Source organism: Thamnophis elegans, chromosome 10 (genome assembly GCF_009769535.1).
Source record: "Thamnophis elegans isolate rThaEle1 chromosome 10, rThaEle1.pri, whole genome shotgun sequence".
Taxonomy (NCBI): Eukaryota; Metazoa; Chordata; class Lepidosauria; order Squamata; family Colubridae; genus Thamnophis; species Thamnophis elegans.
In genome coordinates this window covers 3,612,290-3,871,754 of record NC_045550.1, presented here as the reverse complement: position 1 = coordinate 3,871,754, position 259,465 = coordinate 3,612,290, and the positions used below count along the sequence as shown (strand labels likewise).

The 259,465-nt window shown below is 39.3% G+C and overlaps 3 protein-coding genes across 7 annotated transcripts in view; 2 read left to right on the top strand and 1 right to left on the bottom strand.

Annotated features, from left to right (window-relative positions):
- The window catches only part of CLRN3 (clarin 3), a 9,875-nt gene extending 1,755 nt beyond the window's left edge, over positions 1–8,120 (bottom strand). Inside the window, 3 exon segments of the mRNA XM_032225497.1 lie at positions 981–1,160; positions 7,710–7,844; positions 7,847–8,120. Of these exon segments, the coding sequence (XP_032081388.1) occupies positions 981–1,160; positions 7,710–7,844; positions 7,847–7,934 (403 nt within the window). The 5' untranslated portion in view covers positions 7,935–8,120.
- Positions 8,121–16,615: 8,495 nt separating this feature from the next.
- PTPRE (protein tyrosine phosphatase receptor type E) lies at positions 16,616–155,667 on the top strand. Of its 3 annotated transcripts, XM_032226028.1 has the most exons (21): positions 16,718–16,792; positions 66,383–66,405; positions 98,947–99,053; positions 109,917–110,019; positions 110,347–110,420; positions 112,931–113,067; positions 122,328–122,418; positions 132,289–132,365; positions 132,487–132,523; positions 134,518–134,615; positions 135,453–135,572; positions 137,322–137,485; positions 139,680–139,815; positions 143,355–143,504; positions 144,360–144,453; positions 144,648–144,724; positions 147,029–147,163; positions 148,131–148,256; positions 150,418–150,569; positions 152,741–152,876; positions 154,786–155,667. In XM_032226028.1, the coding sequence occupies exons 3-21, from the start codon at positions 98,954–98,956 to the stop codon at positions 154,858–154,860; spliced, it is 2,082 nt and encodes a 693-aa protein (XP_032081919.1). In that variant the 5' UTR covers positions 16,718–16,792; positions 66,383–66,405; positions 98,947–98,953; the 3' UTR covers positions 154,861–155,667. The 3 variants fall into 3 exon arrangements, with proteins under 3 accessions (XP_032081918.1, XP_032081919.1, XP_032081921.1); XM_032226027.1 differs by lacking the exon at positions 66,383–66,405 and having other exon boundaries at positions 16,616–16,792; XM_032226030.1 differs by lacking the exons at positions 16,718–16,792; positions 66,383–66,405; positions 98,947–99,053; positions 109,917–110,019 and adding an exon at positions 110,195–110,253.
- A 19,052-nt stretch (positions 155,668–174,719) lies between these two features.
- Positions 174,720–208,375, top strand: MKI67 (marker of proliferation Ki-67). Of its 3 annotated transcripts, XM_032225837.1 has the most exons (19): positions 174,720–174,781; positions 176,741–176,812; positions 177,788–177,901; positions 179,980–180,061; positions 180,165–180,280; positions 180,565–180,634; positions 180,999–181,077; positions 182,568–183,797; positions 185,696–185,937; positions 187,583–187,895; positions 188,042–188,160; positions 191,021–191,023; positions 191,270–191,456; positions 198,606–198,701; positions 199,992–201,405; positions 201,466–202,468; positions 203,173–203,242; positions 203,626–206,517; positions 208,080–208,375. In XM_032225837.1, the coding sequence occupies exons 2-19, from the start codon at positions 176,778–176,780 to the stop codon at positions 208,196–208,198; spliced, it is 8,184 nt and encodes a 2,727-aa protein (XP_032081728.1). In that variant the 5' UTR covers positions 174,720–174,781; positions 176,741–176,777; the 3' UTR covers positions 208,199–208,375. The 3 variants fall into 3 exon arrangements, with proteins under 3 accessions (XP_032081728.1, XP_032081726.1, XP_032081727.1); XM_032225835.1 differs by having other exon boundaries at positions 199,992–202,468; XM_032225836.1 differs by lacking the exon at positions 191,021–191,023 and having other exon boundaries at positions 199,992–202,468.
- The last annotated feature ends 51,090 nt before the right edge of the window (positions 208,376–259,465 follow it).

Genomic DNA, 259,465 nt, shown 5'->3' with positions numbered 1-259,465 from the left:
TAGCAGCATCACAAGAAGAGCAAAGTACATCAAAGGAAATCTGATGTAAGTCTAATAGAAGACTGAAGGGTTTTAGCTCCAGGAAAATGACTGAATGAGTTCATTTGACAGTATAACATTTCACTACTTTGATGTATATAAAACAGTTTTTGTCTGGAAGTGTATTTCTATTTTTTGTCTCTAAGCAATGTTTTTCTGTATTGCAATTTCACTCTTTAGGCTGCTATCCTAAGAACTAAGGAAACATCGTGTTTTTTCCCCTACTGGTTCAAGGAGCCAAATAGACATGAGATGAAACATCAATGATCAGATGGCCTAAGATTTTAACTTTTAAGGAGCTCAGATCTTTATAGGATCGGCAGTGTTGACGAATGGCATTTCTTCTGTGTCATTTCCATGATCTGGGTGATGGAAGGAGCCAGTAGGCCTTTTGTTATACATACATATATACTGTATGTATAAAACACATACGGTATATAGCAGTGGTGGGTTTCAAACATTTTTGGAACCTCTTCTGTAGGTGTGGCCTGCTTTCCAGGTCCACTGGTGGAACCTCTTCTAACTGGTTCGGTAGATTTGATGAACCGGTTCTACCGAACTGGTGCGAACCGGTAGGAACCCACCTCTGGTATATAGCAAAGTTACCAGTAGATTTGAGAGAGAATAAGGATTTAGATTAGAAATGAGCCGAGGTGGCACAGTGGTTAGGGTGCAGTACTGCAGGCCACTTCAGCTGACTGCTATCTGCAGTTCAGCAGTTCTAATCTCACCGGCTCACGGTTGACACAGCCTTCCATCCTTCCGAGGTGGGTGAAATGAGGACCCAGACTGTGGGGGCAATATGCTGACTCTGTAAACCGCTTAGAGAGGGCTGAAAGCCCTATGAAGCGGTATATAAGTCTAATTGCTATTGCTATTGCTAAGTGTATTAGATTATCAATTATTTGAAAATTATATCTGCTCAAATGTGTATTACTTACAAGACATAGAATTCCAGGTATAAACTCCAGTAGGCCCCAGAAAGGTTTGGTATGGGTTGCTGATGGCATTGTAACAGGTAAATCCAGAACTAAGGAAGGAACTCAGCATAGTAACAACCAAAAGAAATATAATTACACCATGGAAAATCTTCAAAGTATCATTTCCTAGAGCACCTGCAACTGAAACATAATTATTCATAATTAGTATGACAAGATGCAGAGATAATATAAGTACTATCAATATAGATCAGTGTTTCTCAACCTTGACAACTTGAAGATGTCCGGACTTCAACTCCCAGAATTCCCCAGCCAGCAAATGCTGGCTGGGGAATTCTGGGAGTTGAAGTCCAGACATCTTCAAGTTGCCAAGGTTGAGAAACACTGATATAGATATATTTCACAAGAACCTCTTATCATGTTTTCTGACCAGCAAAACATTTAAAAGTATTAGTTTCCAGTTCGATTCAATAGAGGCCTACAGTGGGTGGGTGGAAAAATAGCTACCAGACTTCTGATTTTTTTAAAATTTATTTTTGCCATATATTACTCTCATTACACATTGGCCCCCAACCTTTGGGACCAGGGACTGGTTCCATGGAGAGAATTTTTCCATGACCGGAGGGAACGTGATTTCACATGAGGTTCACATGTGCGCATGGGGGCTTTGCTTTTTTGTGCAGCTGGTGGCTGGCATGCCGTGGCTGGTGGTGGTCCATAGACTGGGGGTTGGAGACCCTGTTCTAGAATTTCACATGAATGAACTGATTTCTGTAAAGGTACCTATTTTTGGACTATAAGACGCACATTCTTTCCTCAAAAAAGAGGCTGAAAATCTGGGTGCGTCTTATACATCAAATACAGCATTTTTTGCCTCCAAAGTCCTGCCTCTTTCACAAAAATGGTGTGCATAGCTTTATAGAGGCTTTCAGAGTGCTCCTGGGGGCTGGGGGAGGCAAAAAATGAGCCATTTTTTGCTCATTTCTGCCCTCCCCAGCCCCCTATAAGCCTCCATAAGGCTATGCATGCAATTTTTTTTGACAAAATGGGCCCGTTTTCATGGAAAACGGGCCAATTTTTGCTCATTTTTGCCCCCCTCCCAAGCACTCTGCAAGCCCCCCAAAGTTATTCATGCCTTTATTTGAAAACAAAAAAACGACCAGTTTTCATGAAAAAAGGGGCGTTTTGGGGAGATTGCAGAGTGCAAAAACTTTTTTTCCTCCTTTTGGAAAGCTCTTTAGTTAGGGTGATTGATGAGAATTAGATTGATCAAGTGCTGTGCCAGCAGAAACAAGTCTTAGGTGCTGCAGATTGTCAGCGATTTCCTTCTCCAGCAAATAGATAAATACACCTGGAAACATCTACCTACCTACTTACCTTCTCTCTCTCCCTACCTACCTACTGTATTCTCTCTCTCTCTCCCTCTCTCTCTCTCTCTCTCTCTCTACCTACCTACCTACCTACCTACTCCTCTCCCTACCTACTGTATTTCTCTCTCTCTATCCCTCTACCTACCTACCTACTCTCTCTCCTAGCTCCCTACTGTATTTCTTTCTCTCTCTCTCTCTTTCCCTCTCTCTCCCTACCTACCTACTGTATTTCTCTCTCCCTCCCTGTATCTGCCTACCTATTTTTTAAATTTGCCTCTTCAAAACCTTGATGCATCTTATATTCCAGTGCATCTTATACTCCCAAAAATGGTAATTAAAAAAGTAAAATGTAGAATTAAAGAAGCAATTGTTGACAATGATGGCCACTTTCAAACTGTCCATTTTGAATTCTCTGTTCCCAATGAATATTGTCCAGATAAAATGAAACTGACACACTGTTTAAATTAGGAAGGACTGTTTCTAGCTTTATAAAAAAAAACATTTACTGACTATCGTGCATGGGAGTTTATGAGTAAGAGTTGGAATTTTGCAGATGGACATACAGTCATGGATACTGCTTATTTGTTTGGACAGGGCACATTTGTGCAGAATTGAAGGCAAATAGCTTTGTATGCAATGCTAGTGATGGTGCTTCATTTATAAAGATTCTGATCACATCCAAAAACACATGTGTCGTGTAAATGTATGTACAATTCATTCAGTTCATTAATCTCTATTGAGATCTTTGGGAATGTGATTAGATCCCTGCCATGCATTTGTTATTCTTGGACCTGAATAGCATTAGGACTTGTAGAATTTGGAATCATTCTTAGAAGTCTAATGAACCTTCTTCTCTTCCTCTTTTTTATTGCTTACTGTAATGTCAAAAAACCTTGAGAAAAGTCTCTGATTTTATTTCTTAACATTTCCAATTTATTGAACGTAGTAGTAGAAAACTGCTCCTTGTTTATCTTTTAAAATTGTTTTATAATTCTTTTATTTTCTGATGTTGTGAGCTCACTTTATAAGTACAAGGTGCTGCTGTACATCTCTCCTCTAATACACAACCTCTCTGATGGTCTCTCTTTCTGATTTAAAAAATAATATCCTATGGGAGTAGTTAACCTCATAATAATTTCTCCTGGAGTTTATCTGTAGAATAGAACAGCAATGAAGCTGCGATCTGGTGGAGAGATTATTGCATGATGAAAGGCATATCACCTAGTTTCAACTATCTCATAATATCAAAGTAAGTTTAAGAACAAGGCATTTTCTTCTCATTAAAATCTCACTAGTATATTCTTTCTTTTCTGGAAAAAAAATAGAAGCCATTGTTTTCTGACAAACAAAAGGAGACTAGAACATTTTGGCACAGCACTAATAATTTGATGTAGTGGTTTAATATTTCAAAGACGTGATTTTATTTTATCCCACAATTCTTTGGCAAAATCTTGTGTTTTAAAACATAGAACAAAAGACAAAAAATATATTATTGTATGCATGTTTAAAATAAAAACAGAAGGCATGACTATTTCTACTCAAATATACCCATTCAAACATAATACAGCAAAATCCTTATGCGTTTTCTTAAATTAAGGTTTAAGGTTAAGGTTTATTGCATTTATATGCTGTCCTATTCCCGGGACTCAGGGCGGCTAACAAACCCAAAGGGGGGGGGGGGTAAAACAAGAAGGTAATACAACAAACAAGATACAAAGGGATTTAAAAAAAACAATCAACAGTCACACAATTCGAGGGGGGGGAAGGGAACTCATCAACCCAGGCCTGCCGGCACAGCCAGGTTTTAACGGCTTTACGGAAAGCCTGGAGGGAGGTGAGGGTCCAAATCTCCACGGGGAGTTCGTTCCAGAGGGCCAGAGCAGCCACAGAGAAGGCCCTCTCTGGGTAGTAGCCAGGCGACATTGGCCAGTAGATGGAATCCGGAGGAGGCCTAATCTGTGGGATCTAATGGGCCTTTGGGAGGTAATTGGCAGCAGGCGGTCTCTCAAGTACCCAGGTCCAATACCATGAAGGGCTTTATAAGTGACGACTAGCACCTTGAAGCGTATCGGAGACCAATGGGCAGCCAGTGCAGCTCGCGGAGGATAGGTGTAACGTGGGTGTACCGAGGTGCACTCACAATCACTCGCGCGGCTGCATTCTGGATGAGCTGAAGTCTCCGAATGCTCTTCAAGGGCTGCCCCATGTAGAGCGCATTGTAGAACATTGTCTATGTTCACATCATGACAAGTTTCATCTTTAGAGTAGGCCATCTGTATGGGGGCACAGAAATGTCTGTAAAAGGGGTTGATTTCTTTACAAGAATGTCAAATATTTATGCTTGCTTAGAAGTGGCTAAATGTTGGCAACATACTTTAAATCAAACCTAAACTGAACAAAATTGTGTCTCCTTGATTATATGGCTAAACATTTCAAACATAATGGGTTGGGGATTTATTTAAGAATAAAACATTTTTAATATGGGAGGTGAGGAATAACTTATGAAGTGCTGCATCTTATTCTAGGATTCTTCTGGAAAGCCCAAGGAAAGCCTACAGTCATTTATTACACAACATAAATCACAATGTCAGCCTAATAAGTGTCTGCTAGTTTAATTGTGTGTCGTGGTTTCTGCATTTAGAATGCAAAATGTAAGAGAAGAGATCAAATTTATTGTTTCGTCAAGGAAGGCTCATGAGAAATCTGGACGGATAATATCAGATGCCTTACTTGTGGTAAGGCTACTAATTAACTGACCTTTTAATATTCAAGCAAATTACTCTTGCCAACAAATTGCCCAAGAAATGCTATGCGCAATAGCCTCTGTATAATTCATACTACAGGGCTTTGCATATTTAGTTATCTTGCTAGTTTCCATCAAGAATATATTCAATTGTACATAATAAAATGCATTTTATACTCTCACAACATATGAAAAATAATATATGTTCTGTTGTAAGGATTATTCTTATTTATTAGGCTCAGCACAGCCATCCACTCCATTGTGACGTTCAATAAGGAGAAGCAGCTTAATTTAATCTAATACACAGCTTTTAATAATAGCAATAGCAGTTAGACTTATATACCGCTTTCATAGGGCCTCTCTAAGCGGTTTACAGAGTCAGCATATTGCCCCAACAACAATCCAGGTCCTCATTTTACCCACCTCGGAAGGATGGAAGGCTGAGTCAACCTTGAGCCAGTGAGATTTGAACAGCCAAACTGCAGAACTGCAGTCAGCTGAAGTAGCCTGCAGTGCTGCATTTAACCACTGCGCCACCTCGGCTCAGTGGAAGGAGCTATCCGCTCTTTGTTGTAGTCCAGAACCATGAGCAACCAAAACCATGAGAACTAGCACTATCTATGTTGCAAATTACAATAATAAAATCTTACACTCCTCTCTCCCTTGCTTTTATTTTCCAGAGACTAGGAAGGGTTCCTTCTAAGATGCTTTATCCAGCCCCATTCCTTTTGGTGACTGAGATATCTCTTGTATGACTATTATATGACACCTCTTCCTAAGGTTATTCTCACATTATGGTGGGGAGAGTAAGTGGTAATGACCTTTCTCCTGTTGCAGAGGTGGGTTCCTACCAGTTCGCACCTATTCGGTAGAACCGGTTCGTCAAATCTACCGAACCGGTTAGAAGAGGTTCCACCAGTGGACCCGGAAAGCAGGCCACACCTACAGAAGAGGTTCCAATTTTTTTGAAACCCACCACTGGTCCTTGGATATGATTATTCTACACTATCATGCTCCTATTTATAAAACTCAGTGCCTCTGTGGAAGGTAAGGATGGCTACTGCGTTTGTGGTGCAATCAGAACATTGCGTGTGTGAAGTTGTTTCAATGCAAATCAAAGATGCCTTTTAAAAAAGAAGTTTACATCGTATTCTTATGCATGCCGGTGCTGTGTGTGAGGTAATTTAAGGTGGTTCTGACAAGTGTCGTTGGCATCTTCATATCCGGTCACATGGGCGGCAAGCCACTCCCATCCGGTCACATGGGCGGCAAGCCACTCCCACAAAGGAGGCCACACCCACAGAGTAGGTTCGAACAATTTTGAAACCCACCACTGTCCTGTTGTCTTTATTTTACAAACTGTTAGCTTTGAGTTCGGAGGCTGTACTTAGCTGCCATGTCTACTTTTGTAGTTGGTACTGACACCACACTGACTGCTTTTGAGAGTGACTATGGTGGGACCTAGGTGATAGGGTGCTCCTCCTAATACAACTAGATCTCACCTTCTTTGATATGAGTGATGAATGATAATGATCTGTATCAATTCTAACAGTTGGAATTGGTGTGTATTATGCTAGGGTGATTTCATTCATTGCATGGATGCAAAGAAAAGGCTAAGATGTAATCCTTCTGAGATGCAATCCATCTGTGGTTTTGGACTCTAGCTAGGCCAGTGATATTCATTCTTCAGTTCTGGTCAGATGTGCATGTCTTTGGTCTGAACCTGTTTGTCTGAATAACATCGCTACAGTACTATTTCAGTTGTACTGTTGATATTGACGCGAAGAGAGCGTTTCTTTGTTATTCTAGTTAGTTTTACTGCTTAAATCTTTCAGGGTTTGCAATAGTAAAATAGAATAAAGCCATGTTAATTAACAGAACCAGAAGCAATACAGGGTATAAATCTTTAACAAAAAAAATCTAAAATACACTTTAAAAAAACCCAAAAAAGATAGTAATAACATCTTTCAATTGAGCTTTAGCTCTCCTTGCTGGACTAGCTCTAGACAATTTATAATTCCTTATTTATTGTACCACAATTTCCCCGTGAGTGAAAGTCCTTAGAGTAAATGTAAATGTATTGTATAAACAATGAACACTTGGCCAAAAGTTTAACAAACTAGCTACTCCCAATAATAGAAGGGACGGAGGGAGGGAGAGAGGGAGGGAGGAGAAGGGGAAGGAGAAAGAGAGAGAGACAGAGAGAGATACAGAGAGAGGGGGGGGGAGGGAGATAGATAGATAGATAGATAGATAGATAGATAGATAGATAGATAGATAGACAGACAATGAGATAGATGATTGATAGATAGATAGATAGATAGATAGATAGATAGATAGATAGATAGATAGATAGATAGATAGATAGATAGATAGAAATGATGATAGATAGAAGATAGATAGAAAGGTAGACAGACAGACAGACAGACAGATAGATAGATAGATAGATAGATAGATAGATAGATAGATGATAGATAGATAGATAGATAGATAGATGATAGATGATAGATAGATAGATAGATAGATAGATAGATAGATAGATAGATAGATAGATAGATAGATAGATAGATAGATAGATATTGGTCAAAGAGCAGCATTATTGCTTTTACTGTTATTTACCTTGAAAGCTGGTGGGAGGTGAACCAATTCCTTGCGATATATCTGAGCAAACTCCTTGGAAAAGTCCATATGTAATTACTAGCTTCATATTGGGATTTTCTTTCATATTGGTAATGTCACTTGACACCCAGTTGTAGTTGCAAGCACAACGCATACAATAACAAAAGAGCACAGACTGGTGAAAAAAGCCGAGGCAAACATCAAGGTCTTTCGCCTGGATGGCATTGTGTTAGAAAGAGAAGAGAGTTTTCGTAAACTATAATAAGGTTTCTCCACCGAGACAGAATCTGCAATTCTTTCGATGAGGATCTCAGTCTATGAAGGTTTTGCCACTCTTCCTGAAAAAATGAGAGCACATTGCCTGCACCCTAAACTTTGTACTAGCAGTAATGGTAATAAAGAAATAAATAGCTGAACTTTGGTCTGCAGTAAAAACATTACCATGGTGACAAGAAAAATACTCGATTCATGACATGCGGAGACTTTCAAAACGAAGCCTCAAAGTTAAACTTTATCTCCATGAGGTGAAACAATTATTTATAGTGTCACCTGGAATGCATGGTATTTCTACAATTTTTGGAGGGATGAGGCTTTAAAAAAATACATGACAAGATTAAGAACTGCTTCATTTGGAAGATCTGAATAGCATATACGCTCCACCCTCTTTTAAGACACAATAGTTCTTTAGCAAAGTGATTGCTAAGTCAAAGCATGACTGGTGCTTACCACCTTATTTCAGCTTCCTTGGCTTTTACAGGTCTGCAAAGACCATAAATGCAAGAATTGCTCACAAAGTTAAATTTTCATCCCTGTTGTAGCTGCGAATCGTCTGCACAAGGCAGTCAGCAAACAAGGACTCCCTGTATACTTTCCTGTAACCACTGAGTGCCAGTACTAAGATAGTTCCTAAAAATAATGCGTTTGTACATAAAAATTTAAGGTGTGATGTTCTGTCAGGTCAATTCTCAATAAGAGTTTGAACCATAGTTTACTGTATTTTTTGGAGTATAAGCCACACCGGAGTATAAGACGCACCAAGGTTTTGAAGAGGCAAATTAAAAAAAAAACTTTTTGCACTCTGCAAACCTCCCCAAAATGGCCCGTTTTTTCGCAAAATGGGCCTGTTTTTTTAAAAGGGTATAGAAACCTTTAAGACGCTTGTAGAAGGGGGGGGCAAAAATGGAAAAAATGGCCCATTTTTTCACAAAACGGCCCATTTTTTGTCAAAAAAGGCATTAGGAAGCTTATAGAGTGCTCCTGGGGGGCTGGGGAGGGCAAAATTGAGCAAAAAACAGCCTGTTTTTGCTCATTTCTGTCCACCCAGCCCCAGGAGCTGTTTGAAAGCCTCCTACAAAAATAGAGGAAAAAAGATCAGTCCATTCACCTTAAGCGGAGAAACAGGAAACGTTGCAATCACCTCAATCCACAAAACATCGCTACAAGCAGAGCAAAAAGCTTTCTAAGGCAGTCCAGTAGGGATTAAATTCGCCGCTTTATTCTTACTTAAAGGACTAATTAGTTTTTTTAAAAAAAGTTTCTTAGGACAAACTTCTAAAAGTAAAAAAAAAACCCTCACCAGATGGAACACTTTCACTCTTCTTTCCTTCCGGAGCCATCTCGACTATGTCAGCCTGGGGGCTGCCTGTTTGCCACTGGTTAGAAGCGCTTCCCTTGGGTCGATCAGGGACTTTGCGGTGTCCCTGCGACCAGCAAGGTTTGTCTTCCCAGTCACCATCTCTTCGGGACGGTTAGGTCCCTGCCGGACCGTCCAGGGGCAAAAGTGTCATCAGCGGACTCGGACTGTCAAGTCCGCACGATGTAAGGTCGCGATGTTGGCTCCTCCTTGGAGATGAATACCTTTGAGTCACTCGCAACTGTTCAGGGGAAACCTTTATGCTTAAGTATAATCAATACAGTGAGATGTTACTTTGAAATACTAAGGTATAATATTGTACCATTCTAAAATATTCCACATATTCACTAATAAAATATGAGATTATTGATGTAACAAAATATAAGAAATATAATAATATTCTTAATATCTTCTGCTTGAACTTGAGTTTTTACATTATACCAACTATTAATGCAGTTTTATGGATTACAGAATTAGTTGTTATTGAGATAGCAAGCCATGGTTGTCTGAAACCATGGTTTGTTTTTGGTCATTTGATTGAACGGTTTTATTTATGACTGTCTGGATTACTTCTGATGCTTTCTATTGTGCCGACACTTAGCCTAATCATAAAGATGAAGAATTACAGCAAATAGAAAAGATGGATTGATCAAGGAAGCCAAGATAACAGCTATTCTGACTTATTTCTGGATGTTTCAAGTCACTGGTTCAAACAAAGCCTATGATTAACCACAATAATCTTAAGAGTTTGTGGCTGATACAAGCTTACAAACCGGATTTCACATCTTCCAATCTCTTATTTCAGAGTCAATGTTCGGGCAAATATTAGATACTTTAATAGTAACCAGATAGTACTTAAATAGGGTAGGGTGGTTTTTTTTGGCAAAACATAATATTAAATGTTATGCAGCAGTAAAGAATCTCATTTATGCATAATAAAGTTACTCACAGAATATGTGTAGGAGTTGATATCATACATATGGATGGAAAGGAATATTTTGCATAGATTTTATTGGCATAGCAACAAATAATTTAGCTGATTCAATCACCATCTTAATTTAAAAAGACCAATTCACTACTACCATCACATATTCTTTAAAGGGATCATGACATATGCACAAGATCCGCGTAATATTAAAGTGCATGGATCGTCAGATTTGAAGGAGAAGATGAGTAAAGCGTAACAAGCATTCCTCATGTTTTCATTGTGCTTTATGTTGCTAAAGCTTTTGAATCCTTAAAACAAGGGTCCCCAACTCCAGTCTGCGGGGGGAGCCCGGCCATGAAAACAGTGGGCGAATGCACAAAGTTTCATTTGTGCATGTGACAGATTACCGGTAGGTTATACACATGAAATCATTCCCCCCCTCGCACTGCCACCACTGTCCACGGAGCCAGAAAGTTGGAGATTGCTGCCTTAGACCATCTTAGCACAAATTCCCTTGCACAAGTCTCTCTCTCTCTCTCTCTCTCTCCCTCCCTCCCTCCCTCCTCTCTCTCTCTCTCTCTCTCTCATACACACACACACACACACACACCAGTGGTGGGTTTCAAAAATTGTTGGAACCTACTCTGTGGGTGTGGCCGCCTTGTGGGAGTGGCTTGCCACCCATGTGACTGGATGGGAGTGGCTTGCCACCCATGTGACCAGATATGAAATTATGAATTAGTACTTAGGTCGGTCCAAGTAGCTATTCAGAAACTCTGGCATTGAAGCACGCAAGTCTTAAAGCTGTCAAGTTACAAGATCCTTGCACACCTAACCCTTTAGAAAAAAAACTAGGGGTCTTCAAACCTGAAGCTTTAAGACTTGTGAAACTTCAACTCCCAGAATTCCTCCTCCAGTCACGTTGGCTCAGGAACTCTGGCATTGAAGCATGCAAGTCTTAAAGCTGTCAAGTTACAAGATCCTTGCACCCCTAACCCTTTAGCAGTGGTGGTTTCAAAAAATTGGAACCTTTTCTGTAGGTGTGGCCTGCTTTCCAGGTCCACTGGTGGAACCTGTTCTAACCGGTTCGGTAGATTTGACGAACTGGTTCTACCAATAGGTGCGAACTGGTAGGAACCCACCTCTGAGACACACACACACACACACACACACACACACACACATTCATAGGTGCATATTTCAGCGATCCAGAGTGCCATATCATTTCTAAAAAATTAATAACAGCCATTCTAGTTTCCTTTGTGAGGGAAGGAAGAACACCATAAAAACTGCACCTAAACATAATTAATTAATTATTTGGAAACTTTCCTAGCAACAATTATACTCAACAACAAAAGAGATTAGATTACTTCAGTCTGCAATCTTTAAAATGCTGATGAGCATGAAATCCTATAGAACTTTTGAGAATGGTGTTCTGATTACGTTAAATGCACTTGCAAATCATCGTACGGGGAACAGTAGGCCAGTTTGCTTCGCATCTGCTAGGATAAATTAGTGCAAAAATCCACCAAATTTATCAAGCCATAGGGCAAGGCAGTAATGTTCTCGAACAGAAAAAGAGATCCCAAACTGTGATAAATTGACTGAAAAATGAATGTGTTTTTACTGAGACGATACTACACCAGAATGTAGGCCATGAAATGAATAATGTGTTAATGAAATTATTTATTAAATGTCTCTGGTTTTCTGTTGCCAAATATTTTGCACACGCAAAATAAATTTTGATGGGTGTGCCTCATGGAATAGTTTAAAGACATGCTATAGCCATGACCTATTTATAAACATTACTCAGTAAAAAGTTAATATTTAATATAATTAATTAATAATTAACATATTGGTTTTAAATTTATTTTTATTGAGGATTTTTCACAAAATAAACAGCTAATTTTAGGAAAGAAAAGAAAGAAAGAAAACTACACTTAGGAAATACAATGACTTGAGTTTCTCTTTTAACAGATATTAACAAACCTGTCATCTCCCCAAGAAGTCTTAACTCTTCTAGAAATCTCTTCAATCCTTATTTAATTCTCATAGTAATTGATAGCTGTGATTGGAAGCTACAGGCACAGTGATAAAGAAACAGCTCAACTGCTGAACATACTCCATCCATTTTCTTTTTTATATATATAATTTCTTTTTTTATTACATAGACAACACATACACACAACAATTAAAAAAATAAAAAAATAAAAAAACGAAACAAAAAAAAACACACCAAAAAACCCCCATCATCACATACAGCATGTTGTTTGGTTACAGTGTTTTAACATTTATCATTCTTATACATTTATTATTTCATTTAATAGGTTATAATATAGAGTTTGGGTTGCTTTGTTTACCATCCCTTCCTCCTGTTATAACACCACCTTATTTTCCCTTTCTTTTCTCCCTCCCTCCCTTCTCTACTTTCTTCCTTCCTCCTCTCCTTTCCCTTCCTTCTTCCTGTACCTTTCTCCTACTCCTGCTCTTCCTCTTCCCCTTCCTACCCTCTCTCCTCCTCTTTCTCTCCCTTCCATCCTCCTCTCCTTACCTCTTTCTTTTCACCCTCTCTCCCTTCTCTACTTTCCTCCTTCTTCCTCTCCTTCCCCTTCCTTCTTCCCTTACCTCTCCTTTGCTCCTGCTCTTCCTCTTTCCCTTCCTACCCTCTCTCCTTCCTTTTCTCTCCCTTCCATCTTCCTTTCCTTTCCCTTTCCTTTCTCCCTCCCTCCCTTCTCTACTTTCCTCTTTCTTCCTCTCCTTCCCCTCATACTCCATCCATTTTCAAACCATCCTAAAAAGTAAATTAATGGTTAAGAAGCCATTGATCTTTTCTCTACTTGTGAAATAATTCTTGTCCAATTTTTCCCCCCCAATGAGTCCTCTTTTCCCATTTGGTGGCCAAAGTTTTGGAAAAGACCAGTTGGATCTTTGGAAAAGACCCTGATGTTGAAAAAGATTGAAGGCAAAAGATTAACAGAACAACACAGTGTGAAGGTCATCCAGTCCAACCCCCTGCTCAAGGAGACCGTACATAATTTGAGACAATCTAAATGTTTCCAGTGAATGGAGCACCACAACTTCTGAAAGCAAGACATTCCACTGGTTAATTGTTCTCACTGTCGGGAATTTTTTCCTTAGTTTTAGTTTAAGGAGAAGGGGATGGCAGAGGATTACATGGTTAGATAGTGTCATTGGCACAGTGACCATGAATTTGGGGAAAACTCCAGTAAACAGTGAAGGACGTGGGCCTTGGCATATTTTGGTCCATGCAGTTGCAGAGAGATGGATATGACATAGCGTCAAAACCAACAACAAAGTAATTCTTTATGAAGAAAGAAAAAAGTTGACACAGGGAACTTTGTTCAGCTAAAAGACATAAAATTGCAAAGTAACTTAGAATTCGAAACGGGGAATGGAAAAGAACATATTAGAAATAACCATAATTTTGAAGTAACTGTGGACTTAGATTGTGAGAAAGAACAACACACTGCATTTCTAAGCACAGTCCAACCTATCTTCAGATCTGCACACAGGCAAAGGGTTTACACATTACCTGATTTCTGTAACCACAGTTTTAAAATAGGCCACAAAGCCTATTTACAGAGCACAATATGTGAACTAAGCTGGGAGCATCAAAGCATAATTTGTGGTGGTAGATCAAAAGATGGCTTTTGATAAAACATTATTAATAGAGTTTGAAAAGATGTGTATGAGCGAATTTTTGACATGGAGATAGTTTCCCTAATTATTCTTTCCAATTTCCTTTTGACTTACTGGTATATTCATGCATGTTGGCCAGAAGCAAGCCTAATTCATATAATAAGTAGACAAAATTCTACAAAATACTTACAAATTCTGGATTGTATGATCTGTATCCAGTGGGATGTAAAGATGTAAGAAAAAAAATAACAGAAACGAAACACACAAATTGGCTAAAGACAGTGTTTGCGGTAGAACTGTAAAAACAAGTTTATTATATACATGCACAGAATTCTTTGATCAAAGCTGATGGTTTGAATGACAGCTTACACAATCACTTATTGTCTAGAAGTTGAGGGTAACTCCAGGTGACATGCACGGTTTGACACTGGTTTTTCCCTGAATAGTTTTCATCTTCCCAGTTTAGTCAATAATTCCTGATAGAGAAACTTGTCTGGGTTTGGAAGCTAAATGGGGCTGAATTTTGTTAGCACTTTGAGGGGCAAATGTCACAGCTGGATTGTAAAATCCAATGGGCCTCTCAAAAGAAAGCAGTGGCAAATGACATCTGTTTCCTGTCAAGAAAACTCCATGGATGGAGTCAGCACCAGGAAATAAGCTAGGCCTTAATTTTTACATTGGTACCCAAGGGAAACTTGACTTGGCTTCAGAAATCAGCCAAAGTCTTGCTGTCAGAGTAATTTAAAAATACAGGTAGGCCTCGACTTACAACAGTTCATTTAGTGACGATGACGCTGAAAAAAGTGACTTATGACTCATTTCCCACACTTATGACCATTGCAGCATCCCCGCGGTCACGTGATTTAGATTTGGATGCTTGACAACAGACTCACATTTATGACTGCTGCAGTGTCCCGGCATCATCTTTTGCAACATACCGATGAGCAAAGTCAACGGGGGGAAACCCCGATTCACTTAACAACTGTGTTACTCATTTAACAACTTCAGGGATTCAGTTAACAACGTGGCCGGAAAAGCCGTAACGCGGGGCAAAATTCACTGGGCAAATTTCTCACTTAGCAACGTACATTTTGGGTTCAACTGTCATTGGTCGCAAGTTGAGGGCTCCCTCTAATAATCTTTCTTCTCTTTCACATCTGGTTATCACCTTTAAAGCCCTACGTGGCCTAGGACCCGGATATCTGCACGACCATCTTCTGCTGCATACTTCCCAACGACCGATAAGATCGCACAGGGTGGGCCTTCTCCGGGTGCCGTCAGCCAGACAATGTCGGCTGGCAACTACCCGGGGGAGGGCCTTCTCTGTAGCCGCTCCGACCCTCTGGAATAAACTGCCCCCAGAGATCCAGACCCTACCCACTCTCATGGCCTTCCGTAAGGCTCTTAAGACCTGGCTATTCCGGCAGGCCCCGGGCTGTTGAACTCACGACTGAGTTCCAGCCCCGATCAGACTGGGTGTATGTTGTGGTCTTTTTAATCAATGTTTTTTTTGTGTTTTTAACTTCTATTTTTAAATGTATTGTTGTAAGCCGCCCAGAGTCCTTCGGGATTGGGCGGCCTATAAATTTATTACACATCAAACATCAACACATCCCCTCCTCCATATTAGGCAAGGAAGCATTTTTAGATGAACATCAACATCCTGTAGTTGTAAGAGAGGAACCTGTCCCTTTCCAGGAAGCTTTTGAAAGAGGGCCTGCCTTCACCTGTCTCCTCCTGGCTGTCCTGCCACAGGTGCGAAAAGGCCACTGCTGTTCTCCCCAGGTAACCGTCTTCCCAGGCAGAGCAGGTAAAGTATCTACAGCTGCTGCTTGCAACGGCTGTCCTGTCACAGGTGCAGATCCTTTACCTGCTCCGCCTGGGAAGAAGCTAAAGGATCTACAGCTGCCTTTCCAGGGAGCTTTTAAAAGAGGGCCTGCCTTCACCTGTCGCCTCCTGGCTGTCCTGCCGCAGGTGCAGATCCTTTACCTGGAGCACAGCAGGTAGCTTATTCCCATCCAGAGCAGGTAAAAGGATCTACAGCTGCCTTTCCAGGGAGCTTTTAAAGAGGGCCTGCCTTCACCTGTCGCCTCCTGGCTGTCCTGCCGCAGGTGCAGATCCTTTACCTGGAGCACAGCAGGTAGCTTATTCCCAGCCAGAGCAGGTAAAAGGATCTACAGCTGCCTTTCCAGGGAGCTTTTAAAAGAGGGCCTGCCTTCACCTGTCTCCTCCTGGCTGTCCTGCCGCAGGTGCAGATCCTTTACCTGGAGCACAGCAGGTAGCTTATTCCCAGCCAGAGCAGGTAAAAGGATCTACAGCTGCCTTTCCAGGGAGCTTTTAAAAGAGGGCCTGCCTTCACCTGTCTCCTCCTGGCTGTCCTGCCGCAGGTGCAGATCCTTTACCTGGAGCACAGCAGGTAGCTTATTCCCAGCCAGAGCAGGTAAAAGGATCTACAGCTGCCTTTCCAGGGAGCTTTAAAGAGGGCCTGCCTTCACCTGTCTCCTCCTGGCTGTCCTGCCGCAGGTGCAGATCCTTTACCTGGAGAACAGCAGGTAGCTTCTTCCCAGCCAGAGCAGGTGAAGGATCTACAGCTGCTGCTTGCAACGGCGCCTCTCGGGCAGCAGGGGGCTCCTCTGTTCCGCTGGCACCGCCTTTGAATTTGGGCTGCAGACACAGGCAGGCGGGCGAAGGAGAACGGAGGAAATTTCCTGCTCGGTTGCGAACGGGGTTCCTGCAGCCGCGCCGGGCAGGGCGAATGCCAGGGCGTCCCCTGCTTGCTGCCTGGGTTCGCAACCGGCGGGGCGAGGAGGGCATGAGAACCCGGCGTGCCTCGAGAAGCCGAGCTGGGCGAGTCCCTGGAAGGTAAGCCGAGCCAGCGGGCGGCGGGACACGAGGCCGGGTGGCCAAGCGGGGCAAGGGAGTCTGGCTGGCCGCCGCCTAAGCTCTCCCCCCACCGCTGGCAGTAAGGCCAGCTCCGGCAGAGACGCCGAGCTGGCTTCTCCCACTCAGCCCGGTGCCCGCGCCAAGGCATGGACCGACTCGAGCCCTCCTCCTCTTCCTCCTCCTTCCCCTTCGCCGCCAAGAGACTCTCCGGCTGCCCCGGGGCAGAGCGTGCCCTGGCAAGGGAGGCTGCGGAGGAGGCGAGCGGGGAGAGGCTGGGGCGCCGTTGCAAGCTTGGCTGCCCGCCCGCCCGAGGTGGGAGTGTGAGCATCGGAAATGGCATTTCCCTTGGCAAAGGGAGCGCCATGAAGGAGGGAAGCCAAGCGGCTCTCAGGCAGGTGGCAGCCGGGAAGGAGAGTCGCTTGGTGAATTGGAATGAAAAGCCAGCGTAAGTCAGCTGCCTTGGCAGCAATGCCCTGGGGTGGAGGGGTGGGGTGGGTGGGTGAGGGCAATGGGGAGAAAATGTTATGCCCATGTTCAATTTGGAGGAAATTTAATACATGCGTGCATGAGTTGCAATGGGCTTAAATTTCATAAGGTCCCCTACTTAGGACACCACACCACTACAACTCCGAAATGTAATGGAATCCAGGGGTGGAGTATCAACAGAACAGGGATTTAATACCTTGGTGAGCCTGTGGTGCTACAGGAGAGAGACCCTGGCTGGATATTGCACAGTAGGACCATGGAAAGGTCTCCATCCCTCAGGCAGGTGGCGGCTGGGAAGGAGAGTCGCCTGGTGAATTGGAATGAAAAGCGAGCGTAAGTCAGCTGCCTTGGCAGCAATGCCCTGGGGTGGAGGGGTGGTGGGTGAGGGCAATGGGGAGAAAATGTTATGCCCATATTCAATTTGGAGGAAATTTAATAGATGCGTGCATGAGTTTCAATGGGCTTAAATTTCATAAGGTCCCCTACTTAGTACACCGCACCACTACAACTCCGAAATGTAATGGAATCCAGGGGTGGAGTATCAACAGAACAGGGATTTAATACCTTGGTGAGCCTGTGGTGCTACAGGAGAGAGACCCTGGCTGGATATTGCACAGTAGGACCATGGAAAGGTCTCCATCCCTCAGGCAGGTGGCGGCTGGGAAGGAGAGTCGCCTGGTGAATTGGAATGAAAAGCGAGCGTAAGTCAGCTGCCTTGGCAGCAATGCCCTGGGGTGGAGGGGTGGTGGGTGAGGGCAATGGGGAGAAAATGTTACGCCCATATTCAATTTGGAGGAAATTTAATACATGCGTGCATGAGTTGCAATGGGCTTAAATTTCATAAGGCCCCCTACTTAGTACACCGCACCACTACAACTCCGAAATGTAATGGAATCCAGGGTGGAGTATCAACAGAATGGGAATTTAATACATTGGTGAGCCTGTGGTGCTACAGGAGAGAGACCCTGGCTGGATATTGCACAGTAGGACCATGGAAAGGTCTCCATCCCTCAGGCAGGTGGCGGCCAGGAAGGAGAGTCGCCTGGTGAATTGGAATGAAAAGCAAGCGTAAGTCAGCTGCCTTGGCAGCAATGCCCTGGGGTGGAGGGGTGGGTGGGTGGGTGAGGGCAATGGGGAGAAAATGTTATGCCCATATTCAATTTGGAGGAAATTTAATACATGCGTGCATGAGTTGCAATGGGCTTAATTTAATAAGGTCCCCTACTTAGTAACACCACACCACTACAACTCCGAAATGTAATGGAATCCAGGGGTGGAGTATCAACAGAACAGGGATTTAATACATTGGTGAGCCTGTGCTGCTACAGGAGAGAGACCCTGGCTTGGATATTGCACAGTAGGACCATGGAAAGGTCTCCATTCCCTTCCCCTTTTTCTCCAGATCAGAAGGGCATGTTCTGAAAAGTTCTGAAAAGCAAAAAAAAGTTTGCCATTATTTTGATTATTTATTTAACATTTTCATAAGATATAAACACATGTATTACATAGCCAATATCCTATTGTATTAAGTAGTAATTGCAGGGTAATTGCAATTGTAGGTTGTCATTATTTTGTATGGAAAGACCTAATTAGATGCAAGAAAGATTTCGGAAAGAAAAATTGTGGAAAAAATGTACATGATAATAAAAATCAAAGATATAGTTGATGATTGTATATATCAATTTTTTTTTAAAAAAAGAAACTGTCATCACATTCAGATACCACAAAGGCAATGATTACATCTTAGATGGCTTTACTTGAACGAAATTCAAAGTTTTTTAGGGATTTCAACAGGGTGACCTCCCATTCCTATGCAATCCTCCCTCCTGCTTTACTTCAGATGTGGGGAGAGGAATGAAAGGAAATTTGTATTTAAACTACAATGAGGGATGGCCTTTGGTATCCCCATTCTGAGCACCTAGCTGTTTGCATGGATCTGTCAAGTCTCCTTCACTTAATAACCAAGAAAGAAAACCACTGGACTCCATTTTGCAGAATTAAGTGTACTTTTACTGATTATAAGTGATGAGAAGCTAAGCAAAGCTGAATCTGAGCAAAAGAGCGCGAAAGCAATAGACATCAATACAGGATTCATTCCCCTCCCCTTGGTACCCCAGTCCATAGTCCACTCGTATATCACCACAGCCATCAGGTGGGAGACATCTTCAAAAATCATCACCAGGTTGGAATGTCGGACAGTTGGCCTTGGCGGGAAACTCCCCTCTTCCACATGCGCAAACGAATGGTGTGAACAACCCTCATCTAACAGTCCTCCTGTACAGAGTACTTCCCTCACCCAAATACCATGCCTCCCCCCTCCCCATTTCATGGCAGCCGAAAAGCAAGCAGTAAGGCAGAGGCTGACAGTATCCATCAAACTATTGGTAGATAAGGTTGAGTAGAGAGCAGGAGGGGGAAAAAATTACAGCCTTCTAAAGTAGTTCACTCCTGTTCACACAGATGGGGAGCAGTGATTGGAGGTGGTGTGAAGTTGGATTGGAGATATTGAGACCACCATCCTATGCACGCCATCCTATGCACACTTCCTCGGAAATATATAGTTGAATTCTGTAGTGAATACAATTTTGGGCTGGGCAGCCTAATGCTTTTGGTGTCTGCACCTGAGATTTTGAGGTGTGAATGCTGGCTCCAGTATGACACGTTTTATACAGTGCTTTGCTTGCAGGCTGATTCTCGAAATTAATTGCTGTATTACTTTGAAATTCTCAGAGATTGATACAGTGCTACTGTGAGATGGCCAGGTTAACGGTGGCGCCATGTTTGATTAATAGCATCTCTTGCATTTTGGCTAAACAAGGGAGCATTGGGATGAGTTAACAAAGATACGTTTGTAGTATGGCTTTTGGCTGAGGCTTTTTATTGGAGTTTTTGGCTATTATTCATCTCTTACATCCTAGGAAGGTATTTTTGTGAATGTATATTTTCGTTTAGTTTAACCTATAGTTTAGCTTATATGGTATAATTGAATCTGTGCTAAGCACCTATTGATATGTTTTGATTGCATTTCTTTCTTGTAGAGAGCCGAGGTGGCGCAGTGGTTAAATGCAGCACTGCAGGCTACTTCAGCTGACTGCAGTTCTGCAGTTCGGCTGTTCAAATCTCACCGGCTCAAGGTTGACTCAGCCTTCCATCCTTCCGAGGTGGGTAAAATGAGAACCCGGATTGTTGTTGGGGGCAATATGCTGACGCTGTAAACCGCTTAGAGAGGGCTGAAAGCCCTATGAAGCGGTATATAAGTCTAATTGCTATTGCTATTGTAGTGGTATTGAACACAATGTGTTAAAAATCTTATATATTGATTTGTGGAATTTATTTTCTCAGTGCTTTTCTCTGGAATGGAGAAGTTGAGTTTAGATGAGTAATGGCTGAGATTAAATACTGTACTATGGTTCTGCTAGATCTTGGGTCTCCAGTACAGAGAGTCATTTAGATGGTTACAGGTTAATTTAATTCCATTTTCAAATATATCCTGTGTTATAATAAATGTATCTTCCAAGACTCTCTGGATATATATATATATATATATATATATATATATATATATATATATATATATATATATATATATATATATATATATATATATATAACCACATATAATCAAAAATACTAAAATAAATTGAAGATGATTGGCCTTATAGACCAAACCTATTTTTTGTGATTATTAAATCTAGGTGTTATAATACACAAGATATATTTAGCCTTTGAAGAATTCATGTAAGTTTATGAGGTGTTTCGTACCCTATATTAATGTTGTCCCTCCCCAAATGCTTAACAGGTTGGTGTGCGTTTTATAATTACCGCTTTGAGGGGTTGAAACAGTGCAATAGCCATGTCATCAAGATGATCATTTTAACAGTTGCTGTTAAAAACCACCAATATTTTAGGGAGCAACATATGGTATTCAAGTTTCCTATTCTTGATTTGATCATCATACATTTGAAAAAGTACCCTTATGTGATTAGTATAGCTAACATGTAAGTGCAGGAATACACATTAAAGACTCTCAAAAACCCAGTTTCTGTCTGAACCCTATTTAACACACCACCTCTTTAGGGAATTGTTTTTCATCTTTATTGTTGTTATAGTTAGGTTTTTTTCCCCTCCTATGTGGCTATCTTCAGGTACTTGAAAAACACTTTCATATTCTTCCTGGTCTTCTCAAGGCTAAAAATATCGCGCTCCTTCAGTCATAATTTCTAGTTTGCAAATGTGAAACTAAGGATCAACATAAAGGTTTATGCCTTAAACTGGTCATACCCACTGAAATTTGTGTCATTCAGAGCTATAGCATTCTAAGAGAGCCGAGGTGGCGCAGTGGTTAGAGTGCAGCACTGCAGGCTACTTCAGCTGACTGCAGTTCTGCAGTTCGGCTGTTCAAATCTCACCGGCTCAGGGTTGACTCAGCCTTCCATCCTTCCGAGGTGGGTGAAATGAGGACCCGGATTGTTGTTGGGGGCAATATGCTGACTCTGTAAACCGCTTAGAGAGGGCTGAAAGCCCTATGAAGTGGTATATAAGTCTAACTGCTATTGCTAACTGCTATTGCTAAGACAGAATCCATACATTATGAAGAGCTTGGGACTTCCAATAATGAACATTTTTTTCAAAAAAAAAAACATACTATTCTGTGCCATTTTCCCCAGAGTCAGTGGTAAAAGTTATTTATTATTAAATTTATATGCTACTTGTCTCACTCTGAAAAGCAAGTGTCTCATGGCATCGTTCATTTACACTGCAGTATTGGAAGAAGCGAGTTGCATGGAATAGAACCAGACATGAGGATTGGATGGAGATGTAAAGACATACATTCTGTAAGGCAAAATATTTATATAACCTGATGAAGAAACCAAAGTATTTAGTATATGTCACATGGCGCTAGAAGTTGGCTTTGGAAGTAGTCATGTATTTCTGTAATTTAATATTACTGTAACGCGCTCTACATGGGGCTGCCCTTGAAGAGTGTTCGAAGACTTCAGTTAGTCCAGAATGCGGCCACGCGAGCGATTGTGAGTGCACCCAGATACACCCACGTTACACCTATCCTCCGCGAGCTGCACTGGCTACCCATTAGTCTCTGGACCTGCTTCAAGGTGCTGGTCGTCACCTATAAAGCCCTACATGGCATCGGACCTGGGTACCTGAGAGACTGCCTCCTGCCGATTACCTCCCATAGACTGATTAGATCGCACAGGTTAGGTCTCCTCCGGATCCCATCTGCCAGCCAATGTCGACTGGCGACTCCCCGGGGGAGAGCCTTCTCTGTTGCAGCTCCGGCCCTCTGGAACGACCTCCCCGTGGAGATCCGGACCGTTACGACCCTCCCGGCCTTCCGCAAAGCCACCAAGTCCTGGCTGCTCCAGCAGGCCAGAGGGCTTGTGAAATATTTAGCCCCACGGTAACTGTGGTTGTTGCGTATTTTAAGGTGTTGTCTTGTTTATTTATCCCCTTCCCTTGTTTATTGTAAGCCGCCCGGAGTCCTTCGGGAGTGGGCGGCATACAAGATCAATAAACTAAACTAAACTAAACTAACTATTTAATAGTGGTCGGGGGTTTATTTCTGTCTTTTTGTAATAAATTACAGAATATAGAAAATTGGCTACAGGATTACAATATATGGAAAAAGTAAGCTGCAACAACCTAGAATTATAGATATGACTGCCAACCTATATGGCAAGTTTGTCAGCCAATATTTTCATATACCACTGTTATGACCTGCTGTTGAAAATCAGGAATGATACTATATCATCTGGGTTCCAGGGCTGCTTAAATCTTTCAGCATAGAGCAATCTACCACTATCAGTTTTGAGCAATCTGTTTTAGTGTTACTTAATGAGTTTTTCTTGTGATTTATGAGAATTGTATGCTTGCAATACTTTTTCAAAGCTATCTATGGTCTGGATAGGAGTTGGTACAAAACTTAAAAGTTTGTAGCTAATTTTGTTAGATGCATGGTATGGATTTCTAGTTAAAAGTGGGAGCAGTAATAAGTGGGAATCCACATTTTATGGTTTTTATGGTATGTTTGTATTTCTATCCTTAGTTTTATGCTGATTATTGTGAGCCCCTGACTCCGTGATTGAGGTAACAATCAAATGAATAAATATAGGAACAAATTTAAAGTAACGTTTTATCTTTGTATTCATAAATTTTAAGAACAATGTCCAATTAAGGAACAATTTCTGTACATATTTTACAATTACATCTTGTGGAGCAAAATTAAGATTATTGTGTGGGCCACAGAAAGCAGAAATTGTTCATTGTTGCATTTCATTAATTCCTGGTATTTAAACTCTCTTAGTATTGCACTAAATAATCTTACCCTGTTGAGTAGCATATGATACTTAGAGGCATTAATGTGACAAATGAATTTAATTAAATCTAGTGGCATCCTTGCCAGGTATATCTAATATGTATACGTATTTCTATGCTAGCATTACAGGTTTTTTTTGTTTGGAAAAAAATAAGACAAGTTTATATTTACCAGTGTAACATTATAGTTTCATTTTGTTTACGGATCATTTTGTTTATGGAGCAAGATTACAACTGAGACAAATTTTAAAAGTTTTTTTCTACACCTTTATTATGCAATAATAAAGTATACTGTAGTGTAATAATAGAGTGTCATGAAGAATCTTGGTAAGAAAAAAAATGCTTATAATCTCAGTATATATCTAGCCGATTCTGTTTTATAGAATCTTTTGTGTTTGTAAATAAATCTCACTTTCTCTGTTTTGGCTTAGCCTTAAGTAGAGATGCTTCCATTAAATATCTAATTCTAAGAGCTTTGCAGTATCTGGGCATAATTAAATGGTCAAATAGCAGCAGTAGCTATTCACAGCTGCTTTAAGAAAATCTCAAATAAATTTTCTCATTGGTTCTTCGCTGAATTTGAAATTCTCATCATTCATCTATATCAGGGGTGTCAAACTGGTAGCTTGTTGGCTAAATGCGCCATACACAGGCCATGCCCATCCCAGCTCCGCAAATGGGGGAAACGTCACAAAATGTCACATGATGGCAGTGGTTGGTTTCAAAAAAAATTTCGAACTTACTCTGTGGGTGTGGCCTCCTTTGTGGGAGTGGCTTGCCGGCCATGTGACCTGGTGGGAGTGGCTTGCCAGCCATGTATTCTCTCTCTCTTTCTCTTTTCTTTCCTCTCTCTCTCTCCTTTTGTCTCTCTGTCCCTTTTTCCTTTTTTTCTTTCATCTCCCTCTCACTTTTTCTTTCCTTTCTTTCTTTCTTTCTTTCTTTCTTTCTTTCTTTCTTTCTTTCTTTCTTCCTTTCTTTCTCTTTCTCTTTCTCTCTCTGTGTGAGTCTGTCTGTCTGTCTTTCTGTCTGTCTCTCTCTGTGTGTGTATGTGTGTGCCAGTGGTGGGTTTCAAAAATTTTTGGAACCTCTTCTGTAGGTGTGGCCTGCTTTCCGGGTCCACTGGTAGAACCTCTTCTAACCGATTCGGTAGATTTGATGAACCGGTTCTACCGAATTAGGTGCGAACTGGTAGGAACCCACTTCTGCATGATGGCAATGTGACATGGAGAATTTGACACCCATGATCTAGATTAAAAAGAATGGGATGGAGATGAAAAGATTGCTGCAAAACAATTAGAAAGCTGCATATTACTGTTCCAGAACCTTGTTAAAATTATGCATTGATTCCTGTTCTGTCCTTGGCATTCAAGTGTTATTAGTGCCAAATGAACAGATGGCTAAGAAGGGTAAGGAAGAGAGCCATGGATATATCCTTGTTGAGGTCCAGTGTTCTGATTGTTTGAGTATCAATTCATTTCTCCATTTGATCTAGGACCCTAAAAAGCACAGTCACAATTTTCATGGAGTATATAATTCATTTTCAGGCTTCAGCTAAATATATGCAGGTTAGAAAAGAATTGCAGGACTAGCCCCATAATCCCTTAGACAATATCATCCATATGGCTCAGCTGAATACCTAAACAGAATCATCCAACCTTCTATAATATTAGGTGTTTCACTAAATAAGGCAAGATTCTACCAGGATATCCCCAAGTGTCAGGCAAGTATGTGCTTGTCATTAAATTACAGTAGCTGGGCATGCATTTTATGCTGTTCTCTAGACTTCACACCAGAGGTGGGTTCCTACCAGTTCGGTAGAGCCGGTTCATCAAATTTACCGAACCGGTTAGAAGAGGTTCCACCAGTGGACCCGGAAAGCAGGCCACACCTACAGAAGAGGTTCCCAAAATTTTTTGAAACCCACCACTGGTCCTTGGATAGGATTATTTTACACTATCATGCTCATATTTATAAAACTCAGTGCCTCTGTGAAAGGTAAGGATGACCACTGCATTTGTGGTGCAATAAAGGTTGTAAAATCAGGTCTAGTCACCTGATGATTGCTTTACAGCCATCATGACTTATGACTAATTGCCAGGTTCAGATAAGGTTGTAAGTTGAGGACTGCCTGCACGGAGCATGTTTGATCAGAAATGAGTGCCATTGAACTAGCTGTCTTAAATGTAGGCAATTATGGATTTGAACACAACCTTAATTTCCTGGTCTGATGTGGGGATGGACTCAGAGTGTAGACAAGGCTGAAGAAATAAAATATTCTGTCCTATTAGAGCCGAGGTGGCGCAGTGGTTAGGGTGCAGTACTGCAGGCCACTTCAGCTGACTGTTATCTGCAGTTCAGCGGTTCAAATCTCACCGGCTCAAGGTTGACTCAGCCTTCCTTCCTTCCGAGGTGGGTGAAATGAGGACCCAGATTGTTGGGGGCGATATGCTGACTCTGTAAACCGCTTAGAGAGGGCTGAAAGCCCTATGAAGCGGTATATAAATCTTAACTGCTATTGCTATCGCTATATATTTATACTATTTTGAATTCTGTATATGTGTTTTCATCTGGTTGTTGCAACAATGAGGAGGTAGTAAAAATTTGAATTTGAATATTGACTGTAATGTTTGGTGTATAATATATAATCATCAGTACAGCTACTTTATGAGCTGTTCTGAATGCTAAATGTCATATCCTTATGTTTCCAGATTAACTACTATGGAAATCTTTCATTCTGCATTTATCAAAAGAAGAGAAATACTCCGGGTTTTGTAGCAAATAAGCCAATACATCACAGTTATCACAATATAATTGTTATTTTAAAGGAACCTGTCAAGTGTGTAATATCGCTTCTTTTCCTGTTTCGAAAGAGGATTCAATTAGCCAGCTTGTGATTATAGGAGAAATAAAACAAGTTTACTATCACATTGGGTTCATTTTGGGAACAGATGTATTCTTGTATAGTGGTTGCTATCATAAAAACACTTCTGCTGTTAGAATGGGAAGAAAAAAAAAGATTAAGACATTTAGGATTAAATTTTAGCAGTTTGAATATATAAGATTATAATGGGCTGAAATCTGATCAAAAATTATTTGAATTCAAATGGCAAAAAAAACCAGATATTACTCTGGTCAGCTAAATGGTTGCAGCCTGTAAATGATTTTAAAAAAAATTCAAATATAGAGAAATGGTCACTATTTTAAAATGAAGCATTTAAATATAGTTTTGAGAACTGTTTGAGTGATAGGCAGATTTGGATGCTTCTCACATAATGGCAGCAACGTGGGGGGAGGCAAGCACAAAACTCCTAATTATCATAAGCTAAATCTCCAAGTTAAAGAAAAACAATTTGCAAGGAAGTCAAGATGAAAATCTGTTGTCCATTGTTCTTTCCACCTCTAGATGTGTGTGTGTTTTTAGCATGCTAATGATGAGCTTTAAAACCTGCAGCTCCAGATCTTGGCCGGGACATTCTTAACCACAGTTTAAGCAAAATGACATGTTACCTTTGCTTGTTCCAGTAATGGGCCCATTTGCAAAATTCTTCAGTACAGTTGCAAAAGCACAATCTCCTGGCTAGACTAACACTTCCCATAACTGAAGCGTTTATGGTCAGCCTGTTTAGCTTCTTCTGAGAAGTGTCAAAGTAGGTGTTAACGAATGCCATCTTAACAATGGCTATATAAACCAAAAGCATAGAAAAAGTAATTGCGATAAAGTAGTCCTGATTAAAAGCAAGTTCATGACTTACAAAAGCTCTTAATAGTTTGTTAGCAGGTTAATAGCTCAGGCTCTCATAATTGTAGCCTATGTTTAGTTTCAAAGTTTAATAATATTTGTATGCCGCTCAATCCTGTAGGACTCCGGGCGGCTAACAATACAAATAAATCAAAAGGAGTAGAAGAAAGAAAAGATAGATTTAAAAACACACCATGCACTCCGTTCTAAATGGGGCTGGACCATATTTTGGGGTCAACAGCCCCAGGCCTGCCGGAACAGCCAGGTTTTAGTGGCCTTACGGAAGGCCGAGAGAGTGGGAAGGGTCCGGATCTCTGCAGGGAGATCATTCCACAGGGCCGGAGCGGCTACGGAGAAAGACTCCCTGAGCTTGTTTGTTTTCTTGCAGATGTTTGATTACTTGATTAGATATCATCTTCAATGCATTCAGAGCAATACAAATGCTCGCCTAGTCTAAAATTATTCTTATCACTTTTTCTTTTATGGTCGAAGTATACCTAATGGTAGAAGTCTACCTAAATATGGAATCTGCAACTCCCTCATCTGTAATTACCAAATTCCTCTTTTTAATGTTATGCTTCTGCTGGAATAAAATAGCAATAGCAATAGCAGTTAGACTTATATACCGCTTCATAGGGCTTTCAGCCCTCTCTAAGCGGTTTACAGAGTCAGCATATCGCCCCCAACAACAATCCGGGTCCTCATTTCACCCACCTCGGAAGGATGGAAGGCTGAGTCAACCCTGAGCCGGTGAGATTTGAACAGCCGAACTGCAGAACTGCAGTCAGCTGAAGTAGCCTGCAGTGCTGCATTTAACCACTGCGCCACCTCGGCTCAAATCTAGAGGGGATATTGTCATCCTTTGACAAAGGAACCTTTTCGCAATCATTCATACCCCAATCAACATGCTTCTCCTTTCTAACTCTCCAGATTTCCTTTTTAAGAGGGGGAAACTCTACACACACAAACACAGACACACACACACACACACACACGCACACACACTCACACAGAGAGAAAGAGAAAGAAAGGAAGAAAGAAATAAAGAAAAAAGAAAAAAAGAAAAAGTGAGAGAGAGATGAAAGAAAAAAGAAAAAAGGGACAGAGAGACAAAAGGAAGGAAGGAGAGAGAGAGAGAGAGAGAGAGAGAGAGAGAGAGAGAAAGAGAGACATGGCCGGCAAGCCACTCCCACCAGGTCACATGGCCGGCAAGCCACTCCCACAAAGGAGGCCACACCCACAGAGTAGGTTCAAAAAAAAATTGAAACCCACCACTGTTCTACACATAGATCAAAATAAAGCACTGGGATGTAGTCACTCATTTAGAATATTTTGGAATAGCTCCAAAGCTCAAGTGAATCCACAAGGAAATAAAATAGTTTCTAGAACTGTACGCTGGTACTTTTGCAGCAGGTCAACCTCCTAGCTCATGTGTGTGTGTGTGTGTGTGAAACTCTCGTCATCACATTGTCGTCAAGTGTCATATTGCCACTTTAAGCCCATGGACCACAAGTTTGACACCCCTGTTCTAGCTGATTAAAAAATAATAATAAACACTAAAAATGAGAGAGGTGGGGATCTGGTAGGAGATAAGAGCTTTACCTTATGAGTACCGGGGGAGAGCCTTCTCTGTTGCAGCTCCAGCCCTCTGGAACGATCTCCCCGTGGAGATCCGGACCCTTACTACCCTCCCGGCCTTCCGCAAAGCCGTTAAGTCCTGGCTGCTCCAGCAGGCCGGGGGGCTTTCGAAATATCCAGCCCCTCGGAAATTGTGACTGTTGTATATTTTAATATGTTGTTTTGTGTATTATCCCCCTCCCTTGTTTTATTGTAAGCCACCCGGAGTCCTTCGGGAGTGGGCGGCATACAAGCTCAATAAAACAAACAAACAAACAAAGTGTCAACTCCAGTGGGTTGAATGTTAGCGTGACCCCTCAAAACTGCGGAGGACAAAATCGCGCTCGACGAAAGCGCGCATTTGACGTCATCACAGCACGACGAAAAAAATTAAAAATTGAAATAAAATTAAAATTAAAGCAAGCCGATTCACATAAAGGTAAGGATTAGGTTTAGGGTTAGGGTTAGGTTAAGGGTTAGGGTTAGGTTTAGAGCGTTACGTTTAGCGTTAGCTTAAGGGTTAGCATTAGGTTTAGCGTTACGTTAACAGTTAGGTTTAGGGTTAGATTTAGGGATAGGTTAAGGGTTAGGTTTAGGGTTAGGTTTGGGGGGGTTAGGGTAAGGTTTTCGCTTTATTTTTACATTTTTCGATCACAGCGCGATGTTTTCGTCGCGCTGTGATGACGTCAAATGCGCGCTTTCGTCGAGCGCAATTTTGTCCTCCGCGGTTTTGTGGTGGAACCGAATGTTAGAAATGTGCTTAATACCATTGGTATTAAAAGAGACATGTCTAATGGATTCCAATAGGGATGCATTCAGTGCACGTAAGCATGAATTATGATGACAGTTAACACATGCTTTACACTTTTAACGATATACTGCCTACAGCTGGAGGATACACACATAATTAATAATAGTCCTGAACTAAAACATGGCCTTGCATTGAATTGCATTTGTTAAAATATATAAACAACTCACTGGTTCTTTGCTGGAATGGCAATAGGCGGGCAACGTGAAACCATTTTTCTACTGCTGTGATTTTGAAAGAATTCTGGTATCCAAAATCAAGGTGCTACTTGCCACCCATAAAGCCCTCCATGGTAGTGGATCTGGATACTTGAGAGACCGCCTACTGCCAATTACCTCCACACGACCTATTAGATCTCACCGGTTAGGCCTCCTCCGAGTCCCATCTGCCGGTCAATGTCGACTGGCAACTACGCGGAGGAGAGCCTTCTCGGTGGTAGCTCTGACCCTATGGAACGATCTCCCCGTGGAAATTTGTACCCTCACCACCCTCCAGACCTTCCGCACAGCCCTCAGAACCTGGCTATCCCGTCAGGCCTGGGGTTAAGACTACAACCCGCCCGAATAGTATGAATGTTGTGTTTTAATTATGTATTTGTCTTATATGTTAAAAGTTTGTCTCCCCCCCCCTTTTTAAGTTGTAAGCCGCCCTGAGTCCCCCCAGGGAAAAGGGCGGCGTATAAATAAACTTTAAATCTAAATCTAAATCTAAAATGGACATTGTCCTAGGGAGGAAAACCATTTCAATTTTTTTAAAAAAGTATCACCTTCAGATATACTTATTTTAGAACTGGGGAATGAAAAGTTTACAATCCCTTTTGATCTAAGCACTGCAATCCAAATTATCTTTACCTATTCCTAAAATATATTCCAACACTTTTTTAAAAGCCTCCATGTTAAAAGAAGAGAAATGTCTGAGTCTGCTCAGAAATGCCTCTTGGTTGTTGAACGGGACTTATTGTAAGGAAAGTTCTTTGTAGGATTGCAGTCTAAATGTCACATCTAGTTTAACCCTGATGGGTGTTACTTAATAGAATGTGTTTGAAAAATAAATAGTTGCCCCCTGCGTATATTTGATTACAGGGCTGTTATATTCATTGCCCCCAGGGGTTTCATATTGACACAAGGCAGCTTGCTTGCAGATTCTTATACAGAGTATAAAGTATGTTCTGTGGGGAATATGGCTTTTTGCATCTGCCTGCATCTTGTTTCGGTGGTACACAAAGGGCCTTTTGAGGATCATTTGTAGCTAAATGTGAAAGATTTCGTTTGTGGTGAACAAACCATTGTTCTTTGGTCACAGTTCTCCTATTGATTTCAAAAATTCTGCAAGGCTAGATTAAAGTTAGCTGCCTTTTTATGTTTTCATAAATGAAAGATACTATTTTAAAGCATGTGTTTTATTTTCTGTTTATAATAACGGCCAGTGTTGTTATACTAACTGCATTTTGCTTTAATGCCAATATTGTATAAACTGATTTCTTTTTACAAAACCAGTTTCCTTATTATTATTTCTATAAAATATCAACTTGGTTGATTTATAGAGGTTTGTTACTGAATATCTCATATATTTTATGGCTATTATAAATTCCAATCGTGTTACATTTATAGAGGAAAAGAATCCACACTCTTATTTCCAAGAAAACTAATTTCTAGGTTAAACGTGGACTTGTTATGGCTTGAGGCTAAGGGTATCAGTCAAACTGTAATCGGTTTCTTAATTATTTTAACTAGTTAGACTAAATAGCCAAACATCTGAATCTGTACCATCAGGAAAAACAATTACATTATGTTTTAAATTTAATGAAATACTCCCACTTTCTAAATAGTGCAAACCAATTCATACTTGAAACAAACATGAATCTCTTTTAATGCTAATGCTGTATTCAAATGCAAAATATATTTAAGATAAAGTTCTGCCCTTGATATTTTTTTGCAGCCTCGATACATAATTTATTTTAATTGATGTTATATGTCCTACTGAATTTTGCATATTTTGAGTCCCAACGTTATCATATAAATATGTGCATATATCAGAATTTAAAGTGATTGTAGGTACAAATACAGCTTACACTTAATAAATATAACTGATATCAGTCCTTTAATGCATTTGTTACAATATGTGTGTTCTCCAATTTTCTCAATGACTGAATTGCCAAAGTATATATGTACATACTTGTGCATATCTATCAGTGGTGGGTTTCAAAATTTTTTCGAACCTACTCTGTGGGTGTAGCCTCCTTTGTGGGAGTGGCTTGTCAGCCATGTGACCTGGTGGGAGTGGCTTGCTGGCCATGTGTTCTCTCTCTCTCTCTCTCTCTCTCTCTCTCTTTCTTTCCTTCCTTTTGTCTCTCTGTCCCTTTTTCCTTTTTTTCTTTCATCTCTCTTTCACTTTTTCTTTCTTTTCTTCTTTCTTTTCTTTTTTTCTTTCTTCCTTTCTTTCTCTTTCTCTTTGTCTCTCTGCATGAGTCTGTGTGTGTGTGTGTGTGTGTGTGTGTGTGTCAGCGGTAGGTTTCAAAAAATTTCGGAACCTCTTCTGTAGGTGTGGCCTGCTTTCTGAGTCCACTGGTGGAACCTCTTCTAACCGGTTCGGTAGATTTGACGAACCGGTTCTACCGAACTGGTGCGAACTGGTAGGAACCCACCTCTGATATCTATATATATAGATAGGATAATATAATATATTAGAGCAGTATTGGCGAACCATTTAGGCAAAGAGTGCCCAAACATGGAAGGTGCTCATGCGCACACATGTGTACACCAGAGCACCGGAAACCTGACAACCAGCTGGCCAGCATGCATGCGCACTTCGGAAACTTAACAACCAGCTGCCTGACATGGGCGATGGCGCAGATGCCCAACAGAGAGGGCTCTGCGTGCACCTTTGGCACGCGTGCCACAATTCAAGGAGCCAAGGTGACGCAGTGGTTAGAGTGCAGTACTGCAGGCCACTTCAGCTGACTGTTAGCTGCAGTTCGGCTGTTCAAATCTCACCGGCTCAAGGTTGACTCAGCCTTCCATCCTTCCGAGGTGGGTGAAATGAGGACCCAGACTGTGGGGGCGATATGCTGACTCTGTAAACCGCTTAGAGAGGGCTGAAAGCCCTATGAAGCGGTATATAAGTCTAACTGCTATTGCTACTGCTATTCACCATCACGGTATTATAATATACAGGCTCTGAATCAGTCTGTGTAAAACTGCAATTTCCTTGCCATGAAGATATATTACCTGTAGCAAGGGCATGTCTAAACATAAGATCTCTATAGAGAATTTATTTCACTTGTAGAACACAGTGCTCATATAGTATAGTGTGCACTACATTCATGCATTCCTGCGCATCTAAGAGAGTTGAAGCCGCACCTCTTCCAGTAACAAAAGAATTAGAATTAGAAACAGGAGGATCTCCAGAAAGTACAGTACAATTAAAATCCAAACACCATTCTCACTGAAATTGGATATTGATCTAATATAACAATACAATGTGAAGTGGAACAAATTAAACAGGAATTAAAATTAGAATAAATCAATAAGAATAAAAACTTTGAAGGCATGTCTGGTTTATTTAAAAAAAACCAGTTCAAGGGTATGACTAAACAGATTTCAGATTGCTAGCAAGTCTTATGACACTGCAGTAAAAATGAGAGATATTGGAACAATTTACAAAGTATTATAAACATGAAATTGGATTTGACCAATGTTCCTAGCAGAAAACAGAAGGAACATTTTAAGGATTCAAGGTATTAGGAAAAATGCAGAAAAGAATCGCTTGTCAGTAAATTTACTGAGAAAGATTGTGTGCCCATAGAATATACAGCTTTAGATTTATGAGAATGAAAAAAAAAAACACCACAAGATGATAATATACAATTTGTTAATACTCACGTGAGGTGGCGCAGTGGTTAGGGTGCAGTACTGCAGGCCACTTCAGCTGACTGTTATCTGCAGTTCAGCGGTTCTAATCTCACCGGCTCAAGATTGACTCAGCCTTCCATCCTTCAGAGGTGGGTGAAATGAGGACCCAGACTGTGGGGGCGATATGCTGACTCTGTAAACCGCTTAGAGAGGGCTGAAAGCCCTATGAAGCGGTATATAAGTCTAACTGCTATTGCTATTGCTATATTTGATTGGATCACTAATCTTGTGAGCTGGAAGCAATAAAATAGGTGGGCAAGAATACCATGCATCTTTTCCAGTATATAAGTTCAGCTATTCTACAAAGAAATTTCAAACTTTTACAAAAGAATTTAGAAAACAAAGAACATCTTTAAACGTCAAGGAAAGGAGATCTTTTATTTTGTGATATTGCCTCTCGAAGTTTGAACGCATTTGTTTTTTTGATTGGTATTTTCTGAAGTTTGGAGATTTCCAGTAAATCTGCATTAGGAATATACATGTTATGTATCTCTATATTTCAAGGAGAGGAAGAAGTTACATGAAATTGTAAATCATAGCATGAAAAAAATAGCATGAAAAAAATTAAATATTTTTTTCAAAATTGATATTGAGATTTATTATGCATCGACTAATGAATTGGAATATCTGATAAAGCAACATCACTGGTTGCATTATTTGAAGAATACTACATTACTTTCATTGGATTTAAAATTAATTCATCCAAAAAAAAAAAAGAGAGTTTTTTGAAACCCAAGGATGTATCTGAAAGGATGGGTTCAGATTTTTTGGTGACATTATTAAAAAAAAAAGGAATCTATGATTTGGTCTTCAGGGTTGTTGGATTATTTTTGGAACATTTTTTAAGATGCTAAAATATTGCAGATTGTACACTGATGAGCAAAACTGTTAATATTAAAGAAATTTAAACTTTAATGTTATGTTGAATAAAGTTGCAAACTTTGGGATTTGTTTTTGAGTAACTATGGCTATATTATAATAAAATATTATAATATTATTTTGTATGTATGTATGTATGTATGTATGTATGTATGTATGTATGTATGTTGTGGCCCAGCAGGAGCCGTTGGAGCTGCAACCAGACTCCAACAGCAAGGGGCCCTATGAGTTGGCTCTGGAGGAGGTGGAGGACCCTGGACAGGGTGCCGACTCCGAGCAGGGTGCAGAAAGGCTGGTTGGCCACCAGGAAGCGCCTGAGCCTTGGACCAGTGGGGAGGAGACAAGGGAGTGTGATCCCGACATCATGCATTGGAGCAGTGGGGAGGAGCCAAGGGAATTGTTCCTGAATGCCCGGCAACGAAGAGCTAATAGGCGTAAGGAGCAGTTACGCAGTTACAGGAGATAATTGCACTCAGCTGGTGGTAATTAGGTTCCTCTCAAGACTATAAAAGGAATGATTGTGCACATGCCCTTTGCAGGAGTCAACTTATTCGTTAAAGTTGGAGAACTCTCTTGGCTAGCTTGGCAGGCTGGATTGCTGCCAAGGTTAGTCTGTGCTGGATTGCTGCCAAGGTCCTGTATGTGTGTTAATAAATCTTTGCAGTACCTTGGTCTTGGCGTGCTTTGGTGTAGGACGAGGGGGGTCAGAACATACATACATACATACATACATACATACATACATACATACATACATAGACACACACACACATATATACACTATGTTTCCCCAAAAATAAGACAGCGTCTTATTTTCTTTTGCCCCACAAAATATGGCCTTGGGCTTATTATAGGGGGAGGGCTTATTGTTTTGGGGTTGTCAGGCAGCTGCTCCCTTGTGAATTGCAGAGCCTCAGGGGCAAAGCAGCAACCGCCCGGCAAACCCCCTCTCCAGCCAGGCAGAGCGCCATTCACTGACTTAGGGGGTATCTCTAAGGCACCAAGGCACGTGGCGCTCTACCCACTCCCCAGCTCCCATGGCTTGGCACATTCGGGGTACCCTCCTAGGTCAGTGCATGGAGCTCTGCCCGGCTGGATAGGGGGGTTGCACGAGCGCCTGTTCCGCCCCCACAAGCATAATTTCTTCTCCGGCTTCCAAACTCCAAAACTCGGCTTTTGTCCTTTATTTATTGAAATATTTTTCTGTATTGAGAGTTTTTTCTTATTCTTATACTGTAATTAAGAAACCAGGGGTGAACCAAATCAATGTTTCAAAAGCTTGGATGAATACCCTGGTTTTCTCTTTGGATTGAAATGAAACCAGTATTGACTGACATCTACTTTTTAAAAGTGCATGATAAAACAGAATGACCACAGAGCTGCTTTTAGGAAAGGCTAATTGATGTAGAATTAATCAGATTTTTTTTCTGTGTGGTCTGGTGCCGTTTAACTCACTGAAATTAAACAATATACAAAAACATCTTGCATCGATAATCAATTTAATCTTTAACATATATTTTGTCTTTGTATCTATTTTTATAATTATTTATGGATAAACAGGACATTAATTGGTTTTGAAAAGCTACTCTAAATAAAATTTTAGAAAGAATGTAAGAAAAAATTGCATGGGAAATTCTGTGTTAACAGGAAATTAGACAGATACTGTATGTAGGGTGTTTATACTTTCCAATTTTACATTCTTCTGATCAGAATGTATATCAGTTTCTACACTTTTATCAGATCAATGATATTACCTGTGCCATTTTAAAATTGTGTAGGCCTTCAAGACAGAATGTAGAAGGAGGACCGGCAGAGCTAGGGGAGGAGTAAAAAGATGGATCGGTTTAGAATCGTTATGTAGCCACAAATGTACTAAGTTCAAATCCTTTGATTGCTGTTAACCTTAATGACCCTAACCTGATTGAACCTAACCAGGTTCTGACCATTATAGATAGATAGGCTTTTTTTTAGCAAAAGCCAGTAAATTAATTTGAACCTTCATGAGTGAAACTGGTTATTTTGCACCAGACAAGATTTTTTTTAATTAATGAAGATTTGCTATTTTTTTTGGCAAATGTCCAAAATGTTTTATTATAAAACTTGATTATATAATTTGGATCCTGTTCCACTTTTCCTTTGCAGAAGTACAATCCTGCTGGAAAGATGTGAAAACTAAATATTTATTCAGTTAAATTGTTATGGCTGCTCATCTCATTGTCATGATCATGAGCTAATTTAATCTCTAATGATCCAAAGTGTAGGCATCATGGTATAAAAGGTTCTGTTTCTAGGTTTCATAATATGATACTGTGTAAAGAATGGGACCTCTAGCATGTTCTTCCTTCCTTCCAGATCTGATGGAACACACACACACACATGTCTGTCTGTCTGTCTGTCTGTCTGTCTGTCTGTCTGTCTGTCTGTCTGTCTGTCTATCTATCTATCTATCTATCTATCTATCTATCTATCTATCTATCATCTATCTATGTGTCTGTGTCTGTGTCTGTGTGTGTATTTAGTGTCACAACCCCTGGTATGCCCCAAATATGGGAGGAAGCCTGCTGCTTCCTTTCTCTGTCTATCAGCTCGTCATAAGAGACCATCCAGACAGAAGCCCAATATTTTTACTGTTGCCTTTGTTACATTTGTGTTTTTTATTTGTGCTGATAAATAAATAAAGGGAGACTAGTATAGATCTATTTCAAGCTATTTAGCTCTCATCAGCTAGCCATACCCGTACTGGGATTCGAACGTGGGCTATATTACATATTAGGGAGACGTCTTAGTCATTAAGCTAAGACGTCTTAAGCGTCTTTAAGCATATATATATATATATATATATATATATGTGTGTGTGTGTGTGTGTGTGTGTGTGTGTGTGTGTGTGTGTGTGTTTGTGCTGATAAATATATATATATAAAATCTGGGAAGTCTCTCAATCCTTTCTGATAATGTGAAAACAATAGGTAACATTCTACAGTTCGTATTTACATTTTACAATAATTTTGAATACTTTTGCCAATATTGAAATATCTGTGATAAAAAATTGAGGAGCATTTTCGTATCTTTTAAACAATATGCATTTAATAGCAAATAAGAGAAAGATGTCTGTCATCTTTTGGATTTAAGTCATTACGTGGAACTGTGCTTGATAAAATTTTCCATTGATTTAGCTGGTTTTATTCTTTCCTTGAAATAAAGTTTTTTCAGTATGCTAAACCAGAGAAATGAGAATTTATTGGGTCTGAAATAACTGGGGCAGTGTTTAGACATTGAAAAATAATGTTGCAGTATTTTATTATAAACCACGAGTTTATTACAACATCCACAACCATAGAGGATGAAAATAGAATCACAGATAAGGATAATTTTAGATGGTGTACTAATTTAAAATAACAGCAACAAAACATAATACAAATTGTTTAGTTTAACTCAGACAATATGGTTCCTCTTTGTCCAGGAAAGGAATCCTCTGTTCTACAGTCTTCAGCTCATAGAAAAGCTGTGTCACCCATAAGAAAGGCAAATTAGAACAATACTTTTAGTAGGCTATCTCAAGGTCGCAACATAATATAGAAGATAACCAATTACGTAGTCTTTTCTCTTGCTACTATTTTTGAGTCCATCTGATTATCACAGTAATACAACGAAGCTGGAAGATTTGAGACGAGAATGAGTTGCAGGTTTAATTGTCTATTGTTTTACAGTTAAATATTCTGTCTCCTGTTATATGGGGAAACTGAGTTACTTTTAAAGCAGGCAATACCATATTCTTTTTTATTGCCATATTTCAGTTGACTGAAAATTAGAATTAGAATTACATTTAAAGAAAAACATTTAAAGAAAAATAATAAAATATGCTTAGTAGTGGCAGTGTATTTAGTAAAAAGGTGTGTCACTGAATTTAAAGGAAACACCATTTACTTCAAGGCTTTGCTATCTTAATTCTGGATTTGTTATATCTAATTTAAGAATACTCTTTCTGTAAATTAACACATACATTACATATTCACTCTGTAGTTTTTCAGCCCAAGTTATTATTGTTAATAAAGTAGAAAATGGATCATTAGACATAAGATATTTCAATGAACAGATTCATCAGCATATATAATTAAAGCTGTAAATGACTATAGTATAGTAATAGTAAACCTGTTATTATGATATGAGATAATGTTCTATGAGATATTTCAGAAGAGTCTAAAGACATATGCACTGGGGAATACTTGCTTTCAAATTAATATGTATGAAGTTATTAGGTCAAGGAAAAATGATACTTCATTTCTATAGAAAGGTAGTATTTTTTATTGGAGAACATATTGCATAATATGTTGACAAGAATTTTGACATTTGATTCATTGTGTAAATTGGCTTTTCTATGCTTTCCAAGTATTAAACTATTTTGTTTTTGAATTTAGGTGTATGTTAGCCTACATGCAGTATATTATGTGTTATTAATAACACTGGACATATTCCTGTGTGATAACCTATTTTAACATACAAAACAAATTTTGTCTCTGATTTTCTGGTAGGAAAGCTTTTGTCTAAAGAATTATGTATCCATAGGCAACCACTAACTTGAAAGAGAGAGAGAGAGAGAAAATGAAGGGTTTTGAATTCTTCACAGTTTTTCATATTGCTGATATGTACTGTGCTTGTTAAAACTGGATCTTGCAAAATTCTAATAGGAAGCAGATTTTAAGAAATAGACACTAGAAATGCTTGAAAATGAGGCAATTCAGATTGTGATATGCAAAACAATATAAACAAAAATAATATAATGCAATTTCTGTTGCATTGATTGAAGTGTCGTGTTATGTTATTGTCTGAAATTTTACCGATATTCAGTGTTGTGTTTTATGCAGTCTTTATACATTACAGGTGATGCTTGACTTACAATCACAATTGAGACCAAACTTTCTGTTGCTAAGCAAGTTGTTAAATGACTTCTGCCCTGATTTATGACCTTTCTTGCTACAGTTACTAAGTGGATTACTGCAATTGTCAATAACATGGTTGAAAAGCGAAATTTTACTTATCAGAAGGTCACAGCAATAGCAATAGCAGTTAGACTTATATACCACTTCATAGGGCTTTCAGCCCTCTGTAAGCGGTTTACAGAGTCAGCATATCGCCCCCACAATCTGGGTCCTCATTTTACCCACCTCGGAAGGATGGAAGGCTGAGTCAACCTTGAGCCGGTGAGATTAGAACCGCTGAACTGCAGAACTGCAGTCTGCTGAAGTAGCCCTGCAGTGCTGCATTTAACCACTGTGCCACCTCGGCTCTTTAAAGTGATCCCATGACTCCACAACACTGCAACTATCATAAGTGCATGCCAAGCCAATTGCCAAGTGTCCAAATTTTGATCACATGATCACAGGGATGCTGCAAAAATCACTTTCTACTGGTCACTAAATGTAGGTTGTAAATCAAGGTCTACAATGGATTGTTGACAGGCAGTAGAACACATTTCTGTCTAAAAAGTAAGTCCGTAGACAAGACATATTTTTTTAGATATTCTTTAAAATTATCACTAACATATCCTTAGAACTTAATTAATGGAATAGTTAATGGGATTTTAAGGAAAATGGAAATTGTGCTCTTACATCCATTCATTTATATACTTTGGATTACCATAATTGTATTCATCTTTTTTAAAACAATCTTATTGTTATGATAGTAGATCCTTTAACATATTGTGTAATGCCATAAAATATACTATTAATTTGGCACAGATCAGGGGTGGGTTTCTCGCCCCGTTCCAACCGGTTCGGTTGGAACGGGGCTGGCGGCGTCCTCGTGCACGCGTGCAGTGCACGCATGCGTACTAGCATCTGTGCGATGCTCCAGCTGCTCCTGGAGGATCACGTAGGCACTGTATGCATCCTGCGCATGCGTGGAAGCGCAGAACTCATCAAAACTGGGTAAGGAGCGCGGGCGGACGGGTGGGCCCTTCGCCGTTCCCGGAAGTTACTTACTTCCGGGTTCGCTGACCAACCGGTTCGCGGGGACCGCCGCGAACCGGTTGAAACCCACCCCTGGCACAGATACTGTGTAACAATATCTCTAACGAATTAATTCATGTCGTTCTTCTGAATGCCATATGCAGGTTACAGTAAATATTACTAGGGGAGTCCAAGCTGTTTTGAATCTGAAATATTCCGAGCTCAAAATGCCTTAAAATCTGGATAGCTGTTCCAACCATTCGGGTAGAATTTTGAAACTAATCAAAAGACTCAAAGTGATTCTTCAAATTAAAAATAAAATCAAAGTGGTGTCTAGAAAAGACTGGTGATTTTGTGTTTTGGACATGAACACCACCAACTTAAAGATTATGCCTTAAATAATAATAATTGATATAATCAACTGAAAACTGTGTCCATAATTCCATTGTTCAAGATGCTTATAAAGTGGGCAATTCTAAAAAAAAAATGTCCACTGCAATTATGTTTGACTTTTAAAGAAGTTAAAAGAATTGTTTAGTTTTTTTAAAGGATCAAGTCCAGGTTGCAAGGAAACATTATGACAAATAATATGACATATTTGGAACACAAAAGTTACTCTTGTTGGATAACAGATATGCTAAAAGAAGGCAGAGAAATTTCACAGAAATGCTTTTTTCTAGGAATTGAATGAAAATAATTGTGATCAATAGAGATATCAAGAAATGAAATGAGATATATAATTAACAACTTTAAAATAAATATATTTTTGAATACAGTTGGTATCCACCAGTGGTGGGTTTCAAAAATTGTTCGAATCTACTCTGTGGGTGTGGCCTCCTTTGTGGGAGTGGATTGCCGCCCATGTGACCGGATGGGAGTGGCTTGATGCCCATGTGACCGGATATGAAGATGCCGACGACACTTGTCAGAACCACCTTAAATTACCTCACACACAGCAATGGCATGCATAAGAATATGATGTAAACTTGTTTTTTAAAAGGCATCTTTGGTTTGCGTTAAAACAACTTTAACACACGCAATGTTCTGATTGCACCACAAACGCAGTGGTCATCCTTACCTTTCACAGAGGCACTGAGTTTTATAAATAGGAGCATGATAGTGTAGAATAATCATATCCAAGGACCAGTGGTGGGTTTCAAAAAATTTTGGAACCTCTTCTGTAGGTGTGGCCTGCTTTCCAGGTCCACCGGTGGAACCTCTTCTAACCGGTTTGGTAGATTTGACAAACCGGTTCTACCGAATAGGTGCGAACTGGTAGGAACCCACCTCTGGTATCCATCTGAAAATTCTTGATATTATCACATTGTAGAAGTTTTGAAGATGTCAATAAACATTGCAAATAGGCAAGGTCCAACACATATTGTTTGGACTTCTAATGAACTTTTGACAAAGTCTGTCCCCAATGATCCTTGAGAAAACTTGGCAGTTGTGGAATAAGGCAACACGTGCTTCATGGATCAATAATTTGCTGACAAAGAGAATTAAATGGCAATTTTTGAAGTGGAAAAAACACTCCAGTAGAGCACTCAAGGATGTGTACTTTTAATTTGTTTATATAATCTAGATTTAAGGAAGAGTAAGACAATTTGCCAATGATACAAAGTGTTTAGGGCAGTGGTAGACAACCTGGTCCCTACCACCCACTAGTGGGCATTCCAGCTTTCATGGTGGGTGGTAGGGGTTTGCTATAACTCTTGCTTTATAAATTTTAAAGTAAAGTACTTCTCTACTTTATGAATCACCGTTACTGTGGAACCGGTGGGCGGTTAGAAAATTTTACTACTAACAGATACAAAAGTGGGCGGTAGGTATAAAAAGGTTGACTACCCCTGGTTAAGGTAATAAAATTAAAAAGTTAATGTATTTATTTGTGGAAATTATATCTAGGAATGTATATCAATCTAGGCTATTAAGATCAGATCCTATAATTATAGTCCAATCTTAGCAAATTAGCTCTGTTAATTAGCTAGCCCTAATCCCAGTGGGAAAAGCCAGGTTTTAAAGGCTTTCCAGAAAGCTAACAGGGTTAGGTCTTGGGATGCTGTTTCTTAACACAGCCATAGAAGTAGAGAAAGCAGATTTCCTAGGTCTAGCTAGATGATACTGTCATAGGACCATCATTGTTGTAACTGTGGGTGTTATTCTGTGTGGCCACTCTTCTAATACAGATAATATATCTGTATCTAATATAGATACAGAAGGATCTTGACAAACTTGAACATTGGGCATTATCTAATAAAATGAAATTCAACGGTGAAAAAAGCAAGGTTCTACATTTAGGCAAGAAAAACGAAATGCACAGGTACAGTATAGGTGGTACCTTGCTCAATAGTAGTAACTGGGAGAGGGATCTTGGAATCCTAGTGGACAACCATTTAAATAGGAGCCAGCCATGTGCAGCAGCTGCCAAAAAACTCAACACAGTTCTAGGCTGCATAAACAGAGGGATAGAATCAAGATCACGTGAAGTGTTCATACCACTTTATAAGGCCTTGGTAAGGCCACACTTGGAATACTGCACTCAGTTTTGGTCGCCACGATGTAGAAAAGATGTGGAGACTCTAGAAAGAGTGAAGAGAAGAGCAACAAAGAGGATTAGGGGACTGGAGACTAAAACATGAAGAACGGTTGCAGGAACTGGGTATGTCAGGTTTAATGAGAAGAAGGACTAGGGGAGACATGATAGCAGTGTTCCAATATCTCAGGGGTTGCCACAAAGAAGAGGGAGTCAAACTATTCTCCAAGGCACCTGAGGGTAGAACAAGAAGCAATGGGTGGAAACTAATCAAGGAGAGAAGAAACTTAGAACTAAGGAGAAATTTCCTGACAGTTAGAACAATTATATCAGTGGAACAGAAGTTGCCTCCAGAAGTTGTGAATGCCCCAACACTGGAAATCTTTAAGAAGATGTTGGATAGCCATTTGTCTGAAACGGTATAGGGTTTCCTGCCTAGGCAGGGGGTTGGACTAGAAGACCTCCAAGGTCCCTTCCAACTCTGCTATTGTATTATTAATGTGCTTCAAATGCACTTCTACTCCAGGAGACAAGACTGATAAAAGTTGAAGCAGGAATCTGTGTAGCTTCCTGAAATCTTTGGCTTATTTTTTTGCCCTTCAAGGCCGTACATCATTAATCCTCTATTCTAAATTTTACTCTTCATGAATCAAGGCTGTTAAGTCCAATGTTGTTAAACTAGGCTTTTCTCCATCCTCAATGCTTGAAACGGACTGTTATCAGGCAAAACAAACCCCAAGACAAAGGGTTTGATGACCTTGGAAAGCCTTTCTGTTGGCACAATGCCATATGCTTCCATCAGTTATCCTGTATGGCAAATGTAAAGGGATGCTACTGGTTGAAAGGCTCTGTCCCTGTCACTCTAGGACTGTGAACATTTCATAGTAGTAGTCAAATTTTTGGAGAAACATTGTTCTGTAAACATAAAGCAGCTTATTTCTAAGATTTAATTAAAAACGTAAAGCATCCGGTGCTATTTTAGACATTGTTGTTTATACATTGTAAACCATTCTTTCAATTTTGAGTTTGTATGATTTGCAATGCCTCATTTAAAGCCTTTCAGTTCACAAAACCTTTGGTAAATTCACTTTTAAATCATATAATACTTTTCTACTTATTTGAACTATTTAACTAAAAGGAACAGTTCTGTTTATTTTTGACATATTTTTTTTCCTGGGCAAATGAGAATACTCCAAAGAAAGTACTGGGTTTCACTTATCTTGTATGTATTTTTTAAAGGAAACTTTACAACATCCATTTAAGTTCTTAATACCATTTTGGAAATCAAGTCGGTCTGAAATCTGGCACTTAGTTTTCCAGTGGGGCAGGTAAATAGAATGATTTGGTAAAAGTCCCTTTCAGTATCTCATTAAACCAAATGCACCTTTTCAGATGATTGTGGTGTAGTTGCAGAAGGGAACAAACGTGATTGTGAGAAAAAAATATGTTTAGTTTAAGGAGTTACAGAAAGGTGTTAAATTTGTGCTTTCATGCACTCCAAAGTATCATTTAATCCTTTGAATCTAAAATGCTCTGCAGTCCTAGCTTGCTGCACATTTATTTATACTTTGGAGGTCTTTTTTAATTAAAATATACATATAAAACTTCACATGGGAATTAAATGCAAGGTATTTATAGGATATTGGCAACCTTGAAAATCATCTTATGGATGGGAGTTTTTTTTAATTTTTTTAAATTTTATTTTATACACATAAGCACATCAACAGAACACATAAACACATTAACAAAAATAACCACATGACTTAAAAACAACATAGGAACAATGTTCCATCGTATATCATACCGCAGTTCCGAATCGGTTTCGTTGCAGTTAGTATTTTCCCTTCTATACATTTCTATCTTACGTTCATCATCTCGATTATTCATTATCCATTTTTATATACATTTCTTTATTTATTTATACTTAGCTACTTATGATCAAGTATTATTTACCTATATTGTGCTTTATATTTTTACTGTCATCTATTCTCTTACATGCAGTTATAGGTATACATTCACATAGTTATTCTTTTTCTTTGCCATTCTTATATTATTATTATTATTCCATTTAAAAGGGTATAAGGTATAATTTGTGATGTATTATTTACCATCCTTCACACCTGTTATGACACCACCTTATTTTCTCTTTCTTTTCTTCTCTCCCTCCCTTCCTTCTCTAATTCCTTCCTTTCTCCTCTCCTTCCCCTTCTTCCTTCCCTTACTTCTCCCCTACTCCTACCCTCTGTCTTCTCCTATGGATGGGAGTTTTAATAAGGATATAAACATGTGCCTATTATTTATATAGGTCTTAACACAGAAAACCTACAGTAGGAAAGTGAGATCATTGAATGTAAAATGTAATTTAATAATATTTTTGTACATTTATTGGAGAATCAATTTCATGGATTACTTACATGTGTTTTGTGATAAATGTTCCTAGTAAAACAACTAGATAGTATATTGATTAGTTTATTGATCAATAATTGGCAAACAGAAAATATCTCTAAGAGTTTTGGAGTACAAATACAAAAAAGGAGACTGATCTTTTAAATAGTTTATAACTAGCTTATAAAGTAGAGATAACATTGTGCACAGGTCTGTGAACGGTTGGTTGCACCCTTGAAATGGAAAATATGTAGAAAAAGAGCGTTGGTATCTACCTGATACGCTTCATCTAATAAGGTGGGGATGGCATCCATGCATGGGTTAACACTGTCCGTGCTCTGATTGTACTGAGTCTGATTACTAATTAATTAATGTATTATATATCCCGCCCCTGTGAGTGATACCACCCAGTTTCTGGTGAAGAAAAGAAGACAGACTCAACGTGTTATCCAAATAATAGCTTTAGTAACTCAAGTGAAATTCAATAAACCAGGTACAATCACTCAACCACAAAAATTCATAAATCGTAGGACTAGGCATGGAACGGTCGCCCTAAAGGGTGGGGCTGGATGCTGTCTCAACCTTATTAGAAGAAGCGTATCAGATACCATATTTTTGGAGTATAAGACGCACCGGAGTATAAGACGCACCAAAGTTTTGAAGAGGCAATTTTTTTAAAAAAAAGGTAGGTAGATAGAGGGATAGAGAGGGGGCAAAAGAGAGAAATATAGTACCGTGTTTCCCCGAAAATACAACATGTCCTGAAACTAAACCCTTGCCACATTTTTTGGGTGGGCAAAAATATAAGCCCCCCCCCCCAATAAGCCCCCAAGACAACCCTCCCTCCAGCCAGGCAGAGCACCGTTCACCGACCTAGCGGTATCCCAAAAGCGCCAAGCTGCGGGAGCTGGGGGATAGAAGAAAGGCACTCACGTTTGGCACCTTTGGGATACCGCTAGGTGGGGAGATGGCATTCTGCCTGGCTGGAGGGGGGAGTTGCCGGGCAGCTGCTCCCTTGCTCCCGAAGAGCCTGGCACAGCCTCAGGGCGAAGTAGCCATGAGGTGACCATGCTCACGAGCAGCCACCCGGCAAACCCCCTCTCCAGCCGGGCAGAGCACCATTCATTGAACTAGGGAGTATCCCTAAGGCGCCAAGCCATGTGGCGCTCTGCCCCCCCCCCCAGCTCCCGTGGCTTGACACATTTGGGATACTCCCTTGGTCAGTGCATTCTTGAGTAACTACTACAAATTTACAAATATATATTTATGAAAGGAAAAAGATTTTGATGCATGAATAATGTTAAAACACCTTTAAGATAGTATTTAACATATTCATATTTGCGATGCTATCTCTATTAATATCCTGTGATAATTCAAAAACGTTTTGTAGTACTGTGCCCAGCATTTGAATGGTGCTTCATTCACAAAGTAGGTTGGTGCTAACATAACAGCCAAATGTTAAAGACACTGCATCATTTGGAAAGATTGCATTGCTTTCAGTGCATCTGTGTGTGACATGCACATGCAGATTCCCAATGAAGTGTTGTCTGTACATGGCCACACACATGCGAATGACCTGAGCCGAGGTGGCGCAGTGCTTAGGGTGCAGTACTGCAGGCCACTTCAGCTGACTGTTATCTGCAGTTCAGCGGTTCTAATCTCACCGGCTCAAGGTTGACTCAGCCTTCCATCCTTCCGAGGTGGGTGAAATGAGGACCCGGATTGTTGTTGGGGGCGATATGCTGACTCTGTAAACCACTTAGAGAGGGCTGAAAGCCCTATGAAGCGGTATATAAGTCTAACTGCTATTGCTATTGCTATTGCTATCATGCTCAGCCTTGAAGCAGCCCATGAGCCTTCCAGAAAACCTGGTTGTGTTAACATTTCAAGAAAAAGATGCTTTGTTTATGCTAACGTGCCTTCTGAAGCATGTCTTTAAAATGCTCCCAGAAACCTAAAGTTTAGCATGTCACAAAAGCACTGGAGATTTATTTCAACAAATGCTTGACCTTCCCGGATAGTGTTCCTTCCATTTTTAACATGACCCTTTTGTTGCACTGATAACCCAAGGAAGTGAAAGAGCAGCATACTTTCCTACAGTGGTGTTTTTGTTTTATAAATGAATACAGCTGTGTTATTTCATGTGGAGGAAGCATTCATGTTGAGTTCACAGAAGTTTCTCAGAAGGCAGCGGGATGGCAGATAAAAAGATGCTTACATTAACTGTTGACATGAAAACAGGCTTATTTATCCGTTCAAGTTTTTTTTCCCCCAAAAGCAGTGTTTGAATAAGGGATGTACGTGTAATGTTTTCAATTTAGAAAGTAGTTAGGCCATATATGATCAAGACTGGTTTTTTTAAAAAATAGATTTTGCAAGTACTGTGGAAATGTGGAGAGCTACAGTATCTGTTATTTAAAATTACATTATATGAAAATGGTTCTCTTTTTTTACCTTCCTTGCTTTTGATTTACTATCTCCTGTAATATAATAGGCTTTCTTGCCTTGATACCGAGACTGGATTTTGTTCTCCTGCCTCATAGTAGAGGGCACTTTTTAGAGGCTTTTTTAAACAGGCAGTCAGTCGCGGTGTGGCAGCAGCTAGCTAGCCTAACCTCAGCACTCACCTTTTCCCCTTTAGATTTTTTTCCTTTTCATGATTGACAGTGGTGAGGCTGTGCCTCCCCTGACTGCACGTCACCGATGGAAGTAGGCTGCACTGAAATTCAACATTAGTAAGATTTGCTTACTAACAAATTGAAAATAATCCTTAGCTTCAAATAGTGCTGATATGTTCCTGGTGTATCTATGATTTGCAAAATAAAGATATTTTTATTAAGACATTTTAAACAGCTTTTGTGACTGAAGAAATAATTTGTTGAAGAAGGCAGAAAATAAATATAACAAACAATAAAGATACATTTTGCAATTTTTTTTAAAAGAATTTTTCATCTCCTTTACATCATAACGTATGTGATGAATTCGTTTAAAACACTAATGCATATTAAGAAGTAGTTCATGGTATGAGATTATAAATATGCTAATCGAAAAGAATAATAATCAGTGATCAATATCTCTGGCATTTTTGTATATACTTCAAGTAAGTTTTTTTTTTTTTTAAATTCAACAGAAAAATGTTAGGACTATTTAGAGGTATCAAGAAATTGAACATGATGGATATGATGACAAATTAAGTTGAAGCAGTAGAAATAAAATTCGTAGTGTAGTAAATAACATGAATAGCTGATCTTGAAATACAAAAGGAGGTTTCATAATTGATTAAATAATTCTTATTTAATCATATAACAGAGATGAAAATCATATGAAAGAGATGAAAACATCAGAAGATAAATTAATTGCAACTTATAACTTGCAGATAGCAAGTTAAGAATATTACAGACGACAGCTTTAATTTTTAAAGCTAGGGAGGAAAATGAGATGTTATATTATTTGTTATTGAAAACATCTGATTCAGCAAGTAGAGAGTCTTAATTCAGGGTTTCTTAAAATTTTAGAATATCACAACATTCTAAAAAAGATAAAGCACATTTGAACCCTTCCTGTATGAATAAAATATGTCATTGAAATTAGATTTGGGTAAGAAATAAATATGCCACTTAAATGTTAATTTAAATATTAAATAAGACAATGATACACTTTATAACGTTATAATAAATTATTCACTAGAAATAAGCAGACAGATAAAATCAAACCATATTGTTAATTGGAAAGCATAATTTTATTGACTTTTACATAATTCCTGAAATCTGGATTTCATTATGAAAGCAGACATTTTCATTCACAAAGTTAAAGGATTTTCCTCTCTTAAATCAACATCTTAAACTGCACTTAAGCTTGTAAAACTTTTGCAGGCTGTATGTTACCTTTGCCATTCCCTGCCAGTAGAGCTGAATTGGCATAAAAGTACAGCCTATTGCTTCTTTCCTTTCTAGAATGATGCTTGTAAATCCTTTTACTCTTTCAATTATCTACAGGCTGTATCCTCGTAGCCTTTCCCCTTCTCTGTGGAGGGAGTGCCAAAGAGGATAGTCATAGTTTTGCATAGAAATTGTATGGCCTTCAGCCATGATTAATCTCCCTTTCACAAGGAAATACAATGTGCTTAAAACAACAACAATACGTCACACTGTTCAGGCTTCATAGAGGGCTCTGGAGCCAATATATTGCTTCATATTTAGTATACCTTTGCATAAAACTAGCAAGCCTGCTAGAAAAGGACTCTCAAGAGGCATTTTCTGGTGACCCTCATTCCCTTGTCTCATAGCTCTACAAGATGCAACACTTTAAGGACTGTATATGTTAATACAACGTATGTTTTAAATTCAAAACTCCCAGAATTTGTCTTTGGTTTGTATGTCTCCGGAATTTTATCATGTAAGTATAGAAGCTTTAATTGTTTCATGGAACTTTGTAGTGCTATTAATGTAAGGTGCCAATCAGAAGTGGAGAATTATCTGCATTAAACAAAGGATATGCAGACAGAAGATATAGCTTTGGTATTTAATATAATCTTTAGCTCATCTCACTGGAGACTGGGGTGTGAACAACAATCCTGTTTTATATCCTGTTTACCAGATAGCGAGGACAAAATAATAGTTCTCAGTAATGAAATTCAATTTTTTTTACTACCGATTCTGTGGGCGTGGCTTAATGGGTGTGGCGTGGCTTGGTAGCAGAGGTGGGTTCCTACCAGTTCGTACCTATTCGGTAGCACCGGTTCGTCAAATCTACCGAACCGGTTAGAAGAGGTTCCACCAGTGGACCCGGAAAGCCGGCCACACCTACAGAAGAGGTTCCAAAAAATTTTGAAACCCACCACTGGTCCTTGGATATGATTATTCTACACTATCATGCTCATATTTATAAAACTCAGTGCCTCTGTGAAAGGTAAGGATGACTACTGCATTTGTGGTGCAATCAGAACATTGCGTGTGTTGAAGTTGTTTTAACACAAACCAAAGATGCCTTTTGAAAAACAAGTTTACATCCTATTCTTATGCATGCCAGTGCTGTGTGTGAGGTAATTTAAGGTGGTTCTGACAAGTGTCGTTGGCATCTTCATATCCGGTGACATGGGCGGCAAGCCACTCCCATCCGGTCACATGGGTGGCAAGCCACTCCCACAAAGGAGGCCACACCCACAGAGTAGGTTCGAACAATTTTTGAAACCCACCACTGCTTGGTAGGCGTGGCAGTGGAAGGATACTGAAAAATCCCCATTCCCTCCTACTCCGGGGCCAGCCAGAGGTGGTATTTGCTGGTTCTCTGAACTACTCAAAATTTCTGCTACCGTTTTTCCAGAACCTGTCAGAACCTGCTGAATTTCACCCCTGGTTCTGCTCACGACAACCATGATCTTGCAGGATCCAATGTGGTTTGGTCACGGGGACCAGAGGTTTTCTCTTCCGAGTGTTCAGACTTGTGCTGGAGCCCATCTTCAGGCCTATAAGTTTAGATACGACTTTGTTCTTATACTCTTTCAAATTAATGAATATTTGGCACTGAAGCAGGCCAGTTCTTATATGTTTATATAATGGATCACTGGATTTTTAGAACGGTCGATTCCTAGTTCAAATCATGTACATGTAGATTTCATCTCTAAAAAGTCCAACTGTGCCTAGTTTAATTTGCTTCATGACTCTACCAGTAGATACTGTAAGGCAGTGGTGGGTTTCAAAAATTGTTGGAACCTACTCTGGGTGTGGCCTCCTTTGTGGGAGTGTCTCGCTACCCATGTGACTGGATGGGAGTGGCTTGCCGCCCATGTGACCGGATATGAAATTATGAATTAGTACTTAGGTCGGTCCAAGTAGCTATTCAGAAGTTAATGGTTAGAAGCAATCGTAAAGCAAGATATGGAATTAAAACCAGAAATATTTTGTTGGCTATTTGAAAGGGCGTATAATATATATTTAATTTTACACATGTCAGCAGCTGCTGGAATTGTGTTTGCACAACAGTGGAAAAACAGAGATGTGTAAATGAATAAATATTACAATGTGCAGGAATAAATAAATTGACAATTAAAATCAAGAAGGCTTTGAATACTTTTTCATGTGGGATTGGTTTTAGCAATTGTCAACTAACGGAAACAGAAATTCAAAAGTATGAAAGAAAACACCAATTATGTAAGGAAAGGTCCCTAAAATGTATAAGGAAATATTACTAGATCATTATTAATGGGTAGATAACTGCGGGACATTACACACCCACCAGTGGTGGGTTTCAAAATTTTTTGGAACCTCTTCTGTAGGTGTGGCCTGCTTTCTAGGTCCACTGGTAGAACCTCTTCTAACTGGTTTGGTAGATTTGACAAACCGGTTCTACCGAATAGGTGCGAACTGGTAGGAACCCACCTCTGCTATAAGGGAAATGTAAATTTAAAGACATCCTAGAAAGTTCATAGAAATTTCAGTGCCTTTTGTATAACTCCTGGTCTTTAATTTCTTTTTCCCCCCATGCCTTTAAGTCAATGTTGAATCCTGACAACTATCTGGACAAATCCTTGCACTTTTCTTGATGCATTTCAGTATTTCAGCTTGCCATTGCTTTCTTCATACAATCACTCTTGCGTACTTGCAAAAATTGCAGGAGTGTGCAGCAGGGAAAAAGGAGAAAATATTATTAAAAATGTACCATATTTCTTATAATATTTAAAAGAATATATGGTCTTTTTTATACAATGTGAGCTTGGAATATGATACGGGGGCTTTTTTAGTTAAATATATGTAACATTTTGGGTTCATTACTGAAAATGCTTTTTTTTAGCTTTTTATTTTTGTATGTGCAGAGGGAAACATTATTTATCTTGTTCAGATTACTTTTTTATATCTAAAGAACAAAAAGAGCTGGTGTAATGTTGTAAAATTACTACAAAATGAATTGTTGCAATTATTATTTTGCCTGTTTAAAATTCCCTTTAAACGTGTTGCATTTTGCTTGGGCTCGATAAGCTTCACCATGAACAGATCCCCAATTATGAAATTAATTAAAATTAATTTATTTCAGGATTGAAATGCATATGGGGAAAGATCCATAAAAGAAATGCCTTTACCAGTGCATTTGCATTATAGCTTTGATGCATCACCAAAATAAATAATTTGCTTTCTTTAAAAAAAAATCTGAGTTAACCTGCTATATTTAATAATTGGGTATTAATGGTTTCCCAGTTTTTTTATTTGTGAAATTGTCTTTGTAGGTATTTTGTTAATGTGTTTTTTGGGGGCAGAGAAAGTCGGGGGGGGGGGATTAGTGATGCTTAGGTAATTCAGTGTTGTCAACCTGTACTTATATTTGGAACAGATAATTATGGGTTTTCATTTCCCTTTCCCCATTATTTGCGTAATACATTGTCACTGGTAAGTTCTTTGCTTGTCTAGAAAAAATCTTATAAACTGTGTTTTAAGAATAAAATGAGACACACATGAATTTTTTTGCTATGGATTGTTGTTTCGCTTCCAGGTAGTTTTGGCAAGCAACTGATTCTGCGATGATTCATTTTTATTTATAAAATATGACTTATACCTTTGTTATTTTATGACTTGCTGCATGTCCCTGAGTAACTATTTTGTGACTAGCCATTGGTTTTCTCCATGATTATCATCTTGTGGAAGTTTTAGGGCCCTTTCACAAAATACCCTGTTTGGTCGACAGCACATAACTTTGTGTAATATTAAATTTTATATCTGTTGAAATTATAGAGAGTAATATTTCTTAGTGAGAGAAGATCAGTGGCTTCCAGATTTGGGAGACCCATTACACAAATATAGACCAAGTGACTCTTATGTTGAATAAAACGGTTGGCAAAATCAGAAAGCCAGGAAAAACATCCTCAAAAATTTAAAAACTGGAGTAAATTATGTTGCATAAACCTATGACTTTGACTTTTGTGTAATGCAATGGGTATACCTTCTATAGCTGTGATGGCGAATCTATGGCATGAGTGCCAGAGGTGGCACACAGAGCTCTCTTTGTGGGCATTCCCATCATCCAAAGGTGGGTTCCTACTTGTTTGCACCTATTCGGTAGAACCGGTTCGTCAAATCTACCGAACCGGTTAGAAGAGGTTCCACCAGTGGACCCGGAAAGCAGGCCACACCTACAGAAGAGGTTCCAAACATTTTTTGAAACCCACCACTGGTCCTTGGAGATGATTATTCTACACTATCATGCTCATATTTATAAAACTCAGTGCCTCTGTGAAAGGTAAGGATGACTACTGCGTTTGTGGTGCAATCAGAACATTGCGTGTGTTGAAGTTGTTTTAACGCAAACCAAAGATGCCTTTTAAAAAACAAGTTTACATCCTATTCTTATGCATGCCAGTGCTGTGTGTGAGGTAGTTTAAGGTGGTTCTGACAAGTGTCGTCGGCATCTTCATATCCAGTCACATGGGCGGCAAGCCACTCCCATCCGGTCACATGGGCGGCAAGCCACTCCCATCCGGTCACATGGGCGGCAAGCCACTTCCATCCAGTCACATGGGCGGCAAGCCACTCCCACAAAGGAGGCCACACCCACAGAGTAGGTTCAAACAATTTTTGAAACCCACCACTGCCGTCATTGCCACCTGCTTTTCTACTTTCTGCCGTGCCTTGTGTTTGTGGATGCTGGAGTGCTGGAAAATGGCCTGAAAATGGCCCAAAATATGGCCAAACCCAGGCTGTTTTTTGGGCAGTTTTCAGGCCCCTTTCAAACCATTTTATGGCTGTTTTTCAGGCCATTTTTATACCAAAAAGCAGCCTGAAAATAGCCCCAAACTGACTTGAAAACTGCCAAAGAAACGACCTGAAAATGCCCCCCAAATGGCCTGAAAACAGGCAGGAAAACTGCCTGAAAATTGCCCAGAAAATGGCCAAAATTGCCCAAAAAACAGTGATGCGTGCACTGGCCAGCTGGTCTTTGGCATGCGTGTGCTGGAAACTCAAAGACCAGCTCATCAGCATGCATATTCACACCAGCCAGCTACTCTTCCGGTTTCCGACGCTCCAGGCACGCACACGCACTGTGCATGCAGGTGTGTCCTGGTTTCAGTGGTGGGTTTCAAAAATTGTTTGAACCTACTCTGGGTGTGGCCTCCTTTGTGGGGATGGCTTGTCACCCATGTGGCCAGATGGGAGTGGCTTGCCACCCATGTGACCGGATGGGAGTGGCTAGCCTCCCATGTGACCGTATGGGAGTGGCTTGCTGCCCATGTGACCGGATGGGAGTGGCTAGCCGCCCATGTGACCGGATGGGAGTGGCTTGCCACCCATGTGACCGGACGGGAGTGGCTTGCTGCCCATGTGACCGGATGGGAGTGGCTTGCCACCCATGTGACCTGATATGAAATTAAGAATTAGTACTTAGGTCGGTCCAAGTAGCTATTCAGAAGTTAGTGGTTAGAAGCAATTGTAAAGAAAGATATGGAATTAAAACCAGAAATATTTTGTTGGCTATTTGAAAGGGAGTATAATATATATTTAATTTTACACATGTTAGCAGCTGCTGGAATTGTGTTTGCACAACAGTGGAAAAACAGAAATGCGTAAATGAATAAATATTACAATGTGCAGGAATAAATAAATTGACAATTAAAATCAAGGAGGCTTTGAATACTTTTTCACGTGGGATTGGTTTTAGCAATTGTCAACTAACGGAAACAGAAATTAGAAATCCAAAAGTATGAAAGAAAACAGCAATTATGTAAGGAAAGGTCCCTAAAATGTATAAGGAAATATTACTAGATCATTATTAATGGGTAGATAACTGCGGGACATTACACACCCACCAGTGGTGGGTTTCAAAAATTTTTGGAAGCTCTTCTGTAGGTGTGGCCTGCTTTCCGGGTCCACTGGTGGAACCTCTTCTAACTGGTTCGGTAGATTTGACGAACCGGTTCTACCGAATAGGTGCGAACTGGTAGGAACCCATCTCTGCCCGGTTTGGGCATTTGGTGCTGAAAAGTTTCTCAATCACTCTTCTATAGCTTTATTCTTGTCTCTCAATTTAAAAAAAATATACAGTCATGTTATTTCTGTGAACCTTTTTCTGAATAAGCCAGTGAATAAAAATTATATCTGAGTATAATTATAATTATATATTTATTACTTGTTAAATTTCTATTCACTCCCCCACCCCCCAAAAGGCGACTCTGGGAGGTTGACAAGTTATAAAACAAGTAAAAGTGATTAAAACATTAACAGATTAAAATTACACAAATTCAATTTTTAAAAACTGTATTAAAATTATACATTTAGTATAATTATTATAATTAATGTTACAAGAATATGGGATCGGTTTGCAGGGCTGACATTCCTGTAATGTCAATTGGAAGTGATTTATATGTTCACTAGTGCCATGAGTACAGTGGGGCAGGCTAGAGACGAGTAATAAACATGGCTAAGAAGATAGCTGCGGTGTTTATTTGTCTGTTTCTGGTAATTATAAGCACAATCTTATGACCTCTTGCTGGCTGTTTTCAGAAACTCTAGAAATACAGTTTTCCACAGTTCCTTCCTGATCCTGAAATAATTCCTTTGAGACTTAATGCAGCTAAGCCACACTATTATATTGGAGGGGGAGGAGAGGAATTTAAGGTGGAAGAGATTTTAAAGTTTCAACTCAGGAGGATCAGGAATTCAAAGGAATCCAAATGTGAAAATTCAAAGGAGGACAGGGATAATTGGAGGGGAGGGGGAACCCTTAAAAATTATAGTGAAAAACTGCCCCCCCATGTACTTAAATCTACATTTAGATGATTTTTTTTTTAGAATCAGAAAGGCTGCTTTTTTCCCCCAATAGTGCTTGAGCTGGTTAAGAGGCAAACATCTTAAATGTATAACTCATTAGCAATAGCAATAGCAGTTAGACTTATATACCGCTTCATAGGGCTTTCAGCCCTCTCTAAGCGGTTTACAGAGTCAGCATATCGCCCCCACAGTCTGGAGGTCCTCATTTTACCCAACTCGGAAGGATGGAAGGCTGAGTCAACCTTGAGCCGGTGAGATTAGAACCGCTGAACTGCAGATAACAGTCAGCTAAAGTGGCCTTCAGTACTGCACCCTAACCACTGCGCCACCTCGGCTCATTGAGGTCTTGTCAGTTTCAGGCAGAGTTAAGCTAGTGGGAGGGTACTAATTAACTAATTATGGTCACAGCTGAGCTTGTTAACTTGCACTTAGAACTTGTTAGGGGAATGTTCAGCACCAGGAGAAAAAACTGCTCAAGAAGAGATAGTTTGTAGATACTCAAAAAAGTCAAGATACTTGATTTTGATTTGATTTGATTTGATTACATTTATATGCCGCCCTTTTCCCCAAAGGGGACTCAGGGCGGCTCACAATTCAAATCAGGGAAGGGGGGATACAGACAGGAAATAAAAAGACGAAACATAACAATACATAATTTAAAAACACACAACAGTCATACCATTCGAGGCGGGGGGCAACAGCTCTTTAGCCCCAGGCCTGTCGGAACAGCCAGGTTTTAAGGGCTTTGCGGAAGGCCTGGAGGATGGTGAGGGTTCGAATCTCCACGGGGAGCTCGTTCCAGAGGGTCGGAGCAGCCAGAGAGAAGGCTCTCCTCCGGGTAGTCGCCAGTCGGCATTGGCCGGCGGATGGAATTCGGAGGAGGCCTAATCTGTGGGATCTAATCGGTCTATTGGAGGTAATTGGCAGCAGGCTATCAGTACCACACGCAGAACATGTTCTCCTCTTTCCAGACTTCTGTAACCCTAATAAGAAGAGACAGCATAGTATAGTCTATAGTGGGTAGAGTGCTGTGGGGAGAATGAGAAGAACCAAGTTCTAGCCTTCCCACAAAGCCAGCTGAGTGACTATGGGTCAGTCATTCCCTCTTAGTCATGCTCATAACCATGTTTTGCAACAAGCTTGCTGATCAACAAAACTTACTGCGTCGTGTTCTGATTGCTTTGCTATATGTAGATCTGGGTGAGTACAGAGCAAAAAGCAAGAGGATCTTGCAAACATACAGGAAAAATGCTGAGCAAAAGCAAAATTGTGTCAGATTGGATTATTTTATTCTTTAAAGGGCTGCTCAAGTGTTCACTGCTAGTGGGAGGCAACCAATGTCATATACATGGAGTGTTCCATCTCTCAGGCTGGGGGGGGGTGAAATTATACACCCCTCAGACAGGGTTCGCAATTTGGGAGTCCTCCTGGATCCTCAGCTGACCTTAGAACACCATTTGTCAGCTGTGACCAGGGGGACATTTGCCCAGGTTCACCTGGTGCACCAATTGCGGCCCTACCTGAACCGGGAGGCACTCAGAACAGTCACTCACGCCCTCGTGACCTCAAGACTGGACTACTGTAATGCGCTCTACATGGGCCAGCCCTTGAAGAACATTCAGAGACTTCAGCTTGTCCAGAATGCAGCCGTGCGAGCGATCGTGGGTGCACCTCAGTACACCCACGTTACACCTATCCTCCATGAGCTTCACTGGCTGCCTATTGGACTCCGGGTGCGTTTCAAGGTGCTAGTCGTTACTTTTAAAGCCCTACATGGTATCGGACCTGGGTACTTGAGAGACCGCCTCCTGCCATTTACCTCCCTACGACCAATTAGATCCCACAGATTAGGCCTCCTCCGGGTTCCATCAGCTAGCCAGTGTCGACGGTTGACCCCCCGGGGGAGGGCCTTCTCTGTGGCTGCTCCGGCCCTCTGGAACGATCTCCCTGTGGAGATTCGGACCCCCACCACCCTTCTGGCTTTCCGCAAAGCCGTTAAGACCTGGCTGTTCCGGCAGGCCTGGGGCTGATGAGTTCCCAGCCCCACTCGAATTGGTGCGTCTGTTGCGGAGTTTTAATGTGTTTTTTGTAATTGTTTGTCTTGTTTTGCTTTTGTTGTGTTACCCTCTTTCCCTATTAGTTTGTTAGCCGCCCTGAGTCCCATCTGGGAATAGGGCGGCATACAAGTTTAATAAACCAGAAACCAACCATAACCATATACATGCCACATTTCCTTCAACAGTTCTATTTGCAGTCACCTCGCAAGCCCAAGCTGTTGAATGAGGTCAGACTTTGATGCTTGCAAGTACCTTGGGCTCTGAAGAATGAGGATGCTTGAGGGATTTATTTTTTTTATGAGGGAATAATTGTGGTCACCCCACTTGAAGACTAGAGAGATAATTCTTTAATGAGGCATTGGGGTTATTTGCAAATAGCTAGCTTTAAGTATAATTATAAAATTCCAGAATTTATTTGTAGTGAACTGAAATCCATGTGTGTATACAAGATCTAGGGAACACAGTACTCATAGAACACTGTAGCCACATTTTACCAGGTTAAGTATCTTACCTACATAAACTACTCTTTATGTCATCATGACTCTGTTCCAGGAAACATCTGCTTGGAATCAGGAAGTTTAGTAATTACTTCCTTTCTTTCTTTCTTTCTGACCTCTGTGTATGTTTGAGCAAGGGACACAGAGGAGAAAAGATATGGGCCTTTATATAGAATGTGTAATTCTCCAAGATAATGTATTAAACAGCTGAGCTTACTTTTGATGGAAAAAAGATCTTGCAAGTCAAGAGAACTGTGTAAATTTACACGTGCAAAATCTCATTTTAATGTAAGTCTATGTAAACCAAATAATGTAAGATTATAGAACGTAATTTTTACTATATTGTTCCAAGGCAATATGAACACAAATCTTTCTGTAAAACTGAATAATTTGCTTGTATATATTTCCCCAATTCTAGAAACAAAGGCTAGTTTTGATATCAATACATTAGGGATAACTTTTCTTCCTTATTTCACTTAAGCCTAATTGCTAACCTTTCAGTTCTTATCTGATATATCAAAACTCTGTATCTTCATAAGACTCTAAATTGCATAATTAGAGATCAAAAGACAACATTATTGGTGATTTCTTTTGTACTTCAAAGAATAATATTTCCCTGGAGGAGGGGTGTTGGACTTTAAGGTATTATGATTGTACATGTATACTGCTATTTTTTCTTTTTTATGTATATTGAAATGGAATTATAAATACCATCAACACAAAAGGGAGTCTGCTCAGAAGCTGAAATACACCAAGTGAATGAGAGGAAGAGTGGGAAGCAGAGGAGAGAAGAAAGATTGGAAGAGAGGGACAGGAAAGAGGGTGAGGGGTGAAGATGAGGTGTATAAGGAGGAGTGGTAAGGGAAGAGAGGAGAAGGAGAAAGGAAGGGGAAGTAGAGTAGAAAATGATGGAGGGAAGACAGGATGTAGAAGAGTTGGAAGCAGAGGAGAGAAGAAAGATAGGAAGAGAGGGATAGGAGAGAGGGTGAAGGGGGAAGACGAGGTGCATAAGGAGGAGTGGTAAGGGGAGAGAGGAGAAGGAGAAAGGAAGGGGAAGTAGAGTAGAAAATGATGGAGGGAAGACAGGATGTAGAAAGGGGGAGGAGAGAGGGGGAAGAAAGTGTCGTATAAGGTATAAATATGGTGTATGGAGACCAGAAAAGCCAATAACTGGTTTTTTCCTCCCCTTTGGTAGGTGATGGTAAGATGAATTGATGTAATTACTTATTAATACAACATGATATTGACTATGTAATTGTATACATGTGATTATATGCTATGAAAATGGAAAATAAACAAATTTTCTATCGGGAAAAAAAGAATAATATTTCCCAACTGGCTTCATACCTACTCCAGGAATAGAACTCAGTCTCCTGGTTTCTATGCTAGGACCATACTAAAGTGGCTCTCATCTACCACCTGTGGCACTGATAAATAATGGACTGGAAATTTGGTTTATATTCCTGTATGCTATAAAAGGAGCATGAATAAAATCTAGGATTTCTAGTCTACTTTCCAAAGCTAACCTGGGAATTTCAGGCTTCCGAAACAGTATGTGGGGGGGGGGGGGGAAACACTTAGTGAGCCGAGGTGGCGCAGTGGTTAGAGTGCAGTACTGCAGGCCACTTCAGCTGACTGCTATCTGCAGTTCAGCGGTTCTAACCTCACCGGCTCAAGGTTGACTCAGCCTTCCATCCTTCCGAGGTGGGAGAGATGAGGACCCAGACTGTGGGGGCGATATGCTGACTCTGTAAACCGCTTAGAGAGGGCTGAAAGCTCTATGAAGCGGTATATAAGTCTAACTGCTATTGCTATTGCTAAAAGGTTAATGGAAATATTGGAATTGAAAATGGGCTATTGCATTTTATTTTCACTTGAGATATTAAGCAGTTTGTTTTTTTTTTACAGAAATGCTCTTTATATATTGCATAACAATCAACCGTAATTACATGGTTGTGTACCTAAATGATTTGGGCCTGTAGAAATCGCCTTCATAATTGTATATCTGGGACATTTGCTTCTCTCAAATTGAAGGTTAGTCACTTAGAGGTTTAGCAAAGGAATGAGAGCACATTGGGACTTAAGAGAATTCTGTAGGTAATGAGGGCAGTTGTATTATAGGAAGGGAAGAGCTAATCAATTTCATTCAATTCACCAGTTACTGGAACTATTTTCAGTTTGTTAAACTTCATAATACAGAATGATTGCTAAATGAGCTTTAGCTCCATGTCTTTTGGTGTGCTGCAAATGGAGCTGAAATTACTGAATCAGGTGTCCTGCAGAGTAACAACCTCCAAAATAGATAAATTCTGTAACACTCATAATAAAGTAGATCGGGGTGGGTTTCAGGCGGTTCGCGGCGGTCCCCGCGAACCGGTTGGTCAGCGAACCCAGAAGTAAGTAACTTCCGGGAACGCCGAGGGATCCACCCACCTGCCTGCGTTTCTTATCCGGTTTTGATGAGTTCTGCACTTCCACGCATGCGCAAAACGCATACAGCGCCTGCGCGATCCTCCAGGAGCAGCTTGAGCATCGCACATGCGCTAGTACGCATGCGTGCACTGCGCGCGTGCACGAGGACGCCGCCGGCCCCGTTCCAACCGAACCAGTTGGAACGGGGCGAGAAACCCACCCCTGAAGTAGATGCATTGCTACAGATTATTTTAGAGTTTGGATTGGTATCATCCTAATTCCACAGACCTCTGTGACTTAATTTCTTGGCCTATTTTCAGTAGAAAGAGGAAAAAAAGGAGGATTACATAATTTTAAAAACTTGTGGGTTTTGTTCAGATTTTATTGGAGTTATAAGGGAAGGAAGGGAGGATAATGTAATTAGAGGTTACATTAGATTAAAATATTTTTTCCTTTGCTACTCTTTCTCACACAAAATCAGATCTGGATATACGAAGGAAAATGATGTGCTTTTATGCTTTTCCAGTGGAAGAGAGGGAGGGGTCACGTGTGGGTTTTCTCTCAGTCTTTGGACAATCAGGCTTTGAGAATACCCACACGTGACCCCTCCCTCTCTTCTACTGAAAAGACACACTCAGGTAAGACCAACGTTCTTTCTGTCAAACAATGTTTTGGAAGTTTTTCTACTAGCATAGGTAGATAAAAATCTAGAATGTTATGTCCCTGAAAAATAAATGGACAAATAAATCCCGAAGGCTGCATTTTGGAGCAGCATACAAACATTCCTAAAACTTTAAATCAAACAACCCTGAATCAGATATATCATCTGTATAGTCAATCATTTTGTCTCATGGAGGTTATTTAGAGACTATTGGTAAGCTCATAGTAAGGTATGTGAAAATGGAATCTTCCTTGTATCCTTGAGAATCACATGTCTTCAGATTCTGGAATCAACATAAACTCTGTGACTTTGATAGCTTCATCTATAAATTTTAAAGCCTTGTGGTTGGTGCCATTGCTTTAGCTAACTTTGCATTCCTACTGCCAGGAGTTCGATCCTGAGCGACACAAGGTTGACCCAGCCTTCTATCCTTCTAAGGTTGGTAAAATGAAGATTCAGATTGTTGGGGGCAATATGCTGATTCTGTAAACATAGCTTTACAACTCTCTGTGAAGAGGACTTTGAAGTGGTACATAAGTCTATCGCTATCTTTTCGGTTCCACCACAAAACCGCGGACGACAAAATCGCGGTCGACGAAAGCGCGTATGTGACGTCATCACAGCGCGACTAAAAAGATCGAAAAATGTAAAAATAAAGCGAAAACCTTACCCTAACCCCCCCAAACCTAACCCTAAACCTAACCCTAAACCTAACCCTTAATCTAACCCTAACCCTAACCCTTAACCTAACGAAAAACCTAACGCTAACCCTTAACCTAACGCTAAACGTAACGCTAACGCTCTAAACCTAAACCTAACCCTAACCCTTAACCTAACCCTAACCCTAACCCTAAACCTAACCCTTACCTTTATGTGAATCGGCTTGCTGTAATTTAATTTTTATTTCAATTTTTCGATCTTTTTCGTCGCGCTGTGATGACGTCACATACGCGCTTTCGTCGACCGCGCTTTTGTGGAACGCGGTTTTGACGGGTCACGATCTTTTCATAAGGCATTAAGAAATGAAGGGAAATTAAGGGGTCATGGCTTTTGAAAACTACAAGGGGTATTTTTTAGACTTTTATATTCTAAAGGGTATTTAGAGTTGTATCTGTGAATAGCTCAATTCACATATACTGGTACAATAATTTGTTTAGTGACCATTCAAAGTTACAATGGCGTGGAAAAAAGTGACTTTTGACCATCTATCATAATTATGACCGTTGCAGCATCTCCATGATCATGTGATCAAAATTTGGAAGCTTGGCAACTGGCATGTATTCATGATGGTTGCTGTGTCCCTAAGGCAGGTGATCATCTTTTGCGAGCTTCTGACAAGCACAGTCAGTGAGAAGCCAGATTCACTTAACAACCTGTTGTGACTCAGCAGATGTCTTCTGTGAGTCTTTTCAGGATGCAAGATTAACACTGCAGCTGGGGCTGGGGAGTGGCGTGTTCTGGGGATAAAAGGACGGATGGTGCCACGCCCTGGTTGCAGGAGTCAACGTTCCTTGGTTCGTTCAACATTGATGGATTATCAATCGTGGATGTAAGATACACTTGGAAAAGTGCTTTGTTTTCTGTAACCCTGATTCAAGAAGATACACTTGGAGAAGTGCTTTGATTTCCGTAATCCTGATTCTTAGAGACTTTGGAAGAAGTGCTTTGCTTTCGTTTTGTTCAACTTGTGTTGCCGTAAGAAAGATTTGTTTTTCATTCCGGTATCTGGTCAGAGACTGTATTTATGTTATTTTTGGGCTTGAAGCCAGTCTGAGCCGAGAACTGATAAAGAAAGTTCCTTTTAAGTTTGTTTGCTGGCCGTTTGTTGACGAGCGGGGAAGGGGGGACAGAACACAACCATGTCACTAACTAAATAAGGGAAGCAATTCACTTAACAATTGTAAGGTTGTAAAATGTGGCAAATTTCACTTAACTGTCTTGCTTAGCAACAGAAGTTTTGGGCTCAACTGTTGTCATAAGTCGAGGACTACCTGTATATTGTTTATATCATGGTAGGCTAGGGCAGTGGTCTCCAACCTTGGCAACTTTAAGACCTGTGGACTTTAACTCCCAGAGTTCCTCAGCCAGCTAGGCTGGCTGAGGAACTCTGGGAGTTGAAGTCCACAGGTCTTAAAGTTGCCAAGGTTGGAGACCACTGGGCTAGGGATCTTGGAAGGGGGAAAATTTATATTTTTAGACCAAGTTTATAGTTGTTTATTATTGATATAATTCATCTACCCAATCTATTCATCATAGGTGGTTGTTGTGGGAAAAATTGGTGTTGGATATGTTTGCTGCTTTGAGCTATTTATAAATACTGGTACACTATGGTCACTATTGGGAATACTATATCTATTCTTTGAGCCGAGGTGGCGCAGTGGTTAAATGCAGCACTGCAGGCTACTTCAGCTGACTGCAGTTCTGCAGTTCGGCGGTTCAAATCTCACCGGCTCAGGATTGACTCAGACTTCCATCCTTCCGAGGTGGGTAAAAGAGGACCCGGATTGTTGTTGGGGGCAATATGCTGACTCTTTAAAGCACTTAGAGAGGGCTGAAAGCCCTATGAAGCGATATATAAGTCTAACTGCTATTGCTATTGCTATTCTTTTAAAAAAAGGTATAAGTTTGCTTATGCAAAATAATTCCACGTTGCCAATATCTGTCATGGATCAGACATCATAGCTATTCCTGCTTTAGAACATAAGAAACTGGTAGGTCCCATAGGACAAAACAAAGCTGATTTTCCTCTTCCTTTGTATATTAGATTTTTTGTGCATACCACACTATTTTTCATACTCTTACTCTTATTTTGAGAAGCATAATTCCAAATATATCTTATCTTAGTGCATGCAATTAGGTGTGGTATCTTTTGGATTCAGATAGGATAAATTATTCTTGGCCTAGATTTTATGTTTCATTAGAAATCAGACTTGTCTTGCTTGGGAAATCAACAGACTGCAGCAGACAACTTCAGTGGCTGGGTACAAAAACTCACTTAAGCAGATTTGTTGTAAAAAAAATTAAAAGCAAAATCTAAAGAAGTCATTAGGAAAAAAAAAGAATTCCAAAAACCACGGTGCATCAGATGGAAATCTATTTATAGTGAAATGAGTTCCAATCTTTTTCCTACCTACACAGTCTAACAGACTAATAGCTACTTTCTTGTAGGTGGAAGAGAGAGTTTCAATCTGTATTTTGTTTTGCTAAAAAGACCATCTGATATCATCTGATATATGTTTGCCGTTGTCATATATCATCTGATATATGTTTGCCATATCAGATGAACATCCTTCACATCAGTATACCAGTTCACCTACAAATGCGCGCTCGACAAAAGCGTGTCCGACGAAACCGCGGCAAGAAAACCGCAAGTTCTAAATCGCACCGACGAATGAGCGCAGAAGCACACCGACAACAGTGCGTTGACAGAAGCGTGCTCTAAACCTAACCCTAAACCTAACCCTGAACCTAACCCTGAACCTAACCCTGAACCTAACCCTAAACCTAACCCTGAACCCAACCCTGAACCCAACCCTGAACCTAACCTGAACCTAACCCTAAACCTAACCCTAAACCTAACCCTGAACCTAACCCTGAACCTAACCCTAAACCTAACCCTGAACCTAACCCTGAACCTAACCCTGAACCTAACCCTAAACCTAACCCTAAACCTAACCCTGAACCTAACCCTGAACCTAACCCTAAACCTAACCCTGAACCTAACCCTTACCTTAACTTAAATCGCGCTTCCGTCGGCGCGCTGTTGTTGGCACACTGTTGTGGGTGCGTTGATGATGTCATGGTTTTCATACCACGGTTTCGTCGCCGCGCTTTTGTCGTGCGCGCATTTGTCAGGTCACGCAGTATACCTAACCCAATCTTCATATGTTCATCTGACCTGCCCTATGCCATGCTTGATATCAAAGGGAGATGCTGTGGTAGACAAGAGGAGGTGAAAAATGCTGGAAAGATTAGTAAACATGCTGGTAAACAACCTGAGTAGAAAAAGATGGGAGATATGCACCAGTCTTGCCCTATTTGTTCTGTAAGATTGCCTACCACAATGTGTTTCACCTGAAACACAAAACAACAAAAACGCTTCAGATCTCAGTGTAGCTGAACTGAGAACTCCTGGGTTTATTAGTAAATAAAACACATTTACCATTTTAAGTTCAGCCCCAGTGGTCTGCAATTTTGTGACATTAGGAAAGGGGTTGGTATATGCAATCTCAGTTTCCCCTTTTCATCATGTGATCAACCCCTACTTGAACAACTCTTTTGTCAATTTATGTTGCTGTTCGTTCAGCCAAATATATATCTCTTTGTCAATTAGTACCTTTAACTGTTTCAAATTTCATGGGGAAGTGTTCTTTTTCTCTCTCTGGGTTTCACAAATTAAAAAAAAAAGCATATTAACTGTTTCTTCTAATTAACTTGAAGATAAACATGTGCATGTATAATTAATGGTATGCATAATGAGTTTTAAACAATTTTGTATTTTAAATGGGAGAAAGCAATAACATTTAAAACTATTCTCTCTCTCTTTTTGCAGCCTATAGCATTGTCTTCCATTAGGTGAGTACATTGTTTTAAGTTAACAATTACAAATTAATCACCTGTACTTTCAAATGTGTTCTGCTTTTTTTTTTTTTTAAGACATCTCATATTGATAAAGTTAACAGCTTGGGGGCTATATTTATATACATCGGTTTGACTATATTTAAATTTTGTAGATCAGCAGTTGTGGAGATTGTATTCATTAAGCTAGATTCTGAGTTGTGTTGAGATGTGAATTCTGAGGATAAACACACATATGGACGCACACCCCCAAGCATGCAACAGGATATACTTAAAAATAAAAGTGTTATATATCTCAGCTGAGAGATCTGAAGCCCATTACTCTGTGTGTGAGTGTGTGTGTGTGTGTGTGTGTGTGTGTGTGTGTGTGTGACCGCCTCCTGCCGATCACCTCCCATAGACTGATTAGATCACACAGGTTAGGCCTCCTCCGGATTCCATCTGCCAGCCAATGTCGGCTGGTGACTTCCCGGGGGAGAGCCTTCTCTGTTGCAGCTCCAGCCCTCTGGAACGATCTCCCCATGGAGATTCGGACCCTTACTACCCTCCCGGCCTTCCGCAAAGCCGTTAAGTGCTCCAGCAGGCCGGGGGGGCTCTCGAAATATCCAGCCCCTCGGAAATTGTGACTGTTGTAAATTTTAATATGTTGTTTCTGTATTATCCCCCCTCCCTTGTTTTATTGTAAGCCGCCCGGAGTCCTTCGGGAGCGGGCGGCATACAAATCAATAAAACTCTAACTCTAAAAAACTCTGTGTGTGTGTTGTGTATGAAAAATATGATATGCCACAGATGAGGTGCCACTGGGTTGGTGATGCCTAGGTGTATATCTCCATCCTGGAGAAAGTAAGTGATGTTGTGGATGTCCCTTCACAATGCCTGGAACAACAGGCTTCAATTGAACTCTGGACAGAGTGGCTGTGGAAGACTCAGCAGCCGAGTTTTGGAGTTTGGAAGATGGAGAAGAAATTATGCTCGGAGCGCGGTGGCGGTGACGGCGGCCTGACTCTGCAGGGAGAGCTGAGCCAGGGCATGGTGATGCTGGGAGGCATGCTTGCTGGGGGCGGAACAGGCGCTCGCGCAACCCCCTTCTCCACCGGGCAGAGCTCCATCCCTAATGTGCCAAGCCGTGGGAGCTGGGGGGGGGGGCGGGCAGAGCACCACGTGCCTTGGCGCCTTAGGGATACCCCCTAGGTCAGTGAATGGTGCTCTGCCCAGCTGGAGAGGGGGTTTGTCAGGCGGCTGCTTCGCCCCTGAGGCTCTGCCCGGCTCTTTCCCAAGGGAGCAGCTGCCTGGCAACCCCAAAACAATAAGCCCTTCCCCTATAACAGTGGTTCCCGAACTTGGCAACTTTAAGACTTGTGGACTTCAACTCCCAGAATTCTCCAGCCAGCTCTGCAGTCCACAAGTCTTAAAGTTGCCAAGTTTGGGAACCACTGCCCTATAATAAGCCCAAGGCCATATTTCGTGGGGCAAAAGAAAATAAAACTCTGTCTTATTTTCGGGGAAACACGGTAGTAAACTACTATGCTACAGTAGTTTAAAAATTAGTTAATGTGCTGGAAATTTAATATTTGATCATGCTATTAAGCTAGTCATGTAGGAAGTGTTGGGAAAAAGTGGTGTGCACACTTCAGTTAAAATCAAAGTGACAAGAACTGTTGCAAGCTGCTAGCCGTGTTTGAAAAATATCAAAGATCTGAATTTCTGTCCTTGTAGATTCAAATAGTATATTGTATTTCTGGAGCGCTCATTCTCCCCTGCCTTTCTTGACTCGAGACATTTCGTAATACTTAAAAAAAAAAAAGAACAAGAATTGCATAAAATCTGCAGCTGCATAGAAGAGACTATGAGCTGCAAAGCTAGTAATTTTAAAATCACTGATCAGAATGAAAGCTTCCTATTCCTGTAAGGGCGAGGAAATATTTTACACTAAAAAAGAACAGCCCTTTCCGATGACTCCCTTAAGCTGTTTCATTGTTTATCACATGACAAAGCAATTATTGCAGGGTGCAGAAGTCAAGATTTCCATTTATAAGAATGGAATTGGGTAAGGAAAGGGATGAAGAAAAGGAGGCAGGGAAAACCGCCAGTCTGCCTTTTCAAAAGAACTATTGGCCAGAATTTCCTGAAAAACAATTTGCTGATAAGGAGTTACTTCCAGTTTAGAAGCAAAATGGACTTCAGGCTGTTATTCATAAGAATTTTCATTAATGAAAAGGAGGTAAACATAGTAGTTTGATTTAATTTTATAGTGCTATCACTAAATGATGTGGGTGTTGAAACTTGAAAAAACAAATACAAGCAAGATAGCAATAGCAGTTAGACTTATATAGCGCTTCATAGGGCTTTCAGCCCCCTCTAAGCGGTTTACAGAGTCAGCATATTGCCCCCAACAACAATCCGGGTCCTCATTTTACCCACCTCGGAAGCATGGAAGGCTGAGTCAACCCTGAGCCGGTGAGATTTGAACAGCCGAACTGCAGAACTGCAGTCAGCTGAAGTAGCCTGCAGTGCTGCATTTAACCACTGCGCCACCTCGGCTCTAAGATGAGATATGTAAGTGATCTTTTATGCAAATAATACCTTTTCTATATGGGGAATTTGCCTTTGGGGCAGATCTGTGAATGATGATGAATAATCTGACCCTGAGTAAGGGACATTTTCTTGATTACATGGATTTTTTTAAAAGGTGCTTTTCTTAATATTCTTGCATTTTCTTATTAATTATAGTACTAAATGTACTTTCCTGTAAATGTGTATAATTTGCTTCCAAATTCCTTTTTTTCAGTTTTGTTGAAAACAGTATTTTAATGCATAGATCTTTCAGAAGTTTGCAGGAAAAGGAAATGGGACTAACAAGACTAAATATTAGTTCCCTGCTCCTCATTTTTATTTTATTCATTTATTTATCCTGAAACTGATGCTTCACAGTGGTTTGGTTTAAAAGATGCTAAAAGCACAGTAGTTGTTTGCAGTGAAAGTACAGGAAACAACTGTAATGCAGGGGGGAAATTACAACACCAAAACAAGCCAATATATTAACGGATAAAGTTTAGTAAATAATCAAAAAGGAGAATTATACTGTGGAAGAGACGGGATAGCAGAGCCTACTAGGAAAAGGTATATACAGATAATGCAGAGATGATAAAAAATTGCCAAATGAAAATCTTTATTTTTTTTAAAGGATGCTAAAAGAACAAAAAGGATTACTTTAAACTGTTCGGTCTAAAAGAAAAATAAAAGAATCATTCTGTCCCTTGCTCAGTCAGGGCAGCAGAATGCCTACAGCAGAGGTGGGTTCCTACCAGTTCGCACCAGTTCGGTAGAACTGGTTTGTCAAATCTACCGAACCGGTTAGAAGAGGTTCCACCAGAAAGCAGGCCACACCTACAGAAGAGGTTCCAAATTTTTTTGAAACCCATCACTGACACACACACAAACACACACACACACACACACAGACTCACAGACTCACACAGAGAAAGAAAAAGAAAGGAAGAAAGAAAGAAAGAAAGAAAGAAAGAAAGAAAGAAAAAGTGAGGGAGAGATGAAAGAAAAAAAGGAAAAAGGGACAGAGAGACAAAAGGAAGGAGAGAGAGAGAGAGAAAGAGAGAACACATGGGCGGCAAGCCACTCCCACCAGGTCACATGGCCAGCAAGCCACTCCCACAAAGGAGGCCACACCCACAGAGTAGGTTCCAACAATTTTTGAAACCCACCACTGGTAGGATTGTATCAAAGGCAAAATGTTTAGTCCCAGAAATGTTTGAACTAGTCTTCCTCAACTTCCTAATTGTAGTGCAATTCCTAGAAATTCAACTACTATCAAAATTCTGAAAATTCCAAGTATTTGCCAATATAATGCAAAGCCTAGAAAATGTTCTTTTAGGAAAAAAAACATAATTCTTTTAGAACATGTTTATCTGTAGTTCAGTATCACTCCCACAAAGGAGGCCACACCCACAGAGTAGGTTCGAAAATTTTTTGAAACCCATCACTGGCCTACAGGTAAATAAAGAAAAGGCAGAGCTACTCAAAACTCCCAAAATCAGATTGAAGTGGGAATAAATTTATTTGAAAGAGAGCAACGATGTTAGTATGTTAATTTCTTAAGGCTCCCTTTCACTTTAATGTTTTCCTTTTTGTTTGTTTTGGTATCACAATTTCATTATAAAATATAGGTAATGTTCAATTCATAACGGTTCACTTAATGATTGTTCAACGTTACAGTGGCACTGACTTCTGGCCGTTTTTCACAGTTACGACCTTTGCTGCATCCCCCATGATCATGTGACAGATAGTTGGCGACTGGTTCATATTTACGATGGTTGTTGTGTCCTTAAAGTCATGTGATCATCTTTTGCTACCTTTTGACAAGTAACGTCCATGGGGAAGCCAGATTCATTTAACAACTGTGTTACTAACTTATCAGCTGCATTGATTCACTTAACAACTGAGACGAGAAAGGTCACAAAATGAGGCAGAACTCACTTAACAAATATCTCAACAACAGAAATGTTAGGCTCATTTATGGTTCTAAGTTGAGGCCTACCTGAAATGTGTTAGATAATTGCTTTTATTCTTTATATTTTTCTATATTTCTCTTTTTTAAACTGCAATTTGTTTAAAAGAAACTTTGCAGGTTCTATGTCTGTGTTCGGAATTTTTATCTGCATTTCTCTGGAGACTCAGCTTTGGTGTTGAATGTCATTATGGTTGTCTAAGATAAGTAGGGTGAAGAATGTCAAAATACTGGCTTAGGAGACTTAGTTGTACATAGATGTAGATGCATACATGTAGAGCGATATGGGGTGTATCTAGATACACCCATGTTACACCCATCCTCCGCGAGCTGCACTGGCTCCCCATTGGTCTCCGGACGCACTTCAAGGTGCTAGTCGTTACTTTTAAAGCCCTACATGGTTTAGGACTTGGCTACCTGATATTATTCTGTGGGAAGCATCAGAAGAACAATGATTAAAATGTACTTCATCTCAGCTTGACTGATTAGTATGGAACACATTCTTGACTATATTGGCATTATTAATATTTAAATTGATATACTATTTAATAAGATGTCTCTGGAAGATTTATTTGTCATGCTGAGATAGTGAATTAAGAATCATATTCATTCTTGTCTCTTCCAGAACAATTTAAAACTATTTAGGACTGTGAGGTTGAGCTTTTCATCAACACACATTCTTAAGGCTCAGAGTGTTTTTATCCTTTAACTGCACTCCACAGAATTATTTGAAAAATTATATTGAAGTCCAAAAGTTATATTTGTTCCCCATAAAAATTGAAGCTAGTCAGTCAGAATTATTTTATAAACACTGAACAGGTACTTCCAATTACAGGTATTGGAAGGAAAAGTCCAATTTCCTTTAACTCACAGGGTAGGAGAAGAGACCGGGAAAGGTAGTTTCATATGCATAGTATTTATTTTTGTCTGCAGTAAAACACTAATACACTTATATCTGTAAGCTTCTTGGCTAAGCAGCTTCTTAAGTGGATGGCTAAAATGGCTACAGAGTAGGAAGTTATTGTTGGGCCTGTTGCAAAATCTGATACATGCAATATAATCTTCTTTTTTATGGCGTAAAATTGAGTCTAAGTTCTCTTCATTTCTGGTAGGGGAAAACTGCATATATGATTTTCCTTATTGACTTGGTATCTTGGTATAAACCAGAGTTCTCCAAAAAGAACCAGGGCCAATGAAAATACCCATTGTTATTGCTATTATTTGTTAAAATCATATTAAATTATTTTTATATAGTAAGTCTTTGGTGGTTGATGAACAATCAAATTTCCTGAAGAGGTTGAGAGCTTGACCGCCCTTGGTTCAAACTGAGTCCAATGGGATTAATTCAGAACATGTATTCAGGCTTAGTTGAAGTTTTTATTTAAAAATAGTTTTGGGCGGAGAGACACTTAATATCTGTGACCTTGGAGCACATCTCGGGCAAGGCCAACCATCAGGCCGACTGGTTGAGTCACGCGACAGTAGACAATGGCGAGTGGCAGCTCCAATAGCAATATTAGCAATAGCAGTAGACTTATATACCGCTTCATAGGGCTTTCAGCCCTCTCTAAGCGGTTTACAGAGAGTCAGCCTATCGCCCCCAACAACAATCCGGGTCCTCATTTTACCCACCTCGGAAGGATGGAAGGCTGAGTCAACCCTGAGCCGGTGAGATTTGAACCGCTGAACTGCTGATCTAGCAGTAGCCTGCAGTGCTGCATTTAACCACTGCGCCACCTCGGCTCCAACCTGAGTTATTCCAGAAAATCTGCCTCTGGTTCGGCACCCCACTGGTGGACTTGTTCGCCACACCGGCGAACACCCAACTGCCAAGATTCTTCTCCTGATTCCAGACCACAACTGCAGAGGGCACGGATGCTCTCGAGCAGATGGCCTCCATGCCTATTATATGCCTTCGCCGCTCTCCCACTCATCCCGGGGACCCTGAGGAAGGTAGTAGCAGAGAGGGCACACTTCATCATTGTTAGGAATATAATCTAACAATTGGGTTGGCAATATATAAATCATGTAACAATGCTATACCTGTTTCTTTAAATTATACTGTAAAATGTGATTGGTTGCTGTTTCCTCAATCGACCATAAGAGGGAGCCAGAATGACTGTTACCTCTCTGTTTGTTAGATGCTGGGCTGATCTGATCTGAGTGTTTTGGAAGCTGGCTGTTAGAAAGTGCTGTGAGCTATTGTAAGTTTTGCAACTGCTGGCAAACTTTGAGTACCAGACTGTTTGTATGATTATGGACTATGCTATTTGGATTACCCCTTAACTGAAAGACATTGATGACTGACTGTCTTATCCGTGTATGACTTGGACTGTTTGATGGACCATTAGTGGGCGGTAGGGACCAGGTTGACTACCACTGCCCTAGACAATTAGTAACCGCAAGGTCAAATTCTGCTACATGATGTAATGGAAGTGGAGGACAATGGTTAGCTGCTTTTGGAGGGGACGAAGTGTCTTCAGATTCAAAGGAAGAGATTTCAAGGTGTTCAAAACTCAGATGGTCATATTTCTCATATGATATATCTGCAGGAATTAGCTACTCTTTATTGAATGACCTCTCCTGCCAAACATCTTGGCTCTTTAGCTGTTAATGCTTTGTTAAAGAGCTTGGAGATCTGGCTCTGCCAGCTGGCTTGGGGTCCCAATGGGAGAATATCATGCCAAAAGTCCTCCTCCCCTCTACACATCCTGTTTCATCCTTCTCCATCTTCTCATTTATAATTAAATTATAATTTGCATTTTTATTGTTATTAGAAAGATTTCTTTTTAATGGTTTTATTGTTTTTAGTGTTGTAAGCTGCTCAGAGTCACCTTCTGGAGAGATAAGTGGCAAACAAATGTAATGCATACATATCTACATATCTACATTGTAGGATTCAGAGGTGGGTTCCTACCAGTTCGGACCTATTCGGTAGAATCTACCGAACCGGTTAGAAGAGGTTCCACCAGTGGACCCGGAAAGCAGGGCACACCTACAGAAGAGGTTCCAATTTTTTTTTGAAACCCACCATTGGCAAGGATCTTGTAACTTGACAGCTTTAAGACTTGCATGCTTCAATTCCAGAGTTTCTGAATAGCTACTTGGACCAACCTAAGTACTAATTCATAATTACAGATCCGGTACATGAGCGGCAAGCCACTCCCATCTGGTCACATGGGTGGCAAGCCACTCCCATCCAGTCACATGGGACTCTCACAAAGGAGGCCACACCCACAGAGTAGGTTCCAACAATTTTTGAAACCCACCACTGCTAGGATTGTATCAAAGGCAAAATGTTTAGTCCCAGAAATGTTTGAACTAGTCTTCCTCAACTTCCTAATTGTAGTGCAATTCCTAGAAATTCAACTACTATCAAAATTCTGAAAATTCCAAGTATTTGCCAATATAACGCAAAGCCTAGAAAATGTTCTTTTAGAAAAAAAACATATTTTTTAAAAAACATGTTTATCTGTAGTTCAGTGTTTTTACAATATGGTTTCTTAATCCAGTGACAATTACACATTTGTTCACTTTAGGCACGAGTTTTCTTTATTTATATCATAACATTTTATTTAAATAGAAATAGTAAGTAATAGGAACTTTAATGTTCTTTCAAAAGTTCTGGTTAACTTGATAGCAGCCCTAAGGAATACAGCTGAAAGACTTGAATATGCTTGATTAAACGAAAGCTTTTGGCTAGATCAGTGCTAAATATGAATATATTTCCTTTATCATTAAGATAATGCAAATTTTATTGTTGTTTTTTGGGGTATTTTAGTACAAATGCTAACTTTGTAACATATATAGTTTTTAATATTATTATTATTACTACAGTATCTCTGTGACTGGATTTAACAAAATAAAGGTAGAAACACATTGCCACCTTTCCTGAAACAAATATTAATGTTTTAATGTATGTTGGGAGTGTGATAGTTTAGGCCAGTGATGGCGAACCTATGACACGCGTGTCAGTGCTGACACGCGTAGCCATTTGGGGTGACATGCACAGGATTTCATGCGATTCATCCTCGGCTCCTGCACGGCCGCCGAGGATGAAAGAATCTGTGCTGGAGGAACGGGGGGGGGGCGGCACGTGTGATCTCCCCCACCCACACTCACTTACTGTATCGCCGCCGCCCCTTTCTGAGCGCAGGGGCTGCTGGTAAGGCGTGCGTGCCGTGCGCACACACGTCATCAGCGCGGTGAGGGAGGACCCGCAGGAGAGGAGCGCGGGAACAGTGCGCGCCTCTCTCCAGTCAGGCCGGCACAGAGAGTCTACTCCTGGGACTGTCGGTTACGACTGCACCACAGCAGGGAACAGCGGAGTGCCAACGGGAACTGTGAGCGCCATTAGCAGCAACTATTGGGGTGCCATGGACTTGTAATTGCCCACAATAACTGAGATAAGTGAGGGGGACATACGAAATCAACTGATGAACAAAGAAGTTACTAAGCAGGTATGTTAAATAATTTGTTTTTGGTTTATTAAATACAATTATATATTGCAATTATACATTTTTGTAGTTTAAACTATAAATTGCGCAAAATTATGTTTTTGTCGAAGTGACACACAACGCGAGTTATGCTCGATTTTTTGCCGATTTTTGACACACCACGCCAAAAAGGTTGCCCATCACTGGTTTAGGCATTAGGTCAGGAAGTACATGTACTGTGCACTTGCTGAGCTATTATTATTTTAAAGTCAATATTTCAGGAAATATTGTTTTAGTGTGTTTATGATGTTTGTAGATTAATTAGTACTGTCAAGGCTCCAGGTAATACAGAATCAAAACTCCAAGGCAGGCATTTTCCTCAAAGCTTGAATTTATTAGAGTTGTCATATTGGCACATCTGGGAGAACCTGAATCTAAAAGCCCCCGGGTTTTCCCAACCCAAAGTAAAGTCAAAGTTACTTCCCCTACATCCACATGGGCATCACATGCTCCAATCAGGTCGCTATCCCAACTGTAATTGACTACCAGTCACACCTCCCCAGGTGCAGACTGAATGTCTTTGACTCCCAAGGAAAAAATTGTTGTTATAACTATACACCCCACACTGTCTCCACGCCCACTCCCATTCCCATAGCTTGGCCATCCATCGCTGTGGCAGCCCTGAAGACTCCAATTAAAGATGACTTCAGGGCTGATAAGTACATTATACAAACACATCAGAGGTGAGTTCCTGCCAGTTCGCACCTGTTCGGTAGAACCGGTTAGTCAAATCTACCGGACCGGTTAGAAGAGGTTCCACCAGTGGACCCAGAAAGCAGGCCACACCTACAGAAGAGGTTCCAAATTTTTTTGAAACCCACCACTGACACAGACAGACAGACAGACAGACAGACAGACAAACAGACAGACCCACACACAGAGAGAAATAGAAAGGAAGAAAGGAAGAAAGAAAGAAAGAAAGAAAGAAAGAAAGAAAGAAAGAAAGAGTGAGAGAGAGATGAAAGAAAAAAAGGAAAAAGGGACAGAGAGACAAAAGGAAGGAAAGAGAGAGAGGGAGAGGAGATAAAGAAAAGAAAGAAAGAAAACACATGGCCGGCAAGCCACTCCCACCAGGTCACATTGCCGGCAAGCCACTCCCACAAAGGAAGCCACACCCACAGAGTAGGTTCGAAATTTTTTTGAAACCCACCACTGAATCACATCTACCACTTCTCTGTATTTAGGAGTTGAAGATAGTAATATATATCTTCATTTTGTTCACAGCTTCTGTTCAGTGCAAGGTCAGCCGTTTATTATTTTATGTGATGAATCCATTCTATTTATGATGAATCCTCTTTACTTCGAAAACTGCTAGTTATTCTGTTTTCTCAGCTGGTTTTAGGAATATATTCGGAGTTCACATGGGGACTAAAGTGCTAATAGTGTTTTTAGTCTATGAATGATAGATAAGTCTGCAGACTTTGGATATTCTCTATATGGCTCACAAAATGCTACTTTATTTTGCAATAATATGTTACCTGCCACGGAGTATTATAGCAACAGCAATGGCAATAGCAGTTAGACTTATATACCGCTTCATAGGGCTTTCAGCCCTCTCTAAGCGGTTTACAGAGTCAGCATATCGCCCCCACAGTCTGGGTCCTCATTTCACCCACCTCGGAAGGATGGAAGGCTGAGTTATTGGAAAGAACAGGAGGGAATTGGCTATCTCAATGAAGTTTGTTGTGTTGAAGCAAGGAAATTAAATAAATAGACAAAACTGTTGTATTTGCATACTAAGATAGGAGGTGACAATAAGACTTACTTGCTCTGTGGTCTTGATTGGAAGAGGAAGATTTGATTTAGGCTCCTTCCAGTGTTCTTGATCAAGACTGCAGGAGAGTAGTAATTTCACTGACAACTTTATTTGATTCAAATCTCTGTATTTAAGTCAGTTCCATTTATCTTGGCCACTTTACCAACTACAGCAGAACCTCTAGTCACGAACGCTTCTGACCATGACCAAATCAAATCAAAATTATATTTTTTTGATGGCTGATTTCCAGTTCCAGGCCATTTTTTTTTGGTAAGCCCCAAATTTTCAAAATTAGGTTCGGGTCATGACCAAATCAGTTTGCGACTAAAGTTATAGAACAACTTATGACTAAAGGTTCTACTGTATAGGGTTTTTCTACTGATGTCCTTTTTAAATACGTCCTTTCTGGTTTTCATATTACTCATCTGATGCCATTAAAACCGAAGGCCATCCAGTTTTGCCCAAGCGAGATTGCTAGTTTCTTAGCATTTTCTTGCTCATTGTCTGCAAGCTTTGGGATTGGGAGGCCTATAAATTTATTAAATACTTAAATTTATTAAATACTTAATTTTTTTCCCCCTCTACCAAAGTGCTCCTCCTTCAATAGGTGTTGGGAATAGTCTTCTCAGTTAACTTCATTTAATGCCATGTTTTTCAGAAAAATAATAGCAAAGAAGGAATTTGCAGACAATTTAGCCTTTTTTATTATTCAAAATATGTTTTCCTCTTTCAGTGAGAAAATCGTCACATTTATAGTTTACATTTGGAAAGAAGTAGTAAGTGTTAATGTTAGTGCCTTTTTGTGTAAGGTGAACTTGTTTAGCCTTGTTAACCCTTAAACAATTTTTGTGGCTGCCTCAGTTCATTTCCCATGCGAAATAATCATTGCAATCATCCATCCTGATTTCTTTTCTTCCACCCTCCCTCCTTTCCTTGCTCTACTTTATCTTCTTTTATTGGAAGTTTTACAAACTTTTTTCATATTGAAATCAGTAAGACAATTTACAACATTCCCAAATGAAATATGTGACCTCATTTTAAACATTCTGGCTGGTTTGCTTTGTCAGCATAGATAAAGCTATGTGTAAAATGGATGTCTTTCAACAATTATGTTTTTTGCATGTTGCATTTTATGAGTTATAATCTAGAAGTACCTTAGCATTTTACTTATGTATTAGAAAATACCTAACTGTAATCGTTTCAGGTTAACATTTCTTATTACAGATAAACAACCCCTTACTTCTTCATTCCACATACATACATACATACATACATACATACATACATACAAACATACAAACATACATTAATACATACATACAAACATACATACAAACATACATACATACAAACATACATACAAACAAACATACAAACATAAATACATACAAACATACATACAAACATACATACAAACAAACATACATACATACATACAAACATACATACAAACATACATACAAACATACATACAAACATACATACAAACATACACACACACACACACACAGACACAGACACACACACCAAATATTACTCTGAACATTTTCTCTTGTACAATGGCAGTTACTCTAAATTAACCCTTCTATATATATCCTAATAAAATAGATGTAAAATATAAACCTGAGGAATAATTTATTAAGTATAAGTATAATCTTTATTGTCATTGTACTTAAATACAATGAAATTGGTTAATTAAAATGGCTCTTTTAAGTATTTCCCCTGTTTTTGCCATTCTGTTCCCTTCCTCTTCCTTTTGCCATTTCCTTTATCACAATGCAAGCAGAGATTCAGTTAAAAATAACACACACACACCGCCACCCCCTGTGGCTTGGATATTTGTGTTTTAAAAGTGTGATAAGACAATAAGTATCACACTGATAGGACTCCTTACCCATCTAGTCAAGCAGTTTGTTCTCACAGCACCGCAAGGAAGCTTGTTAGTCTCCCAGCAGATGGCTTTCCGAAACAGCCACACTGCCATCAAGGCTAATACTCATTTCCCCCTATGATTTACATGAATTGGTCAATTTCTTTTTTTGAAGCTGGCCATGCTGAAAAGGAATATCGCATCTGGTGTAGCAACTCCAAAGCTGCAATTGGTTTTGAGGAAAAAAATAATAATCTTTTTTTCTGTCCTAATACTTCGAAGATTCAATTTCATTTGGTGATCTGACCTGACCTCTGGTTCTAGTACTGTATATACTCAAGTATAAGCCTAGTTTTTCAGCCCACTTTTTGAGCTGAAAAAAGCCGCCTCGGCTTATACTCGAGTCAGTGAAAAAATTGCCCGAAATGGAGGAGAAAAAGGGGCGGGGCCATGCCGCTGGGTGACGCTCGTGAATGGCCCAGTGCCCCTGTGAGTTTCCCCTCCCTCTGTGTCAGTTTGCCGCGCAGCGCGCACCGCACCATCCCCCCTCCTCACGTTCTAATGTAATGCAGGGCTGTCTTACGATTCCCCTTCCTCCCCCTCCTGCCGCTCTGCAACGATGTCCCACCTCCTCCTTGTTATGGCAAGCAGCCACATAGCGATGTCCCACCTCCTCTGGTACAGTGATCCAATGATAGGAATCACTGTGCCGTGTGTCATAGGAGGCGGGACATCATCATCACAGCAGGACATCAGCATCATGAGGTGAGTGAAGTATTTCATTGAATACACCGGTATTGTGTGATAATAATTTGTTATGCAGAGCAAATTTTTACAATGGCTACTGTATATTTAATGGGCACAGGCAGGCTGTATATGTTATTCAATGGGCAATGGCATTATTGGTATCTATTTTTATTTTTGAAATTTATCGGTAGCTGCTGCATTTCCCACCCTAGGCTTATACTTGAGTCAATAACTTTTCCAGTTTTTTGTGGTAAAATTAGGTGCCTCGGCTTATATTCGGGTCGGCCTATACTCGAGTATATACGGTATTTTGGGATAGATTTTCTTTGTCTACTCATCAACACAATGTATAGTTTTATACATCTTAACAATGTTTGCCTCTTTTCTAGATTAAAAAAGCCCAGATGTTGCAACTTTTCCAGCCCCTTGATCATCTCAACTGCCCTCTTCTAAATCTCCTCTTTCTCCACTATTATTGTTTTTACCAATAGCAATAGCAGTTAGACTTATACACCGCTTCATAGGGCTTTCAGCCCTCTCTAAGCGGTTTACAGAGTCAGCATATCGCCCCCACAGTCTGGGTCCTCATTTCACCCACCTCGGAAGGATGGAAGGCTGAGTCAACCTTGAGCCGGTGAGATTAGAACCGCTGAACTGCAGATAACAGTCAGCTGAAGTGGTTGCAGTACTGCACCCTAACCACTCGGCGCCACCTCGGCTCCTACCACTCTGAACAATTTAGTATCATCAGCAAACATGGGTATTCCACTGGCCAAGCCCATTTATGTTTAAAAGCATCAGTGCTAGGACAGAATTGGATAATGTTTTTATACATTGTATAGATATAGCTTCACGATGTATTATTAGAATAATTATGAAGATAACCCTTTATTAAAGAAAGTCTGTGTGTGGCCTATTATGGATCAGCTTTTTAAGGTTATCACACATTTCCATCATCTCTCTATCTACCTTCCATCCATCCTGATTTCTTTCCTTCCTTCCTCCCTCCCTCCCTTCCTTGGTCTACTTTATTTTCTTTTATTGGAAGTTTTATAAACTTTTTTCATATTAAAATCAGTAAGACAATTTACAACATTCCCAAATGAAATATGTGACCTCATTTTAAACCTTCTGGCTGGTTAAAAAGGCCCAAATGCCTCTTCTAAATCTTCTCTTTCTCCACTATTATTGTTTTTACCACTCTGAACAATTTAGTATCATCAGCAAGCAAGTTGTATTTCATGGCTGTTAGATTTAAGTCTTTGATGAGGGACTTTTATCAAAGGCTCTTTGAAGATCTAATTAGATGATATCTGTTGGTTCATCCTCATCCACATGTTGGTTAACACCTTTTAAAAAACTCGAGTAGATTAGTTAAACAGGACTTCCGTTAATGAACCCATGTTGGGTATCCTTGAGAAATGCCTGTATCTCCAGATGTTTGCTAATTTTATCTTTCCTACCAGCTGCCATTATCTTTCTCAGTCCAGATATTAAGCTAATAGGCCTATAAATTCCCAGATTCCCTGTGAACCTTTCTTAAAAATTGGCGTTACTCTTAAATGTTAGACTTGCCATCTACTTCAGTGATTACTCATTAAACGTTACATTACAAACTCAGCTACTATTTTGTCTTTTCCAGTCTTGTATCCCAAGGCCACGGTTGAGTAGTTGGAAATTTAAGTTATTGAAGCTGAATCAGGACATCTCAGGAATCCATATTAATAAGAAATTTAAAATTCTCTGCCCTTATGCCACAGAGAAGATCTGATGGAGGGAAAATTACTGACTTGCTCTATTTAAAATGAGGATTTTGCTCTATTTAAAATGAGGATTTTCTTTCTGACGCAGCCTGAATCCCCACTGTCAGTGTAATGTAGAACAAATCTAATCAATCAATCAATCTTTTTTTGCGTTGCAGCTGACTAAGGTTTAGCCTGCATTTAAAAATGTTTTCGTATTGGGCCAAGTGCCCAAATCCTCTAGGGAGAATATATAAAAAGAGCCATTAAAGTAAATGTTTTCCCATTTTGATCAGTTAAATCATTTCTGACTCTAGCGGATGATACTTGGTTGTTTCTAAGCCAAGGGAATTAGTGTCATCTGAACACATTTCCATGGCTATCATGACTATATGCCGAGGTACACAGAGAACTGTTACTGACCCACCAAAGTGGTACCTATTTATCTACTCGCATTTGCATGCTTTGGAACTGCTAGATGGGCAGGAGCTGGTCAGGAATGGGAGCTCACCCCAGGATGTCAGCTTTAATTGCTGAACCATTCCCCCCCCCCAAAAAAAACCCCCAAAGCACTATATCTGAATGAAATAACCCCAGTACTGAGATAGACCGTGGCCATAAAAATGTAGATCTGTTTTGCAAATCATCATTTTTGCAGTGCATTCAACACAAATGTTTGTGTCTATGTCTGTGCATTTGCCTCTATGGATAAGCAAGTGAGTTCATTACTTCTGCTTCTTACAATATGATTTATTTATTGTGGGTTTTTGGAAATAAAAACCTTAACAGTAAAGTTTTAGATTTGTTATGAATATATTCTGAACTGCCTATATCTTATATTAAATAGAGTGATGGTTTGGAAATATGATATAACCAGTAGCGATATTTATAGTGGTGAATAAGACCTAAGATGTTATCATAGTGTTAAATTTAATTAGATATGCAATTAAATATATTCACTTTTAGAAGCCAAATGTCAACAGCATTTTCCAACACCACAGGGATCAGTATTTCATTATACTATATCAGTGGTGGTTTTCAAAAATTGTTCGAACCTACTCTGTGGGTGTGGCCTCCTTTGTGGGTTTGGCTTGCCGCCCATGTGACTGGATGGGAGTGGCTTGCGGATATGTGACCGGATATGAAGATGCCGACGACACTTGTCAGAACCACCTTAAATTACCTCACACACAGCACTGGCATGCATAAGAATATGATGTAAACTTGTTTTTCAAAAGGCATCCTTGGTTTGCGTTAAAACAACTTCAACACACGCAATGTTCTGATTCCACCACAGACGCAGTAGTCATCCTTACCTTTCACAGAGGCACTGAGTTTTATAAATATGAATATGATAGTGTAGAATAATCATATCCAAGGACCAGTGGTGGGTTTCAAAAAATGTTGGAACCTCTTCTGTAGGTGTGGCCTGCTTTCCGGGTCCACTGGTGGAACCTCTTCTAACCGGTTCGGTAGATTTGACGAACGGGTTCTACCGAATAGGTGCGAACTGGTAGGAACCCACCACTGTACTATATATTATAGTACTGTATAAAGGATGCGGTGTCTAAGATGCTGAACTTGTCGATCAGAAAGGTTGGTAGTTTGGCGGTTCAAATCCCTAGCGTCACATAATGGAGTGAGATCCCATTACTTGTCCAAGCTTCTGTCCACCTAGCAGTTTGAAAGCACCTAAAAATGCAAATAGAAAAATAGGAACCACATTTGGTGGAAAGGTAACAGTAGTCCATGAACCTTGGGCATTTAATCTGTTCTGGGAATCAAGCACAGGATTATTGTCTCTGTTGTTTGTTTAGGGCTGTGATGGCTTAGATCACAGAAGAGCACACATGCCAGAAGTGGCACTTAGAGCCCTCTCTACTGGCACGTGCCCCAGTTCAGCTCTCCATGGCATTTCTTTCATGAGCTTCTGTTTCCCTGCAAATGAAACAGAAGCTCACAAAAGAAAAAAGATCTTGCCTCTTGCTGCGCTGCTGTTGTTGGGATGCCCCGCCTCCCGCTGGCCAGCTGGTCTCTGCTGCGCATGCACACATGTCCATGCATGCACACATTTTCACAAGTCTTTCAGTTTGGACATGAGTGCAAGCACAGTTTGGGCACTCGTTAGATAAAGGGTCACCATCACTGGTCTAGAATTTCAATGACTTGATAATTCTATCCAATGGCAGTGGAATTTAGAGACAATTACTTTGGCACAAATTCTTCCCACAGGACATATTGGTCGCTGTCCTGGTCGTTGGCGTAACATTCCTCATTATTCTATCTTGTTCCATATGAACTTGAATGTATGCATTAAGCCACTAATGCATTAAGACAGTATCCAGAGATTATTATCCATATATGTAGGTTTAGGTTTATTCGATTTATATGCCGCCCTTCTCCCAAGGACTCAGGGCGGCGTACAACATTAAAAGAGACACATAATACAAAAGTTAAAAAAAATTAAATAGAATGTCCCAAACAAACCCAATTAGAATTGACAATAACATTTTTTTTAAAAAAAATTTTGAATTAAAATTAACAACGATCAATAATTTATTTTGTTTTGTTCAGGCCAGGCTGGCTTGCTGGAAAAGCCAACTTTTTAGGGCGCGTCGGAAGGACCGGAGGTCGGGGATTATACGAAGCTCTGGGGGCAGCTCATTCCAGAGGGAAGGGGCTCCCACAGAGAAGGTTCTCCCCCTGGGGGTCGCTAGCCGACACTGTCTGGCCGACGGCACCCTGAGGAGGCCAACTCTGTGGGATCGCACTGGACGGTGGGAGGCTACCGGTGGCAGTAGGTGGTCTCACAGGTACCCTGGGCCTAATGTAACAATGTCATATTTTCCATCTAAATTCAGAGCAGCTCTTGAAATTCTGCATTGGCTTCTAATGTCAGTAATAAATTGAGATAGGCCAAGAAAGAGAACCTACCGTCAATTGGAGCGGAAATTCTTCCTCGTCAGTAAAAGAAAAAAAAAGAAAGATCAAAGAGAAGAAATTCATTTTGTGTTGGATGGTGTGAAATTCTTAGGGGTATATTTATAATGTTAAAGGTTATGCATAGCCATGCCATTACTGGTAAAATTAGATCTAACCTCACTAACACCTACTTCAGTTGTTTCCTGTATGGACAACTTAATATAGTCTAAGTAGTTGCTACCTTTGAAAAATATTCAAAACCTTTTGGCAGTTCAAAACATAATAATAAGCAAGCTATTGAATGAAGCAAGTAATAAGAAGCGTGAACATCCCTTGTTAAAATAAATTCATTGGGTTGGCGTTTTCCCTTCATGAAGTTGTATAGGCTCCAGTATCTTCAGGGGAAGATCCTGTGAAGATCGAGTAATTTCCTCTCAGTTTCCTTCCTGTTGGTTTGCAAGAATTTTTGTGTTCAAATAACCTTTTGTATATAAGTTGCTTAGTTGATAAACTGAAACGTTTTGTTAAATGTGTTTCTAAATAATGTTTTAAGCTGAACTTTTAGTTTTTTAATGCCTTAATTGTAATCTTTTGATATTTTATTTATTAGACTTATATACCGCTTCATAGGGCTTTCAGCCCTCACTAAGCGGTTTACATTTTTTTTTTTTAGCAAATTGAGTCAGCAACTTGCCCCCACAGTCCGGGTCCTCATTTCACCCACCTCGGAAGGATGGAAGGCTGAGTCGACCTTGAGCCGGTGAGATTTGAACCGCTGAACTGCAGATCACAGTCAGCTAAAGTGGCCTGCAGTACTGCACCCTAACCACTGCGCCACCTCGGCTCTCTTGATATGATATGAAACAAATCACTAAATAATCTTTAATAACAACAATAATAACTTCTGTTTAAGGTGGCTCAGAGACTAAGACGCTGAGCTTGTCGATTAGAAAGGTCGGCAGTTCGGCCGTTCGAATCCCTAGCGCCTTGTAACGGAGTGAGCTCCGATTACTTGTCCCAGCTTCTGCCAACCTAGCAGTTCGAAAGCATGTAAAAATGCAAGTGGAAAAAATTGGAACCACCTTTGCTGTGGAAGCAACAGTGTTCCGTGTGCCTTCAGTGTTTAGTCATGCCGGTCATATAACCACGGAGACGTCTTCGGACAGCGCTGGCTCTTCAGCTTTGAAACGGAGATGAGCACCCGCCCCCTAGAGTCGGGAATGACTAGCACTAGTTCAAGGGGAACCTTTACCTTTACCTTAACTTCTGTTTGTTACATAGAAATCTCCAGTCTTTAAAATTATTCATTTTGTATTTTGGTGCTAGAAAGTGAGTTTGCTTACAAGATACTTTTCTCTTTTAAAACATGGATAACTATGCGTTTATCTATAAAATAAACCATAAACTTTTGAATTTAAATTATGGTTTGAGCTAATTCTTCGTTTGTTAATAATTTGAATTATTATTAAAGTGCTACAAGTTAGAATTATATACTATTCTCCAATATTCCAATTAAGAGCCGAGGTGGCGCAGTGGTTAAATGCAGCACTGCAGGCTACTGCTAGATCAGCAGTTCAGCGGTTCAAATCTCACCGGCTCAGGGTTGACTCAGCCTTCCATCCTTCCGAGGTGGGTAAAATGAGGACCCAGATTGTTGGGGGCAATATGATGACTCTCTGTAAACCGCTTAGAGAGGGCTGAAAGCCCTATGAAGCGGTATATAAGTCTACTGCTATTGCTATTGCTATTCATTTAACTTGTGGGATTAAATCACAATAGTTCTGCAAACTAATATGTGTTTCTATGTGTTTCATAGATAGGAAAATTTAGGTTTGTGTGACTGGATAATGCTAGTGACACTAGTTATGTATGTGAGAAAATAACATTTACAATGTTTTCTCATTAACTAAACCAGTGTTTCTCAACCTTGGCAACTTGAAGATGTCCGGACTTCAACTCCCAGAATTCCCCAGCCAGCATTCGCTGGCTGGGGAATTCTGGGAGTTGAAGTCCGGACATCTTCAAGTTGCCAAGGTTGAGAAACACTGAACTAAACCAATATATACTTCGATCCTTTTAACTATTGTAGAACAAAGGAAACTTAGCCCATCTAGTTTCTTTATTTTAACGTCTGGACCTCATGCATAGACATAGTTTCCTGTCTCCTAATTTTGCTTTTGTTTTTAGTATTAATTTACACCTAACTTAAAAATCTTGGATTATCTTACATTTCTATTCTGTATTAGACTTTGATAAAGAGGTTTAGCCAGTTTATGAAAGGAAGGTGTAAAGTATAAATATTTTAATCGCATCCGAAATGTCTGAAAGCATTTTAAGGGGCATAGACATTGTTTATTTACAGACTACTGTAATATATTTCATGTAGTTGCTGTACCTGGAGAAAGGGGGTGAAATATATTTTGCTTAACCAAATTCTCTCATGAAGTCCATATTTGTACATTTGTGAACTCCAGTTCTATTTGAGTTATCACTGCAGTTTCAGATATAATTGAACTAAATACTAAATTTATGGGCTTAGTTCTCAAGTTGAGTAATTTTTATTGATTTTCTGATGCACATTGATACAGAGTGTACAAGACTTTCTAAAAACTAAAAGCTTTACATATACTATATATACTCTGCACCAGCAAGCCACCCAAAAGCAACTTACCCAAAGAAGAACAGACAGCACTACATAATCTGAAAGAAGACACCAGCATAATAATCTTACCAGCAGACAAGGGCAATGCCACGATGGTTATGAACACTTCTGACTACCAAACCAAATTAACCAACCTACTCCAAGACTCCACATACAAACCCCTAAACACGGACCCCACCACCTACCTGGAAAAAACCACTAGAACCAAAATAAAAGCCTCCCCCATCAGTGAAGAGATCCAGCAAAGAATCATTCCCAGAGAAAAATCATCCAGATGTCCCAAGCTCTATGGTCTACCCAAGATACACAAAGAAGGAACTCCACTTAGACCAATAGTCAGCTCCATAGGCTCACCTTTACAAAATCTAGCCAAATTTCTTGCCAAACAACTACAGCCCTATGCAGATTCCATCACCTCACATGTAAAAAACTCTTTCCACTTCATAGAGATCATAAAGAAACAAAACTTACAGCCCAGTGACCTACTCGTGAGCTTTGATGTCGTATCACTCTTCACCCAAGTACCAATCAAAGAAGCCTTAACAGCCATCCAAAACAAATACAACCCCCCCAAACACATCCTGGATCTAACCAACCACTGCCTATCTAACACATACTTTATTCACAATGGACAAAGATACAAACAGATGGAAGGAGCACCCATGGGATCACCCCTCTCACCTGTCATTGCCAACCTCTACATGGAAAACTTTGAAACCCAAGCTCTAGAAAAATCTGATCACAAACCCAAACTCTGGCTCAGATATGTAGACGACACTTTCATAATCTGGCCACATGGGAAAGAACAACTGGACAACTTCCTTACACACCTCAACAGCCTACACCCCAAAATACAGTTCACCATGGAAACAGAAGTAAACAACCAACTCCCCTTCCTGGACATCTTAGTCTACAGGAAATCTAACGGCTCCCTAGGACACACCATCTACCAGAAGAAAACACACACTAACCGCTATCTGCATGCACTCTCACACCACCACCCAGCCCAGATCAATTCCGTAGCCAAGACACTCATCTCCAGAACAAAACGCCTAGCTGATGAACAACACCTAAAAACCGAACTACACACTCTCACTAACGTACTGACATCCAATGGATTCCAAAGAAATAAGATCACCAACCTAATCCAAAAAGAAACCCCCACTAAAGTCCAGGACAGAGAACCAGAAAATGGAAAAGCCCTCCTCCCATACATAAAAGGCACCACAGACAGAATCAGCAAAATCCTCCGCAAACACAACATCAAGACAGCATTCTGCACAGACCGGAAAATATCCACCATCCTAAGAAACCCCAAAGACAAAATTGAATTAGAAAATCAAGGAGTATATGAAATCCCATGCACTACTTGCCCCACCACATACATCGGACAAACCAACAGAAGAATAAGTGCACGCATTGAAGAACACAAAAATGCAATCAAAAAAGAGGAACCAACCTCTTCCCTGGTCCAACACCTCAAAGCCACAGGACATAAAATTGATTTCAATAAGACAAGAACTATCGCCAAGGCCGAACACTTCAACAACCGTATAATCAGAGAAGCAATCGAAATAGAAAAACGCCCACACAGCATGAACAGGCGGGATGACACCTCCCGCCTGCCAACCCTTTGGAAGCCTGCCCTTATTAACAAACGAATCCCAAACATGATGAATGAGACCAGGCCCACACCCACAATAGCCACACAGAATATCACCAAAAAACATCCACAAAGAAAACAGACAAAAACACAAACTGATGAGGAGACACGACCCAGAACCAGAAGCCAGACTGCCAAAGCACAATCAGCCTCTTTAAAACCCCTCCTACCCTCACATGTAACACAACCCCCCAAACAATCAGAACAGAACACACCTCCACCAAATAAGGACACACCTCCACCTAATCAAGACACAGCCAAGCCCCCACCCAATCAGTTTAATCCCCTACTGGCAGTTAAAATTTAATCCCCTACTGGCAGTTAAAATTTAATCCCCTACTGGCAGTTAAAAGGAACAAACAGCCGAGATCTCACACTACTCCTGGAAACACCAAACCTGAAGTAGTCTGAAGCAGCCTGAAGATGACGAATGAGACTTCGTCGAAACGTCGCCAAGACATCTCCAATTCTACGCGGGAGAAAACCCGAACAACTAGAGACCTACACACACACACATACACACACACACACACACACACACACACACACACATATACGATATACGATATACGATATACGATATACTATATACTATATACTATATACTATATACTATATACTATATACTATATTATATATATATACTATATAATATATACTATATTATATATATATAAAGCACAAATAAAACACACATATATATATAAATTTATATAAATTATATTAAGCTGTCATAGCGTTGGAATAATGCGAAGTAGGGGGAGGAAGAGAAGGAGAAGAAGATACTGTATATATTAACTGCATTTTGCTTAATAAATGGACTTCGCAAGCAGTCATCCAATGCATTATTGTATATTGTGTTAGGTAATAAATATATTTTTGTGTTTGATTTTTCTATGTTTGTGATTTAATTAGCAACCTACCCTATATTCAAAGATAATAAATATTAGAATAATAACTTTGTTTAATTGGAACTGCACGTTGACGGCTTCGGGATAAAACAGGAACTGGAATAGGAGAGGTGGTAAATATTGCCTCACCCTCCATTTAAACAGCAAGAAAGCTCTGTTGAAATCAGAAATTTCAAAGTTTATTTCCTACTTCTGTTTACAGAAGGCTTGTGTTGGATAAAAACTCACATATAAGAAGGGCTGAAATTTATACCAAGAATCAGAAGGAAGTCTTAGGGTTTAGAATATGTACTCTAGCCAACCATCTGCATTTAATTTTGATTACAGAAATAAAAAGGGTGGTGGTTTCCTAAAAACAAAACTTTGATACACTTCTAGGATGTGCTATACAGTATATATTTACTTTATATATTATTCTAATTATTGTTAGAAATGTTACAGGAGGTGTTACCTGTTCCATTAGCACATTTTTTTTTAAAAAAATTCAAGGTTGGTGGTGATCCTTTTTTTTTTCTACCTCTCAAAAATATCTTCAGGAAAAGCAGGAAATCAATATTTGGTTTAATTCGAAATATGTTAGCTAGTGCAGACATAGCGCCATCTGCTGTGCAACAATATAAAAGCTGTGATAATGAGGGAACAATAGTACACACACACACAAACACACAAACACACAAACACACAAACATACACACACACCAATCCCTTATTTATAACCAGATTAAAAGTTCCAATGGCCAAGGTCCTTTTGGGTGGGTGTTCAGCAACTAGCCTGAATTCATAACCATTTGCAGTATCTCACATTCACATTATCATAATTTATGGTTTTGTTTTTTTTGCCAGAAACCAGGGTTTACTTTGGTTTCAGCAACAAATGGCCATTGCAGAAGACGGTTTGCTTAATGCCTGCTAGAAAAGAGTAAGATCAGTATGTGGTGCCCTCCTTAGGATTGTAATACAGGCTAAATTCCTACCATAAATTGAGGACTACCTACATTTTTCTACACATTATAATAAACCATTATTTTAAATTTGTGCTATGCATTGGAATAATTGAACAATGTAGGCATTATACTTTTGATGCTTATCATTTTTAGAAACTGAGTTGATGCATATCTATCCAATATTAATTCAGTGCATTTATATTCTGTCCCATCCAGAGACCTCCAGACTATTTGTGAAAGTAATCACAGTCACAGTATTCATTGTGTACAGTTAAATGTTGTTATAATGATGTGTGAGAATAATCAGGTTGGTTTAAGTGTTTAGGAGTTTATATAATATAACAAGGTATTTAACGACAGAGATTAATGGAGCCGGTTTGGTCTAGTGATTAAAGCAACAAGCTAGAAACCTGGAGACTGTGAGTTCTAGTTCTGCCTTAGGCATGAAGGCCAGCTGAGTCCAGGCCAAGTCACCTCACAGGGTTGTTGTGGGAAAAATAGAAGGTGGAAGGAATACTAGGTAAGCTTACCACCTTGAATTATTTATAAAAATAAGGTGTAGTAAAAATAAACATATAAATTAATTTACAACACACACAAACACACACACACACGCGCGCGCACAGACAGTTTTTTCTGTCAAAGCACTTAATCACTTCCCTGGCTCAGCTGATAAAGGGAGAACTTGTGGCTTACAGGTTTTATCTATCTATCATCTATCTATCATCTATCATCTATCTATCATATATCATATATCTGTCTCTGTCTGTCTGTCTGTCTGTCTGTCTGTCTGTCTGTCTGTCTGTCTATCTATCTATCTATCTATCTATCTATCTATCTATCTATCTATCTATCTATCTATCTATCTATCTATCTACCTACCTACCTACCTACCTACCTACCTACCTATCCTATCCTATCCTATCCTATCCTATCCTATCCTATCCTATCCTATCCTATCATCCATCCATCCATCCATCCATCCATCCATCCATCCATCCATCCATCCATCTATCTATCATCTATCTATCATCTATCTATCTATCTATCTATCTATCTATCTATCTATCTATCTATCTATCTATCTATCTATCTATCATCTATCTATCATCTATCAGTTATCATCTATCTATTTGAAAGGGATTATAATATATGTTTAATTTTACACATGTTAGCAGCTGCTGGAATTGTTTTTGCACAACAGTGGAAAAACATAAATATTACAATGTGCAGGAATAAATAAATTGACAAAATCAAGAGGCTTTGAATACTTTTTCACATGGGATTGGTTTTAGCAATTGCCAACTAACAGAAACAGAAATTAGAAATCCAAAAGTATGAAAGAAAACACCAATTATGTAAGGAAAGTCCCTAAAATGTATAAGGAAATATTACTAGATCATTATTAATGCGTAGATAACTGCGGGACATTACACACCCACCAGTGGTGGGTTTCAAAAAAATTTGGAACCTCTTCTGTAGGTGTGGCCTGCTTTCGGGTCTACTGGTGGAACCTCTTCTAACCGGTTCGGTAGATTTGACGAACTGGTTCTACCGAATAGGTGCAAACTGGTAGGAACCCACCTCTGATCTCCTTGTCCCACTGGATTTCGTGCTTTGCAACTGTTGAGCTCACAGCGTTTTGCTAGACTACTTGCAGCCAGAGGCTGCTGGAGGTGTGTGTGTGTGTGTGTGTGTTGTGTGTATGATCACTTTGCTCTGGGACTTGCCATAAACCTGGGAGCATTTAGGGAAAAGATGGAGTGATAATATCACATAGATTACTACAATGCACTTTAGTTTATCAAGATCTCCAGGTGCCTAATTGCAAATAGGCCAGACCCAGTTTAGCATAATTATGTTCAACTTGAGTACAGGCACCTTTCAACTTACAACTATTCATTTAGTCACTGAAGTTACTATGATACTGAAAAAAAGTGACTTATGACCATTTTTCATAAGACCATTGCAGCATCTCCACAGTCATGAATTTGGACTCTTGGCAACTGATATATATTTATGACTGTTGCAGTGTCCCGGGGTCATGTGATCACCTTTTGCAAACTTTTGACTAGCAAATGCAATGGGGAAGCCAGGTTCACTTAACCGTGTTAATTATCTGAACAACTGCAGTGATTCACTTACCAACTGTGACTAAAAAAAGGTTGTAAAATGGGGCAAAATTCACTCAACAGTTGTCTTGCTTAGTATTGGAAATATTGGACTCGATTGTGATTGTAAGTCCAGAACTACATCGAGTGCCTTTAGGTTTTTAGATACTAGTCCAGAGTGGGTTCCTACCAGTTTGCACCTATTTGATAGAACCGGTTCGTCAAATCTACCGAATGGGTTAGAAGAGGTTCCACCAGTGGACCCGGAAAGCAGGCCACACCTACAGAAGAGCTTCCAAAAATTTTTGAAACCCACCACTGGCAAGGATCTTGTAACTTGACAGCTTTAAGACTTGCATGCTTCAATGCCAGAGTTTCTGAATAGCTACTTGGACCGACCTAAGTACTAATTCATAATTTCATATCCGGTCCCATGGGCGTCAAGCCACTCCCACAAAGGAGGCCACACCCACAGAGTAGGTTACAACAATTTCTGAAACCCACCACTGTACTAGTCAAAGGACTTTTTATTATAAATCCTGAACATAACTCCAGTTTTGATTCTAAAAGAACTGCTTTCTCCAAGGATGCTGGCTGAGAAATTCTGGGCCTCAAAGTGCCCCACATCTTTTAAGTTATTATAGTTGACAAACACTGCTTTAGGGAAGGTCTTTGTTCTCTGATGGACTGAGAAATGGCAGTATAGGAGCAATTTTTCTCTGTAGGTATGCTGTCTTTCTCCTTTTCCTTTTGAAGTGAATCTTTGTAAAATTCCGTAGGTTGAAGGAAGGTTATCCGCTGTTGTCCCTGAAGATTATAATTTTCTGCTTTAGCTATTAGGTGACTGTCTGGCTGCATAATTTTATGTTGATTTTTATAGTTAAGAGTTTATTGATGTGGCTCTGTCAGCCGTTCAGAATCTGGTGGAAAGGATGGCATATAAATGAGTAAAAATGAATGTAAGTTGCATTCTGAATAAGGCAAGAATCACATTTGTAACCACAAACCACTTTTGGTTCCTTTTGATTGACTTTGCTTCACTGTTCGCGACACTGCTTAAATGAGGGATAATGTAAACATGGATGCAAGCTGCTTCAACATATAGGTGCTGTGATTTAGTGAATAAAGCATCTATTTTGTTGAAGTGTTTTTAATTGAAGATTTTAGAAAAAAAACTTTTACAAATGTTTACCTGCCCCCTGCCCTCTCCACCCAACCCCCACCCAACCTCCCCCCCCCCCGACTTCCCAGAACAAATACAGGGTAGAAATCTTTAACAAAGATGTTCTAAAATAAACTTAAAGAAAGTTAGTATCATCTTTCATTTGAGCTTTAACTCCTCTTTTGTTAGGCTAACTCTGAACAGATTATATCGTTCCTTGCTTCTTCAGTCATAAACTATCTGGAATTTCTTAGTCCCATATTTATTTTGAGTATAGTCAATCCATCTTCTCCACTCCAGTTTATATCTCTCATTTGAGTGGTCCTTGAGATATGCTGATATTTTAGCCATCTCTGCTAAGTTTGTGACTTTTAATGTCCACTCTTGAATAATATGCAAGTCTTCCTCCTTCCAATATTGCGCCACCAGCAGTCTTGCTGCCGTTATTAAGTACAAAATCAAGTTAGTCTCTATAACAATACAATCAGTAGTTATACCTAACGAGAATAACTGAGGGGTAAACTTTATCCTTTTTTTGAGAACATTTTGCATAATCCACCATATTTTTATCCAAAATGCTCTTACCTTTTCACAAGTCCACCATATATGTAAGTATGTAGCATCAAGACAATCACATCTCCAGCATTTAGGTTGTAAATTCGGATACATACAGGCCATTTTTTTAAGGATCTAAATGCCATCTATAAAACATCTTGTAAAAGTTTTCTCTCAAATTCTGGGCTTGTGTAAATTTTACATTTCTTACCCAGATCTTTTCCCATGTATCCAACATTATTGGTTCTTCAAAATTTTGTATTTTGTTGAAGTTTTGAGTGGCTTACCGAGAGAGTTGTGGTGACGCAGTGGTTAAAATGCAGTACTGCAGGCTGATTCTGCTGACTGCCTATTTGCCAGCAGTTCGGCAATTCGATCCTGATTGGCTGAAGGTTGACTCAATCTTCAATCCTTTGGAGGTCGGTAAAATTGGAACCAAGATTGTTGGGGGACAATATGCTGACTCTGTAAATTGCTTAGAGAGGGCTGTGAAGCACCGTGAAGCGGCATATAAGTCTAAGTGCTATTGCAATTGCAATCAAATGGTACAGAAACTTGGATAGTACCACTTCAGCCTGAAGGTCTGGGCTTTATTGTTTGAAAACTGTTGAAGAAAACATGGAAAGTGTTAATAAAATTCAGCAAAACAGTAGGCTAGGATAGCACTGATCATTTTCAAATGTTTATTCTAGGAGCTGGAAACTAGGTTTATTATTTGCATATGTTGTTTAATTTTATACTTATTAAAATATGCATTGAATTAAAACAGCATATAATTAATATCGGCATTTGGTTACTACAATATTTAGTGTATTGGGTTACAAAATTTACCTATCGGTAATGAATCTATGTACCACACTTATATTTGGTTGGAGTGCAGCAAGTATTTGTATAATGTAGTTTGGTAAGCAAATTAAGTAATACTGTAGTAGGTTTATATAAAGATTAATTTACGTAGGTGTGGAACTATTGTATACAAAGCATATACCATTACTATGAACTTAAAATAATATAATTTATAACTGCAATATAATCCTCTTGAGTCAGTGTCAGGGTATGGGATGTGCCTTCTAATTGCTAATTAGTGAGATACAGGCAATAATATGTTGTCTCCATATTAGATTCTGACCTGCATTGTACAGCATTATCATGCTTGAATATAGTTGGGTTTTGATTAAGCTTATGCAATGCAGACCAAAAGTTGCCAGTACACACCAGTACTGCCCTTATTATTAATATTATCAGGGAATGTTGTATTGATCAAGGTATAACAACAGCCAGAAACCAAATCTACACCACCTCCATCTTACAAAGAAACGTTATGTCAAAACTTAACTAAAGTTTTATTAAGTATCAGCATCTATGTTGTCTTGCTAATAACAACCATGGCATGTAAAAGATTATGACTCAGAATGTCAGAGGAGTAAATGTTAAAAAAATATAAATTAATGAAGGAAATAAAAAGAAATGCATAGTGCCTGTGAAACTAAGAGCGAGGAGAATCATATATATGGAAAATAGGATGTGTAGACTTAATCATGAATGAAAGGCGCAATACTGGAAGAAGGAAGACTTGCCTACAACTCAAGAATGGACATTGAAAGTTACAAACCTAGCCGAGATGGCTAAAATATCAGCATATCTTAAAGACCATTCAAATGAGAGATATAAACGAGACTGGAAAAAATGGATTGACTATATACAAAACAAATATGGGACTAAGAAATTACAGATAGCCTATGCTTAAGATTAGGAATAATCTAAACTGCTTAAAGTTAGTGCAACAGGAAGAAGCTGAGTTTAATGCAGAGATGTTATTAACTTCTTTTTTTATTTCCTTTGTTTTAATATATTTTAGACTGTATTTGTTAAAAACCTATACCGTGTACGGGCTCCAGGAAGTCGGGGGGGGGGGGAAGGGACGTGGGGTGTTAGGGGGGAGGGGGAGGGGGGATATATAGTATGTGTTAGATTTTAAAGTAACACGATTGCACTTGTATACTGTTGCTCTTTAATTTCACTGTAAAAATAGGACAAGCTGAATATATTAATAGATAGTAGAAATACACCGAAGGGAGGAGTAGAGGGATAGAAGAAAAAAAAATACAGAACAGATTAAAAAAAATGAATGAAAGGGCTAAAATATAGCACAAGGTATGAATTGGCATTAATTACATTACTTGGATATGTATCCAAGGAATTGATAAATTAGGGAGAATTGTATGCTTTGCTCCAGTAACCAGTGGTAATGAGTTTTGAGAAAATAGCAACACTCTTGAGTATATGCGTTCCAGAGGGAAAAAAAATATTGAATTAGGTGAAACAAATGGATGTGTGGCATACAGATGAGAAGGTACAGAAAAATTGATTGGCCAGCCAAGAACAAATAAAAACGGAAACTAGTTTTCACTATTTCACTAGGAAAATATATTTTATGGAATAAGTAGTTAAGAATAAGTCTATTCATGCATATACATAAAAGAGGAAATCAGTTGAAACCATAATTGAATTATGGTAGATCAATTTAACTGTTACTAATGAAAGATTGGGAATGTTAATGAATGACACAAGAAAAACATCTTTCATTAAAGATAATAGAATGATCAGGGACGGACAGACCATTCGAGGTAAATAAATGGAAGGATTTTTATTTATTTATTTAGGAATAAAAAGAAATAAGAAAAAGACTGAGTAGAATAATTTCCCAACAGAATGAATGAAAGAATGAATGAATGAATGAATGAATGAATGAATGAATGAATGCGAAATGGATATATATATATAAATAAAGGATATAGAAGGTGCTTGGAATAGAATAATTAATTAAAAGTAATTACCAGAGAATTGTCTAGGCTTATGCTATAATAGGAAGTAAGAAAGAAGATGCTTAATGATATACTGAAATGAAAGAGACTACAGATCTGTTTGCATGCGTTTGTGGTCTATGTTTACAGAAATGAGAATGATTCCAACATTGAGCAGGGAATATGACAAGGATTTCCAGTGTCTCTTTCAATATTAAAAGTTTGTATGCATAAATGTAAAAGCAATGCTTGTGATAAATTTAGCAAGATGGAGTTATAGCAGTGGTGGGTTTCAAATTTTTTTTGAACCTACTCTGTGGGTGTGGCCTCATTTGTGGGAGTGGCTTGCCGGCTATGTGACCTGGTGGGAGTGGCTTGCCGGCCATGTTTTATCTATCTATCTATCTATCTATCTATCTATCTATCTATCTATCTATCTATCTATCTATCTATCTATCTATCTATCTATCTATCTATCTATCATCTCTCTCTCTCTCTCTCTCTCTCTATCTATCTATCTATCTATCTATCTATCTCTTTCCTTCCTTTTGTCTCTCTTGTCTTTTTCCTTTTTACTTTCATCTCTCTCACTTTTTCTTTCTTTTTTTTTCTTTCTTTCTTTCTTTCTTTCTTTCTCTTTCTCTTTCTCTCTCTGTGTGAGTCTGTATCTGTGTGTGTGAGAGAGAGTGTGTGAGAGAGTGTGTGAGAGTGATGGGTTTCAAAAATTTTTGGAACCTCTTCTGTAGGTGTGGCCTGCTTTCCGGGTCTACTGGTGGAACCTCTTCTAACCGGTTCGGTAGATTTGACGAACCGGTTCTACCGAATAGGTGCGAACTGGTAGGAACCCACCTCTGAGTTTTAGGTATACTTTTCCATATGGACAATCCCTTTGTCAAGAAAACTTGTGAGCATCCCAAACTTGTGAGCACCAGGGACGGAGAGAAGTTTTTTCATGGACCAGAGGGGGCGTGTGATTTCATGTGCTGCCTGCATCTTGCCGATGGGGCTTCCCTTGTTCACGCTGCCCGGGTCTTGGCATGCTGGCATAGTGCTGGTCTATGGACTGAGGGTTGGAGAGTATCATACGTAATGTATCAAACAATTATGTTTGACAGAAAATGAATGGAGAAAAAAGTGAAGATAGGAAAATACATTTTTTTCATGAACAAATGCTGGTAGAACGCTTGGAGGGTAGGATATGAAATGTTCTAAGGAAGAAATATGTTGATGTGATTAGGTGATAAACAGAATGATTAAGAACAAATCAAAGAAATACATGAAAGAAGATTGACAAGAGCAAGACAATGGGAAGTCTTGAGAAAATTGTGTTTGAGTTGAATTGATGGGATCCTCAAACAGGGAGAAATAAGATGGTTAAAGAAAAAGCATCAACTAAGCAGCATCAAAAAAGCATTTTCTCTTACTTACATTTTCTTGAAACAACACAAGTCTTTAGATCTTGCAAATGAACTAGCAATTAGACAAAAGTAGAAAGACCACCGGAGACGGAGTACATTTTTATTCTAATAGTAAATTAAATTAAGTTCTCCCTCTTATTCTAATAGTAAAGTAAATTGAATTATCTGATAGATGTAAGGAAAGTATACTGTTAAGATGACTTTTAAAATACTTGTTTCAGATTTATTTATTTACTTATTGTTTCTTTGGCAGATCCGAGATGGAATATTTTTGTTCAATATTACTAATTTCCATTAGTTTTCGACATTCCAAAGCATTACATGACAATGGAACTGCGTCATATAATGAAACAACAAAAGGTAGGGTGGTTTGAAAATGCATTAATCTATATATTTTTCTTTCCAAACTTATTAGACTTTAATTTCCATGTTTTCTAGCAAGCATGAATATTCAGCTATGTATTACTAGAGTGTTTAATGATAATGCATCTTGTTTAATATTAGTACACTAAAAAACACAACTTAGATCATAAAATGTGAGTATATATAAAATGCAATTAGTGAATGAACAAAATGCTTGAAACATAAAGTTACTATTAATTATTATTAATGAGTAATTGGTCTCAATAATGAGTATGCTAGGTTGGAGTGTCTAAAGAGCTGGAAATAGTATTATGGTAATGTTTTAGCTATTTTAGAGCTACCCTCTTCTGCCAGTTTATTGTTACTGGGAAGAATGTCTCAGATGTATGACTTAGATTTCATCAAATAGCGCCCGAAAAAGTTGGCTTTTCCAGCAAGCCAGCCTGGCCTGAACAAAACAAAATAAATTATTGATCATTGTTAATTTTAATTTTTTTTTAAAAAAAATGTTATTGTCAATTCTAATTGGGTTTGTTTGGGATATTCTATTTAATTTTTTTTAAACTTTTGTATTATGTGTTTCTTTTAATGTTGTACGCCACCCTGAGTCCTTGGGAGAAGAGTGGCATATAAATCTAATAAACCTAAACCTATGTTGATGATTCCTGAATTTGCTAGTACCTTAAGGAATGGATATTTCCGGTTCATTACTTCCAAAACTTCAAAACTAAATTCATACTTTCTTCCTCCTTGAGTGGATCGTACTCCACTGATTATGGAAGCATTAGCTATTTATTATAAAAGAATGGTTATCTGTTTCTTCCTCTCCTTTTTAATTTTTACCTATTCCATAATCCAAGCTCTAAGTTCCATCCACTCTAATTGGCTAAAGAACCTTTTTCAGTTCTCCATTATGCAGATTTGATCCACACTCAAGTGAACCTAAGTAAGATTTCAGATTACATTGCATTGCATTTTGAAGAGGAAAGACTTGCTGTAATTATTCTAAATAATGGTCTTGCTGTACACTAGTACTGTTATAAAGTAAACAGTACTAGTATTCAGCAAGCTGAGTTTTTTTTAAATTTCTAGCAATAACCTTTCAGGCATTTGCAATTTTGGAAAGAATAATGAAAAGCTCATGAACCTGCCAGCTCAATCCTGAATTTTGCAGAGAGTAGAGGTTGAAACTAACTATGTGCCCACTGCTCTTAATATCTATAGACCAGTGGTGGGTTTCAAAAATTGTTCGAACCTACTCTGTGGGTGTGGCCTCCTTTGTGGGAGTGGCTTCCCACCCATGTGACCGGATGGGAGTGGCTTGCTGCCCATGTGACCGGATATGAAGATGCCGACGACACTTGTCAGAACCACCTTAAATTACCCCACACACAGCACTGGCATGCATAAGAATAGGATGTAAGCTTGTTTTTTAAAAAGCATCTTTGGTTTGCGTTAAAACAACTTCAACACACGCAATGTTATGATTGCACCACAAACGCAGTAGTCATCCTTACCTTTCACAGAGGCACTGAGTTTTATAAATACGAGCATGATAGTGTAGAATAATCATATCCAAGGACCAGTGGTGGGTTTCAAAAATTTTTGGAACCTCTTCTGTAGGTGTGGCCTGCTTTCCGGGTCCACTGGTGGAACCTCTTCTAACCGGTTCAGTAGATTTGACGAACCGGTTCTACCGCATAGGTGCGAACCGGTAGGAACCCACCTCTGCTATAGACCTAAAATGATTAGCTTTTGTATACTCTGATATCTCCCAGATTTGCTTTGATAAAGATCTCATGTCCACTGAAGCAGTCCAATAAGAAAACTAATATCTTTTTCTGAGCATCCTAGAACACTCCCAAATCTTTGTTGCTTTGGAGTGAGGCCTTACTTCAACAAACTAAATATATTTCAATAGAAAGCTCTTTGGCTGTTGTGACTCTCCTGGGTAGTTTTTACTTAGCTTGGGGGAAAAAAAGGCATTGAAATCAACTTAGGAAAACATGACCTCTCAGTTCAGTGGCTAAATTAATCAAGATTAGAACAGCCAACCTAGAATTGAAAGCCAATGTTTCTAATATTGACCTTCACAATGACTGGAATATATCTCTGGTTCATTCAGGGGTGGTGTAGATGGAAGACCTTTTACCCCAGCAGATTATGTGACAAACATTCTGAGTGTGTCACAACAAAGAATGTCTTCTTTGTTAAAACCTATGTCCCTCCCTTCAGTTCTATCTGAAGGGTGATATTTAATCCAAGATTGACTACTTCCTTGCCAGCAGGGTGAAATGAAGTCTGTTACTTGTTTTTTATTGTGTTGCCCTTTGGATACAGCTTGACATTTAGATTTAATAGTCCTCTGTTGTCGAATTGTTCTGGCTAGTCTACAGAGAAAATGGTCCTTCTTTTACCTGATGTGCATTCAGAGCAGTGATGGGTTTCAAAAATTTTTGGAACCTACTCTGTGGGTGTGGCCTGCTTTGTGGGAGTGGTTTGCCAGCCATGTGACTGGGTGGGAGTGGCTTGGCAGTCATGTGACTGGGTGGGAGTGGCCAAGACGATGTCACTGAATTATTTGCCCCAGTGGATGAACTACAATAAGATTAAAATAAGTACAAAAATAAATAATACTAACTGCAAAAGAAATAAAACAATATTGGACTCAATTGTGGTTGTAAGCTGAGGACTACAGGTAACAAAAAGGACCTCTGATTTCAACCAACAATGTACAGTCTTTTCAGGAAGGATGAGAAACAGGAAAGATATAAACAAACAGGAAAGATATAGTCTTTCATCCAAGAACTTAGTTCAAGAATGAATGTCGTAGGTAGATTCCCAGAGCAATACAGCTTTCCTTTTTCTGCAATTTAGCTCTCAGTTCCAAAAAACAGGAATATATGAATTAGGTTCAGTACTTAGGTAGGTCCAAGTAGCTATTCAGAAGTTAGTAGTTAGGGTTAGGTAAAGCAATGGTAAAGCAAGATATGGAATTAAAACAGTGGTGGGTTTCAAAAAATTTCGGAACCTCTTCTGTAGGTGTGGCCTGCTTTCCGGGTCCACTGGTGGAACCTCTTCTAACCGGTTCGGTAGATTTGACGAACCGGTTCTACCGAATAGGTGCGAACTGGTAGGAACCCACCTCTGATTCAGAGGCACTCAAGAGAATAAGCCACTTTTTGGATTTATTAGTATCATTAGAACGCCAATGGTTTAGCTCCGTGATGGCGAACCTATGGCATTGGTGCCAGAGGTGTCACACAGCACTCTCTCTGTGGCACACAAGCTGTCACTCCAGTTCAGCTCTGCCATGGATGCGCACACACCTCCCGCCGATCAGCTGGTCTTCGCGTCTCTAGCGCGCATGCGGAACTATTAAGGAAAAAAAAATCACACTCCACCAAACTTGGCAGGGCAAGTTTGGCAACCAAATTCATATTTTCTTCCTCCTTGAGTGGATCGTACTACACTGATTAAGGAAGCATTCGCTATTTATTATAAAAGGAAGCTTTTTTCCAGAGGGACTATAATGTAATAATTCATTAGATTTCTCTGTGCCAGACCTAAACTTTGTGGAGGAAAAAGTTCACTTTCCTCAAAAAGATGACTTCTAGGTATGTTGTAAGAAGCAGCTTGGAGTAGTGGTTAGGACAGTGGTGGGTTTCAAAAAATTTTGGAACCTCTTCTGTAGGTGTGGCCTGCTTTCCGGGTCCACTGGTGGAACCTTTTCTAACTGGTTCGGTAGATTTGACGAACCAGTTCTACTGAACTGGTGTGAACCTGTAGGAACCCACCTCTGGGTTAAGACATCAGGCCAGAACCAGGAGATCATGAGTTTAGCTAGCCTTAGGCACAAAACAAGCTGGGTGTCTTGGGCCAGTCACTCTCTGTCAGCCCCTAGGCAGTAGACAATGGCAAACCACTTCTAAAAAAACTGACCAAAAGCTGCAAGTATTAGTCCAGGCAGTTGACTCAAAGTTGGGACTACAATTAAGAGCCAAGGTGGCGCAGTGGTTAAATGCAGCACTGCAGGCTACTGCTAGATCAGCAGGTCAGCGGTTCAAATCTCACCGGCTCAGGGTTGACTCAGCCTTCCATCCTTCCGAGGTGGGTAAAATGAGGACCCAGATTGTTGGGGGCAATATGCTGACTCTCTGTAAACCGCTTAGAGAGGCCTGAAAGGCCTATGAAGCGGTATATAAGTCTACTGCTATTGCTATTGCTAATTGTAGGAATATGTCCTGCATTACAATAAACCCATTGCTGATACACAGCTCTGCTTCAACAGTTGACTCAAAGGGACAAAAGAAAAGTCTTGGGACTACAAGACTAAAAGCAGGAGTATGTCATGCTTTTCAATAAACCTATTACTGATACACAGCTCTGCTTCATCTGAAAAAGAAACTATTATTTAAAAAAAAACTGGAATTTTTTAGAAAAAGGGAACAATAACTTGGCCTACTGAATATTTCCTTGTATGACTTCTCAGGTAAGTCCCGAGACTTATCAACGACAAGCTGGACACGATACTTCCTCTTCTTTCTAATGTCGTTTCATCTCCCAACCAGGTCCTTTACATTTGATTTCTCTTTGGCATTCAGAACATTATTCAGTATATTAATTAAAATATTTGAGTCATGGTGTTAATTACTCTGGGGACTAAAGCTATATAACGTCTTCTATATCAGATGTAAATGGTGCATCAGATGTTTATGTAACGTTTAATAAGCACACATATTGTTATATTTACGATTCCATCAATTTTATTTATTTTTAAATGCCTTGTTTGCACAAAAGTAAGGAGTGTAATTTAAGTTCATATACAGATAGTCCTCAACCTACAACTGCAATTGAGCGCAGAATTTCTGTTGTTAAGTCAAATATCTGTTAAGTGAGTTTTATCCCATTTTGTAACCTTTCTTGGCACAGTTGTTAAGTGAATCGCTGCAGTTAGTAGCCTGGTTATTAAGTGAATCTGGCTTCTCCTTTGACTTTGTGGGTCAGAAGGTCACAAAAGGTGATCGCATGACCTTGGAACACAGCAACAGTCATAAATATGAGTCAGTTCCCAAGTAGCAAGATTTTGATTACATATCATGGGGATGCTGCACAGGCCACAACTCTGTCAAACAGTCATAAGTCACATTTTTCAGTGCCGTTGTAAATGTATGTATGTATGTTGTATGTTTATTATACTTGTATGCCGCCCTATTCCCGAGGGACTCAGGGCGGCTAACAAACAACTGGGGAAGGGGGAGATACAAAAAGAAAACAAGACAGAAACAAGATACAAAAAACAGATTAAAAACAACGCAACAATCACAACAATTCAAGTGGGGCTGGGAACTCATCAGCCCCAGGCCTGCCGGAACAGCCAGGTCTTGACGGCTTTGCGAAAGCCTGAAGGGTGGTGAGGATCTGAATCTCCATGGGGAGATTGTCCCAGAGGGCCGGAGCAGCCACAGAGAAGGCCCTCCCCCGAAGGGTCGACAGTCGACATTGGCTAGCGGATGGTATTCGGAAGAGGCCTAAATGAACTGTCATGAGTTTAGGACTACCTGTGTTGGGACCCATAAATACACAGTATACTGTATATAATATATGTATTTTCAATTCTGAAAAGCAACTACTGAGTGTGGGAAAATGTACAATAGAGCATTCTAAAATTTAGGGGAAAGAAAAGCTCCTCTTAGAATGCCATTAAAAGGAAGCATGAACTCTGAGGTTCTTTATTGACTGGTGTTGAAAAAGAAGCTGACTAATCTTACTCAAGGTTACTATAGAAGTTCTCGATGACTCTCAGTTTCCAGTTTACTGAATGCTAAAGAATCCATTAAGCAACCAATTGCAAAGCTTAAAAACATCCATATACATGTATGTATGTTCCTGCTCATTTCAGGCATGTCGCTAAGATATCCTGATCAGAAATACTGCATGTGGAAAGAAGAGGGTGTATCTTTATTGAAAGGACAAGGAGATTGCAAACTCATGGCAGGTAGCGGGGATGGGAACAACGTAGACGAATCCTTCTGCAAAACAATGTAGACTACCGTACTCATTATGAGGAACAATTGCATAACTCCCATTCTGACACATGGTAGTTTTTGAATTAGAATCACTCCCAGCTATGCCCCGGTGAAGTTATGTGGAACTGTTGATTGTAGTTATTTTAGACATCTTTACTTGGAAATCTTTCTAAACCCATTGAGGAAAATGAGAACATTTACACTTCTTCGAGGTATTTGAGTCTGTTTTTCTCTGCAGCCTAAGGTTGAAACTGACTTGAAAATGTATCGCATGTGGCTTGGAATATTAGAATAAAATTTTACAATGTATTATCTTGGTAGTATAATAATTCCATTTTCCTGGGGTTTTTTGAAGGCTGAAGGGAATGATCTGGACATTCACCTTAAATTAAAATTTTAAAAGTTATGTACATATTTTAACTGTAGTATATGAGAAGTACAAAGAACAAGAAGACCCTTTTCAAATATAAGCTGCTACTTTGGCATTCCCTTCTTGGCCTTGTTGCAATATGAATAACCAGAATATGGAGTGTTCTTCTCCAGTCTATTGAAATAAACAGTTGGCTGAGTTCAGTGTCAGTTTTATATGTTAGTGGTAGGAAATTTGGTAGATCCAAGGCAGTGGTGGGTTTCAAAAATTGTTCGAACCTACTCTGTGGGTGTGGCCTCCTTTTTGGGAGTGGCTTGCCACCCATGTGACCGGATGGGAGTGGCTTGCCACCCATGTGACCGGATATGAAGATGCCGACGACACTTGTCAGAACCACCTTAAATTACCTCACACACAGCCCTGGCATGCATAAGAATAGGATGTAAACTTGTTTTTTAAAAGGCATCTTTGGTTTGCGTTAAAACAACTTCAACACACGCAATGTTCTGATTGCACCAGAAACGCAGTAGTCATCCTTAGCTTTCACAGAGGCACTGAGTTTTATAAATAGGAGCATGATAGTGTAGAACAATCATATCCAAGGACCAGTGGTGGGTTTCAAAAAATTTTGGAACCTCTTCTGTAGGTGTGGCCTGCTTTCCAGGTCCACTGGTGGAACCTCTTCTAACCGGTTCGGTGGATTTGACGAACCGGTTCTACTGAATAGTAGATATAGATAATAGTTGAAACCCACCACTGGTCCTTGGATATGATTATTCTACACTATCATGCTCATATTTATAAAGCTCAGTGCCTCTGTGAAGGGTAAGGATGACTACTGTGTTTGTGGTGCAATCAGAACATTGCGTGTGGTGAAGTTGTTTTAACGCAAACCAAAGATGCCTTTTAAAAAACAAGTTTACATCCTATTCTTATGCATGCCAGTGCTGTGGGTGAAGTAATTTAAGGTGGTTCTGACAAGTGTCAGCATCTTCATATCTGGTCACATGGCCAGCAAGCCACTCCCATCCAGTCACATGGGCGGCAAGCCACTCCCACAAAGGAGGCCACACCCACAGAGTAGGTTCGAACAATTTTTGAAACCCACCACTGCTAAACTCAGAATACATTTCTACATAAAGCATAGTTGTGTGTGACCACAATTTTATTTTTCTTTCAGTTTCTATTGTGCAGGTATACCAAGTGTTCACGCTATCTAAAAGGCTCATTCGTTTGTATATTTCTGCTCTTTGCTTAATTTTCTCTGTTCCACTGGGTTATATAGTTTGTACTTTCAATTTCAATTTATACCTTGCTTTTGATTTCATTGAAGTCATGCAAAATAATTCTTTAATCTGAAGGATCTAGTGTACCTTTTGTTAGAGTTGCTTTGTTACAATTTTTGTCTTTCGTAACTTGGAGTGAGGCGAAGGCTTGAAAATTGTAATTTTGAGAACACCATTTTCTTACGTTGTGTTACCTTCAAAACAGGAAATCTATAAAGTGTGCTGTCATTTAAAGCCTAGTATGGTTTGAGAAATATATGAATCCAAAGTTTGCATACAATTGGCAGAAAATATATCTTTTTTTTTCCAAATTTACGCTTAGTATATTTTCAGTGAAACAGCACTATGGCTGAGAGATTAAATTGCAAATCTCACAAAATCCCTACTCTACAAACATTTTTATGGGTAATTTTTTCAATGCTGTTCAAAAAATAGAGGTATTTTATCTCAGCATTTTCATTGAGCAAGAATGTTTTTTGTTGTTGTTAGTAAAATCTTTATTAAATAATGTCAATTTTCACACAGATTTCTTTCTAGTATATAATTTGCAATAGCTTGTGTAATTTGACATAATGAGGAAAATCACTGAGTAAAGAAATTCACCACTGTAAACATTATTTAAGAAAGTTTTACCTCCCCCCTCCCCAAAAAACTGTGAAATTAGAGATTACTGACAAAATTACAGCCAAAATAAGAACTCTGTAAAGCAAGAGAGTTTTCATCAGCATGCGCGGGAAAAACTAGACAATGCACTAAAACTTTTTTTTCCAACTTCATATTTAAGCTGAATTCCTCTAATAAGCATTATTTGTGGGATTGCTTAGGACAAAGATAAATGAGAGGTTAAAACAGGGGTGAAATGCTACCGGTTCAGGTGGATTCTCTCAAACCGGTAATCAAAATGCTACTGGTTTCACCCGAACCGGTAATAAAAAAATACTTTAAAAAGTAAAAAAAAAAAGTTCCGACATTTGCGCGGCACAGCTGATTGTTGATACGTTTTAAAAGCATTTTTATGCTTTAAAAAGTTTTTAAAAAAATGGACACACCCACCCCAGTCATCACATGACCTTCCCAAGCCACGCCCACAGAACCGGTAGGGGAAATTTTTTGAATTTCACCACTGGTTTAAAACAATTCATTTTCTTCTGTGCTAAAATGTTTAGGTTGAGTTAAAAGTCCTGACATATTTTGACATGAAGTGTGTCTTCTGAGGTTTTCTCTATTTTGAAAACATACATGTTATTTTTGTGACAAATATGTGTTAATAGTATATACTGTTTTTTTATTCCTTTTGCCATAGTTCATTTTTGCTTTCTTCTTCTTGAGTTGCTGTTAATATCATGAGGGATCATTCACAATATTGAACTGCTTAAATGTTATACTAGTTTTGTGCCATCCTTTGTAGAAAAGAAGATAAATGTGTCGTGATTTAGCATGATACTAGAAATAAATATTAATTCCCATTTAATTGGGTTGAGGTTAACTGATTATTAATAATTTTGATAAAATTGATATTTCATGGACACTTGATTGAATGCTTGGCTCTTTATTTCAATCATCTAGAAATGATTATTGTGTTCTCTTTACACTCTTCAAATTTCCTCAGATTCTTCAGCTTTGGCCTGCAATAAATAAAAACATATATTACATTAGGTTGTTCAGATTTTACACGTATTCCAATAAAAGCAGAGGTAGAGTGACATCTGCCATGGTACCGTCCTCAACTTACAACAGTCTATTTAGTGATTGTTCAAAGTTACAACGGTGCAGAAAAAAGTGACTTATGACCATTTTTCATACAACCATTACAGCATTCCCATGGTCAGGTAATCAAAATTCAGACGATTGGCAACTGACTCATATTTATGACGGTTGCAGTGTCCTGGGGTCATGCAATCTCATTTTGCAATCTGGGAATCTGGGAGCCAGATTCACTTACTAATTTAACAGCTGCAGTGATTCACCTAACAACTATTTATTAATTTATTAATTAGAGTTCTATACCGCTTCATAGGGCTTTCAGCCGTCTCTAAGCGATTTACAAATTTTTTTAGCAAATTGAGTCAGCAACTTGCCACCACAGTCTGGGTCCTCATTTCACCCACCTCGGAAGAATGGAAGGCTGAGTCGACCTTGAGCCGGTGAGATTTGAACCGCTGAACTGCAGATCTGCAGTCAGCTGAAGTGGCCTGCAGTACTGCACCGTAACCACTGTGCCACCTCGGCTCTTAACTGTGGCATGAAAGGTTGTAAAATGTGACAGAATTTACTTAACAACTGTCTCACTTAGCAACAGGAATTTTCGGCCCAATTGTGTTCATAAGTCAAGGACTACCTACATATACAATGCACATAAGTTCTAATGAGAGGAAAATGCTCCAAAGTATTTCTGTGCTTTAACATGTTTTTTTAAAAATATTTGAAATAATCTTTATGGACTACAATTGGTCCAGTATGCAGCCGCGCGAGCGATATCGGGTGTATCTAGGTACACCCATGTTACACCTATCCTCCGCGATCTGCACTGGCTTCCCATCGGTCTCCGAATGCGCTTCAAGGTGCTGGTCGTTACCTTTAAAGCCCTACATGGCTTAGGACCTGGATACCTACTGGACCGCCTCCTGCCACATACCTCCCAACGACCTATAAGATCTCACAGATTGGGCCTCCTTCAGGTACCGTCGACCGGGCAATGCCGGTTGGCGACTACTCGGGGGAGGTCTTTCTCTGTAGCTGCTCCGGCCCTGTGGAATGATCTCCCCACAGAGATCCGGACCCTTCTCACTCTCTCGGCCTTCCGTAAAGCCACTAAAACCTGGCTGTTCCGGCAGGCCTGGGGCTGTTGACCCCAAAATATGGTCCAGCCCCACTTGGAATGGAGTGCATGGTGTGTTTTTAAATCTATCTTTTGTTTCCTTCTCTTCTTTTTGATTTATTTGTATTGTTAGCCACCCGGAGTCCTACGTGGTTGGGCGGCATACAAATGTTATTAAACTTCAAACTTCAAACTTCAAACTTTATCCTAATAAATTTTCTTTATCTCTGGTAGCGACAGAACAATATTACTTAAAAAATGCTGTGTATAAGTCATATGCTTCTGCTTTGCTAATTCTCTATTTGTTATCAATGGATGATTTAGCACCAGCTCATGTTTTCTGTTTTTAATTTTTAGATCCTCCTAGAGAAAATGGTCAGCCGTCGCATTTACTGACTTCAGTGCTGATCCTGATTTTAGTGTTCATAATTTTAATTATTTTAGCTGGATATTTCTTTAGGTATGTATGAATCAGACTCTGGATGTGGAACTAGTTGCTTCTTGTTATTACCATGTGATCTCATAAGGAAATGAAAGTTGCATAGCCACAGCTGTGCTGTCTGTAGTTTCCCACATTCATCAGGGTAGTGGATGGAGGATATTACACACCGTTGCTGTGCTTCAGCTACAATATATATATATATTTATAACTGGGGGGGGAAATGATTAGAAGAACCTTCTCCAGAATTACTGGGTTTGTGAGCCATAATATAGAATGTTTTTTTTTTGTGTAACTTATTTAGTCTGGTGAGAGATGGTCTTCTTAATGCTTGTTATATTTATTAAGGTTGCGAAGACATAGAAAAGCAGTTGTAAATTCCACTGATAAAAAAATGCCAAATGGAATCTTAGAAGAGCAAGGTAATTATTTATTTATTTATTCAATCAATCGTATATAAAGATGTACTTTTTAAAACAATGTCATGTTGAAAGGGGAAGCAAATAAGATTTTACAGGGTTGTGTTATTCAGTTGTTAGTGTATTTGACAACTGTTACTCTTTAGAGAAGATTTGTTCACATATTTTTGTTCACGTGTTAACATTTGCATTTACATTACAATTCGGTTCAGAAAGATCTTTTTAAGAACATTGCATTGTATTAAGTTATAATTTTAGTAATTCCATTTAAATGTGTGTTAGATGTAGAACTAATTTTATATGTAAATTTTCATGGAATCAATTATTTTAAATAAGAACTAAATGACAAACATGGCAAATAGAACTGTAAAAAAAAATACGAATTCACATGTAAAGGAGGAAGGTCAAAAGAAATTTGAGTTAGTTTCTTTACATGCTGAACACCCACATAACTTTATCATTTAACAACAATACACTACAATAACACATACATTTCTTGCATTAACAGCTTCAGTATTTTAAGACATTCCTTTTGTAAGACCAGAATAAGAAAACTTTCCAAATCATTCTTCTGATTTATTATTTGTATGTGCATTTTAGTTATCGAGACCTTGACTGGTTTCAGATGTAAATCCATTATTGAATCCTTTTCTACATCATTCTTGCTGTTAGAATCCATTTTTCAGAAGAAAAAAAATGGATTTGAAAAGACTGTAAAGCTAGTAATTCTTGCAAAGTTTTCCTTTTATGTTAGCTGTACAGATGTGGTCTTAATTTTAAGTTTTTATTTTAAATGTGCAATGAAAGTAAAATATATGTTGCTTTTTTGGCTGTGCATATAGTATACAGCCAGTTGGATTATTGCAATGCATTCTGTGCATTGAAAAATATACGGAGGCTTTAACTGCTACAGAATGAAGCTGCGTGAGCCATATTTGGTGCCAGTGAAGGGTAAACATAACATTCTTGCTCCATGAACTGCACTGAGTGCCAGTTTGCTTCCAGGTATAGTTCAAGGAGTTGATCATCACCTGGCATAGTTATCAGGCTACCTATAGAATTTACCTCACCCCATCAAATTAGCAATAGCAATAGAAGTTAGACTTATATACCGCTTCATAGGACTTTCAGCCCTCTCTAAGCGGTTTACAGAGTCAGCATATCGCCCCCACAGTCTGGGTCTTCATTTCACCCACCTCGGAAGGATGGAAGGCTGAGTCAACCCTGAGCCGGTGAGATTTGAACCGCTGAACTGCTGAACTAGCAGTCAGCTGAAGTGGCCTGCAGTACTGCACCCTACCCACTGCGCCACCTCGGCTCGCCCATCCCACTCAATCAAACACGGAAGGTACTGCGTACCCATCAGTCAAAGAATTTTGGCTAAATAAAGGGGAGTTGGAATATTATGAAGTTTGGAACAGATTTTATTATTGGTATAAGACAAGGTGACAAGACTGGAACAAATTGTAAATAATGTGATTGGATAGAAGGATAGATAATGTATTAAGTAGGCTGACAGCTAATAGTTGAGATTATGTGTATGTATTGTGATTGTATGGCCATTCTGGCTTCGCTGTGCTGCATTATTTTAAATGCAAAAACAATAAAAATATATATTTTTTAAAAAAGAATTTGGGCTAGTTGGATCTGGAGAGAGAACCTTCTCTGGCATTACTGCTGCATTATGGAACATCTGCCAGAAGTGAGGAAATATTCCACTCTCCTGGCCTTCTGCAAAGGAGTTAAAACTTGGCTCTATGGCGTTGCCCGGAGGGGGGGGGCAGCACAAAAAACCATGCACCCGGGTCGCTGGCTGACCCCATGAGAGCCCCCCTGCCTGTATTAACTAGAGCTGAGGTGGCGCAGTGGTTAGAGTGCAGCACTGCAGGCTACTTCAGCTGACTGCTAGTTCGGCAGTTCAGCTGTTCAAATCTCACCGGCTCAGGGTTGACTCAGCCTTCCATCCTTCCGAGGTGGGTAAAATGAGGACCCGGATTGTTGTTGGGGGCGATATGCTGACTCTGTAAACCGCTTAGAGAGGGCTGAAAGCCCTATGAAGCGGTACTTAAGTCTAACTGCTATTGCTACTGCAGTTCAGCAGTTCGGCTGTTCAAATCCCACTAGGCTCAAGGTTGACTCAGCCTTCCATCCTTCCGAGGTGGGTAAAATGAGGACCCGGATTGTTGTTGGGGGCAATATGCTGACTCTGTAAACCGCTTAGAGAGGACTGAAAGCCCTATGAAGCGGTATATAAGTCTAACTATTGCTATTGCTATTGCTAACTAATGCTCTGGCCATCTTGAATTTTTTTAACCTGTTTTAAATTTTATAATGCCATAATCTTATAATTAAAAATGATATTAAAATAATGTTAACATTTTAATGTTAATTTTATACATGACCTATATGTTGTTTAGACTGGATACAACCCAGAGCCCCTCTCTGAGAGAGGTGGGTGGTTTAGAAATAGGAAATATAAATACACACTGTATGCTTCCATTTCCTTTTCACAGAACAGCAGAGGGTGATGCTTCTCAGACAGTCTCCTTCTGGCCCCAAAAAGTATTTTCCTATTCCAGTAGAGCTCTTGGAAGACGAAATTCGGATAAGAGCAGCTGACGATGGGAAGTTATTTCGCGAAGAGTTTAATGTAAGTTGCCCTTATTTTTTTTTATACTTCATTTTGGTTTTCTTCAATGAAAGATTGCAAAAAAAATAATAATATGAACAACTTTTTAAGAGAACCATAAAAAAGTTAGTTTTGTATTTTTCACTTTCATGCTTTGGGGTTGTTCAGATATTGTATCAGGAGTGGGTTTCAACCGGTTCGCGGCGGTCCCTGCGAACCGGTTGGTCGCCGAACCTGGAAGTAAGTAACTTCCGGGAACGGCGAAGGGTGCGCCCGCCCGCCCGCGGTCCTTACCCGGTTTTGACGAGTTCTGTGCTTCCACGCATGCGCAGGACGCATACAGCGCCTGCGCGATCGTCCAGGAGCAGCTGGAGCATCGCGCAGATGCTAGTACGCATGCGTGCACCACGTGCGTGCACGAGGACGCCGCCGGCCCCGTTCCAACCGAACCGGTTGGAACGGGGCGAGAAACCCACCCCTGTATTGTATGTTCCTGTGCTGTGTACATTATTATATCTATTATTAACAAAATCAGAGTTTAAAGGGATCTCTACCCTTTTTGGGAAATGAGATTTCCAACCCTATATCTTGCTGCTATTCAGCTACCAGTCTCAAACTCGTGTTGTCACGGTGGTATCACGTGATATATCGGGACTTTTTTCTCCTTCGCTAAACCGGGTATGCATGACGCATACGGCCCATGAGCAGCGAGTTTGACAGCCCTGAACTGAGTGGCAAATTCATTGACATTTTTCCAGATGTTTTACGTAATCATGAGTAATGATCTATATTAATACTATCTGTAATAATATATGATGCTTGACTGTCAGCAATTCTTACATCTTACAGAATCCCCAAGTTTTAGCCTTGGGAATTAGGGTTATATGAACTTCATAACAATTTCAAAATATTTAAAACTAGGTGAGAAAAGAAAGATTTATATACTAAAATGATAATGAAATATGACTGCTTCTTCCTTAATGTGTTATTTGGACCCAAACATTCTGGTTTTAAAACCATGGTTTAAATCTTAAACCTAACCTTTGAAGGTTTATTTCAATAAAACAGGGGTGTTAGCTCATTATGTGGAGTTAGTCTCTCCTGCATGCTGCTTCTTTCACGCTAACAGATCCTTCTTCTTTCCAGAATTATAAGCCCTGCCTTTTAAAAATCATCCGGTTTTTAATGCTGTGACAGAACATTTGATAACTGCAGGATTTTTTTTTTAAAAGAAAAAAATGGATAGTAAGAACTTTTTAAAAGATACCTAATGCAGAAGATGGATAGTCATAACAGCTATCTCATTTCAATCTCCCTCTCAATGAGGCTGGAAATAGTGAGATTGAAGACCCAAAAATCTCAAGGGCACCAAGTTAAGGAGGATGGATTTAAAACTAAATGCAGTGTCTCACTTCAGAGTTCCGACTGTATTTTTTGCTTCCTGCCGCATTGTGGTTGCACGAGTTGTGGGGCTGGCGAATAGCTGATAGATAATCTTAAAAATGAATTTACCTTCAGTTCTGGTTGGGTTTTACCAGTTCTCTGATCCCATGTTTACCTTCATTTTAAGTTTATCTAAGTGAAAAGGTTGCCAATTAAACTGTCAAATCAGGTCCTTTAGAGTGTAGTTTTGTAATTGGCAGGACCGTATGTCAGCCATTATGATTACATGTTTAAAACTTGCCTTTTCAAGTCTGAATTAATGTGGGTATATTTAGTCGTGTAGTTAAATATGTTAGGAAAACCATTTCCAATGAAAATGGTCATGCTTAAAACGGATATGAAAGTTGATTTTATACTTGTTCTGTGTTTGTTTCTCAAGCGACTTTCTGGAGAACTACTGAAATAGAAACAAGTCTTTAAAAAAAAAAAAAAACTCCCTGACCTCAGAAAACAAAGAAGTTCAGTTTTCCAGTTTTACACAATTTGTCTGATTATGCAAAAAAAATAATATGAAAGTACTCAAAGGGCAAAGTAATTTTTTTTAAAAAAGCTTCCATAAAAGCTCACTTCTTACTTTTATTTTTGCCAAATATATTGAAGTAAAATTAAGAAAAAAACATAGTATCCAAATAATATATAGTATATTTAGTTTATAGTTATTCATGGTCAGTTTTCAGTTATGTGTGTTCCTGTTTTGTGTGTGTGTGTGTGAGTGTGTGTGTGAGTGTGTGTGTGTGTGTGTGTGTGTGTGTGTGAGAGAGAGAGAGAGAGAGAGAGAGAGAGAGAGAGGTGACATTCTGTTTAAAGAAAAAAAAATACAAAGCCAAAGCAAGCATAACATATTAAAGCAACAAATATGACATATTTATGTTGTGGCAACAGAATGTAACCTTCACAAGAGACTTCCTTATTATCTACTAAACACTACCGTATTTTATGAGGTATAATAGCAATAGCAATAGCAGTTAGACTTATATACCGCTTCATAGGGCTTTCAGCCCTCTCTAAGCGGTTTACAGAGTCGGCATATTGCCCCCACAGTCTGGGTCCTCATTTCACCCACCTCGGAAGGATGGAAGGCTGAGTCAACCTTGAGCCGGTGAGATTAGAACCGCTGAACTGCAGATAACAGTCAGCTGAAGTGGCCTGCAGTACTGCACCCTAACCACTGCGCCACCTCGGCGACTGGGTGTATAAGATGACCTCCTACTTTTTCTATTAAAATATAGGGTTTGGGTTATACTCGCCGTATAAGACTACCCTTCTTCCGAGGCACACCAAATAGCCAATCAGCCTCCATTTTATTTCTACCGCCTTTCTCTCAGCTTGGAACTGAACCAGGTGGTTCTTCCTTCCAACACGCCCCTTCCCCAAACTGGACCCCAGATGAGTCAGATTGGCTTCCTCTGGTGACGGGGGTGAGGTGGGGGGGAACAGGCTTCAGTCCAATTCAGGCCAAATATCCAAGACCCTCACCGCTGCTTTGAAAGCAAAGGCAGCTCCGGGCCACCTTTCGTACCCCGAGGGCTTTTCCCAGCGCTTCGGAGAGAGGAGCTGCCGCAAGCATCCTCCCTGCCCAGCAACTCTCCCCACCGCCTCAGCTGACGGAGAAAAAAGACGTGGAGCTGAAGGAAACGCCGGGACATGGATACCAGCTGCTGCCACCGAACGGGGGGTTTCCTCACTCGAGAAGTGAACAGTCCACAAACCGCCAAGGCTATGAGCACTGCCTGTATTATAGGGCTTCCAGGCTACTAAACCGAATTCTGTCTCCTATATGCCCGAAAAACAGAATATGAGGCGCTATATCAGCCTTTTCTTTTAAAAGCTCCCCTAATCCTCTGCCTCTTTCCGAAATCAAAAGCCTGTCAAAAGGTTGCAAACATTGATCATATGACCTTGGGACACAGCAACCATCATAAGTTTGAACCAGTTGCCAAGCATCTGAATTTTGATCCCCTGACCATGGGGGGGGGGGGGGATTGTAACTCTGAAAAAATGGTCAGAAGTCATTTTTTCCCAGTGAGGATGTAAGTTTGAATGGTCACTATAGGAACTGTTGTAATTGGAAGCCTACCTGTGCCTTCCAGCTGTATTGTGCCACACAGGTCCCAAAAGCAGATCAAGAAAGGTTGTTTTGATTACCTATAAAAAGAGCCGAGGTGGCGCAGTGGTTAGGGTGCAGTACTGCAGGACACTTCAGCTGACTGTGATCTGCAGTTCGGCAGTTCTAATCTCACCGGCTCAAGGTTGACTCAGCCTTCCATCCTTCCGAGGTGGGTGAAATGAGGACCCAGACTGTGGGGGCGACATGCTGACTCTGTAAACCGCTTAGAGAGGGCTGAAAGCCCTATGAAGCGGTATATAAGTCTAACTGCTATTGCTATTGCTATGGAATTCCACTATAGGAGAAAGTTCAGCTTGTTCCTTTTTAATCCCTGGCCCAGCTCTCCTTGCCTATTATTTCAGTCACCAAACATTTTAATGCGAAGACAGGCCCGCCACAGACACCAATATCGCGCAAGACACGAGACCGACTACTAAATTAACATGATTAAGGCAGCGGGCTGTGCGGGGATGCACGCACCTGTCTGCCTACGTTGGAATTTCCGCGCAGGAGCTACACACACACATACAAACACTCTGCGGATGAAGCTGCAGCGCAATACCGCATGAAGCAATTGAGCCTCTGAGATCGCCTTGGCCGGCTCCCTTCCAAGCCTCAATAGCGAGTGAGAAAGGGCCAAGCCAGGGGGAGGAGGGAGACATCCAAGTCCTACGCTTTCCAAGGGCTGGATCCCTTCTACCGCGCCCCTCTCCGGGCCCTTGAGCATCCCATTTTCCCTGCTGGGCCGCTGCAAAGAGGATGGGGTGGGAAAGCGCGAGGGGGACCAGCAGCAACGGAGCGCTCCGAGATGGCACCAGCAGCCAGCCCGTTGGCTCCTCTGCCTGCTAGCAGCACGGCGACAGCCCAGCCAGGCGGGAAGGCCCAAGGCACGGGGCGGGTTGGCAGGGGTGACTGAGGAGTGAATGGCGAGCTGACAAGGGCAGCCAATTCCCCCCCCCCAAACAACCTCATTCAAATGAACATGTTTTTAATCAACATCAATATCATTCTTTTATTTTTTTATACACCAGTTGATGGTTTTGTTTTGTTTTTTTGGTATGGCCTTTCTTATACCCAGCGTATAAGATGACCTCTGATTTTTAAAATATTTTTTGGGGGTTAGAAGGTCATCTTATACGCCAGAAAATATGGTAATTGTACAGCCTGTTTTTTGCTGGTTTTGAAAGAAAAATCTTCAGAGTGCACATCTGATTAAATCCAATGATGATTAAGACCATGATGTATTTATTTAGTCATCAAACTCTTAACTGTCCATCTTCCTCACAGAGGGGATCTCTATATATATAAGTTATAAGATTTGATCCCTGTATTATTTTATTAGGGTTTTCAAGCATCTATATACACCCACTTTTGTTAAGAGCAAAAGGCTGATCTTTCTTCATATTGCAAATAGCATATGATCAGTAGAGATGGCTTCTGATCAGTTTAGGAATAATGCCAACCGGTTAAGCCGAGGTGGCGCAGTGGTTAGAGTTCAGTACTGCAGGCCACTTCAGCTGACTGCTTCTGCAGTTCGGCGGTTCAAATTTCACCGGCTCAGGGTTGACTCAGCCTTCCATCCTTCCGAGGTGGGTAAAATGAGGACCTGGATTGTTGTTGGGGGCGATATGCTGACACTATAAACTGCTTAGAGAGGGCTGAAAGCCCTATGAAGCGGTATATAAGTCTAACTGCTATTGCTATTGCTATTAAAGTATTTTAATGTAAGACTCCATCCAACACTTAGCCTTATACACTGTTTCATAGTGTTTTACAGCTCTCTCTAAGTGATTTACAGAGTCAGCATATTGTCCCCAACAATTTGCGCCTCGTTTTACCGACCTCAGAAGGATGGAAGGCCGAGTCAACTTTGAGCCGCTCAGAATTGAACTTCTGGAGTGAGCAGTTTGTAAATTACATTTATTTGTAAATTAACATTTATTGGTTGTAGAAATACAACATAAATTCTCTGCGAGCTATACAGAGCTTGTAGGTCTGCACATATTCTCCCCTTATTAGAGAGATCGCCAGGGAAGGCAGACAATTTCTATCTAGGCTTCCTCCTCCAGGACACTAACCCGGTTACCACGTATGCAGTGGCAAATTTCTGTTCTGCTACAATGTCCATAAGAAAAAAATTGGCTACAGAAGTATAGTACCATCTTGTACCAATTATCTGGACATCCCTCTAACAATCTTTGGACCATTATGTTATTATCCACTTTTAATGTCAATACTTTTAAATTATATTTTAATGTTAGTATTTTTTAACATAGTGTAAAAACTAATGTGTATTGCTGGTCTTTGACCGTAATAAAGATTTTACTTACTTGCAACATAAATTCTGCCCTGTCTAATTTGGAAATATGCAATTCAAAAGGTATATTCTCTCCCTGCCAGAGAGATACGTATTATAATAATAGAGTAAGTAGTTGCGAGGTGCAATTTATTCCATTAAGCAACCAAGAAGTATTTATAGAACTTGATCCTCACCTGCAGTTTATCCTAAGCTCTCGCTGAGCGAAATAGCTGTTATTTATAATTAGATGTCTCAGATTTAAAGTTAACACTTTCTTGCGGCAGCTTCAAGATGTGCCAAATGTGTAAGGTCAGCTGACTTATTGTGGGTGTCTTTAGAGTAGCATTTGAGAAGAGACAGACATGTTAGTTCTTCCTATCACCACTATCCAGCTTCACATCAGTTATTTTTTCTCCCAGAATTTGCTGCTTTCCTTAGCACTTTATTTCTGAGTTCCTCTCGTAACCATCATACCTCCTCCTATTTTTTTTTAACCAGTTTCTCTCCAGGCTTCAACAGAAAGGCAGCAGAACTCCCTTATTTTATTTCATGAAGAAAACGTATCTATGAAATCTCTCTCCTCTCTTCTCCCCGCCCCCGCTTTCTCTTTCTCTTCCTCTTACTCCCACCCACCCCCTGCCTGTTATACTGAGTGGCCTGTGTGTTTACTCAGACGTGGATATAGGGATTGACCCAGAGATGGGTTCCTACCAGTTCTCACCTATTCGGTAGAACCGGTTCGTCAAATCTACCGAACCGGTTAGAAGAGGTTCCACCAGTGGACCCGGAAAGCAGGCCACACCTACAGAAGAGGTTCCAAAAATTTTTGAAACCCACCACTGACTTGCATGCTTCGATGCCAGAGTTTCTGAGCCAACATGACTGGAGGAGGAATTCTGGGAGTTGAAGTCCACAAGTCTTAAAGCTGTCAGGTTTGAAGACCCCTCCTTTTTTTCCCCTAAAGGGTTAGGGGTGCAAGGATCTTGTAACTTGACAGCTTTAAGACCTGCATGCTTCAATGCCAGAGTTTCTGAATAGCTCCTTGGACCGACCTAAGTCCTAATTCATAATTTCATATCCGGTCACATGGGCGGCAAGCCACTCCCATCCGGTCACATGGGTGTCAAGCCACTCCCACAAAGGAGGCCACACCCACAGAGTAGGTTCGAACAATTTTTGAAACCCACCACTGGATTGACCAGAACTATGCTAGGTGCAAGTTAAATCTGAAATTATACGCAGTAATTTTCTGACGGAATTGCCTTTGTTGCTTATTAGTTTCAAGTCTTCGAGTTATCCGTTTTAGTTCTCCCACTTTAGAAGACTTAACCAGATGCAGAATCTTGGAAATATCTTTCTCTTCTTTTGAGGGGACATTTCTGCTTTGGTATTTTTCTGTGTGATTTTTGAATTCATTGAATTAACGTTGAATTTTTGAAAATGAACTGAACTAATTCTCAGAGGGGGTCTGTGCTGAGGGACAGGCAGATAACCCCTCCAAAGAAAACCAGGCAGTTGACAAATCAGCCTTCCTTCATTCTGGTTTCAGTGTGTATGATTGGTTGATGTTTTCCGTGTTGCCTGGCGGTGACATGGATTGGCAGTAAATCAAAAGATAAAACCGCTCTCTTGTCTATTAAGTCTGGATTGGCTTCAACTCAAAACAACACCATTCAGCAGTGATTTGGAACTAGAGGAAGTATGAAGGTTGCAGTGGCTACAGTCTGCATGGTAGCTGTTTAACTCAGCAGTGGGAAAAGCCAGTTTTGTGTAGTGGTTAAGGCATCACACTAGAAACTGTGAATGTGTGAATTCCGTGACCCGACAAATGCGCGCACAACAAAAGTGCGTTGACAAAACCGCGATGTCATCAACGTGCCGATAGAAGCGCGATTTAAGTTAAGATAAGGGTTAAGGTTAGGGTTAGGGTTAGGGTTAGGTTTAGAGCGCGCTTCTGTTGGTGCGCCGTTGTCGGCGCGCTTCAGAGCTCATTCATTGGCGTGGTTTAGAACTCGCGGTTTTGTCACTGTGGTTTTGTCACCCCGGTTTAGTTGGGCGCGCTTTTGTCGGGCACCCTTTTGTCGGTGAACCGTGAATTCTAGGTCCACCTTAGGCACAAAGCCAGCTGGGTGACCTTAGGCCAGTCACTTCCTCCTAGCCCTAGAAAGCAATCAATGACAAACTACTGTTTCTGAAAAACCTTGCCAAAAAATTACAGGAACTTATCACAGAATAAGACGCTATGTCCTTTGAAAAATGGTCTGAAAATGGAACCACTATCCAAAAATGATGGATTCCCTTTACTGGATGTGTTCAAGACGGGGTTAGATAGTCATCTGTAAATTTATATTCAGCACGGTTTACAACTTCCATTTATATATGTGAAACTGTACCTCTTTTGCAACCTCACACATATGTGTAAAAGGCATAAGGGTTCAATTAGTGTGATTCTGATTTTTTTGACCCTAGTGAGTGTGCCATTGAAGTGCATTGTGGAAAAACCAAAGCTTTGCACAGCTTTACCAATTTCCACTTTATCAGAGATAAAGATATACTATATATGTTTATAGGAATGTGTGATAGTTATTATTTATTTGGGTCTAGGGATTCTTTTATTTTATTTATTGAGTTATTGAGATGTATTCAGTGGTGGGATTCAAAAATTTTACTACCAGTTCTTTGGGGATGGCTTGGTGGGCATGGCAGGGGAAGGATAATGTAAATTCTCCATTCCCACCCCACTCCATGGGAAGGTTACTGCAAAATCCCCATTTCCTCCCAATCAGCTGGGACGCGGGAAGCAGAGAATAGATAGGGGCGAGGCCAGCCTGAGGTGGTATTTACCGGTTCTCTGAACTACTCAAAATTTTCACTAGCTGTGAAATTCAATTTTATTGTACACATGTTGACAATAAATGTTTGATTTGATTTGGAGTCCTACAGACATAATTGGCTCGTTATCTTGTGCATTTGTAATTTCTTATTTTCAATGCATGCTATTAAGAAGTTGAATTCTATAGTTATTACTGTTAACTCTGCTTTCAGTTATATTTTATATTTACCAATATGAATACTTACAAACCTAAGCAAGAAGGTTATTTAACAATTTTAGGTAAAAATATAGACAGCTCTTATTCAGGATAGATGTACGATATCCATAATACGTAAGTCATTTTCAGATTAGAGGTTTATATCACGCAAGAAAAAATATCGAAAAGAAAAAGAAAAGGCCTATTTAGCTTAGGAATCGAGTTTGTTTCTTGCTTGGTGCATTCAATAATTTTTGAAATTCACTTTTTGAATTCACTTTTAGGGTGAATGTATGACAATATTCCGATATAGGTAATATAAAAGTATCAAAATGTATTTTAACCATTAACTCCTTTTGTTGTTGATTGCTGTTTTAAGTCGGACAATTTATATTTCCTGTAGTCATTACCACCTGGATCTTTGCAAGGAACACTTGAAATGGCAAACAGAGAGGAAAACAGAGAAAAAAACAGATACCCGAACATATTACCTTGTAAGTATTGCTGATATATAGATATAGATTTCAAAATTCTAAATAGTACAGTATGATCAAGCAGCTGGTCATATTAAAAACATGTAACAAAGATATGCAACTGTTTTATGAGAGCAAGGCTAATACATTTAAGGTGTATAAACATCTGTTTGTTTGTTTGTTTAATAATATTTATAAGTCACCTCAATCCTTTTAGTTAGCATTCAGGTCTGAATATGATGGAAATAGCATTAGTCGTGCATTTTGGTGGTAAGAGCTGGACAGGAGTGACCCATATCCTCTTATCAGCTTTTTTTTTAAATATACTTTTTTATTTTCCATTTTCATAACATATAACCACATGTATACTATTACATAGCCAATATCCTATTGTATTAAGTAGTAATTACATCAGTTCCTCTTGTCATCAACGCCCAGAAAGATAAAAACCCATTATTAGCTCTTCTGCTCTCCATACACCTCTTTCTTCTACCTCTCTCCTACCTCCTTTCTTCCCTCCAACATCCTTTTCTGCTCTACTTCCCCTTCCTTTCTCCTTCTCCTCTCTCTTCATTCCACTCCTCCTTATCCTCCTCATCTTCCCCCCTTACCCTCTCTCCTATCCCTCTCTTCCTATGTTTCTTCTCTCCTCTGTTTTCCACTCTTCCTCTCATTCACTTGGTGTATTTCAGCTTCTCCATTCTATGTTGATGGTATTTATGCTTCCATATCAATATACTTAACATATCTTAGTTTTAAAGAAAAAATAATTATCAGCTTTTGATGGGATTCTTCTGAACTAGCTCTGGGGATTGGGAATGGGAAGAACTCTGCTGTTCTTGTTCTCCTCCTTTCTCTCTGGTTGATACAAGTGATGGTGATGATGGGGGGGAGAAATCCTGCCCTCTGCATTTATTGTGCAAGTGTCACATATTCAGTGCTCTATTCTCTCCTATTCAATATCTACATGAAGCTGCTGAGTAAGCTCACCTGTTTCCATCTGGTGAGGCATTATCAGTACGCTGATGATACCCAATTATGCATTTCTGCCCCTTAAGCAAATTAAACAGTGCTGTTGACGTCAAATCCCAGTGCCTGGAAGCTATGGAATCTGGTTTGGGAACAATAGGCTTCAACTTAACCTTAGAAAGTTTGAATGGCTCTGTTTTTCTAATCGGGTCTGTCAGTTCTGGGACTATGCTATCTTTTGTACTGGGTGTACAGCAGAGGTGGGTTCCTACCAGTTTGCACCGGTTCGGTAGAACCGGTTCGTCAAATATACCGAACCGGTTAGAAGAGGTTCCACCAATGGACCCGGAAAGCAGGCCACACCTACAGAAGAGGTTCCAAAAATTTTTGAAACCCACCACTGGCAAGGATCTTGTAACTTGATAGCTTTAAGACCTGCATGCTTCAATGCCAGAGTTTCTGAATAGCTACTTGGACCGACCTAAGTACTAATTCATAATTTCATATCCGGTCACATGGGTGGCAAGCCACTCCCACAAAGGAGGCCACACCCACAGAGTAGGTTCCAACAATTTTTGAAACCCACCACTGGTGTACAGAGAGACAATTGCTCATCTTGTAGACTTATGATTCTTGCTCAAAAAACAGGTGGCAATTTTGGCTAGGAAGGTCTTTGAACAGCTTTGTGTTATGTTTCAATTGTGCCTGTTCCTGAATCAGAGAAATCTGCTGATGTTCACTCGTGGCCCAGATAGACTATTGTAATGGGGCTGTCCTTAAAAAGTATCTGGAAGTTTCAGCTGGTACAGAATATGGTGGTGTGGGCAGTTTATGTGTGCCCCTAGAGTCGCATATGTTGCACAACTGCTCCAGATGCTACAGTGGCTGCTTCAGATTTCTATTCAAGGGGCTGTTTTTATCTTTAAAGCTCTTTATTTGAGCTGGTTGAACTGATTACATCTGTCCATCCTATGAGGTCTTGCAGAAGAAATATGGTTTTGGCCCTTCTGCCAAAGAGTTACATCTGGTGGGACCCAGGAGATGGACCTTTTCTGCCATGGCAACTATTCTGTGAAACTTCAGTCCCAAAGCGAGACTGGCCTTATCTCTGCTGATGGGATTTCCAGAAGTTCCTAAAATCCTGGTTGTGTCAACAGGCCAGTAGATCACACGGGAGGTTGTAAATATCCATAATATTTAATAGCAAAATTTTCTAATCCTCCATGTATATAATTTATTATCATTATCCTTTCTTTACTTAACTATAACATTTTCCCCCTATTAGTTAAAACTTAACTGTATCTAGTTTTGTTTTTTTTTATTATAATTATTATTGTTATTAATAATCTTTATATATAGTCCAAAAATATTTCTAACCTTCCCTTCTCATATCCAATTATTACTTATCATAACAGCTCAACATTGTATACATTACTATCATTATCAATTTTTATTTAACTATACCTATTATCACTGGATTTAACTAAGTTTAGCTAATTTTAAATTATACTCTTCCATCTATCAACCTGTATCTCTCCAATAACAAAACAATCTTATATCTACTGCCATTTGTGGATCCGCTTTAATTGTTTCTAATGATACTTGCTTTTCCTCATCTTTGGTGTTAGCAAATGAACAGGCCAGTTCACTTGCAGAAATTGCATATTATTTTAAATGTAATCATTCATATCAATATTGGCCAATAAAATCGTGTGTTGCCTTAAAAGTGTATGCAATCAAAAAGAGCACTCGACTGTTAAGGGAACGTGTCTGTTGCTTTTCTAGAAGGTTGTCATGTTGTATGCCACATGGCTGGCAATTTCACACTTTTGAAAGATCATTTCTTTTAAAATTCTGATCTGTTGAAGTCTCTTTGGCTGGTTGCCCAGCAACTTAATTCATTAGTTTCTCGGGATTATAAAGGAAATAAAAACTGCCAGGAACTTCTTGTAGAATTGAGTGAAGTTTTCCAGTTACAGACAAAAGGATGTCAATCACCTCCACTAGACCGATAAGATCGCATAGATTAGGCCTCCTCCGAATTCCATCAGCCAGCCAGTGTAGACTGGCAACTACTCGGAGGAGAGCCTTCTCGGTGGCTGCTCCGACCCTCTGGAACGAGCTCCCCGTGGAGATCCGGACCCTCACCACCCTCCAGACCTTCCGCGCCGCACTTAAAATCTGGCTATCCCGGGTGGCCTGGGGTTAAAGGCTCTAACCCTTACTCGAATTGTGTGACTGTTGAGTTCTTAAATGATGTAATGCTTTTATGTTGTAAATTGTTTGTCCTTCCCCCACCCTTTTTGAACTGTGAGCCGCCCTGAGTCCCCCCAGGGAAAAGGGCGGCATACAAATAAAGTGAACTGAACTGAACTGAACTTTTTCCACAAACTCTAGGACCTGGACAGATTCCAGAGGGACCTTGAGGTTTTCTCTGAGGATATGGTTGTAGTTCAGCTGGAATAGGTAGATAGCTGAGGTGGATTGGATTCTCCTTTGCAGTCCCTTCCTATGTACCCCTCCTGCAGTGCACCTCGGTTTTCTAAGGCAGTGTTTCTCAACCTTGGCGACTTTAAGTCCTGTGGACTTCAACTCCCAGAATCCCCCAGCCAGCATAGCTGGCTGGAGAATTCTGGGAGTTGAAGTCCACAGGACTTAAAGTCGCCAAGGTTGAGAAACACTGTTCTAAGGAGATGCAGGAGATGAAATTCCAGAAGAGGTGCCTGAAACACTAGTAGTGGAAGATTAGGAGCAAGCCTGATTGAACCTAGGGTCTTATGATTGAATCATAAGAGTCAATGTACTGTTTTAAGGACTTCTGTTGCTATCTGGCAGATAAAACCATTCAGATTTATTCAGAGTTGGACTCTAGTTGAACAGGTCCAGTGAAAATATTTAGATAGAGTCCTACAGGGTTTTTGTGACTGCTGAGGAAGTGGAAGAAGGGTCCCCTTCTTAGGTATGTATCTTAGTTGGAGTCATGTTTTTCCTTGTTGGGCAAAAGCTCATGAGGTAACGTGCAATTGGGTCCATGTAGTGACGTGACCCGACAAATGCGCGCACGACAAAACCGCAGTGAGAAAACCGCGACGTCATCAACACGCCCACAACAACACGCTGACAACAGCGCGCTGACAGAAGCGCGATTTAAGTTAAGGTAAGGGTTAGGTTCAGGGTTAGGTTCAGGGTTAGGTTCAGGGTTAGGTTTAGGGTAGGGTTAGGGTTAGGGTTAGGTTCAGGGTTAGTTTCAGGGTTAGGTTCAGGGTTAGTTTCAGGGTTAGTTTCAGGGTTAGTTTCAGGGTTAGGTTTAGGGTTAGGTTCAGGGTTAGGTTCAGGGTTAGGTTCAGGGTTAGGTTCAGGGTTAGGTTCAGGGTTAGTTTCAGGGTTAGGTTCAGGGTTAGGTTTAGGGTAGGTTCAGGGTTAGGTTCAGGGTTAGGTTCAGGGTTAGGTTTAGGGTAGGTTTAGGGTTAGGTTCAGGGTTAGGTTTAGGGTTAGGTTCAGGGTTAGGTTCAGGGTTAGGGTTAGGTTTAGGGTTAGGTTTAGGATTAGGTTTAGGGTCAGGTTTAGGGTTAGGTGTAGAACTCGCGGTTATTACTTGTTCGTTGAAGGTGCGCTTTTGTCGGCGCGCTGTTGTCGGCGCGCTTCTATGCTCATTTGTCGGCGCGATTTAGAACTCGCGGTTTTCTCGCCACGGTTTTGTCGGCGCACTTTTGTCGAGCGCGCATTTGTCGGTGAACCATATAGTGATACTTGCTTCTTTGAGAGAGAAGGCCTTTCTGTGGTATGTCTTTTTCCTCAAGAAACCATCAAGGCCCTAGACAGTTTCTGCCCTGTCTCCAGCTTTTCATTTTTTGCCATCAGTGCTCCAGGCATCTCTTCTGGCACTTCATCTCTTGCAGCTCTTTGGAGAACCAAAATATACTTGGTAGTGGGGGTTCAGCTCCAGAGGAGACAGATTGTCTGGGGCCCTTTCCAGGCAGGTTACAGCACAGAGTAACTTTGGCCATGCTTGTTGATGGCCTGTGGCAAGGTTGGATATGGGTAGTGCAATCATCCTTCTGCTTCTTAATTTCTTAGTAATTTTTGATACAGGTGATCATGGTATCTTTTTAGACTGGCTGCAAAGCTTGAACAGGAGCACTGTTTTGCAGTGATTTTCTTTTCTTTGTAGTTAGTTCAATTAGTCCACTGCATGTCAAAAGTCACCCTTTTGTTTAACATCTACGTAGAAATGCTGTGTGAGGCCCTCTGCCAGCTCAGGGCAAAGTGTTGTCAGGAGATTAGTGTTAGTACATACACCCAAATATGCATCTAAATTCTAGGAGAAGCAAGTGATGCTGTCAAGCTTCTGTCCCAGTATAGGGAAGACAGTGCACAACTGGAACACAATTGGGTTAAATCCTGTCCCAAAACTTTGGGCCTCCTGGGCCTGTGGATCTTCCATCTTTGGTTTTAGATGGGACTGCACTTGCTCATCCAGAGTGGTATGCAATCTGAGGGTCATCTTGAATTCACAGCTCTTGCTTGAAGAGCGAATGGAAGCAGCAGCTAAGTGGATCCTTTCACAGATACATCTAATATGCCAGCTGTACCCTTTCCTGGGCCAGGAGGCCATTCAGACAGTCACCTTAATCATTTCACAATTGGATTCTTTTAACACGCTCTATATGGTCTACCCTTGAAAATAACTCAGAAGCTACAGCTCACTGAGAATGCAATGGCATGGGTAGTAAAAGGCATGCCTTGGTATGCTCAGCTGACCCAACGGTTTCATGAGCTGTAACTGGTTACTGATTGACTTCCAAGTACAATTCAAGGTCCTGGTTATCAGCTATCAAGCCCTTTATGGGCTGGGCCTGGTTGTTGTCTGTGGGATTGTCTATTTCCAGTTTCTTTTGTCCAGTGATATCAGGCACATTCAATGTGCTTTGGATCCCATCGTTATGCATGGTGTACTGGGACCCAGAAACCATGCCTTCTGTGCTGCGGTAGCTACCTTCAATAATCGTAGAGGTCTGGATGGTTCTATCCTGAGGTCATGCAAGAAATTAGCTGTTCTGTCAGGCTTTGGGGCAGGGTGATGGTTAGATGATTTTCAAAGAGTACTTTTTGTCAGGTTGTTTATGATTTATTTTTGGTTGCTCCCCCCCCTTATGTGTTGCCCAGGATTGTTGGGAATCAGGTGGACTCTCATACTATATGTATGTGTTCATATACAGGTAGTAGCCCTCGACTTAATAGCCCATAATTGTGACAGGATTGCGGAGGTGGGTTCCTACCAGTTCACACCAGTTCGGTAGAACCGGTTCGTCAAATCTACCGAACTGGTTAGAAGAGGTTCCACCAGAAAGCAGGCCACACCTACAGAAGAGGTTCCAAAAATTTTTGAAACCCACCACTGACACACACACACAAACACACACACACAGAGACAGACAGACAGACAGACTCACACAGAGAGAGAAAGAGAAAGAAAGGAAGAAAGAAATAAAAAAGAAAGAAAAAGTGAGAGAGATGAAAGGAAAAAAGGAAAAAGGGACAGAGAGACAAAAGGAAGGAAAGAGAGAGAGAGAGAGAGAAAGAGAAAGAAAGGAAGAAAAAATGAAAGAAAAAAAGAAAGAAAAAGTGTGATGAAAGGAAAAAGGGACAGAGAGACAAAAGGAAGGAGAGAGAGAGAAAGGAAGAAAGAAAGAAAGAAAAAAAGAAAGAAAAAGTGAGAGATGAAAGAAAAAAGGAAAAAGGGACAGAGAGACAAAAGGAAAGAGAGAGAGAGAGAAAGAGAAAGAAAGGAAGAAAGAAATAAAGAAATAAAGAAAAAAAAGAAAGAAAAGGTGAGATTTGGGTATATGTACCAGAGGTGGGTTCCTACCAGTTCGCACCTATTCGTGGGTGGGTTTCAAAAATTGTTTGAACCTACTCTGTGGGTGTGGCCTCCTTTGTGGGAGTGGCTTGCCGCCCATGTGACCAGATGGGAGTGGCTTGCCGCCCATGTGACTGGATGGGAGTAGCTTGCCGCGCATGTGACCAGATATGAAGATGCCGACGACACTTGTCAGAACCACCTTAAATTACCTCACACACAGCACTGGCATGCATAAGAATAGGATGTAAACTTGTTTTTTAAAAGGCATCTTTGGTTTGCGTTAAAACAACTTCAACACACGCAATGTTCTGATTGCACCACAAACGCAGTAGTCATCCTTACCTTTCACAGAGGCACTGAGTTTTATAAATATGAGCATGATAGTGTAGAATAATCATATCCAAGGACCAGTGGTGGGTTTCAAAAAATTTTGGTACCTCTTCTGTAGGTGTGGCCTCCTTTCTGGGTCCACTGGTGGAACCTCTTCTAACCGGTTCGGTAGATTTGACGAACCGGTTCTACCGAACTGGTGTGAACCGGTAGGAACTCACCTCTGGTACATATACCCAAATATGCATCTAAATTCTAGGAGAAGCAAGTGATGCTGTCAAGCTTCTGTCCCAGTATAGGGAGACTGTGCACAACTGGAACACAATTGGGTTAAATCCTGTTCCAAGACTTTGGGCCTCCTGGGCCTGGGGATCTTCCATCTTTGGTTTTAGATGGGATTGCACTTGCTCATCCAGAGTGGTATGTAATCTGAGGGTCATCTTGAAGTCACAGCTCTTGCTTGAAGAGCGAATGGAAGTTGCAGCTAAGTGGATCCTTCCACAGATACATCTAATATGCCAGCTGTACCCTTTCCTGGGCCAGGACTCATTCAGACAGTCACCTTAATCATTTCACAATTGGATTCCTTTAACAGTGTCAAAAGAAAACCACACCAAAGGCAAGAAATGTCCTGTTTTTTACCAGATGGTTCTAGTTAAAAATAGAAACACCGTACAAAAGTGTTTCATGCCAAGGATGAGGCAAGATATTAAATAGAATGTTTAAGATCAGTTGATGTAGTGCACTAAATATTTGCATACATTTCGCTATGTACCTGAAATAGAGATATAATATATAATAACAAATAAATATATAACAAATAATATGTATTTAAGGGAAAAAGGGACATTCTACTGTCCATTTCCTCTTCCCGGAACATCTGGTAGGACCACCACCTCTGTAAAAGCTTTCCATGTGAACAGTCTCTGTGCTGTGGACAAATCTGATTTAAGTTGGTGACTTGCAGATTTTCATCTAGCCTTTTTCAGATTTTTCCTCCCAGCCAGTCATAAATTCTGTGCTTCCGTAGCCATTTCTGGCTTGGCTGTTGAAAGTAAGTCTTGCCTGCAGCCTTGTTTTTTCCAGTCATAGGAATAGTGATCTGATGGAAAACCTTCCACAAGATTAATATTCCTAATGGAAAATAGTAAGTGAGGATTAGATTCCAGTGCTAACATCCAGAATATAAATCCAGTAGTATTTATAAGTATTTGTAAGGTAATCTGGAAATTATCCAATGAAAGAAGGCATCACATTTAAATTAATTTAAATGTCATTAATATTATTTATTTGGGCACAATTAAAAGCTGCTTTATCTTTATTTGTCTCCCTTATGGCATGGTCTTACCAGATGATTCTATCTGAGGTGGTGACAAGATTCTCCTAGAACAGTGTTTCCCAAACTTGGCAACTTGAAGGTGTCCGGACTTCAACTCCCAGAATTCTGGAAGTTGAAGTCCAGACATCTTCAAGTTGCCAAGTTTGGGAAACACTATCCTAGAAGTATTAAACAATAATATTCTTTCTGTTCCTGAGATTCCAAATAGATTCAGTAATGATCAAATTGATAAGGTTTTTGTCTACACTAGAAGCCATGCCCAATTAGAAAGGCCATGTGTGGCCAGGGAGTAGGGATGGGTATCATCAACTGGTGTAATGATTCAGCCTGGTACCACAGATGGGCAACTGAATCTGAAGGATGTAGATTCCTCAACATTGAGTTCCCACTTCTAGTCATCCTTCCATCTTCTCTCCTCGCTAGAGTTACAAGGTTATAATCCCTACCACCAACTTTTGAGGGTACCAGTGTTGCTGGCTTTAGAGCCGAGGTGGCGCAGTGGTTAGAGTGCAGTACTGCAGCCACTTCAGCTGACTGCTAGTTGCAGTTCGGCTGTTCAAATCTCACCGGCTCAAGGTTGACTCAGCCTTCCATCCTTCCGAGGTGGGTAAAATGAGGACCCAGATTGTGGGGGCAATATGCTGACTCTGTAAACCGCTTAGAGAGGGCTGAAAGCCCTATGAAGCGGTATATAAGTCTAACTGCTATTGCTATTGCTATTTCAATAGCACATCAAAAGGAATGCCATGGGAACAGCAGTTTTTCATGTCAAATATTTTCCTTCTGTTTCAGAGATATGAGATATCATTCATGGGGTGGGAAAGAGTCCTTAGATCATTGCAAAAGGGATTACATGAGACCAGTTACTAAGTCTGATATCTACTAGTTATTTCTAGGAGAACAACATCAACAAGGGAATGTTGTATGAGGACATCAGAACTTTTATTATGTTTGTAATCTGGGAATCGCTATCATAAAAAAGAGTATCATAGCTTTATTTGTAAAGAGGCTGTCCCTAAATTACTTGGTCTATGTCCATTTGTAGTGGTAAAATTAATGCTACCGTTGAACTGGATGCCAATGAAATTAGCACAACACAGCGTTTTAATTCAGGATACTTTATGTTGCTTATTAATCATTTTTCTTACTTTCCAAGATTTTGCATTTATGTTCATGATACATTGCTAAACTGATGCTTTAAAAATCATTATTTTAGTTGGCTGAATGCATGGTGTTATTTAGTATGGAAGCTATTATATTTATAAATAATCATACATTGCTGTATCAACTTTTTCAGGTTAGCTTTTTTTTAGAAGGAAATTACATATTTAGATCTTTATCCACATTTCATTTGAGTTAGATATAAACAATTCTGTGTTCATTGTTACAGATGATCATTCCAGAGTAACTTTAATGCAAATGGATGGATTTCAGTGTTCAGACTATATTAATGCTTCATATATAGATGTAAGTGAAATCATTTTCTTTTTCAATTACTTTTTTTCCCAAAACAACGACATGTTTTTAAAAGCATCTTTAATATATATTCTTATAAAAATAACACACATTTTTTTTAATTTTCTCCTAGGGCTTCAAGGAAAAGAATAAATTTATAGCTGCTCAAGGTATCTTTTGGATTTTGTTGTTTGACAATTTAACAATTTCAGAAATATTTAGTTTAGTCTAAAGTAAGATTTTAAGGATTTTGTGGATTGGTTTTATTTAATCTAAGGTTAATGAGTATGCCAAAACATGTAAGTGTTTTTCTGAAGAGTCTTTAGATTGAATAAGAACTTACCAAGAACTGATTTGGAGAGAAAAAAGTGGTGCTTAGTATCAAAGGGGGAAGTGTGACAACTGTCTTGACTTAACTCTTTATATGACATTGGGATTAAAAATTAGATATATACAGAGCCAAGGAAGAGTTAGTAGAGATCAGTTCATGTCTATGTGTATGTATCTTTAAGTCAATGTTGACTCATCAGTGACTGCCTAGACAAGTCCGTGTAGTTTTCTGGCTTCCTGTTGAAAATAGGACTAAACCCAGTCTCAAGTTTCTAGCCTGTTTCGTTAACTACTAACAAACTGGCTCTTAATAGTAATTATTAGAAAGCAAAAATGAAAAGTTTGGATTAGGGTTAAACTTTAACGTGGCTAATATAATTTCATCACCATGTTTAGCAAAGTTATAGTTTACAGGAAAACAATGAAAGTGGAGACTTTTTGGGGAGTCGGGGGAAGGTCCTAGATAAACAGGAAAATGGCAACATATTTGAATATTTAATGCAATGTATATAATCAATTGTCCATGGAGTGTCACTTTTGGTACATTGTCTGTGCACATTGTGTGTATTTAATCCGATTTTCCAATTTGAAAACATGTACACAAGGGATTGATGAAGTCCATGAACTGTTGAGGATTATATAAATATATTTATAATAGATGTCAAAATCTCCTTAGTTCTACTGTTTATATTTCATTTTATTTTTTGAGTGAGAATAGGGAAGTGTTCTGACCCCCTCCTCCGTCCAGTAACGAAAGCCGAGACATGCTTAATGAGTGTCCTTTAATAGCAAGACCAGAATCTCGGTGGCTGAAATCCAAGTAAACAAACAGAAAAGGGTCTTGGCAGCAAGTCCGACAAACCTTGGCAGCAATTTAGACAAACCTTGGCAGCAATCCAGCCTGCCAAGTTAGTTTCTCTTTAGTCAAAGCGTTGACTTCTGCAAGAAGGGCGTGGCACAAGCAGTCTTTTTTATAGTCTGGAGAGGAGCCTAATGACCATCAGCTGAGCGTAATTACCTCCTGTAATTATGTAATTGTTCTTGACCCCAAGTAGCTCTTCAATGGCATGCATCCTGGAACAACTCACTGTTCGTTTCTGGATCACTCTCCCTTCTCTCCTCCCCACTGATCCAAGGCTCAGGCGCCACCTGGTGCCCAACCAGTCTCTCTGCGCCCTGCTCGGAGTTGGAACCCTGTCCAGGGTCCTCCACATCCTCCAGGGCCGACTCATAGGGCCCCTCGCTGTCGGAGTCTGGTGGCATCTCCAACGGCTCCTGCTGGGCCACAACAGGGAAGTAACTGTCCGATTATGCTAGCGTATAGATTTTTCTATCAAGAGTGCAGTGGAACGCAATCATGAATTGTTGTTTGCTTGAGCCAATTAAACTTTGTATTTCTAAGGAATAAAGGATTAGGGAGATATGTCTTTACAATTAAAATTTCCTTGAGATATATTCACCTCACTAGCAAGAATAAACTTTGGATTCAGGGCCACTGCACATTTTTTTTATCATTTTATACCTCAGCCTGAAGCTTCAGGAGGAATGTGTTTTGAAATAACAAACATAGTGTAGAGTTTCTGTTGCTAAAAAGAGGGATAGTTTATTTGATGGACATAATGAAAAATTTTTATTGTCAAATCCCAATCCCAGTTTATTTCAATTTTAATATGCACTTTTTAAATGTGTTTCTTTTCCTTGGACTTTCTAAATGTTGTAAACCTCTTTGACCATGTCTTATAGAATTTGATATTCTTTTCAATGGATAGGATGAGAAACGTTTTTCTGTGCTTTGTATAGCTGTTAATTCAATAATTGTTTTTTTTATATCTAGGTCCTAAACAGGACACAGTGAATGATTTCTGGAGGATGATATGGGAACAGAAGTCTGCAACTATTGTTATGTTAACAAATGTGAAAGAGAGAAAAGAGGTAAGACATTTTAAAGTGTATTTCCCTCCAACAAGTTTGCAGCAGTCCAGGTGCCCACAAAACTATTACTAACATAACCACTTCCTATCTCATCTTATGAGTAAAATGTCAAGTGTCTCTGATACAGTACAACTCTGCAGTAATATATATATCAGCACAAATACAACAAAATGTAACAAAAAGGCAACAGTAAAAATATTGGGTTTCTGCCTGGATGGTCTCTTGTGACGAGCCGAAGGACAGAGAATGGAAGCAGTGATCTTCCTCCCATATTTGGGCATACTGGGGGTTGTAATTATCACATATATATATATGTGTGTGTGTGTGTGTGTGTGTGTGTGTGTGTGGTAATTATCTAATATATATATATATATATGTGTATGTGTGTGTGTGTGTTTATTTGTGCTGATATAACAAAGGCAACAGTAAAAATATTGGGTTTCTGTCGTGATGGACTCTTGTGGCGAGCCAATTGACAGATGATGGAAGCGGTTAGCTTCCTCCCATAATTGGGGCTTACCAGGGGTTGTGACACTAAATATATATATATTACTAAATAGACCCAGACTTGAAGAAATGGATCTGTAGAAAAATCAGCATAGTTGATAGTAAAGTTGTATCTCAAAAAAATGTTAGTGCTATGATACTCCACAATTTATCCTGATCTTATTTTGAATGCAATTTAGAGCTATATGGTTCTGTTTGGTTTCAATTTCAGAATTAGCCCCCTCCTCCTTCCATATAGTTGCAACACAATTGTGTGTTTTTAACCTGTCCGTTTGGATGTAACATACAAAATGCTGATTTTGGTATGTTTGTGTTTTAACATTTATATAGGACAAATGTTTCCAGTATTGGCCTGATCAAGGATGCTGGACCTATGGAAACATCCGAGTTTGTGTGGAGGACTGTATAGTTCTTGTAGATTACACCATTCGAAAGTTTTGTATTCATCCGGTATTTCATTTTCTCTTATTATTCCTTTGAAATATGATTAACTGTTGCTCACGCTCTTTTTAGAACAAGGAATATTTGGAATTACAGTATATGTTTTTTGTTCAAGGATAAAAACTCAAGTTGTTTCACTCTTATTTATATTTTCTTGATGTTATTATTTTAGAACTCATACTGAGATTTTATTTGAAATTATATGCATACTTTGAGCCTAATGTTCTACTAGCACCTCCCTTCCTGATTTCCAAACAAATGTAATTGATCATGGATAGCTATACTGAGTTAATGCTTTCTATAAAATTCACATTATCTGACCTCATAAGGAATCCTGTAGAAATGACAATATAAATTATGCCTCTTTCAATAATAATGTTTTTACAGCGCTATAAATAATAGCAATAGCAGTTAGACTTATATACCGCTTCATAGGGCTTTCAGCCCTCTCTAAGCGGTTTACAGAGTCAGCATATTGTCCCCAACAACAATCCAGGTCCTCATTTTACCCACCTCGGAAGGATGGAAGGCTGAGTCAACCTTGAGCCGGTGAGATTTGAACAGCCGAACTGCAGATAACAGTCAGCTGAAGTGGCCTGCAGTGCTGCACCCTAACCACTGCGCCACCTCGGCTCTAATAAAATGAGAGGAATAGAGTCAGATGCAATAGAATTTCAAAACTATGGGCAGATCCTTTTACCTGCTCTGCAATTGTATGGTGGGAAGATTTTTGATTGGCTTTAATCAAACAAATTCGTAGAAATTTTATTGAATGTGATATACACCAGGGAGCGCTTGGCGTTACAGTGTTAAATTGCAGTATTGCAGGCAAACTCTGGCCATAGCTTGGAGTTCGATACTGAGAGGGCTCAAGATTGATTCAGCCTTCCATCCTTCCGAGGTCAGTAAAACAAGGAACCAGATTGTTGGGGGCAATATGGAAATAATGTTTACATTGTAAACTGCCCAGAGAGGGCTGCAAAGTGCTATGGGACAGTATATAAGCTATTGCTATACTGCATTTATATCTCTCATATGGTTTCCTGTTGATATCTGGTTTGCTGTTGGAGGACTTAGTTGTATTAGCTGGTTCACCGACAAATGTGCGCACGACAAAAGCACGCCGACAAAACCGCGGCGAGAAAACCGCGATGTCGAAATTGCGCCCACAGCAGCACGCCCACAAAAGCGCGTCTTCAACAAACAACGCGAAAACAACATACTAAACAACTCTAAACCTAAACCTAACCCTAAACCTAACCCTGAACCTAACCCTAACCCTTACCTTAACCCTAATCGCGCTGTTGTCGGCTCGCTGTTGCGGGCGCGATTTCGACGTCGCGGTTTTCTCGCCGCGGTTTTGTCGGCGCATTTTTGTCATGCGCGCATTTGTCGGGTCACAGTATTAGCTTGGCTACTGGTCTGATTCAGCATCACGATTGTTCTGAAAATATATTAAAATGCAAAATTTTGGATGGTTTTTTTTTTAAAAAAAAACTCTGGGTATAATACTGTTGCCTGACAAATTGAACCCAGAGAATATTCCAGGTTGGAATGTCATCGTGGAAAGATAAATCTGTTTATGGCACACACTTCATCTACAAGTGCTTTTGGTGTGTGATCGATTTTATATCTGCTTTAATTCTTCCCTTTAATGTGGATCATGAAGAGGAAGGAAAAAAGTCGATAACTAAACTGTTGGTTGACTTCATTTAAAATGTAATTGATTATATTCCTATTTTGTGTCTGGACCTTCAGCAGGTTTCTGATGGCTGTAAAGCTCCGAGACTTGTCACTCAGCTTCATTTCACCAGCTGGCCTGATTTTGGAGTGCCTTTTACCCCTATCGGAATGCTTAAATTCCTAAAGAAAGTCAAATCATTGAATCCTGCACATGCTGGACCAATTGTGGTTCACTGTAGGTATGTATCTATGTGATGTTTATTCTTACCATTGTCAGAGTGCGCGACAGTGATGGGATTCATTTTTTTTTTTACTATCACTTCTCCTGGGCGTGGCTTGGTGGGTGTGGCAGGGGAAAGATACTGTAAAATCTCCCACTCCAGGGGAAGGTTACTGCAAAATCCCCATTTTCTCCCGATCAGCTGGGACTCGGAAGGCAGAGAATAGATGGGGGCGGGGCCAGCCAGAGGTGGTATTTACCAGTTCTCTGAACTACTAAAAATTTCCGCTACCGGTTCTCCAGAACTGGTCAGAACTTGCTGAATACCACCTCTGGTGTGGCATTAATAGCCCTAATCCAAAGGATACTCCTTGGGACAAATGTTGGAAGGTGTGTAAAAGAGAAATAGGAACTACCCTACTTTTCCATTCACAGAAATCTGGTGGTTCTAAGAGATGCAGTTGAACGCAACTTCAAGACGGTGTGCTTAGATATGATATAACAGTACAGGAGAAACAATACTTGGAAATTATAGACTAATTTTAGTAACTTATTCCACAGTCTTCTGCATAGTAACGTATAGAAAGAACATTGCAGGGAAGCTGAGTTTCAAAATTCAGAATTAAAAAATATATCATTAATAAACTTTCAATTTAAAAAATGAGCTGTTGGCAGAATTAGAGGGAGAAAGGAAGCTGCAATGATATCATAAGCAAAAAAAAAAGTAACTGATATTAATACATAGGAAAAGTCTCTGCCTAGCACAGGATGCCATGCCTTTTTCTTTTCAAGGAAGGCTGAAGATTATTTGCCCTGGCAATTTCAACAGGAATCTGTGATAATTGTGCTCCCTCTTGTGGTTCTTTAGGAGGTTAAACAGGATTGTCTGTGAATGTAATGAGATTTGGGTCAGTTTACAAAATCCGGTAAATCAAGTAAAGTAGTAAGTAAATAAGTAAGTAAACTGCCAACTCACAAAATCCAATAAGCACAAATAATAAACAAACTGATTGCTAACACATTAACAGGCAATCTGGATTAAAACAGCCAAAACATGGGTTTTTACAAATGCCTCCCAATATAGTTTATAGTTTATAGTTATAGTTTATTTATTTGTATGCCGCCCTTTTCCCTGAGGGGACTCAGGGCGGCTCACAAGTTAGGGGAAGGGGAAGACAAAACAAGTTATGAACATAAAACAATAGATTGTTAAAAGAGAACACAACAATCATACCATTCGGGTCGGGTTAGGGTCTTTAGCCCCAGGCCTGCTGGGACAGCCAGATTTTAAGGGCAGTGCGGAAGGTCTGAAGGGTGGTGAGGGTACGAATCTCCACGGGGAGTTCGTTCCAGAGGGTCAGAGCAGCCACCGAGAAGGCCCTCCTCCGGGTAGTTGCCAGATGACATTGGATTAGGAGGAGGCCTAATCTATGCGATCGGATCGGTCTAGTGGAGGTAATTGGCAGTAGGCGGTCTCTCAATGAACTAGATACTCATGCTTCTATGACTGTTGCTGTTATTCTTACTATTAATTTAAGAGGTAGGTGCTGCAGAATATAAAGAAAAATCAATAATATTGGAAGTAAGATACACTATATTGCTAAAAGTATTCGCTCACCTGCCTTTACTCGCATATGAACTTACTGTAAGTGACATCCCATTCCTAATCCATGGGGTTCAATATGACGTCAGTCCACCCTTTGTAGCTATAACAGCTTCAGCTCTTCTGGGAAGGCTGTCCACAAGGTTCAGGAGTGTGTTTATGGGAATCTTTGACCATTCTTCCAGAAGCGCATTTGTGAGGTCACACACTGATGTTGGTCGAGTTTACGTGGCCTACCACTTCGTGGCTGAGTTGCTGTCGTTCCCAAACATTTCCACGTTCTTATAATGCAGCTGACAGCTGACTGTGGAATATTTAGGAGCGAGGAAATTTCACGACTGGGTTTGTTGCACAGGTGGCATCCTATCACAGTTCCACGCTGGAATTCACTGAGCTCCTGAGAGCCACCCATCCTTTCACCAATGTTTGTCAAAACAGTCTGCATGTCTGGGTACTTGATTTTATACACCTGTGATTGGAGCACCTGATTCTGATTATTTGGATGGGTGAGCGAATACTTTTGGCAATATAGTGTATATTGTTGCGGCGTGTAGTAAGATGCATTATTCCAATGTGGTTCGCTTAGTTGCAACTGTGTTTTTTTCCCAAGTGCTGGTGTGGGTCGAACAGGAACATTCATAGTAATAGATGCCATGATTGACATGATACACGCTGAACAAAAAGTTGACGTTTTCGAGTTTGTGGCAAGAATTCGTAGCCAGCGTCCACAGATGGTTCAGACAGATGTAAGTAATACATACATACATACATTTCCCAGTAACTATAGGAAGCCGCCTTCTCTATGAACCTTTTGCATGTTCATCAATAAAAGTTATTTTTTTATTGGTGAACATTTTCTTCTCGCTGTTAAAACTTTGTAAATGACGGAGGAAGAAAAAGAATGTGCAAACAACTTCATTTGGCGTTGTATTCTGTCTCAGATACGTCAGGCGTTCTTGAAATTGTCCCGTATCTCATTTTCTCACTGCTGACTTGATGATATCCTGGTGTTTAGAAGAATCGTCATTTATTTAAATGATGACAAAGCTGCAGCTAGCCGATGATAACAAACAGGAGGGTTTTGTTCTTCTGTTTTTTTAAAAAAAAGTCAAGAGGACAGCACTTTTTTCTCGTGGCACAACAAAACCGCGGTCCACTAAAGCGCGCCCGATTAAAGCACGTCGCTGACGTCAGCAGCAGCACGACAACAACGACCGCGGAGAAAAAAGGGCGCTTTAAAAAGCGCTTTTAAAGCAAGCCGATTCACGTAAAGGTAAGGGTTAGGGTTAGGGTTAGGGTTAGGGTTAGGGTTAGGGTTAGGGTTAGGGTTAGGTTAAGGGTTAGGGTTAGGTTAAGGGTTAGGGTTAGGTTTAGGGTTACGTTAAGCGTTAGGGTTAGATTTAGGGTTAGATTAAGGGTTAGCGTTAGGTTTAGCGTTAGGTTAAGGGTTAGGTTTAGGGTTAGGTTAAGGGTTAGCAATAATAGCAGTAATAGCAATAACAGTAGACTTATATACCGCTTCATAGGGCTTTCAGCCCTCTCTAAGTGGTTTACAGAGTCAGCATATCGCCCCCAACAACAATCCGGGTCCTCATTTTAACCACCTCCGAAGGATGGAAGGCTGAGTCAACCCTGAGCCGGTGAGATTTGAACCGCTGAACTGCTGATCTAGCAGTCAGCCTGCAGTGCTGCATTTAACCACTGCGCCACCTTGGTTAGGTTTAGAGTTAGGTTTAGGTTAGGTTTGGGGGGGTTAGGTTTAGTTTTACGCGTTAATTTTACCTTTACTGCTCACAGCGTGCTTTTTTCGTCGCGCTGTGATGACGTCAGGTACGCGGTTTCGTCGAGCACGCTTTAGATGACCGTGGTTTTGTGGTGGAACCCTTTTTTCTTACTGAAAATATTTGCCACAAAAGAATTAATACAATCCTCTGTATATGCTCTTGTTTCTATTTTAAGATTATCAAATGGGAGATGGGGGGATTATATTCATTTCCTTGTTAGATTTTTGCACCTTTTACCATATCACCTGACCTCTTTTTTATTTTGTTGTTGTTATGAGAACATTCATGCTATTTTGCAATAAGCAGGTTCCCTCTCTTGGTCTTTAAGTCTCAGGTGTAGAATTTAAGACTTCAGGCTATCAATGAAAGGTTTGAGTGTAACCTCTTTTGCAACTTTTGTAGAAAATTCAAACAGCAGTTTGGACAGTACATTTCTCCAATGCCAGTGGTGGGTTTCAAAAATTGTTCGAACCTACTCTGTGGGTGTGGCCTCCTTTGTGGGAGTGGCTTGCTGCCCATGTGACTGGATGGGAGTGGCTTGCCACCCATGTGACTGTATATGAAGATGCCGACGACACTTGTCAGAACCACCTTAAATTACCTCACACACAGCACTGGCATGCATACGAATATAATGTAAACTTGTTTTCTAAAAGGCATCTTTGGTTTGCGTTAAAACAACTTCAACATACGCAATGTTCTGATTGCACCACAAACGCAGTAGCCATCCTGACCTTTCACAGAGGCACTGAGTTTTATAAATAGGAGCATGATACTCTAGAATAATCATATCCAAGGTCCAGTGGTGGGTTTCAAAAAATTTTGGAACCTCTTCTGTAGGTGTGGCCTGCTTTCCGGGTCCACTGGTGGAACCTCTTCTAACCAGTTCGGTAGATTTGACGAACCGGTTCTACCAAATAGGTGCGAACTGGTAGGAACCCACCTCTGTCCAATGCGCACTAGGACTGTGGGCGTGCATGAAATACGTAGGTTGAAAACTGCCCATACCTTCAGGGCAATTGGTTCCTGGCTCAATTCAAAGTGTTAATTATCACCTTAAAAGCCCGTTGCAGCATGATACTGGACTGCACAAGGCAATGTCTAATGAAAATGGAAACATATCCATCTGTTTCATTTCTATAGAGACACACTTTTCCAAGTCTCACCTCTTCATGAGGTTCATAGATTGTAGGCCAGATAGCAATAGCAATAGCAGTTAGACTTATATACCGCTTCATAGGGCTTTCAGCCCTCTCTAAGCGGTTTACAGAGTCAGCATATTGCCCCCAACAACAATCTGGGTCCTCATTTTACCCACCTCAGAAGGATGGAAGGCTGAGTCAACCTTGAGCCGGTGAGATTTGAACAGCCAAACTGCAGAACTGCAGTCAGCTGAAGTAGCCTGCAGTGCTGCATTTAACCACTGCGCCACCTTGGCTCTCTAGTAGGCAGCCCCATTTAATGTAATTCCCTCTTGAATTACAAATAACCCCTATTCTAGGGGCATTTTGAAAGTTAGTGAAAGGAGTGCTGTTTAGTTGAATGTCACCACTAATGAATCAGAATTATATGTTGATTTTTACTAAATAGGATTGTAATGCCCTGTTCTCAACTTTATTTTATTATTTCCAAATCCAGAGTATTTTGGAACTGGGGGAGGCTATACAGATAGGGTTCACCGACAAATGCGCGCAGGACAAAAGCACGCTGACAAAACCACGGCAAGAAAACCGTGACGTCAAAATAGCGCCGACAACAGCGCGCCGACAAAAGTGCGCCTTTGACAAACAATGCGAAAACAACGTAATACCCCTAACCCTAAACCCAACCCTAAACCTAATCCTGAACCTAACCCTAACCCTAAACCTAACCCTAACCCTAACCCTAACCCTTACCTTAACCCTAATCGCGCTTTTGTGGGCGCGCTGTTGTGGGCGCGATTTCGACATCACGGTTTTCTCACCACGGTTTTGTCGGCGCGCTTTTGTCGTGCGCGCATTTGTCGGGTCACGTAGAGATAGTCCTCGACTTACAACAGTTCATTCAGTGAATGTTTAAAGTTACAAGGGCACTGAAAAAAAGTGATTTATTATCATTTTTCACACTTATGATCTTTGCAGCAACCCCAGGTCACATGATCAAAATTTGGATGCTTATATTTATCATGGTTGCAGCGTCCTGGGGTCATGTGATCGCCTTCTACGACAAGCTGACAAGCACAATCTATGGGGAAGCCAGATTCATTTAATAACCGTGTTACTAAATATAACAACTGCAATGATTCATTTTAACAGCTGTGGCAAGGAAGGTTATAAAATGGGACAAAACTCATTTAACAAATGCTTCACTTAGTAAGATAAATTTTGGATTCAAATGTTGAGGCCTATCCGTACACATTGTAAAAATAAGTGAAATCTTTAATTTTAAAGCAATGTTGCTGAATTCTGTTTAACTAAAAATGTTGCAAAGGTTGTGATTTAGAGTGTTCTGTTTCTTTACAGATGCAGTATTCCTTCATATATCAAGCCTTACTTGAATACTACCTCTATGGTGACACAGAACTGGATGTATCGTCCTTAGAAAAACATCTGCAGCCATCAAATAGCACTGCACCAAATTTTGTTAAGATAGGATTGGAAGAAGAGTTTAAAGTAAGCCTTTAAAAATGTTATAAAATATGATAAAAAAGTACACTTTTAAAATGTAATTTGGTGATTGACCCAATACTTCTTTTTTTAATACATTAATTTTCTTCTCCTAAAATATTTGATTTTTTTTTGGCAATATCTGTCCGTTGTTTATACCTAAAATATCAAAAGTTATGCAAAATTTTAAAATTGAAGTTATTATTTCTAGCCTTTTAATTTTTCTTTTTACTGAAACGAAGTACTATGAAAATAAAAGCAGCAGCATAAAGAAAATATTAAAACAAAAACCTCACCCAAGCAAATATTTGAAAAAGAAAAAAAAATTGATCGGGAGGACAAAATACATTGATAGTGTTAAGTAGGAAAAAAAATAGTCATGTTCAAAAATAAATTTGTACTGGTGAAGGAAAAATTACTCTGCTTAACATAACTAACGAACATTATTTCAATAAAACATTCTTTTAGATTCTTACAGATGTGTGAATTTTTCAGCTGATGCTATTTCATTAAAAAAAAAGAAAACAATTTTTATTTCTCTCTCCTCCCTCCCCCAAAGTACCTTAACCAGTATAGTATAACAAACTGGCCTTAACTTCCTTACACTTAACTTCCTATACAGCTTATAGACCAATCAACACTAAGTAGACATTATATGGTAGATATTTTAAATTTTCCTTATATAGAAGTACATAACAAAAGTTTCAGTGCAAATGTAATTATATGATATATTGGTTTATCAAGCAGAATTCTCCAGGAGAAAATATGATTAAGACATTTTGGTTGAACTTGTTACTGTTCTCACATTGAGTTTTCATATTTTCATTTGTGGTCATTATGTAATTTTTACTTTCGTTTTAGAAATTAACAAATGTTCGAATAATGAAAGAAAACATGAGAACTGGTAATCTGCCAGCAAATATGAAGAAAGCCAGAGTTATCCAAATAATCCCTTGTAAGAAATTAATTTGCATTTTCAAACAAATTGTATAATTTAATTGACAAAAACTTACCTAAGAGAATATTGTAATGTTTTACAAGCAACTGAAATGTAACTAAATTTTATTAAAGCCTGCTGACCATAATTTACGTTATTATTGATTATAAAACATTTAGAATTTTACTAATTCCACTTTTTGTGTCCTCTAGATGATTTTAACAGAGTGATTCTTTCAATGAAACGAGGTCAGGAGTACACAGATTATATCAATGCTTCCTTTATAGATGTAAGTACTTTTCTGTACAGAAAATGCACATACTGTAAGAGATGTTAACATCTTTTCCAGAATATTTGTTTAAAAGTCATCTAGAAAAGAGCATGAGCTTCAGCATTACTATGTGTTAATAACCTGTTAATTTAAAATAAAGGAATCGGAGCCTCTTAATAACAATAAAAAAGACCTTGTATTTAGAATACCAACATAATTGATCAATTGATAAAAAAACATCTTTGCTTTTTGGTTAGAATCAAGTTTAATTTACTTTTTACTGTGGCATGGATTTATTTTATTAAATTGAGAATAGATATATGTAACTTTCTTCACTGCTATCAAACTTTTCTCTGTCTATTTTGGTGAAGAATGTGTCTTTTCTTGGTGTTTTCTTGACATTCATCAAGAGATGACTGTCCATTACACAGTATTGAACTCATGGTTCACTATGTCAAAGTTGTATATTCTGAGCTTCATAGAAGTGTTGTGATGCTCAAAATGCTTTGACTGACGCCACAGTTATCTCCAAAATTTGTCATCTAATTGTATTGTGAATAGGAAGAATGAAGAAAAAATATTATACACATGGAATGGAATGGAATTTTATTATTTGTATGCCGCCCTTCTCCAGGAGGACTCAGGGCGGCGAACAATTCAAGGGGGAAAAAGGGGAACATAAAAAACAAAATGCAAATAATAAAAGTAAACAACAGTCGCACAACCATACATGTCGAGAGGGGAGGAAACTCATCACCCCCAGGCCTGCCGGCAAAGCCAGGTTTTGACGGCTTTTCGGAAGGCCTGGAGAGAGGTGAGGGTCCGAATCCCTGCGGGGAGTTCATTCCAGAGGGCCGGAGCTGCCACAGAGAAGGCCCTCCCCTGGGTAATAGCCAGGTGGCATTGGCTGGTAGATGGCACCCGGAGGAGGCCAACCCTGTGAGATCTAACGGGTCTTTGGGAGGTAATTGGCAGCAGGCGGTCTCTCAAGTACCTGAGAAATGATCATATTAACTATATTTAATGAATTTGACATTTTAAATACATGTAAATATACAGGAGAAGAATCATTTACTGCCCTGGTCTGATCTATTCCATGGTTCTGATCTCCTCACAGGTCAATTGTAAAAGAAAAGCCACAGACATTGGCAGTAAACATAATATCACTTCTTTAATTTTGACTTTTGTGAAACCATTGTGTTTTGTAATAGCAATAGCAATAGCAGTTAGACTTATATACCGCTTCATAGGGCTTTCAGCCCTCTCTAAGCGGTTTACAGAGTCAGCATATCGCCCCCACAGTCTGGGTCCTCATTTCACCCACCTTGGAAGGATGGAAGGCTGAGTCAACCTTGAGCCAGTGAGATTAGAACCGCCGAACTGCAGCTAACAGTCAGCTGAAGTGGCCTGCAGTACTGCACTCTAACCACTGCGCCACCTCGGCTCTTTGTAAACTGTGGCTTCCAACCATACCGCCTAAATTTGGCCATTGTGGCTACCTCAACACTATTGTTACAAGAAGTCATGTGTTTTCTTGTTTAGTGATGTAGTCAACATAATGGTATTCCTCTCACATCCTCCTTTCAGATGAAAGAGAGCTCATTATTTATTAACAACCCTTGCCTTCTTTGGTGCTACCCTCCAACATGTCTTCTTTTCAGTCATTGTAACTGGCAGAATACCAGTGAAAACTTAGGCTAAATTTGCTTAATTAATTTCTTTGATTTGTGGATCAGAGTGAATGGGTTCCACCACAAAACCGCGCCCGACTAAACCGTGTCGCTGATGTCATCAACAGGGCGACAACAGCGCGGAGACAGAAGCACGCTGTAAACCCTAAACCTAAAATTAACCCCTAAATCTAAACCTAACCCCCCTAAACCTAATCCTAAACCTAACCCTAACCCTAAACCTAACCCTTAACCTAACCCTAAACCTAATCCTAACCCTTAACCTAACCCTAAACCTAACCCTAAACCTAACCCTAACCCTTAACCTAACCCTAAACCTAACCCTTAACCTAACCCTAAACCTAACCCTTACCTTGAATCGACTTGCTTTCAAAGCGCTATTTAAAGCGCCCTTCTTTCTCCGCGCTGGCTGTTGTTGCCCTGTTGATGATGTCAGCGACGCAGTTTAATCGGGCGCGGCTTAGTCGAGCGCGGTTTTGACGGGTCACGGAGTGAATGGGGGTGGGACTGGAAGGACCTTTAGAACTTTAAAGAAAACATCTATTCTGATATATCTATTTAATATAAATTTCCTTTCAAACAGGAGAGAATCTAGATAATTGTCAAAGGATAACTTTTTCTTTATGTCCAGGGCTATCGCCAAAAGGATTATTTCATTGCAACTCAAGGACCTCTTCCTCATACTGTGGAAGACTTCTGGCGAATGGTGTGGGAGTGGAAATGCCACACCATTGTTATGCTTACAGAAGTTCTGGAAAGGGAGCAAGTATGAGCATTTTGTATAGTATCTTGTAAATATTTTGTTATTAATGTTTTTTAAAAAAACAGAACAAGAGTATGGGAAACTCATTATACATCATTAACACTGATCTGTAAAACATAGTGCCTCAACAGGCCTAGCATGAATTTATCCTAGCAAATGTTTTGCAGTCCTGGGGCTGTGGAACTACATTGATGCTTTTGCTGTTGACCAGGAGTATAACTGTTCAATAAATCATGAAATCTCCTGTGAAGGAGCAAAGCTGTTGAATTGCTGCTGAGGCAAACACCTGTCTATAGCAATAGCAATATCACTTAGACTTATATATCACTTTACAGTGCTTTACAGCCCTCTCTAAGCAGTTTATAGAATCAGCATATTTCCCCAACAATCTGGGTCCTCATTTTACTGACCTCAGAGGCATGGAAGGGTGAGTCTACCTTGATCCGGTGAGACTCGAATCGGTGGCAGCCGGCAGTCAGCAGAATTGGCCTGCAATACAACATTCTAACCACTGTGCTACTACGGCTCTATCATAGACAGACAGATAGTTTGCAAAAGCATGAACTATGTTATAATCACATGTTTTCAGAAAATGTAGAAATCTAAATTATCATACCCCGTGCCATAGCCAAGGTTCCAAAAAAGTTTTCATAATTCAGAGATACAATCTGAATGACAGGGAATTAGGTGTGGTTCTGTGCTTAGGTGTTAATGATGCTTAACACCTGCAATTTCCTTATAGTAAGAATTCTGTATATTTGGTCTTAATTGGGATATCAGAGCCAGTTTGGTGAGATTCTTTTCATTACTCCGATTATATGGTACATATTGTTGTGGTACAATATAAGTGGATGGGGAAGATTGGAATTAATTTGTAAATCACCATTCCCAGAAATGATTGACATACAGCTTAGATAGCAACCAGAAATCTAAAAGCATCATATTTTTTTTCTGTTTCTAAATTTTACAGGAAAAATGTTTTCAGTACTGGCCATCAGAAGGTTCTGTTTCTTATGGCGAGATTACCATTGATATTAAGAATGACTTGCTTGTTGATACTATAAGCATAAGGGACTTTTTGATTACACACAACCAGGTATTCTTCACATTTTCCTATTTCTTAAACTTCTGGGGGTTTTTTTATTGTTGCATTAAATACATTTTTCTTCATATTTATCAGACTGGTCAGTAGTTATGAATATCTAATTTTAACAAATGTATTCTATCAGGAATAAGCAAAGGAACAAATATCACAACAGGGAAATTTTCACTGCCGAGAAATTGAATCATACCCTTCTGTAATTGACTAACAGTGGAAGTTTACAAGTTGAGTTGGCTACATTTTGCAGACAAGAAAGAAGATATATACTGCAGAAGTCAGAAATAAAGTCATCTCTTCTATACGCACATGGACACACAGCACACACACATACCCTGACTCTATGTATGTATTATGCATACACATCTGTATGTATATAAGTACAGTATATACCATACATATACACACATACATACATATGTGTTTGCATGCATGGTGTGACAGCATCAAAGTTTAAATTCTAAACCTTTTCAAATCAACAGATTGGAATTATTGTTTCCTTGGCCTGAAGCGTGCGAGATATTTATTTCATTTGATTCTATTTAATCCTTAAATTAATGAAGAACTTCCTTTCAACAATTTAGTGTTCAGATTACTGGAGAATGTTAAAAATGGAAACTCTGGATATATGTGTATATATACATATACATACATACATGTATGTGTATGTGTATGTGTATGTGTATGTATGTATGTATGTATGTATGTATGTATGTATATATATATATATATATATATATATATATATATATACACATTAGATTTTTAGTCTCCCTTTATTTATTTATCAGCACAAATAAAAAAAACATATATATATATATATATATATATATATATATATATATATATATATATATCACACAAAATAGATTAAAAATACTACATATATATGTATATGTTGCAGGTGAAACTCGAAAAATTAGAATATCGTGCAAACGTTCATTTATTTCAGTAATGCAACTTAAAAGGTGAAACTAATATATGAGATAAGACTCATTACATGCAAAGCAAGATAGTTCAAGCCGTGATTTGTCATAATTGTGATGATTATGGCTTACAGCTCATGAAAACCCCAAACCCACCATCTCAGAAAATTAGAATATTATATGCAAGCAATAAAACAAGGATTGTACATAGAACAATATCAGACCTCTGAAAAGTATAAGCATGCATATGTACTCAGTACTTGGGCCCCTTTTGCAGCAATTACTGCCTCAATGTGGCGTGGCATGGAAGCTATCAGCCTGTGGCACTGCTGAGGTGTTATGGAAGACCAGGATGCTTCAATAGGGGCCTTCAGCTCTTCTGCATTGTTCGGTCCCATGTCTCTCATCTTTCTCTTGGCAATGCCCCATAGATTCTCTATGGGGTTCAGGTCAGGCGAGTTTGCTGGCCACCACAATTATGACAAATCACGGCTTGAACTATCTTGCTTTGCATGTAATGAGTCAATCTCATATATTAGTTTCACCTTTTAAGTTGCATTACTGAAATAAATGAACTTTTGCACGATATTCTAATTTTTCGAGTTTCACCTGTATATGCACACACACATACATATACATAGCAATAGCAATAGCAGTTAGATTATATACCGCTTCGTAGTGCTTTACAGCCCTCTCTAAGCGGTTTACCGAGTCAGCATATCGCCCCCAACAATTCGGGTCCTCATTTTACCCACCTCGGAAGGATGGAAGGCTGAGTCAACCCTGAGCCGGTGAGATTTGAACAGCCGAACTGCAGAACTGCAGTCAGCTGAAGTAGCCTGTAGTGCTGCATTTAACCACTGCGCCACCTCGGCTCTGTACATACATACATACATACATATAGGGTGTGTGCATATACCACATACATACATAAATACATACATATATAGATACATACATACACACACATATATATTATTTTTAATCTATTTTCTAATATTACAGTTAAGAGAAAAAGGTAGCAGTTGATATAAATTGCATAATTTATGTCACTAATAGAATTGTTGCAATAGGTAATAGACTCTGGAAGCTTTTATGAACCTTTTTCAAAGTAAGTCTTGCTATGCCTAATGGAATTACTCTCAGAAAAGCGGACAAGGCTTTGGCATTTAAAACTATTTCTTTCCATTACTTATTTTAAACTTGTGGCTTTCTCACTTCTGAAAAACCAGGAGAAGCAAGGCAGAGTGATTCGACAGTTTCATTTTCATGGCTGGCCTGAGATAGGCATCCCGACTGAAGGGAAAGGTATGATTGACCTCATTGGAGCTGTTCAGAAACAGCAACAGCAGACAGGAAACCATCCCATTACAGTGCACTGCAGGTAAACCCATTCTCACATATTTTTCTCCTCATATTCTTTTACAGCTTGAAAGTTGAAAAGCTAGCAAGGACTTTTGCTCTGAAGTAGAAGCCCCTAAGGTATCTGAAAGAACATTTCCCATTGAGAACTCTGTCTTCCAGCATACTATATTTACAGCTGCGGGATAAGGAAGCAGCTGAATTGGCCAATGATGAGCATGAGTAAGATGGCATGGGTATATACCAGGGATGGCGAACCTTTTCGGCACTGACGCAGTGGTGGGTTTCAAAAATTGTTCCAACCTACTCTGTGGGTGTGGCCTCCTTTGTGGGAGTGGCTTGGCGCCCATGTGACCGGATGGGAGTGGCTTGCCGCCCATGTGACCGGATATGAAGATGCCGACGACACTTGTCAGAACCACATTAAATTGCCTCACACACAGCACTGGCATGCATAAGAATATGACGTAAACTTGTTTTTTAAAAGGCATCTTTGGTTTGCGTTAAAACAACTTCAACACACACAGTGTTCTGATTGCACCACAAACGCAGCAGTCATCCTTACCTTTCACAGAGGCACTGAGTTTTATAAATAGGATCATGATAGTGTAGAATAATCATATCCAAGGACCAGTGGTGGGTTTCAAAAAAATTTTGAACCGCTTCTGTAGCTGTGGCCTGCTTTCCAGGTCCACTGGTGGAACCTCTTCTAACCGGTTCGGTAGATTTGACGAACCGGTTCTACTGAATAGGTGCCACTCCCACAAAGGAGGCCACACCCACAGAGTAGGTTCGAACAATTTTTGAAACCCACCACTGATGCTATCATAGCATGAAATGCACATGGTGTGGCGGTGTAGCACTTCACAATTCTATAGAAGACTTGACACATGATTCCATAAAGGATTCCATAAAGGATAAAGCAACCCAAGAAGAATTTTAAGTTAGCACATCTTTAATATCCCTTTGCTTCCAACTGGATAAATTGTTCAGATTCCTGAAGATGTGCTTCATTCAATCTTGTTCACTATAGTTATAATTCACGCTTTGCTTTAAGCTCATAAATTATCAATATTGAAAAAGAGAATAGGAAATATTTTTATGGTTAAACAAAGTACTGCAATGTGACAGAATCTTGAAAATTCGCCAAAGCAATTCTCCGGATCAGTTATAACTAATGTAAATACGGTGGAGTTATTCTGAGCCTCTTTCTCATGCTTACCTTTCCCCTGGATGAAGGATTTCTTTTCGTGAGAATCTTCTTTCCCTCTCCATCTTCCTGGGATCTAGTAAACATTCCATCGTAGCAGTTCACACAAATGTACTGACCTAGGCTTCCTGGTACAGTAAAAAGCACACACTTAGTCCCCAAAACCCTCTTTTTTTATTTCAAAGGCTGTGAATTCACTGCCTGCAATAAGTTCCAAATAGTTGTAAAGAGTCCTACAGTAGGCTGCCAAAGTCTTTCGTGATAAGGCTGATAAGCACCTCCCTTTATCTTTCTTGAAACGCTTCCAAAGACTTAATTGGCAATTAGCTGGAGCAAAGAGTTAAAGGAACAGAGGGAGCCTGTTCCTCTGCCTCGTTGATGTCTGACTCTGGAGACTCCAGAGATAGCATATAACTACAAGATGGTCCTGGCCCCCTCTTTGCCTCTGACGCAGAGCCCTCGTCCAAGCCTTCCAGACTCCAGGACTGGCCCATGTTCCTCCCCAATCTCCTCGCTGTCCGACTCTGCTGCCAGCAGACCACAACAACAAGCTAAATTGAGACACAATTCAAGAAGTGTGTCAAAGTGGGGATTTTTTTCAAACTGCTCTGGAATATCCCAATTCCTAATTCTATATTGTTCTACAAAGTGGATCTTGATGGATGGATAAATGTATTCCAGAGGAAACTTTGTTTAATAAGGAAGTAACTACAACATCAGCATTCATTCCCTGAACAATTTTAAAAGTTTAAATTTAAAAAGCTTATTTTTACAGTAACTGGAAGAAGGTTCTATAAAATCTATATACTGTCTGCAAAGCTTCAGCAAATCTGCAAAATGAATGCCATATCTGGTACTCCTGAAAAAGCAAAGAACTATAGAGTTACTAAGCCTATTTATATTAGTACAGACTCAATTCTACATGTACGTATGTTTTATTTTTCTGCATATGATAGCCTAACTTATTTGTCCTTTATTTGTAGTGCTGGAGCTGGAAGAACAGGTACATTCATAGCACTCAGCAATATTTTGGAGCGAGTCAAAGCTGAGGGACTCTTAGATGTATTTCAAGCTGTGAAGAGTTTACGGCTGCAAAGACCTCATATGGTGCAAACACTGGTACGTTGTTTGGTTCACTGACAAAAGGGCGAATGACAAAACTGTGCCTGACTAAACCGCGGTGACAAAACCGCGTGTTCTAAAGCGCTCCGACGAATGAGCGCTGAATCACGGCGACAACAGCGCAGCGACAGAAGCGTGCTGTAAAACTAAACCTAACCCTAAACGTAACGCTAACCCTAACCCTAAACGTAATGCTAAACCTAACCCTAAACTAAACCTAACCCTAAACCTAACCCTAAATGTAACGCTAACCCTAACCCTAACCCTAAACCTAACCCTAAACCTAACCCTAACCCTAACCCTAACCCTAACCCTAACCCTAAACCTAACCCTAACCCTAAACCTAAACCTAACCCTAAACCTAACCCTAACCCTAAACCTAACCCTAAACCTAACCCTAAACCTAACCCTAAACCTAAACCTAAACCTAACCCTAAACCTAACCTTTACCTTAAGTTAAATTGGCTTTCTGTCTCTGCGCTGTTGTAAAGCGCCCTTCTGTTTCCCCGCTGTTGTCTCTGCGCTGTTGTTGGCACGTTGATGACGTCACAGTTTTAGCGACGCGGTTTAATCGGGCGCGGTTTAGTCGGGCGTGGTTTGTCGTTCGCCCTTTTGTCAGGTCACGGGTTGTTTCACCACAATTGATAATATGGAATTAATATTTTAAGAGTAAAATAGAGGCTTTATCTATATTCATACAATAGAATTGGTTTGCTCAAGCATAGCGACTATGGGACTCAGTTGATGATGGCAACCATGACTGCAGGGATTGCTAAGCAATGCTGTCACACATTAGGACCGTATCACTTAGTGACAGAAATTCCCAATTGCCGTTGTGAGTTGAGGAGCAAGTACCTGTATAAATTTTCTTCAAAATTCCTCCCCAATGGTAAAAATACCCAGTTCTAAAATAGCAGTTAGACTTATATACCGCTTCATAGGGCTTTCAGCCCTCTCTAAGCGGTTTACAGAGTCAGAATATTGCCCCCAACAACAATCCGGGTTCTCATTTTACCCACCTCGGAAGGATGGAAGGCTGAGTCAACCTTGAGCTGGTGAGATTTGAACCGCCGAACTGCAGTTAGCAGTCAGCTGAAGTGGCCTGCAGTGCTGCATTTAACCACTGCACCACCTAATAGCAATAGCAATAGGAGTTAGACTTATATACCGCTTCATAGGGCTTTCAGCCCTCTCTAAGCGGTTTACAGAGTCAGCATATTGCCCCCAATAACAATCCGGGTCCTCATTTTACCCACCTGGGAAGGATGGAAGGCTGAGTCAACCTTGAGCCGGTGAGATTAGAACCGCTGAACTGCAGATAACAGTCAGCTGAAGTGGCCTGCAGTACGGCACCCTAACCACTGTGCCACCTCGGCTCTCTGCTCTAATGCCTAAGAGGGTATGTTAGGATACAATTCCAGATCCCCTTATTTTGCTGGCATGCTCTAAAAGAGCTGGAAACCAATTATGAATAAGAGCATAGGGAAAAAAAAGAGAAGGACAAAAGATTAAAACATCTACTCAGTTTTCATCCTGGCCAGCAGCAAAAATTAGAACAGGCCTTTTGTTTGTTCTACGAAAACCTGTTCTAAAGTGAGTAGCGAATTTGCTCAAATGTGAGCCAATAAACTGGAAATACATTCATATTAATGAAAACATATACAAGTACCAGGATTCATTTCTCATTCAAATAGTTCTTCAAAGGAAATAATTGTTTTGTTCATTGTTTTACCCATAGTAGTCTTATTCTAGGCAGTGTCACTTGATAGATAATTGTGCTGAAACACGTAACAAAAAGTGAAAAACGTTTTATCAGCATATTATATCATGATTCTACAGTTTTGAAGTTAAATGCGGTTCAACAGAGTTCAAACATAATAATGTCTCTCTTTTTTTGCACCTGCAGGAACAGTATGAATTCTGCTACAAGGTGGTACAAGATTTCATTGATATATTTTCTGATTACGCCAATTTCAAGTGAAAATGCCTGTCACTTTTTTTTTAATTTAATAATCTGTGTACAAAGATTTGTAAATCATGTTAATTTATTTCCATTTTCAAAAAAAAAAAAATTCTAAATGTACATATGATTATGTATGTTTTTGCTTTGAATGTCTCTTCAGGTGTATGTATGACTCAAATAAGCTTCAACCCCGATCCAAAGGAGTATGCACAGACTCTTTTCATACAATAAAATAAACTTCTAGTCAGCTATTTGGTGGCAAAAGGAAAGAGCTGGTTTATGGGATTTGTATAGTTTTGAAAGGACTTAATATATTCACCCCAGCTGGTTGATAAAGGAGGAACGTTGTATTCACAGAATATAGTTTGCATGTTGGACTACTAATTCAATTGAAGAAATATGTGCAAAAAACTGTGTCTGCATGTGTTAACAACCATATCTTGGTCATTGTTTTGTGTCTTTGTTGGTTTTAATTTTAAATAACTGAGGCCCATGTACAAATATAGTGCAGTATATATTGTTGTGAATACAGGCACAATTTAGCCTATGTTAGGCATATTTAAGACTCACTGATTTCAGTGGGTTTAACAAGCATATGCTTAAATATTTCCAATTGAAATTAATGGAACTTTGAGTCCAGCTAAATGTTTAAAAGCACTGTTTCTGAAATTAAACTGATATAGATCTGATCAGTGGCTTGGATGACAGCCCTCTGATCACTCTGAGCCCATATAAAAGCAAAATATATTAATAGAACTTCAAATCTCCTTAATTTTGGCTGAATCTTTCCCATATTTTGCCTAAATGCATGAAAAATTGTGATTCATTATCTCTAATCTTAAGTTTATATATATATATATATATATATATATATATATATATATATATATATATATATATATATATATATATAATTTATTGTATATAGTCCCTTTTATTTATATAAAAAGGAAAAAGTACATTTTAGAGCTAAAAATCATCTTGCTATAATTGAGCAATATTTTATTAAAAGCAAGCATCATTTAATGACTACACCACAAAGATATTATACCATCCAGACTGAAAGGAATATGGGCTTTCTGTAGACAGATATAAAAAATTCTTGAGTTTTCATTTCAATAAGATTTACATCTGTTTCTTGTTTTCTTATGTTGATGCTATTGTGGTTATTAATATATTTGATCCTGATACAACATCACTAATATCAATGTGGAGAATTCACTGAAGTAGATAATATACAAAGTGTGCTAGAATATGATAATATTCTAAATATTTATTTTTATTTTATCAATACCAATTAGACTCATTTGCCTTTTTGGTACTGTTTTGATCTTTATAGTTAAGCACAACTAGAATAGGGATGAACACAAATCTTCCATAAGCAACAACATAAGATATCATTTTAACTTTTTTAAAAAAATGTATATTTTTAAAAATAGGTCTCTAGAAAACTCTGTTTTAATGCAAGTTCTCAATTAATGCCATAGTGTAAATATGGAGTTGCTTAAATTTAATTAAGTAGTATTAAAATGCAATTTTAAGTTATCATTTTATTGCATTAAGAGAAAATATATTTAACTTATAAACCAGCTGATCAATATTTGATACTATTTTGTATCAAGAAATTTTGTTTTGTTAATCATAAATAGCTATTAAACCAGATATTACATTTATACAAAGAAAATGTATCTCTTTAGTCAGCAACCTAAATTAACTCATCACTTGCTAAGTTATACTGAAGGTAATAAAAGTTAATAAACAGCTATCATTTTTAAGCCTAATTGAAGTCAAATATTCAAAATTCAATTCACAATAAAGCCCTTAATCATTTGAGTCCTTTTGATACCCAAGGCACATAAATAAAATAATGATTCCCTGCACTGTATCCCCAAATATCTAGTTGCTCCTTATCTCCATTTAGTTCCAAAATGAGCAAAGGTCTTATTTCTATTGTAATGTGCCCTGCATGATTCTAGAACTTAGAAGCACCATGTAGATACTAGAATACCTACTGGTGTTCTGGTTGGGCTAATCACGTGCAAATACTCATATATTAAAAAGCACGAAACCCAATCATCTTGATAATACTTGGATAGAAATTGCACTCTATATAGTTCTATCTTACTGACTGCTGCAAGATTTCAAAGTTCTTGCAACAGAACAAACATTTTATTGATGCCAGCAAAGACAAACAATAAAAACAAAATAACATAAGCCCGGATTCAACTATGGTTAACTCCACCATTTTCAGGAAATAGCAGAGGCTGCTACAAGAAGGAAGATGATAAATTATTTTTATACTCTACCTTATAGTTTTTCACCCCCTCCATTCCCCATACATTTTTAAAAATTATTCTGGAACAAAGTAGAGAATAGGATAAGAATAAAGATGGAGATACTCTTAGAAATGTCCACCCATTCCTTCCTCTGTGGAGCAACTCATAAAAACTTTGCTCTGCAGAAGTATGGATCATACTTAAAAGTCTGAACAAAACTAGGGTGACAGTGAAGTAACAAAGCAGAACATTTTATTTGCCCATATTTTAAAAGACATATCTAAAAGCACAAACATAATGTATATAATTTTATATACAAATGTCTATCTAATATGCAAGATATCTGGCTTCCCTGATTGTTTTATGAATTACAAATGCCTTATTACAATTATGTAGACCAGTGGTCTCCAACCTTGGCAAGTTTAAGACCTGTGGACTTCAACTCCCAGAGTTCCTCAGCCAGCAAAGCTGGCTGAGGAACTCTGGGAGTTGAAGTCACAGGTCTTAAAGTTGCCAAGGTTGGAAACCACTGATGTAGACTGCAAAATGGTCTTTCTACTTTAGCTCTTGTTCTTTTTAATTCTTCTTACATTTAAATTGTTTCTGAAAGGAAAAGAAAAGTGAAGAACTTAGTAACCCAGAAGATAACAAAATTTCCATACCAGGCCAATTACTTTTAATTGCTAAACTGTTTATGTTAGTAGCTTAGATGTTGTTTTTAAGGACAACTGCTTGTATCTTCTGAGGAAAAAAATCCTATGTACATATAGTTGTATGTACATAAGGAATCATTTTATGAAGTGACTGATATAAAAATTCTAACCTAAAAAATGTTATGTTAAGAAATATTGAGTAAACGTTCTAAAACTTTAGAAAAGTAAATTTTCCAATTTGATATAGACAAAAATCCATTGAGTCCAAAAGATGAACAATTTCCATAAGCTGCTTTGGAAAATGCTTCTAGCAACCTTGGAAATATCAAGCGTTTTCTACGTGAGTTACCGTATTTTTCGGAGTATAAGATGCGTTTTCTATGTGAGTTACCGTATTTTTCGGAGTATAAGATGCACCTTTTTTCCTCAAAAAAGAGGCTGAAAATCTGGGTCCGTCTTATACATCGAATGTAGCATTTTTTGCATTCCAAAGCCCCACCCCTTCACCAAAATGGCCGTGCATACCCTTATGAAGGCTTTCAGAGAGCTTCTGGGGGCCGGGGAGGGCAGAAATCAGCAAAAAATGGGTCGTTTTTTGCCTCTCCGCACCCCCCAGCAGCACTCTATAAGCCTCCATAAGGCTATGCATGCATTTTTTTGACAAAAAACAGGTCCATTTTTGCAAAAAATGGGCCATTTTTTTCTTCTTTTTGCCCCCCCCCTCCGGAGCCCTCTGCAAGCCCTCCCAAGGCTATTCATGCCTTTTATTTGAAAAAAAACAGAGCCGTTTTTGTGAAAAACGGGCTGTTTTTCGGAGGTTTGCAGAGTGCAAAAACTTTTTTTTCTTTTTGGAAAGCTCTTTAACTGATGAGAATTACACTGATCAAGTGCTGTGCCAGCAGAAACAAAGTCTTAAGGTTGTCAGCGATTTCCTTCTCCAGCACATGGATAATAACACCTGGAAAAATCTACCTACGTACTCTCTTTCCCTCCCTACCTACTGTATTTCTCTCTATTTCTCTCTCTATCCCTCTACCTACCTATCTACCTACACACACCCACTCTCTCTCCCTACCTACCTTCTGTATTTCTCTCTCTCCCTCTACCTACCTACCTACTCTCTCCCTACCTACTCTATCTATCTATCTATCTATCTATCTATCTATCTATCTATCTATCTATCTATCTATATCCTTCTACCTACCTACCTACTTACCTACTCACTCACTCACTCTCCTTACCTATCTACTGTATTTCTCTCTCTCTCTCCCTCTCTCTCTCTCCCTCTATCTACCTACCTACTTACCTACTCTCTCTCTCCCTACATACTGTATTTATCTCTCTCTATCCCTCTACCTACTTACCTACCTACTCTCTCTCTCCGTACCTACCTACTGTATCTATTTCTCTCTCTATCCTTCTACCTACCTACCTACTCACTCTCCCTACCTATCTACTGTATTTCTTTCTCTCTCTATCCCCCTACCTACCTACCTACCTACTCTACCTACCTACCGTATTTCTCTTTCTTTCTCTCCCTCTCTCTCCCTCTATCTACCTACCTACTTTTTTAAAAATTTGCCTCTTCAAAACCTTGGTGCGTCTTATACTCTGAAAAATACGGTCAGTAAAAATTCACCCAGGCAATTATTGTGTCCCAGCTGTTCTTCTGTAAAAGGGTCATCTTATATAGATTGTGGGTGGGATGTGGACCTGAGATTAACATCAAAAATTATTTTAAGCATCTTGACATGTTGAACAAAATACATGTCTTTCAGCCGTCTTGATTCCTCAGTTCCTTCCTATGGATCTATGCAACTTTGCACTTTATATAAAACAGCCACCAGTTAATCCATATCCTTAGATAAATCCAGGCTACTACAACTGGCTGGTGTTTATTCATCCATGTCCAGAATAGGGATGGGTGTTTGGTGCTCTCTGAGCTTGGCTGTTTTCTTGCAGATGTTTCATTACCCAAACTAGGTAACAACATCCATGCTAGTAAGGGAACCTTAATCTTACTAGCACAGATGATACCTAATTTAAGTAATGAAACATATGCAAGAAGACAACCATGCTCAGAGAGCACCAAAGATCCCTCATTCCAACCTGAGCTACAAATATTCTTCTTTATCAGTACCATACCAGAGAGTTCTTGCTGCTTCCTATATAAACTGGCACCACACCCAGATGTACAGTACTTTATATCCTACTCAAGCATTAATGATTGTATCATTGTTGGAAAAAGTATGAGACTCTAACACATTTGAAGAAAACGGTTCACCGACAAAAAGGCGACTGACAAAAGCGCGCCCGACTAAACTGCGGTGACAAAACCGTGAGTTCTAAAGCGCTCCGACGAATGAGCGCTGAATCGCGCCGACAACAGCGTGGCGACAGAAGCGCGCTGTAAACCTAACCCTAACCCTAAACATAACGCTAACCCTAACCCTAAATGTAACGCTAACCCTAACCCTAACCCTAAACCTAACCCTAAACCTAACCCTTACCTTAGCTTAAATCGCCCTTCTGTCACCGCGCTGTTGTAAATCGCCCTTCTGTTGGCGTGCTGTTGTCGCCGCGCTGTTGTCGCCGCGTTGATGACATCACGGTTTTAGCAATGTGCTTTTGTCGGCGCGCTTTTGTCGTGTCCCGGAAGGAAACAACATTTGGAAAGTTTTGTAACATAACTGCACCTATGTGAATCACTTAAGGGATAGCATTACACGTTGTATTTAAATTACCCATCAAAAAAACCAAGAAAAATCCTTCCTGTTGTAGACGTATGTTTCATTGTTAAAATAAATAAATAACAGAACTATTATTGTATAAAATAATATAGAAATAAAATCTGTCAAAAGTGCACATAAGGTCCATGAATGAAAAGGACTGATTTCAACTGAGGAGATTGTAGCTCATGGTTGAACTGTGGAGTCCTTGATGCTGTCTTAATTTAGTTTTGTGCTTGATGATGTTTCATTCTCTGACCAGGTAGGTAAAATCTTCAGTGCTAGAAGAGAGCGGGGTTTCTCTGTTATATACAGCTATACAGTATAGCTATAAGCTATACAGTAGCTTACTCAATCAGTGTTGTTTATTTTTTCTTGCAGTTCTTTGATTAGGCTGTTTACTGATTGAATTGGTAGTTCCTTGATTAGGGTCTTATTTAATTGCTTGATTGTCTAGTTTTATTCATGGTGTTTTCCTGGCTGATTGCTACTAAAGAGGTGTTCTGGTCCATGGCACGACAAAACCGCACTCCACTAAAGCGCGCCCGATTAAACCGCGTCACTGACGTCATCAGCAGGGCGACAACAACGACCGCGGAGAAAAAAGGGCGCTTTAAATAGCGCTTTGAAAGCAAGCCGATTCACGTTAAGGTTAGGGTTAGGGTTAGGGTTAGGGTTAGGGTTAGGTTAAGGGTTAGGGTTAGGTTTAGGGTTAGGTTAAGCGTTAGGGTTAGGGTTAGGGTTAGGTTAAGGGTTAGCGTTAGGGTTAGGGTTAGGTTAAGGGTTAGCGTTAGGTTTAGCGTTAGGTTAAGGGTTAGGTTTAGGGTTAGGTTTAGGATTAGGTTTAGGATTAGGTTTAGGATTAGGTTTAGGATTAGGTTTAGGATTAGGTTTAGGGGGGGTTAGGTTTAGGGGTTAATTTTAGCTTTAGCGTTCGCAGCGTGCTTTTTTCGTCGCGCTGTGATGACGTCAGCTACACGGTTTTGTCGAGCGCGCTTTAGTCGAACGCGGTTTTGTGGTGGAACCGACCTGGTCTTTTGGGTTTTTTTTTAATTGTCTCTTTTGAATGGTAGGAAAACTATTGTACATAGGTAGAGAGCAAATCTCACTTATTCTAGAACTGAACGTGTTATCTAAGCAGGTAAAAAAATGTCTCTAACCAAACAGCCAAGTTACGAGAAAGTCAGAAAATGGAATACTTGGAATTGGTGCAATATAACTTAAGTAATTCAAAGTATAAATCCAAATAGTCTCCTCCTAACATAACATTTCTCTTGCAATAGCTGATTTTAAATAATTATGGTGGATTCTAGGAGAAAAAGAAAAACAGAAAACATAATCTCTTTCTTGGATATTGTTCAGTATATTTGGTTCTGCGTAATTCCATTGGATGCCAATATTTTTGTTCTGGGTATAAAAAGATTTAATTCTGAATCTAATACAGGTAGTCCTGATCTCACAAGCACAATTGAGCCAAAATTTTCTGTTGTTTGGTGAGACGTTCGTTAAGTGAGTTTTGCCTCGTTTACAATTCCTCCTTGCCAACATTGTTAAGTAGCAGTTGTTAAGTTAGTAGTAAGTTGTTAAATGAATCTGACTTCCCCGTTGACTGTGCTTTTCAGAAGGTTGCAAAAGATGGATTACATGACTTCAGGAGATTGCAATTGTCATAAATATGAACCAGTTGCCGAGCGTCCAAATTTTGATCACATGACCATGGGGATGCTGCAACGGTTATAAATATGAAAAATGGTCATAAGTCACTTTTTTTCAGTGCCATTGTAACTTTGAACTGTGACTAAACAAATTATTTTAACCCAAGGACTACCGGTAATAGAAAAATTACAAGGTTGAAGGATTGAAGCATTAAGGAATTTAATTTGGGGTTCAGAATATTTTAATCAGATCAGGATACTATACTTTATATAGCACGCAATATTTTTCATGCTTTGTTTTACACTGAATGAAACATCATTAATAAATGCCAAATAAAGATTAGAAATTATATATTCTGATCTGCATAACAGTCACTATGTGATTGACTTTGTCTTATGCAGTAATAGACACTGATTTACCAAAGTTTTAAGTTCCGGTTTAACTTGGAACATGTGAACAACTAGAAACATTAAAGCCATTTATTTCAAACTATGTTTCTAGAAAAATCCTACATTCATCAATAATACATCAGAAGTTCATTAAGGAGCAAATTATTAACTAGCCAATTAGCTAACCAAAAAGAAAGATTATAAATTGCTTTTTATATTCTCTTCCAATGCAAAACACAGGAGTTATACATATTCTATATATGCCTGGAATTAGGGATGGACAGTCTTGACTAACATCTGCTATTTGGAAAACTGCTGAATAGCTCTCATAACTACACATCTGTATATAAACATGTTGGCATGATGCCAGAGGGACCCAGTTTTGAGCTACTACTAGGTTGCTTACAGATGTGCTTCAGGCAAATGTTGCCATGGGGTTTGTAACAGTCAGCTAGTAAATTAATTGAAGATTAATTTAGTCTGGATACTGTTGTGAGATTTGGTTAGCCTAAATCTGTATCTGCCCTTCCTGACCTCTTCCATTTTTCTATATAAAGGGTTAGTTGTGCCTGGTAAGAGGTAGTTATGAACTAACTACCTAAAGAGCTAAAGAGCCGCGGTGGCACAGTGGTTAGAATGCAGTACTGCAGGCTACTTCTGCTGACTGCCGGCTGCCTGCAATTTAGCAGTCGAAATTTCACCAGGCTCAAGGTTGACTCATCCTTCCATCCTTCTGAGGTTAGTAAAATAAGGACCCAGATTGTTGTGGGCGATATGCTGACTCTGTAAACCCGTTAGAGAGGGCTGTAAAGCACTTTGAAGCAGTATATAAGTCTAAATGCTATTGCTATTGCTAACCTAGTCTCTTAGAGACAGCCCAACTCAGAATCCACTTTAGCCAGTCAATTAATCTTTGATGCAGAGAAAGTAAACAAGCACATGCTTTCTCTTTTAAGAAAGAAACTCTATTCAGGTATATTATTCCAAGTCACGCTAGAAATGGTTTATGAAGAAGAAAGAGAATCAGTCTGGTGCATTGGATAAGGCACTTGGCTAGAGACTGTGAATTCTAGGCCCATCGCTGGCAAAAATCCAGTGGCCTGACTTTAGGCCAGTCACTTTCAGACTTAGGAAGAATAAAAATAGCAATAGCAGTTAGACTTATATACCGCTTCATAGGGCTTTCAGCCCTCTCTAAGCGGTTTACAGAGTCAGCATATCGCCCCCACAGTCTGGGTCCTCATTTCACCCACCTCGGAAGGATGGAAGGCTGAGTCAACCTTTGAGCCGGTGAGATTAGAACCGCCGAACTGCAGATAACAGTCAGCTGAAGTGGCCTGCAGTGCTGCACCCTAACCACTGCGCCACCTCGGCTCCTTCAGAACACAGTAGCAAACCACTTCCAAAAGATGTTGCCAAGAAAGCTACATGGAATCCAGAATGAATGGAAGGCACCCTCTCCCCACTCCAAAAAAAGAAGAAAAAGGTTCCTTTGAATACTTTTGTCTTAAAGTTAGCATTGGCGCTGTGGCCTCTATCCCTAGCAGTCTATGAGAGATTTTTAAGTTCTTGCACTGATGGACATTTAATATCTCTTCATAATTTTAGCCTGAATTTGCAAAGGTTGCAGATTAATTTTTGAGTATCTCCATTATGCACTAGGTCTTATTTGGAGTAATGCCGGGAATATATATAGCTATATACGCAGGTATCTTTCTAAGTGTAGGTAAAGTACAAAACTTGATGAGAACCAGGGGTGGGTTTTCTCGCCCCGTTCCAACCGGTTCGGTTGGAACGGGGCTGGCGGCGTCCTCGTGCACGTGCGCAGTGCACGCATGCGTACTAGCATCTGTGCGATGCTCCAGCTGCTCCTGGAGGATCGCGCAGGCGCTGTATGCGTCCTGCGCATGCGTGGAAGCGCAGAACTCGTCAAAACCGGGTAAGGAGCGCGGGCGGGTGGGTGGGCCCTTCGCCGTTCCCGGAAGTTACTTACTTCCGGGTTCGCCGACCAACCGGTTCGCGGGGACCGCCGCGAACCGGTTGAAACCCACCCCTGGTGAGGACCATGGAAGGATAAGCAAATGCTACAGTATACCTGCTCACAATGATATTGTAAGTGTATTTATCATCCTATCCAAAACTACATTTACAGCTTGTGAGTTGGGTTATGACCAACATTGCTGAAAGTACTCAAAGCACATAAAATAGGCTTGCTCATCGCAGCATTTCAAATCACTGCATAACACAATTTGGAAGCAACCAACTGCTTCAGGATGTTGAGAATCATACATGCACATCAATTATATCATCATAGCTCTTCTGAATTGCAACAAAATACCTGGATGGGGCTTTTCTATTTCTTGTGCTTGATGAGACTGTTTCACAATAATTATGTGTATCTATGATTCTTTTATATTTATGTACAAGCCTACTGCCATCTGTGACACACAGCCCTGAAAATTCAGAGGACAGCCTTGGTTCAATGGTATATACATGCTTTATAGAGGCTCATATCTTAACAGCAACAATTAGAAACTAACGTGAAAAAAGACTCTTGTTAATGGTTTCAAATACACTTAATACTTGAATTATAAAGGCTCTAAAGAATAATGCCTATCATATTGGTCATTTTGAAAACAATGTTTATGAATCTGTTTTAAAAAGAGTTTGAACCTTTTTGTTCCAGTAGTTTGAAATGTTTACTTTACGCCTTGTAATTTGTAATGTATTGCTTCTGAATCTTTTTCTGTACATGCTAAACCCTATTTAATTTATGTCAAGGACGTATGTATGTATGTAATATAGTGATATTTTCTTTTATTACATTTATAATTTGATCTCGCTGTACAGTATTTATAATTCCAGTGAATGTTGCTGAATTATTTGTATATGCAGACTGCAAATCTAATAATTCCAATGCAAGAACAAAAGCTTCATTTTATTTTCAGGCTGTATTTCTTTCCTTAAATCTCTTAATTTTAACTCCTGTCCTGTTTGCTCATTTAAACTAAATATTGCAATTGAAAGAATGGAAAAAGAATGGAAAACCCCTTATTTTGCCAAGCTGTTCACATTGTGATTATTTTACACACACCTATATTCTGACAAAAGAAAGAGTATTAAATGATGCACTTTAGATATAATATTTAATAGAAAATGGTAGTTGAATAATTCAGAACACACATACTTATTCTAAATCTGTATAAAAATAATCATTTTTCTTAGTTATCCCAGTGGATTATACAAATGCTAATGTAATGTTCATGGAAAGGTTTTTTTTTTTTTAACAACAATCACCATACATCTAATGTTCTTCTAATGTTCCATTTATTTAAAATCCACAGAAGCATTCTACATATGGTCTTTTCCCCTGAAATGGTTGACCATTGCACATTTTAAAGCTATAAACTGCCCTGGGTGTTGCATCAACACAGAGAGGGAAATCTAACTTGAATAAATAAATAATTCCTTGATTTTTGAGTTTATGTACAGATGTGTACAAAAAGATGCCACTTACGTTTTCAGCTTGTTGAGATTTTTTAATCCCATTGCTTGATTTCACCAAAACAGAGCCTGGGAATTTATCCCAGAGCCGAGGTGGCGCAGTGGTTAAATGCAGCACTGCAGGATACTTCAGCTGACTGCAGTTCTGCAGTTCGGCTGTTCAAATCTCATCGGCTCATGGTTGACTCAGCCTTCCATCCTTCCGAGGTGGGTGAAATGAGGACCTGGATTGTTGTTGGGGGCAATATGCTGACTCTGTAAACCGCTTAGAGAGAGCTGAAAGCCCTATGAAGCGGTATAGAAGTCTAACTGCTATTGCTATCCCGTTTTATTTAGCAAAGGATAGGCCTGATTCTCTTTGCCCTATCTCTGGGGGGCAAAGGCTCTCCATTCCTGTTGCAAATCATTTTACAGTATTTTCAGTAACAAACAAGCACTTAGTATTTCACCTTCAAACAGGCAAGTCAGTGCAGTGTTTTTAATACAATACTTTGTTCTTCCAGAGACAATGTAGTCTTAGGTATTACACTAACTGCGATTTCTGGATGAGACCTTTCCTCATGTGTACTGTATTACTATACTCAAACTTGGATTTTACCAACACTTGTACCATAGATTTTAGGGTCATTTTCTTCCAGGAAGAAACAGTTAATTTATCAGCCAGTTATGGGGAAAGAAAGTGCTTCTGGCCATTGTCTTGGGTTGGGAGATTCAGAAACATTCCCCAAACTGTATATCTGTTTTTTTTTTTTTCTGGGACAGCATAAACCTATTTAAAACAGGGAGCTTTCTACTAGCTTTTTCAAACTGTAATTCTCCTTTCAAACACCTCCATTATGTCTGGATTTTAATGCACTGCAACAGTAATGGCTAACCTTATTGTCCTTTCGTGCCGAAATGCAATGCATGCACGACACACGCCCTGTGCATGCACGACCCCCCTCTGTGCCCTTTTCAGGACCTAGCAGCCGCCTCAGACCAAAAATGGGGTACCGGGGGGGGAACACCACACACCCCAACGCTCCCCCTGGTCCCCGCACTTCCGTGTATCTCCTGCCCAGCAGGAAGCACATGCGTGGTGGAGCTGAGCTGGGGCGACGGCTCATTTTGCCACAGGTTCACCATCACGGCACTATAATTTATACTGTCCTGTGTGGTCATAGGTAGTCAGTTCAAAAACCACCACCTTGCCGGCCCTTCCTGCCCGGCTGCCTGCCGCCCGAAGCCTTCCAGCCCACCGGGGGCGAGTCGGCCGCGATGCAGCTGGTGGTGGGCAGGAAGGCTTCGGGCAGCTCCTGGGCAGCGGGCGTCCAGGCAGGAAGAGCCGGGGTGGCGGTGGCATCTTCGGCAGCAGAGCAGAGGCTCAGCAGCAAGGAGGAGGAGGAGGAGGAGGAGGAAAAGTGAGGGTGGAGGGAAAGCAGCTGGGCAGCCTCAATCGGGTGGCGAGGCAAGCTGCATGCGAGGCCGCAAGGCCAGCCCGCCCCACGACTCCTGCTAGTGCTCGACAGCGTGCAGCCACCGTGCAGCCTCCAGCCCCACAGGCCGCCCTCCCGGCGCACAGCCACTAGTCTATAGACAAAGATAGACCTGGAAAAATGAGTGAAAATGTTTGCAAGAGGAAGCCACGTGTTGGAGCCAAAAAGGGGGGGGGCACCCTTTCTACAAATGTCGGGACTTTTTAAAAACGCCGCGGGGCGCGGGACAAATTATTAAAAATCGTGACTGTCCTGCCAAAAGCGGGACATCTGGTCACCTTATCTTAGTTTTATTAACACATCTGAGACGTGTTTTTAGCTCCAAGTCTGAAAGAAAAGTAGTTCTATGTTCATGTAAGGGATTCATATATATAAATCCAAAACAAAAGTTTCCCATGTCTTCATATGTAAGATGTTAAGACAGTACTGTTGTCCCCAATTTGGGTCTGAGCCTGGTGCCAAAGCCAATGATGGACCTGCAGGTTTTCTGATTGCTTTTTATTGGAGTCCTCCAAGGAAAAGGGTTCCTAGTCAAAAGGCCAAGAGAACCAAGAACCAAGGATTAAGAAAGCTTTATGCATTTTCACTAAAGGAGAAGGCGGGACAAGGTGAAATAATAAGAAATATCCTCTAATAAACTTTTTAGCAAGGATTCTCCAATTTGTTCTATTGGTCTATAACTGTCCCATTCCTAAACCTTGGCTAATGAATGCTCCAGGAGTTATGGATTGCCACAATATGGAGTCTCTCGTTCAAAATAGTAAAAGTAACTGCATCACCACGCAGGTGGGGGGGGGAACCCCTCAGTCTATCCTACAGCAGAGGTGGGTTCCTACCAGTTCGCACCTATTCGGTAGAACCGGTTCGTCAAATCTACTGAACTGGTTAGAAGAGGTTCCACCAGTGGACCCGGAAAGCAGGCCACACCTACAGAAGAGGTTCCCAAAATTTTTTGAAACCCACCACATAGACAAACACACACAGACTCACATAGAGAGAGAAAGAGAAAGAAAGGAAGAAAGAAAAAAAGAAAAAAGGAAGAAAAAGTGAGAGATGAAAGAAAAAAAGGAAAAAGGGACAGAGAGACAAAAGGAAGGAAAGGGAGAGAGAAAGAGAAAGAAAGGAAGAAAGAAATAAAGAAAAAGCGAGAGATGAAAGAAAAAAGGAAAAAGGGACAGAGAGACAAAAGGAAGGAGAGAGAGAGAAAGAAAGAAAGGAAGAAAGAAAAAAGAAAAAAGGAAGAAAAAGTGAGAGATGAAAGAAAAAAAGGAAAAAGGGACAGAGACAAAAAGAAGGAAAGGGAGAGAGAAAGAGAAAGGAAGGAAGAAAGAAAAAAGAAAAAGTGAGAGAGATGAAAGAAAAAAGGAAAAAGGGACAGAGAGACAAAAGGAAGGAGAGAGAGAGAGAAAGAAAGAAAGGAAGAAAGAAATAAAGAAAAAGAAAAAAGTGAGAGATGAAAGAAAAAAAAGGAAAAAAGGACAAAGACAAAAGGAAGGAAAGGGAGAGAGAAAGAGAAAGGAAGGAAGAAAGAAATAAAGAAAAAAAGAAAAAGTGAGAGATGAAAGAAAAAAGGGACAGAGACAAAAGGAAGGAAAGAGAGAGAGAAAGAGAAAGGAAGAAAGAAAAAAGAAAAAAAGAGTGAAAGATGAAAGAAAAAAAGGAAAAAGGGACAGAGACAAAAGGAAGGAAAGAAAGAAAAAAAGAAAAAGTGAGAGAGAGATGAAAGAAAAAAAGGAAAAAGGGACAGAGAGACAAAAGGAAGGAAGGAAAGAGAGAGAAAGAGAAAGAAAGGAAGAAAGAAAGAAAAAAGAAAAAAGAGAGAAAGAAATAAAGTAAAAGAAAGAAAAAGTGAGAGATGAAAGAAAAAAAGGAAAAAGGGACAGAGAGACAAAAGGAAGGAAAGAGAGAGAGAAAGAGAGAAAACACATGGCCAGCAAGCCACTCCCATCCGGTCACATGGCCCGCAAGCCACTCCCACAAAGGAGGCCACACCCACAGAGTAGGTTCGGAAAATTCTTTTGAAACCCACCACCGTCCTACAGGTACATATGTTTAAAAATTGAACTCCGTCAGGGCTCTCTCCCTATTGGATCACATTTGCGCTGACATCACTACACAGTGACCAATCAGAGTCCGCCGACCGCTTTTGAAAGAAAGAAAGAAAAAAAAAAACACCCCACAGGTGGTGATATAAGTCCGCGTAAAGAAGCTTCAGAACCCTATCGAGGTTTCTGGATCGGGCGACGAGCGCGCGGGGAATTGAGGTAATTCGGCTCCTCAGAAGGAGGAAGAATTAAACCGCCCTCCCGCCCGGGCCGCAGTCTTGAGAGTCGGCGGAAGGATATACGCGTGAGGCTGCAGCGACGTCAGAGAGCGTGGGGAGGAGTCGGGCGGTTTGAATGAGCAGGCTTTGGCGCGCGCGCGCATGCGCGGAGGAGGAGGGCGAGAAGGGGCTCCCGGTGTGGCCGTTTGAAGGGCGACCGGCGCGGGGCAGGTGAGGAGGGGGCTCTTGGTCCGGTTGAGAGCGGAGGCTGTTGCCCGCGGTGGGCGGTGGGAATGGACCGAAGGGGGCAGGATATTTAAAGGGGGGTTGTTGTTGTTGTTGTTGTTGGTTCCTTGGTTTGTTTAGGGGCAGTGTTTCTCAACCTTGGCCACTTGAAGACGTCCGGACTTCAACTCCCAGAATTCCCCAGCCAGCGAATGCTGGCTGGGAATTCTGGGAGTTGAAGTCCGGACGTCTTCAAGTGGCCAAGGTTGAGAAACACTGGTTTAGGGGGAGCTTAGCTCGCACGTGGCCCTTTAAATCACCTTTTTCTTTTAAAGATCGTAGGTTAATAAAAGTAAATCCTTTTCTTTCAATGGAAGGAAAATTAAACTATATGCGAAGCTCTCCTGTTGAAATAAACGGGGATTTTTTTTTTTTAAGTACTTGGCTTTGGGTGGCTTGCATTAACAATATTCTTCCACCAGCTTGCTAAATTGATTTGCAAGAATTAATTTGTTTTGTTCTCGTAACAGTTGCAAGAGGAATCAGTTCTTCTGCATGCCACTTTTGATAAGGGCCGGCTTTGAGCAGAGACTTTTGCATGCAAAATTGCCTTTTGGCTCCTTGGTCTGTAAAGAGACTTAATTTTTTGTTCCTTTTTAAAAGGAAAGGAGGCGGGAGGGTTGGAAATGCACTGCTGAAGCACCAAGAAGCTGTAAATCAGGGCGTGTGAAAATAAGAGTTTGTTTAGCTGAATGTATTAAAGCTTCATCTATTACTCAGTGCTAGTTTAGAACATAAAACCAAATCGTTTGCAGAGAAATCGGGCATACTTGGAATTAGGGGTTCAGCAGGTTGTATTACAAAAGGGGGGGGAATTAACTATATGTGAAGCTCTCCTGTTGAAATAAATGGATTTTTTTAAAGTACTTGACTTTGGTGGCTTGCATTAACAATATTCTTCCACCAGCTCAGCTTTGCTAAATTGATTTGCAAGAATTAATTTGTTTTGTTCTGGTAACAGTTGCAGAGGAATCAGTTCTTCTGCATGCCACTTTTACTTTTTTTTCTGTTTTAGAAGCAGTTCACCATAAGCAATTCTTGCATAATCTTTGCACGGAGATACATCTGTCGATAGAAAGTGCCCTTCATGCTTTTATACTAGCATTAAAAAAAATCACCTTGTAACATAAAAAAAAGTAAATCCTTTTCTTAGATGCAGTCTTAAGGTCTGCAGACGCTGCTGCGTTCAATGGCCCGTGGATTTATTTGCTTTGCTTAACGTGAGATCTTAAAAATAAAAAAAAGATAAATTTCAAGCGTGGCTTGAGACGAAAGCAGGAGAGGAGCAACAAATGGACGAATTGGGCTTTGTGTCTTTTGAGATAAATGGCGGTTATATTCTTACTTGTTCTTTGGATCATGCAGTTCGTTAGGAGGAGACGAGGTTTTGATGGGTAGTTTCTGTGATGTGTACGATTATTATGAAATCCTCCAGCAGAAATCGGCACAATAGCTTACAAGAATGCCACGTGTGGCTTTAAAGCGGCTTTAACCTTGAATTTGGCAATGGTGTATTAAATCATAAAAAAACCCTAATTTCCAATTGGCCATTTCCAAGCTGAAACTGCCTGATTTCATCTTCCAAAACTCAGTTTAATTTGCCCATATTGTAGGAGGTTTTTACCCCCGTCCAATGACGGTTTTATATCAGCTCCATGTAAAAAGTAAGGATGTTTCCAGGTGTTGGATTTGGCTTGCGAATAAACAAGATTTCTTTTTTATATTCTTTGCCTATGGAGAATTTAGAGCAACCTTCAGTTTATGGGTAAATGTGATGTCGTCTCTTTGGAAGATTCCCCCCCCCCCCCCAGACTGTAGATATAGAGAATGAAAAGTGCTGTTTATGCATTTTAAATATTGCTCATGAGGTTGATAGATGCTTTGTTCTGAAAATAAAGCTACATGCTTGATTTTGTTGTACAAACTGCATATACTGCTTTATTGTAAATTCAAGACAGTTATGCCAAATTGTATCTTAGTTTATTTATTTTTACATTTGAAAGTTTGCATGGATGTCAGTGCTATAGTTTTTAACTTCCTTCCAAGTTGCCTATTTTTAAAAACCATCTATTAAAACAAAAGTTTTATTATAATGGAAGGGTATTCAGCAGTACTATCTCATCTCTAGTGGTAAAGTCACAGCAGGGAGGCTTGTTTTTAAGTTCACATTGTTTGTTATGATGGGGAAAAATGGTTCTAGTGTTTATTTGCTTAGAATATTTCTGACATTGAGGTTTTGTTCAAGTGGACTACACAAAGAAATATGAGGATAATTTTTTCTGTGTATTGATTTTTCATACATGATGCAACTATCATGAATATTTTCTGGCATAAAATGCTAAATTCTAGTCAATTCATAAATACATAACATAAACATGTTTTGAAATAAGCCTAAATTTGTTGTTTATGCCTTAATATAACCTCATTGAAAATTAAAAACAGACTGGGGAATGGATGTGGGAGAGGAAGACAGCAACATTGATAGTGGATTACTAGCTTTAGATCTGCATGTTCCTTCTAGTCATTCTTTGCTCAGTAGATTAGGAGAGATTCAGATAACATTTAAAAATGATACAATCTCATACATAAAGGCATCCACATCAGTAGGAACCAAGAGCATGCAAAGTTACGTAAGATTAGCTGGTCCACTGTTGTAGAAGATAGATCAATGGTAACACTGAAATCAAATACTCCCAACAACTCACTAAGGACATTTTGCTTTTTAAATGACTTAAAAGTCAGAAAAAATTCACAACTGTTATGCCAATATTTAGCAACCATAAGATCATGTGTTACTCTTATGTATTCAATCAAGTTTGTACATCACTCAGTTCTGAATACTCAAAAGTTTTCCTAAAGCTGAAAAAGAACAAGGCTGACTGAATTTCTGCTGGAAGGGAATAACTGGAGTCATGAGATTACTGAAAATACCACCTTCCAAAGCTTTATTAGGTGATAATCCTATAGGGGTGGGACCTCAAAGTACCTGACTATTTGATTTAGTTGGAAAGGTAGATGAATACAAGAGAAGGCAATCTGTCAGATAATCTGAAAGGTCACTCAATGTCTGTAAATCAGGGACTACCTGTAAAACACACCTGATATCGAAATATTGTATTAACCATGAAACAGTTTGCAGCAACTAATCACCACTAAAAGGACTTTCAAATTGTGAACAGTACAACTATTTGTGCAGCTCTTCCTATTTCTTCTTAAGAGATTTTACGTGAAGAGGGCAGATTTGGTGGGAAAACAAGACAATTGCAAAGGAAAACTGACTTCTAAGATCTATGTGTACTGTTACCCATGTCTCAATACATAAACATTACACTCAGTTTCTGTTATGTAGGATAAAGCAAATTGCTCTAGAATCAAAGGGATTTTGTTCTGTATACAAATTGATGAAATAATCTACTTACCTATATTTTGCAGTAGTCTAATGTGTCCTCAGATTTTATTATCAAAATTTGCCTTTGATAAGTGAAGTGGACAGAGAAGAGGCTTGGTTACAAAGACATGTTAGATAATAGACATGGAGATGACTATAAGAAGGAGCGCTAGAGGAAACTAATAAAGCAGCAAGACAATTTCTATAGGATAGAGAGAAGCTGGAGGACATGTTACTTCCAGATTCCCATTACTATGCTGTAACTTTTACAGTAGGATGGGAAAGGCAGTAAAACATCCAAGACTTAGTCATGCACATGGTTCGGAACATTTTTGCTCAAATCATGTTAATCCTGCTCTGTGTTAATTGGCTTTGAATACCAGCCCTCTTGAGACAACAAAAATGGATGGTTGTGTGGAACAAGGGAAAGATAGTTTATTTCCTTAATGGCATTTGGGGCTTAATAATACCAGGCACTTCGTTTGCAATGTCAAGTAACTCCGAGTGCAAGTAAGGCTGCCATAATACAACAGGAGTTACAACTGGATAAATTTAAATTTTATGAGCATAACTCTCTAAAACAGTGTTTCTCAACCTTGGCAACTTGAAGATGTCTGGACTTCAACTCCCAGAATTCCCCAGCCAGCATTTGCTGGCTGGGGAATTCTGGGAGTTGAAGTCCAGACATCTTCAAGTTGCCAAGGTTGAGAAACACTGCTTTAAAACAGTGGTTCCCAAACTTGGCAACTTTAAGACTTGTGGACTTCAACTCCCAGAGTCCTCCAGCCAGAAGAGCTAGCTGGAGAATTCTGGGAGTTGAAGTCCACAAGTCTTAAAAGCTGCCAAGTTTGGGACCCCACTGCTCTAAAACAAGAGTATCCGCCCATCTACCACCGTCTTCCTTCTTGTGCGGTACGTTTAAAAAGCCCGCTCGGACTCCTTATTGGATAACTTGTGCGCTGACATCACTACACAGTGACCAATCAGAGTCCGCCGACCGCTTTTGAAAGAAAAAAAAAAATCACAGGTGGCGATAAAAGTCCGCTTGAGAAGCTTCGGGGCTCTCGAGGGTCTAGATCGGGCGACGAGCGCGCGGGGATTTTAGGTAATGCGGCTCCTCAGAGGGAAGGAAGGATTAAACGGCCTTTCGCACGGCGCGGTCTTGAGCGTCGGCGGAAGGATATACGCGTGAGGATGAAGTGGGCGGGGCGGGGGGAGGAGTCGGGCGGTTTGAATGAGGGGAAGATTTGGCGCGCGCGCGCGGAGGCGATTCCGCGTCTGAGGACGAGAAGGGGCTCCCGGTGTGGCCGTTTGAGGGCAGGTGAGGAGGGGCTCTTGGTCCGGTTGAGAGCGGAGGCTGGTGCTCGGGCTGGAGGGCGGTGGGAACGGACTGAAGGGGGCAGGATATTTAAAGAAGGAGGGGATGGGGGGGGGCGCTTGTTGGTTCCTCGGTTTGTTTAGGGCAGTGTTTCTCAACCTTGGCCACTTGAAGATGTCCGGACTTCAACTCCCAGAATTCCCCAGCCAGCGAATGCTGGCTGGGGAATTCTGGGAGTTGAAGTCCGGACATCTTCAAGTGGCCAAGGTTGAGAAACACTGGTTTAGGGGCGCTTGGCCCCGCACGTGCCCTTGGCAGGACGCCTACAAAGCCTCAGACTGGTTTTTTTTTTTTTTTTTTTTTTGCTAGTGTTACGATCTAAAAAGGATAATTTAAATGGGGGCTTGAAAGTGGGACGAATGAACGCACTGGTTTGATGCCTTACGAGATCAACGGCAGTTACTCTTTTGAATCGTCTTCGCTTGGGAGCAGAGGAGTTTTTTTGATGTAGGACAACGTCCATGATGTGCTATGCGATTATTGCTAATGACATTTCCCAGCAGGTATCAGCACAACGCTGTAGCTTAAGAAGGCTTTAGGTCAGTGGTTCCCAAACTTGGCAACTTTTAAGACTGGTGGACTTCAACTCCCAGAATTCTCCAGCCAGCAGAGCTGGCTGGAGAATTCTGGGAGTTGAAGTCCACCAGTCTTAAAGTTGCCAAGTTTGGGAACCACTGACCTATAATAAGCCCAAGCCCAAGAGTTTTATTTTCTTTTGCCCCACGAAATATGACCTTGGGCTTATTATAGGGCAGTGGTTCCCAAACTTGGCAACTTTAAGACTTGTGGACTTCAACTCCCAGAGTTCTCCAGCCAGCAGAATAGCAATAGCAATAGCAGTAGACTTATATACCGCTTCATAGGGCTTTCAGCCCTCTCTAAGCGGTTTACAGAGTCAGCATATTGCCCCCAACAATCTGGGTCCTCATTTTACCCACCTCGGAAGGATGGAAGGCTGAGTCAACCCTGAGCCGCTGAGATTTGAACCGCTGACCTGCTGATCTAGCAGTAGCCTGCAGTGCTGCATTTAACCACTGCGCCACCTTGGCGCATTTAACCACTGCGCCACCAGAACTCTTCTGGCTGGAGAACTCTGGGAGTTGAAGTCCACAAGTCTTAAAAGTTGCCAAGTTTGGGAATCACTGCTTTAGGTAGGTCTTTTTTTTTTTTAATTAATTTTTTTTTATTTTTTATTTTTGTTACATAAACAACACATGCCCACACCAGTGGAAAAGGAAAAAATCAAAACACAAAAAAGACAAAAAAAAACAGAAAACAAGGCAGGGAAAAGAAAACAAAAGAAAAAACACAAGTATATATTATAAAAAAGTATATCGGCTGGTTACAACTTGTTTTTGTGCATCTCTTCCATTAATTCATATTAATTCAAATATCTTAACTCAAATGTTTACCATATTGACATCATCGTACCTATTCAAGGTAGGTCTTGAATAGCTTTCTCCTTGAATTTGGCTGCCAGTCTTTTTAAATCATCCAAATCGACTTCCCCAAAAGGTTTCAAGCTGAAACCGGCTGGTGTCAGTGATGCAAACTCGGGGAACTTGCCCATGTTGCAGGAGATTTTTTTACCCTGTCGTCGAACAATACTGGTTTTATACCAACTTCCATATAAAATAAAGCCATTCTGAGAATGTTTCAGGCGCTGTGATTGACTTGCTGTTTTACCCTTAACACACGCCACAAAACAGAAGGTCTTCTGCCTGTACAATGTGAAACTTGTTGAAGAGAAGGGTTGGGTACAAATTGAGATACAGATCCATTTTAGATGTAAGAAAAAATGTTAGTGTTTTTCAGTAAGTAGGTTTATTGCCTTTTCCTTTCTATTAAAGAGTTACACAAGGCTTCAGTTTCTGAGTTAATCTGCTTTTTTTTCTTTTGCAGGTATGACTATAGGTAGAGAAATTTAAACTTTTAGTTCATGCAGGAAACTTCACCAGCATCTAATTCAAGCAGGTAATGTCAGGCTTAATATCAGATACACCACTTATGAGTTTGCTACTCACTGCACATTGGCCTGCTTCTCAATTCTCCTGCTCTTTTTCTGATGTCACAAGGTACCCTCCAAGTTAAAGGAGGCATGAAATCCAAGTTCACCTAGTGAGTAGTTCAGGCTCTCAAGGTCCAAGCCCAGTAAAGTCTCTGACTATTCTGTCTGAAATAGTTCATTGGGAATCAGCAAGTAATCTACCTACCACTCTGATTTAGGTTGCATTCTCATTCCAGAAGACATTAAAAAGATTATCTGGCATAGGGAATACCTGCCTAATATTTAAAGCAACTGAGATTGCTATCTATAATTCTAATCCAGGTGCAAGATAATAAAATGAATAAATTTTAAGTTCCCCGGTCCAAAGAAGAAAACTTTTGTAGACTGCATTAATCCTTTTACGTTGCACTAATGGATTATTGTAATTTTTCTTTTTTCCCTCTTGATTTTTCTCACAATTTAATTTTCAGGATTTTTAAAAATTTGTTTGTACTACTCACCTAAGTAGTTCCAAGTTTAGTTTCAAGTTTTAATCGATTTATAGGCCGCCCAATCCCGGAGGAGCCAACAATTATAAACAAATTACTCTTAAAGTAAGTTTTCATTGACTTTCTGGGAAAGCCATCAGAAAAGATTGTAGATGGTGACCGTATGCTCTCAGGGCGGTTGGCAACTGTTTATAAATACAAATAAGTTGCCCAGCACCCAGATTACATGACCAGGGAATGTGACACGATGCTTTATTACAGTCGGAAGTCCATTATAGATTTAAAGCACATTTTTCCTGTAGTCATAATGTATTTTTTTTTCTATTCAAAAAATGGAAAAGGACCTCTGACCTCAGTTGTGGTAGCAAACATTATGCACAACCATGAATTTTACCCATATGGACACCAAGGTCTGTTGAAATCTGCAATAATATTATTTTATTTTTCCCTTAGAGGTAAGATCTACGAATTGAAAATGCCATCTTTGGCGGAAATTGTTGTTATTAAGAGAAATGGGACTGATGGAACTCATTTTCCGCTCACTTCAAACTCTTGTGTGTTTGGAAGGTAAGACTTTAAATTGATAAGGGGCTTATTTGTGTAGGATTTTCATTATGTGATTGTGATGTAGGGCTGTCCTTTTTGTAACAAAAGTTTTAGGTCAGTGGTTCTCAACCTTCCTAATGCCGTGACCCTTTATGTTGTGGTGACCCCTAACCATAAAAATTTTTCCCGTTGCTACTCTATAACTGTACTTTTGCTACTGTTATGAATCGTAATGTAGATATTGATATTGGAAGACTGCTATCATATCACCCTTATGTCCTTCTTTTCATTCAAGCAGATATAACCCATTTCCTGCAACTGTTCTTCATATGTTTGAGCTTCCAGTCCCCTAATCCTCTTGGTTGCTCTTCTTTGCACTTTTTCTACACTAGAGTCTCCACATCTTTTTTATAGAGGCAGCCAACATTTTGTCTGCTCCTAAATTTTGGGTCTGAAAAGAATCACATCCTGGAGGCTGGACAACCTCATCTGCTATACAATCATACACACACATACACAGAGACACAGTGGCTTTATTCCCACAGCCTCCTTAACTAAGTTGCCTGCAGCTGCAGTCACAAACTTGCTTACCCTGCCTGGATGGATCTTCAACCTGGTTTGGGGTTGTTTGCAGGAGTGCTCTTAACCTTGGTGGTGGTGGTAAGCTTAACCTTAATTTATTGGGCAAACGTCGTACATTGTTTATTTTTATTTTTTAAAGTTGTTTATTTTCTCTTTCAAGTTCATTCACAAATGTACACTCTTATAATTACCATTAATTATATCATTATCATTAATTTTCTTACAAATATATAGAATATAGTTTGGGTCACTTTCTTGCCACCCCATTTTATTTTGCAACAACCTTGCTCCTATCTTCTCTACCTCCCTTCTCTGCCTTCTTCTTTCCTCTCTTTCTTCCCTTCTTCCCCTCTCTTTTCTCCCCTCCTCCTCTTCTCCTCCTTACCTTCACCCCTCCTCTTACTTCCCCTCCTTTACTTCCTCTGCTTTACCCTTTCTTTCTTTCCCTCCTCCTTCCTCCCTTCTTCCTCTCTTTCCTTCCCTCCTCCTTTCTTGCCCTCTCTCCTACTCTTAATTCCCCTCCCTTACTTCCTCTGCTTTTACTCTTTCTTCCTTTCCATTCTCATCTTTCCTCCTTTCCGTTGTTGCCCTTGCTTATTTACTTTCTCTGATGGGTTCTCAGGGTGGCATTTCAGGAAACGCAACTTTATATTTTCATACATATCATTTTCTCTGTTACATTTTATTTCTAATAATAATTCCACTTGTATCATTTTTAAAATTGTTTTATTGCATTGCATTTTTTTTTGCTCTTTTCCTTTGTGCATGGTTTATGGTACTTTTAGCAAGCAGGTTTTCATTGTGTGAATGGGGCCAATTTGGGCTCCTGAGCTTGGCTCTTGATGACAGGTCTGGTTGTGGATTTAGATACAGTTAAAAGTACCTGGCAGCAGTGTGGAAAACATAGCCACGCACATGCCCCACACAATTATAGCCCAGAGCAGGACCTAAGCCCCTTCCTCCTTTACAGGAACACTTTCCCTCCATTACGAAGTCTCCGAGGCTAATTGTACAGGATGTGTGCGCACACCTGTTTTTTACGGCGTGGAGCTGCGGTGACGCTCTGCGCGGCCATTCTGGAGCCCATCCACTGGGATTTCAAGGAACGTGAGGTGGAGTCTAAACTTTAGAGTTGCGCTGGTCTCAGCAACCCCTGTCTAACAGTCGTTCGGCCTCAAAAGGGGTCGCGACGCTTTCCTGGGTTCCTTCATTTGGCTTCTATATAATTTCTTTAGTTGTGCAGTATATCTCAATGGATTTGATCTGCTTCAGTGTATATTATTTATGCAAGATATTTGTTTAATCAAAAACCTAACCATTTTTTAAAGAAGTTCTTAAACCTCAATCTAAAAATTAGGTTGTCTCAATACATCTTCAGCAACAGCTGCATTGCCTTATGCTAGGTGGAAATGAATTAGAAATTTAGAGATCATAATATATTTTAAGAGATGTGTGTATAAGAATATGTAGTTAACTAATTTGAACTAATAACCTTGTAATTATTTTATATTTTAAAGGAAAAAAGAATGTGATATTCGAATCCAGCTTCCTCAAGTTTCTAAAGAACATTGTAAAATTGAAATAAATGAAAATAAAGAAGTATGTATTATTATTTTTGGTACTTAAGCAATCCTAATATTTCTGGTACTTGTGCTTTATTGATTGATCTGGATATACGTATTTTATTCCTATGTATTTTTAGGCAGTGCTGTTTAACTTGAGTTCTGCGAATCCAACACAGCTAAATGGGACTCTCTTTCAAGATCCCACACACTTAAAACATGGAGATATACTTACAATTATTGATCGTTCTTTCAGGTATGTAACAATGATATAAGCAAATATGAGTGTGCTAGAAATAGTGCTTTTTAGAAACCTGAAGATCAAGGAAATTTTAAAATAATTTGATTAATAAGAAAACTGCCAAACAGGAAAACAGATTATGTAAAGAGTAACTAAACTATTAGTCTAAAACTATACTTTACTAGATTGGAGATGAAAACACTAATAATTTTGAATAAAGTGGATTTCATAACTTTTTAAAGTCTTAATAACTTAATGTTGGATTAATTTTAATGTAAGCAATCTTTGTACTTGAATAGATTTGAATATCCACGTTCATCACTTCCTCAGAAGAGACTTTCTAGATCTCAAGAGAAGGAAACATTACAGGTAAAATAAAAATCGTTATGTTTTTCTTAGTTCGGGGAAGGGTACAGTCATAAAATGTAGAAATTAATGATGAGTTGCTCTTTGGCTTGATTTAGTAATTGGTCATTATCAGTTACCTTTCAATTTTAGTCATTCTATTCTACCCTTTTAACTATAATTCAGAGGAAACACAATATTTGATATTGGTGTTCGGCTGTAGAAAATTAAGATATTTTCTCTGGTCTGCCATTCATGTTTTCTACAAGGAAAAATGGCAAGCTTAAAAGAAACATTAAATTCCTTTTCTATTTAATTTTCTACAAGGAAAAATGGCAAGCTTAAAAGAAACATTAAATTCCTTTTCTATTTAATTTTAATTTTACAGATTCTTCATGTTCAGCATATGCAACAGATGGACTTGCTGCACCCGCAGAACTCAGATTACAAAAGTTCTCCGATTACTGGTTGGTAATTTTTTTGTTCTTTTTCTATAAAATGCTTCATTGTAGTAATCACTTTTTATTAACAAAAAGGATGCGTTTACTAGTCAGTGGTAAAACAAATGAAAGTAGCCATTGGGAATGTGCTGTTAAAATACATGAATGGATTTGGTTTAATCGATGGGCGACTGCTCACGTGCCAGCAAAAAGGGCTCCGCGTGCCATCTGTGGCACATGTGCCATAGGTTCGCCATCACTGGTTTAAAGTATACTCAGAAACTAGGTTACTAACAGACTCAGAAAACAATTTGCAAAGTACAGTGCATGGTGTGGTGAGGACATGGTGGAGCTCAGCTCAAACTGCAGTGCTCTGAGATTGCAAGCCGCTGTTACTTGGGATGCTGCTTTCTTCGCTGGCCCTGCAGGGCAAGCCAGCTTATGGTCCCTGAGAGGGGCGGGCTGCATGGGCAGAGCAGGGCATTTCTGTAAGGGAGGCATGCCAGCAGCAGGCTGGGCAGTTCACTCCTCCGTGGTCCTGCTGGCTGGCTGGATGCTGCCCAGAGTGTGAGGCTGCCAGGAGGAGGAGCTGCTGCCACCTCTGCAAAAGCAGGCCATTTGTGCCAGCAAAGGTTTTGTCCAAAATGGGGGAGAGAGCATGCACGGTAGGTGTGCGCATGGGCATGAGTAAAAGGTTCGTGGGGGTCCGCGCATGCGCAGAGGCCGCACATTGCATTATGGGTGCTGGCACGCGGGAGTATTGGTGTGCGTGTACGCCCATACATTCGGCACGCAACAAGGAAAAAGTTACCCATCACTGCTCTAAACCATGATAATTAAGAGTTGAGAAACAGGCTAGTCTTAAAATTATATTAGAAATAATATTTCATAGCTGATTACATTTTAGAGAGTGACCCATATATTTTCTTGTCCATTAAGTAACTTTCATAACATAGCTTATGAACACATCTATTCCTTAAGGGAAAATGATTTGGAAAATTACAAATAATCTGCTTGCGTATATTTATACTATATTGTTAGGCAATTACAAATAAAATTTAGCTTCTATAGTTTTGATTTGTTGAACTTAATAGAATTGTGCAAATCCTTTGAAGAGGGTATATTGTAATGTCTGCAGTTCTGTCCAAGACTCATCTTTTAAGATCACTAAAGTAGTCATATATTTTTGCAGGTTCATGTAGTTGCTTCCTAAACTTCCTAGCTGTTATATTGAGAGAATTTTCAAAGTAGGAAGTCACAAGCATGTGGATATTGTTGGAAGCAGTTTACAAAGCTGTTGCTTGAGGCTGGAAAAAATTGACTGATTTGAAAAGAGATTCTTTGTGCACACCCCTGTGTGCTGTGAAGAACTTTTTTCTAAGGATTTGTAAATGTTTGCTTAATTCCTCAAAAATTACTTTCTGATCAGTACTTTATCTGTATAATGCTTTAAAAATAGTTTTAACTATATTCAAGAAAACTGATTTTAAAATCTGCCTGTTTCATATTCCTTGTAGACAAGAAATTTGAAATTTGCTCTCCTAAAAGAAATGAGAAAAGACTTCAAAAACAATACAGCACAGCTGAATTTAATTGCAAAACGCCGAGCGTTGAAAAAGCAAATGAATTGTCTCCTTTTAGCAAACTTTATGAATTAATGAAACATAAAGATGGTACAGGCAATGTAAAGGAAAATACTGGTGATGAGACCTTGCTGGAAGATGTATTTTACTCAAGATCTAGGAGGTCCGCAATGCGTCGAGCAAAGTCAACTAAAGTTGAACAATCTGAAGACAGTAAAATTCAAGGAAACCATGATCTTGTAGCAAGTCCAATACCAACATTTGAAGAGAAGAATTCTGAAAAATCACCAAACACTCAAAATTGTGATACACGACAAAAACAAGAATGTGAAGGTACAAATCAGTCAGATGTTAACAACATAGAAGATGATGAAGTGGGAAAGCATGCACATTTTAAAGCCAACCAGCAGAGCGCACAGCATTTCCCTGAAACAAGTATACAGTCATTGGACGATGCAGAAAAGGCTAAGTGCCTTAACAAATTTAACGTAATAGATGTTTTCACATCTGTAGAAAATGCTTTGCCCAAAACAAAGCCTAGCTGGGAGAGTACTCAGAAGTATTCCAGTCCACATTCTAGAAGGTCTAGAAGATCTTCCAAGTCCAGAAGGACAGGGGTTGAAGTAGAGTCACTGAACAGAAGGAAGAGCTCTGGAGAAATGAAAGAGTGCCCTGTACAAGTTAGTGAGCAGGAGCATGAATCTGGTATTTTGGTTGAAAATATATATTCTAAAGCAAATGAAAATAGAGAGCTGGTCACAGAAACAGCGCCTAATCTGAAAGACTCAGAAGATGGAAATTCTAGTACTGTTTTCAGTTCACGTCATCTTAATACTAGTGAAAACTGCAATAACAACATTGAACTAAATAAAACTATTTCAAATGGATATTCTTGTATAGAGGCAGTAGATAAAGAATCAATGATTCCTGCAAATCTTTCCCAAACCAGTGAAATAATGGCAAATGAGATTCCAGAAAAAACCTTGGAAACGAAATGTCCTGCAAATGAAAATAAAAAAATAGGAACAGAAAGCCATGAGCAGAATGTTAATATGAAAAACGATATGCCTACTTTTTCCAGTTATGAAAGCAGAGTTCAAATATCAGCCAAGGTTAATGCTGTTTCTGAAATGAACGTGTTATGTCCACTTAACAAAAAGTCAGGTAAATGCAATTTCTTTTTATACCAAAAAATTATAATTGCTATACAGGTGAAACAAAAAATTAGAATATCGTGCAAAAGTTCATTTATTTCAGCAATGCAACTTAAAAGGTGAAACTAACATATGAGATAGACTCATTACATGCAAAGCAAGATAGTTCAAGCCCTGATTTGTCATAATTGTGATGATTATGGCTTACAGCTCATGAAAACCCCAAATCCACAATCTCAGAAAATTAGAATATTGTGAAAAGGTGCAATATTCTAGGCTCAAAATGTCCCACTTTAATCAGCTAATTAAGCCATAACACCTGCAAAGGGTTCCTGAGCCTTTAAATGGTCTCTCAGTCTGGTTCAATAGGAATCACAATCATGGGAAAGATTGCTGACCTGACAATTGTGCAGAAAGCCATCATTGACACCCTCCATAAGGAGGAAAAGCCTCAAAAGGTAATTGCAAAAGAAGTTGGATGTCCCCAAAGCACATTAATAGAAAGTTATGTGGAAGGGAAAAGTGTGGAAGAAAAAGGTGTACAAGCAGCAGGGATGACTACAGCCTGGAGAGGAAAAGGCCATTCAAAAGTGTTGGGGACTTTCAAAAGGAGTGGACTGAGGCTGGAGTCAGGACATCAAGAGCCACCACACACAGACAAATCCTGGACATGGGCTTCAAATGTCGTATTCCTCTTGCCAAGCCGCTCCTGAATAACAAGCAACATCAGAAGCCTCTTACCTGGGCTAAAGAAAAACAGGCCTGGTCTGTTGTTCAGTGATCCAAAGTCCTCTTTTCTGATGAGAGCAACGTTTGCATCTCATTTGGAAACCAAGGACCCAGAGTATGGAGGAAGAATGGAGAGGCACACACTGCAAGATGCTTGAAGTCCAGTGGGAGGCTTCCACAGTCTGTTGATTTGGGGAGCCATGTCATCTGCTGGTGTTGGTCCACTGCTTCATTAAGTCCAGGGTCAACGCAGCCATCTTCCAGGAGATTTTGGAGCACTTCATGCTTCCTGCTGCAGACGAGCTTTAAGGGGATGCTGACTTCATTTTCCAGCAGGACTTGGCACCTGCCCACACTGCCAAAAGCACCAAAACCTGGTTCAATGACTGTGCGATTATTGTGCTTGATTGGCCAGCAAACTCGCCTGACCTGAACCCCATAGAGAATCTATGGGGCATTGCCAAGAGAAAGATGAGAGACATGAGACCGAACAATGCAGAAGAGCTGAAGGCCGCTATTGAAGCATCCTGGTCTTCCATAACACCTCAGCAGTGCCACAGGCTGATGCCATGCTACATTGGGGCAGTAATTGCTGCAAAAGGGGCCCAAACCAAGTACTGAGTGCATATGCATGCTTATACTTTTCAGAGGTCCGCTATTGCTCTATGTACAATCCTTGTTTTATTGATTGCATGTAACATTCTAATTTTCTGAGATGGTGGGTTTGGGGTTTTCATGAGCTGTAAGCCATAATCATCACAATTATGACAAATCACGGTTTGAACTATCTTGCTTTGCATGTAATGAGTCTATCTCATATATTAGTTTCACCTTTTAAGTTGCATTACTGAGATAAATGAACTTTTGCACGATATTCTAATTTTTTGAGTTTCACCTGTATGCTGTCTCCAGTAACTTTGGTTAAGATAAAAAAATTACCACCTTATTTTTCTCCCAGTTAATTGGCTTGTTTAACATTGTTACTAGAAATAAGAGGTTAAATTGTTTGAAATGTTAGTGCCTTAGTTATGATTGAAAATATTACCCAAAGTATAAAAAGTAAGTCTAGGTTTAATCTTTTTAAAATTAAGCAATTGTATTCTGAGCCTAAACTTTTTAATTGTATTAATGTTGAAAGGCATTGTGTTCGTTTTGCTATAATTTATTCTTCATTTATAGAGGCTAGGAAATCACCTCAAAAGCGTAGAGGTACAGAACTAGATCTTCTAGTCCAATCACTTGGAAAGAGGAGGAGAGTGTCTTTTGGTGGCCATCTGAGTCCTGAACTCTTTGATAAGCGCTTACCTCCAAACTCGCCACTTAAAAAGGGGGCCATTCCAGCAAGATTAAGCATGCCATTTGGAAACTCACCAAGAGCAGTTCTGAAAAAAGCTGCAGAAGTAAGGCAGTCTGTAACACAGGTATGAGATTGATTGACAGAACAACTGATTGCTAGGAATATTTACATTTTAACCAAATAATTGGTCTTGTTCCCACAACAATATATATACATGTTTGTCTATACTTCACTATTCTTCATACTGAAAACTTTGTATTTTAAATAATGTATCTGTACAAAGATGTTAAAACAATTGATCCGAAATTTTAAATCATGGAATTTACAAAGATTTTTTGGGGGGGAGGAATATAAGCTATGTACTTCTTAGTATACCTAAATATTTCCTTAGAATTCTTTCTGTGTGGAGTTGGTGATATATTGCACTTGAATGCTTCTTTTCTATTTAAAAAATTGCCGATTTTATTTCAGAGTAGTGTAATAGCGAGATGGGTAGCAAATAAATGTCATAAATAAAATTGATAAATCTTTTGGTAAAACATTTATCCCTATTTTATTGTTAGAAACTCCCAAAACAAAATTGGGTAAATATTTCACATTCTGTTAAAAAAATGAAAAACCATCCAGCAGAAATCTAGCCATCTTTGGTTATTGTGAATACTATTGACTTTTATTTTTAAATTAGAACATTTTTCAAAATAATAACATTCATCTTTAGAGCTTGCCAAATATTTATTTGAGAAAGCAAATTTCTGAAATAGTTATTTCACAGAATAGTGGAGAGCTTGGAAATCTTTGTAGATACCTGTAGGTATCTGGGATACAGGAAGTTCTCTCTCTGGGGATAATGTTCCAAGAAAGTCCACTCTAGAGCTAGACTATGAAACCCTCCTTGCTCTGGATTATTTACTTCCAAAAATATGCTAGAATATCTCCAGAATGGCCAGATCTGTGTTCTGAGCAAGATGGGACAATGCCTAAAAATAGCTGACTTCTCCTTTTTTTATCTACTGCTTTGCATCTTTTCATAGTTTCATAAAGTTGCTAGGTAATAGATTTGAAAAGAAGTTAATTTTAGTTTATATTAAACAATTGGCAAATGAGAAAGGTTTAGAGCTAAGTGTTGTGTGATTTTATTTGTTTTTTATACTATCACAGTCTTTTGGACTATTGGATAGAATGTTACAGTTAAAAAAACCAGCAGAATGAAAACAAAATACAATTCAAATTGGAAAACCAAAATTGAAATGGGAAAGACGAATGACAAGAGGTACCAATGATATTACTGAAATGCTGTTAAAATAATTATCCACTTTCAGTAATTTCCTAAAATCTATTGAAAGGATGCACTTCCCATAATTTGGTGCGGCTGCAAAAATGCAGCCGCTCCCTAAATGATGTAATAAGGTTGTGTAAAATCTGGTTAGAGGAGACTCTTCCATAGATAGCCAAGCGCCAAGTTATGAAGAATATTGACACCAGCACTTTAAATTGTGGTTGGAGCTGAAATGGTAACCAGTGAAGGCTCTTCATTGTATGTGTGATCTGCTCTCATTGGAACCTAAGACATGCTACCCCACTCTGGACTAATTGTAATATCCTTATAGTCTTCAAAGGCAACCCTTTACAAAATATTGTGGGTTTTTTTGTGAATGTCTAATTGTTCCATTCATTTTTCTGAGAAGTTCTGAAGGAAATAGATATGATTGCTGTTTGTTCAAAATCTAAAGTTTGATTTTTGTGTGTGTTGCCTATTTGTTTCCCTGCAGGGTTCCTTTGAGAGGAAGCAATATGAAAATATTGTGTCAAGGCAAGCTGACTTAGATAGTGTGCCCCAAAGGCAACAGTGTATCTCTGATCCTCATGTTGCAAGAAGTCTATCTTCAGAGGCTGAAGCAACTTCTACACAAGAGAGGCATACGGATAGCTTAGTCAGTGAATTTAAAAAAGCAGCATCTAATGCCACTTCATCGTTAAGGAGCAAAACCTGTACGAGGAGAAGTTCTATAAGTAGAAAAAGTGGAACTGTGGGTACTATTCGTTCCAAAAGACGAAGTGGTGCTTCTGAAGCCAACTTGATGGGTGGGTTACAATTGTATATATTGCTAGATAATTTGTAAAAACAGAATTAAACCTTTTATGTTTCAAGCACAGTATGACTTGATTATATATCAAATATTTTATTAAAAATGTTTAAGGTGAATAATCTTCAACAATTGTTGTTTTAGTTGTGAAGTCTTGGGCAGAAGTAGTGAAACAAGGTGTTCCAAAAGTGCAACTGAAGTCTGCTTCAAAACAGGTGTTTAAAACAAGAAAGACGAAGAAAGTGGCATCAAAATCATCAAAGGTAGAGGCAAAACAGATAATCGTATAATTAATAACTTTTTTCCAAGTGCTTAACTTCAAGAATCTGGATTTTAAGTACTGGGGAGATCGTTTTGATTCTTTGTTAATCCTAAATTCTATCTCTAGTATTTCTAGGTACAATTGTCTTTTATTAATGAAAAAAAGTTTTATATGGGGTAGTTTCAATCTATTTTAAAACAGTTTAAGATCTTTTACTTTTAATTGAAGACAGTATTTTCTATTAGTGCATCATTTTGGAGAATGAAAATAACCTGAATTGCCATGATGAAATATAAAGATAGAAATGCATGCTTTAGAAATTGCTATTTCTAAAATTAAAAAGAATTGGGGAAAGTAATGAATGTATGAATGTTTATATGTAATAAACAATAGAAACAAAGCATATTTAGGAACCATGAGATAAGTGGGATATAGATATTATCTGTAGGCAAAAAGTAGCAAATTCAAATAGGCCATACTTGCCACTCAAAACACAGATTAAAGTAAGCTAAATAATTGTTGAAAATTGCTTTAAAAACAGCTAACAGAAATACCTGAAGTAGATATAAGTACATGTCAATTTCACAAATATAAAATTTCACTTTTCTTGCTGAAGGCAAAGACTGGTAGCTTTCACAGTAATAAGGGTTCAGGCAAAAAAACAAACCACCACCTGAAATTGATTAACCAGAATATATATCGACATCAGACAGCTTTCTAAAGCAGTGTTAGTTACTGGAATAAGATATATTAAATGATTAAAATATTTAACAAATATTGATATTGCAAAATTTCATCATATGAATGTATTAATTAAATGTATTTGATACTTTTAAATGTGATCATCACAATTATATATAAGAACTTGCATGCTTTTTTATCAGTCATGAAATAATAGAAATATTATTGCATGATTGTAATAACCTTCCAGTTACTTTTTCAGTATGAGAAAAAAGTGCTCTGTCTGAATAGCTACTGAGATAAAGGCTCAATATATGTTGTTTCTTTTGAGCAGCAAAAAAAAAGATTGAAAAGAAATGTAGATAAATAACATGGTAAAAATACTTTCTCTGCAAGGAAAAATGTTCTGACATTGTCCTGTACCAGGGCCCAATGAGATTATCAGTACTTTGGTTTAGAACAGTGGTTCCCAAACTTGGCAACTTTAAGACTTGTGGACTTCAACTCCCAGAATTCTGGGAGTTGAAGTCCGCATGTCTTAAAGTTGCCAAGTTTGGGAACCACTGGTTTAGAAGATGGCATTGTTCTCCTTTTTCAAAGAGAGGTTATACTAAGAATTGTATTATGTATGGAGAAGAAGAAAACTTGTCGTTATGAGGATGACAACTTTAAGCCAAAAATGTTATTTAGTTTTTCAGCAGAAAACCATCCTGAATGAATTAGTAATAATGAATGCCAACTGGAAATACAAATTTAGATATACTTATAATTTGAAAATTTAAATGGGTATTTTAAAATCTATAGATTCTCAATCACCCAGGTCATGGTTGTGCCAAAAATGCTTTTCAAAAGATAACTGAACTTTTCATTGAAAACATTTTGCTTCAGTTCTGAAGAAACTTCTTGGATAAGAAGCAAAAAACAAGAAAGTCCAGTTGCCTTTTGAAAATCACCTTTGGGACAGCGTTTTTAAAGTTTATATCTAGTAAATTTTGTCAATAATATTTATAGCTGATTTGAGTCTTGGAAGAAAATTATAAAATAATTTAATAAAAGTTAATGGCAACCAGACGGATTAACTTTATATTCCAAGACTTCTTTGTTGTTCAAATATATAGAGTCCTTTCCCATACCAAAAACACTGGTTTCTGATTTTTACCCAATTTAAACTTTATCCTTTACATTTCTAAAGGTTTGCACTTTATCTTATTTTAACTTAATTCCTTTGTTGGTGAACTCCTTATTGATTCTTCTATTTTTAACTTTAGTTTTTATATTTTTGTCTCTCTGAATACCCCTCCCCCCTTTTCCTGGAAAACTTGTATTCTTTGTTTTTTACCTTCAGGGACTTTGGTTAAGGTTGGAAGCTCAAATTAAAATAGCCATAACTCTTATTCTGTTGATACCACGCTCATTCCCATCTCTCTCTGTCCTTGTAGTAGGGCCAGATTCATCTTTTGGTTATTTTAACTTCTCTTTTGAAAAATTCTCTTTTTTCTTATGTATTGCAGTGCATTGTACTGCATTGACCTGGCTGTTCCTGAGATAGGATAGGACAGGATGGAACAGAATAAAATGACAGTTGGAAGGGATCTTGGAGGTCTTCTAGTCTAAACCCCCTGCTCAGGCAGGAGATCCTATACCATTTCAGACAAATGATCTAGTAATTTTCAGAAAGTGAATCTTTCAAAGTCAAGGACTGGGGACCAGATCCAGCCCAAGGGGTGTTTAGATCTGGCCCACAGGGCCACTCTTGAAACAGCAAAGAACTGGCCTGCGGTGCCTCTGTCAGCAAAAAATGGAGCTTGGGGGGGCGGCCAATTCCCCCCCACCCCCCCGGCTTCATTTTCACTGACAGAGAGTTGTCAGAAGTTCTCGCAGGAGCCCATTTTCACTGGCAAGAGCGCTCAAGCGTCCCCAGCACAACTGATGTTAGGCTGGCCACACCCACCTTGGCCATGACTCCCGGCTCTCCCTAGGTCAAACACAATCTGATGTGGCCTCCATAAAATCAAGTTTGACACCCCTGTTCTAAACTATAAGTGACATAGTGAAAAAACAGCTTGCTTTCTGGCAATTTTTTTTTAAAAACTGGATTGAATTGGATAAAAAATGGATTAGTGTCACATGGAAAGGAGAAAAAGAACTTTCCAATGTTTACTGGATGGTTCTGCCTCCAGAATGTTGTTTGTACATTATTGAATTCTTTCCTATTGAAAGGATATATTGTCCCAGAATTGTTTGAAGCAAACTGGAAAACTTGATGGAGTTTTAGCCTATACAAATTGGCCAATTAAGACTTTTCTCTAAGATATAACATATTCCTCAGAACTGAAATAAAACTACTATTATCACTAGACGTTTAAATTTATATTTGTACCTATAGTGACATGTTTCATTAAATTGATTTTTAATATATTTCTTTTTAGAATAATTCTTTAAAAACACCAAAAAGAAAAATTAGTGGTCACTTCTCAACAGGACATGCAAATTCTCCTGCTCCAATTGTGATTGGAAAAGCTCATACTGGAATTTTGAACGTAACTGCACAGGTTCCTACAGTGATGAACAATTATCCTTTGAAAAAGCATTGTGACCTCAATGAAAGTTTTACAGGTATATTTTTGGACTTCATTTAATATATGTGCCAAATGACATGAGTTCATGTTTCCTGTTTAAAAATTAAATATGTTATAGATAAAAAACCTTGTATGTTATATGATAAACTACTTTGTATAACTCTGGCACTATATAGAGACAATCAGCATTAATATTTAACCAGATGATAATAGCAATTGCTTTTTAAGGATTCAAAAAACTGTTCTCCTACACCCTAGCACAGTGATGGCAAACTTTTTCAGCACTGAGTGCTGAAAAAGGAGCGCACACACGCTTGTCTGGGCCAGAACACAAAAGAGGAGCTGCCCAGGGGGGGATGCTCACACCAAAAAATGAACTTCTAGATTCCAGTGCGTGCACGCGCATTGGCAAGCTAGTGATCTGCTTTCTGGCACGCATGTGCGTGCCGGAAAACAGAAGACTAGCTCTTTCAGTTTCTGGTACTGTCGCATGCAGAAAGACCAGCTGATCATCATGTGCACATGCGCACCAGAAACCCGGAAGAAGAACGGGCAATGCCATGGTTGCCAGGTGACATGGCTCCATGTGTCACTTCGGGCACACATGTCATAGGTTCGCCATCATGGCCCTAGCATGTCATTTATTTATTGCAGTTTATTGTATGTTTCCATTATCTAAGATAGTGGTTCTAGATAGCTTATAGCAGTTAAAACACAACAGCAAAATAAAATACATAACTAGGAGGTTCAGGCCCAATCTAATTTCTGAGGGAATGGTGTTCTAAAGCAATGGCATCATGACAGGAGAGGTTCGTTTCTTGGGTCCCACACGGCGATGGATGTTCCTTGATTGATGGCACCTATAATATCTGCCAAATAGCCAGAAACAATAAGAGAGATGTCCCATCCCCTTCTAAGTTAGAGGTTGATAATTATATAACTTAGATAAAAAAGCAGAGTGGGGTAGGGGGTTTTTTTTGTACTAAATTATGTGTGAAAGATAACATGTATAGATACTGTTTTATAAACTCCATGCTGATAATCCGTTATCCTGATTTACAAAGGACATCAGCAATATCTGCTTGCCTTTGATCCCAGCAATGGATGATAGATGGATATAGTACTGATATCAATTGCTTTGTTGCTAATTTAGAAAAAGTGCCTTAGAACAGACAGAAAAAAATAATTGCGTATCCAACACTTCAAAGCAGCTGTATATTTTCCTGGGGATGTGTGGTTCCTTTTCTGATCTGCCATATCATGCAGATGTTTTAAAGAGTTACAGAAAAGCATAAGTTTGCTTATGAAGATGCTCCTAAGTCTGTTGAGATAATATAGATGGAAATACCACATTGCAGTGTTTTTTTAAATACTAGTGCATATGCTCTTACATTTTGTCATCTTAATGTTCAGAAGAAATTCAGACGTATTAGCACCTTTTTCTGTGGTGAGCAGGCATCCTTTGTAAACTAAAATAATATGGTTGCATTTGAACAGCCTGCAGAGAACAAAAAGAGCATATAGAAAACTGGCAAAGAGATGATTGTTTAGAAAAATCTGCCAAATATCAATAAAGGGATAGTGATCAATGAAATGATATTTAATAAAATATAGATAAATGATCTGAATTATAATAATGAAATAAGGTTAATAAAAGAATGTAACAAGCATTTAAAACATTGCATTCAAATCTAGGAAAAAAAATACCAGATTCCCCAAGAGCACTACTTATCTCTTTAGAAAAATGTCTCAAGCTATAAATTTGGGTTTTTTCTGCAGAACTCTAATGTTAAGTTGGAAATTATTCTTCCACGAGCAAAAGAGATTCCATTGGTGCCATGCATCTACGCATGCAAATAACCAATTGCTAAGTTTTTTTTAAATTGAATATTATGTGTGTGTTTATCTACAGAGAGGAAATAAAATAAAGATTGATTTTATTGATTAGAAATTGATGTGTGAGAAATTAAATTTGCAGTGGATTGCTTTTCTTAAAGGGTACCAATATATCAACTCCTTGCTTTGCCAACAGATGGTGCTACAATTGTGTAAGAATGCAATCCATTAGCAAAGTACAGTGTAGTATAATAGCATACTTACTGATATAATTGACCACTGTGTAAACTATTTCCAGTTCTAGAAATGAGGCTTAAATGATCATAAGCCTGAACTCAGTCTTTATATTTTTTTCTGAAGAATTACAAGAAACTATCTGGTAATAAGAGATTCTCAGCAGAAGGGCCATGATCAACGACAATGTTGATGGTGGATCTTTGGTGCATATTGCGGTATTAACAGTAATAATGGAAACTACAGAAATTTAGAATTGAAAGCAATACTACTCTTAGGCTTAAATCCCTCAGTTCCTTAGCAGCCTACATTTGGACCCATTTTGTGAGGAAGAATCAAGATTTCTGAAGAAAGATTTGCAGATGTTCTTCAAAATTTCAAAACAGAAAAATTGTATAAGAAGTCCTTATATAATTTAAACTGGTGCAAAATAATCATGCATACTCATCTTTATATTATTTAGTTGCAATATAGCATACATGGAACCCATTCATCCAGCTACTTGTGCTCTCAAGTTCTATGGCAAACTTTCCCTTTGCCTTTAAAAAAAAAATTATCTAGATCAGCACTGAGCAAACTCTCTTTGTTGGGTTGTATGCTTAACTCCTTGTTTCCTAACATTTATCTCCCACATCACTTGTCCATCCTAAACCAAGGCCTTAGTTTCCTACATCTGAGGAAGAAATATGTTTAAATGCCTCATGTAAAACAGTAGCTTGATTAATATTGCTGAGATCAGAGAAACACTCAAAATGATACCCATACAAAAAGCCAAGCTTTGTTTTATAATCAGAACTCGAAATTGCCATATTGAACTAAAACATTTGTGCATCATACTAAATAATGGATTATTATTTTCAGTGTGAGATTTACATAGTTTTTCTTTGATGTCCAGTCTGTCTTTATTGCACTACATAGTTTAGTTGGTTTGCAAAATTATATTTTAAATTTAATGTAATTAAAACAAAGCATAAAAAAATAAAAGCTGGCCTATTAAATCCAACATTCATGTAAACTGTCTCCTCCCTCCACAATTAGATTTTAATTAAAAGTCATTTAATATTTGAACTGCTTTCCAACATGCTATTAGGGAGGAGCAATTGAATTATTGGAGGTAAAATATTAGACATTAATGGGGCATATACATAGAAACGGTGGCCTTGCTTCCCCTAATCACATGCTGTGAGAGAAATGCCGTCTTCCCCTTTTTTTAATTTATTGTGTTTCTGTCTATTACATTTGATCTGAGACCCAGAAATCTCTCTTTCTTTGGATATACTGGGGGATTTTCTATTGGCTGGTTCACCATTTTTGGACATATTCCTTTCAACAGCAGTTTCAACAGAAATGAGATCATTAAGCTATGTAGCTCTTACACCCTCCCTCCCTATTGTCTGCAGTCAGTTTAGGGAAACCTACCATGCCTCATTGCTAGGGACAATCAGGTTGTCAGTTGTATTGGAGAGTCAAGGGACTCATGGACCTAGATATGAAGCAGCACATAGCATATTGATTATGTGCCACTAAGTTATCTTTGACTCCTAGTAACAAGATAGATTTTCCCCAAGTTGATCTATCAACAATGCACTCATCAACATTGCAATCAAATCCATCCGTCTTGCACTGATCTTCTCTTTCCTAGCATTAGAACGTTAGAACATAATACAATAGAATGCATCTGTTTTTTTCCTGTTAACACCTTACTTGTGGTTTCATACTTTTGGATGAGAGAAGCATTTCTTGCTAAGTTGTCCTGCTGATGCAAGTACTTTGTTTTCTTGAGAGTTTGAAAAGTGACTTCCTCTCCCTGTGGGGGAAGCATAGCTGAAGAGAGTATCATCGTGTCTGATGTTTTGCAGAGCATTTCAGCAGGGGCTGGCCTGACAAATGCCAAAGATGAAAATGCAATTGCTCCTCAGTTGATTTTTATTCTTTTCTCCAAATCTAATTGAGTCTTCCAGAATAAGGAGCATTCTACACTAATGATAATTGATGAGTTGTAGAAAATACTCCTTTAGCATGAGATGTGAGTTTGCTGGTGTTGTTGATTGTTCGCTTCCTATGCCAGTTAGACAAAGAAAAGAAATTGAAATAAAATAGCAATTAGGAATTGACTGCCACAGATTTCTGGATACTGTTTTCACACAGCAGTTTCAGTTTTCTAAACAAACAGGTCTTTAAGGTTCTTACTCCAATTAACATCCAGTCCTTTTTTGGCCCTAGGAATAGTCAAAGGTTTTCTAGTAGCTTAATACCCAGCTGCCAATTCCTAGTTCCCAGATGCATTGGGTTGTTTTCATATAATTAGTGGGCCATATGGACTTTAGCAAAGAAGTCCAACTATACCTAGATACAAATGGGTGACTGGAAGTAGAATGCCAAGCCTTTGAAACCCACTTCTACGCCATTTTTATCCTGACATCTTTCAGAACATCAGTGATCTAGATATGTAAAATAGTTTTTTTTTTTTTCCTACTGAAGCAAGAGAGAAGAGATTCAGCTTATTAAGGCTTACTATCTTTTGGAAATTAAGACTTTTTGTAAGCAAGTATTTCAAAAGACTTTTATAAAAGAACTATATCATTGCTACGGCTCAAAATACTTGACTGGGAGTTGTCTCGAGTTATAAGATGGATGACTATATAAATGTTTTAATAAAATAAGATTGGATCAGGATTTGAAATCCACTCATTCAAATGGCTGTCTCTTTGCATTGACTTCATCCATATGCACCTATTCATATTCCTTTGTAGAAACTTCTTTTCTGATACCTTCCTGTGTTGATAGATGTATTTAAGATTGCAGTTAAGTTATACAAAACCTGTTACATCAGGGTTTCTCAACCTTGTCAACTTGAAGATGTCTGGACTTCAACTCCCAGAATTCCCCAGCCAGCATTTGCTGGCTGGGGAATTCTGGGAGTTGAAGTCCAGACAACTTCAAGTTGACATGGTTGAGAAACACTGTGTTACATATACCGGTGAGCAGTTCAACCAACTTTTCCATCAATGCTTTGCTGAGTATATTTGAAGAATAGCAACAAGCTCCTAAGCCTTTACTTTTGTGACAAAATTCAGTCTTAATTCAGGGGTATTATCAGATGCTTCATTTGATACAAGAGGCTTGTAAAAAAATATTGCCTTGTTTCTAACTCTGCTTAGAAAGAAATGCCCAATTATTTGGATTGATTTTATGATATTTTTAAAGCACTCTAGCCAGAAAATGCTGGGCTTAGAATGACATTTTTTTGCTGTGGCTGGAGAATATTGTCCACTTTTTAAAAGAATTTTGTCTGTACTAGGAAACAATTCCTTAATGCCTATTTTCTAATCTATGTCATCTATCTTTAGACTTGGAAATTGCATTGACATTGCTTTTCAGTCTCAAAACTATAAAAACTGTTAGCACTTCCTTACTGTCACTTTTTATTCTCACTGGAGATGTGGATAAAATGGGGGAAATTATTTTATTTTGAATCCTGAAAAGCTCACTGGTTTCCAGAAACTTATCAGTTTCTGATAAATAGTAATAGATTGGTTAGGGTTGAGCAGAACCAAAACCCAAAGTGCAATTGTTCCATATTCCAGATGAAACCCATTCGAGAAGAGCAAGTATGCCAGTCCTTCTATCCTTTCATTAGTTTTCCACTGTATCCCATACATCCATTAAGGCACCAGTCTCCTGAGCACATTTCCTTTTCTCCCTTCAGTCTCTGCTCCAGTAGGAGCACAGGTAGTCCTCGACTTACAACAGTCCATTTAGTGACAATGGCACTGAAATAATGGCTTAGAAGTGTTTTTCACACTTGAAACTATTGCATCTCCATGGTCACATAATCAAAATGTGAACACATGGACTCATTTATGATGTTGCAGTGTCCTAGGGTCATGTGATCACCTTTTGTGACAGACAAACTCAATTAGGAAACCAGATTCACTTAACCATGTTGCTAACAGTGATTAACAACTATGGCAAGAAGGGTCGTACAATGGGGCCTTATTAAAATGGGGCAAATTCACTTAACAATTGTCTCATTTGGGAACAAAGTTTTGGGCTCAGTTGTCAGGGAATTGCACAACCAGTGTCCAAACTGAGTCAGAGATGCTGACACAAAATTGTAGTGTTAAATAAAAAAAAAAATATTTCCAGTAAATAAAAACGGGAGCATCATCAGGTAAATTAGCAGGAAGATCATGAGGTAAATCTATGGAGAGCACACAGAGGAAAAAACGGGAAACAAGGAAACTCCCCCTTTGCTCTCAGCAACCAATCACAGCTCAGACTCCCTCACGCAGTGGCCAGCTCTCTTTCACCAATTGGCTATAATTGTTCTTACCGCCCAATCCTTCACTGCTCCAGCTATTACATTTTAAATACCTTAACAATTGTTATAAATTGAGCACTACCTGTATTGCATTTTTTTTTTATTCATGGAAAACTATATAAATTGCTCGTGGTCCAAAGATCCTACTTTAAACAAAGCCGTCCTTTAACTGGGAAAGCTGCGGTTCGTGGTCCAAAATGGCATTTTAAGCAAGGCTGCATTTTTACTGGAGAAATTGTTGAGGCAGCATTCACTAGCCTGGCACTTCCACTCCAGCAGTCATAATAAATCTTAGACTTCAAACAGAGGAAAAGGAAGATGGTTTTTTTTTTCTTCCTTGTTCTGTTAAACATTTATGAGAGATACACATTCATGTATAGGCACACACCATTTGTTACAAATCGTATTTGATAGGCGTAAGTCATTTTGACAGAAATCTACTTACAGTTGCTATTATACTACTATAGAAGTTTTACTTTATTTTGCAAGGCAAATTAATTACTTAAGTCATAATTTGTAGTAGAATTTGCTCTTAAGTTGGTGTTTGATAGAAAGTAACCACAATCTCCTGAAAGAGCTTGAAGGAGGAATTTTTATCCTGATAAATGGTGTTAAGTCCTTTACCTTTAAATATGCTATGAATATTAATATTTAAAAATAATGCTGGAATCTGATTGCATTACAAATCTAGGGAGCAATCAAGTGAAGAAAATATATTCTTTATGGTTATATCTACTCTTGCATTTAATTACATGCTAACTGAACATTAATAGATTTAAATGCTATTTGCAGGGTTGGCTGAAATGTTCTGCAGTCCACCAAATGGAAAAGAGAAAAGTTTTGTACCAGAAACTCAGATATCAGAAATAAATGCATCAGAAGAATTTGGTATGTTTTATTGTGTATACATTCTGAATAATGGCTTCAATACAACCATTTAGCATAATTTAATTTTAATTAACCACATTTATATGCCGCCCAATCCCAAAGGACACCGGGCGGCTTATAAAAATAAAGAGAGAAAAAAAGACACATAACGAAAGAAAATGGTTTAAAATAGCAACAAGTCATACATTCATTCTAATCGGGGCTGGACCTCAACAGTGAGGTCAACAGCCCCAGGCCTAAATTACTTTATCATTCGTCTTAGAGATAAATACTACAAATCAGTGAGGTTTGGATTTTAGAATGGAAGGAAACCTCTTCTGCATCAATACTTCTCGTTTAGTTTAGTTTAGTTTAGTTTATCTTGTATGCCGCCCTACTCCCGGAAGACTCAGGGCGGCTAACAATAAGAAGGGTGGGGTGTACAAAAATAAAAACAACAATTAAAAATTCAGCAACAGACATAACATCGGATGGGGCTGGATAATTTCTGAAACTGCTAAGGCTATGTGGAGCTCTTCACTTATTGTTGTAGAAATTTCAGGTCAGTCTTTCCTGGCAGTACCCATCAGAATTTCAGGTGTTTCTTTAACAACTGTGCTGCTTTAAGTAAGAAGAGAATCTGCTTAGAGATACAAGCCAGATGAGCAAAGGCAGAGAATAATGGTGTTTATTAAGTCACTGAGCTACTTCAAGTCATAAATACTGAATAAAATATAAGGTCTTATCTAAATAAAGTTTTATGATGATGTGATAATGAAAACAGGATATAACCTGTCATTCCTTGTGTTACCCTGTAAAGATGTTTTAGGGGGAAAAAATAATTTACCCAACTGAGATAATTAAATTCATTCAAGATACAACAATTTTAATGGCTTCAAATCTAGGTGTCAGGTTGGAGAAATACATAAAACTATTTCTGTATTTGATTTCACAATTTATATTAGTAGAATAAACATACTTCCCTTCTGATTGGTAGAAGGTTTCCTAGATAGTTGTAGATTTTGGTCCTCTGTTACTTAGAAGTTGCCATGTTTCAAATACTAGTTTGCTTAAGGTTCAATCCCAACTACAATATGTATGTTTTCCATTATAAGTAACAGTTACTTTAATTTGACTTAATTTGTTTTTAATATTCTTGGTGTAATTTGGTTTTTATGTTTTTGTTTCATTCTAAAACATACAAAGAAAAATACATAGTTATTTTAAGTAATATTTCTTCACATTCAAATGCATTTTCGTCAATGTAGTTAGTGAAGTTTCATTACTGTATCATTTTTCTATTTCTATTAGAAAAAAACTCTGTTTTGGATGTTAATATTTCAAGCCAAAAAAGAGCTTACAAGAGCAGTAAAGATGTAATATCTCCAGCACTGGAAGAAGTATCACAAATACCCATTCATGATAATTTAATGGTATCACTAAATGAAAGAAATATAATGGGAATGGAAGAAAAAAACCTGCAACAAGAATCAGAACCAGGCAGACAGGTTTTGGAAATCAAGAGACTCTTGAAGACAAAGAAGGAAAAATCTGAACCTCTTGAGGCTCTTTCAGGGGTCAAGAGGCTCCTGAGGACACCAAAGAAAACGTCAGAGCCAGTCGAGGCGCTTTCAGCAGTCAAAAGACTCTTGAAGACACCTAAGCAAAAGTCAGAGCCAGTCGAGGCTCTTTCAGGGGTCAAGAGGCTTTTGAGGACACCAAAGCAAAAGTCAGATCCAGTTGAGGTGCTTTCAGCAGTCAAGAGGCTCTCGAATAGACATAAGGAAAAGTCAGAGCCAGACGAGATGCTTTCAGAAGTCAAGAGGCTCTTAGAGACACCTGAACAAAAATCTGAATCTGATGAGACGCTTTCAGGAGTCAAGAGGCTTTTGAGGACACCTAAGGAAAAATCTGAATCTGATGAGACACTTTCAGGGGTCAATAGGATTTTGAGGACACCAAAGCAAAAGTCAGACCCAGTTGAGGCGCTTTCAGCAGTCAAGAGGCTCTCGAATACACCTAAGGAAAAGTCAGAGCCAGACGAGATGCTTTCAGAAGTCAAGAGGCTCTTAGAGACACCTGAACAAAAATCTGAATCTGATGAGACACTTTCAGGGGTCAATAGGATTTTGAGGACACCTAAGGAAAAATCTGAATCTGATGAGACACTTTCAGGGGTCAATAGGATTTTGAGGACACCAAAGCAAAAGTCAGACCCAGTTGAGGCGCTTTCAGCAGTCAAGAGGCTCTCGAATACACCTAAGGAAAAGTCAGAGCCAGACGAGATGCTTTCAGAAGTCAAGAGGCTCTTAGAGACACCTGAACAAAAATCTGAATCTGATGAGACGCTTTCAGGAGTCAAGAGGCTTTTGAGGACACCTAAGGAAAAATCTGAATCTGATGAGACACTTTCAGGGGTCAATAGGATTTTGAGGACACCAAAGCAAAAGTCAGACCCAGTTGAGGCGCTTTCAGCAGTCAAGAGGCTCTCGAATACACCTAAGGAAAAGTCAGAGCCAGACGAGATGCTTTCAGAAGTCAAGAGGCTCTTAGAGACACCTGAACAAAAATCTGAATCTGATGAGACACTTTCAGGGGTCAATAGGATTTTGAGGACACCAAAGGAAAAGTCAAACCCAGTTGAGGGGCTTTCAGCAGTCAAAAGATTCTTGAAGACACCTAAGGAAAAGTCAGAGCCAATTGAGGCTCTTTCAGAAGTCAAGAGGCTCTTAGAGACGCCTGAACAAAAATCTGAATCTGATGAGATGCTTTCAGGGGTCAAGAGGCTTTTGAGGACACCTAAGGAAAAATCTGAATCTGATGAGACACTTTCAGGGGTCAATAGGATTTTGAGGACACCAAAGCAAAAGTCAGACCCAGTTGAGGCGCTTTCAGCAGTCAAGAGGCTCTCGAATACACCTAAGGAAAAGTCAGAGCCAGACGAGATGCTTTCAGAAGTCAAGGGGCTCTTAGAGACACCTGAACAAAAATCCGAATCTGATGAGACACTTTCAGGGGTCAATAGGATTTCGAGGTCACCAAAGCAAAAGTCAGACCCAGTTGAGGCGTTTTCAGCAGTCAAGAGGCTCTCGAATACACCTAAGGAAAAGTCAGAGCCAGACGAGATGCTTTCAGAAGTCAAGAGGCTCTTAGAGACCCCTGAACAAAAATCTGAATCTGATGACATGCTTTTAGGAGTCAAGAGGCTTTTGAGGACACCAAAACAAAAGTCAGAGCCAGTCGAGGAGCTTTCAGCAGTCAAAAGACTCTTGAAGACACCTAAGCAAAAGTCAGAGCCAATCGAGGCTCTTTCAGCAGTCAAGAAGCTCTTAGAGACACCTGAACAAAAATCAGAACCTGTGGAGGTGTTTTCAGCAATCAAGACACTGAAAACACCCAAGCAGACTATGGCGCCTCTTGCTGATGATATCTATACTAAATCTAGGTTATCTACTGAAGAAGTATCAAAAGACATGATTGGAAGTGTTACCAAAAATAAAACACAAATTATGGAAGATACAAATATTAATGACATTACTGAGGAAGTTAAGGAAACTGTGAAGACAATAGAAGATAGAAGAAATAATCAAATGATGTCAGCAAAAGAAAGATTTGAACCCATGAATAATATGGTTGGCAGCAGTCAGACATTGAAAGCATCAAAATCTATGCCAACTGATGACTACTTGGGATTGCAGAAATTTATGGTTGAACCTCGAGAGAGTTCTGTAATTCCTGATATAGGTTATACAGGTGTCAAAGAAACGTTGGACACTGAAAATGATAAGGTATGTTCATTATATCAAATATTTGTACTCATTTTTATTTAGGTAGCCCATAATTTAGTAACTAAAAAGAATTCACATAATCCATTTTTATTCCATAATAACATCTTGAAATATTGGGATCAATTATTTTGATCCCAGAAAATTCAAATGAAAATTCGATAGTTACTTTGGTTTTAGGGCTAAACATTGTGATCTTGTAGTAAGTAGCTACTTCAATTTTTAGAACTAAAATTGCAATATTTCGGATTCTTAATTATAGCTGTTAATACTTCAAAACAGATTTAAAATAAATCCTCTGCTTCTTACTGTCACTGCCAGCAGTAATACTTCATATTTGAACATATAGTCTATCATGTATTACTATATTTTTAATATACATAATATAAATTTGTGTAGCACCCAATTTCTGCTAATATAAAACAGGATTATGTAAAACATTTCCTTGAGAAGCATAGCTTCTTGAAATGCTATGCTTTGCCTATACATGCCTGTTGTAAGTACACTTACTTTGATTTCCTGGCAGATATGGCACAAGTACAGTCTGCGTGCACTCAAGAAGGAAATTTGGAACAATGTTCAGCTGCACTGTTTCCTAAGCCCAGCCTTACAAAATACATAGCTGTATCATTCAAGGAAGGGTATGGGACATTTTTATTTGAGCAATAATTTGATGTCTGCTATTTTAATAACTCTAATATTTATAGGATAAAATGCCGGAATCTCTGAATTTTGTGGAAGAAAATGGATCTTATACCAGTTCCAGAAATAAACTGGGTAAGTATAAAGTTTATTTCATTAAAATATGCTTTGTATATTCTTTTCAAAGAATACTATAATGTAGGTGAATGAAGATGTGGTTCTGATTTGTTCGTGCAGAAACATTTTGTCTAAATTTTGACATTTTACAGATTGTTTCACTACAGTGAATATTAATGAGAACTGTTTTTTAAAAATTAGTAGATCTATGAAAATTTAAAATTAGTAAAAAATTTAGAATATAAATATTAGGACAGTATTCCAAAAAGAAGTTTTTATATCATTAATGAAATACTTACATAAATGTTTCTCCAAAGTAAAAAGAAAGTCACGCAATTCAAAACTTCACTTTTCTTAATGACTGTGATCCTAAAAATATATTTGAACATGTTTTATTTCAGACTCCATGGAAAGTGTGCCTGGAAGTTGTGAAGCAAACCTGGAAATGAAAATTGAAAAAGAATCTCATTTTCCAGTTACAAAAAGTAACAGTAGTGTTCCAAACCATGTAGGCCACATTGCATGTAATTCATTTAGTGAATTGAAAACAGAGTTCAACAACAAAACAACCAGAACAATCTCTCTCTCTGAAAACTACGAGCCAGATGGAATGAGTTTCAAAAATGAAGCCGAAACTGATTTTGTAAAGGAAGCAGCTGAAAATTCTGATGCATTAAAACCAGAAAACCCTGAACCACTTGCTTCGGCTAGAACTAGGAGAAAGAAGATAAATGACTGCAGTTCTGCAATAGATACAAAGATGATTCAGAGGCCTACAAAGAATAGATCAACATCAGCTAATTGTGAGCAAATCATTGAAAGTTTTGACAGCCACACAGAACTAAACCCATCACACAAATCTGAAAGCAATTTTACAACAATTGAACCAACCAAATTATCTAAAAGAGGAAGACCAAAAAAGCAATACGTTGAAACAAATGGGAATATAGGATCTGACAACATAAACTATACTCAGGAATTAGAAAAATCTTTAAAGGAAGTAACAGTGGAAAAACAGCCTGTAAACAGGAGAAAAGTGCCAACTAAAAGAAAAGGAAAAACTGTAACAAGTATGGATTTGGAAGAAAATGGACCAATTCAAGAAAACGAAAGTGATTTAACTGCCAAAACAAGGCTAAGATCTAGAAATGTAAAAAAGAGTGCAAGTGATGTAAAGACATTTGCCAAAGGTAAAGCGAATGATACAGTGTCAGAAGAAGAAAGTAATAAAAGAAATAAGAGAAGAAAGATGGCCGCAACAGAATCAACATTAATCACAACTTTGAATGCAGATAGGCATGAAAAGCAAAAATGTACAATATCTAAAATATGTAAAACCGAAGCTTCAGAAAATAATATAACAGCAGTGGAAGAAAATTTAGTGAAGAAGAAAAAAGTACAATTTCTACTTAGGGAGTCCTTTAAGGCTTCTGAAGAAAAATGTGCACTTAGTTATGAGAGTAATATTCAGAGAGAAGAAGAAAGTCAAACTGAAAACATTTGTAATGGGATTCCAAAGGTTTCCCTAGAAATCATGCAAACTCCTGTGGAGCCCAGTCCTCCCAGAATAGAAAAGCTATCAAGAAAGAATCTGCGTAGCAGAGGTAGAGGCAAAAAATCAGTTTTCAGTCCTTCTGTAGAAAGTGAAAACAATCGGGCCTCTGATGGGAAAGATCATGATGTGATTGTCAGTCTAAAAGAAAACCAGCCCAGAAGAGGCAGAAGGAGAAAGATAGATCAAGTTCTCCTCAAATCTATTCCTTTAGAAAATAATACTTCTGGAGATTCAGCAGTGAGCAAATGCCCTTCATCCCCAGGCGGATGTTCTTTGCCACAAGTTCAAAAAGAAAATTTTGAAGAATCTGAAATGTTGCCATTAGAAAATGTGCAAAGTCATGAAGGGCGCATTCCGCCAAAAAAGGTAGTAAAAGAAAATCCACCCAGGAGGGGAAGAAGCAAGCAAGTCAACGAAACATCCGGTATTAAAGAAGCTGATGTCCAAGGTCCAAATATGGCCATCAGACAAGAGGATAATCAGTCCAAAAGGACAAGAGGGAAGAGAGATACTCAAAAATCCTGTTCACTGAAGAGCCAAAGGACAGTGAAAGAGAATCCACCCAGGCAAGGCAGACGTAAAAAAACTATTTCTGGTGACGTTTCTATAAATTCTGACAGTGCACACATAATCCCTATAATAGAGGAAACTATGGATGGCAAAAATGCTTGTCTTGCAAAGGAGGATCAATCAAAAGTAGGTAGAAGAACAAGAAACACTGTTGTATTCCATAAAATCCTTTCTGTCAAAAACGACACTTGTCCAAACAGAGGGGAACATTCCGATGAACAGCCAAATGAAGATTTGAAGACAGCAAATAATGCAAGTGAGAATTTCACCTACAACTGTAGAAAAAGGAAAGCTGTTCATGAAATTTCAGCGAACTCAGTTTCTTCCAGTAAAAAATCTGAATGTATTGATGATGACATTCAACAAAATGGAAAGAAAAATTCAAAAACTGTATCAAAACAAAATACAACCAGAAATAAAAGGAAACGATTAACACCTTGTGGAATGATGAATGATGAACTAAGAATTAACAGTAAAAAGAGTCCACTAGTAACAGATAATGTTGGTCCTTTAGAAAACAATTTTGGAAAACACCAATCAAAGAAGCAAAGAGAAGAAACAAATATTACATCACTAGTTTCTCCCTCCTTGAAAGTGAGTATCACTTTGTCACCATTATCCTCTAATGAAAATCAAAATGGAAATTGCAAAGTTTCTGTTGGGAAAAGGGAATTAGCAAAACTTTCAGGTACATGCAATATAATGACACGCTCTCTCAGACGAAAGGACATTATTCCAAAAGAAGAACTTGTTCATGAAACCCAAAACAAAGATTTGCAGAAAACAGCTATGGTAACTGTGATAAATCAAAGAAGAGGTAGAAGAAAAATTAATAAACTTGAGGCTGCTGAAGAAAAATGTTCACTATCTGGAGGCAGTGATAATTTTCCTAATGAACAAATTCTAAATAATGTTTCAAATAAAAAAGTCTCCTTAATGGGCAAGGCACCGAAAGTTCCTCAAATAAAAACCATGACTCAAAACATCAATAAAAATGATTCATCTAATTATGACCAAAATAAAAATCTTAAGCACTCAAGTATGCTGGTGCAAAAGAGTTCATCAGAACGTGCGAAAAGAAAACAGATTAACAATTCAGAAACAAGTACCATTGCTAACGTGGTGAAAAATGTAATTCCGGAAAATAAATCAACGGTATCTAAAACAGGTATGTTATCTTTTATGACTTAAACTAGTAAGCTTCATTCTTACTCTTTAGAATTAAAGAGATAATCTAGTAAAATAGGTTTTCTCTTTGTCTTTCTGCTCCCAAATTCTGTTTGGGATTTTCAGTTGTAACATTATTCTGGAATCTTTATTTATTATTTATTTATTTTATTATTAAAATTTATATGCCGCCCAATCCCGAAGGACTCCGGGCGGCTTACAAAAGAAAAAGAGGAAGAAAAAAATAATAAGAGAAAAAGTAAGACAGTTTAAAATCACAACATGCATTTACTCTAACCGGGGCTGGACCTCAACAATGAGGTCAACAGCCCCAGACCTGCTGGAACAGCCAGGTCTTAACAGCTTTCCTGAAGGCCATGAGAGTGGGTAAGGTCCGGATCTTTGGAGGTAGTTGATTCCAGAGGGTCGGAGCAGCCACAGAGAAGGCTCTCCTCCGGGGGGCCCGCCAGCCAGCAGTCTGGCTGATGGTATCCGAAGGAGGCCCAATCTGTGGGATCTTACTGGCCACTGGGAGGTATGTGGCAGTAGGCGGTCTCGCAGGTACGCTGGCCCTAAGCCATGTAGGGCTTTAAAGGTAATAACCAACACCTTGAATTGTGTTCGGAGACCAATTGGTAGCCAGTGCAGCTAGCGGTGGACAGGTGTAATGTGGGTGTACCTCGGTACACCCAATATCGCTCGCGCGGCCGCATTCTAGATTAGCTGCAGTCTTCAAACGCTTTAATATCAATAGAGCACAACAGTTTAAGAAGGGCGCGACCTGAAAGGGCCACAAACCAGCCCAAATCAATATCCAGGTTTTGCATTTTAAAATTCACTCTGGGACCTCAGTATCAATTCACCAGAAGATTATACACAAGAGTAACATTGAGAAATTAAGTCAGTCCAGATCAATGTATACACTTAAAATATGAGTAGTTTTTTTTCTTGACTATGGACATGCAACTTACAACTCCACTTTCCTCACAGATGCAGGAATTATCAGAAAATTCTGAAGGGCTGTTTTGATAATTGGTCTTTAGTTACATGTGTGCTGTATATCTTTCAATTGAGTCTATTGACTGTTGAAGAAGGATATTTTGTTTTGCTCATAGGAATAGACTAAATTGTCCTACCCAGAAATGCAGTGTTCTGTTAACACTCCCAGATAATACTCTTTTTTTAGCCTGAAAATTTGTAGATGTGTTATGATTACAGTTTTCAAAACTCTTGGTATTATAGCACCAATATATCTAAAAGGCGTTAGATTGATTAATGCTATCACAGTTTGAATGAAATAATATAAAATTAACTACTCGGGCACTGTTATTCTGTTCTGTACATTTTGGAACTTATATTTACTAAGGCTTTAGAGAAATAATAGCATACAGCCCTCCTTTGGAATTTCTTAAACATATGCTGAAGATTTTCTTGAATTTTAATTAATTTTAATCATATTGGATTATTCCAAAGTTCTGTGTGTGTATGTCTGTTCCAAATAATTTACCTTCTCTAGGAAGAATTCTTGTAAATATTGGTATCATATACCGTTTTGTTTTTCAGTACATACAGTGCAAACAAGAGGGAAAAAGAAAAAGAAAGAAGAAAATACCACTCTGTCGGCTGAATTGCCTAAAGAAACCGAACGCAGGACAAGAGCAAGCAAAAGAATAAGAAAATAGATTATAATATTTGTTCTGAGTGAATTTTTTAATCCAAAAAATTACGGCCTTAAAACTGCGACATTTGAAATGCTTCAACATTTGCTTCAGCTTAACCTATGACATTGATAATACCTAATGCAAATATTTTGTAAATAGCTTTTTAAAATATTTTTTAAGATTTTTGTTGAAAATATTAAAGGATTAAGATTTTAAATTTTAACTGTTTTGATTTGTGTTTTTTAAATGCGAATGCTGCTGTACTTATGTGTTTCAAAATTAAAAACATACATAAGCAGTATTATTTTATATGATGATCTAATTGAAGCTAAGGTCTTTGCCACATTAGCAAAGGTTAGTCACAGTTCTTGGAATAATACTTATGTTAGCTTTTCTCCTACGCTGTAGTAACTGATGATTACACAGGTCTGCAAAAAAAATTTTTTCGAGAATTGTTTTGGTTATTCCACATAATATTGTTTGGTGCGCTGAATCCAAAAATGGCCTCCATTTTGTCATAGGACATTACTTTTCCTGACAATTTAAGTAACTGTTAAATAAGGCAATACCTCAAAATAAATGGAAATAGACTTATAAAATTAAAGTTTTATTACAATATTTTCATGAAAATCCTTTTTTGAACTGAAGTGAGCTCACCTACACACACTAAACTCGATTCTTCCTTGTGAGGCTCCTCTTGGTGCATTTACGCTTGTGAATAGCATCTGGAATGTCTCTGAAGCATCCAACAATAGTCTGCCAGAAGAACTTTATGAGAAGATACCAAAGTTTCTTGGAGAACATTTTTTTCACCAACTGTTAGCACCCTCGGCTGCCAACTCTTCTTGGTCCAGTGATTTTGTCGGTCTCGACTGTCCCATAGACGCAGAAAACAAGGGTATTTGGTATATCCAGCTTGTTGCCCGAGCAGCATGCACAAGACCTTCAAGTCCCCACACACTTGCCAACCATGGTCTTCATATTTAAGTTTACGAAGAACCAATTCCAAGTCCTCGTAGGTTTCCTTCAAGTGTACGGAATGACCTGAGAAAACAATTTTGGTCTTGTATCATCTTCAAAGTCAGAACTTGATTTGTCATCTGATTCAGGTTTGACTTCACCTTCATTGGAGCTAGATATCTTTTCCAAGGTAGCAGGGGGCTTGGATACTGGTATATCTGTGCCATGGGTGATGAGATGAATTGTTGAGTGAAGATTGGGGTATGAAATGGAATGCTTCCATTTGAAATTAAACCCTTTCACACCACATGAACAAAAGTAACAGTCATCACCAGTGATATGCGGTGAGGTTTACGATTGGTGAGGCAAGAGCGCGGCTGCAGCGAGAAGCAGCATCCCTGTCGCTGTCCCCGACAGGTGTCTCGTGTTTATGTCCGCCATAGACACAAGACGCCTCTGTCGGACACAGCGGCAGGGATGGAGGAGGCAGGGTGCGAGATGGCGGCAAGAAGCAATGTCCCTGACAGGCGTCTCACATGTCCGCCATAGATGCGAGACGCCTCTGTCGGACACAGCGGTGGGAACCAAGGAGGTGGGAAGCAACAGCCAGCGAAGAAAGGGGAGAGGAGGAGGAGGAAAGGGAGAGGAGCAGGACAGGGCTCCCGGTGGGGGGGAGAGGAGAAAGGGAAGAGGGGCACAGCAGGCAAAAGAAAGCGACAGCCCGCCAGCAGAGGCGAGTAAAAAACCCACCTGCTGGCGGGCTGCCCCTCTCTTAAGGCTGCTGGTGGGCTGCCCCTCTCTTAAACAAGGCTGCTCTCCCCCTTCCTTCTCTTCTTAAACACACTCAAATTGAGAGAGTTTGAGTGAATAAAAAATTACAATTTTGAATTCCTCCATCCGACCCACAAACCTTTTCCAGCTGTGTCACAGAGGATTTCAACACTCCTCTTGTCTGCCATGATGAAAATGTAAAAAGAAAAAGGCAAAAGCTGCTGCTGCCAGAGCAGGAGGAGGCGAGAGAACCACGTGCCTCCTTTGCATAAGGAATTTTTCGCCTTTTAACCCTTGCTTAACTGCTCAAGTGATCATAAAGATAGAGTAAAGGAGGCACGTGGTTCTCTCGCCTCCTGCAGTTAAACACTAAGCAGAGTCATCCACTGTGACTGGCAGCAACTACCTCAGCCTTTTTCCTTTTAATTTTCATCATGAAAATGATGAGGCCCTGCCTCCCCTGACTGCACATCCCTGGTCATCACTATGGTTCTTTTGTTCTTGCCATACCATAGGAATCCCATAATGGAAAGATGTTTTCTTACCCTTGAACCAGTTTTGGAGGTCCTCAACACACCGTTTACACACTTTATGAGGCGCCCAAACTTTATCTTGATCTCCAATTTTTAGTGCAAAGTGATATTTGACAATTTTAATATTCAAATTTTGTATATGTGATTGGTGGATTTGTTCTAATTTTGTTCATTTTTCATTTTTACTCCTTTTAATCTGACATTTAAATTCTACATGTCACACTGAATTGACTTCTCAGCTACCAAACATGTTTAGGAAGCACTTGGCAATTGTAAACTTGCAATCTAACACTTTTAATCTAACAGCAGCTTTACTTGCTAAGATGTTCATCCATAAATTCAGAGGTTATTTACCTGTGTCTCTTAGCTATATTTCCATTAATTTCCGATGAAATAATTACTTGTACTTTAAACAAGTAACCGTAGTTTCCACGTGAGGCTTCTACACAATTTATAGTCGGGAACTATATAATTTGTTGATTTATTTAATTTTCTTTGAAATACAAGCTGTTTCTGAGTGGACTAATAAAATTATTAAATTAAACACTGCATTATTAAGTGTATATTCTAATGAAGATGCCTTGTGTAACTTAATGCTGACTTCTAAAGGAGAGAATTGAAAAAATAAACCCTCCCATCCATGCTTTCTTAACATTACTGTGCCATTTGGTACACTTGATCTAAACTGGCAGTTTCAATTTTCTTTAGTTTAGTTAGTTTAGTTTATTAGTTTTATTAAATTTGTATGCCGCCCTATTCCCCGAGGGGACTCAGGGCGGCTAACAAACTAAATAGGGAAAAGGGGAAGTACAAAAAACAAGACAAGACAAATACAAAAAGACAAATTAAAAACTCATCAACAGCCGCAACAATTCAAGTGGGGCTGGGAACTCATCAGCCCCAGGCCTGCCGGAACAGCCAGGTTTTAAGGGCTTTACATGCTTGTGCAGAGTAACTAATTGTCTTATATGCCTTTGCTGTTTTGTGCCAGGTCAAATAATCCTTCAAAAGCCATTTTTGTAATTTCAGATCTACATAGATCAACCTGATGTTTTGTCAAGGATTTAGTAGGCCAGAACTAAAGTCCATCTGAGTAATTTTAAGATAGGGATTCTTCAAGGCTTTACGTGAAATTAAAATGTTCTACAAGGCTTTCTGTAATTCTTTCCCCTTAAGTGTCATTTCATTAAACATAACTAAGAAAAGATATTAGCCATGCATATAAATATTAAAATGTTGCAGTTTTAATAACAACTCAGCGCGCAAACAGGAGTTCGGCAACAAACTTCCGGTTTGTGCGTTAGGGCATTTTTCTCCCTCTGGAGGCTTCAGGGAAGCCTCTTGAAGCCTACGGAGGGCGGAAAATAGTCAAAAATGAAGGCCAAAGTCAGCTGGATTGAAGCTGATGGCAACGCCTTGTGTGCCCTAATAAATGGCTCAGCGTGCCGTAAGTTTACCATGGTGCTAAGCGGTTTTATGAGTCATGAATTTGCATTAGTCGCAGCTACTTTATGCTTTTACTTGATATAGCCAGAGGTGGTATTCAGCAGGTTCTGACCAGTTCGGGAGAACCGGTTGTGTAAATTTTGAATACCGTATTTTTCGGAGTATAAGACTTACCTTTTCCCTCTCAAAAAGGAAGTTGAAAATCTGGGTGCGTCTTGTACACTGAATGTAGCATTTCTTTTGCCTGCTGAAACCCTGCCCCCTTCACCAAAATGGCTGTGCATAGCCTTTAGGAGGCTTTCAGAGAGCTTCTGGGGACGGCAGAAATGAGCAAAAAACAGGAACACTCTACAAGCCTCCTAAAGCTATTCATGCCAGCCCCACTTTTTTTGTCTGTGTGTGTGAAAAACAGGCCGTTTTTAGGAGGTTTGCATAGTGCAAAAACTTTTTTTAATTTGCCTCTTCAAAATCTTGGTGCTTCTTATACTCCGGTGTGTCTTATACTCTGAAAAATATGGTAGTAATACAAGTGTAAAGGAAGGTGTTCTCTGAAACAATTTCCAGTCCTAAAATTGCACTCTAAAGCAACATTTCTCAACCTTGAAGGTTTAAAATGTCTGGATTTCAACTCCCAGAATTCCCCAGCCAGAATGCTGTAAACCAGTGGTAGTCAACCTGGTCCCTACCACCCACTAGTGGGCGTTCCAGCTTTCCTGGTGGGCGGTAGGGGTTTGCTGTAACTCTGCTTTATAAATTTTATAAAGTAAAGTTATTTCCCTACTTTATAAATCACCATTACTGTGGAACCGGTGGGCGGTTAGAAAATCTTACTACTGACAGAGATACATAAGTGAGGGGTAGGTATAAAAAGATTGACTACCCCTGCTCTAAACTAAAGAAACTATCAAGGCATTTCTTTTTAGTACATTAGTGATTTTTTTTTTGGCCTAACCATATATAGTATTATATATGGAAGCAATTAGCTTCCTGCCATAATTGGGGCATACCAGGGGTTGTGACACTAAATATATACCTACCTCCCTGAACTCAGCTGATAAGGAGGAGGACCTGTGGCTTAATGGTTAAGACGTCTGCCTAAGATGTAATACAGCCCAGGTTCGAATCCCAGTAAGGGTGTGGCTAGCTGATGAGAGCTAAATAGCTTGAAATAGATCTATACTAGTCTCCCTTTATTTATTTATCAGCACAAATACAACACAAAATGTAACAAAGGCAACAGTAAAATATTGGGCTTTCTGTCTGTCTGTTCTCTTGTGACGAGCCGATGGACAGAGAATGGAAGCAATTAGCTTCCTCCCCATAATTGGGGCATACCAGGGGTTGTGACACTAAATATATTATATATATATATATATTTATATATTTATTAGTATAATAAAAGGTGAAGTCTGGTTAAAAGCTGTTGCTCCTAAAGACATTTTTCTGGGTTCGATGGTAACTTATGTTGGTATCTTAATATATAGGTGTAATGTAGGTTTTATTTTGGACTTTTTATATATCACTTCATGCATAAGTTTGGAGCAGTGCAATTATTTAATTGAATTACTTCTTGGCACTGCGTTCTTTCAATCTCGATATACTTTGAAAGCTTCCTATAAACTTTTACTACCCACGGTAAATAATTTTAACACTTTTGTACGGTCAAGATAAAAGCAGAAAGGCAGAAAAAAACTGCTGATTGTCCCATTTAGATAATTTCCCCTTTATCTGTGTTAACAGGGAAGTATTAAAAGACAAGGTATTTTATTAAAGCAAAACATTTTTTTTTAAATAAGGTTTTAGAATTAGTTATTGTTTCTTCTGCATAATATGTAATGCTATATGAGTGTTATTTTTTCATGTCTCTATTTAAAATCCTTAATTCTTGGACTCAGGTAAAAGGCATGCAAAAAGCATAAGGATTAAAAAAAGACACTGATCATATGGGTAAACAGGTTTAATGCCTGTTTAATTCTACATTGGTTTGCTACTGATTATTGTATATTCTCTGCTTTATGCTGAGGGTTACAGATATATTTTTTTTATTGTGAATGACAAGCAACTTAACAGAAACAAAAAGCTGTTAAGTCACATTCACAGCCCAGGTGCGTTGCTAACTCAACCAAAATTATTAAGCTAAATACAGTTTTTAAACAATGATTAAGTGAATTAGATGCAAATTAAACAAAATTAACCTATAAATATATGTGTTTTTCAAATTAGTAATTGGATTTTTTGATGATCTTTGGCTTGACATTGATAAGCGGCTTCTCATAACAGTCTAATTAGACAATATGTAAACTTTGGCATTCGGTTCTGTCCTAGTGGCTTTTTCAAATGATGTTTGTAAAATTTGCAATTTCATATTACAGATTAAAAATTAAAAACTGCAGGAGGCTAACATTAAAATGAGAATTCATTTCAGGGAAAGCCCTGTAGACAAAATTCACCCTAATAGAATTGTGCATAAGGGGCTGCAAATCATGATCTATTGTTACACAGGGGAAGGCTTGTCAAAACCAGTATTGTTGGCCTGTAGTTCTATTCACTGTATTAAACCCATCCGTGAAGTCACTTAGGGGAAAATGTGAACATTATCAAAGAACAGTAAATTAGCAAGAAATTAAAGCATATACCCTTGCATTTCCAAAACAAAAGATCCCTTCATTAAAACCTTTCATCAGTGGTTTAATATTCATAGCAGTAATTTGCATAACTAAATCAGTTTTCACTGATGAGAGACTACCAAAGTTTTTCCCCCACTAATTTCTTTTTTGAATGAGCTAGCTAGGGTTTATTATTAAAAATTTAAACCAGTCATTGAACAAAACAGATACGTAGGTTGTATGAATTTTAAAGTTATAATTATTGGGAGAAAATATAGATCACATGTTTCAAACATGGAACAAAGTAATCTTGTTTGAACAGTGTATTTTTTCCCTGTCATGTAGGAAACTTAACAAATAGGCTGGCAACAGTTCAACTCTTCATTTCTATTTTTACCTGTATATAGAGAAGATACAAGAGTAGACTTTTATAACATGGTAATTATAATCGTCAAATAGTTTAAACTTTTCAACATTTCCAAAGTTCATTCTTCTGTTCTTAAAACATTGTCTCCCTTGTGAAAAAGAGAGAAGGTACCGTAGCTTTTAAAAAGCTTTCATTCTAAACAGATTCCTACAGGTAAAAAATAATTGCATATTCTGTTGGAAGAAGAGCAGTTGCAATTATCTATTACACATATTTATATCTAAATAGTAAATGCTTTCATTCTAAACAGATTCCTACAGTAATATTTAAGGTAAAAAAACAATTGCATATTCTGTTGGAAGAAGAGCAGTTGTAATTATCTATTACATATATTTATATCTAAATAGTAAAAGCATTTAGAATACATGCAAAAAGCATTTCAAAGCCAAATAAACAGCAAATACACAGGAATTACATTCATACATAATAGGAGGCAATTCAGGAAGCAACCGTTTTTGGAAGGGTATTTTCAGCAACATCTGGAGTGATTGATTTTTGGACACATTTTACTTATATTGCCATTGCACTCTGCTTGCAGACATATTTTGTTTATTGATAAGATTTCTTTTGTAGTATTATCTGAGTATGTGGTACTCATGCTCGAAGCAATGAATATGGTGGGAGAAAATTTTCTTCATTGATAAAGTGAGGAACTGACGTTCAAAAGTAAGAAATTTTTTACATACCAAAAAAAAGAACTAAATTTTGTAAACAAATCAAATGTAACATGAATTAATAACTGAAAAGACATTTTCCTGCTTTCCTTTTCAAAGTTACCTCATTTTAAGTGGATACATATGTATTTTATTATTTTGTTTTAATGTTTAAAGTTTGGTAATGTGATAGTCAATGATTTAAATAATTAAACAATTTTATTAATGTAATTTTTTAAATTACATAATTAAATTAAAAATTTAACAATAGTTGAATTATAACTTTACTAAAAGACTAAGCAAAATTTTCTTCGTTCCCAAAATACTATTTTTAATGGTGGTACATTTATTGAAATACATATTGCTGGTATGTGGATAGAGCAAAAGTTTGCATCTGTCTAGTTACAACATTTACAATCAGTCAAGTCAGATGTATGTTCCTCTAAATTCAGTAAAATGTATTATTAAGTTAAATTACATGGGGCTATTATTTTAAAATATATATTAAGATTTTTTTTCTGTGATCTTTTTTTCATTTCTTTTTTTTCAAAGATTGGTGATTTCTTTTAAAGGAGCCATTTAAACCCTAATTCACAGAATTAGGTGTGGTTTGGATCATAATTAGTTGTGTGCAAGCCTCCCTCATTCTAACTTTTTGTTACTCATAGACTGCAAACACAGTAACTAGGTTAGAAGTTTCTAGAACTACTAAACGAAATGCTGCTTGTGTTATTCTTTTGTTATCTTTTTCATATCCACGAAATATTTGCATTCCGTACCAATCTTTTCACTTTAGAATGGGAGGGATTCCAAATGGTTTACATCAAAAATCATTGTGAAAAATATTCAAAGATAGTCAATATTTTGTCTTTATATTTTAAAAAGAACCAGTGATAAAATAATAGAGCTTGTGATGCTGAATTAAACACAAAATCCTAAACTACCCTTGTTTGCCATTGGAGTATATATTAGCAAATAGAAGAAGAAATTGTCCCCTCAAGAGAGTCCTTGTCAGTCTTTTTTTTTTTAAAGTTCTTTTTTGTGGCTTTGGGAGAACAAGATTATAAACAATGTCAATTTTCTGCTGTTTCTGTTTTGTTAATAAGGTACCAGATTAGAAAGAGATTTAGGTTCATTCTACCTCAACTACACAAGCCAAGAAGAAGACTTTGGGACAGCCTAAAAGGCTATACTAAAGGAAAAGTGTCTTCTACCAGAGACTTCCCAATATGGTGCTTTCCAAGTGGTTTGGGACGGTTCCACCACAAATGCGCGCACAACAAAAGCGCGCCTGACTAAACCGCGGTGTCTAAAGCACGGTGACAAAACCGTGCGACGAATGAGCGACGAATGAGCCCTAAAGTGCGCCGACAAAAGCGCGCCGACAGAAGCGCACTGTAACGTAACCCTAAACCTAACCCTAAAACTAACCCTAAACCTAACCCTAACCCTAAACCTAAACCTAACCCTAACCCTAAACCTAACCCTAAACCTAACTGTAAATCTTACCTTAAATTAAATCGCGCTTCTGTAGGCGCGCTGTTGTCGGCGCGCTGTTGTCGGCGCGCTTTCGACATCACGGTTTTAGCGCCGCGGTGTTGTCGGCGCACTTATGACGTTCGCGCTTTTGTCGGGTCACGGTTTGGGACACTGAGTTGTCCAAGATTTGAAACCATCTAGAAGATGCTATGTTGGGGATAGTTACCTACCATGAAAACTTTCATATTTCTGGAGAGCCTGACTTTTATTCACAACCACTTTGACATTTAAGTTCTGTGAAATTATCTGTGAAATCAAAATTCTTGTGCATATTATATATAACTCACAGAATATTTTTTTTCAAAATTAATTAAGCTAAAGACAATTGGAAATAACTGTAAATTTTTGCAGTGAATTTTTTTTTTAAAACATACTTTGTTACAATGACCTAACTGGTAGGGTTACCAGACCTGAACCATGTAAAGCCATATAATATGGTTATTTAATGACTGGAAAGTGATACAGACAATTCTGCCTCTTTGCTGCCATGTTCTGATTTTCAGATATTTGCTGCCAATAGTTGGTAGACTTATCAAATGGCAATTGTGCAAAGAGGGAGATATTGTAGGACTCACAATGTTCAAAGGCTAGTATTGTCACAATTCACTTTTGTGAATGCATAATTAGAGTGAATCCTTAGCACAATCTTAATTCAGTATGTTCTATATTGTATTATTTATAGCCCAGGTCAGGATTTTCACTCTTATCCTGCTCCATCTAATGAGAAAAAGTATTGTATATTTGGTTATTTAGTACTGAGTTGTTTAAAATCTACCCACTATTAATTAAAATATTTATTTGTAGTTTCCTCTACATCTGTCTGTATAGTTTGGCATTATTAATAACCATTATTAATGTATAGTTTGGCATTATTAATAACCATCGGATACGCTTCAAGGCGCTAGTCGTCACTTATAAAGCCCTTCATGGTATTGGACCTGGGTACTTGAGAGACCGCCTGCTGCCAATTACCTCCAACAGACCTATTAGATCCCACAGATTAGGCCTCCTCCGAATTCCATCCGCCGGCCAATGCCGGCTGGCGACTACCCGGATGAGAGCCTTCTCTGTGGCTGCTCCGGCCCTCTGGAACAAGCTCCCCATGGAGATTCGAACCCTCACCACCCTCCAGGCCTTCCCCAAAGCCTTTAAAACCTGGCTGTTCCGACAGGCCTGGGGCTAAAGAGCTGTTGCCCCCGTCTCGAATGGTATGACTGTTGTGTGTTTTTAAATTATGTATTGTTATGTTTCATCTTTTTATTTTCTGTCTGTACCCCCCTTCCCTGATTTGAATTGTGAGCCGCCATGAGTCCCCTTCGGGGAAAAGGGCGGCATATAAATGAAATCAAATCAAATCAAATTATATTTGCATCAATTGTCCTAAAGTTAGTTTTGAATTATAGAGGTGAGTGCTATTGTATAACCAGAGAAAATTAAGAGATAGGATGAGGTAAAACCAGTAAGATTCCCCCCACCCTAAAAAAAGAACTATGGGGAACAGTAACTAACTACATAATTCCTGTAATTCATCAAAAAAGATAATCCACACTGAAGCAGAACAAAATTAGAAATAGAAGCTGAAAGGAAGAAGCTTAAAGTTGCAGTAGACTTTTGGAAAAATTACACATATTTATCAGTAAATATTAGAGAAACACTGCTATCTATATCGGTTTTATTTTACTTTGCTCTGCTTTTCCTGTTTATTGTGGAAAGCTATTCCTCAACAATTTTGAGGAGCTTAAGGCTTTTCCCACCGTCTTCTTTCTCGATTTTAAAATTATCATGACCTGTGGCCTTGGGAATTTCAGATGCTCAGCTCTCTCTTTCTGTCTTCTTCCTTCCTATGTTTACATTTCAAATTTGGCATCCCTCTCCCCCTGTCCAACGTATTTAAATCAGTTTATAATTCTCTTCACTACTATTTGTCTTAAGAAGATACATTCATCACTGATGCTTTTGGATTTTTGTTAAGGTACAAAAAGGTTTCCTCCAATTATTTAGACACACATTAGTCATTTGTAGCAGCTCCTCCAGTACTGTTAACATTTAAGTCCTGAAGCAGAATAGCAGAATGAAATATATTATGAATCCATACAGTAATTAAGATAGCATGTATAAATAAGGGTGCACATGCTGCTAATTTCAATAGTGCTCCAACTTTTGCAATATAAATTTGACCTTTTTTCTCTGTGTGCCCTTGTCTCGATCTCAGCTGAAACCCTGCAGCTGTAGCCTCAGCCCGACTGTACGTCAAGTGCGTGCCCCTGTGGTCCTGTCCTATTTATGGAAATTTCTAACGACTTCAGTTCAGACTGTGGCTCAGGTGATCAAAATGTAAAATGAGCTTCATGTCTCATTCGAGTCTCCATTTGTACATATCCAAAACCACAACACAATTTTGCATGATTATCACATAGTTAGTGTCAGGGGGCCGAAGCTCAAAGAATAGAAATGCAGTGGTACAGGACCACAGGAAGATTAACAAAACTGGGCAATAACGTTTAAGCAATATTACATAGCAATATTACCATTTGACTAGCTAATAATCCCTTCGATAATTAAAAAGATAGCAGATATTTTCTCTGAGGTGCTTTGGAGTTGGTGATTATATAACTTCTTGATGTGGTCCATAGCCCTACATGCAGTAGAGAATGTTAACTTTGCTACATCCACTTGAGATCTATAGCCACAGTTTGTTCCCACAGCAAAATCATATAGAACAGAGGTGGGTTCCTACCAATTCACACCTGTTCGGTAGAACCGGTTCGTCAAATCTACCGAACCGGTTAGAAGAGGTTCCAACAGTGGACCCGGAAAGCAGGCCACACCTACAGGAGAGGTTCCAAAAATTTTTGAAACCCACCACTGGTCCTTGGATGTGATTATTCTACACTATCATGCTCATATTTATAAAACTCAGGGCCTCTGTGAAAGGTAAGGATGACTTCTGCGTTTGTGGTGCAATCGGAACATTGCGTGTGTTGAAGTTGTTTTAACGCAAACCAAAGATGCCTTTTAAAAAACAAGTTTGCATCCTAGTCTTATGCATGCCAGTGCTGTGTGTGTGAGGTAATTTAAGGTGGTTCTGACAAGTGTCGTCGGCATCTTCATATCCGGTCACATGGGCGGCAAGCCACTCCCATCCGGTCACATGGGCGGCAAGCCACTCCCACAAAGGAGGCCACACCCACAGAGTAGGTTCGGACAATTTTTGAAACCCACCACTGATATAGAAATATTTTTTCAGAACTGCTTTTACAAGATTTTTCTGATAACATCATACCAGTGCTGCTTTTTTATCCTTTACTTTTATTTTTTTTAATTATACACAGCTCAAGTCCAGTAACAATAAATCATTTATATTGCTTGGATAGTCTTCAGTACCAGAGTTCTCAAACGTTGGGTGCCATGATGCTCTAAAATAATAAATGATGAGTTGACCCCTGCCCAAATTAAATAGGAATGCTGCCTTCTAGCAGAGTAAACTTTAAATGAGCTTTGATGGGACTCCTACTTTTCCTGGATAAGCCATATGCTGCCTTGTCTGGGCAGAGTAAGACATGGACCGATAGCAAAATAGATGATTATATGAAAGCAAAATTTGACACTCAAAACTGGGTCACTTTCAGAATTTGCTCTTGGCTATGACTATCCTTCACTAGTCTGCACGCAAAGCACTAGTTTTTTTACAGTAGTCTCAATCTACTCATAATTTGGCTAATATTTATACTTACTACCCAGTGGTGGGTTGCTAATCCCGTTCCAACCGGTATGGTTGGAACGGGGCCGGCAGCGTCCTCGTGCATGCACGCAGTTCACGCATGCATCTTAGCACCTGTGCGATGCTCCAGCTGCTCATGGAGAATCGCGCAGGCGCTGTATGTGCTATGCGCCTGCATGGAAGCGCAGAAGACTTTAAAGACCGTTAAGGAGCGAGGGCGGGCCCTTCGGTGTTCCCGGAAGTTACTTACTTCCGGGTTCACCGACCAACCGGTCCGTGCGGACCGCCGCGGACCGGTTGAAACCCACCCCTGTTACTACCTCTATTCTATGTCTTGCCACCTCTGCTCTTTCACAGGTGGTTTTTCTTGGACTTCTTACTGGAGAGTGTCCTGCTGGAAGCCGAGCTGAGGTGGCGCAGTGGTTAGGGTACAGTACTGCAGGCCACTTTAGCTGACTGTGATCTGCAGTTCAGTGGTTCAAATCTCACCGGCTCAAGGTCGACTCAGCCTTCCATCCTTCCGAGGTGGGTGAAATGAGGACCCGGACTGTGGGGGCAAGTTGCTGACTCAATTTGCTAAAAAATTTGTAAACCGCTTAGAGAGGGCTGAAAGCACTATGAAGCGGTATATAAATCTAATAAAAAGAAAAAAAAAAGAAAAAACCTGCATGTTCATTCCAGGTAGCCTGAGCATTGTGACTCTTAGTTCGCTCTTCGGCTTTCTCACATTGAGCAAGGTTTGAATGGAAAGTGAATTTTGATTTACCTGAATAAGGTACACCGTTTCAAGCAATCTGATATCCTATTGCATTAGAGTTAGGGATAATAAATGATGGTTGGTCTTATTCAAATGTAAGATACAGGATTGCCATGATTCCAAGCTATAGTCGATTTTTGTGATGTTTCTCTCTGGTGGGTGTCTTTACCTGGAGTGTTTTGAAATCGTAATTCAACAAAATGGTACTTATTTTCTATTTCTTATGATCAAGATGAAATCAAGTTGATTTGAGTTTCCAGCAGTAATTAGCAATAGAAGCTTTGACATATCCTAAGCTTTAAAGTACTACAATATATTCTAAATGCATTTTGTTGACAATCACTCTCAGCTAATAATATTGGGAAAGGAAAAGTACCTTTTCATTCAAACCTTGCTCAATTTGACAGGTGATTAGGAAGGATGTGGGTAAAGAGAGTGGTGGATAGGTAGGTGGATAAATGGATGAATAAATAGATGTCCTTGAATCAAATTCAACTCTTGCTCATAATATGGACACTTCCATGCATTTCTTTGGTAAACAGTATAATAATGGCTTGGCCTTGTCTTCTGGACTATTTTTTCACTTCCTAGTTTAGCCTAAAGCTCTGGAATTCCCTGGTGGTTTTCACCCAAGTACTAACTAAGCAATTCAGTTTTTATCAAGGAAGAAAGTCAGAATTTATTTTGTTACTTCAAAGACTTTTCAATAGTTTTTGTAATGCAAGAATGTTGTACCTTAGAAAGTCACAGCGAAATGAAGCCAGTGATGCACATCAGTCCTTGACGTAGACCTAAAAATAATTTTGAATGTTCAAATTACAATTCTCTGGCTGGGGCACAGAGGGAGTTATATTATCAAAAAAGTAATGAGTTTAATGTATGTCATATACATACATACATACATACATACATACATACATACACACACACACACACACACACACATATTTGTGTTGTATTTGTGCTGATAAATAAATAAAGGGAGACTAGTATAGACAGAACCTTGTGGCTTAGTGGTTAACACATCTGCCTAATATGTAATACAGCCCAGGTTCGAATCCCAGTAAGGGTATGGCCAGCTGATGAGAGCTAAATAGCTTGAAATAGATCTATACTAGTCTCCCTTTATTTATTTATCAGCACAAATACAACACAAATGTAACAAAGGCAACAGTAAAAATATTGGGTTTCTGTCTGGATGGTCTCTTGTGACGAGCCGATAGACAGAGAAAGGAAGCAGTAGGCTTCCTCCCATATTTGGGCATACCAGGGGTTGTGACACTAAATAAATAAATAAATACACACACACACACACACACACACACACACATCATATATATTGAAGTGTCTCCATTGACTACATCAACTCTGAAATAACACACTTGAATGTAATAGACAATCCACTCCAGTCTTAATGATTAATTCTGAAGTCTAGCACGCAGTATTTCCAGACAGGTATGTATTTGTATTTGGTGTACCAAAACCAGGATATGAGAGAGAGAAAGAGAGAAAGGGAAAGGAAGAGGTAGGACAGAGGGAAGGAAGGAGAGAAAGGGAGGGAGAGAGAGAGAGAGGGAGGGAGGGAGAGAATTATCCCATATTATTAAACGTTCTTAAGCTTTTGGAAACTTAATTTCTGAAACATCTTACTTATAATTCACAGAGGATTTTATTGATGGAAAAACATCAAGCTGGAGATGCATGTTATAACTAGTTTGGGTTCCAGCTATGATTTTCACTATGCATATTTGACCACAGAATATTTTAAGAAATCGGACCAAGTGATATTACTAAACATTTCTTCATTAATTTGGACAGAACTCAGAATGAGATATTTGGATCCAAATTATATATTTAAAAAAAAACAACTTAGGTTCTATGTGCAAATGTTCCTAATTAATGCTGCTTCCTAAGATGTGGAACAGAAGCTGCAAAGATGAAAAGAAGTTAGAGTCTTTCAAGGTTTGTAACAATATTGCATCTGAATGTTCCACGTACTGGACTGCTAGGTCTTACAGTTTTACAGCTAGCTATTTATTTTTCTAAACCCTTTAATAGTCCCCTTTATAGGGTGTACAGTTGCCTGTTAGATTCCTAACATATGTTTGAAATATCTTGTTAGAATACTCCGATGTGGGACGAAATGGCATCCTGTTTCTCTGAATCAGAAATCAGCAATGAATATGGGAAAATATCTTATTTTCTAAGTGCAACAATTCCTTGCAAATTGCAAGAGAAGATTGCAAAGGCACGGATGCAGTGCCAGGCTGTTGCATGAATGAGGTCTGTTGGGTTTTTCTGTCTTCTTGTTACTATCCTTAAATATTTTGGACGATGTGAATATTCACTGGGGATCAGGGGTGGGTTTCAACCGGTTCGCGGCGGTCCCTGCAAACCGGTTGGTTGGCGAACCCAGAAGTAAGTAACTTCCGGGAATGGCGAAGGGCCCACCCGCCCGCCCGTGGTCCTTACCCGGTTTTGACGAGTTCTGCGCTTCCACGCATGCGCAGAACGCATACAGCGCCTGCACGATCCTCCAGGAGCAGCTGGAGCATCGCACAGACGCTAGTACGCATGCGTGCACCACGCGCGTGCACGAGGACGCCGCCGGCCCCATTCCAACCGAACCAGTTGGAACGGGGCGAGAAACCCACCCCTGCTGGGGATACCACTTAAATGAACGGCTGTTTTGCTAATCATATTAAAGTGCATCATTCCAGTCCTTCAACCGGAATGAAAAGTTAGTTTGCACTATACTGAGGACAGAGTTCTAAACTGTTTTAATAACAAAGTTTGTGAGTGGTCCTCTTCCTATATATTTACTGTGGTGGAAAAAAAAATATTGGCAGTGATTGGTAGATTTCTGGCTTTGTCTGCCCTTCCATCCAAAGTAAGGAAAAACTACTACCAAGTGGCCTTCTTAAACTGTGGTGAATAGCAATAGCAATAGCAGTTAGACTTATATACCGCTTCATAGGGCTTTCAGCCCTCTCTAAGCGGTTTACAGAGTCAGCATATCGCCCCCACAGTCTGGGTCCTCATTTCACCCACCTCGGAAGGATGGAAGGCTGAGTCAACCTTGAGCCGGTGAGATTTGAACCGCTGAACTGCAGATAACAGTCAGCTGAGTGGCCTGCAGTACTGCACCCTAACCACTGCGCCACCTCGGCTCGGAAGTAGGCCTTGTTGAGCAATGAGCATGGACAGCTGGCGATAGAGGTTTTAGGCACCTTTCAAACTTGAACGACAGGGTGCTGGTTAGAGATGCTTCACCCTGGTGCCTTGCCACTCAGGCTACTTATGAAAGTAGGTCTACCAACCTTCTAGTCTGTCTGTGAAGGTTTAGGGACGATCTTTTCTGGGTATCTTTCTGCATGCTAAAGACTCGATGCTTATTTGTCTTATAACTCCTTGAGAAACAGCCTCTCCTTCTCACAATTCATAATTCAGTGCCAGATTCTTGCACAGCGCACCGATTTGAGACAAGGAAGACAATGTATCTTTTTCTCAGTTACACTGATGCACATCTTTTTTAATTGAAATGTATTTGAATATAAGTAGCTCGGATCGGTAGCTGGGCTGTTGGTCTGAGCTCTGAGCTTGGAAATTTGGTTGCAAACATTTCATCACCATTCAAGGAGACATTGTCAGTGCCCTTTGAAGTGTGCTTATCTGTCAGAGCGTTGGTCTTTAAATACCTTTTTATGTGATGTGGATGTCCTTTGTTTGGCTACTTCTGAGTCATGGTCTGATTTCGGACTGTTTGATTGGCTGGCTGTTGTTACTGAGGCCATGTACACCAAGAATTTTATTGAAAAAAAAATACAGAAAATACCATTTTTAAATGGATTTTTGGGAGATACAGATGAATAGGCATGTAGAGTTTGCGAGAGCTTTTGAGTCTTTATTATTTTAGATCTTGAAAAGTTGAAGATGAATTTAGGCTGATCTACACGGAGCTGGGATTAGGCAAAGGAGATATCATGAAGATGTGTTGTCTAAACATGTATAGTGAAATATTTCCAAGATTAGAACATGTGGAAAAGCTCTAAGAATAAATTTCACATAGGACAAATCACCACTGCAGAGATAAAAATGGTAGATTTAGTTTCAAACATGAGAGGAATGGACAGGCCAGTTTCAGTATTCGTAGGTAAGGCTGGAAAAGGATAATTTCTGCAATCCTGATTATAACTATGTATCTAAAACCAATTTTAAAATAAATGACTTGTCCTATACCAAACACAGGAACATTAATTCAGCTTAAGTTATTTTGTGAAGTTTAATGTTAGTTTCTTACAAAGACAGTATGGAGTGAAATCTCTGATCAGAAAAAAAAATACTTTCCGTTTTCTGTCTATCCACAAAATACACCATTTATTTAGGGAAAAAATGGATATGGTAAAGAAATAGTTGCAATTTCTATGTGTATGACTAATGATAATAGGCCTGCAGTCTTAGGAGCCACTAAGGTTGGGCCTCCTTCAGGTGCCGTCAGCCGGACAATGCCGGCTGGCAGCTCCTCGGGGGAGGGCCTTCTCTGTAGCTGCTCCGGCCCTGTGGAACGACCTACCCGTAGAGATCCGGACCCTTCCCACTCTCTCGGCCTTCCGAAAAGCCACTAAAACCTGGCTGTTCCGGCAGGCCTGGGGCTGTTGAACAAGGTCCAGCCCCACTTAAATGGAATGTATGGTGTGCTGTTTTTTAAATTATATCTCACGCTATTTTTTTTATTCTATTTTTTTATCTTGCTGTAAGCCGCCCAGAGTCCTACGGGATTGGGCGGCATACAAATTTATTAAATTGCTAAAAATTGCTAAATTTATAAATAGATGATGTCTTTTCATTTTGAAGAACCTCAACCTCTTCAAAGACGTGCAGCATAACAGCAATGCACCATTACTAACGGAAGGGAACTCTCAAGATTTACTCATTTGACCAAGGTGGGTAATGACAGGCAGGCTATGATAGCAAAGGAGGAGGAACTGCAGGGCTCAAGGACATCAAGAAGTACCTTGCTGAAATATGGGCCTTTACAAGCATTAAACTCAGTCTTTTTTTAATGAGCAGGCAATTTTTTCCCTATTGAATCAAAAGCAAGCAGGACTTGTCTGAACTGCAATAATAGCCACCATGTTCATAAACAGGTGTTCTGACCCCACCTTCTCTGTCCAGGAATGAAAACCGAAACAAACGTAAATGAGAATGTTTCTTTTAATCAGTCCAGACTCTCGTTGGCTGAAAGCCACATAAACAAAGAGATAAGCACTCTGGCAGCAAGTCCTACAGAACTTGGCAGCAATGCAAACAAACTCTGGCAGCAATCCAGCCTACCAACTTTGTTTCTCGTTAGTCCCTAACATTGACTTCTGCAAGAAGGGCATGGCACAAGCAGTGTCTTTTGTAATCAGGAGAGGATCTTAATGAGCATCAGCTGAGCGTAATTACCTCCTGTAATTACTTAGTTGTCCTTGACGCCAAGTAGCCCTTCGACGGCATGCATCCCGGAACAACTCACAGGTGGTTTCTGGATCACTCACTCTTGTCTCCTCCCCACTGATCCAAGGCTCAGGCGCCACCTGGTGGCCAACCAGTCTCTCTGCGCCCTGCTCGGAGTCGGAACCCTGTCCAGGGTCCTCCACCTCCTCCAGGGCCGACTCATAAGACCCCTCGCTGTCGGAGTCTGGCGGCAGCGCCAACGGTTCCTGCCGGGCCACAACAGACAGGGTAACAAACAGTTCAAAGCTTGTGTAGCTAAGATATATAGGTTCCCAATTTAGTTGTCCTATAGTATGCACATATCTACTTCCATTTACTGTATGGTGGGCAAGGATAATTGACGCGCAAAATATAGCCTCTCATTATCAAGACAACCCCTGCCTTCTCGAGGTGCCCACCGTTTTCCAACAGAAGGGGCTCTGTCAACTCTTGGGCCCGGCGAGCTCAAGTAGTACTCAGCCTAGAATCATGGATCCCGTTGATTCGGGATGCATGCGACTCTACAGCGAAGGGATTGGCGATGCCGTACCGACGCTAAAGACTTAAGTCAAGTCATTTACTGTATATTTATTTATATATCATATTTAGAAACTTCCCTTCTTCCTCCAAGAGTGATGCTGGAGAGCGTTCATACGTGTTTGGTGCTTCTAAATCACATGTACTTGTGTGTTTTAGAACACATAATCATTCTTTAATGCAACTGGAACAGCTTGGTGTCTTATATCAAAGTGGTCTGTCATTTCATCTTGCTTCTCATTATATAGCGGCTTTCTTATTGTAAAGAGAGTAATAGGACAGGTTGCTGGCAGGACCCTGTTCTGGGAGTTTTGCAGTGTAATTATAGAATTGCTGTGAATTTGCTTATTGCGAGGATGCTGCCCGCAAATACTAATGGATTACTTTATTCATTTAGCTAATGTTTTTTGAAAGATGTTGAAAAACAAAAAGATCATCTCTCTGTGTTGTTGTTGTTTTTTTTAATTTATTTTCACCTTTTTGTCTCCCTTGAAGGCCCCCAGAGTATCATCACTTTGTTTACCACAAATTAAACCTTTGCTGATTGTTTACCAGGCTGGAGACCCCCCTGTGCATTACGCCACACTCCCCTCTATTTTGTAATCACAACCTGGGATTCGTCTGTAAGAGGACCTAATCTGCATGAGAATTATACAATTAACTTTTGATTAACCACCTAGTTCTTTTGGAAGCCGCAGTGTATAGGATACTCTGCATTTAAATAATTTCCCTTAAATTAGCAGCAGGCCTTTCATTAAGCTGGTGAGTTTGACTAAACAACAACATTTGGTGATAATCAGGGTCAAAACAATAGGCGAGGCTGCAAGGCTAGAATGTCATCTTTAAATATAACAGCTGAGATAAAAGCGCCCAGATTGTGCCTTATCAAAACACACACAAAAATCAAAGCTGTCTCTTGTCTGTAGCAAAATACTAGGTTTTGGTGATCTGGGCCACCATTGTTTGGGTCTATAAGTGCTTCTAGATTTGCATTCAGAGAGCCAGTTCCGACACACGTTACATCACATAGGTACTTATCTTGGAGTCTGACAATAATTATCAGGAAGAATATGCTCAGAATGACTTTTTTGTGATTTTTATGCATCCCCAACACAAGGAAGGGGAGATAACAGTATTATGAAAAAGGGAAGAGTCTCAGAAGACCCTCCCTGGAGCTGCGTTCTTCGATTAAATTTGCAATGCCACTCTGGAGTGCTGAACAAGTGGAAAGAAAGACGAGGCTCCTTTTCTATAGGGCAATAATAGTCCTGAACACAGTCCTTACCAAAAGATAAGATCCATTGTCGAATCAAACAAAAGGCGCAGTATTAAACATCACTCCAAGAATATATATTAGGAAAGTTCTGAGGCTTTTTCTTTCTCCCTTTCTTTTTCAAACCTTGAACCTGATTCTCTCAAGCACGCCCATTAACCGGCATTCCTGAAAGACGGGCGTTGAAAAATGTACCTTGTTTTAAAAAAGCATCACCTCTTTTTATCATGATATCATCATAATTCATTTTCATTCATTCATTTATTAAATTTATAGGCCGCCCAATCCCGGAGGACTCCGGGCGGCTTACAATGAAAGAAGAAAAAAGAAAAGCAAAATAAATAAAAAATAATTTAAAATTCACAACACACATACGTTCTAATCGGGGCTGGACCTTAACACTAAGGTCAACAGCCCCAGGCCTGCCGGAACAGCCAGGTTTTAACAGCTTTCCTGAAGGCCATGAGAGGGGGTAAGGCCCGGACCTCTGAGGGTAGCTGATTCCACAGGGTCGGAGCAGCCACAGAGAAGGCTCTCCTCCGGGGGCCCGCCAGCCGACACTGTCCGGCTGACGGTATCCGAAGGAGGCCCACCCTGTGGGATCTTATCGGCCGTTGGGAGGTGTATGGCAGTAGGCGGTCTCGCAGATAGGCTGGTCCTAAGCCTATAAGAGGTAGACAAATACAAGTGTATATACATTTAAAAAGATGGTGAAAAGCCAATAAGAATTAAATTCATTTCCTTTAATGATTGTTTGAGAACTGAGATTATTCCCTCTAAAACAAGGGTGTCAAACTCACGGCTCATGGGCTGGATGCGTCACGTGTAGGCGACACCCACCCCAGCTCTGTGAAGGGAAAAATGTCACAATACATCACGTGATAGCAACGTGACACCATGAGTTTGACACCTGTGCTCTAAAGCCAAGTCAACTTCTGAGAAAGGAACATTTGGAAAGCACATAGTGGGCAAAATCAAACAGTCGCTCTTCCTATATTCATGGTTAATGTTGCTATGGTAGAATTATTGAACAAATGTATTTCCTGTCTAATCATTTAAAGAGAGTTAGTGAAAAAATGGGTTGATGAAGAATAAATGTAACTTCTTCTTGGCTTTATTTGACTAATTATGCAGCATTTTGAAACAACATGTTTATTATTTGCTTAGAATACTTACATAGTGTAGAAGGGTAGAATTAAATGCAAAAAGAAAATACAGTGTAGCCACAATTATTGTATTTCAGCTGTGCTGTCATAAAGTCATCATTTGAATGTAAAAAATGAATAAAACAAAAACATCGTTAATGTGCACCAAAACTAGGAAAGATGGTATATCCTTTGTTTCTAGAAGCAAAATGTTGTAGAGGGTGGATAAAACTAGAGGAAAGTTTTGTCCTTCCTGATTAGAGGAAACTTTTTGAAACCTTGCCATTGCATTGGTCAAATCATTCATTTTGTTAGAATTGCTCACACCATGTATTTACACATCAGTGGTGGGTTTCAAAAATTGTTCGAACCTACTCTGTGGGTGTGGCCTCCTTTGTGGGAGTGGCTTGCCGCCCATGTGACCGGATGGGAGTGGCTTGCTGCCCATGTGACCGGATATGAAGATGCCGATGACACTTGTCAGAACCACCTTAAATTACCTCACACTCAGCACTGGCATGCATAAGAATAGGATGTAAACTTGTTTTTCAAAAGGCATCTTTGGTTTGTGTTAAAACAACTTCAACACACGCAATGTTCTGATTGCACCACAAACGCAGTAGTCATCCTTACCTTTCACAGAGGCACTGAGTTTTATAAATATGAGCGTATGATAGTGTAGAATAATCATATCCAAGGACCAGTGGTGGGTTTCAAAAAATTTTTGGAACCTCTTCTGTAGGTGTGGCCTGCTTTCCGGGTCCACTGGTGGAACCTCTTCTAACTGGTAGATTTGACGAACCGGTTCTACCGAATAGGTGCGAACTGGTAGGAACCCACCTCTGGTCTGCAGGGACATTTAATCCAGTCTGTTACAGTTGTGGCACAGACACACCACACTACTTTTCCAGAAGGCAAATGCCATGGGATGAAAAGAAAAATACCCAGCTTGAGAACCAAGATACAAGGCAGAGTGGCATTTTTGCTCCAAGCCCCCAAAGCTTATTCTTTGGACTTTCTGCCACTAGGTGACAAACTGCCACTATTCTGAGATAAGTAACCTGGAAAAAATTTATGGCAGTAAAAAAATCAAGCCATATATTTGCTTTCACGAAATCCATCTATTCACAGAAAATAAAGGGGAACAGAACTGGCAGACACCAGGGGGAAGCTGTAGAAACCTTTCTGAGTCCACCATTGCTTGATAGTCAATTAGCATTAGGGTACCTTTTGTTCGAAAAGCTGGCTTGGAATCTAAGGGCAGAAAAGACAGGCCACAGGAGACCCATGATTGGATTTCTTAATTTTTTTTCTCTGTGCAAACCAGCTGAGAGTATTTTTGATTTAATGGGGAAAGTGGTGCTATGGATTGCTATTAAACTGCTAAAAGATTTCTAGATAAAAGAAATCCAAAACATTGTATTTGGTGCTCTACAAGGGATACTTTTGCAAATCTGGAGTTTCTTACGTATTTATTCACCCCAGTTATAAATAATCAAATCAAAGCGATCAAATCATAATCATAAGACCAGATTTCTTCTACATATAAAAGCATACCTCTGCCCCAATATCTAAATATATCCACCACAACCAAAGATGTCCAAATAATCAAGTTTAATCCTGAGTATGTATTGTATTTATACAAATACATTTCAGCTATTTCTAACCAATTTGGCTAAATTCTGCGCAAGGTGGCGCAGTGGTTAAATGCAGCACTGCAGGCTACTTCAGCTGACTGCAGTTCTGCAGTTCGGCGGTTCAAATCTCACCGGCTCAAGGTTGACTCAGCCTCCCATCCTTCCGAGGTGGGTAAAATGAGGACCCAGATTGTTGTTGGGGGCAATAAGCTGACTCTGTAAACTGCTTAGAGAGGGCTGAAAGCCCTATGAAGCGGTATATAAGTCTAACTGCTATTGCTATTGCTATTGCTAGTTGACAAGGACTTCACTATCAAAATATGTCCAAATTCCACTGCTTTGGGTTTTTTCTCAATCATATCCTATTGCTTCCAGCTTATGGATGCAAAATAAGTTAATACTTTGCATAGGATATATTTATTTCTTCTTAAACCTCCAGCAATAAGGTTTTTTTCCCCAGCTTTTGAAGGCCACCGCCCAGATTTGCTTTTATTTTCTCTCTCTTTCTTTTTGCCAACGTCCAATGGATTAGTTCTTCTATCCATCTCCCTTTTTTCTGAATCACTGCTGTCAACATCATACTTTATTGCTGTCCTTAACAACACACAAGTGGCTTCTTTGGGAAATGATGAAAGTAAAACTCTGCGGATCAGCTAGTAGGGATGCTGAGACAGCACCATTGGCAGAATCCTTGCTGGATGACTGAATGAAACCACCTGTGAGACTTTCTAAATAAGTGCCCATTGGCCTGGTGCCAAGCATCCCTTGTCTACTCTCAAATTCCTCTTTATCTGAATATGAAATACTCTGCCAAATCTCAATTAGATTGTCAGTTGTGCCATTGGCTCTAGTTAGCATATTGGAGAACCATATCAAAGAACACTATTGAACAGGAGTTCTTAACTAATATGTTCAGGGGGCTACAAAAGCTTTTCTACATGTGTTCAGGACCAATAAGCAAAGAATAATATCCCCTTACAAAACATTACCAAGCAAAATATTCAAGGAGGAATTCTATAAATTAAGAGTCCTACTCATGCCATTTGTTTTATAAAGAGAATTTGCTAAACATCTGATGTTGCTTATCTTCCTACAAATTACTTATTTATTGGGAAGGAAGAAAATCGCAATAGATTACTGAGTATTATTTGGTTAACACTAACTGCCATGTAACTTATACTACTGATATGCAATTAGCAGAAAGTGAAAGACTCATTAACAGAAAAGAAAGGATCATATTTAGTCTGTGCATAGTTATTTGTTGTGGCCCGGCAGGAGCTGTTGGATCTGCCGCCAGACTCCGACAGCGAGGGGTCTTATGAGTCAGCCTTGGAGGAGGTGGTCTCTGGACAGGGTGTCGACTCCGAGCAGGGTGAGGAGAGACTGGTTGGCCACCAGGTGGCGGCAGAGCATTGGATCAAAGGGAATGTTCAGGAAAACATTTGGGAGTTGTTTCATGATGCCTGCAGGCGAAGGGCTACTCAGCGTAAAGAACAACGGCGTAATTGTAGGAGATGATTGTGATTAGCTGATACTGATTAAGATCCTCTCTTGAGTATAAAAGAGACTGTTTGTGCCACGCCCTGGTTGCAGGAGTCAACGTTCTCATTAGCGTTCACAAATTGAGAGAAGCCTACTTGGATAAGTGGCTTGATAAGAGAAGTCTGTTTGGCAGTGCTGTGTGAGTTATAGGACTTTTGCCAGAGCAATTATCTATGTTTCTTTTGGGCTCGTAGCCAGCAAGAGCTGGGACTGATTAAAACATTCTTTCATACGTATGTTTGGCTTTCGTTCCTGAACGGAGAACGGTGTGTGTGTGTGTGTGTGTGTGTGTGTGTGTGTGTGTGTGAACAGTTATTTATTGTTTTGGTAAATCTTGCAAGCTGATCTATAGAAGAGCATGCCAGTTGTTGAATTATATTCATAGAAAATGAATATAATAGATGCTGTAGATGATAATTCCAATCTATGCCCCAATGAGAAAAGGAAATAGGAAGAACTTTCAAAGTATCACAAACCACCCATTCCTTGTGAGTTCTAGTTAGAAACCATTCCTGCTTTAATTGACTGATCCATAAAAGTACCATTTTCTATTCTCAGCAATAAAAAGAGGGTGATGGATTCTCTCTACTCTTTATATGGGAACTGATGACAAAAAAGTTGAACAATTGATTTTTGAAAAAGCAAAACAGTATTTCTCTGTGATTTAACACAGTTGTTGAAGAATGCAACAGTTCATGAACCTCAGGTCCTCCCACAAAGTGGCATGGTTAAGAAACAGCAGTGACAGTTTGTGTTAACTTAGTGTTGATTTGCAAGGTTCATCAGGGTATAATTAACCACAAAGCCGACAACAAATGATGGTGATATTTTGTTATTAGTACCAGGTTCATTGAAAATCTATGCTTCTGCTTTAGGTTATCCAAATATGTCCAATGGGTATTTGAATAGCACACACACTCAATTTGCTAGGTTTCAATCAATAATGTATCTATACTGTATATAGAAGATAATTTCCCATATTTTCTAAGAATGATTAAAATAAATATTTGCATGCAGATCAAGGTTTGATCAACAGAAATTGGAAATTCCTAGTAAGATACATAGAGTCTACCTTCTCTCTCCCCCTTCCCAATGTCTTTACATGATGCTCTCTAATGTGGAACAAGGATGGTTTATAGGCACTATATTCATTACAATTGTAATAAAACAGAAGTCAGAATTTATTGATCAATTTATGTAATCTAGAATAAGCATAGTATTTTTATAAGTTACCTAAATATCGGCAGTGTTAGTATCAGCTGTCTCTCTTGTTTAATGTGGAAATATACCGGTAGCCAAAAGTCACCATCTGTGGGTGAAATACCTGGAGAACGGCATTAGTAGATGATAATTTCCCAAGTCAATTCACAGATAGGGGAAACAAAGAATCACAGATACTCCTGAAAATATATCATATAATGGACAGTAGAATGCAACTTATGTTTAATCATATGTAGGACATTTGAATCTTTTCTTTTTAAAGAAAAGTTATCCCAGGTAGGGATTATTTTTCACATATTCACACTCATTGATTTGCTTTAAGTAGAGATCAGGACCAATGTTTATATGAGTTAATAATGTGTGAATAGGAATTTTGTGCTAACCTTCTTACTGTAAATATTAAGAATAAATAATATGAGTTCGCATACAGTATCACATTTTAGCTTTGTCTCCTACAAAAACTTCATTTTTTACAACCCTATAATCTCTTTAGAATTGATAAATAAAACACAAAGAAGCCCTTCTGTCAAACTCCACTCCTGATGACTATATGCTTTTATGATGTGATTTTCCTTGGCAACATCATGGAAGTGCTTTGCAATTATTATCTTCCAGGAAGGTTTTTTTTTAAACTCCCCAGTCTTGCATATAGTCTTGGTATTTCCTGCTAGCCTGTACTCTGCTTGAGTACTAATCTGAGTAATGTCAGGCCTGCATTTATATTCCTTTTAGAATTTTGGCCTGCCACACTTTCTCTTATTTCATTATGCTGTTTCTTTAAGTAAAGTCGATGGGAGGGGGGAATAGAAGGAGTAGGATTGTGGAATGTATTATTTTCATTCTTTACTAGAAGCCAAGGTCATCCTTTGTCTCCGCATTTTCACACCTGACCGGAAGCAGCTGGGTGTGGATGCCAGCGTGGAAGAAGAAGATTGGACCATGTGATGGACTGTGGGTGTGGGGGCAAGATCATAAACTTTTAACTGGGTGGGTTTCTGATGTAACTTCCAGAGTCGGAATCGCACAGCACGATGCCAACATGCCTGTCTTATTAAATTGGAACTTTAAGCATAGTTTTGCCTTTGACTCTGATTTAATTCTGCATGGTATTTGGAACGCTGACACTTAACTTTTTCAAGAGCAATCAAAGTCAGCTAGAAGCTGCTACTTTTCTGTGTATGGCTTTTTTAAAAAATAGCTTTGAAATGGCACCTATGAATTCTGAAATGTCTGAATTCTTAGTTTAGATAAAATGTATACTAATTCTTGAATCAATCCATGATATCTACTTATGGAAAAAATGTCCTTCATCTGTCCAAGAATTTTTTTAAAAAAAACCAGCATAGGACTTGAGAGGGATGTACCACATAATGTGGCTATATGGCAGCTTCTATTATATTATACTCCTGTCTTATGTCCTTTTTATTTGTGAATTTATTTGTGAAGAATAAATAGCCCTTTCTGTGCATAATTGGATTGTTAATTATGCAAGTCATCAAATGATATGACTGTAATATATTTTCTAGTTCCTGAATTTCAGCTATGATAGGAAATGTTCACATACTGGCAAAACGTTTCCAGTGACAATTTTATGAGTTATTTTGTTAAAAATGCAACATTTGGATATATTTTCCTATCTAGTCAACATATTCATCTAATAATCATAAGTCTACTACTTACATAAAATATAGCATACTTTGCAGTGCCCAGGCTGGCTGGGTTTAGAAATAGGTTATGACACCAAATGAAGTTGGACATCAATGTTTAATTTATATCTAGAATTTACATATGCTCCAGCTGTATTTGATTCTCTAATAAATAACTGTAAACCTACTCGGCTAAGAACTCTAACTGATAGGCTTCAGGAATATAGTTTTAAAGATAAATTATGAGAATGCAAGAAAAGTTATTATGCATTAATCTGGGATATGAAGCCTCAAAGAAATTTAAGGCTAGTCCTAGATCTCTCTATATGGAGATTATGAAAAAATAATTATATACAATCATTTTATTTAACACTCATCACAGAGTTAAAGGACCATGATGGCCCAGTTTAGCGTGATACATTTCCATGTTCTTGTTTGGTACAGTCTAGAAAATTGCTTGCTCAAAAAGTTTTTCTATGAGATCAAGGAAAAATTACTTCTGTGTTACTGAGTTGTGTTACTGTGCTTTCCCTTTTATGTGGAATTATATCTAAATCATAAATCCTCTTTAGGGGACCTCCCAGAATCTCTTTTGTATCAGTTATGTCTTAGCTGATTGGAGTATCTCTAACGATGGAGTCAAGTGTTAGGTTAGTGTCAGTCAGAGGTGGGTTCCTACCAGTTCGCACCTATTCGGTAGAACCGGTTCATCAAATCTACCGAACCGGTTAGAAGAGGTTCCACCAGTGGACCCGGAAAGCAGGCCACACCTACAGAAGAGGTTCCAAAAAAATTTGAAACTCACCACTGCCACACACACACACACACACACACACACACACACAGACAGACAGACAGACAGACAGACTGACTGACACAGAGAGAGAGAGAAAGAGAAAGAAAGGAAGAAAGAAAGAAAGAAAAAAGAAAAAGAGTGAGAGAGAGATGAAAGAAAAAAAGAAAAAAGGGACAGAGACAAAAGGAAGGAAAGAGAGAGAGAGAGAGAGAGAGAGAGAATGGCCACCAAGCCACTCCCACCAGGTCACATGGCCAGCAAGCCACTCCCACAAAGGAGGCCACACCCACAGAATAGGTTCCAAAATTTTTTGAAACCCACCACTGGTGTCATGTTACATACCACTATTCTACTGATAGAAGGTTAAGGAACACAAAATGTCTTGATTAATGTAAATTTTGCTAAATGCTTGTAGTATATTATATATTACGTACAACACTACTGCTGATCAAATGATCATAATAAACATAAACTAAACTAATAAAGCTTAAGTTCCACTGACATTAATGGAGACTTGAATACAGTTGTATTTTACTAAGCAACGATGCCATGGAATGTGATTAAGTGGAAAGGTGTTTCCATCAGTTCATTTAAAATAAATTATGACTGTGCTAACTCTCATGTTTCCAGTAGTATAACCTTGATTTCCATTGAAAGAAAAAAGATTGAATGACAATACTATTTTCTACAAGGACATATTTTATGACTATGCCGATGCTTCCTATTGAATATTCTTAGATATGATGTTGCAGTTCTAGAAATGAAGACCTAAAAGATTGATCAGGCAAAAAATTAATCTAGTTTAGACTTAGCTAGGAGCCTTTAATATCTAGGGGCTGCATTTGAGACCTAAAGTTGCAGGGAGATATAAATCGAATAAGGCCTTTTACATATGTAGATGGAGCTACAATATTTTGCTTTTAGTTTTCCTGAACTTTTGAATGATTTGATTATTTTTCACTTTAATTATATTTTTCAAGTTTCTTACCCCAAATGGAGAAGAATCATGTTGTTGATTTTCAGTAACTGTGTTTAATGAAGATTCTGAGGATGTCATTAAATAATCTCAGAAGCAACATGCAATTTGGGAGTAAGGGCAAATTGTCCAGTCTTAATCTAAATGAAATGTTAAGAAGAATGTCTTGATCTATTGTAGAACCTGTTGTGCTGAAGATACTTTAAGACTCTGTTGATATATACCTGTGTATCTTCAAATTGCAATATAGATTAGTACAACTGTACCACAAATGTATTACCTTTACAAACATTTTTTTAAAGTCACGGTAAGAAAAAGAATACAATAATCTTGTACAGAAACAGGAATCTGACACGATGAAAAAAGCCTTTTGAGGATTTGACGGTAGCTATGTGTGAAATGCAGGAAGAGGGCAATCATTTGTCATTTCTCCACATGATGAATGCTTAAAGTTCCATAATTATATTATTTTTAAAAATGGTTCTGCAAAACAAGATGTAGAAGTCTTCCTAAAAAAGCTGACAAGAAACTGAATGAGAAACACCTCTAAAAATGAGCTGAGCATAGAGAACCAAGCTGCATGTTGTCTTTTAACACTGCAAACTTACATTTAATTGCAGAGTATTATGAAAACAGAGAAGATGGTGATGGTTAAGGTGACCAGATGTCCCGCTTTTGGCGGGACAGTCCCACTTTTTAAAAATTTGTCCTGCGTCCCACGGCATTGCAAAAAAGTCCCGATTTTTCAGTCGGCCGCGCATGTGGCAAGAAAACACTGTGCGGCAGTTTGCAACTGCTGCGCAGTGATTTCTACTGTCACAGGCTCTGGAAGTTGGGGAGGTCCTTTGCAGGTGGCTAGAATCTCCCACAAAGGATCTCCCTGGAGTTGTTTTGATGAGCAGGGGGCGACTGATGGTAGTTTGTGCCGGCCCCAGCCGCTCATGGCAACGGCGCCTCCCCCTCCACTCAGAGCACCAGAGCTGGGCACCGTGTTACCCCTGCCGCCTCCTCCTCCTCCTCCGCTGTGCTTTTGAAAAGGCATGGGGCCCTTTTTCCTGCTCCCGCCCCCTCCGCCGCCTTCCTACTGGCTCTGGCGGCCTCATGGCTCCTCAAAAGCACAGCAGAGGAGGCAGCGGCGAAGGCAGGGGTAACGGGGTGCCCAGCTCAGGTGCTCTGAAGGGGGGGGGGAGGTGGCACCACCACTGCCATGGGCGGGGGCACCAGTGGGAGCTTTGGCAGCTTCACCTCAGCCACAGCGGCAAATGTTGTGGTTCTGTTGGAAAAGGATGCGGCATATAGACTAAATTTTTAATCAAGACCTGACCCCCGGTCAATGGTGTCCCACTTTACCAATGTTAAAATCTGGTCACTTCAGTGATGGTACAAGTAAAAACTCCACCTACTTTTTATGTGTGGTACATGTAAAAAACGGGTGGAGCTTTAATCACACTGTCAGGGTTGTCATCTTGACTTTTTTTAACCTTACCATGCAGACACCCCACCTAGTAACTATTCTTTAATTTAACTAAAAGGTTTTCTCTATGCCATGTGAATGTAACATCATTTCCCAAAACAGTTGAAGTATGCAGAATGGGAATAATTAATTTCCACACTCTGATTTTGCACTGCCTTTGAAGGAAATTCATCACTTGTTTTTCACTGATTTTTCTTGGGGATATGGAAAAGCTTTTTTCTCTTGAGCTGGCTGTCAGTTTCCTTGGAGTGATTTGCTTCTGACATGACAAGCATATCAGGCATGCATGCATCCATAAACACACGTAAAGGATTCCAAATAAAGAGAATGAATATTTTGTTTTAAGAGGTACGTTCAAAGCTTTTCAAACCTTTTTTTCCTGACAACGAGTTACATAACTTCAAATCTGCAGTCATTCTCAGTAAGCCTGCAAATCTGGCATCTGGGTCCCATATACAGGTTAGTTATATGCTAGAATTTGGAAGCAAACTCTTTACATTTTAACAGATCACTACATTACACCTGTCTATTTATATTTTAGTGAACAGTTTGTGTACAAACACCTCCGTCGTATGCTAGAGAGCATGCATGGGTCCAGAATTAAATGCTGTTGAAATACAATATTAAGAAGGAAAAGGAAAGTACGAAAAATGTGTCATGCAATTTAAACATGGTTTGAAGCTGTAACTGATCCTTTCAAAGTAATAGTGTTTCTCGCTTTCTGGAATCTATTATTTTGGACTCAAATTTAGTGCTGGATATCTACAACAGTGATTTTCTTCTAAAGCAGTTTGTCCCATGCCCCGCACCGTGTTCAAAAAGTCCCGATTTTCCAAAAGAAAGAAAAGATGCCGAATCATTAATTTTAAAAAGGATGCCGTTAAAAAAAAGTTTTTATTTCTCTGAAGTGTCGTTCCCGATGTGGCCTTTAGAGGGCAGTGGTTTCCCTCCCTCCGCTCAGTTTGCTCGCAGCGCCCGATGAGGGGCGAGTCTCCCTCCCCTCCTGCGCGTGCTGACATGCGACGTTTTTGCGACAGCCATCCGGCAGCCTCAAGGGGGGGGGGGCTTTCCTGCAGTGGCAGCGTGGCAAGGAGGAGGCTCGGTCCCGAGCCAAGCGGCTCAGCCATCAGAAGCTCCTCAAAAGCACGGCGGAGGAAGCGGCGGCGGTGGCGGCAGGGGTAACGCTTCATGGTTTTACAGCCCTCTTTTTTTTTTTACAGCTCAGGTGCTCCAAGTCCCCCCCCCCAATCAATGGTGTCCAGCTTTACCCATCTTAAAATCTGGTCACTCTATATTACAGGGAATGTGTGTGTGTTAAATGAAGATTATTTTGAATTGGTTTAGATTCAGAACATCTTATTTCTAATTATATTTGCTATGGAAAAGATCCAATCAAATTAAATACATTCACAAGAGAGCCTAGGTGGCGCAGTGGTTAAATGCAGCACTGCAGGTTACTTCAGCTGACTGCAGTTCAGCAGTTCGGCTGTTCAAATCCCACCAGGCTCAGGGTTGACTCAGCCTTCCATCCTTCCGAGGTGGGTAAAATGAGGACCCGGATTGTTGTTGGGGGCGATATGCTGACTCTGTAAACCACTTAGAGAGGGCTGAAAGCCCTATGAAGCGGTATATAAGTCTAACTATTGCTATTGCTATTTATTTTTCCAACTCCTGCACTGATGACTTTTGTTCCTCGAAAGGCCTTCATTGACCTGTACTTTTGTCTCATTTCATTTGCTATGTTTTCACAAGATTCGTTATTTGGAAAGGTGTGCCATGTCTTCCTAAAAGTATCTGTCATTACTTGGGGGGAAAAAAAAATCACAAGCAACCTGAAGTAAAAATTGTCAGTTCAAAAAGCACCACTTGTTCCATTTAGTTTAAACAGACGCTAAGAACACAATCCTGGCAAATAATCTTTAGCAGGCCAGCAGAGGAATGAGCGTGGTTCAGCAGGCAACTGCAATAGAATGAGGATAAAACAGACTATCTGGTCTTATTCTCATTGATGGTTGGCAACAGAATATATGTTGGCAGAGAAGAAGAATATCTGATAGGTCAGCTGTTGTGTAATGGAAAATAAAAGACAGAAGACATGAGGAGAAGCCGAGAAAATCCATACTTCAGAGAAGTGTAAGGTGCTGTAACAGAAAACATGAAAGCTGCACCTTTACGAACTTACAAAATATAATGTCACATCAAACAAAGCTCACAGAATCTATTATTGGTGAAATTAAGAGGAAAACCGACTGTGGAAACTTTTGATTTAAAGCCTTTACCCTTATATCAAATTCTTCATTGCTTACAAGGCTCTGCCTTATTAGAGGTGGGTGGGATGGTGAGAGATTTTTTTTTCCCCTGTAAGAAAAAAAAATGTTTCTGAAAAGCCATATGCTATACATTTCTATTTTAAAACCGATTAATTGATTAATTTTATGTTTCACTATTGTACACTATTGTACACGCTTATGCACTGAAGACAAATTCCTTGTGTGTCCAATCACACTTGGCCAATAAATAATTCTATTCTATTCTATTCTATCCTATCCTATCCTATCCTATCCTATCCTATCCCATTCCATTGAAACCCAGCCTATGGGAAACCATAGCCGGTCACAAGCCCGGATAAATGGGGAGTGTTGGTTCCCGTGGCGACGGAACCGTGAAACAAGCTGATAACCCAATGGCAGGACAACACACGGATAAACAACTCTGTAATCCGTGACGTTCTGCCTTTGGCCTTCACAATGCAACGGTCACTGCCTTGTGGACGTTGACATTTACGAAGATTAAGTCCAAGTAAGTCCAAGTCATTCCATTGCCTTCTTCCTCTTTCTAGAACAGTTTATTATTCTTGAATCATTGTGGCTAATATTTCAATACCGTGAAATATATATGTGTGTGTGTGTGTGTGTGTGTGTGTGTATGTGCTGTGGCCCAGCAGGAGCCGTTGGAGCTGCCACCAGACTCCGACGGCGAGGGGCCCTATGAGTTGGCTCTGGAGGATGTGGAGGACCCTGGACAGGGTTCTGACTCCGAGCAGGGCGCAGAGAGGCTGGTTGGCCACCAGGAGATGGCCAGAACCTTGGACCAGTGGGGAGGAGACAAGGGAGTGTGATCCTGACGACAGCAGTGAGTTGTTCCTGGATGCCCGGCACCGGAGAGCTAATAGGTGTAAGGAACAGTTGCGCAGTTACAGGAAGTAATTGCACTCAGCGGGTGGTCATTAGGCTCCTCTCCAGACTATAAAAAGACTCCTTGTGCGCACGCCCCTCTTGCAGAAGTCAATGCAGGAATTAATGTCGGAGAACATTATTGTGAGCTTGGCAGGCTGGATTGCTGCCAAGCCTTATCTGTGCTGGATTGCTGCCCAAGCTTGTCTGTGCCGGTTTGCTGCCAAGGACCTGTCTGTCTGTTAATTAAATGCCATAAATTATCTTTGGCTCGGAGTGTGTGTTGGTGTGGGACGAGGGGCTTCAGAACATATATGTATAGGTATATCTTAGTATTTCACAGTACAGTCTTATGTAACTCCAGTGAGAACTACTCCAATGAATTTTATCTTTTTTTTTTCATTGAGTAAAATTCATAGGAATGCTTTCTTTATTGCTAGAACTAAACCATACAAGAATGGTCCTATTTCTATTATATAGAAATATTTTCTATCTTTTTGTAGAAATAAGTAGGGTACTTCCTGGGAAAGTGCATACCGCTTTTCAGTGTCGAAGAAATTGAATGATAGGCAATAATCACCAGGGAGTTGATTTGCGAGACATTTAGTGAATTTTAGAGTTCAAGTTTGATGTCAATGTTGCATACAAATTTGCTTCTCTGCACAACAGTGCAACCATTTTATTAAGATTGCCCACTCCCGGAATATATTTTATGCATGTTTAATATTTGCCAATCCCACTATGTGTCCTAGATCAAGCTGAGCTAAAAGTTAATAACATAAGGAATTCCTAAATAAACGTTTTAACATGCTTTAAGATAGTATAGTTTGTCCTGGTTCATCAGCTGATATTTCTGCATCTACTTTCAGGATAAAATTGTTTGAAGTGCTGGTAAAATTATTGTGGGCAACTAATCTAACAGCAGAGGTCAGATGGGTGAGAAAGATAGATTGCAAAAAATGAATTTGCTTTACATGAAAGCATAAAACTGGGCCATAATGCTTTGAAAAACAATAATTTTATGAGGTCAACTTATGATTTACAACATATTTGAATGGCTAAGAACTTTTAATCTGCCTAAAAGTCTATTAAACAAGGGAGAGAAATACAGGTGATCAGATTTGGTCCATAGTAGTGTATTTTTAATGTGGATATTGGATTGTTCACAGGCATACGTTGGATTCTACTAAGTGCATAAGTGATAATGGGTTGGATCAAAAACATTTCTTCTAAAGCTTGCTGGGCAGAAGAAAAAAAAACTACTGCTTGTCATCCTTCCACTGTTTATTGTTCTCACTCTCAGGGAATTTCACCTTAGTTCTAGACTGCTTTTCTTCTTGATTAGTTTCCATCCATTGCTTCTTGTCCTGCCTTCAGGAGCTTTAGATAACAGATTGACCTTCTGTTCTTTGTGGCAGCCTGTTAGATATTGGACCACTGCTATCATGTCACCCCTAGTACTTCTTTTCATCAAAGTAGACGTACTTGGTTCACTGACAAATGCCGTTCAACAAAAGCACGCCGACAAAACCACGGCGAGAAAACAGCGAGGTTGAAATCGCGCCAATGACTGAGCGCAGAAGCGCGCTGACAACAGTGCGCTGACAAAAGCGCGCCTTTAACAAAGAACTAATAACAACCCAATAACTCTAACCCTAACCCTAACCCTAACCCTAAACCTAAACCTAACCCTGAACCTAACCCTGAACCTAACCCTGAACCTAACCCTGAACCTAACCCTAACCCTAACCCTAACCCTAACCCTAACCCTAACCCTAACCCTAACCCTAACCCTAACCCTAAACCTAACCTTTACCCTAACCCTAACCCTAATCCTAACCCCAACCCCAACCCTAACCCTAACCCTAACCCTAACCCTAACCCTAACCCTAACCCTAACCCTAACCTTAACCTTTACCCTAACCCTAACCCTAACCCTGAACCTAACCCTGAACCTAACCCTGAACCTAATGCTTACCTTAACTTAAATCATGCTTTTGTGGGTGCGGTTTTGTCGGTGTGTTGTTGAGGATGCGTTTATGATGTTGCGGTTTTCTCGCCACAGTTTTATCGGCATGCTTTTGTCATGCACGCATTTGTCGGGTCACGGACATACCCAATTCCTGAAATTGCTCTTTATATGTTTTAGCCACCAGCCCCCTGATCATCTTCTTTGTATTCTTTCTAGAATCTGAATATCTTTTTTGTAATGTGGTGACCAAAACTGGATGCAGTATTCCTGTGTGGTCTTATCAAGGCATTATAAAGTGGTACTAACACTTCACGTGATCTTGATTCTATCCCTCTGTTAATGCAAACTAGAACTGTGTGGAGTTTTTTGGTAGCTGCTACACACTGCTGGCTCATATTTAAGTGATTATCCATTAGGACGCCAAGATTACGCTCACAGTTACTACTCTTGAGCCGGGTACCACCTATAGTAAACCTTGCATTTGGTTTTTCTTGCCTAAATGTAGTATCTTGCTTTTTTGACCATCGAATTTCATTTTGTTAGATAGGGGCCAGGGTTCAAGAAAATTTGCTTATACTTTAAAATACACACAAGTCCTTTAAAAGGTTAAAAATAAGAGAGCAATCAGCAAGGCAGTCTTCATAAGAATAAAATTGTCAATAATAGAAGTCCAGATCCCATATTAAAAATAGCACCAAATCAGACAGAGATTGGATGTTTGGCTCAAGGCTACCAATGTATCATGCTCCAACAACACAGAATAATATTGTTGAAATTCTAATGAAATTAGTTTTTTGACTTATTGCTTATTTACATCTGGTTTTCTTTCTAAAATTAATTTCACACAGGCAAGACTGAAAAATGGCCTCTATGAGCAATATTTATTAAAAAATCCATGTTTAGTTGACTAGTTCTGAAGGCAACAGCATATCAACCTTCTGTATTGTGTATGTAAAAATAGCAATAGTAATAGCAGTTAGACTTATATACCGCTTCATAGGACTTTCAGCCCTCTCTAAGCGGTTTACAGAGTCAGCATATCGCCCTCACAGTCTGGGTCCTCATTTTACCCACCTCGGAAGGATGGAAGGCTGAGTCAACCTTGAGCCGGTGAGATTTGAACCACTAAACTGCAGATAACAGTCAGCTGAAGTGGCCTGCAGTACTGCACCCTAACCACTGCGCCACCTCGGCTCTTCAGCAATGTTAGTTCTCTTCCATTTTGCTGTTTCCTACTAACTTTTATCTAAACAAGTATTAAAAGTTGCCACACACTTCTGGCCCAGTTACTGCTGACAGGAAACCAAGTACAAATATACTTTATTTCCATAATGATTGTTGGTTATTCATCCAATCACTGGGTGTTATGCTCTGACTCTGGGTCATATTGATTATTTCCCAGACTCTTGAATAAGAGGCCAAGACATTCACCTGCAGGATGTTACCCATCAACCTTAGCGCCTCGGATTATTTTTTGAGCAGCTTCATGAACAAAGTTTTTTTCTGTCTGTATCTCTCTCTCTCTCTCCAGTAAAACACAATAAATTAAAAATGATGATGAATTAAAAATGACAATTCAATAGATGGTGAAAACAAGAAAATAAAATATACAAAATATTCCTAATGAAGAGATCTTGAAAAATTTATAAGCGAGATAGCTATTTCTCAGGGAACTGAACTCATTAATAGAAATGAGTGAAAGATGGGGCATCTTCATGGCTTTTGCAAAACAGATAGTTGGCAAGTAGTGCGGGAAAAGTACCTTGTAGTAGTTGTTAACAAGCTCTAAAATCCCAAAAAGATGTTAGTTTTAGATCACAGCATCTCATTAGTCAACCATCTTGACATCAAGATGGGTGCCTAGGCAATGAGGCGGGGTGCAGATAAAAGATAGAGAATTCCTAATGATGGGAATGTAGCCCTCACCTCATTCTCCCTTATAGGTCTGCCTTAAGTGCCCCTATCTGCTTTCTGCTGTGTGACTGTTCATGTCCTTTCCTTCCCAATGGAGTTGTTGAATTGTTATAAAGCCAGGAGTTGCTGTGAATTGATACAGGGAGCGTCATGGCAGTAGCAAGCACCCTGTCATCATTCAATAAATTGTAATAATGAATAGTACCTGTATGACCTCACTGGCTAAATGAATGATACAGGTTATACTGGATGACAACATCTCTCCAATCCACTAAATTAATCAAGCTGGGTATATCCCAGGCATTGTGCATGAATTGTGACAACCTTGTAAAAATAAAGAATTGTTTCACACTTCATTTGCAAACTTGGAGATAGGAAATGAATTAAACTTCATACAAACACTCAGGAGGTTTCGAAAGAGTCCTATCTCTAAGTCGTCTGTATTATTCATCCAAAGGAATTTGGTATCAAAGTAATTATTAACGATAATTCCAAAGTAGTTGTTTCGCTTCAGGATTTTTATGATTAAGAATGAAATGAATTAGTAATAAAAATCCTAATACACAGCCATCCTTAAATATAATTTCCTATCTAGTTTTGAATCTCCTCGTATTTTTGATTACGCCTGCTTTTCTTTTTCTTCCTGACATATTCACTTTTAAAGCAATATTATTTTATTAAAGGAATATCTACTGAGTTTTCCTCGACACTAATGTGTCTTTTCATGCATAGATTAATATGTCATTCATGGTGCCACATTGGTATCTAGATTATTATGCAAAGGATTAACAATCACAATGAAGACGGGGAGCGTAAGAACCTTTAAATTGGGTGCTTGGAGGGTGATACTGGAAACAAGGCAACAGCTTGTTATAGCAGCCACTGGCAAGTTCCATGAATTGGCTAAGTGCAGCATAGAAAAGACTATTATGTCTCATCCCATTAGCCTGCAACCTCTTTGCTAAGAGTTACAGGGGAGAAGTTAAAAATCTGTGCTTTTCTTCTGGGAAAATAGGGTACTTGGTCTATTGCATCAGCAAATGTGGTGACCTGTTAACTCCAGCCAACCTGGAAAACAGTCAGAGATTATGACAGTTGCAATGTAAAACATCTGGAGTGCCTTCTCCAGCACAAAACTATACAGAGAGGACCTAACTCTTCTAATAGCTCTTCTTAGGATTGCTTCTCAGATGACTGTAGAGCATGGAAACTTCTGTAAAGTAGTACATTGTCCAGTTTGAAAGCTCGCTTCAAAATAAAAGCCCTTCAACAGTACGGAATAAGACAGTGCCTTACCTCTGCTACAGAGGTGGGTTCCTACCAATTCTCACCTATTCGGTAGAACCGAATGATATAATTCTTGCTGCCTATCTCACTTCTGAACTGCATATACAAACTGTAATAGCAGTTCACATCCATTGTATTAGCAACAAAGACACAATGGTTTGACATTATGGAAATGGTAGTTTATATATATATATATTTAAAAATAAACCAGTTTATAATATGCAAACATAATTTCTTGGCTATAGGATAATATTTTGGAATTAGTATTTCAAAATGTCTTGATGAACATGCTACAAGAACTCATGGAAATACCATCAACACAAAAGGGAGTTTGCTCAGAAGCTGAAACACACCAAGTGAATTAGAGGAAGAGTGGGAAGCAGAGGAGAGAAGAAAGATAGGAAGAGAGGGACAGGAGAGAGGGGGAAGGGGGAAGAGGAGGAGGATAAGGAGGAGTGGTAAGGGGAGAGAGGAGAAGGAGAAAGGAAGGGGAAGTATAGTAGAAAAGGATGATGGAGGGAAGACAGGATGTAGAAGAGTGGGAAGCAGAGGAGAGAAGAAAGATAGGAAGAGAGGGATAGGAGAGAGGGTGAAGGGGGAAGATGAGGTGTATAAGGAGGAGGAGTGGTAAGGGGAGAGAGGAGAGGAAGAAAGGAAGGGGAAGTAGAGTAGAAAATGATGGAGGGAAGACAGGATGTAGAAGAGTGGGAACCAGAGGAGAGAAGAAAGATCGGAAGAGAGGGACAGGAGAGAGGATGAGGGGGAAGATGAGGTGTATAAGGAGGAGTGTTAAGGGGAGAGAGGAGAAAGAAAGGGGAAGTAGAGTAGAAAATGATGGAGGGGGGAAAGGATGTAGAAAAGGGGAGCAGAGAGGGGGAAGAAAGTGTCGGATAAGGTATAAATATGGTGTATGGAGAGCAGAAGAGCCAATAACTGGTGTTTTTTTTCCCCTTTGGTAGTTGATGGTAAGATGAATTGATGTAATCACTTAATAATACAACATGATATTGACTATGTAATAGTATACATGTGATTATATGCTATGAAAATGGAAAATAAAAAAAAATTCTATGTGTAAGGACCACATGGAAATGGTGCTTGCTTACAGCAACGCATGGTTCTTAGTCACATTTCCTTCCGACAAGTGTCGTAGACATATAATATTTTTTTTTGGATCTGATTTATTCTTTTTACTGGTTTTCTGCTCACTTCCTAAGTGCTTTTCCATCTCGGGATCAAACATCCCAACCGTCATCTCCGCAGTACGCACCTTTCATTCTCTCCTTTGTATCCCATTAAGTCTGCGTGACACCACACATCTGTGGCTCAGCAGGCATTTTCTGCAGCCCAGTGAGTCATTAGAAAGGATGTGATAAGTCCCAGATGTTAAAGAAACATGGTAGCACTCCATAGTTTACAACAGGGACGAATAAAAGCCAAAGGGCTTAAGTTTATTAGGCACCACAAAGTGAAATGAGTTCATTTTGCAATAAAGAAAAGGGTGACATTGACAACTTTAGATATACACACATACACAATTCTTGCCCATCAAAGAAACCTTTGCTAGTCAAACTTATTCCTTTACTTTCGGAGATGTAAATGACATTTAAGACATCAACACATTTTATAAATCACAAGTAGTTTTAATTAGGAAGTACTAAAATTTATCTTGTTGGTCTGGAAGGTTTTTTTTTAAATTAAAAAATGGATTTTCAATTAATAATCCATATGAAAATAATCAGAATGAAATAGATCTGACTTTCTTTGTTGACTGCACATAGTTCTGGAGACCTTTTGATTAATAAATAAATATAATAAGCTGTGCAATATTTTCAGATTTGAGTTTAAAGAGCAGAAAAAACAATTTACAAAGGCAGCTGTGCTTTCTTCCAAAATCACATGGCTGTTGCAAGGAGCAGCCTTATGATCCTGCAAACAAACTCACCTATTTTAATGAGTATAGCCAATATGTTACTGTATATTCTCAGAATTTTCAAAACAACTTTTATAAAGCCCTTCATGGTATTGGACCTGGGTACTTGAGAGACCACCTGCTGCCAATTACCTCCAACAGACCTATTAGATCCCACAGAGTAGGCCTCCTCCGAATCCCATCTACTGGCCAATGCTGATTGGCTACCACCCGGAGGAGGGCCTTCTCTGTGGCTGCTCCGGCCCTCTGGAACGAACCCTCACCACCCTTCAGGCCTTCCGCAAAGCCCTTAAAACCTGGCTGTTCCGACAGGCCTGGGGCTGATGAGTTCCTGTCCCCGCTCGAATGGTGTGTCTGTTGATTGTTTTTAAATTCTTTTGTAGTTGCTTGCTTGTTGTTTCCCCCCTGTCTGTATTCCCTTCCTTTGATTTGTGAGCCGCCCTGAGTCCCTCCGGGAGTAGGGCGGCATATAAATGCAATAAATCCAAATCCAAATCCAAACTTTTGGAACTGAATGCAAATCTTTGCACAGCTTCACAATAACTCCTATAAGGGATCCAAGAACAACTTATTTGGTACATACAAATGTAGTAGCATGGGCCATATGTATTGTATTGTATTGTATTGTATTGTATTGTATTGTATTTGGTTTATTTGTATGCCGCCCTTCTCCAGGAGGGACTCAGGGCAGTGAACAACTCAGGGGGGAAAGGGAACATAAACACAGTACACATAATTAAAATACACGAAAATCACACAGCCATACCAGTCGAGAGGGGAGGGGAACTCATCAACCCCAGGCCTGCTGGCACAGCCAGGTTTTGATGGCTTTCCGGAAGGCCTGGAGAGAGGTGAGGGTCCGGATCTCCGTGGGGAGTTCATTCCAAAGGGCTGGGGCTGCTACAGAGAAGGCCCTCCCCTGGGTAGTAGCCAGATGGCATTGGCTGGTGGACGGAACCCGGAGGAGGCCGACCCTGTGAGATCTAACTGGTCTTTGGGAGGTAATTGGCAGCAGGCGGTCTCTCAAGTACCCAGGTCCAATACCATGAAGGGCTTTATAAGTTACGACTAGCACCTTTGATGCGTATCCGGAGACCGATCGGTAGCCAGTGCAGCTCGCGGAGGATAGGTGTAACGTGGGTGTACTGAGGTGCACCCACAATCGCTCGCGCGGCTGCATTCTGGACGAGTTGAAGTCTCCGAATACTCTTCAAGGGCTGCCCCATGTAGAGCACATATGTGCTTTTATTATATCAATATATGAAATATAATAGTAATTTCAGTTAGACAAAAGTATGCTGTATGAGGGGACATTATACAGTTGGAAGGAAAGTGACTAAACAAAGAAAATAAGACAAATTATTTTACTTTATTTCATGGCACTAACTTTAAACCAACCCTGGGCATCTTACAACTATACTATAGGATAAAAACTTTAAACATGAGTAAAAACTTTAAGCATGAATAAAAATGGCAAATCCAGTGCATAAAAACAAACCTGCACCCCTCACCCAGCAAGAAACTTCAGCCATACTAGCTTTTTAGAAGGTTGGAGGAAACCAATGACCATGTGATCAAAATTCATATGCTTGGCACATGGGTGGGTACTGGCAGGCACTACTGCCGATTTGCTTGTGTGCACGCTTTGTGCATGCACATGCACAGTGCAATTAAAATTGTTTTGTCCATGCGCAAATCTGAAAAACAAGATCGCACCAACGGCGGTGCCCGGGGAACCCATTTGGGTGTGTGGCAGGGTTCACCGACAAAAGCGCGCCCGACAAAACCGCGGCGAGAAAACCGCGAGGTCAAAATCGCACCCACAGAAGGGCGCCGAAAAATGCCGACAAAAGCGCGACATCAAGAAACAACTCGAAAACAACGTAATAACCCTAACCCTAACCCACCAGCTGCTCACAGTTGATTAACTAGTTCTTTAACTAGTCCCACATTAAAATTGGGTCATTACTAAGTGTCCTTGGCAGCTTTAATAGGGACTATGAAAGTTAAAGCTATTAGTAGCTAATTGATGGCTTTGTGGTGGAGACGGAATAGCTCAGAGGCGATGGAAAACATACATGGGCAGCATTCTTATCCAGCTTCCCATCAACACCTGTGGATCAATGTGGTGACGGAGTGCTAAGCAAAATGTGACTTTTTTCTGGCTCCGAGATTGTGTCATAGGAAGCATTGTTATCATCAGTTTCTGCAGTAATATTGTCACCTAATGGGGTTGGGTATTTTAGCACACATTTAAAAAGTTATTTTAGCTGTAAAACAGATATACTGCTGGCAAAACTATCTATGTAATAATGGCCCCATAGTAACAGCATGAGAGAAAATTAAGCAAATAATTATGAGAATATTTTTCATGGAGCCCACTTGATGATTTACTATTGCAATTTAAACTACTGTCCTGCTAAGAGGTAGCATTTAGCGTTTACCCTTTAATACTCATTTTGTCCAAAAAGTCTGCTGTTTATTGAATTTTTTTAATAAAGCCCCACACGTTTGTAATATTTAAGATACCAGAGTGGCTAAAATCGAAAAAAATTAAATATTCTGTCTTCATAAATATACAGGTTCATGCAGAGCAAGATCTTTCCATGTTGGAATGTCCCAGAATAGCTAGATTTGCTAACTGGAATAGTAGAAGTCTTAGTACACAATTCAGTAAAGCACTATTGTTCTACTGAAGGAAGAATAATCACAAATATTTTTATTACTTACACTTCATGTATCCCTTATAGACTGTTTCGAATTTTAACATTTTATTTTAAGATTTATATTTGCATCTTCATTCCAGAAAGAATATCAAGGCAATATTCCCAGCAAAAGCAATTTGAAAATGGGCTGAAGAAAACAAGCTAAACTTAAAACATAATTAGGAGATTTAAAGCCAAATCATTGGATCTTCTCTTTACAAATGCCTTTGCAAATATTTGAGCCTGGTAAATGGAGGAATGCATTGCTAGAGTTCAGACAAATGGACCATCATTTATCTGAAAAAGTATAGGGTTTCCTGCTTGAGCAGGGGGTTGGACTAGAAGACCGGCAGTTCGGCAGTTCAAAACCCTAGTACAGGTCTCCTTTGTGAGCGGAGGGTTGGACTAGATGACCTCCAAGCAGGGACGTGCAGTCAGGGGAGGCAGGGGAGGCAGAGCGTCACCACTGTCATCATGAAAAGAAAAGAAAATGTAAAAGGAAAAAGGCAAGAGCTGAGGTCAGGCTGAGCTAGTTGCTGCCAGAGTCACCATGGATGACTCTGCTTAACTGTTTAAAAAATCCTCTAAAAATGCGCCCTCTACAGGAGGAGGCAGGAGAACGACGTGCCTCATCTAGTCTGATTTTAGGCGTTTTTTATGATCACTCGAGCAGAGTTAAGCAAGGGTTAAATGCCTAAAAATTCCTGACGTAGGTGAGGCACGTCATTCTACTGCCTCCTCCTGTAGAGGCCGAAAAAAACACGATTAGGGTTAAGGTTAGGGTTAGGGTTAGGGTTAGGTTTAGGGTTTGGTTTAGGGTTAGGTTTAGGGTTAGGGTTAGGGTTAGGGTTAGAGTTAGGGTTAGATTTAGGTTTAGGTTTAGGTTTAGGGTTAGGGTTAGGGTTAGGGTTATTACCTTGTTTTCGCATTGTTTGTTGATGGCGCACTTTTGCCAGCGCGGTGTTGTGGGCGTGCTGTTGTGGGCGCGATTTCAACCTCGCCGTTTTCTCGCCGCAGTTTTGGCAGTGCGCTTTTGTCGTGCGTGCATTTGTCGGTGAACCGGCCAATCATTCAGATATAGATGTCGTGTTTTTTTTTTAAAAAAACATGTAGTTGACAGGAAACTTTCTTTTCTGAAAAAAGAGGAAATTTGTTTTGCTTTTTGTGTATACTGTTGTAGCCTGCAAAGATGGTTCAAAAGACAAAGATATGCAATTCTATCTTCTTTGGCTGCCCTTAAGTAGAGATTGGTCAAGTATTTCTTGATCAAATCCCTCCTGTGGAAGGCATCCGTCCTCCAGCTGATGGCAAACCATGATTATGTCCCTCTTCTGACACTCAGATCACCGAAAAAGTCACTTTGATATATTTTAACCAATTGAAAAGCAATGAAAAGAGGTTCTCACTTTTTTTAAAAAAATATATCTGTTGTCTTATACCCCACTTCCCTTTTTCAGTCTGTGTAGCATGTAGTGTATTCATTCTTCCTTTATCCCTAGGGAATCTGCTGCATTCTTTTCTCGACTAATTCATTTCTTTTCTATTTCTACTCCCTGGTGCTCTATTTCTCCTTCTCGGCACCAGCATGCAATATGCATGCCAGTTCTTGGTGCTACATTTCTGGTATATTAAATCTTTTCCTTCCAATAGATCTCTGTCTATCTTGTATGCCTTCTTTTCCTTGGCCTATAGCTTGCTTTGCATGCTCTGATTCCTTTTCGGATTTCATCCTATAGTTCACCCTACTAGCTAAAGAAAGACAGGGTCTTTCTGCACCCCATCTTAGTTCTTCCCTTTGTTATCTCTTTTTCTCCGTTCTGCTATAAAAAATTAATTGATCTAGTGTAATTAAACCAGAGGTGGGTTCCTACCAGTTCGCACCAGTTCAGTAGAACCGGTTTGTCAAATCTACCGAACCGGTTAGAAGAGGTTCCACCAGAAAGCAGGTCACACCTACAGAAGAGGTTCCAAATTTTTTTGAAACCCACCACTGACACACACATACACAGACAGACGGACAGACAGACAGACAGACTCACACAGAGCAATAGCAATAGCAGTTAGACTTATATACCGCTTCATAGGGCTTTCAGCCGTCTCTAAGCGGTTTACAGAGTCAGCATATTGCCCCCAACAACAATCCGGGTCCTCATTTTACCCACCTCGGAAGGATGGAAGGCTGAGTCAACCCTGAGCCGGTGAGATTTGAACAGCCGAACTGCAGAACTGCAGTCAGCTGAAGTAGCCTGCAGTGCTGCATTTAACCACTGCGCCACCTCGGCTCTCTCAGAGAGAGAAAGAGAAAGAAAGAAAGGCAGAAATAAATAAATAAAAAAGAAAGAAAGAAAAAGTGTGAGAGAGAGATGAAAGAGAAAAAGGAAAAAGGGACAGAGAGACAAAAGGAAGGAAAGAGATTGGGACTGAGATTGAGATTTATTAGATTTATATGCCGCCCTTCTCCCAAGGACTCAGGGCGGCGTACAACAATTAAAGGAAACACATAATATAAAAGTTAAAAATTTAAATTTAAAAAATTAAAGAGAGAGAGAGAGAGAGAGAGAGAGAGAGAGAGAGAGAGAGAGAGAGAGAGAGAGAATACATGGCTGGCAAGCCACTCCCACCAGGTCACATGGCCAGAAAGCCACACCCACAAAGGAGGCCACACCCACAGAGTAGCTTCGAAATGTTTTTCAAACCCACCACTGAATTAAACTAATTGATTCTAATCACAATCTAGATGATGGAAGAATGTCAAGCGCACTGCCAATATCACTTTTGTAGAAACTGTTTTATTAATAGTAAAACAGGTTATGCCAGTGTTTCTCAACCTAGGCAACTTGAAGATGTCCGGACTTCAACTCCCAGAATTCCCCAGCCAGCGAATGCTGGCTGGGGAATTCTGGGAGTTGAAGTCCAGACATCTTCAAGTTGCCAAGGTTGAGAAACACTGGGTTATGCAGTGAAATGTTTCTATTAAGCTTTATTTTATATAAAAAATACCCCTCAATGCTGCGCAGACAATTGCTGCTCTTTCCATGTCATAATGCTCTACCTGTGACAGAGAAATAAAAGAGGAAAAAAAAAAAACTAAAGCAGACTCATCATCAAGAGACAGTAATAAATGAATGAAACTATTACCTTGAACTTTGCCATAAATGAATAAATTATTGTTTTGATACTCCAGAAAGCCTCAGCTAAATGGGTAAAGCACTGCTAAAATATTGATTACTTGGCAACACAAAATCTCCCCAAAGGAAATTGTCCTTTTGTCTTGGAACAGTCCCTCAAAATACTCCGCTGACAGCTTAATAGTTTTATCATGAAAAAGAATTGGTGTTTGCTGAAAATGAAGATACTCTTTCATTTCATTCTTAACTTTGGCCTCCAGAGAACTAATTTACCAAGATATATTTTTTTCCCTTTACATTTAAGGACACTGCAGTTCACACTTTATATTAGATATTCTGATGCTTATTAATGTTGGCTGTGGTAAAATTTTCATATACGAATGTATTTTTCCTAGTGATCCACTTTTCAGTTCATATTAAGTAAATTTAATATGAATAGTAGTAATATCCCAATTTCCCAACACAGCATCTTCTAAGCTTTCTATAACACAATCTATTTTAACAAATGAATTGATATCTCATTATTCACATAGTGAAAAATCCTTAATCACAAACATTATGGATACATAGAATCATACATAAGCATATTATTTGGAACCAATCCTCTTTGAATTATCAGTCCTTTATGGCTAAATCATCCTACTGAATAAAATTTTCCTTTAAATAGAAAACTAAGAATGCATGTAAGTTATAATAATTATCTCTCCTTTTTAAAACGCTGAAAATTTTGCACATTAATTTTCAAGAAAGTGTTAAGAAACCAAAACTGTTATAGATCAGCTAATGATTCTGGATTTCAATTTTGCTTAAATGTTAATTGACAGTAGTATATATTGAAAATTGACTCTCTTGTATTGGTATTGCTCAGAATTATGTTTTGCGGATTCGGTAGAATTATTACAAGTTATACAGCAGAATCTTAACAAATGATATTCAATGAATACCTTTTCTCTTTTACTCACCTGCATTAAATGTCATTTGTTAAGTTGCCTTCTTTATAGCTTGTAACAATTAAAGCAAGCTAATCAAATTAAGTAAATATTTTTATGTTTACTTGTTTCTAACAATCTTTGATTGGGTTCACAGATTGCATTGTGCAATCTTTATTTCTAAATAAAGACCAATTGTCTGGAGCCACACAATTATTTTTCACAAAGTTGGGATTTAAACAAGTTGGGATCATGCAATACATCAACCCAAAAGCATGCCACACTTACAATGAGCAAATGAAGTTACTATAGACAAGGAATTTGTTGACTATAGCAGTACAGTGTGAAAAGCCACAGACAGGACATTTTCAGATGACATCGCCACTGTTTACTTGTTAAGTTGAGGGAATTTTAGTAGGTACAGACCAGTGGTGGGTTCCAATCAGTTTTGACCGGTTCTGCTGAACCGGTAATGGTTTTGCAGCCTGGGTCGCTGGAACCAGCAGTGGCACAGGCCTGCCATGCCCCTGAACTGGTTCTCCTGGTGGCGCCATAGGCACTACCATCTTGATTTTTTTAATTCTGCGCATGCGTAGAGCAATTTTCTATTGTTTTGCACATGTGCGCGCAGAATGCCCACAAGCAACCTGGCAATAGAGACTGGTGGAAGCCACCCCTGGTTCAGGCAGAATGCAGAAATTTTTATTGTATAAAGAGGATACAGGCATGGCAAATGTGTGAGCTTTGGAACTGACACACCATTACTGAACATTTAGAATTTGAGGTTCGGATATTTTTCTTAGAGCAGTAGTTACAATCAATGCTTTTGATTTCGCATATCCACAGTGGTGGGATTCAGCCAGTTCGCACCTATTCGGGAGAACCAGTTGTTAACTTTCTAAGCAGTTCGGAGAACCGGTTGTTGGAAGAAATCTCCTTTTGTTTTTTTTCCCCACTTTACAGGGCTAATCCTGTAAGGAAGGAAACATTCTGGTGTTGTTTCTAGTCTAATATTTATTGACCTGCTTTCAGAAACTGCCTCTTCGGTTAAACCTTAAAACATTGTAACAGCTAAGGCGAAGCGCCCATCGATCTGAGTGAGGTTGAGTTGGCCACACCCTCCCAGTCACATGACCACCAAGCCATGCCTACCCAACTGGTCATTAGGGCAGAGGACCGGTTGTTAAATTATTTGAATCCCACCACTGCATATCCAGTACAGTATACAGTAGCTGATGCCTGCTCTGATGCAATAGGACACTACGAAGAGCTGTAACTGTTGTCATTGTAGATTTAATACTTTTAGAAAGAATACCTTAGCTGTAGCTTTTCATTACTGTTTCTCAATCTTGACATCTTTAGGTCCTGTGGACTTCAACTCCCAGAATCCCCCAGCCAGCACAGCTGAACCTCAGACTTTGGTCTCAATTTTGTGAATTGACTTACCGAGACACATTTTTCGCAGTTGTTTTATTTAAGATTTGGTATTGAATATAACATATGTACTGCTAGCTATATGCTTAAATGAGCATTTGAAGATTCCTGACCATTTGAGGAATAAATACTTTTTCAATGTGCCTGCATTTAATTGACGAGATCCCTGCAAGTTCTTGGCGGGCTATATAAATTAATTTTCCCCAAAGGCGTTTGCTCAACATAACTATTTTAATCTCTGTTTAGAAGTGAATTTGTCATGTGATTTGCAAAAGCCTGAATTTCCTCTCTTTTATTTCTAAAGCAAATGGCACATTGCAGGTGTTCAGCTCCTCGTGGGATCAGTCCATTTCCTTCATTGTCTCTATGTGCATTTAGAAATCAATCACGATCCTGCAAATATTTAAGTTGACATAATCTGCAAATGTGGTGTAAACATAAAACCTAGACTTGCTCTTCATTATTTGCAGATGGTCCATGCTTCCCCAAGAAAGACCCTCTTGTATCTTGGCTCATCTTGAAAAATGTTCAACATCTGCAAAAGCCTGCTAAACGGTGATATATTCTAGATAACTCTAAACACATGTGATGCATCTTTATTGCCCTATTTTATTTTGCATGTAAATTTATTTGGTTTGGGGGGATTTTTTTTTTGCCTCAAAGAAAGACAAATTAAAAACATGTTACCTTGAAATTATTTGACTGACTCAAGCATTATACTTTTGGAAGGTCATCCAATTGTATGATCTTAGAGTCATTTCACCATTTTGTTCCAAACCATGGTTCAGCTGCAAAGAGCTGCATTATCTGTGAGCTCTCCTGTTGGCCATAATGAGGACAACTTGCAATGGTCCATTAAATAGTCTATTAAACAAGATAGCTGCTGGAGAATCATTGGTAATGTTGTCTAGAGTGGGATGATGATAATTTTGTGATTGAGATGTTTCCATATTTCTTTCTGTTTCAGTCATTGGAAAAAGCATTTGAAGAGTATTCATAACTCTTTCTACTTCTTAGTTCTGCATAAGCAATTAACTAATGGTTCAGGTGAACTGGTGAAGACCGGTTGAATCCCATTTGTGTTATCCTACCTGATACAAATCTGTGAAAGAGACCTAAAACAAGATGGATCGATGATACCAGCAGGCATTGTGGGCCCAATTGTCAAGCTCAGGACCATATTGGTTGGAAACATGCGGAAGAGATCTTCCTCCTGCAGTGAATAGACAATGGCTAAAATGATGATGATGATGTCAATGCTTAAAATCAATGTCCTTTTCTTTTATTCTGTTCTCACAACTCTTTCACTTTCTTTTTGACCAAATTCCAAATTCTTTCTTTCATTCCAAATTCTTCATTTCTTCTTTACTTCACCTCAGTCATGGGATCATATTTCATCCTCTGTAATATCCTGTCCCATTATGAAGAGAGAGAAATTCATAGGAAATTCATTCTACACTTAAGGAAAGGATTATTATAGCTGAATAATCATTCATTTCATTATATATGAAATGCAAAAGGAGGGTTTCATACAGAATTTATTTATTTATTATATTATATTATATTATATTATATTATATTATATTATATTATATTATTATATTATTATATTATTATATTATATTATATTATATTATATTATATTATATTATATTATATTATATTATATTATATT

Excerpts from the sequence above, each read along its gene's own strand:
- MKI67 (XM_032225835.1), top strand. The coding sequence starts at position 176,778 with ATGCAGGAAACTTCACCAGCATCTAATTCAAGCAG. Across the intron at positions 181,078-182,567 it reads CAAAAGTTCTCCGATTACTG|ACAAGAAATTTGAAATTTGC; the intron begins GTTGGTAATTTT and ends TATTCCTTGTAG. Across the intron at positions 203,243-203,625 it reads CAGTTCCAGAAATAAACTGG|ACTCCATGGAAAGTGTGCCT; the intron begins GTAAGTATAAAG and ends GTTTTATTTCAG.
- PTPRE (XM_032226027.1), top strand. The coding sequence starts at position 16,686 with ATGCCAGGGCGTCCCCTGCTTGCTGCCTGGGTTCGCAACCGGCGGGGC. Across the intron at positions 113,068-122,327 it reads TATTTCGCGAAGAGTTTAAT|TCATTACCACCTGGATCTTT; the intron begins GTAAGTTGCCCT and ends TATTTCCTGTAG. Across the intron at positions 134,616-135,452 it reads ATGTGAAAGAGAGAAAAGAG|GACAAATGTTTCCAGTATTG; the intron begins GTAAGACATTTT and ends ACATTTATATAG.